This window comes from Anoplopoma fimbria, chromosome 13 (assembly GCF_027596085.1).
Source record: "Anoplopoma fimbria isolate UVic2021 breed Golden Eagle Sablefish chromosome 13, Afim_UVic_2022, whole genome shotgun sequence".
Classification (NCBI taxonomy): domain Eukaryota; kingdom Metazoa; phylum Chordata; class Actinopteri; order Perciformes; family Anoplopomatidae; genus Anoplopoma; species Anoplopoma fimbria.
The window spans coordinates 693465-913437 of record NC_072461.1 but is presented as its reverse complement, the minus strand read 5'-3'; the positions used below and the strand labels follow the sequence as shown (position 1 = coordinate 913437).

The window sequence follows — 219973 nt, the reverse complement described above, 5'->3', positions numbered from 1 at the left end:
GGGAGGTTAAAGATTAAACAGGTCTCTTGAAAATGCAAGATCACAATCAGAAGATCTTACTGCACTATTGCTTTTTTACTGCCGGAGAAAACAAACCCAGAAGCGTTATCTTGTTTAATAGTGTAATAGTGCCTTGCTCTTCTTTGCTCATTACAGCTTTGTTTTTCCTTCAAATCCCTGAGGAAAAACTCTTACTGGCGATTAGAGGATTGACCTAAAAAGTGATGTAATCATGCAGGAAACGGAGGAGACACGCACACCAAACACTGTTGTGTTCGGGGAAGTGATATGATTTGTTTAAGGATAGTAGTGTTTCAGAAACGTCCCCACCCTCTGCGGATAAAGGTTGATTGCAGCTTTTGCCTCAGAGGTGGACGAAAAACAAAACAGGGGAAAAAGTGATATGATTTGTTTAAGGATAGTAGTGTTTCAGAAACGTCCCCACCCTCTGTGGATAAAGGTTGATTGCAGCTTTTGCCTCAGAGGTGGACGAAAAACAAAACAGGAGAAAAAAAAGATTTCTGCACCTCCAGCCAGGCCGGCTCTCCCACTTATCTCCTTTATAGATTGTAGAGCTGGAAAACACTGACTCTGATTCACTTTCTAAATAAAACTAAACTACTTCAAGAATAAAAGAAGAAAACTAATTTCTTTCTTCCCTACTTTTCTTCCACTGTCTTTAGAGTTTTGCCCTCATTTGCCTGCAGGAGGGAGAATGAGGTCATTAGCCAGTGGGAGGGAGGTTTATCAAGACACAACAATTTCTAGCTGGTTCCTTAGTGTCAAAATATCTTCAAGTAGCACATTCATCTCCTGCTGCTGCAGCTTTCTCATTATCTGTTGGGATCTCAACTTCAACCATCCACAACGAAACCTGGGAGGGGAGCTGTGAAGATAAAGCGACTGCGTCAGTGGCATCAAAAGGAAGGATGTGTCTATTTTTTCTTGCACTTTCTTGAGCAGTAAAAGTAACAGCCTCTCATGCAAACACTAACCAAGTTCTGAAGTCAAATTGATGGCAGACAGAGTTTGAATGTCAGTCCAAGGGTCAAGTAGACTTTGGATTCCATGAGGCTCAAAGCTCCGTAAAAGTTAAAAGGGTGATATTTGCTTGTACATTCACACCGGTTCACACAATTCTTCACAGAGCAGATCAAAGACAAGCATTTGCTTAAAAAAAGATATGCTGTTAAGTGAAACGGATTCAAAGATGGCTGAAGAGCTTATATATCTTTACTTTTGCAGTATTTTGAATATTCTCCATGCTCTCTAATTTCAGATTCGTTGCAGAGCAGCCCCACCTCTCCTCTGTGTAGAGCCAGTTATAATTGACACCATCCTCCATGAGGCTGTGACCCCCACAGTGACTCACTTACATAAGCGTCAGAGGCCCCCTCCGGTAGTAAACTGACTTGTTTGACAGCTTATGAGAAGTAAAAATGGAATCAGCACTGCCAAATGTAAAATATATGGTAAATTGTTTATTAACAATGTTACACAATGTTCATCCACAGCAGCAGTGGTTCTGCTGAGAGCACATTTGCTAGGATATTACAGAAAAAAAAAATCAAATATACAAACAGACAACAACTCCATCAAGGACTTAAAAAATTAATTTAGTAAAACATTTATGTATAGGTTCATATATATATAAAAACAGATGTACAGTAAAAATCCCATACAGATTGAAACATCTATATGAAAATGTGAAAAAACAGTGTTTTAGTGCAAAAACATTTTACAATATAAAAATACTGTGTTGTAATCTTTTTCTGAGGAATGGAGGACTTGGGACCTGTGTGAGGTGAACAGGTTAGAGGTGTGTGTCAGCGATGGGGATTCTTCTCAGCTCAACTATTTGGGAGTTGGTTATGCTCCCTCCGTCGTGGCTTCCAGGGATGGACTCGTTATCGCTCACATTAAGGCCGGTCCCTAAAACAGACAGAAAAAGTCACATCGCACTTCAAACAGGTGATTTTTTTCTGTGTAGTTATTTTTCATGAGCAAAAATTGCGGCAGTACATGTTATTGATTATTTGTCACATTTCTCATGTGCTATGTGTCATAGTCTCTGTGTTATCAAACAGCATACTATATGGTATCAGTCATGGTTACTCCACCAAGAAGGTTACAGCATGTTTGCAGTGCTGTTTGTTTGTTTGTTTGAAGGATTTCTTGAGAACTTCCAGAGTTCAATATATTTAGGTGAAAAATTTGGCAACATGCCAAACAAGAAACAAGAGACACGTTTGTTTGAGGATCCAATAACTGTTGAACATATTCACTTTTTTTTGCATGAGCCACAGCACTCAATTTAATGACAATAAGTCCCTGACACAATCACAACATTTTATATTATTAGATAACATACTTAAGACAATTTTGCAGCCTTTGTGTGATTTCTTTCTCAGGTATCTACAGTACTTTTCTCGTCCTTAAAAAATGTATTGATAGTTTGTTCACATGATTAACTTTTTTTGTGTTAACATTTCGATTTGTACGTGCTCTCAGCTTCCTCGTACTTGGTTGAATGCTCACTTACAGAACAAGATGACGTAGGACTCCTATGACATAACCAGAGTGGTCATCCAGACCTATGCTGCTTCGTGCAGTCACAGCTCCTTCTTACACTGAGTGATAAGAAAAAGCTGTCCTTTCACTGTAAAACCAACATGTTAATGATCAGCTCTCAGTCGTACTAAATAGAGTACATGTGCTGAAGTAGAAGTGTGCTGCTGTGTGTGTGTTAATGGTTCACTACCAAATGAAGTGTAAAGACCCTCATTACAGCCCTACTTACTGACCCCTGTCAGATGATTCCCAGTTATATAATTCTGGTTAGAGAATTATCTTTACTGCTGACTGACTGGTTGAGATTAAACCAGGCTATAACCTCAGTGAGGTCAGAGGTCACCAGGGAAAGTGGGACATGGAAGAATGTCCTTGTGACTGGTGGAACAACAAGTTGAAAAATTACATTTTAACTGCAAAATACAGAATATTATATCTCAAAATTATCAGAAGATTGTTTTGAGTTCACATTCTATATTCCATACAGAAGCGATCATATATTTTTTTAAGGCCAGTCCAGAGATCTGCAAGGAGCCATCTGATTTCACTTAATGCAATCTTGCAAACTTGCCTCTTTGCTGCACTGAATAATATTAACAATAACTTCATACTACTGATTTTGCTGACGAGGGGACCAATAAATTCCCCGGCTTGTTTGCTGCAGCCCTGAGGCTATTTAAGGTTGAATACCACACCAGCTTTAGGACGGCGGGGAGAAGTCGGTAGAGGAGCAGATCAGAGACAAATGTCTTGCTGCGACAACTGTCAGTTTACTTGATGGGGAACAACACGCACACACCGACACACTGACACACCCACACCGACACACACACACACACACACACACACACACACACACACACACACACACACACACACACACACACACACACACACACACACACACACACACACACACACACGGACAAACACACACCTCTGGGTCCGATTCAGGCTGTCACCACATTAAAATAAGAGGGTGAGAGGTTAGCTTTTTCACTAAGTGTAACTCTATTCTCTCAGCCTAATCCACATTCATTAACACCCTAAGTCTCTAGAACTCACACCTGCTCGGACCGACTTTAAATTTGGATATCTCCATGGCTACAAGTTCTGTTTTTCTGGGATGCATGCTAGCAGGTATCAAGTGCTGCTGCATAAAGGCCTACGCCGCACGGAGGTATCTGAGCAGACTCTGTGAGGCTCCAGCAAAATAAAGTTTGATGTGGGTTTTGAGATTTACAGCCTGCTGTGTCACTAATAGGTCAAACATCTTTGCAAAGTCAAACCAAACATCAGGACTTTAGCTTTAATGGACCCAAAGCCATCAGAAGCCTGGCATTGCTCAATAATGTTAATGATGAATGATTTATCTTTTCTCGTCATTTTTAAAGTAACTTCTCTTCTCCAGAATCCCAAGAGATTACTCAGACATTGAATATGACCTGACTCAGTACCATTAACTTTATGGACTTTTCAGGTTGTTCTGTCTATAATCACTACATATCTATTATCTCTACGGGAGCGACCGACGTATGGAGGACTCTCTTTTCCATGACGTGAGAGTTAAGCTGACTGGGATATGCCTAAAGCTGAGCTCACAGACTCTTAAATGGGCAGCTGTCCATCATCAGGAGCACTCACTAGATGTGGGGAGTAACAGGGACTGACAATGATATGTAAGACAATAAATAGCATTCAAATACAGGGATGAGCACCACAATTTCCATTATTTGAATGTTATGTTTTTTACAGTGTACAGCTTTTAATCTATCCTGCAAACGCTAGCTACCTAAAACATCAAGTAAAATATGCCTTGTAGCTAAAGTTTGATGTTTTCAAATGATCATACATAGCTTCTTTAATTGTCTTGTGTTGTATTTAATTCAGTTTGGTAAAGCCAGACAACATTCTTGATATTGTCACTTTTTAGATCAGACAATTTCAAGATTTCAGATTCAAGAATTTTTTTTTTATCAAACGATTGCATGCCTCAAATGGTTCACAGTTTCTTCATTTTGCAACGTGAAACTAAAACCGATTTCATGTCAGCAAATTACATATTCACCAGCATCACAGTCAAAAAATATCAAAAAGGTTATACTTTTTAACTGTTAAATGCATTATATTACATAACATGTTGGCAAATAAGTCTCTCACTTTGAGATGCATGGACTATTGTTGGGACAGTGCCAAATAGCTGAATAAATAAGACGTATATTCTAAATTTGAGGCCACAGCAGAGTCTCGAATTACAGTCACGTAAGCGTCACTGCATCACATCTTCTTTGCACTCATTTTAAAGTGGTTATTTTTCAGGTGTGGAGTCTGTCTCATTCTGGTAATGTCTCCCATTAACAGCAGAAGAGTGTCCCAGTGGACTGAGGCTGTTACTGGCTGTTGTCCAGCTGATCCTGAATCTCATTCAGACACTGTGAAGCAATTACTGGGGAGAGGACGGTTTGAGTGTGTCTGTTGGTGATATATATCAGAGAGCAGTTTGGGCCCTCAGCTCATTAAACATTGATGGCAACTGAGGAAGAATAGTTTCCATGGCAGCAGAGAGATTTAGGGTAAGCAGAGGAATGACTAAGTAGGGCTGAATGTATGCACGCTATGGAATAATATAATACCCTGACACACAAAATGGCATTGAACCACCAAAGGCAAAAGTTTCATCATTTCTCTCTGTGTTATTATTCAGTCTAACTTTAATAAACTTATAACATCTCTTTTTGTTTGCCTAAAGCCACATGCCTGATTAAAAAGGTTTTTATTTTGGGAGGATGTTTTGTTTTTACTTTTATGGTATTGTGGATTGTGGTGACCATTTTGCACAGTAAACAGTGCCTTTATTTTTATATTTCATGGACAAGTACTGGACAGAAGTGTTCATAGGATGTTTTTATGCATTTAGTCAGAGTTTAACTAAAGCAACATTGATTGACTCATTACGTAATAAACTCATCTTGGTAAATAGTCTTATATAAAAAAAAAACATAGAGAGAGAAGTTGTTAGGAAAGTGAACAATATGAACTAGGAACCTGTAAACTCTTTAACAATTTTGTGATAGCACTATTGATACCAAAGAGGAAATTCAATATTATATTGAGTGCCTGCCATGTGTTTTAACTGCTGTGTAATCTGCTGGAAAGATCTTTGTTTGTGCTGCTGCCTATCTTGGCCAGTCCCCCAATAAACCAAAGTAGGCAAAACTAATAAATTAAGTAAAACCAATGTGCAATATAAATGAGATACAATATCAGAGTTTGTATGCATCTCAGCGATTTTTAGGACAACTAATAGCTGGATTTCAATTCAAGTGTTGAAAGATGCTGAACAAATAGTTAACAAGAAAGTGAAGTTGAGTTTTGAGGCTGTTTGAGGAAGAATTACGATACTTTTTTGAGCTCATTTGTCAAACATTTGTGTTTTGGGGTCCTCACCAGTTTTTAAGGCAAATATAAGATCGTCAAACTCCTGCGACTCCTCATCTGTGCTGATTAAATTGCTGTTGATGAAGCCTCCCTCGGTGGTGTATGTCCCCATCACAGGACTGGGTTTAAACACACTGCTGGGCTGAATGCCAGGCTGCAGCGATGTTCGTTCCCAGTCTGCTGACACCTGAAACATACAGATACACATAAACATCCGTTATGAGCACATGCACAATGTGCATGTCTTATTGTTATCGAGAGCTTTGCCTTGCGGCTCAGCTCTCTTTTCGTTACAACGGTGCGGTAAAGCGAACGCAATACCGCCCCCGCTGCTCCGATTCTCCGGCCAATCTCACGCTCCATAGTACCCTCACTCGCGAACTGAACTCCTTCACTCCTGTTACTGTTGGCCAAAACTTAATTTACTTTTGATTTTTATGTTTTTATGTTTAATCACATGCTGTGCATTGTTTGACATAATTCATTCTTTTAAACCCTATTTAATAAAACTTGAAAAAACATGATTGTAAAAGAAAAGAAAGTTCCTGACATTTGATTTAAACTTTTTATGAGATGTGATAATTTCCGTTGACAGCAGCAAAGTAATACGAAAGGTAAATCAATTAATTAAATCAATTTATGTAGCGCCTTTCAAAAATAATGTGATTTGCAACCAGGTAATTAAACATTTCATATAGAGTGAATTTAAGTTCTTCATTGCACACAATGCTGTCTTCATGTGTTGTTGACAAAGATAAGTTCAACGCCCCAAAACATTAACTTCACACGAGCGCAGGGCAAAATCAGGTCGACCATTCTCATCATCAATACACACACACATACACACACTTAATTCAGAGAATGGCTGCGTCTGTCAGCCGTGTAATCATGTCTGTGATGAGCTAGGGTCAAGCAGAGTGCATGTTTCCCCAGCACCACGAAGGGTTAAGGCCAACGCACAGGGTCACAGTGGGTTCATGGGGTTAGAGCACGGTCATTGGGTTTAGGGTTTCATACTGAATCAGCCTAATGTGAAGTAAATTATGCTGCCAGCACATTTAGACAGATGAAAGCATTTTATTTAAAGTCCAAACGTAGTGTTTTTTGGGGGGATACAAACTAGCAAAAGTCTGCCTTCACAAAAGATGGAAATGATGAGAAAAAAAAACCGATAGCAGAGAGAAATAAAAAGAGGAAACTGACAATAGGGATTTTTCTCACAATAAAAGAATATCACATTATGTGTTCATTTCTCTCTTTCCCAAAACAACCAGATAATCCATCATATTTTCCACTCTGTTTATTTATTATGAATTGCCTCATCTCCCAGTGAACATGGATTAGTGTGTGTGTTGTACAAGCTTCTGAAACCTGCTGGGCTGTAACCGGTACACAGCGTCCCAGTGTGGTGAATTAAGCGCCACCAGGTACCTCAGATCTGTCTTATCCACTTTAAATGGACGCAGTGAACGGATGACTCAAACCTTTCAATAAGCTATTCAACCCTCGAATCAAATGCTCCTATCCCTGTTCTTATCTCCTTTCAATTTCCTTTCAACCAATCCACTCAACAAATCGTCACTCATCGAACACTCACACTGCGGTCTCTATCTGCGGCCTTATTTTCTCACTGGGCTGCAGCCAAATCTCAGAGAGGCACGAGTGTGCTCTCATGAATAAAACAAGATTACTGGATTCCTATGTGTGAAGAGGGATAGAGACAGAGAGAGCGAAGGAGGAGTTCCCAGGAGTAATGAAGGTAAACCTGCCCCCTTTCTTCTCCTTCTTTCTCTCCCTCTTACCAGCTCAGTCCTTATAGGGTATTCTCCAGGGACAAAGTTGCTTAGGACACAGACTCACTACTAAAGCACTGCACGTATGTTTACAATATTTGTTTTGTGTGTTTGCATGCAATGTGCAGACCTGACAGAAAGATTGCAAGAGGAGTTGATTGCATTATAAAGGTTGACCATTTACACACACATAATGTGAATCAGTCTGAAGCAGACAGGCCAAGCGAGTGACTGAGTGACTGAGTACGAATGTTCTCTGTGGGGTCACGCTCAGCTGATGTGAGAAATGTGTGAAGGAGGACCAGGAATGGGCAAACAGAGCCATGGGAATGAGGGCATGGGAAAAAGAGGGGAGAGAGGAAACCTGACAGGTGTAACACAGTGAGGGAAGGTAAAGACGTATTTTTCCAAAAGAGGACACATATATTTTTTATGACCTGGGCCTAAATTCCATAGTTTTTCTATCATTCCTATTAAATATGATATTTTTAAATCAATAATGCAGCACCATTTCGTCATTGGGACCATAAACATTGAGTGCACAGATGAACATACTCTCAGTTTAGCCAGATTCTCTAAATGGTTGCAGGTTAATTGAAATGATATAGAGGTGAACTCAAAGTGAGTCCACCCAAAACACAAGTTTGATTCCCTCGTTGCATAGAAAAGCAGCATGTGCTCACAACTGGGGTAGGTATGGTAGTTTAAAGTTGAACCAGGAAGTGTATTTTGGAATAGTTGCTGAATACCAGACGATTGTAGTAAAAATGTTTACATAACCAGTGGAAATTATGGGCCAATCAACAAGCAGAAGGGCATAAAAACACAACTTTCCATATCTAGAATAGAGTTAAGAGCGGAAAATTAAGCGTAATGTAATTAAACCAAAACTGCTAAGCATCAGAGTAAGGAACATAGTGTTGAGAAATGCTGTAAATCCATATAATCTAAAGTGTCAAGTGTGTGTTTATCTCTGATGGCCTATTAAGATCTGTGTGTGTGTGTTTATACCTCCTCCATGGCGCTGATGAGATTCTGAGTTGATTTGCTGATGTCGCCCCCACAGTGGTCGGTCCCCCTCCCTGGTAGGTAGAGTCAGGACCGTCATGGCCGCTCATCTCGACTGTGTAACTGGCTTTAGTCGGCCAACACAGCTGGTTGTGCATGACGAAGTACACGGCAAACACATACAAGCCCTGTAGAAAAAAGAGCAAAAGAATCAGCATTAGGAACATTCTCCACGCCTCTGCTCCTCTGTCAGAGCTCCTCAGTATAATATAAGATCAATCTAAAGCCTGTTTCAGACAAGAAATCTGTTACATTGTTGGATTCAATTCCTTGTTAGGACAAAGTCTATGATGCTGGCAGATTTCATGGTTGTTTGTAATCTCAGGGATCCAAGAACTAAATGTTTCAATATGAATGCACATATGTTAATATTTAAAAACCTAAAAATAAAAAGTGTTATGTCAAGTCATACTTCATCAGGATTCAATACTACTAAGCAATCATTACTAGCAGCCTCTCCTCCAGAACGATTAATGGGGAATTTCTCCATCATGGACCATGACATCATTGGCACCCTGGTATGTCTGCTTCCTCCATTTCCCCGTCATTACCGAATACTTTTGGTCAACAGCACTGGGCTGTGAATTACCCTAAAACACCAGAGTGTCAAATACCACAGGGCCCTCCCGTATTTCACAACACCCATCACTGGAGGATGAACGCAGACAGAGATGGAATGAACCAAAGAGCAGGGCACAAGCGTGTGAATGTGTGAGCATACAGGTGCACACAAACACACAACCCAGCATCACATACAGACTTTAAGACATATGAAAATATGGTTGATTTAAAGTGACAGAAATTGGTATTAAGTACATTTCTGGACACCCTGAGAGACACTAAAACCATAACATGGTTTGGAGAGCAATTGACGTCATAGGAGGCATGAGAAACAACGACATAAAACTGCATATTTCCAAAACACATGCACCTGTTTTATGTCTAACAGAGTACAAGAAACAGCCAATTAACAAAAGGACGGTAAACTTTGTAAAGTGACCATGATTATGCATGTAACCGAGGGATATATTGACAAAGAAAAGGGAATACAAACAGGGCTGATGGTTACAATAAACATTACGAGGGAAGACAACAGGAACCGTGACTGGAAACTGTGTGTTTATGGGTGCACTGTAAAACAGGAACATCCATCTTGTAACATGGAAGAAAAGGGCTGGAAATAAATAAAACACAAAGAAACACATCAGAGATCTTTAGCTGTGCATTTGCCAGGTGTTTCTTAAAGAGTCAGTTAACTTTCTGAGTCATAAACTGTCTGTGAGTGTCATAAATCCATAAAAAAGTATATGTGTCCGTTATTAATGTACCTTTGAGGACAAGTGTGAATGAGCTTCAAAATGAGAAATGTATGTCTGTTAAGATATGGGACATTTCAGGGTTAAGAGCTGGGTTTAGTGTTGTGCAGAGTCTGTGTACAAAGTTTAAGAAATAAATGAACCTTCCTTTTGTGATAACATGAAACAGTGAACGAAAGCAGCCAGGTGTGTTTTCATGTACGGGTGTGTATGTTGCAGCGGGTTGGGTGATTAGCAAAGGTCATTAGTAGGCTGTTCAGCCTGAGGAACAGGCTTTACTGCCAAAGGCCTGTTATGTAAGTGTTCTGTGATCACTGGAGAGGCCACCTCTTTAGAGATGGAAAGCATAGAACATAAGGAGAGCAGGAAGGACAGGGAAGGTGGGAAGGTGGGAAGGGGGACATAAATGAGCATAAACATTTGGGGGCAAGAATGAGAATAAAGTTGGATGAAGTGTATATTCATAGCAGGGAAATAGGGAAAGAACACAAAGCGGTAGTTGCCCTTAGAAAAAGTAATTCAAGGGTAATTCAAGGGAAATAAAAACCAAATAAATCCTCTGATCTGACTCATATGAGAGTGATGATTTTGTTTTTTTGGAAACAATGGACCTTCTTCTTGTAAACTGCATAATTGATGCAATATTCCCTGAAGTGTACTCATAGAAGCAACAGGTCTGTTTCCCCTACATCCTAATTCTCTCCAGGCTTCACGTGTTTGGACAAGAATTGGACTGTGTCTTCTTCTCCATAATGACATAAATATCCTGTGTCCTATTTATAGGCGAGTACAAAGGTTGCATGAGTAAGCATGGGTGGAATTGAATCTTAATGGAGCATGGTGCTGCTTCATTGTTGTGGATGTCTTTGTGACTGTGACGACTCATCGAGGTAAGGTTTACCAGACGAGGAGCTGCCACAGGAGGAGATAATGAGGGGTGGCGCTGCGGTGATTCGATTATTGTCATCTAATTCAGCCTGATGTGGCAGAGATGTGGTCCAGAGAAACAGCGTGGCATAATGGAAAACGAGGAATGGAAGGAATAAGTAAACGAAGAAAAAAACCTCTGGTCGATGGTTTGAAAAGTCTAATGATCCTCGTTATCACTAACCGTTTCACAGATCGGTTCAAACGAGAACCCTGCTCCAGACTAAAGGTTGCTTTCTACGAACACAGTGCTCAATAAGCAGAACCTAATCTGTACTCTGCATCACAAACACAGTTGTGCACAGCTGTCTAATCAGCAGCTGTTTAATGGTGTTAAGTAATCAGCTGTTGGGAACTGTGCCACATCAATAACAACAACAAGGTAAACACGGAAAATTCTCCTCATGGAAAATTCACGGCATGAAGGAAACAACAACAGCTGCTCCACTTTACTTTGCAGCAGAGACCAACAGTGTTACGACTTCCGACCACAAGACAAATTGTCTGCCCTCTTGTTGCAACTCTTTCCCCCTTCATAGGTAAATAAATAAAGCTTTATACATAAAATGTGCACACACACACAAATCTAATTGCAACCATGCTTGGTTCATGGAAACAGCATCTCCATCTAGACAGAGTATCTTGGCAAGGCAGAGTTTTGTGAAAACTGGGGCAGACAAGTTTGTTTACTGCTAATCAATGTCCTTGGACACACTTTGGCTTTGGGGCTCTTCACCTGTCTGTTCCACTCTGATGAATCCATCCTTATTCCTATTCCAGACCCAGACCAAATCCCAGAGGCTCCTGTTTTGGACTTAGCTTTGAGGTTGCGATGTAAGAGCTAGGATTGAAAATCAATTGCCATAGTTATTTTTCTAAAGGGCTTTTTCTTTTCTTTTAGTGGACGCTGAGTTTGGAAAGTTTGCTACGAGGGTCAGCTTGTCCCCAGAATTCGTCTTGCATGAAACCAAGTTCAAACTGGGTGTAATAGGAGGAAATCTATTAGGCTGGCATTTAGTCCTTTTTGTTGTATTTCTCCTCTCTCTGTAGAAATGTAGCTGATTGCCATAGAGGCAGCAGGAGGGGACGGGTGTTATATAAGTGGTAACGTGTAAGTGTGCATGCCTGTATGTTATTTGGGTGAAGGCAGACATCCGAGGATTGGACGCAGAATACTGTGAGGCCTCTGAGGCCTAAATCAAAACAAGAACACATTAAAGTCACTACAATGGAAAAGTCGAAAGACAAATAAAGCTTGGGTCTAGAAAAAACAGACATCGATCTGTGTCACAGAGTGTGTCACAGAACTCACAAACTTGGTCAAATAACCGATGACCACTGACTTTAAACAGCACCAGCAGACTATTGGTCAGTGGAAGAAACTGACCACATGATGTCACAGAGTGAGGCCAACTCTATTGAAGCTCATAAACAAGTGTTAAGTGCGACATCGACTGTTGGCATTGACATCACTTCTCTTCATTAGTCACTTTACCATCAGGAGAAGTTTACTTTGGTACAACACTGTTGTCTTTGGCATGTGGATGCCACATATCACCACCGGTTACCACAGACCTGTTATGGCACACTTTACAAGCAGATGGTGTCTTTCAGAGGATGACAGAGGATGACAGAAGATACCACAACATTTACAGACTAGACATGAAAGAAAAGAGCCTATTGTACCAAAGAGAGTGGGGTCGGAAGAGCTTCCTGGATATCTTTGCAAAGAAGACATTTTTTTAAAGATGTAAGACATTTCCACATAACTACATTCCTGTAACGCTGTTAACACTGACACTACATTGGATTTACACCAATGATGGTGGTTTCCTAAAGCTTTAAAACCAGCAATAAACCATCTAATGACACTGTATGACTATAAAAGTGTTCAGATGGTTTGTCAGCTCTTTTAGGCTTTTTTCAGTAAAAAAAAAAATTCTCACTCAACACCAGATCAGCCATGTGCAACACGAATAGTAAAAAAACTAACAATATGTCATACTGATGATTATTGATGACATAAACAAAATGTAACTAATACTTTCGAGATTATAAAGAAAAACTAAAAATAATCCTGATAGTCATTATGATGCACACTGTCATCAAAACAGTGAGTCTTCTATAAATTGTATTTCAGATTGGGCCATGGATAAATCTAGTATTTAATAGAGATTGCTATCAAATGCTGCAACCAGAGGAATAAGCTGAGTTAAACCTATAATTATTGATAATTGTCTGTTATAAAACTGTTTGAAGTTATAGTAGAAAGCAGTATAAAGGTCTGGGAATTTGCATCTGTGAAGAGATATTTGGTGATAGAGTTTTCTTGTGCTTTCTTTATCTTCTCTGATAGACAAAGCACAAAGTTGGAATAAAGACAGGGAGCAGCATATTAAGAGAGACAACAAAAAGATAAAAAGCACAAATGGAAAGTGGAGACAGTGAGAGAAGGCAACGAGAGGCTTCAGAGAGATGTGACACAGTGATAACCCGGCCTCTCTCTCCACTCCTGAGGCTCTTCTCGCTCTGCCTCGGCCAACACATCAAAGTAGGGCTTCAAAGTGGGATGAAGTAGCCTTCATCACTCGCTCTTTAAGTCAACAATCCAAGCGCATGCACGCACACAACCACAAACACACACACACGTACCAGCCTAAATCATCAATACTTTATGTGTGCTATCTTCCAGGAAGCACTCTGATATTACAATCCATGAAATGCAAACAGATGGACAAACTACTACACAGAAGAAAAAACCTATTAATCAAAAATAACACATTCTGATATTATTATTGCGCTGCGGTACACCCTAAAATCCCTGCGTTTTATCCTTGCTCAGTTTGCATTGTTATAAAACAGCAACATTTTCTCAGATGTAATAGGGAGAGTGTCAGGGCTAACCCGCTAAAATTGCTAACTCAAAATCCAACACACTTCAAGCTTGAGGATGCATATCAAAAGATTTCTTTATATTAGTTATATTTCATAACTCAGCACTTAGTACATTAACAGAGATGACAACTTAGATTTATGCTGATGGCAGCGGTGAAATTAATGACAACACTAATGAGAAGGATGGAAATTAACTTTGAATCAGTAAATTCATCTTTTTGGTACACTGAGAGGAAAAGAAAAGCAATACCAGTGGGGTGATACTGCTGTTGACTGAGTGTGCAATAAAATAACTTTATCAATGAACAAATAAATAAGCACAGGTTAGACAGGTAAAAAAGCACGTAAACAAACAAAGATAAACAAGTCAATAAGCTCACCAGCAAGCAGTTAAAGATGACGTATAGGATGAGCATCCACAGGTACCTGTAGCTCATATGGAGTCCTGCCCACAACCAGACCAGGGAGATGAGCAGGAACAGGTAGAGGACCAGCGGCACCTCTGGAGCAAAAGATAACAACATCGAAGGTTAAAAAAAATACATAACTGAATGTAATCCATTTTATACAAGATTTTATCATATTTATAGTACTCTACTCCAATTCCGCTCCAAAGCTAACAATAGAAACAATATTCTCTGTATGATTGTGCACACACACACACACACACACACACACACACACACACACACACACACACACACACACACACACACACACACACACACACACACACACACACACACACACACACACATGCATTTACTATTTTATACATTTTAAAGGTTAAGCTGATATAAATGATTCACACTTCATGTTTGAATCCAGATGTCGATGCATGATCTAGTTTCTGGGTGATATACAGTACAGAGAGATCCTCATTTGTTGCAGTTTTTCCAAAGTGCGGCAGTAAAAAGATAGGATTGGTGTGTTAGAGCCTCAGGAGCTGGTTTAATGAACCACTCCTCACTGCCCCAATTCAGCATTGGTGAATATAGCCTTTTCTCCTCCAGAAGTCTTAATGAGCACACGTAGTCCTAATGTAGAGTCATGTGGACGCTGATTAAAGCCCAAACTAGTGCTTGCTGTACATTGCAGGAGAGCAAAAAACTTATGTATGCCAACAAGCAAGCACTCAGGGTCGCACTCTTTTTACCCACTTCATCTTCTGAGCATTTGCCAATAATGCTGTTTATGATCTAAGAGCCAGACAAATGGCACACATAGCATGTAAAGCCACATTTATATACACTGTATATCTTAAGATAAACATGGACATAGAAATAAGAAAAGAGAAATAGAAATAACTCTCATCAATCCACTAAAATAAAAAGTATGTATATGTGGCTGCTATTCATAGTCTAGAGGTGAAAGAAGTTCTCACGTTAGGAACCACATGGCTGCAGTGTTATTTAGTCAAAGCCACAACAGGCTTCGAAACAAACAGCTGGCAAATTATGTTTTATATTCATTTCAATAATTAGCTATTAAATGTTTAAGAATGACATTAAAATTAATAAAAGTAGCACAATAATATTCTTAATAATAATAGTAATAATAACAATATTGATACCACAAACCTTGTGGCTAGACTGAAAAAGTGACAAAATTTGAATAGGTGATTTTAATTAATCAACCACTATTCTGGAGAAAGCTGTGCTCCTCTCCATATTTTGAGAGTCTGAGTTTGCACTCACTTTAGTAAATACAGCCCTAAACAACTCTCACACACACTTGCCACAAAAGCCTCCAAACAGTTGACCTCATGCAAAAATGCTCACTCTTTCTCATGCATGTTGTTTACAGTGAACACTCACCAATCTGCACACGGCACGCAGAAAAACGCTGAATCACATTTTCTGTATTTGCACTGCGTCAAGTGTTTCTAAGATAAGAGGAGACCAGCGAGAGGTCTTTCTGCACGTGGCTCTAAACTGAGCTCTTCTCTAGCAACTGGTAACCCACTTTCCGTCCGCCCATATAGCGCTGTGAGGCATACAGTACAGTACATCACGCTACACACATAGAGGTGTGTACTGCACCTCAAATTTCATCTATTTAGGTAAGGATAGATACATTTATATTCCGTTTAACCATTGTACTATTCATGATTCATAGTGTGATAGTTCAAGCGAACACCCTCAGTCTCATACTGAGGTGGAGCCTGAACAATGGCCACTTATGTATTCTTGCACCTCCTCTATATCAGGTCATCGTGTACCTCTCAGCTTGAAAAATCATTCCCTCACCTATTATTGGAATGGCTAATTAGAGGACAAACAAAATGATTACTGCCGTTCAGGAAGAGACTGAGTCACTTGTCAAGAGTGCATCATCACAACAGAGAGAGGCCTGGTGAATAATAGAGCTTGTTAATATCCATCTTGTTTCATTCAGGAGAAAATATTAAATAAGAACATGACTACAAATCTAAAAACTGTATCTTTTAAATGAAGGTGGTCCTCATAAAGTGGAGCGTTTTACATACAATTAGAAAAGAAGCTCAACTTGATGAATTAACTATATAGTCTGCTTGTTCAGGTTTTGTGTTAGTCGCTTTACAAATTAGGGGAAGAGATTTGTTTGCCAGATGAATGTTACAGATGTAATCATAGACTGTAAAAGAAGTGGACATGATGTCGTGACCTCACCGCTTGGTTTGTGGTCTATTGCTTGTAACAACGATTTTGTCATCTTGGCTGCTTGTTTTTTGCAACCACAAGTGACTTGATAGGGTGGAGCTAAATACAACCAAACGCTGAGAAAGCCATTTCTAGACAACCAAAATGTTACAAATACCTTTCTTGAAAGGGTTAAATTTCTAAGACGAAAACACGGACAACACACAGACCTGACAAAGCCATGTAAGCTGTCAATCAGAAGGTAGCTACGCACACTCTAAAGAATACTCTGCCTAGTCTATTTTACTCTAAATGGGACCTACATTTACAAATTGTCATCACACATGTTTACAATGTTTACTGAGGTAATACATCAAATCAGAAGTAGGGTCATTTTCTCATAGATGATGGTTGCTGCTTGGGTGTAAAACAATAGTTTTACACAGTCAAAAGAATATTCAAAACACACCCACAGCATAAACACCACACCCAACATGGCTGTAATGTGTGGTGCAAATGAGGGGTTTCCCAAGTAAAAATACTGCTGACCTGGCTCTGATACATAATTAACAGATGGAATTAAGCCTTAAATGGCAGAATATTGGAAGTAATAGGACCAAACTGAAGAGTAAAGAAAGAAGAGGGATTGGAAACAGGGCCAAGGCATCATCTTCAAAATCATCTGTACCACAGACACACATCAATGCTTCAATTCCAAAGGAAAAATGTACCACTTCAAAATTACACTGCTGAACCACTCTGTAGTCTGCTGGTTAGTGTTATGTAGGGCAGACTGTTCAGTTCAGTTCACAAGTAGGATGGAAACACAGAGCACTGGCCCCAACTTTGCTCAAAAAGCCCTCACTGAGGTGCCACTTCCACCACTCAGTCAGCTCCACTGCTCCAAGTTCTGCTCCTCATCTCACTGCAGCTTTCCTTTGGCTGAACTCTCTTGTACTTTCTGGGCCATGTTTTTTTCTCTTCATATTCTTCCTTCTCATTCTTCTCTCTTTCCCCTTGAGATGTATTTCCTGTAAGTCTTTATTCATTCTGCCAATACTCTGGTCTTGGTTTCCGCTGCTTCAGTTTTATTATTTAACACCTAGTCTCTTTGTGATTCACACTCACTCTGTACATTCAGTGTTATTTTGGTATATGTTTGTTCAGAGTTGATTAATCTGCTTCATAAGCTTGTTCATCCTTTTTCTGCCTTTATCTTAGTTTCTTTTTCCTCAGTCTTCTTAAACTTTCTTCTGTTTTCAAGTTGGAGCAACATACACTTTTCTGTGCAAATCACTCTTTCTTCTGTTTTGCACATCTGTCTATCTGCACCCTCCTTGGTTTGAGTTTTCCAACCATGTAAGCACATTTCAGTCTGTGGACAGGGCAGAGCTCCCACAGTAAGAACAGGTTCCCAGAGCCAAATGCTGACTGTCTGCGTGTCTTGATACCACTAAGAAGAAGCAGAAAGAAGCAGAGCAGGCACAGATTTTCTACATACATACAAGTGTATGTGTGCATATACTTTTATGTGTGTGAACATGCATGAATGCATATGTAAGACTTTGCATAAACACATGAGAGAGTCTTATCTCTCTGCAAGGGTGATGCTAAATGATGTGATGGGCATCTTTCTGCCTGGTTGAGCTAAGAAAGTAAAGAGTTTAACCTCCAATAGTGCAATTTCTGCTACAAAACCATTAGTAGAAATGTATCTGGACATTAAAGAGCTACTTTACAGGCCCCAGTTTACATTTGAACTGAGCTGGTTCCTGGTGTGAGAAGACAAACTGAGAGGAGAACTTGGGTTCAACAAAAACAGCCGGGGTAGAAACTTGAGACAGTGCTGACATCACTGTAACAGAGAGGTCAGCAGCTGTAATAACAACAAGCTGTAAGAAGTGTGTGTTGAGCACGCACAAACAACCCACACACAAGAAATATTAAACTAAGTGTGAACATTTAGGCACAGTTAAAGCTGTGTTTTTATGTTGCTTCATTTCGGAGAATATTCTGGTAAGAGTTATGATAATACTAGTACTAAGGTTGGAAAGATATGTATTTTTTGTGTGCTTTCATAATAGGAAAACAAGCAAACAAGGAATTCTAAGTAAATTCAGCAATTTACAAAGGAAAATAAGTCCAACATTGGTGGAAGAAGTGCTCAGATCCTTTACTTAAGTAACGATACAACAAATTAAGAATACTCTTATACAAGTAAAAGCCTTGCTTTCTAAATTTTAATTAAATAAAAGAGGCATTAGCAACAAAATGTCTTTAAAGTATCACACATTTTGCACTAAATATGCAGCATTATATATTACATAATTAGATTATTAATACTGATGCATGAATGTATATACAGCGGTGCATTTTAACTACAGTTTGGTCATGAAAATAGAACAATAATAGTTATTCACTCAACTATGGTCTGTTGAAAATAAAAAGTCTGCTCACTTCTGTATGAAAAGAACATCATGTCTTCCACACACACCTTATGGGTTCAATGAGGACTTTGATAAGGGCTTACTGATGTGGTTTGAATAATACTTTTGTAAGTTCAGATTAGTTTGTTTATGTTCTTTTTTTGCTGGCAAGCCTTACAGTGGGCACAATGGAGTTTCAGACACTGGCACGCTTGCTTGATTTTGTTGAGGTCAGAAGTTCTGTTATATCTTGCCCTGTGAGTTTTTACATCCGGGCTTCTCACAAGAATTCACGCACACACTCACACATACACACAGAGAAGCCCTCAGCTTATCTCATCAGTTGTCAAAATGTTGTTGACATAAATATTCATTGTCCAAATGACATCAGCTATCCCTCAGGTTCTGCCAGAATCTCAGCTGGATGGGAACGTCAAGATGAACCAAACACATCTGAATAACGTTTTTTTTTTGTGATTTGTCTATTATCTGACTACCACACATTGCTGGACTGAAACTGATCCGGGCTGTTGTAACAGTAACTGTGGCTTTTAAACCTGTGGAACCTTTTAAATTGTAGAGAACAGATTTGTTTTATTCTGCTTTGGACTCTATACTGATACAGTATACTGCAAAGAGCACTACGACAACAACAACAAAAGAAAACAGTGTTTAAATGCAGTGCACACTGTTTATGTTGTTGCATGCTCATACACATGTATGTGCATGTTTTTGTTTTGGTGGTACTGTGTCATTGTGCTTGCAGATAAAACTAAAGGTGTGACCTGCCCTGAACCATGCATGGAAGAATGTTGCTGTCCAATATTGCAGCTGTTCCACACAAAATGAACACACATCTTCACACCTCAAGGGTTGTTCTGTCCTCTCTGCTTGTGCCACACACACTCAGGCGGGACTTTAGACTGCTGCTTTGAATAGAATTTGCTGTGCTACCTTTTCTGGCATTAGCTCTCTCGTTCTCTCTCAGTGTAAATGAGGACTTTTAGAAGCTGCCTTGTTTGCTACATTGACTGCTTCCTCTGTGTTTATCACTCAGTACAGTACCATATTCCAAGTCTCCCTATACTTCAGCTCACTCCAAACATATCTTGTCTACTTTTGATCTCTGTTGTCTGCACTGTCCCTCACAGTAAAATGCTCCGGTAATGCAAAAATTCTACAGGCTGACCTTTTGCCTCAGTCTGGGTTGTGGATGAGAAAGTTTGGCTTTCATTAATAATGCATACCTACCTGCAGCTCAGCAAAGCACTGTTTTAGTTTCCCACACTTCTTCAGAGGCCACACACAGTGTTTAGGGCAAACCGCTTGCCAGCCAAAGAACTGGCACTAATTCAGGCTTTGCTTTGTCATTGGAGGGCCTTGACTGAGCAAAACAAGCTAAAGCCTCCTGAATCTCGTCAATGGCCACTGATTAGAGCCATGACACTAAGGCACTAAAGTGGTTTGGTTAAGATCTTCATGTGTGCAAAGTGACCGACTGCACTAAAAATACTACTGATACATACAGACAATATTTCTATGACGGGTATTCTAAAGCTAACAAGAATCTTACATAAAGTACATAAATACATGTCCATTTAAGAGCAATGGCCGAACAAAAGTGCGACTGTCATCATTATTTCATTCAGGGAATCAGGTATTGTTTTGTTCCTGTATCATTAATACCTTGGGTACAAAGACAGCAGACAAAAACAGAGCCTGTAAGGTGAGGAACATAGGGGCTGGAAGTTTTAGCCAAAAATAGGGGTGGATGCAGTCTAGTTCCGGAGGGGATCCTGGCAGCAAGTTACTTGTTTTTGTGGTGCAGATTGAGAGATTGTGTGACTGAACACTTAAGCAATTTTATCTTGAGTTCTTGTGTTTTTATGTCCATAGATATTTTTTAAATCATATCTATTCTTATGCATAACTGGGTTCATTTATCATGTTTGCTAACACACATGCTTTATTCGGTACCTGTGCTGTTGGTTCGTCCTCTGTAAATGTCGTCGTAGGCCTTCCACTGCTGAGTGGCCTGGTAGGCGTGGATGAACACCACCATGACTGCAACCAGACAGATGAGAGGCACCAGCACCGCTGTACACAGAGCTGCATAGATGTTTGGGATGAAGCACCTAGAGAGGCGACGGACAAAAAAATGTTAGTGATTGTATTTTTTTTCCATTGTATGTAGAAATAAGTATAATGTATGTAAAAATTGAAAGAGAAAAAGGGGTGGGGATTAAAGAGGGCATTCAATACAAAAGTAAGCTCTAAAATACAGAAAAATATCACATGTCGACATTGCTCTATATTTACTCAAGTTAAGACTGTGTTTCTTCAAGTTTCACAAACAGGATCTGGCCTCTGATCCGGCCTAAGACTCATAGCATTCTTGCTCAACAGCGGCTTTTGCCTTCAACAGCAAAATACGTATGTTCTAAAATCTTCTGAGCAACCAGGTCACTCTGCAGCTACAGTGGGATAATATCTAAGGCCAAAAACCCTTGCAAGTGTTTTTCTATTTAAAGACTGTAAGAACAGTTAAAAAAACAAACAACACGATACACGTGTCTCCTGCTTAATAAGAGAGAAGATTATGGAGTGGTTATGTGAGTTCATATGCTGATCCTGCCTTACAGAGGCAAGGTTTTTCATTTTTATTTTCTTACATTCAAGTTATCTTTCAATTTCTACAATTTCTCTATTGGTGCGAGCCAGCGTCATTTTTTTCTCAGGAGCCTTTCCCAGCTTCTGTCCAATCAGACATGTTTTTCTTTATTAAAAACACTTAACTGAATATTTTTTCTCTGGGAAAATCAACATCCTCATATAAACTGTTAACTGCCTAACAACTATCAAAAACACTCATGTGACTTTGTCCTTTTCACAAAACAAGCTCAGCCCCTGGTTTGGTGGGAGCGTCAAATACAGATAGGACTTCACGGCAGGCCAGAGTATTCGCAGAAAAATAATTTGAGCTATGCTAGTCATAACATAACATGAGGTATGCCAGATAAAGCATTGCATAACCATGTACCGGCAAGACAGCCAGACTATGAGAATTTAAACACACTGGAATATGGATATTTGTACGGCTGTGGCCTTGTGAGAGGATAAGATTTTACTGTACTGAAAGTCTCACAAGAAAGTGAAATCCCAGGGATTCCCGTAGTGAATGAAGAAAACCTCACTCAAGGGCCCATTTCATTAACTTTATAGTTTTGGAGACAAGAAATAAAGTGAGTAAAGCCTTTTATGGGGCCTTTTGTTGAAATACTGCTGGGATTTTCTTTTCGATACATATAGAAGTGTGGAGTGTAATGGGTCACTTAAGCACAGGGTTTAAGGAACACCTAATATAAAGATAAAAGTATAAATCAAGTGCCATGGAAGCCTTGACTCACATGATATGATCGCAAGACATTTAAGTTGTAAATCTAAATTCCCACAGGTAAGACTATAAAACAGCCTGCATGAAATAGATAGATGTCAGGTTTAAATTTCCACCTGGATAGGAAATTACTTGAGCAACTTTATAACCTGGCCTTAAAGTAGTCAAACTCACCATGAATCAGTCTATCCAGGTAACATTGTTTGTCATGTAAGGCTAAAATAAGAACTAGTAAGATAAAACTGTATATACATTGTTTTGTCAACTCCAAATTCAACTTATGTTTGACGTAAGTGAAATAGGACTACATACTTTAAGTAAGTATCATGAAAATCAATAAATTCAAAGTAGAAGTGTTGCATCAGAATAATAATATGGCTTTGGAATAGATAATCATTATGAAATTATTTTGAATCTGTATCATACAATTACAAACATGTAGGAAGTAAAAAAAAGTACCAATAAATGTATCAAATAATAAATATATGAATATATAACAAATCATTATCTACTTTTTGTTGCTTCAATTATCATTGTATTTTACTCTCATCTCACAGTTAAATAGTGTCCTACTTTTATGTTCTAAATTTCAGTTTGATCCACACTTTTTATTTAAAGACATGTTTGTATCTATTTCAAAGCGGTACAATCGATGTGCCACAGTAAAAGCGAAATGAGGTCCAACCCACACAATGTGAGACCCAGCTCAATAGAAAAAAACCTTGAGGTAGCCTTTGTAAGTCCTAACTATATGGAAGACATGGTTGTAGCACTGCAGTTGTGAAGGGGTGACAACACAGATATAAAATCTTGACAAAAAAAAGGGTTCTGTTGACACAAATACTTACAAATACGATATGTATGGCACAAAAGTGCTTACTGACGCAAAGTCTGAGGTTGACACCTGTTTGTACACAGGCAGGGTGAAACTGAGGCAACTTGAGTTGTGAGAAAACAAGACCTGTTTACACACATGAGGAGAGAGAGGGAGGGAGGGAATTCAAAGGCGGCCTCATTCCCTGTAAGAGGAAGGTACGCTTCCTGGGTAACTGAATACTCCTCTGTATCCTTGAATCTCTCATGTATACACTCACTGTCTCGCACACACCCCCTCTTAGGAACCACACATACAGTACACACTCTGTCCCAAGGATAACAGCCACGCCTAAGACCTCTGGCTAACTTTAGATGTGATTTAAGGGTTCAATCTCCATCAGTATTTGACTTTGCCTGTCACGCACGCTTGATCAAACACATAAGACGGCCCGTAAAGCACATATTCAATGTAAAAAGTTTACTTTGGCAATTACTACACACACGCACGCACGCAGACACACACACACTCTTAATGCACAGACACAGCTGATTAGGAACCATGAGCAGTTGTTTTTTTTTTACAAAGTGACCTCATCTGTTGTGTTCTAGGATTCAGGGTTTCTATACATAGATGGCAACCAGTTATTTTTAGCTTAAGCACACAGACATACAGACACACACACACACACACAAAACCAAACAGTAAAAGGGTTATTTAAGGTTCCTCCCTTCCACCGTTCCACCCTGCAGTTTAAAAGCCTCCACCTCTAAGCTGAAGAATCAAGTTTCTATGTGGGGAGACACATTCATTCATTCATTTGATTGGGCGAGCTACCTCCTCACATGATGTCACTGGCTCAGGTGTTTTCTGTTTGTTCTACTCTAGCCCGAAGTTGAACTTACCTCAGCCTAAAAAAGAAAGTGAAGTCACTGCAACTGACTCAGACCGGTTTATAAAACACACTGATGAGTCCTCTCATGAAAACAGATCACGTCAGCGTTGGGTCAATTCCGACCCCCTTCCAGCAGTTCTAAAGACCATTTGTGGGTTTATTTGTGGTACGCAAGTGTTTTGCAATGTCCACTCACACATCTCCTTGAACCAGCCCGTATACAGTGTGTATAGTCCATCCAAAGCCGCCGAGCAAGACGATGACCAGGACAATGATGACCAGAGCAGGAAGTCCCCAGCCCAACAGGAAGAAGGGCAGGTATCGACGCTCTGTGTGCTCGTCATTCATCACGAGCACTTGCCAGAAGTTCACCGCCTGTGTACAGAGACAGAGAAACATCTAGTGTACAGGACTGTGAACACAAAAGCAGAAACATGCAACAGAAGAAGCACCTTCATGAACTATAATAAAAATAAAAACAAAAACTAAAATTAAAATTAAAATTAAAATTAAAATAAAAATAAAAATAAAAATAAAAATAAAAATAAAAATAAAAATAAAATAAAATAATCAATATTGTTGTGAGGAAAGAAAAAGTGTTTGGAGTTTGGAAGATTTTTTTCTTCTTTCTTTGAGAACATTTTGTCTTCATAGCGAGTGAAACACACATATAACCACACTTGTATCACACCCATAATATCTGTGTTTGCTTTGTTATCTAGCAGGCTTTGATAGTCTCATCCATCTGATACACTGAGCCCCAGCACTGTTACATAAGCAGCTTTTCTGAACACCTGTTGGTTGCAACACAATGTCTTATCCCTTTGTGAAGACCTCGGCTGGCAGTAACATTTTAAATTGCAATTTTAAACTGCTGCACTGGTGAAGAGCAAAGGGCAAAGGTTAAAAACGAAGTAGCTCTCCATTTTCCAGTCTATCTTGTGGGCTTGGGTTACAAATCGAGGACCTTTACTCTATTTAGCCTCATTAAGACCAAACTTTTTACAGCCTATAAGGATTTAACTTAAATTGAAACAGGGAAAAATGTCGGCATTGTCAAGAACGCAATTCCTTCTTTTGTTCAGAGCAATACATATTCATACAACAGCTATAATGAATAACAGCTGATGATGTTTTTGTCCAGCTGTCTGCGAACACTTAAACAGAACATTTGCACAGCGGGCACTGTGATGCAACTAATGAAAAGAGGTTAAGGGACACTGACCTCTCCCTCAGATAACCTCTTTCTCCCCATGACCATAACCATTTTGTATAACCCCTGACACAACAAACATGGCTGCACATACACACAACACAAGCATGAACACACTCACACACAGACACACATGAGCGGCACACAGAACAACACACAAGTTGTATAACAGCTTGACTGCTCTGCACTGAGAGCTGTAGTGTGATGTCAGTCTGATTCAATAACTGCATTTCCTTGGCTGTGAGCAGACTGGAGCCGTTGAGGTTCAGTAATGGATAATGTGTAACTTTCAGCTGAGCTGTTGCCTCTGCAGCGGCTGCATCTTTCACTGACTGTTGATACAGCTGCAAAAGAATAAAGCAATGTGTGGCCAGTCTAAACGACTTTGGATGGATATGAAGCAGATATCAATTTGCTTGCTGACTAGGTGTCATGATGATTGGATCCTTTTATCCAGTGGTAACAAGCCATGCAAATTTGCTTTTGGTTTTAACAGAAATGTGTCTTTTCAAAGACAATGTCCTGGTTAGTCAGAGTAATATACTGATTTAGTAGTGAATAGTTTATACTGGAACTAGTTCCTATGAAAGAAATTCTCTGTGAAAACAGTTGACAGCGTGTTCTGTGGATTTATTAGATTGCATTAGAGACTTTGCATTCGACAAAAGCTTGACAAATACATTTGGATCTATCTGCATTGCTGGATACCCCTGAAGGTAATTGATTATTATGTAATTTTGGGGTTAACTGATCCTTTAAGTCTGATTGAAGCAGTCTGACCACAAGGCTGGTTGACTGACTGGCCAGCCTGATTGCCTTTAGAGGCCACTTATCCATCCATTATCACAATCAAATACATTTGTCTACAACACTTGCAGGTATCGTCTGACTACAAATCAGTTAAAGTGGCACCCTGTCTGGCTAAATAGTACAATAAAACAGGGTAGAAATACGCTTTAGGCCAGCACTAATGCTTTAGCAGGTATTTCCTGGCAGAAGGAGCTGTAAAGTATTGTTATGTAATATCATGCAGATTCACAGAAAGCTGAGGTTGCCTCTGCAGTCGTGAAAAATCTGGTCTGGATAGTGATCCAGTTATCGGCTGTTTTCTGGCATTATGCCAAAGCTTATCCCTCTGACCAACTATTGGGCCTGCACGTCCTCACATACACACACACTGCAGTTATTGATTTGAAGTCTTCTTCATGGTCTGAGATAGGTTGCTGGCATCCATTCATATCAGCTACTTTGCTGAAAGCATCTCCCTCATAGGAGTGAAAGTTGAGCTGTGAGACATCAGTGGGGTCGATACTGATATGTTGGTGAGGACCGAAAGGTTTTAAAGTTACACATCAATCAGAGTGGCAGCAATATTTTCATTGTCAGCTGCTATAGTTGCTGACAATAAAGAAATGGCAAGGGTTGTTTTAGGTAGGGATGGCGAAGAACAAGGGCAATTTAAGAAAAAGATTAGAGAGAGAGTGTTTGAATAAGAAACTGAAGATCCTCAGTGAATTTTTCACTCCTTCTGGGCTGAATCATACTTTATGAATTCTCAGCTAGATCATATCAACTCTACCCCCACACTAACGACTACCATGTGTGTCCAAACCCGTTTTATTTTACGTCAAAACACATTTTGTCTCACTGCCAATTCTTGATATCCAAATTCTAACACTACTTAAGCCACATGAAAGCCTTTGGTCTGAGCCAACATCCCTTAAGATATCTCACAGGTCATCTGGTAAACATTCTGTTGTGAATGAGGGCTAATCTTATAAAAGTCACAAACGATAACGTATTTGCCAGGAGGGATTATATCCACTACATAAACAATGATTATGTTCACTCACAGTACTAACGTCACACGTAAGAGTGGAATGTGAAGAAAGGGGGTTATTTTAATAAAGTCAATGATTTTGTTAGAAAGGGAGTATCAGTTGAGGTAAAGGGTCTGTCCCCGGGGCAGTTCCTCTCTGTAGGGGCGACTGAGGTACTCCGGCCCATGTTCACCACATTCCTGAGCTCTATCAGTAGGTCACAAGTCATCTATAGTCTCTCTGAAGGATTAAAGTTGGCTTAGGAAAGGTTTACACTGGGAGCTGAAAGTCATATCATTTTTTTCAGGGGGATTTGTGTGTGGGATGTTTTTTTTTATTATTGTATAATTATTAATCGATAAAATGCTATTTTGTTGTTTAAGATGTAATGAAATCATCTGTTCACATTCTTTATGTCAGGTAGGCTCTGACTTTATAAATCAAATCTTTATTTCTTCTTTATCTGTGTATGTGAAGATGCAAATTGGGACTTTGCGAGCCAGTTTTTGTTCTCAGCAGTTCTGTCACAAAATAGAGAAAACAGGAATAAAGGGCAGATGGTCATAAAGAAGAGGGTAAGGAGCTGCTGTGAGGTGTTACTAAGTGGTACCAGTCTAGGGCCAAAGATTATCATGCAGAAGTCTGGTACCTCCATCTCACCCTCTAATCAAAACCTGCCTCAGCCCACATTGTGGAAGAATGAAGTTTCACTAGTTATTACGCATTACACATGCTTCACATGAGGACCAAAAGAAAGAGCGGGAACCCTGTTTATGCCAAGTCATGAGGAAAATGAGCAGGAGAATGGAATGAGGTTTGACTTACAGGTGCCCTTCAATAAGAAATACATTTGAAAAAATAGACTGACTTTATTGGCTCTGTTGAGTTACAGCTCAACACTTGGCCCCATTGTCTGGTTGAAGGCCTAGTGAATAGACATCATTTTTGAAGCTTGCCTTACAGACTGGACAGTCACAGTTCTACATGGTAATGAAGCATAGCGAAACAGCCTCCAAACCTCAGCTCTTTATCAAGGTAGAAGAATAGAGAAATACTAAATACATCTGCTTATTAGGAAAATAATCTATGATCTAACTGAATGGCAACAATTACAGCCAAAAAACGACGTATCGTCGGGGTATGTCCACTGTTGGTGGTCATGCCTGTATAGAAATCTCATGTAAGTGATAAAATGTATGTACAAATATGTATATTCAATTCTTGTTAACCTGCTGTTACCTGTATTAGCATCCAGAAGAACTGACTGAGGTGGAAATAGTGAGAGAAGAGCGCCAGAGCAGCACAGCTGTCCTCTGAAAACATCCGGCCACGGAAAGCTGACACCAGGAAACAGATCTGTAGAGAAAGAGAGAAAAAGACAAATTTAGACTCTGCTACTATTGTGTGTAAATGAGCCTATGAACCAGCAAGTTTTCATGGTAATTACTGAATGCACTCTTTGCTCTGTTTAGGGAACACAGTGACATTTTTTATAACTACCTAGAACACTTGCACACACAGGTGCAGTACTCCTTGCGGTGTCAGCAGGTCATACTGCATAGGAGGCAATTTATTGCTTATTTTATTGTCTATAGATTGTTAAAGGAGACAACAGAGCTCAGATAGCCCTCCTCCCAAAGAGAGACATCGTATCCTGCAGACCTGTTACATCACCATGCAGCAAGCTTTGCAGACAGAAGCAAAAATAAAAATATCAACAACATAAACAACACTGATAAATATGTTCCTCTCGTATTATTCCACACACACAACAATTTGTACAAATGTGTGGCTGTGATACTTCTCCAAATAAAGCAATAAAAGGCATTGCAGAATCACTGCAGAAAACAGCACGTGGTCAGTGTGTGTGTGTGTGTGTGTGTTTGTGTGAGAGGGAGAGTGATAGCAGGAGAGGAGGGAGAGGAGTTTTGGAGGAGGGAACGCATCAGGGCCAAAATTCAATTTGTAACATTGAAGGCAGCACAATGTGGAAAACTCATGAGGGCAGCAGAAAATAGTGCTCTGCTGTCCATCAGAGAGCTTCATTAACCTCTGGCACTGAATGTGGTGCCAACACAGCCAGGCGATTGTTACATAACCTGCAGCCTGTCGGCCCGATGCCAATGCCAGAAGAAAAGGTGAGTGGAAGAGAGGAGGAGCTGAGGGATGTGGGGAGAATAATAACCTGGTGTAAAATGTCACTTAGATTATTTCATTACACGCATCAGGCAGTGACATACAGTAGCAGACAGATCTTCAGGTACAAACATTGACTATACTTTGCTGTGAGTCTTGAGCAGCATCTTAAGAGAGTCTTATTACCAACGTACCACATACAGTAATTATCTCTGTTACCTCAACTGTCCTTTGATTTAAGTTAACAAAGCCATGCAAATAGTGAAGATGACCTCTTTATATATCCAAAACAAGCTAATGTATTCTGTTGGCACCGACCTCTGGTCTCTATAGTAACCAGGTAAATAATTGAGCAGTGACATCACCTGTTTTCCAAACAATTTCAATTCAAATCAATTCAGTTCAATATGCTTTATTGGCACGACCGTAATGAGGACAATATTGTCAATGTAGCAAGTAATAATAAGAAAGATAAAAAGAATCATAAAAAGGTGCAAATCATAAAAAACAAGAAATTAGCAGAAAACTATCACCCTTGCACTGTTTGTTTGTTTGTGAGAGGCTGTGGAGGTTTGAAGTTGATGTTTGTTTGTTTTAATGTCACTCATATATACTTAGCTTATATTTGTTTGAATTGTTTTGTGTTGAAGTTTCTCCTGATAAAGAATGATATTAAGTGGCATTCCCTTCGGATGACAGTACGATGGGCCTTTCACACAGAATGCATTTTATGTTGCTCTCACCACTGGGTTCCGGTCCCTTGAATCTTGCATGTTTGAGCATGGTGATAACAACATAGTCACCCCTCAAATGTCTTTTCTCTACAAGCTTTCTCTTGATGTGTATTTCTTCTTTTTCCTCTCTCTTTTTTTCTTACTTTAAGAAAACCCATTGGGAAATCCCTAAATAACCAGTCCTGGATTTTCCAGCTCTTACTAACCCTGTCTGAATCCTCCTGTTGACTAAAGGGAAAAGTCACACCCTGTAAAAAATGTTTTGTAGAGAATCATGAGTCAGTTTCCCATCCATGTTTCACGCCCTGCAGGTTTTCAGTGGGAGGGATAGCAAAGGAAGGAAACTTGTGCCTGACCTGCCTGGAATCGTGCCTGAGTGGAGAAGCTGTTCATGTAGTTTATGGGAACAAAGATTACGCAGCCGGGTTGTGTGTTTTTGGCAGCGAGTTGGCCTCATTTGGCCAAAGACAAGGCATGACACACCATCTATCCTCTCGAAAGCAAAACAATGGGGAAACTACCAAGCGATAAATGCTAAATCAACTGCACGACACTAGGCACATAATCATAAGCAAACATGAAGTACAAGTTGGTTTCACACAAAAGGCTCTAATTTTATTAAATCAAGCCTAGGGCATAGTGAAGTGCAGCATGCACAAAGGGGGTGGCAATGCATTTCTGTGGCTATGTGCAACAAGGACATACATGGAATTGAAGGGGGATACATTATTAGTATGTGTATTAGAGGCTACTTACAATTCCTGCCAATACCTTTGTCTCTGCTCAACCCTTTTTAATGATTATTTGGCTTGATTTAAACTACATTCAGCTGTATTTCCAACACATGCAACAACATTGGAAATACTGAAACACAAGTCTTAACATGGCTTTGAGCAATGAACCCACCCAAATTTGCTGCAGCCTTCCGTGACAAACCCTAATAACAGGGATAACTATTGAACCAGTGAAACTGCTGACCTGTGGTCAAACAATGACATAGCAGGTACAGAGAAATGGCCTTGTATGGAAAGGAGAGCAAAGGGTTGAAAAGAGGGCTTGTGTTCAGTCGTGTGAACGGACTTTCTAACTAGTGGCTGCCACCCAGATGTTGAGCATGTGCATGTTTGTTTGTTTGTGGACTACATGGAGCTGAGATAGCAACTATCTGGCTCGGGTCAAGGATAGAAAACAGGTATGTTGAATCAGTTTGGGTGAGTCAACATGTGAGACGCCAGATTTCATACAAAGTTTCATTTGATTAGAGCTGGTCTTTATCTACCTTCCCATAAGGCCCTGAATTAAGTCACACAGGCAAATACACACCAACTTTTACAGGAACTTGAGCTGACATTTTTATTGCTTTTGTGCCAATTACATACTACTCCATTGTCCCCTCTTACTACAGTCTGGCTAGGTTATCACACTCCCTGTCATGTGGCTTAAATAGTAGGGCAGGGCATGAAACTGTTAACATCACATAGTTATTTAAACTTCTATATGGCTTTTTTGTTCTTTTATGTGAGGGGAGGCTGGTAGATGGACATGGTTATATGTCTATCTACCAGCCACACAAACAGACACTGTGCAGTGTAGGTCCAATGAAACCGAACCATCAAGTTTTCTGGAGACAGAAATGTTTGGCTGCTGTTGCCATTAGCTGGGGCAGTGTAGGAACACTCAAACTGATAGAAACAAGCCTCCCAATACACACAGGAAACTGTACCTCTGCAGCGTATATTATTTGATATGGTGTGTACTGAGGCATCAAAACATTGCCATTTAAATGTTCATGTTAATCTAGCTGTATTTTGCTATGAGTCTTAAAGAACATTTTAATAAATAAGGTGAGTTTTGGGTTAGAAACTCCACGGAGGCGATCAAAGAACCGTCTGACTTTTTCCGCTGCAGTAATGTGAGCATGGGCAGTTGCTTGTGAGGAATCATCTACAATTCCAAATGAGACCCAAGACCAACTATTGCAGGAAGATATCATCCCAAATTTCTGTAATCTGAGCATGGCATAATTTGGAACCTGTCAATTAAACCACACAAGTGAAAACAATTTCTATTCTGAAAAAATTGTGAGATATGGGCTGAAGGATGACGCAAGTAACCTCCCTTCCTCAAGCTAATTATACTAATTATACACAAACAGACTACACATCTAACACTAACCACACACAAATACAGAAAACAGCAATCTATGATTCCAGCCATAAATCTGTGTTAAGGTCAAGCTCTGTAGTTTTTAAAAGGAATCTAAAGTCAGCAGCAAACTATGTTAAAGGGCTGGGATTGATATGTATGTGATATGTATGAGGCCCATTGGATTAGATAAGTAGGTATGGAGGTCACAGTCACACATGTAGTCATTGTTCAGTCCATACCAAAAAAAACAGGTACATGAAAGCACTATAGTAATGATGACCGACCATAGGGAGAGGTTAGTAGGGTGGTGTCTGGTGCAGATGTGGCGCTTATCAGAGCCCTATCTACTGCTCCGTCCTTTGTCCCAAGGCCTCTTACTTTTTTGTGTAAGATACAAAAAGTCGACCGGTCTAGACCCTCAGGCTACAGACTTATTCAAAGCAGAGGCTGGGTGGTGCTGCAGGACTCTAATTACAAGTCAAATACGTGTAGAGCATAATATGTGCATCCTTTTGTGCTCTTGTGTCTGGTAACACAGGAGCCAACAAAGCTGACGCACATAATCATAAATGCAATGAATGAATTACCCCGTTGTAGAAAGATTATATATTAAGTTGCTGTCTGACTTGAATGTGAATTTGTCCATCCAGGAAATTGCCAAAGAGCAAATGAGGCATACACTTAAAATAAAAAGGGATGTAATACTGTAGGAGAAATAAGCCATGATAAAGCCCTCAATAATACATATACAAAAGTAGAAAACAAAGCAGCTGTGTCCTTGTCATCAGGCCCAAGACCTTAAGCCTGAACTATTGGTGCATCTCCTAAGCTAGATATCCAATCACAGAGCTCCCCTTTGTTATGTGGCCCTGGAGCACCCAGAAGAGTAGTAGTAGTCAGCTTGCTGCTGTTGTTTTTGTTCCAGATCTACTGCTGCCTTAGGAATGATCCTACTTATCATTAGACAAGATTAACCCTCACTTTGTTATGATAAGCAGTCCTGCAAGAAACAAAATGTTTGTTGTTTCCTGATCTAAGCTAGCAGTGTTAAATGATAAAGATACTGTCTTGCATGACACCAAAATGGCCCAAAAACCCTGAAACACACAAGTGCCATTTGTAAATAATGAAGTAAAAAAACACCATACAGTAAAAATCTAAATAAAGTTACCCATATGAAATACCCTCACCACTGTTTGATGACTAACCAGGGAGACAGGAGGAATGCTGCAAAAACAAACCGCACACAGGAAACATAATATTTTGGTGCAGCTGCTTTGTGCTGCTGCTGGTGGTTGCAGCTCTCATCCACCCATTGAGTTTTTCTGCTGATCGATGGCCCTGTGTGCTGATGCTAGGGTAGCTAAGTGTATCACTGTGGCTAAAAATAGCATCTGCCTGATGCATTACATCACTGAGGGAATGGGGCCTTAGTTGTCTGTCTGCCAGACTATCCATCTAGACTCGTGTCCAAAACACTTAACCTCCACCTCTCCCATCCTCCAGCCTCCCTTATCCCATCCTTTGCCTATACCCCCAACTTTCCATCCTCTGTTCCACCCTTCATCTCATCTACCCCTCCTCCTCCTCCCTCTCCCTTCGCCTTCACCTCCCCCTTCTCTCTAACAGCTACCGGTCTGATCTAGCTGGTTCCAGCCTCAGCCTGCACTCTGGGTGTTTCCTCTTATGCCTTTGTTCAGAAAGAGATAAAGTAAAAGAAAGGCAGAGAGAGAAATATGATATCATTCAACCCTCACTCCTTTTATCATTTTCTCACGGAAGCATTGTCTTCCCATTACAGTTAGCGACGTCAGTCCTTTTTCATCTCTCCTCTTTCAAAGCTGACCAATTCACACAAATATTTTAACCTTACAGTATCAAAGGCAGCTTAAAATATGTCAAAGTACATATTTATGCATACAGTACAATCATGGCTGCTTTACATTTAATTATGTTACTGGCTGCATTCATTTCAGTGCCATTCAACGTCATTTGTTTTGCCTTACACTATCTAGTACGTGCAAGCATCATCAGTCTCCTCACGTGCCGCAGCCTCTCAGTCGAAGTGTGTGTGTTATTTATGTGCTGAGGCACACGGGACAGCTAGCTGCAAGAAGCAGGTCATATGGGGATGGCTGTTAGGTGGGTTAGTAGGCCAATGTGTGTGTAGAAGGAGGAGAGATAAGTAAGGAGATTTTACATTTGCTAACAAGACATATGAGGGTGTAAAAAAATAAAATTAGAGAAGACAAAAACAGACGACACCAGAATGAGCCGCTGCATCACATGATAATATTTCCATTGGTGTGAAGTGTCCAATGTCACATTTTGAGAGAAAAGCTCCAGTCTTTCAGGGGGCCACTGTTGCTATATTTTCACCATTCTGAGCCTCACTTTTCAATTCACCATACTGTTCTTGCGTGCAAAGAGCAGCTACCTCAAGTATTTGTTTTTTCTAACTGCATGTACGGTTGCTTAAGGTCAGAGTGTAGAAGTAAAGTTCACAGGTGTTTTGGGTTAAACCTCAAGCTGAGGCTAACTTGCTGAGCCAGCTGTTGGCAAATAAACAACCGCTCCCCTTCAGTCTGTTTCACATTCAAACAACCACAACACTGCATCTGCATTAACTTACGTGAGCAGACACTGCCATACAGTTATAATGTCTATGTGCATCTGTGAATCAGGGAGGAACTATATCAAAAGTACCTAATATTCTGGCAATGAAAAGCTTTGAAGGAAAAACTTAATAAATTGAACTACTAAGAGCTAAAAGATTTTGTACATAGTACATAATGTCCTGTACTACATGTATCTCTATTGTATTACATTCAAAAGATGCCCAAAAAAGTGCATATTAATAAACTTTCTTAAACTGTGATTTGTTTCTGTTTTGTTTTCTGAAATAATCTGATGTTTTCTGTGTAGTTTGCAGATTAAATGTAACGGTATTATGGCTCGTCATAATCTGTTCCTATTTAGTGAGAGCACATGAAGGCCCACAAAAAAACTACTCCCATTTAATGGTTTACCGGTCTCATGGTATACCACGGTATTAAATTTGACAGTTATCATACCACGTACATTTGCTTATCTACAGTATTGAAAAAAGCTGACAAACATGAGTGTGAGTGTGTGTGTGTGTGTGTGTGTGTGTGTGTGTGTGTGTGTGTGTGTGTGTGTGTGTGTGTGTGTGTGAGTCAAAGGTACAGACAGCAGCAGTCAAGCTGCGCTGTTGTGCTCTTACAGTATATATTAAGTGTTATTAATCATAGGACATCATTTTAAAAGCTCACAGCTGATGTTTTTTTAATTTAGTAGTTAATTTAACATGCTAGTTCCGCTTTTTTTTGTTGCTGTTTTTCTTGATAAGGTTAATAATTCAGTTTATTATGTTTAATATGTTTTAATTCCCTTAAGGTTAATGGTAACATATAATAATAATATTATGATGTAATGGTATAATGATGTGAAACTGTGATATTTTCTGATACAGTTATCGTACTGTGAAATTCTCATACCGTCACATCCATAACCCCTGGAATAAATGATTACTGTTGCTGCATCTCACCAATGCTCATGCAAACTCGCCCAAACACACAATCTCAGCAGTACCACCAACAGTCAGCTTCATTCCAACAGGCCTCCTCTCTTTTCTCCCATTCGCACTTCAGTCAAAGAGCGTCTGCTGCTGGAAACCTGCAGCTGCTTTCGATCGCAATGGGGCTGCTTTCAAGGAGCCTCTTGAATTTCCTTCCTCAACATCTGGTGTGAACTAGTTTGGAGACCAGACAGAGAACTCTTTGGCCGCGAGGCACGAGACAAGCTACAGCTATAAAAACACTGTAGCCGGCTGCTCAAGGTCAGCTCCCTAAACACACACACTCAATTGGTCTATTTTGCTCTATAGGAAACCCCTGTGTGTGTGGATGTGCTTTAGTGCACACATGTTGCGGGTGTGCACCACCCTACAAATAGACTTCTACGGTTTACTGCAACATCATGAAAACATGTTCAGTTATATTCACAAAAGTGAAATACTTTAAGGGCTATCAAGGCCTTTCAGTGTAAATAAGATGCACAAAACTCCATCTTCATGTGAAATTCAGAGGCACAGGGATTGTGGTCTAAATTATATGTAACATTTCTTTCTAACATATTCATGCTGATATGATTATGACATGTGAGTTACATTACATGTAAAACTTCAGATCTGTGTGTTTTCCCTTTGGTGACCTGTTGCATCACTTCTAGCTCATCAGAATGTCGAATGCAAATCTAATCATATTGATCAAAGAGCCTATAGAAGCTAACACAGACCCACAAAAGCAGCCTCATCCACTGCTGTCCAACAGGCCATTGATCGAGGAGAGGTCCCATCCGTGCAAATTGGCTGATCTACAGCAGCTCTCAGTGTCTGTCAATTGGCAGCTGTAAAGCTAATCAATTTGTAAAGAGTGTGATCAAGTTAAATACTGCACGCTCCATTCTTGCTGTTCCTGGACACAAACCCACTTAACACTGTGCTTTGGTACATCGCTGTGTAATTTAGACTTAATCAGAGCCACAGCTGTACTATCATGCACAGTATAATGTCTCAGATGGCCAAACCAAGACTGAATTAGCACAATGCTTGGAAGACTGTGGCCCAATCCTACAGTTGTAAATTTAGTAAATCAAGATACTTAGAATAATCTGCACTAGAGATCTTATTGACTGTTGGTTAGGGTTCTGTACGATGTGAACAGCTTAAACATCTCTAGAGTTGAACTCGTTCAAAGAATAATATATGGAGGATTTTCCTCAAACAGTTTCTTTCTGGATATCAGCACAGCAATGTCCTTCCTCAAAAAGGACGAGTCATAAAAAGGAGAAGAGCTCAGGGGAATCCTTGATAAGCACTTCATTCACATCTGTTGTTGAACTTGGCTCTGGCTGTGGAGCTACAGGGACCCCTACAGGTCAAAGTAACCAAGAGAGTTGAAGGCTTGGGCTGTTTTTGTGATGCTGTGTATGTGTTGGTGTGTGTGTGTGTGTGTGTGTGTGTGTGTGTGTGTGTGTGTGTGTGTGTGTGTGTGTGTGTGTGTGTGTGTGTTTGTGTGTGTGTTGTGTTTGTGTTTGTGTGTGTGTGTCAGTGTGCATAGGGTGGGGTGGGTTAAATGAGTGGGCATGCATGTGCACATACTGCCATCTTTGTATGCTTATGTATATTTGTGACTTAATTTACGCATATGCATGTGTTTCACAACTATGACATTGTGGAGCTGGCCCTGTTTCTTGACAATGTTGTGAACAATATTTGTGTATGTATGTATGTATGTGTATGTTTGTCTGTGTATGTTTGCCTTGTGTTTAATGTTTTTGTTGCTAACCGGTTTTGTTTGTGAGCTAATGCACTTGCAATCAGCAGCACGCCTGCTATAGTCATCATCTTAAACTCCAATAATCAAATTATCCTCAGGGTAAGAGAGATTCCAGATTCAAACCAGGCTAAAAACAAACTGACACCATAGGCTGATTACAATCTGTTGATAAGCCAACAACAACAGACATTATTATATTTAATTACCATTAGCCATATCCTTCCTCCATTCAACATTTCCTGATTGTTTGAGGAAGTTAGGCGACTTGCATTTTCTATTTCAGGCCATTAAGCTGACATCACAGAGCTTGCTCAATTCCTCTCTCTCTCTCTGTCTCATGGCTTTAAAGGCTTTCATTAGAATCTTCACAAATAATTACTTCATGTCAATATAAATTTTAACTGATCACTATGGGTAGAAAGAGACAATAAGCCATATTATATATAACAACCGGGAAACATCCTGGTCAACCTAACCTAGAAAACTAGTGCAAACATCAAGCTAGAATTGCTACATCACTGACCTCAACAGTTTCAGGGTGAACCATGTTTTCTCTTCGGTAAACCTCCAAGGTTCACTCCACTCTACACTTTTGTAAAAATAGAACAGGATACTGGGGACTTTGACAATTACTGGCTCCCACTTTGTTTATCATTCACTGTGTCAGCAGCGTGTTCGATAAAGTCCTTGGTGACAAACTGTGTCACTCCACTGAATCAGGTGAAAGGTGCCTGCTGCTGCATGGATAGTTTAGAAACTAAAGCACTCAAGCAGACCAAAAAGTACTACTGGTACATTTAAAACATCTGTATGCCAGTGCATTTAGTACACCTTAGTCTTACATTTTTAAGTCTGAGCCTGTCATAATAAGATAAGATGCCAGCAAGTGATAAATGATAAAAGCCCTTGACTTGACACAAGTGATTTTAGGCCAAGAAATCTATCTGCTGATTGTTTTATCTTTATCCACTTTAGCAGGTAATGAATGGGAAGTCAATGTTTTACAGCTCAAGGGAAGTGGTAGGTCATATCTGTTTTTTGATACATATTTTGTTAATTCAAAGATTCTGTAAGTGTACAGTGAGCCTTTGAAACACACATTTCATATTAAAGTAACTTAACTCACACTGCTGCTGAATATCCATGTTAAAGTGAATTTTTGTTTATAGATTTAACACAATGCCTTCTTATACTGTCTCAAGGTGTGTGTTACCGGAATGTCCCATCACTTCAGAAATAACGGCCCTTGGCATCGACAGTTAGTGAAATATGTGCTGTCTCGTGTCTTACAGCTGCCGGACAAGGCAGACTAGAGCTAACTGTAGAGCCCTGATGAAGGGGAATGGCTACTTTGGCCTCCTGTTGCTGTTTACTGTGCTTTTCTAGAGGAAATAGAGGAAAGTTCATGGAAGTGTTTCTAGGGTCACCAGCTGTTAGGACAACACACATGTGGCAAAAAGTGAGAGTGTAACTTCCAGAGTCCAGAAAGAGCAGAGTCTGCTGCAGCTCATTGATAAAGTAATAAATCTAATACCATTAATCCAACTAACATTACAGATATTAGCAAATCAATTGACCCTTCGCTTAGTCCTGCTCCTTGAACGCATGCTGGCCAATCATAGTGTAGCATCGGCCAGCTCCGACCGGGGTTCAACAACTATGAGGGTGTACTCCATAGACTTATGACTTAGACTTATCTTCCTGTCCGTTTCTATCTGAAATTGCTTTTTAATTTCCCCAAAAACAGATTCAGGGAGTGCAGTTAGTGTCATTAACACTGGCTCAATGGTAGCTCCAACAGCTAGATGGAGTAGCATTGGGGACGGGGCTAAGCAAAGGGTCAATTGTCTGAAGGAAATGCATATTAGGAATACTTCAATAACTACACAGCTGAATGGCACTATGTCCTTATCATCAAACAAAATGACTTAAAGACTGAGAGTAACTAGTCTCGTATTATTGGTCAATAGTTTACCAAGAAAACCTGCCCTGGACTGACAAGGATAGACCCATTAGCAGAAGATTGTATGTGCGTTTCAACCTGACGGCAACTTAATCATAAGGACAGGTAAGACTAACGTTTGACCACTGCGGTATATAAATAACGGGGTTATGCAACTCTTGAGTTTACAAAAAAATTCCACAGGGTACTTTAGGGACAAGCAGTCATTCCGTTGCTGATGGTGTTATTATACTTTGAAATAAATGGTCTTGACAGACATCCATATGTTTGGTAAATCTCCTCGAGGAGGCTAAATTGAGTGTCTGTAAGCTGTTTAGGGACCAAAAACATGTGAAACTGTTGTCCTCGGTCAAACTGATGAGTCATGCAGGATGTGCCTAGCAAATTTCACAGACAGAGAGAGGTAGGGAGAGACAGAGTGAGACAGTCCTTTTGAAGCTCGTAATGTCACAGCACCCAGCTAAGCCAAGCAGCAGCCAGAATATTAAAGGCGACAGAGAATAGAAACTGGGACATTACTCATCATTTTATGAAAAATATAGGTTGGGTGAAAGGAAGAGGAAAAGGCCCTAAGCGCAAAAAGACAGATAGAAGTATAAGAGGAAAAAGGAGGCACGAAAGATAATTTGCAAAAGTTAGCCTTTTGTAATGTTTAGCCTGAACTTTCAAAATCAGGCAAGAGAGACAAGGTCACAGTGAACAGTGAGTGTTGCTGCTGACTTAAACACAGACGGGTCAGATAAAGAGGAGAGGGGTCAGGGCAACAACAGGCACAAAGTGTTGGACCAGCCAGTAGGGCGTAATGTGAGTCTCCCAAGAGGCAGTCTTCACCTCTTGACTGTCTATACACACACACACACACACACACACACACACACACACACACACACACACACACACACACACACACACACACACACACACACACACACACACACACACACACACACAAGCCTGCTGATACTTTATACCTTGCCATCACTTTCCTGAAATTAGCTCGGGCTAACAGACAGCAAAGACCTTCGAATTGCATTAAAATCTTATCAAGGACATGCCGTAAACCTTATCTCTCTGTTTATACTTTAGCAACTGCAAGCAAGAATGAAATACATCTCTATCTGAGTAAAATATACTGGAATAATTTATTTTTTCTGAGAGTGGACAGGAGAAGGAATAAACAAATACGATGTTTTCTTCTCATTGTTTCCCTTCTTTTGCTTTTTGATTTAGTTTCCAAACACTTGTGGGAATAAGCATAGAATACGATAAGATATATTCTCTGACGTCAAACAGAGAAGTAAATAGACACACACATGGACGCACAATAAACTCTCTGTTTATTGATATAATGAATCATTGGTCGTGATGGGACCAGATAAACTTCCTTAGGAAAAGCAGTCAATCTCTATTCAGACACCGGATGTGACGGTAGTGGGTGGTGTATAAGGGGGGACAGAAGTTGGTGTTTATACATGTTTGTGTATTTGTGTATTGAGGCGCAGATTTCTGAATGCTGGATCGAGGCCCAGAGCTAACAGGAAATCCTTTATAACTATAGCAAAGGGTAACCTAAACACCTCCTGGATATTGGAATAAAGCAGTGGGAGCACTGGGGTAAACACTTCACTAAGCATGTGGGAATGGCTGTCTGGGATGTGGAGAGCTGTTTTATTAAAATGGTTGAGAAATGAAATAGCGTTTTATTTGCAACCGAGATAGAGATTAGATTTTCCTTTCCTTGGAAACTTTTGTTCAAGTTTAAATAACAACACACACAAGAGGGAGGGACATAACTGCACTATCTTTAAAATAGCAGCAAGCAACTATTTGCTATGTCAATTTCAGAATGTTAAATCCTACTAAAACCGAGTAGGAATTCAGTCTGGAGGGCAGGTAGAGGATTTTAAAAGTGCAACAGTGCGTTCTATGGTTGAAAAAGAGATTTCACTAAAGCTGGTTGATGCTTACAACGGGCAGAAGTCAAGATCAAGTTCTGCATTCTGCGTCAATGTGTTGCCAAATGTTTTCTGTTGTTGTTTTAAAGTAATCCAGACATTCTTCCAATCTCTCTGCGGAGGATTCAACATGCTTGAGTTTATGGTTTGAGAGAGTTATCTGGGATTATGACCTTGTTTGACAACCAGTTGTATAACATATAATTGAGTTCCTTGCTCCTGTGGTTGCACACTGTAGATATCACATCTTTAAGAGAAGCAGGGACACACCATGTTTATCCAGCTTCCATTTGCGCTCTGCCTTCCTTAAATGTCTTTTTAATTTCCTGATTTCTTTATATTTCCATCTGACAGGACTAACAAAATTTAAGATATTTTTACAAGAACCATTAAAGATACTGACAATCTCCTTTGGTACCTTGTGTTCATTGGTACTAAAAAATGGGTCTGAGGCAGTAAAAGCTTGACAGAAACAAGGAAAAGAGAGTGACTTTAAATGGCGGTAGCAAATCAGTGTGGGTTGTTTGGGCCAGGAGAGAGGAATGGAACTTGGAGGAGCACTGCCTGATGATCAGAGAAAGCCATATCAACCAAACTCACATTTTCCACAGAGAGACCACAGGAGAGCACAAGGTCAAGTGTACATCATTTGTAATGGCTGGGATGCTTGAAACATTGGGTAAGATCAAAATAATCTAAAAGTTTGATAAATTAGAGGAAAACGAGGAAGAAGAGGGGCAACGGACCAAGAACAATACTGTAACATACTGTGACTAAAACAAGAACTTATTTTAGGCGGTCTCTAGAACCTAAACACATAAAATGGGCATTAATTCTTTGTAACGGACCTAAGGCTCTCGAAGGTGGGGAAACAGCTAAGTTATACTGGAAAACAACTAAAATCATTTCTGTGTATTACTGTCTCACCCTGTCAATGGTCATGGACCAAATTTGAGAGTAACAATCATACTGATTAATCCAAGACTAATAGTGTTGGTTATGATAAATCCTGGCAGAAATAAATACTTTTTAGGGATCTTTTATTAAGTAAACAGACAAGAGATGCTTCAACTAAAGTGATGGAAGAAGTGTCTGTGATGAGATTGTTTCTGTGTAGACTCTGAGCAATCTTGCATGCTGAGTAATCTTACAGGGAATGAAGGAATTATTGAGTGAACCAAAACCAGCAGCAGTAGAACCCACAATGTCTGGTCTGAAGTACATATCCAAAACACTGGGCAGGGTCTTACTGGGGAAAACGCCAGTAATGGCGAAAAGCAATATAGTTAATACAATTTTAAATCAGTTTTTCTGTTCCTTAACTGTTAAGATACAAACAACTATTTTTAAAATGGGATGATGAAGTGCCCTTGGAGCTAAAACATGAGAAAAGGAGAAAGAGGAGATAGATAACTAAAAAGAGAAATTAATCCATCTGTTGTGTCTTAAAGGTCTCTAATCCATCAAATTTGCAACCTTGCGGTCTCAATTGCCATTGATTATGTTTTAGTAAAATGAATGCGGACTTATTACGGCAGTGATCTGTCCCCTGAAGCCACAGTAAAGCTGCATGAACACTGATTTATGTGTTTACAATGTGGCCGTATTGCATTTAGGGCCACATCTGTAGTCCCTATCAAAAAATCTGATTCTGTGTGTTTTTGCTCTGTTCACAATAAACTTAATTTTCAAAGTTTATTCACCCTGATGACAGCAAGAGTACTGAAAACATTTGGGGAGTAAAGCATGATATATTGGAGAATGGTGCAGAGAGAAGTGTGCATTGGGATTCATTGTTATGGACTCACAATGTTCTAGAAACGTAAGATAAATTGTCACATACTTAGAATGAACATACAATTCTCAGTTTTAATGTATTTGTTCAATGAAGCTCATGTGGATGGAAATAAGGAATAACCCCCCAGAAATTGCGGGTATATCTGCACATATATAGACTGTACTTACATACTAAAAATCCCAAGCACATTAACAAACATACACACATAGAACCAGGTGAGGCTCACTTACAAAGTACATATGCACTGGGTAAATTTCCACTCTACACAGACAATCTTCAGTTGTCTTGCTGAGGGGAGGACAAACTGCTGGTCAGAGCAATAGACTGTCGCTGCACAACCTCTGATATGACAATGACAGCACACACACAGCAGACACACAAAACCCCTACCGTTGACAGTGGGGGAACTCTCCTTTGAGTCGCTGGATGGGAAAAATCATTATTATCTCTCAGTAGGAGTTCTGACGTCTATATCATTGTCAGTCACCCTGTGGGTGTCTTGAATCCAAAACCCGGCCAGTTTGACCCTTTGACACCTTAAACAACCTAATTCTATATGTGAAAGAATGTTGGATCTATCAATCCATCAATGAGTTACAGCAAATTCCCATCCTTTAAATTAAAAATCCAAGCTCACACATCCTCCTCTCTTGCTTGTAATGGCCTTCCTTTCGTTAGTGGATGAACAGCTAAGCGCACTACTATTTTCTTACTAGAAACTATAGAGTTCAAAACGATGGCAGCCAGAATACTTAGACAGTAAGATAATCAAAAACTACATACATTGAACCACACGCCTTCTCCTTCTCTGTGACTTCCACCTGCTCTGAATTCACAGCCTCACACAGAGGGGTGGAATATTACTACTGTTCTTTCTCGCTGACTGTAGCTGTTGCAGAGAGAATAAATCAAACTGGCAGCTTTAATTTTCTCCCCACTGAGGGCAGCGTCAGTGACTAATTACTGCCCAGCGACCACAGATCGAGAGCCCTCTCAGTCAGAGGTGGTTGGAACTGGACCTGACAGTCAAATCAATAGTGAGGCACGAGTAAGGCTGAGACACACAAGTTCAAGGGACATTTCTTTAATAATTATATCAATTCTATTAAAATGCAAGATCTTTAGCCTTCTTAATTCAGAAATATGTCACTAATCACTTTCTAATGTCTACAGTCAACTGTAAATATAAAGCTTGGATGCATCCCAAATTAAAAAAACTAAGTATGCATACGTTCAACTACAACAGAGGACTTCGCTTTAAACTACTAATGACATAAAACTTGAATGACCGTGTAGTGCTGTACAACTGTTATAGACTCAGAGATGTGGTTCCACGTAAATCCTTAAAGATATTTGAATGTAGACCACAATAGGGATTTGGTTCTGTGGTAAGACAGAATGATTGTCCGAGGCAAATACATGCTCATAAGACTCTTATAATACAGGCTTATAACAGCAAACTCTAAATGCATCAGAAACCCGCTCAAAAATGTAAATTGATCTACAGTGATGCTTTCATTAGTTATTTATGTAATATACAGGAACCTGTCAGCAACCCTATCAGGAAGTAAATGTTTCACCACCAACCCACTGTTTCTGAAATATTAATGCACCCTCTCCCTGCAGTTTCTCAAATATAGCTACTTCCTATTAAAACAATGGATGGGGGACAAAATGTTCATTGTGCAAGGGAGGTGATTTGCAGAAGCACAAAACACAACATTGAATCATAAAGACGTCGTAATTCGTCTTCTTGATTTACCTACTTATTTGTTTACCAAAACGAATATGGGATAAACTTTTTTTTCTTCTATTTTACGCAAGCCATCTCAGATCTAGGACGAAGTACATACTTAAGTGAAGACAATGACGTCCATTGGTCTATTTTAATTCAGAACATTCTGCACTGTGAGCCCATCATTATCTCCAAAGTATTCCCAGCAGTAACAGACGACCACTCAGAGCTGCATCTTAATACCAGTTAAGCCCTTAGTTTGGCTGTCTGGAATTCAACCAGGCCTTCATCGGCCTGCCTTGACAAGAAGGCCACAGAAAGGCACCCATTTATTTGATCAACTATATCACAATCTCAGACACGTGCGGATCCAAGGAAGAAGGCCGTAACATGCAGTACAGTACCAACGAGGAAACAGAACAGGACGGAATTTTCCATCCAAAACCCTTTTAGGTTCAGGGGCTCTGCCTGGGCCATAAACAGGTTGAGCCCAAGGTGGTTAGCCCCCAACGACAGTCTGCTTTAGTAGGGGCTCGTGTTTGTCAACCAAAGAGAGGGGGGACCAGTGGAAAATTACCAGTCCCGCACTCGCTCACGCACACACACATGCACACATACACATACATACATGGCCAGGACCAGCTGGAAGATTAACCTGCAGCCACATATCTATCTCGCTCATTGCTTATGTGACAGCTTGCGTTTTTAATGGGCGAGGGTGCGGGGGGCATGGTTGCGTTGTCAGGATGTGCTGGCCCGCAAACTACGCAACCGGTGACATTTGATGGTGTGTGTTGTGTTCACGTCTATGCACATTTCCAGGAAAATACCTGTGACATGTCTAGTGGCTAGCAAAAATGGTTGGCAGCATGCAGTATATATGTGTGTGTGTGTGTGTGTGTGTGTGTGTGTGTGTGTGTGTGTGTGTGTGTGTGTGTGTGTGTGTGTGTGTGTGTGTGTGTGTGTGTGTGTGTGAGTGCACCCAGTAAAGGTTCAAAATATTCTTATATAAAGCAGTACATATTTTTCTTGTTTCTGTCAGCATGAAAGTAAAGGTGTGTGTTGCACTACACACATTACAGCCATGACAATATGTGGAAGCTACTGATCCATATAGCATAGAGAGATGAATGCCTCTATAACAACTTATAAAGGTTCCCTATCCATCTACATTATGTGCCATATAGAGAATCTGCAGATGCCAAAGAGATGAATGCAGATGGTGTGGGAGTATGAAGGTCTCAGCTTTCATTAGCTGTGAATTGTGGGTGTTGTTGCTCATTGTAGCCTTTCTAGTCAAGCACTTCAGTACCACACAAAATCTGAGCAGAACTGTATTACCTGGGTTCCAAGGCAGCTCACCATCATGTGAGTGAGCAGTTTGGCAGCAAACATAGGGAAACGGGAGCATAGCACGTGGGATATGATGGCCAATGCAAAACCTGAGGAGGGAGAAGTGGAAGACATGGAACCAACATTAATGTGAAATTAACAAATGAGTCATGTTAATCAATAATGGCTATTTATAACAATGTGGGAGGAATATGGACAAAATGAATCAGAGACAGAGCTGAAGCGAAAAGGCAAATTGGCAGCACATAGAAAAAACATTGAAAAACAACATGAAAAAAGAAAAGACAGGAGAGGTGTGTTTTGTACCCGAGATGCAGATAAATCCTGAGGCATAGAAGGCGTCGTTGTAGGTTGCAAGAGTAGCAAACTCTGCGTAGGCCATATAGATAGACAAGTGGGAGCAGGCACACTCCACATAGTTCCCACTCTCTTTCACAACCCTGCAGTATTGGCCGTCTGATGACCAGCTAGAGAATAGAGGACAGAATAGAGGGTGCAGGAAAAGGAAGAAATCAAAGACACTTCTGTTACTTACACAGAGTGTGACAAAACACAGGTGAGGAAAATAACAAAGCAAGGCAATGAATGAACCTGAAGTATCATTATGTTTATGAGTGTCCAATATCCTTGTAGTGTTTTCGCTTCCTTGGTTGTTGTCTATGGTAACCTTTACCCTTAAAAGATGTTGTAGGACAAACCAGAACATTATAATCATGTTTGTGCTGGATCAGATTTCACAACTAACAAACAGCAATTGAGTGAGCAGCTTTTGAAAAGCTTTTTGAAATCTCTCACACATTTTTTATTTTGACCTTCCATTCACAGCAAGAACGTCATACTGCAACATTGACCTTTCCCAGTGACTTTGCTTCTCTCTCCATCATTTGCCTCCATATCAGTTCTCTCATCTGTTTTTCTGCAATGCATCGTCCAAGACGCTGTTCTGGCCCAACCAAACCTTCCAATTCATAACTCGTAACGTTATGTTCTTGCCAAGTCTAATGGCACACCCCAGGAATGTCCTCAACAAACCGACTCCTATGTGGGAGGATTTAGCGTGTAGCAGACTGAATGTGCAGATATTAAACACAATGATGTGACTTCCCTCATGGCCACAGATAGGCCTTACTGAGAGGCTGTACTTGGACTTTTGCCCGTCACTTAGCAAACCGGTTTCACTTATCCAATAAGCGTGATGATGACAGAGCGGGGTGAGCAAGGGTTCAGAGCGTAGATGGTTATAAATGTGTTAAAGTGTCAGAGATAGGCTATAAACAACTTAGTTGGGATTTATCAATAATTATTAGCAAAATAATATAAAAGTTTCAGTAGGCATACATTAGAATAAAAATCCTCAGACACTGATATTACAACATAACGGGGTTGTGTCATCAACAATAGAAGCATTCTGAGTGTCAACCTGCTGTTATATAGAGCATTTATCAGAACTGGTGTTTCTGTTGTGGATTACCTTGCAGTGGTCTGGTTCCAGAGAAGGCACAGAGACCGGCCTGGTTTGACTTGCTGACCAGGAGAGTGGATACGATAAACCACCTCATTGCCATCTTCTAGGGGTCGTGACCTTCTGTCCTGGAGGCTGGCTGAGAATACCTTGATATAAACAAAAGAAGAGGGTTCAGCTGTGCAACAAAAAAAATGACGGCTAGTTTATACTGGAGTAATACTGCCACCTGCTGTTTATGATCAAAACACACAATTTGAGGCAGAAATGACGTTGACCTTTTCTTAGTGCTTCCCTACCTTTCCATTGAGAGCAGTGTTTGTATAATTGGTGATGAACCAGTGTTCAGTTCTAAACTCGGTCAGCTGAATTCGGCTGAGGTTGCCACAGACAGCAGTCGAGACTGCTGGCACCGCCAGCAGCGTATCTGGCAGCTGGAAGAAGTCTGCATTACGGCCCCTGAACTTATGTCCATTGATCTGTGTGGGATACCACTGGAAGGCAGAGATGGTCATATACGGACATGTTTCCAGGATGGTTCCCCTTCTGGAGAAATCACACAAAGAAAAGCATTTGTAATACAAAGCATGATAACTATTCATACATTAATTAGAAGGAAACTTGGTGTTTTGATGTAATGTGCATAATATGGTAGTGTTTATCTATAAGGTCAACACAACATTTAACATTTAACATCTTAAAATAGGAATGTCGCCCTTATACTCTCCACTCTTTTTGAACTGGGACACTCACATCTCACACTGACTTTGGGTGAGGAGGGAGAATGCAAACCGCTCTGCCACCTCAGCAAGGTGGCTTAGGCCTCTGGTGTCGCCTCTGCTGGGATTGGCCAAGCTACACAGCAGGTCGTAGGTCAAGTTGCGGCTACTTTCCTGTAAAGGAGCCCTCTCTGCCTCTGCAAGCACCTGGCTCAAAGGAAACAGAGATAAATAGAAAGAGAGATAGATGGAGAGAGACATTTTGTAATATTGTATTGAAAAACTGTTTACTTTGCTCCTGTTTGCAAGATTATGGCTCTGATTATATTTATGAGTGATGCCCACTTGGCGAATTTATCTTTTCCACCCCTCCTGATTCTGTAACTGTCACTTATATTGGTTTCAGCCTTAATGTAATGCAGCTTATATAGTGAATAAATGCCACTTTCCCTACACTGTCTCCTTTCTTAGTCTTACGCTTTCCTTGTACTCTCACGTATCCTCATGTTGTGGAACTCTTTTCTGCTTTCTCTGCTCTTCTTCTCCCACACACGCCTTCATATGAAATTACAGCAGAGTCTCCTCTTGTTTGGGGGCTGAGAAAGCACAATATGAAGACTCTAACATCTAAGCAGCGAAGTAATAACAGCGCTCATATAGAGTGACAACTGAGGCCTTTTCAGATGACAAACTGGTTCTCAGATCTGTCAGAGTGGTGAAGTGGGGGTGATGTCTGTCCTTAAGCGTAGATCTATCTGACACAGACAACTACACTAAAATCATACAGAAGCAAGTGTTTCTATCACTACTTGTTTTGGACAATGACATGATGGAAAATATAACTTTTGCTTTCAGAAGAAAATCATAAGTAATATTACAATTTTTTTTAACTAAAATAAAGCTTTAACAAACACTCCAATATTGACAATAGTTTCTAGTTTCATACCATGATTTTGATAAGTAGATACAACAGTTAAGTTATTACATTGTATCACACTGTTTTATCTGCTGCTCCACCTTCAAAGTGAATGAATGAAATGGCCTGAATATAAGGGTTAGGTAGTAGTTTATAGGAAATGCTTTTGTCTTCAGTCTTACCTTCCCCAGAGCTTCCAGCACGGCGGCCATCTGCTCACGAGATAGAGGTGTAGAGACCTTATTGATCAGTGCTTGCAGCACCTGGTTCAATATAGTTGAGTCGAGAGGCTGATGTAATTGATCCAGTAAGAGCCACACAGCTTGGCTTGCTGCATTTGACACCAGAGTCACATTAGCCACCCCAAACTGAGGGTGCACTCTGGTTCCCCCTGTAGCATTGTAGAGCTCCACCTGGAAGCGCTTCGGTGTGGGTAATATTGAGGCAAGGTCCGGAGTGAGGTAAATGTCCAATGATGTGTTACGCTGGCCCACATCGAAGGTTAGCCTACCCTCCTGTTTTGGGAAATCCATCCCTGCTTTAGCAGGCCAGATTGTAGAGGGGCCCGCTACCTCTTCTCTGCGGAGCTCCTAGAGGAAAAACAGAAATGTTTTGTGTTGGATGGAGTTATGTTAACAACAGACATGATCAACACATATAAGGTACTCTCAAAATGTAAAACAATGAATTGCTTTGGACGATTAAAGGCATAATTCTCATTTGGTAAACAGCTTCCACCTGCAACAGCACATGTAGAAGAGTGAAGTTGACCATGTTGTGAGAGTATCATGTCAACCAAATGGGCTTTTACAACGCATGAAAACCTTTGTCTGACAATATGCTGTGTTTCGGGGAGATAAAAGCAGATGACATGGCCATTTGTCTCAGTGGGGTTTTTGTTGAGTACACTCTCTTACTTTGATCTCCAATATAAAAAAATGTGAGTGCCATTAAATACTTTATTACATTTTCATCATGAACATCAAATAACCATGACCGTACAACTGCTGAAAGGGAAGTTCACAATCAGAAGAAAAAAACAAACTAATAAATGCAATTAGGTGGCCCTCAATTTCAAAAGACTAGTATCAGGATTATAACAGGCAAAGTTGTGACTCTTGGTGTGTCTTTCTATCATTTCAGCATTCTAATTAGAATTCAACTTTGACTTGATTTTACTGAAGAAGTAAAATCAAAGCTCCTCATCATTTGAGGAAAAACAAGTAAGATCCCCAAATTGCTGCTCAGAGCACACAGAGTATGATAGAATCAAATTATCAAGTTTTTCTAACTGGCCTAAATAATGATAATTGTTTTAAAAGTGACAATGTAGATCAGTAAGCCATTAGATTGTTTTCATCATTAGACAGATAAACATCGTTCAGATGTTGCAATGATTGGGGAATTTTTTATTTTATTTCAGCTATTAAATGGTTGGATTCACATTGGCCTTGATTGAAAATGAGACTTGTTTCTACACAGAATGAAACCTCCAAGGCAAAGCTGAATGAACAAAAGGGATTCCAATAAATAAGTCAAATAGCAGTGTTAAACATTAATTCAACCAACTACAAATACTATTTGTAGAGCACATGATTGTGTGTGTATTTTACTCTGCATATGTGTGCCCAATTGTATTATATGAAAGCATGTTTGCCATTTATAATGTATAAAATAAATGCTCTTATGCTTAATTACTACACGTGCTTGTAACTTACCAGTGTACGATATTGTACAGACACGACCGAAGCTGTGTTTGCTCGTCTGTAGATTTGGAGACTCACTCTCATGGTCGTCAGGGTGGCAATGGGAAGTCTGTGACCGACGGCAAAGTACATAATGCCTTGTGGATCGTCGCTCTCGGCCAATGTGACGTTGGCAAAACGGGTTGTCTCATTAATGGTAGCTCCAGCACCCACTTGATAAATCTCTACCAAGAACCACGCCTGCTGCTCTGGTTCCTGCGGCAAAACAGAAGAGTGACTGTTTTATTTTGTGCACCACAGCATTTCTAATGAAAACACTGATCCACATTTGTAATCTATAGACATACGGAAGGATAGAGGATTAAAAATCAGCAAAAAAAGCAGAGGCCTCTGCATCTCGCTCACCTCATCATCCTGGACCTCTACAGTTAGAGCACAGAGTATCTCTCCTCTCCTACACAACGCAGTTCCTGAGGTCTGCAGAAGTTGTCTGGTTAGGTTGACTCCATTGTTGACAAGAGTTAGAGCTGCCTTGCTGAAGGTAACTCTCCAGAAGACCTTCAAATCCTCAAAGGCTCTGAACAGCGGGAGAAAGAGCATAATAACTAACTACAAACCAGAACTCAACTTGTGACCAAAAGGTTGTTTTATTACCTGTTTTCCTGTCTCTGAAGGTAGAGGAGGGCAGTTCTGTTCAACGAGTCCTCATCCAGAACTTGGCCCAACAGGGAATTAACACTAAACCCTACAATGCCGTTATGGAAGTCACTCCCTGATGTGAATAGAGGGAAGGATAAAGAGAACAAAACAGAAAACAGTAAAAAATCTATTTCTCCATAACATCATAATTACATACTGTTATCAACTATTTTGCAATCATAAATGCAGAATAATCAAATGATCTGCCACTGAAGTGAATATGGGAGAAGTGAGGACCAAAATAGCAGCTGAAGACTAATGACGTAATGCAAGAGAAACCGGAGAAGAACATTGAATCACTCATTGAGATAACAAACATGTCTGCGGTTCCATTTGATTAATCTAGAGCTATGAACAGCATAAGATAGCATCCAGAATACAAACCAACAAATAAATATGTTGCATTATTTTTATTTGCTAGAGCACACTGTGAGCAAAACAGCTTTAAATTCTACTTAGTGTTTTATCTTTAATTAACAGCTGGCAAAGATCTTTTAAAAAATATTTTACCAAGGATAGTGATCTTGGCAAAGGCTCCAAAGCCCTGGTATGGACTGTCTATTATCTGTGCTCCTCCCTCTGGATCACTGAGGTAAATGAAGAATACTTCCTGTCCCTCTGGCTCGAGGTCATCCAGGATCAAGAGGATAACCTCTGTCTCATTCTGACCAGCCTGAAGGGACACTATGGTGGACTCCAAGTGAAAGTCCTGTTCCTCCTTGGCAAGGGTCCCAACAGGGTCCAGAGTGAAGGGAAGAGGTGTTGTACTTCCATCTGGATGACAGTGCACAGCAAAACAACTTAAAGTAAAACTGTAAATATCACAGTAAATTACAATATAATATAGTACAATGGAACATTATGTCAGTGCTACAAAACAAACACACACCTCCATATGCTTGAACCCGAACACTCACAGCACCAGCCACACTGTTGGACCTGCGCACCCTCAGAACTACCCTCTGCTCTTGCTGGGTCTCCTCATCCCTGTCTTCAGGTATTTGGACCAGTCCAGGTCCAATACTGAGCACTCCTCCGGTCACATCACTAGCTTGGATGGTGACAGTGGCCACACTGTGCTGAAGGTTGAGGCGAGGAGGAGTATCTGCCCAAGCTAAGTCTGGAGTAAGGACTTGAACATCTGTAAGGTTGACGTGAAAGTTCTCATCAGCCTCTGAAAGGGAGTCGTCAAGTATTGAAAGGCGGAAGGAAGTGTTGGTTTGGAGAGGTGAGTCAAAAAACAAACGGCCATCTGGCACTGCAATAAAGTCCTCTCCTGCTGCTGCGCTGCCTGCTACTGTTGAATAGGAGAGGCGGGTGCTGTTGCTACGAGAACCGTAGAGTCTCTGAACATAAAGTGTGATCGTCTGGATGTCCTCTGCAATGACCAACTGCCGAGAATTGGGGGCAAACTGGTAGATTCCCAATGGCTCCACTTCTGTCACAGTAAATCCTGACCTGTACATGGAGACAGACATCACAGTGAGGCTACATTTGACATAGACAAATATGTGAATTGTATTCATGATTTAAATGGTAACATCAGGAAAATGTCCTCTAAGGTGTTGGAATAATAAGAAAAGGAAATTGAAGGAGCAGTTCATACAAAAAATGAAAGGATATTGAACACAGAAAATCTGTAAAAAAAAAAGAAGTTACATACATAAACACTTTGTTCCTGCTCTGTAACTAATTACTGTAGCATGCAGCAGGTTTTTAAGTTAAAGTGTATTTATTCTATTACAACTTCAGACCACTGTGAAACCATTACCTGAGCTTGACAGTACTAGCTGCAGAGGTGCTGGAGGTAGCAGCAGTGAGGTGTATAGCATAGGAAGCCGCCTCAGATGCATCAGCAACAGCCGTCAGAGATATGGCTTTAGTCTTCTCTCCATGGACCAGGGTCACTGAGCCTGAATATGAAGAAAGTAGCACATTACCAACATTATGAATGCAGGCTGTTGTTAGTCCGTGTTAGTCTCTGATATTAGCCTTAACACCAATTTGCAAGTGTTTAGTGTAGGAAATTTTTTTTATAAACTTTTAGGTTAGTTCTTCCTAACAGTGATGAAAGCTCGGATTGGTTAACTGCCATCCAGCTATAACTAAAGGGTATTCATGATTATTAAAAGGAAAGTCATACATGGCTAACATTCAAATATGTACGAATTATGTATCTAATCATTGAATGTTTGAGATTACTTTACTAATCATCCGAAAGAAATAATGCAAGTGGTTTGAGATAATGTGTGAGTCTACACTGCTATTATTCAGTTTCTCAAAGATCCTTCCCTCTATGGGTGTTTTACCTGAACTTGGGGCGATAGCTCCTACACTGAGGCCTGGCGGAGCTTGTCCTGAAGGATACCCAGCTGTCCACTGCACCCTGACGTCTCCAAACAACCCTCTTCTTGTCACCTTTGCTTCACATGCCCCTGTTTCAATATTTGAAACCTGCAGAGCCAGCGAGGCAAAGCCAACCTGCAAAACATATGTGAGAGAAGACGTTAATTATGCTGTTATCTTCTTGTCTCCTTTACAATTAAAGCTCCAGTTGGTAACTTTGATAAAAATAAACATTTGTCATATTTGTTCACCATATCCTGACAGTAGTACATGAGACAGACAAGTCATTATGGGGTTCTTCTGCTTCCTTTTAGTGCTCCTAATGGCATTTTTGAGATTCCCCGAAGAAGCTTGTGAACTCAGATCAAACCGCCAACCAAGCAGGGCTGATCAAATATGAATCAAGATTCTGTTACCAGATTCCTTTTTTCTTGCATCAATTGTTTTCAGAAACATATTTTAGTGTACTGTTTAGCTGTAAAATGAGAAAGCGACAATAAAAGGAGGCAGAGGAACATGATGCTTTCCACAGATTATCTGTTATATGACATTTTAAATGACATTAAAGTGAGAGGCAAAAGACTCCAGAGTATAATGGTGCAATAGGTCCCAGTCTGTAACAGTCTGGTGGCAGAGAAATACATAAATAACCGAACGTTTATTGATCACTATAGAGATCTCCAGCAGCGATTCAAAAAGATTTTCTCCTCAGATAAATCATATATCGACAAAAAATAAAAATAAAACACAACCACAACTCACCTCTGAGCTGGCAGCTTCTTCCGGCACAATCACTGTAGCAATGCTGGCCTCATGAAGGAGTCGAGGCGGAGAGCCGAGGATAGGACTGACTAGTCGAACATCAGTCAGCTCTGCTGTGAAGCTTTCACCCACTGGCAAAAACACCTACAGAGAGAAAAACAGGAAAACAAGTGTTAAAAATAGTATACACTAAGGTTCTTTAATGAGGTTCGCATTGCTCTGCACAAGCATGCTCATCCTTACCTGACTGCTGATGGGCAAAGTGATAGTACTGAAGGTCTGTCCCTCTATCAAGATCAGCCTTCCTTCAGCTTGTCCTCCCAGTATTTCCTTGATGTCCATCACTTCATCTATCCCTCCACTGATCCTATAGCCCACACTAGTGTTGCCAAACAGCCCAGCAAGCCGTGTCACATTCATAACCAGAGCTCTGGTGACCTGAGACCCTGACCCCATTATCATAATGGACTGTTGGTCAGGGTTCAGGGAAAAGACACCGTGGGGCTCATCGTTAGCACGTACCCTAAGGGTGATAGAAGAAGTTTAATTTTAAGTTATTCAATTTTGGACTTTTTACCTGGAAGTCAATATGACAAACCTGATGCGCGCCCTGATCAGGTTTTGGTTGGCATCCAGAGTGGCACCACCCTCCACAGCCGTGAGCTGGACAGTGTAGAGCTCCTCCAGCTCTGGCACTGTATCAGGCATCAGGCTGAGGACAATTTCTGCATCCCTTTGGCCCTCAAGGATCATCACTGAGCCACCTAAGGCTAGGAAGTCACCTTCTATATCCGAGTCACTCTGTATCTGCCAACGCACCTGTGGTGTGAGAGAAAGTAGGGTTGTGTTAAACTTAAACAGTGGCAACAAAGAATTCATTTTGAGTTAGTTTATGCAGAATGAGTAGGATATGTCTGTCACTAAACACAAATGACGCTCAACGACACCAGATCTTCACGCCCTCTGACTGTGTTTGGGGTTAGGGTGCTCACCAATAGGTGAAAGCAAACCCCACATTCACTCTTGCTTTGGAACGAGCTCTGTCCGCTTGGCTTTTTCAACATGCTATTTCTGTGTTTTTTGAGGCGCTGTGTCTGCCATTTTCGTAGCTTCCACTTGGATGCATGCTCACAATCTGACACCTGGTTGCTACGTTTTTATAAAGGTCTTTGCCCAGAAACCTACCGACCACAGCCAAATAAGAAAATAAATTGCAGAGGGCAGGGACTCTGCTGATACAGACCTCGCCACACGGTTCTCGTGGGTCATTTTTTAGAATAGTCATACTTATTCTGCTCTTACACAACAATACTGGATATGTTGACAAAAAATGAAATGTATATTAATGAAATCTTACCGTGATGTTACCCATGACACCCTCTCTGCGTGTAATATACAGGGAAATGTTGAAAGGGCCCTCTGCTTCTGTGGATTCATTGTAGACACGCTCTCTAAGAGCATCCTCAGTAAACTGGACTATACCATTTGGGTCACCAAACTTCTCTATCTGGGAGACAAAGACATTAGAAGAGAACAGGAGTGAGTAGGGTGCGGAGGCTTACATCCCATTAGATTCCCTGCAGCAATAAATGCCTTGAAAATCAAATTAATCCTTTTTTCAACAATCTTCACTGATTCATGATGGTGAAACCAACCTTAGGGACATTATACAATGAAGTACCTTCAGTGTTATGGAACCAGCCTGAGGGTCAACCTCCAACTCTCCAGAGAGAATGCTGAGCTCTATAACAAACGTCTCTTCCACCTCCACTTCCCCGTGGGGGAGAATCCGCAGCTCTATGGTACGTGTACCTTCATCTCCATCCCTGAAGAAGAAGGACCCGTTCACAGGCTCTCTAATGTCTTTATTCAATGGAGGAAGGACCTCTCTGCTATTAGGGCCAAGAATGATCCAAGCAACCTGTCAAAAGGTAAAACAGTTTGAATTAGTCGATGTCCACATAGAAAAAACTTATGTGAGTTAACTGCAAGCAACAATTGCTGAGAGAACTGAAGTGACTGTTTCTTATACCGTTGCATTGCCCACTAGGCCTCCTGCTCTCTCCAGAACAAGACTCAGTTTGAGAGTGGAGTTAGGATTGACCAGAGTGATGAGGCTCTCGTTCAGGAAACGGACCACCCCACTTGGAGAGTCACTCTTGGCGATGGTTACCCTGGCAACTTGTTGAGAGCCCAGAACTGCTCCCCCTGTAGCTCCAACCAGCAGTACCTCAAATACCTCTGCATATTCACTGGGGGAGACAATTTTAGTGTTAAATTGGAATTCAACAATGTCTTAACTCATTATAGTTTTTGATTTCATGTTTTTAAAGTCTGAACTATTGAATAGTGTCAGCAACTAAATTCCTGATGAATTATCTCCAAAATGTAACTTGTGTATAATATATTAAATTAAGATACATTGATGTAGTGAACACAGAAAATTATAATAATAATAATAATAATGACTTTATTTATATAGCACCTTTAAAAAAACCCTTTATAAAGTACTTTGACAGAAAAAGCAAGGCAATATAAAGAAAGCTCAATAGAGTTAAACCATGATAATCATTACAAAACATGGAACAATAAAACCAATCCAAAAAAAAGCAAACTGAGAAACTAAGAAAAAAAATACAATATATAAATAAATAATAAAGTAGTGAAGCAGTAAAAAGACAACATCACATAAAAGCCAGTGTGTTAAAAATGGGTTACTCTATATAAATGTGCATCCTATATAAATAAAAAACATTTTAGGGATTGAGCTAGACATGTATTTTAGTTGTTTCTTCTCTCACCTGTCAGGGTCATCTATAATAGTTACATTGATGTAGCTGGTATTCTGGCCATGGACAAACTTTGCTGAGCCATTATTCAGGATGTAGTCGAGGTCAGGGGTTGCACTCAGGCCTCTAGAAGTGAACAAAGCTGAGACCAGCCCATATGAGCCCACTCTCCTCACAACCGGGATCAACACAGTGCCCACATCCTCATCAACTGCAAGAAAGAAAGCCAGCAGAAAACAGGGATTTCACATGTGGTGAATCATCTATTAATATCTTCTCTGTATCAGGTGACGTTATAGCAAATTTCGTATGACAGTTCTATTTGCATGTTTGCCTGGCTTGAACATTTCACATTATGTCAGAAGATAGATTACAAATTGCCTTTGTTTTGCCTCTTACCTGTAATGTTGACATAATCCTGCCTGAACTCCAGGATACCCTCAGCATTGTCATTCTTTAATATGACCACAGCAAGAGAAGAGATGTTGCCTATAGCTGGAGGCTGGTCCAGCTGGAGACCCGACACAACAGCACTAACCACCAGAGGGAGACACAGAATGAAGAGTCACTGTCATGAAATGTTTCACAGTAACATCAACACTAAATGAAGGCTTATGCAATGACTATTTTACGAATGCCTTTGACCTGTTGAAGCTATTATAAACATATCAACCAACAAAGCTGCTAATCTGCTCCAATGTATCAAGTTAATTTACCTGACATTGACTAGCTCCACTTCAGTGATGTTGAGGAAGAACATCTCAGTATCCTCTGCAAGGCTGTCATCCTGGATATGCAGTGTGACTTGTTGTGAGGTCTGGCCTGGAGTAAAGAGTAGTCGTCCTGAAGCTGCAGCAAAGTCCACTCCGCTGACTGCTGTGTTGCCTGAGGTCTGATAGGTCACCCACACAGCGCCCAGACTGCCAAAGGAGCGATTAACTGTCACATTCACCTGTGGCAAAAGAGAGAAAATCATTTGGCCTTGGGTTAGGTTTGTATACACAACCTTATTTGTTAATGAGCTTACTCCACCATTAAGCAGATCTATAGATGTATCAGTCTCATGTTTTTGACCTCACCATTCCCTCCTCCTCGGACACCATTATCTGTTGTTGGGTGAAGGAGAACACGCCATAGGGGTTGTCGCTGGCTGCCATAATAATCTTTGCATGCTTTGCTATAGAACTGATTTCCATTCCAGCGGTGGCGGAGGTCAAAGTGAGCTGGTACTCACGACGCTCTTCAGGGAGATCATCATCCAGGGCCTGCCAAAATGATGGATATAACAGTGACATTTTTATGGAAAGCACAACAAAAGTTATTATTTGATACTGCATATGCGTATTCTGCAGTGTATTGATACAGAAAATATCTGGATTTTTCGGTGAAGTCTACAATTTATATTATTCAGTACCTTCAGAATAATGGTGGCAAAAGACTGTCTGTCTTTCATTGTCACGGTGCCAGAGATTGCTTCAAACTCAGAGACCACAGCTGGAGTGATATTCCAGTAGACCTGGACCTCTCCAAACACACCTGGCCCTCGCACAAGGCTGGGAAATACAAACCAATATACAACATGGATTTTCACATTACATTCATGATTAAAAGTCAGTAGAATTTAAAGCACTATATTGTTTGTCTTTCCAGGTTAGTGATACAGTTTGATGTTTTTCTCACCTGACCACTGCACTACCATTGTAATCTCCCTGAGGTTCTCCAATGAGGATGTTCCTGGAGGACTCTTCTATTCCAATAATCCCCAAGGCAGCTTTGTCTGCCCTGATAGTGATGGTGGCCATGCCTAGAGCAGTAGATGAAGACACCATGGTTGGGAAGACAGATGAGGAAGATGTATATGATTATTGCATTAATGTAAGACAACCCTGAAAGACAAAACTGTACATTTCTTCAATCACTTGATGCACTGGCAGTATGAGGGTTTATCATAAATACTGACCATTTAAGGGGTCAATGACAGCTCCACTCTCAGCAGGAAACAGCAGGACATTGAAATGCTCATCTCCTTCTAGTAATGTGTCAGCGAGGGCTCTAATCATAAATGTCTTCATAGATTCCGCCTGGGTGGTATGAAGAGAATAGCAGACTCCATTAAGCAACTTACTAGAAGATGGAGTATTGCCCAATGTTATTATTACAATATGTGGGCTAGTGACTCGACTCCTTTTAAACTGTACCTCAGTGAAGACAAGAGTTCCATTGGAAGGTGAGAGGTCATTTGTAGTCTGGTCTTCCAGCTGCCACCCCAGACTCACTGCCCCTTCGCCTCCCGGACTACGCAGCACTGAAAGTGTCGCCATAGCAGCAGGATCATCCACAAACTCTGGCTCACTGACAGTAACCTAAGAGGGGATTGAGTAAGATAATTATTTCTGAAATTGAAAAAGTACAATGAATATAAATTAATATGTCGATATAGATTAGTTGAGAATCACTGTGTGTGTAAGTACGTAAGTGAGGTAAGTTTGTTTAAGTCCTGGAGGACAAGAAAATCTGTTGACGGAGAAAGTGACCTGAAGTACACAGTAAGTAATTTAAAATCACCTTCATTTCCTGAAATCCAAATCGCCCGAGAGGTGAGTCGTTGGGTGGGATGCTGATCGTAACAGAATTTGCTTCTCCAAGTCGAGCACCACCAATCACACTCAGTAAATTCACTCTGAAGGTCTCCAAAGTCTCCACCCGTTCGTCATCTGAGATGGTGATGGCAATCGTGGCATTACTCTGAAAATCAGTACGTTGAAACAAAAGCTTACAACCTGGAAGCTCTGTATGCAATAACTTGTGGACAGATTCAAATCATGGCTTGATGTGTTATCAAAGGCAGGTTCATTTCAAATTCATTAATTTACCTGCCCATCTTGAAAGGTGATGTTCCCAAAAGACGGGCTGAAATCATTAAGATCAGCAGTGACTGGCTGAGCCTCCCAGTAGAGGACCAGTCTTCCAGTTGTACCAGCGAGTCGCACCACTGAGAGATGGAGGACATTGTCTGGTGGTGGAATCTCATATGCCAGCACACTTCCAGTGATATCCTTGATGAAATATGAAAGAATAATGTTTAATTAAGAATGAATATTATCAGGAATATGTGTCTATAATGCATCAGTTGAGAAGTAGTTTCTGAAGAGGCTCTCTAGGTTTCATAACCGAAGGTTTGCAAGCTGCATCAAAGATGGAAATTCTTATATCATCATTAAGATTGCATCTCTATCATGTTCATGTTCATGTCCAGGTCAAAGTCAAAGAGATGAACCCGTTCTCACCTCAGACACATTGAACTGCAGAATCCCTCGAGGGTCATCGTTCTCCTGGATGGTGACCTCTGCTACTTCCATACCAGGCCTCTTAACACTGGGCTGCCCTGCTCCCATTGAGCCTCTAACTAGCTCCACACTGGTGATATTTACCAGGAAACTCTCTGCCAGCTCTGGAACGTCATCCTTAGAAAACACACATGTACATATACACTGAGTAATGGAAAAAACATACATGCTTTCTCTCCATTGTAGAAATGCATTCAGAATATACAGTAAATGAGCTGGTAAGGCAATATTCATGCTGAATGTGGGCAGCGCCAGGTGGAAGCTTTATCCAAGAAAGTATGTAAAAAGAAAAGACTGAGTCTGAAACAGATTTATATGCAACTAATCTGAGATATAAATTAATAGATTTTTTGCACAATCTCAGCCACAATTTTGTTTTAAAAGGTTCCACACTCATGCCCATTCAGAGTTTATGCAGATAAACTCCTGTTTCTTGCCTTCAGGATGAAACATGCAAACTCTAACCAGACTGCGTCCCAAGAGTAGCCTTTAAATGCCAGGTGTGTGTAGGCTGTTGCACCTGCCATTTAAAGGCTAGTGTTTGAACAGTCACAGGGGTGATTATCCTGAAGGCAAGAAACAGGAGTGGATCTGCATAACCATTGTGAATGGGTGTGAGTGTGGGAGGTGTAAAAATGTGGAAGAAAATCAATTATCCCTTATCTCAGATGGGAGATTGAATGCATTTTAAGTTTGTATGCTGTCAGTCGTATTTTCTTTACTTTCTTTCTTGGTTTTACATGTTTAGTAGACAAATTAACTCTAATGTTGGTAGAAGCAAAACATTAGTCCTATTACTGACATATTCTCATTTACTCTAAATAATAAACTTCTCTATTACTCAGCACTGTCTCCTCACCGGTAGGATTGTTACAGTGACAAGTGCCACTGTAGCGCCATTTATCATGATGATGGTGTTGTCTTTGGAAGTGTAGTCCTGTCCTGCAGTGGCCTGGTTGGATGGGGGCTGGTACAGGGCCGGCCTGGTCTGGTAATGGATTTCCACCTCACCTGAAGAGCCCTGCTCCCTCACTATAGAGAGAGTCACATTGACTGGAACCCCTGTGAGTTGGGAGAAAAAAACAATGTTAAACACTTATTTCTAAGACCTGTCATGAAATGGAAGATGGCAATAGCAACCTAAATCAGTAAAAATCCCATAAAGTTAAGCTGAATAATATTTGAAGGTATAATGGTATGCTACTCCACAACTTGGACTTTCTGACATTTAGGGCTGGCCTCCAACACAAGGATTAAGACAAATCCTAATTGATTTACATGCTTGAAATCACTGCAGATCGCCTTTACAGTAAATCTCAAAGTGTTCTTACTGTAAAGGCTACTTAAGAAACCGCTTGCAAAAGATTGGTATCCAACTAAACTTACAGCAACCATTTTTGAAACAGAGAGAATGCTAAATTTAGAGTATAATCTTTGAATAGCTTATAAATAATTCAAACCTATTACGGTAAATATGTCTCCTCTGCCCTGTGATCCCGTAAAAACACACATTTTACTGACAAATCACCATTTATTTATTAATTTCTTGTGACATAAATTCTACCCTTACTCTGTGGTTCTTGTGTTAGTGTAAACTGGGAGTCCAGATGCCATCCAATCACCCCGTAGGGAGAACCATTTGGTAGGATGGTGAGTAGGGCTACTGCCTGCTGCTTGTCAATGACTGCAGCCTGTCGTAGGTCCTGCAGCCCCACAGTGGTGACATCCACAAGGGTGATGGTGACACTCTCTCTCAGCTCTGGGACACCATCTGCTATCACAGTCAGTGAGATTATGGCCACCGACTGTCCCTCTGAAAATGTTACCTACAGATATGAAAACACATTTTGCCACAGTTTATTTTGTGAAGCATTTCATTTTTAAACATGTTATCAATACATACAGTAATGTCTTAATGATGGCAGGAGGGCAAGGTTTACTCACCACTCCTGAATTGGGGTAAATGTCTGCCAGGCTGCCATTGGCGGCCCAGTGAACTGTCAGTCTGCCAAAAGTCCCTCTTTTCCTCTCTATACTGAGAGACATCTGATTATTTTGCTCCAACTCCTCCACCTCCACAGATAGAGAATTCTGCAGATAGGTAATGACAGTATATTTTCATATTACAATAGCTAGTGGTTATGCTTAAAAAATGCCATATAAATTGCTGTTTTTTTACTTACCTGAGCAAAGCCGATGACTCCATGGGCATCGTCGTTGGTTGGGACAATGACAGTCACCTGACCACCAAATCCAATCTCAGCCCCGCCCTTTGGATTCTTCAGACTGACCTGGAAGTACTCCTGCTGCTCAGGGATGTCATCGTCTATGATGTTCACTGCTATCTCTAGTTCGCTGTCACCTGGTGCAAAGTGCAACTCCCCAAAACTGAAGGTGAGAAATTAAAGAAGACACAACATGCATTTATTTAACTTTCAGGATTTACTTTTTCTGGGCAAAAACTGGCCTGTCTGTGAAACAATTTGGGTACCTGGGTATGAAATCAGACTGATTGGAGACAGAAGTGAATTCATAAACAGTGGAGCTATTCTCTGCAGTAGAAGCCAAGAGGGTCTTGTTGGTGTTGAGGGATGGGACCACAAGAGAGAAGAAGCTAATTGCTGGAGGAGCCCTCAGGATCATGGCGAGCAGGTTGACATCAGATCTCCAGGTATAGAGTGACGAGCCATTTCTTCCAGCTAGTAAGACATAAGCTATGAGGAAGAAAAATATTTAATTAGGTTGTCTGGCCAATTGATAAATGTTCATACACAACTGAATTATAAAAATGTACAAGCTACCTTAATAAACAAACAAAGTTGTTTATGACATTTGTGCTTACTGATGCCAGAAGAAGTGAAGGGATGAATAGAGGTGAGGCCTGGATGAGGAATGGACTGATAAACCTGTGGTGAAGGCTGCCCTGAGCTCCACTGTAATACTGAACAAGATGGAGAAGGACCTGGAGAAAGATAAAGGAATGCACTGAAAAACACATTGATTTATGTTCTTTCATGCTAGAATAGCATGTTTATGTAAAGTAAGGGCTGGTTTGAATGACACACCCAAGATCGACAAATTACAACCTCTAAGTCCCTCTGTGGCTGTGCTCTGCTCCACACTAAGGCCTTTCCCGTAAACCCACAACAGCTCCAAACCAGGAACCACCACTTTTGCAGACTCAGAGAGTTTATGTCTCATCAAAATATACAGAGCGTAGTATAAATACATGATTTGGCCTATATTGCAAATTTTGTCATGAAACAGACAACAGAACAAGGCTGTTTTGTGTGAAACCGTTTCTGTGTGACCTCTAAAGTATCACTGATTTGTTTTTACTATCCTATCCAACATCTAACCACTGCAAAATCCACTAGAAAGTACACTTAGAGTAGAACCACAGAAAATAGTATCTCATTATTGCAAAAACACAACAATCCTCTAAGAATACCGTAGACTAAGTGCTCTTTACTTTTAAAAATGCAATCTCAGCCTCATAGTCTTTTTAAAAACATACAATAACAAACAAACAAACACAACTCATCTACCTAAATTTAGAAATATTGTTTTGAACATCAGTTAACTGATGTTCAAAAATAAACTACCGACAGAAGTTATCCAAATGAGCGAGATAAACATAACAGCATTCATTAATATTATGTGGCTTCAAAGCAAGTCAGGTCACCTTCAATAGCAACCAACAGTAGAGTGTCCTCTGCTCTAGTGTTGATTGTCTCCACGTGAATGGCTCTGCCAGTGAGTAGGAGACGCTGTGGATTCTGAAATCTCCCACTGGTCCATTGAAGCAGGAGGCAGCTGTCAGTTTGTCTGTCTATGCAAACTAACAGGTAGGGAACAGCTGCACGAGTGAATGGAGTTACACTGAGGATGTTCTCTTCGAAGTCAAGAGTCCGGAGGAGGGTGAAGGAGCCTCCCGTCCAAACAAAAATCTGTCGCATGAAACAAACAAAATGACAAAACATTGAGTTCAGTCAGGCTTGATTGACATTTCTCCAATGAGAAGTCTTTCCCTGCTTTTAATGATCTGGACATTACTGAAAACAATTAAAACCTGTCCAAACAGTGGCACACACAGCCTCACCTGGCTTGATGCTATTAGATAATCTCTGCCTTCAATGGAGAAGTGTTTCACATCCAGAGCTTCAACTGGTAAGGTTTGTTCCTAAAAAAAAATCAGATTGCCTCAAACCATTTGAAAATGATACAAGACAACACTACAGTGTTATAGTAACATACAAAAACTTGATGCTAATGTTTAAACATGATTGGGTTTGTACTTACCAATGTGATATTAAGGTCCATATGCAATTTGAAGATGCTGAGGTTGGCAGCAGGGTAAAAAGGAGGACCACTATGTGTAACTCCTATGTAGGAAGAGCCATTCACTGCAAACCCCACACAAAAGCTTGGGTCCTGAATCCTAACAGACTGTGTTGACCAGAAGAGAGAGAGAGAGAGAGAGAGAGAGAGAGAGAGAGAGAGAGAGAGAGAGAGAGAGAGAGAGAGAGAGAGAGAGAGAGATTGTTATGCTCACATAACAATCTGTAATTTGCCAAAAATTTGCTTGGGACTCACTGCTACTCGAGTTCCTATGCTATATGTGGTTACAGTAGGTACATCATTTGCTATTTTTTTGGACAATACTGTTGTTAGCCTACCTCTACCGGCACAAAAACACCCTGCCACCGATAAAGAGTGGCCAAGGTGTGGGAGGATCCAACAATGGGCCGCCTATCCAGCCTCATAGCCAGGAAGGAAGGCCCTTCAGGAAGGGAACACCAAGAAGAGGTGGGGTTGTCCGCAAAGCTCTGGTACACACCCATCACTGGGAGGTGACCCTCTAGAAGAAAAAATAAATTTAAAAAAGTTTCACATTTGCATTGCTAATTATAAGGAAATGGGATATAATGTAAGAATAGAAGAAAGGAGGGGTTATTCATGAGTGTCCAGGAAGTTGGGGTGACTTTAAATTAAAACGTTTATTGGTCTCACCTGAGGCAATAGCTGTATCCGATTGCGTCTCCCATTCCACACTGACAGATGACTCCAGACCATTACTGCGAGACACAGTGAGGAAGACTGCTCTGCCACCTTCTTCGACAACCACTTCTGTGTTAGTTCTGTAAAGAAAACACACATTGAATAAGTCTACACAAACAGTTTTGCATGACGTTTTGCATGTTTTTGTGCGCCCTTTTGTATTTGTACACATTTCAAAGCTACGCATATAAATAGCATTGTATACTGAAAGTGTGATATTTCAAGTTTCAGATTCTTTAGTACATCTGTATTAAGACCTGTTGATAGTAGGTCCAATGCGGAACAAGCCAGACGGAGCTAAGTTCTCCAAGACGGTGATGAGAGCTTTGAATTGGTCACCCATCCGTGCACCTCCTGTTGGGCTGGACAGGGTCACTGTGAAGGTTTCATTCACTTCAGGCTCAGCATCCAGTATGGCCCATATCTCCAGCATCTGAAATACAATAGAATATCCATGTTTTCTCATGTATGTGATTTAACGTTGATAGCCACTAAAAATACTACTTTCCCTCACCTTAAATCTGGCTCCATCCTCTAGCACCACAAACCCTTGTGCTGGCATCAAATCGCCCTCTGCTAGACTGCCGTTGGCATCAGTAATGGTAAACTGAACAGTCACGGTGCCAAACGTGCCTTTTTCAGGGTTCCTAACAACGTACAGCGTTGCCACACTCTCACTCAGCCCCGACACAGATGTGGGCTCCCTCAATAAGAATTGCTCGGTGGTGTTAAATGAAATGACACCATGTCCATCGTCACTGGCCAGGATATTCACAGTGGCTATAAGAAAACAGAAATATGTGGTTTAGGAAGATAATATCATAGGAACTATAACGGGAGATTCTCTTATCTACCATATGACACAGTTTTCCCTTTTCGTAATATGGCCTTTCAGTTTCTTTGACAGATAGGACCCAAAGTCAATTGATAGGTATAGTACACAACCTTGAATCATTGTGTATTATTTATTGTTCCATGGTAAGGAATGCAGTAAAATAGGCAGTATTGCACAAAAAGGTGTATTAATTTAACCTGATGTGATGTAAATAACGAATGTAGTAGAGGCCTCCACTCAGTCTGTTGTTTTCAAATACCAGGCCACCTTGTTGTTTACTATTACCTTCATAGATTATTCATTTTTTACCTATTCTACCAAGAGTCCTCAAACATAAAAACATATTTTTAATATATATATATTCTATTCTGCCCTCATATCTACCTGTGGTATTGGTTCCCAGCTCAAGCCCAGGGGAAGGCTCGGACAGGATGAGCTGGAATCTCTCAGCTCCCTCTGGAATGGCGTCATCGATTATCTGCACTTCTACAAACTTATGCCTTTCGCCATCAACAAAATGGAGCATCTGTGTGGACAGAGTTTATTTTTTAGTTTAAAAACTTCAAGCTGATACTTGTCTGTGAACACTCTGTCATACAGTTCAGTGGAGTGGCCATGTCAGGGGCAGCTGGACTCATGGAGTCCTTTTGGATGAGAAGCTAAATGACTTAGATACTCTGGATATTCATGCTACTACAAGTATCATATGAAGTACTGAGTAAGTATATATGTGTGGGTCTGTGATTTTGTGAGTAATATTTGTATCCTACGTATGGCTGACCGTTTCACTGGTGTTGTAGTCCAGTCCCTGTTGAGCTTCTAGGTTCTGAGCATAGAAGAAGAGAGAGACATTTCCATATGTCCCCTTGTTCCTGTAAGCCACTAGAGTAAACACTCCGATTGTTTCATTCACTTCAAACCTGGAAACCAAAACATATTTGCAAGAGAAAAACAATGAGAGCATGTACAAATCAACATAAGAAATGTGTTATTTGTGGGTGCATTTCTTACATAGTGTTTGTCCATTCAATAACTCCTCTAATTCCATCATTAGCAGCAATGCTAACCTCTGCCACCAAACCCTGGGTGTCTGGGGAAATAACATCATACAATAAGAAAACATATGATGACCATAAAACTGTCAATTGTTTATTATGACTATATTAACCCGTTCAGTTTTAGCGGCAGCTGTGACTTCAGGGCTGTAACTGCAGCACAAGCACCAACAGAAAGATATGCAAGAGGAAACTGTAGAGAATCTAACTTCCGTCATGGCACATTTGAGGGAAGGATTACAGCTAAGAAGCATCTCCTGTAAGTGGCTTGGGAGGCTGAGCAGCCAAGTCTTTTGGGTGGACTGATTTATGACCCCCTGAATAGTCTGCACCCACTCACTCTATGGCCAAGACACCGGGAGGCCAGCTACGGGTTTAGTTTGGCTTTCTCTTTCTTCATCCCGCAGTGCTACTCGGCTCACACCAAATCCCCAGGCTTCCTCAATCATGGAAAGCATCAATCTCCCCATCCAAGCCACATAATGACTGCTGCCAAAAGAGCGGTTGTGTGTTTGCTAAGTGTCTCCACGCAGAAGTAAGATAGTATTCTGGGAACCTGCTACTGTGCCTGTAGTTTTCAGTCTACTCATCACTTTCTAAAGTTACTCATTCATAAATTAAACTGTGGTTTGGGATTAGGCAAAAGCAGTAGCAGTAACTAACAGGCTTTCCATGGTACATTTTAAAAGTCAACTACAATGTTGTAGTCAAATGTACCATACAGGAGTATGGTACATCAAACTACATGACACTTTAAGCTTGAGAGCACATGAATGTATATTTTACCTGGCAATGTGCAATACACAACTTCTACTCATCAAACAGAGAAAATGGTGGGAAATTGTAAAGAAGAAAGAAGAAGATAGATTTCATAAACACAGCATAAAAAAAAGCAAAATAAATAAATAAAGTCATATAAAAAAGAGAAACAATGACAGGAATTAACAAAGGATTTTACATGTTATTTGACACTGTAATAGCACAACTATTTAGAAGCTATTTAGTCACAACAGATAGGCTCTATGCTAATAAATACCTAGTTTGGGAATAGTGGCAAGAGTTGTGATGAGTACTGCTGATGTAATGTTGACCAGGAAGAACTCCTGCAACTCAGGAATGTTGTCCTAAAAAATGAAAAGCTTTTAAATACCAGATTCAAACAAATCCACATCAAGGAAGGAGAATTTGCAGAGAACAAATGACAGAAAGGAAGAAAGTCAAGGTTTACCTCCAGTATGGTGACAGGGATGGCGACAGAAGTCTGTCCATCTTGAAGGATTACAGAACCAGTACCAGAGATGAAGTCTTGACCCGGGTCAGCAAGGGCACCCTCCACCTGGGCCATGTCTTGTAGAGAACCTCTTATAACCTCATAGGTGATATTCAGTGCTCCTGTACACAAACATTGAGCTATGATACCAGTTACAATGTAAATAATGGAATTCATTAATTAAAAGGGAACCCATTCATTTAGTACAAGTTTATGTATTTATACTTGGCCTGCTAACCTGAGGCTCCAAACTCTCTATTGACGTAGATGTTGATAGTTTGGTCCCGTTCCTCTGTGGTCACCCTAAGGGATGACGGCGCGATAGCTAGCAGCCCATATGGCTCATCGCTGGTGTCCACAGTTAGCACCGCCTCACTGCCCTGAACATCCAGGGTAGCATGACCTGTCACCACAACACCTGTGTGGAAGACAGGGGAAAGGTAATCTGTGAAAGAAATCTGACAAGGGTTATTTTGTGGCATTTACGGTTTCATGCACTCGATTATCGACCACAAAGATACTAGGAGCAGATGCATTACCAAACGTTTGTATGTTGGACAAGGAAACTTTGTATTCATCTTTGTCCTCTGGTGTGGCGTCATCGAAAAGCTGCAGGACTATGGTGTCATTTAGTTCTCCCTGTAGGAGAAACACCCCAAATACAGAATTACAGCTGTTCCATTTCAATTTAATCTTTTAGTTGATTAGATTAAGCTCAATGACAATATGCTGATCCCTGCAAAAGTCTGTATCACCATATTGTGCAATAAATAAGTTGATAAGATGTTCAATGATATCCATCTAGTATTTACCTCAGTAAAAAAAAGTGTCCCTGAGGTTTGGGTAAAGGTCCGGTGTACAAGGGGCCCTTGTACATTCCAGTCGACAGTGACATTACCCAGACCTGGAGCTGTTCTCAACACTGTTAATGACAGCCTTTCACCTGTAATATGAAATATACATTCAAATATAGGTTTGTAAAGATAGATACATTTATGGACTTCTGATGTGAACAGCTTTTTTTATACTGTAGATGACAGTAGAGGCAACTCACGGTCCCTTATTGTATGGATTACACTGAGGGAGACTTCAACCATTCATGCATACATAATTCAAGATAATGAAAGACAACCACAGAACCCACCTGTTGCTACATACTACCATTACTATGAGTGCATTCCCTTATGTTTGCATTCATACATAATTAGCAAACATCTCTAGTGACAAGGGCAGTGTAAAGGGTTTGGAATGTAAAGTATGTGTGATAATGTGCTTGAACAACGTAAATAAAACAAAAACGTCAAAGATAGCTACCCACCTTCTCTGGTGATGACAGAACGTGATGCTGGATGAAATCCTACTATCCCAGCCACATTATCGTTAGCCAGTATCACTATGGTTACAGTGTCAGAGCTGGGCAGGATCCGACTTCCTCCCTCCGCATTAACAAGACCAATCATGAGGCTCTCATTGTCCTCTGGCTCAGTATCATCTCTGATTATAATCTCAATTGTTTTCTTAAGATCACCTGAAGGCAGAGATGAAAAAATAAAGACATGTTGTTTAATTGGATGAAAAAATGTTTTTTTTTTTAAATAATTCCTAATAGAGAATTATAAAAAACGAAATAATACTGCTAATCAGTGAGTGACGCACATACCATCAAAAACCAGAATCCCTCCAGTACCAGTGAAGTCAGCATCTGGTGTGCCCTTTCCTCCAACAAACCTCCATTCTACGGTGACAGTGCCCAGATTCCCTCCTCTCCTCTCTATAACCAGGGGCACCACAACCATTGGCTCTTCTCGAACCTCTAGATAGAGCCCCTCATTAGTGGTGTTGGGACTGAGGCTGTATATCAAAAATACACCAAACGCATCTCCATTCATCCCTATAGTGACCACAGCTTTGTCTGGCTGGCCAATCGAGGGCAGGTTCTTCTGTGCCACAGTCCGATTTATCAGCTCTACCTTAAAACAATACAAGGTAAAACATTTTATTTGTTATGCTGTTCAAATAGAATGCATGTAAATACAAATTAAACCATAGATAACACAGGGGTTTTACCTTTAAGATCTGTATGGAGAAGCTCTCATCCATTTCAGGAAATGTATCCGTCAAGATTGGGACTGTGAGGTTGGCGACCCCTGATCCGTCTTCCATGAAGGCCCTTTGAGCTGTGACAGGGGTGTAATCACTTCCTGCCACAGCCTGGGTACTGAACAGGACAGCGGCTGCAGTGATGTTTTTTACATATGTCATAACCTGAGATTTAGGGGTCAGCTGGTCAACCCCTGAAGTCACCCAAGTGCAGGATGGTGAGGACATCCCTGATGACAGAGAGAAGGCCTGGCAGGCACGCTCTCTCAGACAGGCAGCAGCACATGCAGCCAAGGGGTCTCTCTGACCAGTGATGTTTACTGTCCTCAGAGGGGCAGTGGATGGAACTCCTGGTTTTGGGAGGTTATAGTACATCAGCAGATTCTGGCCATCAGCCTGAGCCAAGCCAACAACGTCCATCTCAGAGGTGCTGTACAATATCTCCAAGCGACCAAAGTGACCACCTCTGGAATAAAGGCAATGGGGAGGATAGAGAAAAGACAGCAGACAGGAAGAGGTGAGTACAAAAGAGTACAGAAAAACTTCAAATGAGAGCGTTATTACAGAAGAAAACAATAATTTAAAGTACCTCCTGCGGACACTAATATTGGCTCTGTAAACTCCCTCCAGTGGCTCCTGAAGGCGGTAAACAGTCTGTTCAAAGTACACTGTCCCATATGGATTGTCATTGTCAGGCACTATTATGTTAACAGCTGTATCGGCTCCGAGGCTTCCTCCATTACTGGCTCCAATTAGCTCCACCTTAATTACCTAGAAAAGACAGAAGGGGATAAATTAAAATTGAAACTAAAATAATGTAAAATATTTTTAAAGAATGTATCATGCTACACAATTCCCAGCAGCGTTTTCACTGTCAGCTTCTTACCTCAGTGATTTCAGGTACATCGTCAGCTAAAATCTCCACCCGGAGAGTCTTCATGGTCTCTCCAGGAGCAAATGTAACCTCTCCAGATGTAGGTCGGATGTCCCCCACTGCTAGTTTACCATTAACAGTGGCCTGCCATTGGACTACCACTGTGCCAATCGTACCAGCATTACGGACTATGGGCAATTTGACCTCCATAGAGTTAGACCCTGGTTCCTCTATGGTAACTGGAATGGCTTGGAAGACTACGTAGAAATAACATGAAGAACATTTAGAAATGGACATAAATTAGAAGAAAAGATTGAAACAAGTCCTGGATAATGTCTACTAACCAAAGGCACCAAAAGGGTCATCAGAAGGCAGTATGGTGATGATGGCACGTGTGAGCTCCCCCAGAAGAGCTCCTCCGGTGGTCTGGTTGATCAGCTCGATGAGAAAGGTCTCCTCTAGCTCAGGGACCACGTCATTGATGACATAGACGGGTACAGATTTACTGGACTCCCCCTCTAGGAGGACCACATCAGTGGAGGCTACACTGTAGTCTTCACCTGTAGGATTACACACATGCACATGCATATGGACATGACCTGCCTGCTCACACACAAATCATAGAGAGAAAGATATAAATCCATGCCCAACACTTACTGACTCTGGCGGTCAAAGGCACTGCTCGGAACTTGACAGATACGTCAGCAAAAATCCCCCCAACACGTGTAACATTTATTATGGGCCCAACGTAGTGCTCAGCTACACTGACAGCAGAAGCCGACAGCTGGAGGACTCCAAAAGCATCGTCGCTGGCCTCCACTATCACCTGGGCAACAATGTCAGTCCTGAGGCCCAGAGAAGGAGAATTGGAAACTGAAAGGAACAGTAAAAGGATATTTCATCAGTTTAGTATGGAATTATTGAAGTATCATTATATCTTAAATCAGAGGGGGGGTGGTCAATATCTTACTGAGCCTCTCCTGCTCTCCTTTGATGAGTTGAACACTAATCAACTTCACGAACACCGACTCGTCTCTTTCTGGATCCTCATCATCCAGTACGTGGAGTGTGATGTTTGCTTCACTCTGATTGGCCAAGAACACAACAGAATCCAGGAGGGGAACAAAATCCCGCCTCTCAGTTGCTCGGCCGACCCCAGGGGTTCTGTAAGGTTCCGGATCAGCCTCAGTCAGTGTCCCATACGTTACTCGAACCTAGAGATATTAAAAATGGAAAATGTCATATTATTTGGTACATAAACTACATGTGTGCATCCAACATGCTGGTATTTATTTATCTATCAAAAGTCAATATAACACATCACAATTGGATTTATTTCAGAACTTCCTATTCAGTTTCTAAACCTTCTACAGAAGACACACCTGACCCATCAGGCCCCTCTGTCGCAGGATGGTGAGGGAGACAGTTGAGTCAGCTTCAGAAAGTCGGATGGATCTTGATACATTTGCGAATACAAAAACACCGTAAGGATCGTCGCTGGCGAGTACAGTCAGAGTAGCGGATGTCTGGACACCCAGACGACCATGGGAGACGTTAACCAAGGACACACTGAAACTCTTGTCCAACTCAGAGATCAAGTCCTCGGCCACGTTGATGATGATGTTTTCCGATGTCTGACCTACAGCAAAGGTGATGTTCCCAAACCTACTGAGTAGCTCCCCCTCAGAACTTGGATCAGCTTCCCAGTACACAGTTACATTGGAGAGGTCACCAAAGGTCCGATCCACCTAGGAGAGAACAAAAAGGAAACATAACATGATTATGTCATTCAAATTGTGACTTGTGAATGCAAACATAAGGAAACATGTATCTCGGGGCACCTCCTACTTTTACATTAATATAACACTGACCTGCAGTAACACAGAGCTGCGTCCATCCTCAGGCTCTGTCCCATTAACAGACAGGGATTCAGGACTGAACTGAAACACTCCATGGGCATCATCTGAAGCAGCGATGGTCACTGTGATGCGGGAGGCCGCTCCCAAGCTGGCTACACACAAAATACCAGATATCACCATGTTTTTCTTAACCATGTATTGCTTTTAAGGGATACACTCCTATGGAATGATCCTATGGAAAGGAATGTAAATGTAACAATCATTTAATCAAGCAAGTCTGTGATTTTAATAAAAAAATAACCCAATAATAATGCAACTTCCTTACCATCAAATAAGGGGACAGCAGCCTAAACTTAGTGTAAAACACTGGGGTCTCTGACTTTTATGTCTACCACTTGCCCTGCTGCCCGTGAAAGGCTATTTGTTTTTCCCATATCTCTCCTTAGGTACTTTTCACAGGGTTCACAGTACAATGTAAACACCACACACAACTGAACACATGCATATGCACACACATATACACACACACACACACACACACACACACACACACACACACACACACACACACACACACACACACACACACACACACTTATGCACACACTTATGCGTGTATATGCATTCAAGACTGAGCTTTCAGAGGGGAGTCCTAACAATTCCATCCAACCAGCAAAAATTATAATTCTGAAAGTAGGACAGAGTACTTATAATTTGTGAAGACATAAAATGGTCACATTTAAAACTATCAGGATAGGTATCAGATCAAAACATTGCTTGTCAGCGGCTTTGGGTTATGCAACTTTGGGAGTGAGAAAGGATATGGGTGTGGGGGTGAAGGAATAGAGACAAGAGGCAGTTTGGGGAGAAAAGGAGGGGTGTACTTACCATGGTGGTGATAGGAAGGAAGGAGGAAGTCAGAGTCACTCTCCCCACTACCACTTCCTTCACTACGCAGAAACTGATCCACTGATGGATCACACACGAGGATCAAGCAAGGGTCAAACACATTTAGAATCACACCGGTAGAGTAGAGTAGAGTAGAGTAGATGGAGATCGAAGTCCAATTGGGAAGGAAGGTAGGTAGGTAGTCACGTGGGTAGGTGGGTATAGGGAAGCACACAGGAGCACAGCACACAAAACACACAAAAACAGAAGGAAAGATACAGGGTCGGTTCAGCTCTAATAAAGATAGGTAAAGAATGTAAAAAAACATTTAAAAAACCTTTGGAAATTAGTTCTAAGGCTCAAAATATAGCAAAATGTGACTCAAACTAATGAAAACAGTACCGTCATGATTATGAGCTCAAATTTCTCACCTCCTCCATCAGCATTGTAGAGCTCCACTCTAAAAATCTTGTCCAGCTCAGGGACAGGATTGTCTATGATGGTCACATTGATGAACTTTAACCTCTCCCCTGGAAGAAAGTCGAGCATGCCCTCTGAGTCCTGTCAGTGGAATACAGAGATAGAGGTAACCAGGGAAGCAGGCATAATTTATTCTCTAACCATCTGTTTATTAGTGTATCCATCATCGGCGTCTATGCATCTGTTAGATTAAAGACCTTAGTAGAAACAAACCTCGTAGTCTTCAGGGCTGGATGCTGTGAATGGGGTAGTCCTGTATCCAACCATGACCCTTCCCAAAAGGCCTTGGGCCCTGGCCACCAGTAGACAGACTTGTCCATCTTCCTCGTTAACAACTATGTGGGCAGGTTCTAACGCTAGAGGGATCAATCCCTCTCCTGGAGGGCTGGGCTGAAACTGCAGCAAGCCTAAATTAGGGAGGAGGGGGTGTTTGTGTGTTATAGTTACGAGAAATAGAGGGGACAGAGGAGAGAATATAAGGAGAAGGAGGGAAGAGGTGTGATGGAAGTAGTAGGGCAGAGGGAATGGGGGAGGAATAATGCACATGAGAGGGAGAAAGAGGGAGAGAAAATTGTAAATATATTTAGCTAACCCATTACGCCACTTTGCACTTAAACGTGCAATGTTGAAACAACAACAGTAATGTTTTTTGGGTATGTGAGTGAATACCATAGGGGTGGTCACTAGCCGTGACAGTGACAGTGTTAACAGAGTTATTTGGGTCGATGCTTGCACCACTGGTTGGGGTGGAGCCACGCTTCCCATCACCGGACTCTGCTGACACCAATGTAATCTGAAAGGATTCCGCCAGCTCTGGGAGGTGATCATCCAACACCAACAGGTTCAAAACCTAACAGAGAGATGTGCATACATTAGTTTTATTTTCTAGTCCAGGCTGCATCCTTACAAAAAAAAGTATATATTTCAGAAGCCAACGCAAAAGCATTATCCACTAGCATCTGTTAACTGATTAAATTAACAAACAAACAAACCACTAGGTGGAGCTGGTTGTCTAAAAACAAATCCTGTTGTTAAAGTGGACATGTAGTATTTATTAAGTATGCTGATGTGTAAATACAGTGCACACAAGGTACATCACACTTGTTTTTTACAACTGAGAGTGTCTGCGCTGGGTAAACTCAAAAGCAGTTTTCACATTAACACAGGTCCACCTGTTGAGTCACTCCAGTGGCATTAACAACACACACACACACACACACACACACACACACACACACACACACACACACACACACACACACACACACACACACACACACACACACACACACACACACACACACACACACACACACACACACACAACACACACAAAACACACCTCAGAGCGCTGTCCAGGCATGAAAATCACAGCTCCAGTGGCATTAACAAAATCTTCATTGGCAGGCGTCTCACTGTCCAAGCTATCCAGTTGAGTAACATTGTAGTTGACATAAACGTGGTCCAGAGATCCCTGCATACGCTCAATCACACAAGAGATAGTGGAGCCCTCCTCAGTGGTCTGTAAGGACAAACAATGGAATACAAAAGTTATATATATTCCTTAACCGCTGGCTGAAATGACAAATACTGAATGCATAAATGAGATAGTCTTATCAACTTTGTTAATGACCCAGTCTAATTCCAGAACAGTAATAATTTGATTTAGACGGAAGCACCTGATAGCCCACATGCCCCTACATCTTTTTATCTCCAAAGGATCAAAGATGTAAAGAAGATCCCCTAGTTCTGATGGAATGCCATCCCGGCCATGACACCTGTTGTGCTGATGGCGACGAGGAACTAGATCTCCCATCTCCAGTGCTGGAACTCCTTATGTACTTCTACAGGAATGCCCTGACTGGCAGACCTTCTGCAGCCTAACAGCTGTCGCTCTACCTGAGAGGGGTCAACATGAGAGCCCACGCATCCAATCCAACTTAAAATTGAGAGCATGCTCTCCCTGCAGCCATGCATGAAGACCGATGAAATATGCAGCAGGACAGGGACTGACAAACCAATTGGTTTACATTACACGTGTTTCTATGCATAGACAAAACTGAGCGATGACATTAACACATGCTACTGTAACAGTGGTCACGTAGACTCTAGATTATTCAAAGGATTATTAATGAATTTGATTACCAGTCTAGTTCACATTTACATTACATACAAAATGTCGTAAATGCAGTGTTCATGAGGTGCTTATAGGTGCTCAATACAGCAATAATGGTCCACAAAATGCCAGTGACTAAATATTTGTGCACTTACATCGGGAATGCAGGCACCAGTGAATCCAAAAAGCCCATTGGCATTGTCACTCTTCATGACTCGCAGAGTAGCAGTGGGTCTGGGGAAAGGGAGGCGTGCTCCACCCTGAACTGCTACCAACTGTAGGTAGAAAACCTCCTCTCCTTCCTCCTCATTATCGTCCCTGGCCTCCACCACAAACGACTTCTGCCTCTCATCCTGCCAGTACCGTAGGTAACCTGAGATGTTACGCAGGTCTGTTTTAGCAGGCTGGGTGTGAAGCTCGTGAATGTGGCTGCGGTTCAGCTTTGTTCTGTACAAGCGAACATCCTGAAGAAGGCCTGTGTATCTCTGTTCGCCCTCTGGATCCGACCCTATAAACACTGACGCAGGTCCTGGAGTAAAGAGACACAGAAAAACCAGTACATTACATTTCGTACAGAAAGTATCCAAATATAATTTATGTTTAAGCTGTAAAAATGGTTGGATATACAAGTCATAGAAATCACTATCACTGCCTTATTCAATGTACAGAGTATAATATGACAGACATGTTGCTGAAAGAAGCATTCAATTCAATAGATTAATGCAGGGCTTGGTCACAAGCTGCCATCAAACATTGACACACACACCCATAGATATCATAAGTTCAAATTCCTTAACTGTGGATGCATTCCCTGTTTTCTGTTATCTACATGTCAAACAAGAACATTGTGTGTTGAACAAGTTTCAATCTAGTTTTAGAAGCTTCAAAGCCGCCATACCCATGTCATGGTTTGAAAAATGATTCTTTATTCCTGAAACTCTCACTTTTGTAAAACAACTGTGTTTCTCCGATAGTAATATCTTATATATCTGGTATCCTTTGCAAGCTTTAAAAACCACAGATTGACACATTTGTTTTATAGAATAATCCTTATTTCAATTATTATCAGATTTTTTTTAATTCACACCTGAGATGTCGTAACCTAACATTTTAATTGATTTGAGATCTGGTGAGAGATTATCAACTGACTAATGAGACTTATTTGACCCAGAAGCTGATTTACATTACAGCAACAAGCGTCATACAATCATATTATTGTTAATGGTGGAATAAAATTGGTTGCTATGTTGGAGTGTATTGGGACCACAAACAGAATCTTGCTTAAGGCGACCAAATGCCCAGATCAGGCTCTTTCTCGTTACTTATTTATACTTACACGTCTCGTACCTATCGCTTCCTGTACTTAAATAAACGAAATAGGCCACAGTGAGCAAGTATAAAGCCCTTAAAGAAAACAATTCCTTTGTGGGTTGAGTAACCAGTAGCAGACAATAACGCTTGACATGATTGATGATAATGTATACATCTACTGTGATTGAAGTTAGCCAAATAAGCATCAGAATATTTCCCCTCTGTGAGCTTTGGGTCCAACACAGACTGTGACTATTGTCTCCATTAATTAGAGAGAATAGAAAGAAAAGAAGTTGCCGGCTGATTCCCTTTAGCAGTAACAATATCCAGCAGTGCTGAGGCTAAGTGGTCACTCAAGCATAGCAGAGTTCCAGTAGTTCTGAACAATGAGGAAGTGACTGAGAGGTGTGTGTGTGTGTGTGTGTATGTGTGAATGTGCATTAGTGTGTGTGTGAGAGAGCGTACATGCATTATGCTTGTAAGAAGTTAAGACTTGTTCTCATTCCATATGGGAACATGAGAGTGAAGCTTGAAACCCTCTCCCCAAACAGTCACTCACACACACACACACTCTCTCTCACACACACATACACACACACAAGCAGATTCATACACTCACACATAGACATCATCATTACAGGACAATGAACATGGTATTTGTTCCTCTTTGACACTGGCCATGGTGCTGAGACAGCGGTAAACAAAAACTCTGGGCTAACAGGAAGAGAAAAGAAGCTGGCCACTCATTATTTGGCCTGAATAGGTTTTGGCCTTTGATAATGAGTTTTCAAAGCAGCATGAGACAACTTACATTCTTGAAAATCATGACAACATATGTTAAACACAGACAAACTGTGTGCACTGGAAGAGCTAAAATCACAAGCTGAACACAACAAACAGGGATATGATTGGAACTGTTTGCTCACAACCTGACCCTTGTCACTCTGCTATGTTTGATAAATATCTCATAAATTAGCTCACCATCACTGATGCCCTCTCCTTTGATGCTCTTCAGTCCTCCAGGAATAGGAGTCCCATCCAGGAAGAACTCAATAATCCCATCATGAACAGTAATGATGACATGTAACCAGGAATTATTCTCTAAGAATTTCTCAGCAGTGGCCCGGGCAACCTGGGAATTGTTTGATCCTATCACTGTATAATACAGCATCACCGTGACATGAGACTCATTGGTGTGGACCTTCACTCCATAATTCAGGGTCCCGTTCCTGGTTCCTTTGCAGACTATGAAGCCGTCAGTGTCTGGTCCGGGCACAAGCCAAGCAGAGAAGGTGAAGTTTCCAACAGCAGCAGGCCCATCTTCAGGGGAGATAGTCCCATAAGCTCCTGGAAGCCCGGAGAAAAACCATGTGTCCGTGGCTGAGTGGTGTCGCCTGGCATGAGGCCTGAGCTCAACCTCGTCTGGGAAGGAGGCTAGAAGGAGCAGGTCATCCATCAGAGGAAGGCCCTCTGGGAAGCGCCCAGAAACAATCTCCCAGGCAACACGCACATCACCAAAAGTACCCTGCTGTCGGAGGATGGTGAAGGAAGTGACATCAGCCATATCATCCTCTGAGAGTACATCTTCAGCTATTTCTTGGTCCAAGTTGCTGTCACTGATGGCAAATACACCAAATGGGTCGTCATTGAAAGGGATGAGAACCGAGGCAGTCAGAGAAGTCTCGGCTAGTCGTCCACCCTCCCCTGGATAACCACCTTAAAGAAATTATGGACAAGAGCTTAATGGTTTTCAAGACAACATTATAAATTAAATGAATCCTTCTTTGTCATTTTACAATTATCAGTATCAAGATTTTAAAGCTGATGACTAAAATAAAATTTCATGTCAAGCTCAATTATAGTAATTATTTGTTATAGCAGCTGTCGCTTATTAATAAGTATGTTCTAGTCAGTGTATAAACACATGAAAACAATTGCGTTTTCGCATTTTAGTTCTCATACACGCTTGACACACAGGAGAAGTTTCAGTTGGTTGCAATCTGCAACATTACTGCTAGATGACGCCAAATCCTACACACTGCATCTTTCAATTTTACCTCTCAAATCTGAAAAATATGGCACTTTATCCTGAATTTACCTGAGATATTAACCAGCCTGAGGACGAAGAACTCATTGAATTCAGGAAGCTTATCTGAGATGGCCTCCAGGACAATTGGCTTGGTCTCTTCCCCTGTAGCAAATGTGATGGAGCCTGATGTGTTGGTAAACTCCTGACTTTCCTCCAGAGGAGTCACTGAGTCATTGGCAAACAGCTGCCAGAAGACTGTAACATTACCAAAATGCCCCCTAGCACGCAGGATACTGGGAGAGCGAAAAGAGTAATCATTTCAGAAATAGAATACATGAGAAAACTTTGCATCTTGAAAATGTATAACTTCAGAGCTCTTCAAATTACGTTTATAAGAGCATGAAGCAGGTTTGTTTTGCACGAAAGAAACATGAATTGAAAGCCTGTTTCTTACAAAAGATTATTGATCTTGCCCTCCTCGACAGGTTTCTCTTTTTCTTCCAGAGAGAAAATCCCATTGGCATCATCATTGGCCTCAATCACCACAGTAGCTGTGTTTGCTCCATACACAACGGCATCACCTGTGTACACATTCATATTGTCAGGTTGGATCAAGCGCTACAAGCACATACTTCAACTTTGTGGACTATGAGTCACAGGCATGCAAATCTGCTCCTAATTAAACAGTAAAGTTAACGAGCGTTTAACTCCCAGAATGTGTTGATTGACCTCTAACATGAGGATTAATGACTTTTAACACAATCTCTATAAAAGACCATCCCTGGCTTAAACTAGAGGCTAACCCTTACTCCACTCTACTCCATGTCAATCAATAAACAGAGAGGGGCTAGTGGAGTGGCCGGTCTTTTTGTCTTAGAAAGCCTGGAGTATGGTAATTAAGGTCTTGTTTGGGCCCACAGGTCTTTCATTCCCATCCCTTACACACAATACTGGTATTAGGATAGAGCTTTCAAATAAGAAATGCAAATTACTTTCAGCTGTTTTAATCCTTGGAGGGGATGCAGATTCACTGTTTTCATTATCTCAAGGGACGAACATATATGAAGATTTGACACCCAGTATATTACCTGACAAAGCAGTGATTCACAGAAAATATCCTTATAATACACAGTATAGCCCTGTGCTAACCATTTTTTTAAAAAAAGGAGGCATTACACTCACCAGTAGCATTGTATAGAATAATGTTAAACGCCTCATCAGTCTCAGGTATGTTGTCATCTTCCACAGCAACAGATATGTTCTTCATCCATTCACCCACGTCATACACCAGCAGTGTGTCATTACTCAGCATGGTGAGGTCACCTGGAGATGCCTCTCCGTAATCCACACGATACATCACCGTGGCAACATAATTGGCCTGCCCTGCCCTCAAAACAGTGAAGTTGGCCTGGCCCCCTTCCTGAAGCCGCACAACCAGAGGTTCTGAGGAAAGGGCAACGCGTGGGGGGAGAGACAAGTAGGAGAAGGTGAGTAAATACTGTGGCTTTAATTTATCAATATATTATTCCAATCTTTCAGACGATCCTTCATAAACAGTAATCTGAAAAGTATCCTTACCAGAAAAGTAAATGGGGTCATCATTCTTATTTATCTGTAAATAGGCCTCGACTATTTTTCCCAGTCTGGCGCCACCTGTAGCATTTAACACTGTGATGGTGAAATTCTCCATGTTCTCTGGAACCTTATAAAGAAAATTGATAACATTTGATACAAAAAATGTAACTCAAATTTCAACTACATGGATTTTTGAGTTTACTTTAAAATTTTACCTCATCAGGTATGGAGAAGACAGTGATGTTTTTGAGGTACTCCCCTTCCATGAAGGTGATGTTTCCCTGGAGGGGAGTGACGTCTCCTGACAGGGCTGGCTCCAAGATCCAGGAAACGGACACTTCTCCGAAGTTACCCTTGTTCCTCACTACAGGGAACTCCGCTGAAGGCGAATCAGAAGAGACAAAGATGATGCATTTAGATATGAAACCATCCTTCAATTCATTAACTCTTGCGTTGACTTTTCTTTTGACATTTTGCCTGCGCTCGAGGCTATCATTGTTGTATAAAACACAATAATAATGTATTTTTGGTAATACATTCACTAAAGACTGAGACAAAGCTTTTTGCCTCTCCCTGCTCTCAGGACCAGATTGAATATTGAACTGCATCGTCACTGTGTGGTCCTAAACTTCCTGTTCTACAAGTTGATGTTCTTTAACACATTCCTGTGCATTACACAAACATGGTAAGTTTAAAACACAAACTTTTATCACAGTCCAGCTCATTCCCCATGGAGATAAATATTCTGTGTTCGACTACAATTAGGTCCATTATCAGTGTTAATGAGATACCACTTGACATGGTAAAGTATCACTATTATCTAAAGGACTACTAAGTACCCTGATGCATCTCGTCCCCTTTGCTCTCATTGATGGCCACTGTCAGTCCTGATTGGATGAACTCAATGGCACCAAAGGGGTCGTCGTTCTTCCGCACTGTGATGTTGACCTCCCTGTAGTTGCCTAGGCGACTGGGTGGAGTGCTGTGGCTACTTAGTACCACAGAGAAGGTCTCGTCCAGCTGCATGAGCACACATGTGTACAAAAACACAGAGAGAGAGACACACACACACACACACACACACACACACACACACACACACACACACACACACACACACACACACACACACACACACACACACACACACACACACACACAGTTTTCATGTTGCAAATACAGATATAAAGCAAAGTTCTTTTTTATTTTTTTCTGATAGTTTTAACAACTATCAGAAGGAGAGGATTTCCTTTAGAAGTTATTATATAAAATTGAAAGGTCAGCATGTAATTGACAGTGTTCTTACCTCAGGCACCCCATCAGGCCTTGCAAACAGTGCCACCACCACCTCTTTCTCTCCTGGTTTGAACTCCAGGATGCCAGTGGCGCCAAAGAATTCAGTGTTGCCAACAGGCATGACTTCATATCGCACCAGCTGTTTCAGCAGCTGTCCCTTTGCTCTGACCACATGCAGCTCCACAGCCTCACCCTCCTAGGTAGGTTAAAATTTTATGACGTGACCATATGGGATGTGACCATAACCAGAGAAAACAGACCAAATAACAATATGTGGATTTAATGTAAGTTGTCGGCTCACATTGTTTTTGTTAGCTTTATAGATATTTAGATATTTTAATTACTCAAAGAAATGTAGACAAAATCTTACAGCTCAAAGTTGCAGTTTTAAGACTTACATTGATGACCAATGGACCTCTGGAGAATGAGGAAAACTCAAAGACTCCCCCAGGGTCATCGTTCTCCATGATGACAATCTCTCTGCTGGTGAAGCCAGCTTTCAGGATCTGGTTTTCAACATTACTCCTGGAACACATACACACAAATAAACAGTATTAGACAATAATAGCAAGTGACCAATCAAGTCATTGCACCTACATTATGCAGTAGATGAAAACTTTTTGTTTTGAGCTTCTGAAATATCAAGTGGTATCAAATGAGAAAACAGCTCAACTTTGATCTAAACTTTGTAATGCATTCCTTGTATTGTGTGATGCCTATTCATGACTGACTCCATATGTTGTGGTCCTGCTGTTTAGGCCACTTTTAATAAAAATGTCAATCAAGAGCATGCCTGCATCTTTATTGCTCCAAGAGGGTGGGGTGTATGTGTGTGTATGTTGAGAGAAATAGATGCCAAGTAAGCATCACATAATGAGTAAATTAGAGACAAAGACATGACAGAATGAACAACTTCAAATAAAATGTCACAGCCAAGGCACTGCATGCATACAAACACTGAAATCCTTAAAGTGGTACACAATCAAGCCTGGTTAAATTAGAGCGAACACACATAAAGAAGATTCTCTATTTACCCCCAACAACCACTTTCCTTTGGGTTCCCTTTTTTCACACCATCACTGAATCTACCACCCCACCCCTGTCCCCCCGTCCCCCCGTCCACCAAAGACCCCAGAAATCCTGAAGTAGGCCCTTTCCAGAAAAACAAAGTCTTGATTCACGCCACACAAAAGGCCCAGGTTCATTCCACTCTCCACTTACCCAAAGTACACTATAAAGCGTGCAGTCTCCACCCTACAAGGGAGGAGTGGGAGGGAGAGAAAGCTGCCATTCTCATCAGAACATAGACTAACAGATGAACCAACCCCCAAAACACTACCATAAACACACACCAAAGGAGAAAACCAAACGAGGGATGGGATGAGAAAGCACCCACTCAGCCTTTCCAATTCCACTGGACTCGTTTGTTGTATAAGATGGGTCTAAGACATTACATATGAGCGTCACATTCTAAACACCAAAAGGTTTTTGTATTACCGTTATGTTTATGGGCAGAACAGAGGGATATAATATGCCTCGAAGGTAATAAACAAAAAAATTTTTTTTTATGTTGGTTAACAATATATTTTCCTGGATTCTAATACCCTACCTATCCAGTGTAAGCAGTAAGGTCTCGTTGACTTCTGGGATGTTGTCAGCCATGATGGTAAGGTTGATGGAAGCATCACTCTGCCCGGATAGGAAGACCACAGAGCCACTTAGAGGCTCCAAGTCTTTAACAGTTATAGCATCAATATTGTCTCCAATTGGCTGAAGACTCCAAAACACTTCAGCCTGACCGTCCGTTCCATCACGGCGCAGGGGAAGGCTTACCTGCAGCACCAAACATCAATAGAATCAACCACCTATACATACTGTGTGCACATACAAGAAGATCACTTTCTTAACAAAGATTAGAGTCAGGTTTTGATCCAAGTTGAGATATCTAACAATTTAACTATAGAATGTAAACAGCATAAAGTAAAAATACATTATGGTATATTATAGTTAAATGCTGTTTTGTGATATTGAACTACTGAAAGTAAATACAGACAAGCATCATAGAACTGATACTATTTGCATTTCTAAAGAACAGGGTCATATCTTACTGTGCTGGTGTTGCTGTCCTCTGGTTCATAAACCACCACCGTGGTGTTACTTGTAAAGCCAATTTCCCCGTTAGCAATGTCAGGGGTGACAGTCAAGGTCAGGTTAAGAGGTCCCCCAAACCTTGGGCTGTTTGACTGAATTGGGGGGTTGATATCAACCAGCTCCAGTGTGTTCAACTACGGGAAATAGAAGAAACAGTACAATTAATTGAAGGCTCAAACAGGCAGCATGTTACTATAATAATTAAAGTCATCAAAGACATAGCTCTTTCTTCATCATCCAGTTATTTCTGTTCTGTGGCTTTTAAAGATACATTGAATGAGCTGTCAGTGCTCCATTCACTCCTATATTTAAAGTTTTACTGAGAGTGTGTGACGTGATTATGGTTCTAAAGACTGCGAAGGAGGCCTGTCTTTAACTTTTTTGCTTGCTTTAAGAGCTAGGTGGTGTTGTTAGTTTGGACAGTTGGGCAAATCCCATAGCAACATGCCAGATTTGAGTGCCAGTGTCAAACCGTTCACACATGCAAATGAGGCACTTAAAGTCTGGATGGCACGGATTTGGCCACAAGTGCAAACACAAACAGAAAGAGCACATTTTGAGCGTGCTAGCAAAATGTTGCCTGAATAACAACTTAAAAAACTGTGAGAAAAAAATAAATATATATATATAGACATACATACATAAGTTTCATCCACATGTGTGTCGCTTACTGTATGTGTCACTCTGTACTTTGTTTCCAGCAGTGTTACCTGTATTAAGAAATGAGCTCCATTCTGCAGAAAGGCATCATTCCTGATTGGTAGTATGATGTGGACCATTCGTTCACGGGAAAACACCACCTTAACGGACCTGCTAACATTCAGAACCTGGTCACCGGCCAGTGCTGGGTCTATAGGGCCTGCGGGAATGTAGAGGGCGGTGAGGTCCATAGACACATCACCCAGTGTACCACCTTCTCGCAGGAAATTTAGCGACAGGAAACGACCACTGGGTTGGCTCTGGATGCTCTGCTCTTTTGCTGGGTCAAACCGAAAAAGCCCATAGACATTGTCACTGTCCTGGATGTAGAAGACGATCTGGGGGGCAGACAAGATGAAGAGCAGGAATAAAATCAACAAATCAGCAAAAGGAGGGGAGAAGTAGGCATATTACATTTTGACTGATGGGGGAATGATCAAAAACACATTATCCGTATCTGGTCGAAAACACAAAACTTTGTTGTGGACTGGGAAAGGTATGTTAATTAACTATAATCGTGCTACTTATTGCTTCAAATAGTCCCTCATAGGTTCCTGTTAGTCTGCAAATTGCCTCCCAAAATCACAGTGAAATGAATGCTTGGGTTGAAGCTAATGATTGATTAATATTATAATATGCTCATATTTAAATTTAGTACAATTAGACTTGTATACTTTGCATTAGAAGATAATGGGTTTTCAAAAGTTTGACAGATGAGCCTTAGTTGCACTGCACTGCTTAAGGCCGGGCCATGTGCAGTTAGGAGGAAGGTGATTGATCTTTAGGATGTGAGGGAATAATTGCAATGAAGCCCACATTTACCATCAACTACTTTGGAGAAAGTTGTTGTGCATCCTGTTTTTGTGTTACTAAGACTGTATCTTGGGTCACAAGAAGAAGAAAGGAGAGGTGAGGAACTGAGAGAGGAAAGAAAACAAGTGAGAATGAAAGTAGTATAAAAGAGCCCTGAGCTAACTTTAGAGGCATCCTCTTTAATTAACTCTGCTAAGACTGCTAGAGTAGTTTTTATGAGCATTTCAACTGAGACTCATTCATTCCCCTAAAACCTACACTTGTCTGATGCATTGCCTGGCATGCTCACAATAGCCGATTTACAGCTCAGTGTAATGTCTGTGATATATATCTTAACATTAAAAACAATTAACGCTGATTAACTTGTCCTACTAAATACTATATAACCTCACAACTTAAGGTTGTGTCCTGGTGTGCGTTTGTATGTGACCAAAGCAGAGTTTTTATGCGTCTCATCTCATGCCTTCAATATAAACAAGACTTAGATCTGCCCACTGCTTTCACACATGGCCAAGAGGTTTGGACAAAGATGCTAGTTATAAAAAACCTGTCACCACTTCACCCACGCTTTCTAAAAAAGAACACACAGACACCACACACAGAGTGTGCCCGCTGTTTCCGCTTTGTTTTGATTCAGCCACATTAAGGGAACACCCACAGAGCAAAGTGATACACTATGGGGTCGACTTTTGCAGAATGTGCCAAGTTTGCCACTGTGCCTTACAGTCGGTCACACACAAACACTCTACACATGCATAACACATGCACAACATCTGGAGGACTTTTCTCTCTTTGATAAAAACCCATTAAAGCAACATGTTAAATAATAGTCATTGACCTATCAAAGGTCTCCTCTAAACTGACCTCCATTGGTTCGTCCACCTCTGCATTTCCAGTTAAAGTGTTGTTTAGCAGCTTGAGAACAAAAGCCTCTGCTTCTTCAGGAAGATCGTCTGCCACAATGTTGATGGGAATCACAGCTGTCACCTGACCAGCAGCAAATCTCACCGTCCCCGCTGCAGGACTTAAATCATCCGACACTGGGGAGCGGTCGCTGGAGTTTCTGCTGATGGACCAGTTAGCGGACACGGCACCATAGCTGCCTCCATTTCTTACAATAATGATTCCGTCAAATCTGGGGGAAATGATTAAAGACGGTTAGAGATGCAATAATCTTTGATGTTTTTCTTTTTATTCATTATTTTATTTATTACCCCCATATTGTACCCGTTTAATGGCAGAGAATACATTTGTCATGACACTGAGACACACTCATAAACTTTTTTAAGTTAGCAAACCTCTGTGTCAGGTCTTCATTGACGATGATTGGCTGAATGACTGCGCTGCTGCTGATTGACAGGACACCATTGGGCTTATCATTGGGCTCAATGGTCACTAGCAAAGCATTGGGTGATACTAGCACAGCATCTCCTCTGATAGTCTCCTCCAGCAAGACCAGATGGAATGATTCTGCAATTTCTGGCACAATGTCATCAATGATTTTGAACAACAGGTTGGTCTTGTAGACAAATGGAGGGAATATAACTGTTCTGACTGGCTGTAGGTCGAGGAAATCCACAGCTGGTGTGGCGCTGCCCTGTCCTCCACTGCTCACCACCATGTAATCTACAGAGACCTGAAGACAGTATAGCACAGATGGTTTATATACATCCGTCTTATACTTGTTTTTTCTGCATCAATATACTATATACTAAATATATATATGTTAAGAATAATGTTAAGAATAGTACACAACAACTTTAATTATATACATACAGTATAGTATATACTATATATGTTTGTGTGTGTATCAAAAGCTTAGGTAAATAAATAACTGGATTGAAAGAAAGGAACCTCGGTGTCAACAGAGCCGATGAGTGGACCATCCTCAGTCAACCGACCACGGGTCACATTGAGGGCAATGACTCCAGCGGACTCCTGTACTGCCATGATTGAGTGGTAGAACCGCAGTGGGCTGTCATTACGTCGGATTCTCAGCTGGACACTGCTGGCATTGGGCCTGAGGAGGGCTCCACCTGCCACGGCCGTTAGCCTGACTGAAAACACCTCATCATCCTCTGGGATCTGGTCAGCAAAGAAAAGGAAACAAGTTCACATACGGTTGCAAATTGTATGCAGCTTTTTAAAAAAACAAACAGTTTGCCCCTTTCAAACTTGAAAAGATGATGATTGGACAGATGAGATGAAAGATCGGAACAAGCTTGATATATACCAATAAATGGATCCATAAATATGTAACATGTGGTCCCATATGTGGATCAGCTTTAAATAAGGAGTTTGTTAAATACCTGGTCATCCTTGATGAGGATACTAAAGTGTACTACAGCTTGTCCCACAGGAATGGTGATGTTCCCTCTGTCTGGACTGACGTCATCAATGGCAGGGTTGGGACCGCCGGAGATCTGAACAGGAGAAGTCAGTTATCATTACTCTAATATGCTGCATATTAATAATGGAGTAAAGACTATTTCTTACAATGTAATAAAATGTATTCAAATAATTACAAGTTCCTATTAAGGTCTAAATTCTCGAAACTCTTGGAAACTCACTGGATGTTTGGCCAGTGGGATAAACTAACAAGATCATCTTCAACATGCTAAAACAAGCCAATATGTCAGAAACATATACAAAAAACTGGGTGTCCTTCTTAAATACTATAAAGCACAGTGTCTTAGGGTTGTTCATGTGATGTACAGTTCATTGCCCTCTCACCTCAAAGTTTACGGTCACAGTCCCATATGTTCCCTTTTCTCTAGTTAGGGTGAAAGGCACATAATGGTTCCTTCCTCTTGGTTCATCTACTACAATGTCTTCAGTCTGAGATTGAAAAGGTTGACACAGTGAAACAGACAAAACCCAGTCAGTTCAATTTAATTAATTTCAACACAGTTTTCTTAATCTCAATAAATGAAAATAAACAAAACAGAGCAAAATGTCATATTTGAAAGGCTGCAATAACAAAAAACAATCTTATTCATTTAGGAACTGCTACACAATTTGTATAGATACTGAACATTACATAAAAGGGAATAAATCATTTATAATCTCAATGTGTTTAAATTGATAAATTCATGTTTTTTTAATCTTTTACTGTGTGTACAGCTTTGGCAGCAGTACTTCAAATCAAATGTCATGCTAACAAAGTAGTGAAGTTTAGTTGAAAGAGACAAAGACACAAAGTGATTGTAGCTGTATATGCAGCTATAAAAACTACATTCCATGGCAACATGGAGTAAAGATCGTAATCAATCTCACTGTTTTTGGAAGTCCTTATCGTGGTCTTAAAATTTGGAAGTTAAATCTCCTTTTGTTTCTCTTTTCAATTTGCGATAACCAAAGATATCCAGTAGAATACAAATGGAGAAGATAATAAAGCAAATAAATGCAATGCAGGAATCAATTTAGTACTACATAAACACATCTCCCAAGGCAAGCAGGCCTTTATTGATTCTAAGCAAGCCAAATCATTATCCAGCATCTGAGACCATCTGGGGGTGTTAGGGCAAACAGTTATTCCACAGTAACTATGGAAACGCTATAAACTTCCACTGATAAGTGTGTGTTGTGGTTTTAATTAGCTCTGGGAACCCACAACCACTAGATGGTCACTTCTACTACAATACTAGCATAATTAAACCACTCTCAGCAGTTGTGGGTCCAAATAACTCCACCCCCCGTTCCTTTACTTTCTACTACTACTTACTAACATGGTACATTTTCACAAATGCAAGTGCATGCTTATGGTACAATTGCAGGTTGGTGTGGCAACAGCAAGGTTTCAGAATATTGGTGACCACAGGCATAAATCTGATCAATACATTTATGAAGGATCAATATTAGTTAGAATTTATAAGTGGTGGACTGTAGTTTGTGAGACCAAAGTGAATGAACAAATGGATACAAGATACATGTGTTTGACAGGGGTTTCTTACTGAGTTGAAGCCAACTATTCCAAAGGCATTGTCATTGGACAGGATTGTGATGGTTGCCTTATTTGGTTTTCCCAATGTCACGCCATTAGAGGAGCTCTGGAAAGCAGGGAGAATTGAAAAGATTAGATAAAACCCGGTTATACAGTATGTACCTGAACACATCTTAACCTCCCCCTGACACCCCCCCTGAAAACCAGAACGCCCTACTTATCTATTGTCTCCACTTAATTTCTTTGCTCCCACTGAGAGCCCTGATGAGAAGACACAAAGACAGGAAGTACTGGTCGCAGCCTGGTTGATTTGTCAGGTTAGCTCACAGCAGGACGCCTCCTCAGGACTTGTGCTGTTCTCTGTGATTCGGCACTAAGACCTGACAAACTCACAGTGATCTCACCAGGCTTAAAATCCCACTGCAACTTCACGGAGGCTTATACCGTGAGTTTTTAACTCAACAAAAAGAACCATTACCTACGATCTGTGAATGGAAGGTTTTGCTCTTTCTGAACGCCATTAAAGAGAATGACCACAGCTCTGTTATTTGGTGTAACCTTCCAAGGATACATAGTATATGTTCAGGCATTGTGGATAATGATCAGCTATGAGAGCCTTGACATAGTATGACAAACAGAAATAGAATTTTCTCCCCCAAAACAGTTTCTCAGCTAAACACAATCCAAATGATAGTTTTCAGTAAAATAGCATGCAAACATGTACACGTGTTAATTTGCGAACAGTCAAAGGAGAAAATGAAAACACGGAACTGCTTAGGCCTCTTGCATTCATCACTCTGTTTAAAAAGGGCCTTCTACAGCTGTAACAGAGCTTTCTTTCCGCTACTGAGCTCTTGTAGCGGTCAACTCACAGACACAGAATCCACACGCTTTCACAAAGCCAAGCCACTGGCCGAGCCAGGAAACAGCTTGCACACATACACGCACATTCATCCGTGCCCAACAACAAAATCATGGTTGGTTAAAAGCCGGCTTGGTTATACGTATGCAGCACTACATTAACCCTGCCCCCCCCAAGCCAAGATGCTACGACCCACTGTGTGTTTCTACCTTCTGTTCTTGCACATCACTGGCAGGCTGCACCAGCTCTGGTCCACAACAATTCAACACTGTTTCTATATAACTATATATCTATATAGTCGTTTTGTTCTGTCATACTCACTTTTAACAAAGTTAGTACAATATTTTCTATTGAAACTGATTTAATTGTCAGAGAGATAAATGTACACTTATCAACCCTTTGTTTATAACTTGCGCTTGATCTATGACACCCCTTGCAGTGCACATTCATCCTCCTGACAGTCCTTCAGTAAGCTGATAGGGTAGCATTTGGCCAAAGCTTTGTCCCCCTGTAGTGTAAACAGAAGGGCTAAGTGGGCCTCATCTGGCCTTTCACTCTGGTAGCAGGCTAAATAAGGGCTTTCACTACTGGATTTTAACCTGATGACACAAAAATGCAGCGTCACATTGAAAATGTTGAGAAGAAAGTCACTCTTGCTGACAGCTGTTCAGACTTGTTGCCGTTTTATAAATGTACATAGCTGACAATAAGTGATTCACACTGACCTTTGTCTTAGGTCTTTTAGTAAGGAATAAGACAGCAAGACCAGGCCCCCCTAGCTCATCAATCATCCTTGACAGCTAAAGGCTTCATGAAACCATGGAGATAGTCTCTAAGCGTAAGGCATCCTAGGTTATGATTCCTTTGACAAGGATTTACAATGTATACCCATTCAAAATAATTTTCAAACTTTAAAACATCTTTAGCTGTTTTATAATTGTAAGAGCACAATACAATTCTAAAAAAGAAATAAATCCAAGCCATCCTGCCTTTTTTAAAATCTAATAGTAACTGGACTTGAAGTAGCTACTTGCACATTTTCATGATATGATGTGTTTGGTAGTGCCGGTAAAAAGTCTCAAAATGCTTATAATGTTTGAATGTACTAAGTTGTGAAGCCATTGATTCATTTTAACAGACTGGGCTTTCATCAACAATAGTGTGTCAATTGGAATGGTGAATACACAACATCTACAGAAATGAAATCCTCGGAACGGACATGCCCATCAAAATCAATGGAGATAGTGAATGAGTGAATCACTTTAATCTACTGTGTGGTAGTGCTTTGGCTGTCAAAGTTTGTTTCTTTTCATAAAGGTGTCTTTTAGTGGGGAACCTCAGAGGCACACACAGCATCCGGCCCCACCCAGCCAGTCCTGGAGAAGTCCTATAGAGCACACACATCAAAGACCCTGTAGCTCAGAGCCACCCAGGCTTGCTATGGCTGTCGCCCCCTCTCGCTATTGCTTAGAAGCTAGAAGATAGGGTTAGGGTTTAAGATGGTCAAGGGCAGAATTAGAACAGTGGGACTTTGTGGAAAGAAAGCGTGGAGCTCCAGAGAGAGGAGAGAAGGGAATGTGGGAGGAAGAGGAGAGGGAGTCATCATCAATCCAGAAAGAGACTTCGTAAGCACACACAGACATACAATTGCCAACAAACAATAGGCATGTACCTGTAGTGTCAGGTTGAAGGTAAATGTCTCATCGGCTTCAGGCAAGTCGTCATCTTTCACAGCAATGAAGATGGTCTTATTGGACTCAGTGGACAGCAGGAAGGCTGCAGCATTAATGGATTCAAAGTCCCCTGTGTTGACTCCCTCTAGCTGGGTGAAACAAGCAAACATTCAATTGTATAACTTGCCACTTTAACAAAAGTAAGATTCAGGCTTCTTTGTGTGTTTTCATTTATTATTTTTTCTTTGTTTGAAATACTTTTTGCATTTATTTGAAATTGTGGAATGGAGAGAAACAGGAAAGGCACAAGAGAGATGGAAACAGCAAGGTTCAAAAGATCAAAGAGGATTTTGAACCCAGGATGCTGCAGGTACATCATTTGTGCCTTAGACAACTGAGTGTATGGGATGCCCCGGACTTGATGTTTTTTGCCTGTTTCAGATACTCCCAACAGCTGAGAGATATTATGTCTCTCTCTCTCCTTCCCTTCAACTGGTGCCTTTATCTGCTTGAGTTTGAGTTGTGCTTCTGTCTATGCCTATTAGTTTCCTAGATGAAAGCCTGATATTACACATATCAACACTGATATTCATACGGCTCAGGTATAATAGTTCATGTAAGAAGAAAGATGAAATATCAAGAAGCATAAAAATCCCCTCAACCACACCGCACTGTGCAGCCAGCTCATCTTACCAGACACCAACTGTAAACAGCTGACACTAGCCCTAACGTGGACGTAAAGCAAAAATCCACTCTGTGACTCTACAAAACACAAGTTGGTTTTTTTTGCAGTAACCCTGGGTCTGCTTACTGGTCTCTGTCTGCCATAGATAAAGAGGTCATTGATTATCTTCTTCACTGGACATAAAGGTGACAGTTTAGCAATACAGCAAGATGCTTAGGGCGACTCTGGCTCAATGGTAGAGCAGGGTTGTCCTTCAATCCAAGGATTGGCGGTTCGATCCCTGGCTCCGCTTGTCCATGTCGATGTGTCCTTGGACAAAACACTTCACCCCAAATTGTTCCCGCAGAAAGTGTCAGTGGTGTATAAATGGGTATAAAGGGTTGGATAGTTCTAATGGGCAGATGGCACCTAGCATGGCAGACCCTGCCATCAGTGTATGAATGTGTGTGAAAGGGTGAATAATGACATGTATAGTTAAAGCGCTTTGAGTGGTCGGAAGACTAGAAAAGCTCTGTACAAGTACAGGCCAATTAACATTTACCATTTACTTAGATACAGACTGAATAAGCCGTAAATGAAAAGGTTGTCCCGTGTCCTACCAGAACCAAAGCCGTCACATTGACCGGGTCTCCCACTCTCTCCACAACCAGCCGGATCACAGCTGTGCTGCTCTCGTTGACAACAAAGTCAGTCTGCCCCAGGAACCGCAGTGTGGCTGACTCAGACGTAGTGCCAGGGATGGACAGAGCCAGAATCAACCCAGCTAGCAAGAGGACAGGGAGCATTCCTACAAAAAGGGGGAAGCACATGGAGGAAACATTTTAAAGAAAAAGCAGTAAAGATTGGCATTATGCATATATTGAAATAAAGCAGGGGCAAATACAAGGATATTTACAAATTGGGAAAGTGAGAGAGAGAGACTACAGAGAGTTTATTTTTAATTAATTCAGTGCCTACATGAATACACAGATTTTGTGATCTGTTCTAATACTTTGTACGTATAAGAACGGCTACACACCTACTCATCACCACTAAGATATCTTAAGAAAGTGTTCAGTATAGATAACAAAAATTTTAATGAATATGACCTACAAGCATTATCGAGTGGAAGATGGTCAGATGCCTGTTAAAGCAGTTGTTGATGAGTTTATTCTTATTGACCACATTCATTTAATGTCATGCCAGAATAAATGTGATCTTTCAGGTAGTTTCAGTAGTTCAGGCAGCCTCCCAGTTAATTCTGCTCTGTGATCATCTTTTCTGCTCCTTTGCTCCCTCCAATCATCCTCCCTTCTCCTCTACACCCCTATTCCCTCCACTTTTCCTCTCTTCGTGTCTCCTCTACATTCCCTTAGCTTTCTCACCCAGAATAATCCTAAAGCTGGTTGACGACATGGAGACAGTTGTCATGGTTAACACAACAAAACATCACCGCATGACAAATGGGGCGGAGCCAGCTAAATTGCAGCCACTCTGTCCTGTCTTTCCCATCCCTGCTGCCTCTTACCCATCCCATTCATAATCTGCACCACAGCGCCTTGCCAATAGTAAAAACACGTAAGGTCTTTAAAAAAAAAGCTCTTAATTACAAGGTTGAAAAAAACATCAGCAGCTACGGTGAATGAAGTCATGTTGTTTGGTTCTTTTTTCAAAAGCAAAAATCATTTAGGAAAGTTGGACATTGAAAATATCCCATTTTTCATATGTTCCATTACTGTTATATCAATTTGAGTTATTCTCAGTAGTGGCGGGTGTTTAAATAGCAACCATCCATCAATCAGTTTGTCAGCTGGGATAACAAGACACAGCTTTAAAAGTTGTTGGTTGACTACAGTCGGAATCAATTAATGCAGATGTTATGTGTGTGTGTGTGTGTGTGTGTGTGTGTGTCTTTGTGTGTGCGTGTGTGTGTGTGTGTGTGTGTGTGTGTGTGTGTGTGTGTGTGTGTGTGTGTGTGTGTGTGTGTGTGTGTGTGTGTGTGCGTGCATGTGCATGGCGCCAGCACTGGAGAGATTGCTGGGAAATCCATCAAAAAAGGATTTAGAGCTGGTGGGGCTGGACAGTGGGGAACATAGGGTTAGGCTAAGGGGGGAAGAGGTGAGTGTGTCGCTGGACAAAGAGAATAAATCCTGTTATTCGCCCTGCTCTCTCTCCTGAGGGTTGGGGACTTCCTGTACCACTTACTGAGAGCTTGAGTGAAAAGCTATTAACCCTCTCTCTTGCATCATCTCACTGGAAAGGCCTTACAGTGTAAATCCACACTAGTCAAGGCGTCATGTGTAATGGTGTACCTGAGGGTAGGTGCAATTTCATAGCATCTGGACATCTGCTAGTTACCACTTGCCTGCCTAATTGAGTCATATTGGACAGTTAAGGCACGGAATGTCTGTTTAGGTCATGGCAAAATCTCATTGACCACAGCATATTGTTTTAATCTCAGTCTCTCTATTGCATGTCTGTTTTTTGGTTTGTAGAATAAAAGCTCTGATTTCCCAACACTATTTCCTCAATAAATCTTTGTGCCTCAAAACCTCACCTCACAAACATTGCTTGAACAACAATTTTCTACATGTTTGGTAGCAAGCATTCAACCCTCTACAACAACAACATCCTCCTTACCCCTTATTTCAAAACTGAGGGCTGGTCCCTTTTGCATCCACTGATGCAACACTTCCTTCAAAGGGCCCAATACACAACAGACGCTGTGTGGATGGCACAGGTCTGTTTCATAAGCGACAGGCAGTTTTTATGCTGGCATCATGTGTTGTGCCAACCCTGACCCCGGGGGTTACAGGAGGACCAATAATCTGTCTGCCAAAGCAAAAGGTGGCATGCAGTGCCTGGCACAGATTTCTGACATTGATAAGGCTGGGAGTAAGAGTCCATGTAGTGAGGTCCCCAGTGACACTGCTGCACGCATGTGCACACACTCACACACGTTTGCATACATGGATGCATCCACCAGAGCTGGCACAGTCAGCATATGCAACCAAAATGCAAGATAGACAGCTGGGTGATAGGCCAGGACACTGGAGAGCTCTGAAATGCATGAAATCAAACTGTCCATCACCAATATTGTGGGCCAAACAAACAGAAAATGATGGCTGGGGCCAGGACTCTGTGCTCTAACAAGCCACAGACAATACCACAACTAAAGAGACTTCACATTCTGAACATCCAAAATTGTTTTTATTGACTTATTCTGAGACTCGAACATCGGTCAGCTGACTTTTCTTTTATAACATTACTTAATTTACTGGAACACACACAGCATCAATAAATATGTATAACCCTCTATATAAAGTACTGGCTAAATATGTGATGCACATCATTGTAAGACAAAAACAATGGATTGTCTAATGTACTCTTAAATAAGTAATTAAGCTCCAATGAAAATCAACCTTTGGCCTGGAACAACCTGAATCATTCTTCACAAACAATTTCCTACAAATTTCTAAAATTGTCATTTAAATTGAATTATTATCTTAATAGGCCTATAACCTTGTACCCGCTTTTACCATAACCATTTTTGTCCAGTAAATATAACTTCCAGCTTACTTCTTTCTACTTTTTCAATACGCAGAGTCATTTAGAATTAGGGTCCTCTTGCACAAGCAGGTTTTTTGTTTGCCAGGAAAGTTTTCTTAGCACTGGGCATTGAGCTCCAATAGGACTACCACCAATTCCACTTGTTTCACCGGCTAAGCTCAGTTCTGCAAGAGGGAATAATGCATAGGCAACACAACAATTTTGTGTACAAAATTGCACGTAGACTTCATGTCTATCGATGATCTTAACTCCTTTTCCTGTTTCTCTGTGATGGATAGCTCATGACCAGACAGCTTTCCCAACAGGCTCAAACGTGATAAGCACCAAGACCAGTCAACAGTGATAACATGAGTGGTCAGTGCTGGTCAGCCCTTCTAAGATCAGCCTATCCGTGTAAGGAGCCTGGTTCACAAAAAACACAACTTTGGATAACTTGCAGACACACACACACACACACACACACACACACACACACACACACACACACACACACACACACACACACACACACACACACACACACACACACACACACACACACACGCACACATACTCACTCACTCACTGATCTATTGGATATCCCTGTCAGAGGTGCTGAGGAGGTGTCTGGTTGCAGGGCTGCTCCTGGGGTCAGTGCTCGGCGTTGATGCCTCTAGGGTTTCTCCTGACAGTTGTCTCTGTGTCGCAATCTTTAGCATCAATTATTCACTGCAAGCCTAAGACTTAACAGTCAGAGGATGATATTAAGTGTGACTCTGCAGGATTCACTGTATAGCACGTGCCATGTGTCGTCTGGGGTTAGTCAGGTAACCGGACTGTTGACATAAGTACATAATCATGCGAGCTGTCACAGGCAGTCATGTTTTACAGTGAGGGATTTAAATTTCTCCTTGTTCACTTAAAGCAAATGCCTCCATTTTTATCTCATTAAATACAGAATCTGTCATCCCGTTTACCACTTTGGCTCTCAGGAAGCTTCTTGAGGTAAAGTAACAGCCTCTTCTGTATAATCATAGCCAAGGACTTTGCTTTTATCCTTGTTATTTCACTGAGGAAACTGTATTGGAAGCTTTAAAAGGCAAAAGCAATACTCTTACTTCCTTTTTCGGTAGAGGTTCTGTGGGATAACAGTCTGTAGAGTTTTAATCAAGGGCTTTCCCATGAGGCATCCTGGCCCTGAGGCTTCCCTGCTCCTTGGACGCCCTTGGTGAAGAGCTTGTGGTTATATCTGGCAGTTAGTCACATCCACCCGCATACGCAAACACACACCCACACACACACACACACACACACCACACACACACACACACACACACACACACACACACAAACACACACACACACACACACACACACACACACACACACACACACACACACACACACACACACACACACAGACACACACAGACACACACACAGAAAGTGATCTCCAGTTGTCTGACACTGGGAGGCCTTCAGTGGGATCTCATTCATCAATCTTACGGCTCTGGTCGGTGATCTGGAGTCAGTCTGGCCACAAAAAGAAACTGCTCTGTCATTAACATTAGCTAATATAACAGTGTTCCTGGAACAGTTGTGTGTCTCCTCAGGACAAATTCACACAAAAAACTAACCACGCAAACATACAGTGTGACTGATACTGACTGAGAGAAATAGATGAGTAAACAGCAACACAGAGGGATTGTGTGGAAGGCAGAAAAGCATACAAAAATAAATTATAATAAGCCTTTGTGTATATCAATCTGTCTTTATATACAAATCATGTTGTTACTGCTAAGCCCATTTTTTGGGAATATAAACAGCTGAAAATGGAAGTGCCTTGTGGTCAGATGGCCTAGTTATTATTCAGAAATCAGACTAAATATGAAAAATTCCTCATATGAGCATGCAGGCAGAAGCAGAGTTTGCTCAAAATATCTTTCCAAAGCTGTTGATACCTTAAACACAAAAATGAATTAGAGCAAATCTAATTTACTAAAAACAAATACAAATGCGGTGTGTTATTTAATGCATACAACCAAAACATTGTCTTTTTATATAGAAAGGCTGTTGCATTAGTTCAGTTTGTACTTATAAGTATACGTGTTTTGCCAATAAAACATGGTGCCTCGTCTGCTCTGTTTATTGGATTGTTTTCTGTTTGAGCTCCACTTCACGCTCAGCGATGACACCAGCCCAGTGTGTCTCCGGCCCTACCACAGCAACCACCCACAGTCCGTTCTCAGCCCGGCGTAGCCGCGGCTGCCATACCAGGTCAACTCACAAGCCCATAATTGCACTTCACATGTAGTTTCTCCCTCTAGTATTTTTAGATTAGAATGAATGTTCTCGCCATGCAGAGAAGTTAGGGAGAAGAAATTAAGAAACTTAATAAGCGAGTAGAGCTTAAACATACATCATTAAATCTGACAAAAGCTCTGTGTTACTCACTTGGCTTATTTTGGAGAGCTCTACCCCAAAACAGAATTATATTTATTTTGAGGAGAAAAACAGAAAACCTACCATTAGTCCAACAAGAGGGGGAGAAATATTTAAGGGGAAGTGAGTATGGCAATGTGCTGAAATGCAGCCGAATTATGCCATTTCACATAAGGGAAACTAAAAAACATTTGAAAGAATTCTCTAAAGAACAAAAACGCATGAGGTCAGCCTTCCAGCTATTGTTAGAAGATACTTTTCAACCAGGCATTTCTCCTTCAGGGGCAAGAGGCTGCCAATCAAGTGTGCATTTTACTGTGAAAAAAGAAACAGAGAGAGGGAGAGTTTTCCTGAGGTATTGTCCCCGGGGCCATTGTCAGCTGCTCTTAAGTTGAGCCAATGGCATCTCGCATCCCTAACTAAAAAACAAGACTTTTTTCTTTTCTTAGTAGGAAGTAAAGAATATAGAAAAAGAAAAGTGGTTCCGACTGAATAGGAACCAGTGCATGAGCAATTGAGAGCGTTTTCCAGTTTGAGCATTGGCTGACTGATTAGCCTGTATGACAAACAGTGATGGAGGCAGACAGAGAAGCACTTTCAGGGGATTAAACAAGGTTGTGCTCTCCACAGGCTTGCACACCAAAGGGCCAAATTATAAAGGGTATTATTTCATTTCATGTAGCTAGTTGGGCCTGGATGAAATGCTAATTGCATTTCAAAAGAGTTCCCAAAACAGAGAACGGGGGAGTATTTTCACTGGAGAAGAAGCGGGACTTTACGATTCACTGACCAGCACACAATTTTAAGGAGCAGGCTTTTGTTCACTCGCGCTCCTTTCTGTGTTGTCCGTGCATTTCGAAAATTGCCACAGTTCTCTATTCTTTTGTTTCTCCCACTTTTTGGCATGCTGGCCTCCTCTCCAACAGAATCCAAACCATCCTATTCAGAATCCCTTCTTTTCTCTCCGCTCTACTTTATCACTCCTAAACAAGGACGTACACAGCACACACATGCTTGGTACAGTAGGTGTGGGAGAGCACCTCTTTCAGGCCTTTGCAGCTTTGGAAAACTAAGGGCCAGATGGCAGGATTGAGGAGGAAGCAAATCCCTGAACAAGTGATGTCAACAGAGCCTAATTATCATACAGAAAAATAATAAGAATTGTTGTGCTGCACATTGCTTTCATCTAGCTGGTCATCAAGCTTGTTGTGGGTCCCATAGATTCAGAACCAGTCATTCGCATCAATGTTTGTTATCCAGCTCCGAATGTGAGAGGGTGCACACACAGGTGCTTATACATTGTAAAGAACACAACATGTGTTTGGATCCTATCATGCACTGACATAAACATACCATTCAATTTCGAAGTAATCTTATCTTGCATTGAATGACATTTAAACATGTTTCCTCTGTAGTGCTTCACAGATCACACAATGAAAGACACAACAATGTAGAGTGTGTTTTCTATTCATCATCAATTGATCCTGATCTTGTGAGATGTTTTACTCACGAAGCTATGATCAATAACAAAAGGCAACCAGAGCCAGTCGATGAATACATCTTTTTACAACAAGCTCTCAGCTATGCTCAGATCAACCACCCCCACCTATTGGAGGGATTCCTCTGCCATGACCAACTACAGTACAATGAGGGAAGTGAGAGATAAACAGAGAAAGACAAGAAAAGAAAGAAAGAGGGGCTGGTGTAAGGGACGGGGCAGATGGGGGGTTGGAGATGAGTGTGTGTGTGTGTGTGTGTGTGTGTGTGTGTGTGTGTGTGTGTGTGTGTGTGTGTGTGTGTGTGTGTGTGTGTGTGTGTGTGTGTGTGTGTGGATGAAATAATACAGAATGTGTCAGACACACACATAGGGCTGGTGGATAAAGAAGGTTGAAGGGTAATAGAGAGAACTAAGGATTTCTGAACATTGATCTTAGAGTCAGTGACCTACATCAACAGGTTTATGTTTTAAATACGCACCCGACCCTTCTGTCTCTCTCTCTCTCACACTCACACTCTCACACACACACACACACACACACACACACACACACACACACACACACACACACACACACACACACACACACACACACACACACACACACACACACAAAGACCCACACAAAGACCCTGGTGAAAGGCGGTGGCGGCACTAACAAAGAAGAGAAGGGTATAGGGATGGATAGCCAAGATGTCCTTCCAGTCTAACATGAAGTGTGACCCACTCAACCTCACCAGTCTAAATTAGGACAGGAAGCAGGGGCCATCATGGGATGTGTTCCACGTGGCTCCCCCAAAAACATCTCAGCGAGCCGTCATGGGGATTTATTGCCTTACAGAGGGACCCATGTGGGGGTCTGCGCATTTAAAATATGGGATCAGTGAAGAGCAACCAAACAGCCTGTTCATCTATCAAATAAGGCTGCGGAGCAGGTTTATGGCTTCAGAATAATAAGTCATTCAATGATGAAAAAGATTAAAAGAGTATTCCTGCTTTCAACAGTGCATGAGACTAAATCTAATTTGTACAAACTACAGTCTAGCCAAGCTAATGTGAACCAGAGGAAACAGCCTTCCTAAATGTTCTTTTACTTTTCACTATGTTTTGACATTTGAGAGAGGGATGTTGCTCTGTGTTCTTCCTGCTGATTTCCCATGCAGCTTGCAAGTTGAAATGAAACATAGCTGCTTCAGTTTAATGCAATTACCATAGAATGTGATGAACGTATCGCAAAAAGATTAGATATTCAATTAATGTTATTGATTAATCAAAATGTATTCATATTTGTGTTATTGTTAAACCCAATAGAGAAACTGGTAATGTGATAGCATACTCATCACAGCAGGTACGAGAGGCTGACCTATATGAGGCCACTGGTTTAAAAAAAAAAAAAAAAAAAAAGGTCAGAGTTCAAGTTTAATACTTGAATGGAAATGTTGGGCAGCTGTGGGAGAGAACCTCATCACCCCTACAGAGTGCAAGATATAACAATAAGTGTGTGTGTGTGTGTGTGTGTGTGTGTGTGTGTGTGTGTGTGTGTGTGTGTGTGTGTGTGTGTGTGTGTGTGTGTGTGTGTGTGTGTGTGTGTGTGTGTGTACATGCGTGTTTATGTATAAGAGTACAATTATGAGAGTTGACAGCAAGGTCATGGCAGCGGGTTTGCTGCAGGGACCATACTAGCATCCTCTCAGCGGGAATAATATGCGGTTGGTAAGGGCCACTGAAAAGACCTCAGGATTGTTGGCCATCGCTGAGGGCCCACTACTTTCCTGTCCCTCAGCTCCAAGAACAACAACTACTAAAACATGATAGGGTCTCCTGTGCGTAAGCATGAACTGTCAAATTATTTTTTTAAACAAAGTACTAAAATCCCAAAGAACATTTTAAAAGACTTAGTTACGAGTTGAATTTGTCCACTCACTAAATCTAAAATCAGCTTTATCAGGGTTTTCCAGACATGTAAGAACAAGTTAAAGGACACATACATGAACTAGCATAAATCCTGTCTGTATGTTCATTTGAAATTAGCAAATGCAACATGAGCTTCATCAGGTCTTAGCACTAAAACTAATTATTTTCAATTATATGACAGTGGTAAAGACAACTTACTTCAGATTTTTCGTGGCATTTGCAATTTCTTCTTAGCCCCCTACAGCATACTCTCTTATCCCTGCCTCAATTATACTGTCTGCCCACAGTGGTGACTTTTTTTCCCACATTGGCCAAATATCATATTCTTGAGAAGCAATACAGTGAAATTACATCAAACACTCAATGAGATAACAACTAACTTCTGATTTAGAATTATTTAATCTCAGAAAAAAATCTCTAAAAATCTAATCAGTCAAAATCTACAGCACATTAAAATGTTTAATCTTAAACAGCACCAATAACTCATGACTACGTGTGCAAAGGAAGAATGTTTTGCTTTGTTCCAGTTTGCATCATGGCTGTTTTAAATCTCTATGGGCTCATTTTAATATAGCCTAAATATATCAAAAGGTATGGGCTACCTCTCTTGGTATAAAATAATGTATATACAAGTAACTGTAATGTTTTATTTAATTTGATTTTATTCTATTCCAATTTAAATATTTGTATCATGTAATATGTGTGTGGAGCATGAAGGGGCTACAACATATATTTAATTGTGCAACCCTGTGATGTAAAATGGTAATTCATTAATTTGCAGCCTTGAAACCTTCCACATGCTCTGCATGCACAAACGTAGTGTTTCAAAAATGTTGATCCCTACGGTTCAAATACTCAAATAAGCATTCAGTGAGCCCAGTCAGCTCACAGCACAGTGGAAATGAGGCAGGTTTAAGGGGTACATCTGTTATCCACCAAAGAATTATGAAATGTTTTGCTGCATGGTACTTCTGAGGGAAATGGTAATGTGAGGGAAAAAGTGGGAATGTTGGTGAAACATTTTATCCTCTCAAGGTGTGGAAATGAAAACCAGACCATGACTAATAAGAGGTGAACAGTATGTAGGTCTGCTGGTTTTCTCATTTCACATCATGAAAAATGTTAACGCTGGACACTCAATGAGGCAAATGATATCCTTTTGCAGTGCTGTACTAGTTATAACATGTTCTGGATTGGCCTAAATGAACGTTGTCCTATGCAGGCCTGCATTTCTATGTGATTATTAAAGAGGATATAATAAGCTGCAGAAAACATCTAAGAAAGCCACAAATTACCTTGTGTTTCAATAGTAACAATTTGGGAAGTAATATAGAGTTGCCTTAGATCACAAAGAAGAGCATACTATCTAAACAGAGTAAATATCTATAAAGCCATTTAATGTTATAAATGTCCTTCATTTAACAGACAAAGACATCCTTTACACCTCTTGCCCCCAACAGTGATCCATGGGGCACATATCAGCAGAGGCAGGCACAGCACAGCCTGTTGCAAGGCAGTATTGAGAACTGTGCCATCATCTACTATTCCCCTCTATTCCAACAAACTGGGAGGACGAGCCTTCTCGTCCCCAGCAAACATCAATCTCATCCTGTCTGCAATGTGCAACACTTCAACACCTTTCATCAATGTTCAGGCTCCGTTTATGGCACTGTCCCCTTTTGTACTGCACAGCCATTAGAGGGGAGAGACAGGACTAGAGAGAGGCAGGCAGTAAAACAGTTTCCGCCCAGTGAATCACATTCAGACCCTCACACAGGCGACTGGGGGCTGACCCCTGCCAGGCGATGACATAAACCCTGACAAACAAAGGACCGGAGCATCAAGCAAGTGTGGATCTTGGAGGATCTACATCTACAAAAAAAAAAAAAAAAAAAAACACGGACTGTGGCCAACGGCTTTGGGATGATGGAAATAGAGATTTTAGGTTTAAGAGGATTTTAAATTTTTTTTTTTATTTCATGGCAAGTTTAGCTGCTCCTTTAAAAACAGAGAGGGAAAAACTGCTCAACAGATCCAATAATGTCACCATTTTATACAAAGATACAGTCCAGAAAACAGTGGAGGCTGGCTAAGGAAGAGCAGGTGTAAGTGTTGAATGGATACAGAAGCAGCTCCCTCCCTTCCTCCCCAGTGAGAAAAGGGATTTAACAGGGCTGAGGCACCACAGAGGAGGCAACAAAAGAGATTTGCACAGGACGCACCAAGATGACATCATGTCAAAAACAATTAGAGATAAGGTGGACATATTCAATCATCCAACCCATAGACTGGTGTAATCTATAGAGCCTGCAAAGAAGCAGCACAATGAGGCTACAGTCACCACTCATTGATTTAACAGTAACAGCACATGTGCGCAACTTTAAGTGTGCCAAGATTACTTATGGCCTAAGCCTATAGATTAGTCATCGGGGCCTTTATGAGAGGGTCTCCAGCCCACCATGTGTGGCAGCTCCCCCTGGATTGTTGTTGTATTTCAGTGGGAGAGAACCACACAAAGCCCAGTGATCACACTGGAGATCCTGGATGTAACCATGGGAGCGTTTGTCTCCGTCCTCAATGGGCTGTTTCCATTCATTCACTGATTGCTCTGAATCAATATTTAGGCTTTTCAATTTTATTAGCTCCTCCAAGGGGGATTTTTTTTTTGGCACAATGCAAAAAGAAATTAGCAGTGGCCAAAGCACTTTTAATCGGTTTGTTATAGTGTTATACAATATGTCTGCTGGAGCTGTCTGGCATAATTGATGAGGAGTATCGCTACTCATTTGTTTCTTGTATTATCTGCGCTATCAATATACCACTTTAACCAATCAATGCTGACAGAGAGACACATCTGAGACGTTTGCATTGTCCTACAGAGACGGTGTAACCATGAGATGCATTGCATTACATCAAAGTGTTTCTATGAAATCAGCAGGCAAAGTTTTGCTGGTCGCCACACATCGGTACTATTAGACAAACACAAGCACTTACCTGACAGCTTCCTTGGGTTCTCTGTCCAAGATGAATTACTATAATGTATTGGATGCTGATGATAACATCGGTGGGTCCTCTCACAGGCTTCAGTCTTCCTTAAACTGCTACTGAACTCGGTTTTTTGTTTTTCCCCCCAGATGAAACTACATGGGGTGAAGCGTGTATGTCATCTAAAGACCTGCTCAGGACCTTCTACTCTGTCTGCAGAGAGCTCGTCCTCCTGCAGCCATGTGAGAGCTCCTGTGCACACAATCACTGGTCCTCAGCTTCTCAGGGATTCCAGCTCGTCTCCCGGTCGCTGCCTAATGAGACAAGATGTTTTAATCTCATTTGTCTCCCGTGGGTGCTCAGTGTGGAGGAGGTGCTGGTGGACAGCTCCACCCTGTGACCCGAACAGGCACACACAGCAAAACCAGCAGTGTGAATCCAACTCCCATAGAGTCAAATACAACACTTTCAAAGTGTTTGTATAGGTCCAACCTGTAGGTGTTTGAAAGTGTTAAAGAATTAACACTCTTACAGAGTTCCAGCAACTCTCTCTATAGTTGAAATTTAACACATTACATTACATTACATTACATTACATTACAGTCATTTAGCAGACGCTTTTATCCAAAGCGACTTACAGTCAGTAGTATGTTACATATCATTCACCCATTCACACACTGATGACAGGCTACCATCAAGGTGCCACCATCAGACTCTAACTAACATTCATCATCCAGTCCACACCGATGGCCTTCAGGAGCAACTTGGGGTTAACACAGGACAACACTGGCCAGTGTTAAATTTAAGCAACACTATTGTGCAGTGTCAAAAGTTAACACCACAAGTGTCATTTTTATAACACTAAATAGAGTTAAAGTCATATTATCTGTTAGGGCTGGCGTCCACTTTCTTGTTTTCCCCTCAACATACAACTCTGCAAATGTTTTAAATAGACAGAATTATATAACATAATAATATATGTTTGTTATGCGAAATGCATCTGGTGCATCCTTGCCCAGGTGGCATGTTGTTGTTAGCTGTCACTAATAAATAAGTGTAATGCTAAATATATCCCTAGGTATCACTAAATAAGATAAGATAAGATAAGATAAGATAAGATAAGATAATCCTTTATTAGTCGATAAAGGATTACAGCAGCATAGATAGCAAACAAGGTACATAGTAGAAAAAAAAAAACTAGTATTTTAAATAAGTAAGTAAGAAAAAAAGAAAAAAAATAGGATTTTTACTTTTTACTTACTCTCATTTAGAATAGACATTAATGACATTTACTGCAGCATTTGTTTAAAATGTGTAAAGTAATTTTAGCTAATGCTCACAGTTAATGTCGTTGAGTTGACCTAACATAAACTCATTAAACTTTATTTATGTAGTTGTATAGTATGTGTATTTATTGTCTGTGTAGTTGTATAGTATGTGTATTTATTGTCTGTGTAGTTGTATAGTATGTGTATTTATTGTCTGTGTAGTTGTATAGTATGTGTATTTATTGTCTGTGTAGTTGTATAGTATGTGTATTTATTGTCTGTGTAGTTGTATAGTATGTGTATTTATTGTCTGTGTAGTTGTATAGTATGTGTATTTATTGTCTGTGTAGTTGTATAGTATGTGTATTTATTGTCTGTGTAGTTGTATAGTATGTGTATTTATTGTGTAGTTGTATAGTATGTGTATTTATTGTCTGTGTAGTTGTATAGTATGTGTATTTATTGTCTGTGTAGTTGTATAGTATGTGTATTTATTGTCTGTGTAGTTGTATAGTATGTGTATTTATTGTCTGTGTAGTTGTATAGTATGTGTATTTATTGTCTGTGTAGTTGTATAGTATGTGTATATTGTCTGTGTAGTTGTATAGTATGTGTATTTATTGTCTGTGTAGTTGTATAGTATGTGTATTTATTGTCTGTGTCTGTGTGAGGATCTGGGGATCAATAAAGGAATATAATAATCATTTAATTGGCCTATTTTTTTACTGACTGGATGTGTTCAATTTTAATTAACGTGGCAATTAGGTAATCAATGAATACAAATGTCTGAATATAATAACACTACAGCTTCAGACCCTCCAGCGCCACCTGGCGACTCAAAGGGAGTCAGCACCCCTGTTGGAGGCGTCAGCGGTGACGTCATCACGCAGACGTTGTGTTGACGTGGCGTGAGCGGTAGCGACTCAACGGTAGCTAGCAGGTAAGACAGGTGAGAGCGACGGTAATCTGGTGGAAGTATGGATGTTATCCAGGTCAGCTGATTGATCGGTGTCCTCATCCTCAGGTAAAGGTGACAGTGGAGGACATCCTGCTTACGTGTCAGCCAGAAACTGTGACAACAGATGTACAAACACAGCATCAGGTGGACGCTAGCTAGCTTTAGCATTAGCCTGATGCTAGCCTCTGCAGATGCATATATCAGTCTTATCAGCTCATTTAATGCTTTGCTTTGATGGTTTGTGTTTCTAAAGTTGCCTAGTTATTCCTCTTAAATGGAGATGGACTTTTCTGGAGGTGTAGCACTTAGTTGTGTTGTTTCACAGCCGACTTCATAGCAGATCATTTCCCCCAAGATGGTATTTTAACAGTGATTATTGTGAGATTAGCTTGTCCATCACTCCTGTGTGCCTGATGAAGATGTGTTGGTTGTAGGTGTCTCTAAAGGCAATGTATAGGATTGCCAGCTGCTAACGTGGCTAACATTACCTTATGTTTTAAAGTAGTTCTCCAGGATACAACCTGTTACAGGTGTCACATTTAACAGTAGTGTGGTCAGTGGTCAGTGGAGTGACGTCACCTATCACCTGTCACTCTTATCTACTGTCACTGATTGATTTGAGTCTGTCATTCAGTATGCTGACATGAACCCTCACTGGCACCTTCATTTCAGGTTTTTAGGAAATAAATGCATGGCTGTTGAATGGTGTCATTACATTTATTATATAGTCAAGCTTTTATTCAAGTCTTTTCTTATAGTTTGATTCTATTAGTAGGTTTGTTTGTAACAGTTGGATGAGGTGAGAGTTCCTTTAGCATTTTAAAAACACGTGAAAACAATGAGAACATGGTCACCTGTATGCATAGCCAATGTTTAGATGCTTCATCTGTCAAGTTGTCAGTGGCACATGTGCCATGAATGTATCATTTTTTCCCAAGCATCTTGTATTTTAAGCTATATACCCTGTTAAGTGAGAATTCGATGTGACTTAATGAGGGACTTATTGGTTCAGGCAAGTTTTCCTTTTTTTTTTCAGAATTAATCATACCTTGCTGGTATTTGGTACCCAATCCTGTCTCTGCTCTTCCCAGTACAGTGAAGAAAAAAATGTCCAGTATAAACCAGCACTATGGGTTCCAGTCAGCCACTATGGTGCAGCCTGCCAATGGCGGTCATGCCTATCTGTTTGGAAACAATGGCTCAGAGAATGACTTGTCAGAGGAGGATGGGGAGAGCTATGAGCTGCGGCCACGTGGCAGAGAGAGGCTGCGGAGAAGCACCTCCAGAGAGAGGATGGACGACATTATCTACCTGACCAGAGATATCCAGGAGGGTGACACCCTGAACAGCATTGCCCTGCAGTACCATTGCTCAGTACGTTTTTGCTCAGGCCTCTCTCTCTCTGTGTGTGTGTGTGTGTGTGTGTGTGTGTGTGTGTGTGTGTGTGTGTGTGTGTGTGTGTGTGTGTGTGTCTTTCTTAATCTCCTTGAAAAATACAGACACAAGTTATTGCATACCATCCATATCTCCACTATAATCATAAACACAATATTTAGTACTCTGTGTATTAATTCGGCTAGCTGTACATTTAAGTCTTTTCTTGTATTTAATCATTTAGATTATTTCCTGCATTCTCTGTTTGACTCAGAATCCAAAATATTCAGACCACAGGTAATACAACAAAGTAGTTTTGTAAGCAGTATCAAGTATTCATCTTTCTGCTGTGTCTTTGTTAGGTGGCTGATATAAAGCGTGCCAACAACTTCTTGACAGAGCAGGACTTCTTTGCCCTGCGGTCAGTCAAGATTCCTGTGAGGCGCTTTAGTGTCCTCACTGAGACTCACAGCACTGGACCTCTCAAACCTGCCTCCTCCTCCTCCTCCTCCTCAGGTGCCAGGCACCTCCAACAGATCTCACCTGTTGCTTCCCTTCCCTCTGAGTCCTCCACAGACTCTTCCTGTTCCACCGACAGTGTGGAAGGATTTCTCATGGAGAAGGACAAGGACATTGAGCGGCTGGTGAAATCCACAGGTCCGTCTCGGAACAGTCTGAATGAGGTTGTGTCCTCCTTAACGCAACAGCAGCCGCTGCTAGGAGAAGTGGAGTATAAACCGGTGCAGAGAAAGGACCCTTATTATGGGGCAGACTGGGGCATGAGATGGTGGACGGCTGTGGCCATTATGCTGGTTGTTGGCATTGTCACACCTGTGTTTTATTTGCTGTACTACGAGGTTCTTGTGAAAGCTGACGTCAGCCATCATAGCAATCCTACGCAAGCTCATGGCAATGAACCTCTCCAAGGCAATAATTTAAACCTCCCTGTTGGAGAAGACAAGGCAGGGGCTGGACCTGGACACAAAGATGGTAATGTGGTTAATAGAGATCCACAGGCACATGTGGCCAAAGCAGGAGACGGTAAACACGGAGGGCAAGAGAAAACATAAGGGATTATAACTTTACCTACAAATGTGTTGCTAACTCAGAGACCGAATAAAACTAGGTGGATGTTCCTATTAAGAAGTTTTTTATAAACTTAATACATCAAAGCAATTTGTCTGACAAGGACAGTCACTTTATAGTGGGGGCATTCATTTTTATATGGTTGAGAAACTAGGAATAAGGGTGTGGCCACTGTCATTCCTTGTCTGTCCATTAACAGTAAAACGCTTTACAACAAGGAGTAACAATGGGCAACAATGAAATAAAAACATTAAGCTTTGCTTAACAGTTATCATCAGTGTAGCCAAAAGACTTGAGGTAAGGTTTTGGTTATCATCTATGCTGCTGCATTCTCAGTAAGTTGCACACAAACTATACCCAGGGATTTCAAAAGGAAACTGAGACCAACAGCTAAACTTCAACATGTGTTTTTTCAACAATGTCAGAAAATTAAATCAATTTTTTTGCCATATTGGAAATTGTGTATTTTCCAACGCTATTCCTTTGGAAAGTAGGATTGCTGCCATTGAGTTCAATATATAATTAATTTATTTCAAGACTATAAAGATATTTACACTATCAGTATTGAGAGGTACCAGTTGCATTGCATTTTTTAATTTCCATAAAAGTCTTGGAAAGAACTCTTTTTTTTTTTTTTTTTTCCTCCTTTGTTTCAAAGCATGGGGAGGAAAATGGGAAATGCACATTATTCCCACAAAGACTCACTTTTGTAATTATGGGAGATTTTAGACTTTGTTATATAGCCCTTTTATTTTATCCGTGTTCACTTGATACTTTATGAACAAGCATTACATGTGTTGACAGTATGTGCCTTTCAACCTGTGGAAATGTGCCACAGGCTGTTAAATAAATAAATCTATTTTGAATAAATTATTGCCAGTGTGCGCATAGTTTGGCATTTCTTATTTACACAAGTCTTTAAAGGAAAGCACCTCAAGATCACACAAAACAAAACAACAAAAACTGACACTCTGATAAACACTATTTGCACCGTATCTACAATATTTAACCAATAGAGGCAATCACATACTGATTGTTAACTTCAACAGTAAGTTCGCATGGTCGATACTTTCTCAGTAGGTCGCTTCGCCATCCATATTCTCATCACTTTCCGCAGCAAATTCTTCGCCATTGTCAAAATAGCTGTCAATGTAGTCGTTTTCCTATAGAGAAACAAAAGAAACATGAAGTCAGATATCAACTCTGCTTCTTACATACCAGCCACATTAGATTTGCGATAAATAAGTTTGCCATTAACGATTTCACATTGGGATTTGTAATCTAACCTCTTCAATATCCTCTTCTTCATATTCTTCTTCAATATCTTCCTCCTCATTTCCAGGTTTCTTTTCAGTCTCCTCATCTGATTTTTCAGGGTTTCCGTCATCCTTCTTTGCCAGGTCCTGAAATATTGTCAATGTTAAATTATTTAAATAAAAATGTTGCTAGATTAGAAGGACAGATAGTTCTTGGTAAGTACATATAAACATCATGAGCTCATATATACTGCATCAACTTCACGCCTTCACAAATGAATACTTGATAAATCACATCAAGAGAAAATGAACAGTACATGTAATGCTCAGTAGTTTGAAAAATAACAAACAAGTGAAGAAAAGCTTACGTCTAATTTAGTCAGCATATCTGCTGCGTCTTTAGGTGATATCTTCACAGTTTTCTTCTTTGGGCCTGTTGGATTTAGGCATTTTGTCTTTATTCTTAAAGGTATCAAATTAAATGGCGTTACGTAGATCATGGCTTTAATATACCTGGTTTAGGACGAGTTTTTTTCTTTTGGGGCATCAATTCTTTTGGAAGGAGGTTCCAGTCTAAAATATCAGGAATAGTATTTACATTATTGTCCTTTTTTTTTTCTTAATTTGCTGTTATCAAATGACAGTATATAATGCAAGTACCTGGACTCCAATCCTGATCTTCTATCAGTCTTTGCTTCAGGTATCTCTCAGTGTATCGCTCCACTTCTGTTTCATTTAAACAAGAGAAAGTTTGGCTTAGGTATAATCTCAAACAAATCCCAATTCTCTTCAAACAACACATTCAGCAGTTTATCAGAACCATGAATTGATCAACACAAACCACTGGGTCTTACTCCTGATTCTTTATCACAACCATAAATCATAGTTTGACTATCAAGTCATCAGTTCTTTGCTCCATATGTATACACTTATTAAAGTTAACACGTTATTTTGAAAATAGAAAGCACCTAAACTATTTAGGACAAGACTTATGAAAACTTAATTTACTACTTGTTATGGATATATTTAGCTAATCACTGAACAAGAGAACTTTAAGAGACACTATCAAACCAGATCACAGAAACAATATTAAAGCTGCCAGATGAGGCAGCAGCTGTAACTCAATATTCTGCAATAAACATACCTCTCCCTCCTTTTCCCAGATATGACCCTAATGAAATGTCTCACTTCCTAAGTGCCGCATTATCTTCCCTCACAGCAGCCAATTGTCTGTCTTAGCATTTCTCTCAGATGTCAAGTTTCTTGGGTTCTACTCTCCTCCTCACCTGCTTTATTGGCCAGAGGCTTAATGTTGTGTGGTAGCCGTTGCATTGTTCCCCTCATCTCCTGTTTTAAGGCCAGCATGTAGTCCTCATCCTCGCCAGCTTTCAGCGGCACCGGCTTGAAGTCTATGTTCTGGAGGAGGATGGATAGGGAACAACAATTATTAGTATGACAGTTATGTTACTTTTTCACAGGTAATTTGTTTGCAACATTTTCTCCTACACTACGGAGCCAATGTGAAAAATATGTACATTTATGGATTTACAGGTTGAGTGTCACCATCAATTTTCTTCAACAGAATACATTTAAGTTTGAAATGATATTAGTGCAGTTACAGTAAAACAGTACCAAATTGATCCTTCAATTACAGTGAAAAAGGTTTTTATCAGGACTACCCGAAGCATCCGAAGTACTGAAGTGCTCTGCTTGAAAATCAACAAATTGTGTAACTATATTCTTATTACACTTACAATCCACATTTTATGTTAAGAGAAAAAAACCAAACAATATGACCACTTAACATCCTTTGTGGTCCATCAGCCTAAGCAAGTGGTCACAGGTGTCACATACAAAGTAAAGCTTATTATGCAAAAGGGAAAACTGACCCCCGGTGGTCTCAAAAGCATCAGTTTGTCAGTTGGTTTGTGGTAAATTGTTTGGGAATATATACCTCACAATGTCAGGGTTGGTCTCTGGGCCCATGGGTGGATTATGAGACAATGGGGCCCCCAGGCAAGGACACATAATATTGAAAACTCAGCCCCTTTAAAGCCCCTATAGTTAAACTCAGGGGATAAACGCTAACCTAAAATGTATCATGATGGTTTCTTTCTTATGACAGCTTCAAAGTTAATGTCCAGCCTGTTCCTTCAGTTCAGCGGAAGGACTTTTGGTGCTTTGTTATTGAAATTAATGACTAAGCACTTCGTCTATGTGTCAAGAAATGCAAAATTAATAACAGAGACTTTAGCGAAGGCTCTGCTTTGGGGCCTGAGCCCCTGCACCCCTAGGCCCCCTAGGCCTGGGCCCAGTAGGCCCGTACTTTAATCCACCCTTGCCTGGGCCTGTGTGCAAATACAATCAGGCTGTCATATAAGTAGTGAGCTGGGTGTTATATTGTTGAAGGGCACATACATGCAAATGATACTGGCACAAAGCACAGAATGTATGATGAAGAAATGTAAATTAGTGCACAAAAGTTATTTCTGTTCTATGAACCTATATTTGCTGCATCATGCAGACAAAAACAGAAGCATCTATGAACAACTGTTGGTTTATCTACTGTCACCATGAGAATTACAAATAGTCTTTTTTTTTTTTTACATTCATGCAAAAACAACATCCTTTTTCCATAGCTTGTACTCTTGTTTAAACATTATGGGAAATGGATCGTTTTCTTTGTACAAGTCCACTTTTGAAATGTCATGCACTTCCACCATCCCTTAAATGTTGTGCTATGACCGGCTTTTAGGGCTTGGAGGTGAATTTAATACACTGCAATGTGATATGTAATCCTGGGATCCCTGCATCTGTGTGTGTGTGTGTATGTGTATGTGTATGTGTGTGTGTGTGTGTGTGTGTGTGTGTGTGTGTGTGTGTATGTGTGTGTGTGTGTGTGTGTGTGTCTCTGTGTCTGTGCTCGGCACTTACTGGAAACAGCGGGTTTGGCCCCACCCTGGCTTCTGGCATGCTGCCCCTGCCGATGCCCAGAGCCTCGACGTTGAAGGTAAAGGCGCCTATCCCACGACCCTTGCCGGCCATGGCTGCACGCCTGCTCTGTACCTGCACACAGAGTCCACATGCAGTCAGTCACTGTCACACACGTGTGGACGCAAGTTCATCAAACTACAGCTTCCCCCGCCTGCAGCCTTGACCCAGCCTGCCATGACCACCGCTGACACACCACATGCTCACTCACACTTTGTAATACGTTGTTATACTCACTATGGGACTCTTTTAAATTGCTCCTAACGCGGAGACGTATTTCACTGCTATTTACTGGCATTTAGCCTTTTAGCCTTTACTAAGCCTCCATGGTTTCCGATCTTACTTGTAATAAACATTCAGCTGCTCAGTTTAATCATCCAAACGTGCAGCTGGATGTAAAGAAGCTTTGAGCGGCGTGGAAACCTCCGCACACACGCTGCTCTCTGCACAGAGTAGCCGTGACGTCATCAGGCCCCGCCCCATGCGCGTTTACAGCCAATAGCGTAGCGCGCTTTTTGTTGTCGTCACGCATCGGCTCAACCAATGAGCAGGGCACTCCTGCTAAAAGGGCGTGTCTGCAGCTAGGAGCAGAAACAAACCAACACACACGTCAGCTCCAGCTAGCTACACCTGTCAGCTCCAGCAGCATCGACACCACAGCAGGTTACCTCGACGGGTTCATGACCGGGCATGTCTGCAGCCGACTGGTACGCTCACAAGTCTCTCGGAGGCGGACTCTTCTGGATCCAGGAGCGGTTCTACCAGTCGGAGAACCGGGCCAACATCTGGCTGCTCCGCGGCTCGCACCAGGACGTGGTGGTAGACACGGGTCTGGGTCTGAGGAGCTTACCTGACTACATCGACGGGAACGGGCTGCTCGGCCACGACCAGCAGAGGAAGAACCCGCTGCTGGCCATCGCCACACACGCCCACTTCGACCACTCAGGTGGGCTCCATCAGTTCACACAGGTGGGCGTCCACAGCGCAGAGGTCGATGCCCTGGCCAACGGGGACAACTTCGAGACGGCCACCTGGCTCAGCGACAGAGAGATAGTCGAGGCTCCCAGTCCAGGGTGGAGGGCAAGGAACTACAAAGTCAAGCCTGTGCAGCCCACACACATCCTGCAGGAGGGTAGGTGGGGATGCGATCCAAGGCCAGGTCATGAGGACTAAACGCATCTGCCCCGGGATAAGCATCATGGTCGATACCATTAGACCACATGTAATGGGCCTAGACTCAGTGTGTTGTACATTATGCAGAACACAGGATGCTTTCTCTCCCTGCAGGAGGATTTATCCCACAATGGATTTTGGCAGAAGACCAGAAATGACTTGCTAAATGAATGCAGACACACATTCCTGCACGTTATAAAGGCATCTAACATATATATTACATTACATTACATTACAGTCATTTAGCAGATTACATTACATTACATTACATTACAGTCAAGTGCTTTTATTCAAAACAGGAAGTGTATTCAACATAGGTATTCATAGGTATTCATATATATATATATATATATATATATATTTATATATTTATATAGTGCAGGGGTGCAGTATGAGGCCTAAAGTGGTGCTAACAACATCAACTAATCAGGGTCCAAATGGGATGTGCTCAAAAGCTTATGTTACAAAGGAAGATGTAGTTCAAAATGAGGTCAGGTGTAACACTTATACAAGTGTAAATGTCTTATTACATAGCATTGGTTGGGCTGTGTAAAGAGTGCAGAGGCAGCTCATTTGTCAACTTCTCTTCTAAGCAAACTGTGTTGATCATTTGTAATACATGTTCTTTATTTGTTTTTGCAGAGCAGCTCTATTTTAAGCCAGTGTGCTGATGACACTGTTACTTCCAAGAAAGAGAGGAGAAGAAAATGCAGAGATTGCGCACTTTATTGAAGGCTTCCCATAGAGTATTAATAACCTCACAGCAATGATTAAGCCTTCACCCACACTGCTATTGGCAGATACACACCAAATCAATTCACTAATACATGAAACTCGCATTTTGTCACATTTCTCTGCCATTTTTTCCCTTTAATTTAATCATAATTGTTGCACAAAGTTTATATCACAAAGGTCTGTGCATTTGGGATGAGAAGCTATGTCTTTGTTTGGGTTTGGACCAACACTTTGCCTGTCTTTATTTTTTTTATTATATTTTTATATAATAAATACTGCAGTCAGCAATAGTCAATGCACCGACTTGTTCTGCTGAGTCCGAGCCACTGCTGCAGTGCTGTGGTTCAGTTTCACCCTTCTGTCACAATTCGCAACTCATATCTGGTCTGGACCAAATCAATGATATACTGAATGTATTTGACTCTGCACATCATAATGATATGAGGTGACATGAGAGAAACACAAATATAATCCTTACTCTATTCCAACCTGCCAAAGTATGAGGAACACAATGATTTAGTTTGGATGTAAGCCTGGGCGTGGAATGCATATTGCCAAGTTATATTCTGTGTATATATGTGTGATGATTTTGAAAACATGATACCATCTCTCACTAGGTGACGTCATCAACCTGGGGGACAGACAGCTGACGGTGCTCCACATGCCTGGCCACTCTCGGGGCAGCATCTGCCTCCACGACCGTGACAATAAGTTGCTCTTCAGTGGAGATGTAGTGTATGACGGCGCCATGATTGACTGGCTGCCCTACAGCCGCGTCAGTGACTACATCAGCAGTTGTGAACGCCTGGTGGGGCTAGTGGACAGCGAACAGGTACCACTGAAACACAACAGGGGGTAGCCCAACCATTACAGCTCATAGTACCAATATTTTGGGTTAGATTTATAGAGCTTTGATGCACAAGGTATCCAACCCCATCGCATATAAACTATTAGCTTTATAATGAAAAAATCATAGTCCTTTATGATGTTTTTGACAGAGCTGTCCATTGTGTGTACATTTTTTGTAACTTTTATTCATGACACTCAGTGACGACTGGATTATACTGTTAACCAACAACAGTGTTTTTGTAGTGTTTGTCAATGAATGTTAAGAATATAAAAGATGATGAGTTATATCCATTAAGTCAAATTAGTTTTTTAGTGGTATGTTATGGTCTTCCCTAAATCAGAGCCATGTGCCATGTACCTGTCGAAACATATTGGTACCCCTGCTTGATTGTGCCACAACTGAAGATTTATGATGTTTAAAAAGTTAATACATAAATTCATCAAACAGGTTGACCAAGTCCTCCCAGGACACTACAACACCTTTGGTGCGAAGCGGCTTCACCGGATTGCAACCACATATATCAGCAGAGCTGGAACGTGTCCAGCAAAGTTCTCCACATTTGCCTGGGGAACTCTGGCTGGTGTGGCGCTGCGGGCATTCAACCCACGGTGTGCCTGCTAATGAGAGGGGATCATGGCGCTGAAGGAAGCACAAGTGAACAAAGAAAGATATTTAAACATGGAGGGGAGACGCCCCTTATTTATCTGTAACTTGATGTAACATTGTTCATTTACTTATGTAATCCAACAGACATCATAGAATTGCCAAAATTTCTGTAAAATGCCCCAATTGGGTTACATAAGTCAATAATCAGCATCATATGAAGCATACAATATAAAGTATTTATAGTGTAATTCTGTTCTATACTAATTTATATGTATTTGTTGGGTTGAATATGATTATGTATGATTTTTTATACTTTTAAGCAGTTGTGAAATTATAATAGCACAACAATGGTACAACTCTGCTCTGCAAACAGCAAGTAGAGTCAGTATGGCCATAGTATTTCTCTATGCATTATACAATGCTCAGTGAAGACTCAGTGTCGACTACCTCCCACGTTTGTAACAGTGCTTTGTACTATTGACAAATCTACGGGTTTGGTACTGAAACATTGACAATAAAGCCTCTGTTCTACCTGCTGTCCTTGATGCATCTACAAAACAGACAACTGCACTTCAGTCGTTCACACAAGATCGGTTCTCCTGGGATTTAGTTGCTGGAGGGAGAAAGTGAGGAACAGATTTGGATTTAATATGATCCATCATATGCTCAGAGTGCTGAGCACTTACTGGAAAGTGTATATGGGGAAAGAGGAAGAAAGTTTCCCTCAATTTCTAGTTTACTCTACAGAATTTAAACACTGCATGTTTGACCTGTTAAAACTCCTATATTCTGTGCTACAGTATCAATATAAGTAAGAAATATATTCAATCAACATTTAAGATACAATTAAGATTAATGAAACTTGAAATATTTCCATAGACAGACTTGCATGTAATATTTCTAGTCCAAGTTCAAAGTTTCTTATTTCACGTTGTGAAAGAAAAAGAGTCATTAGTGAAATGATAAAACATTTATTATAATTAATGTTATATTATTTAAACATGACATTTCCACATTCCTCATTTTATGTTCGCCTTCTAGGACGGTGTACATGCAGAACACAAAGCCTGCTAACATGAGAAACTTGCAAGGTTATAACATTCAATGTTATCTTTATGTAACCCTTACAGATCTGCACATCATCTGTTAACATAATAATATTAAGGTATCAATATAGCTGCATTTATAACAAAATCAAAAATGTAACAGAAGAAAAAGAGAGGAGGTTTATTTGTTAAAAATTAACAGTTTTAATCCTTAGTCAAATTGCCCGAGTTCTGAGCCCAAAAGGATACTGTTACCAAAGTAAAATCCACAGTAAACAGTACAGACAGAGTAGAAGAGGTTACTGCACTGACAGAGACACAGACTCACCTATAAGATTTGAATAAGATGATTGGTTTTTTGTGACAAAAAGTAACTGCTGTTAAGAGTTGTCTAAATGGAATTAATTTACATAACTAAATAAATACATGGCAATTTTTAAATACACCATTTTATTCCTGCTCTTACTATCGTGACCTAATAGTTGACGGTGGTTTTCAGGTAAGTACTCATCTTCATAGAAAGTTGCCGAGAGTACAGCCACCATAAAATCTAACAAATGTCTCTGTGTTGCATAATATTTGTTTGGTGGATGATTCACATTTTATTGGAAATTCCAAAATCAGGAACTGTGTAGCAGAATTATAGGAATAGCTTTTCAAAAATACTTAAGCTTTGGTTAATTTCAGCTTATTATAGGGTTTGTCCTGTCTACGTAGGATCTCTTACCTACTTCTGATGAAGTCATGAGTGTGCAGATACATTTGTGAAAGTTAAGACCAGAGGACAGAGTTTTACCCAGAAGAGATCACAGTAATAACCAGTACAGTATGTATGAGCACTTGCATGAAGTTAAGCTTCTGTAAGATTCATTGTTGAAATGATCTCAAGTAGTTCAACATTTTAACGTTCAGTCAAATCATGTGCAAAAACAAATGGTGCATAGTAATTTTACGAGAACCACAAAAATGAATAATTAGATGCAGACACTAAAGTAGATACAGTAGACAGTACAGACAACAGACTCCAACCTTGAACCTCCCCACGTAACAGTTTCTTAAAATTTGAAAACTCTTGACTGATTATACCTTATGTTCATCTTGCCACATGCTCACTGGCTTTCATATCATAACCACTGCAAACCTTTATCCATAAAATACAGACAGGAAACATTCAGTCAAAATACTGCTAGTGCATTAACAGAGATGATTTTGAAACACTGTTTGGGTAGCCAGGATGGCTAAGGTCAAAACAGTCCTTAGCTCTTAACATCGCTTTCTCCCAAGCAGCATGACCATAATAATTTCTCAAAACAAGCAAAGTACCTCCCATTTAGTAGTGGACCATCTTAAAAATGATGGCAACCCAGCAAAGTGCAGTCGCCTGCAGTGACTGTCACCTGTCCTTTGTGTAGAAGACATTCCAGTTTGCCCCAGGAGGGTCTTACATGATCCATCCTCCACCAGGAGGCAGTAGAGGCAGCTGACTGCCTGAGCTTGGTTCACATATATATGTTAAGCCAATTAAACCATAGTTTAATGACCACTGTTGCCTTGAGGCCAGTGTTAAATGTCTGTCAGGCAGGACAAGTTCACACCTGACTTTGGAGCCAGTTGCGAGGATCAAGTCTGGCTTTGAGGTTCCTGAGGCTGCGTCGAGCCGGAGAAGGCCTTGAGAAGGGGGCTCCCTCAGATGACTCTAGGCTGTGGCTGCCCTCACTGTTGCTGGAGCTGTTGCTGGAAGTGGAACTGGAGCATGACAGCGTGGTCTGTGTGCTGCGCTGTGACCGAGGTGAACAGGATGAGATGGGGAACGGGGCGAGCAGCGAGGAGGGAGGTGGCTGGCAGGGGCACTGCAGGGTCCCTCCTCCTCCGTACATCCTCCCTCGAAGGGTGCTGAGCTTAGCATCCAGCGACAGAGTGCGTGGCCTCATGCGAGAGGGGGAAGATGATAAGAGAGGGAAGTTTGAGGAAGGCTCGGGCCAGCCATGGCGATGAGAGCAAGGACTGTTGCTGCAGTGACTGTCGCTGTCTGAGGTCAGGCTTGCATCTGAGGACAGCAGACTCAGCTGTGGGCAGCGGTGAGGACTCACAGGACTCCGGGGCAGTCGATGAGGGGTGCAAGGGCTGTGGCCAGAGAGGCGAGAAGTACAGGGACGGGGGCGACCAGCGCTTTTGGGGTTGTTCTCCTCAAACACAGTCATCCAGGTGGGGGAGGTTCCCAGCTGGCTGCGGAGCTCCAGCTCCTGCATTCTCCGAGCCAGGATGTCTGACACAGTGCTGCTGATGTCATTGGATGACTCAATAACTGCAGGAGAGATGCATCAAAACTCTTCATTATACTGCTGTATACTGGGCTTGAGCCTGGTTTTTCAAACTGGAAGTTTTTACCATTTGGAACATGAACTTGTAACAGCTGTTTCATAATATTATCTTATTTCTTCAGGCAGGGATTAGAAATGGTTTCAATGCAAAAGTAATGAAACATTTTGATCTCCCTGGAAAAATGGATTAAGGGCAGATTCAGAGACATACTTGTAGTTCGTGAAATGTTACTATGTATTCTTGAGTTTGAAAGGAAATACTGTAGTCAAATCAGATTATATGTCTGGTAAGGCATTGCAAAATATTGTGCAGAATAATGAAAAACACAACAAAATAACGAATGAAAATCTTAATTTTGCAAGTCTTAATGTCTATTTAATTATGATGAATGATCATAAAACAAAAATATCCTGTCCTGTAATGTTCTGATCCTGGATTTGCAGTAAATCCCGGACTGCCACATTTACCTCAACATAATTAACATGGAGCCCTACTCTTGTTACTTCACCTGTCGTTGTAATAAGACGAGAGCAGGGCACGAATCTCAGCTGACACGGCATTATCCTGCAGCAGAAGACCCTCAGAGGAGGGTGTGGCAAGAGGAGCTGCCGGAGGGTAGGGGTTAGGAAAACCGAGAGGGAGTTTGGTGAGGGAGAAGGGAGGGAGTGGATGGGAGGTGTGCAACCGGTTGTGATTAGTTTTTATGTTTTATTGTTCATGAGAAATTGATAAAGGTTGACGCATGTGGAAATGAATGTTAAGGCATGATGAGAAAAGAAAAAAAAGATTCATTCAAGGATAATTCCCCCATAAAAAATGAATGGTGGAAGTTGATGAAAAATGTGACATTGATCATGAATAATGTATGACGACACAAGGAAATAATAAAGAAGGACAAAAAGGACAAAGCCAGGGAGTGATGGATTCAGGAGACACAGGGAAAATAGGAAAGCACAAAGACGAACAGAGAAACAGAAGACAGAGAGTGAGTCAGCGTGTCAGAGATAAGTTCCATTCTATTCTACAGTACAGAGGGTGTGAGTTTGAGATATCGGAGAGGAAAATTGAATTATGACAGCATCTCTCATGCACATAGACCCACGGAATTAAAGCTACACACAGTCACATGCAAAGCAAGCACAGTGCTTTCTTTCCCTGCCTTTGCTTTTATTCTTCCAAACCATTTCTTCGGCTTTGAGTGAGCAAACAATGTGGTTTTTTTATGCATATCCGCAGTGATATATTCAGGGAGAACTCTTACCCATTTCGTGATAGAGTGAGCCCTGCTTTGGTGTGACAGGAGCTGGTTTTCTTGGTGATGGCAGTTCAATTTTCATTAAGTCATCACAGCACTGTTTCCATTGGCCTGTACATTGGAAACAAACTGTCACTTTCAACGCACCAGGCAGCAGATCCAGAATATACAACAGTGAATGTCCTTGAACTGGAGTCCTTCAAGTAGTTATTGTAGTATATGTAAGTGACTGTATGTATCACACACTTCCTGTGTTAGAGCTTAGCATGTACTTACTCATGTCGTAGAAATGTTGCCAAAAGGCCTCCATCCACCGGTGTGTGTCCTCGCGGCTGTCTGTTGTCAGGGTGTGTGTGACCTCCTCACCTCCGTACTGGTTACTGATACAGATATTCTGAACTTTACTTTGAGGGTCTTTCTCGGACGCACGTATCCTGGTCTCCTGAATCACGGGAGCGACAAAGAAGAAAATCATCTACCACAAAATGAATGCGATCTGGAATGAATACCAGCACTCCTGAACTAACAAAATGATGTGCCGCAATAAGTGGTCATTACGGCAATTGTAATTGTAAGTCCCCTCTGAAAATAAGCCCTCACTAGTAAAGGCGCTAATTAGTCCTTTTTCCAAGCCATTTCCCTTCAGCAATTAAGCAACAAAGGGTGCAGACTCCCAATTCCCACATCCTCGTTCTACTCCAAGGGTGTCTACATCTGTTTATCACCACTAGATGGCAGCGTTGTTCTATTCATCTATTCCTCACACTGAGCTCACGCCACTTTAGGAAAGACAACTGTATGACAAAGGATCACACAGACTTGATCTGACTGACCTGGCTTTAGGTCAGCTGGAGGATCGGGGTCAGTGGCTAAAAAAAGTCTGAACACGTAACTATGGAAGGAATGAGAATCCCCACGGGCATCAACTCCCAGACACAGGAAATAAGATGATGAAGAACCTGACTGTCTGACTGACTGGAAGAGAGAAATATGATTCCTAGTTGGATGGGGCTGACCGCTTTGTCTTATTGTGTTTGTAAAGACTCAAGAACATTTTGAAATCTTTAAAGTCTTTTATCAGGACATGCCTGCTCTTTACTCCAGAAAGCTGAGCAACAGAGCCACAGTTTTCTATGCTTGGCTTCTGAGCAGCTCTACAGGGGAAACTTACTGCTGAGTGTTTTGCTCAAGGGCACCGTTACTAGTAGATAAGAGAAGAGCTCATTTCTTTTTTACTTTGGCTTAGAGTCAACCAGTTGCCTTGAGATTCAAACTGGCAGCAATTCACAAGCCCAAATCCTTTCCATCTATGCTACCGATGCCTCAGGCGTTACCAAAAACAACACAACTATTTGGGTTGTGTCGGGCTGGATCAACCTCTGGAGTGCTTTACTCCATTCCATATAGTTTCTCCATTTATGTGATTCCTTTGCTGACCTTGTTGATGGCAATGGTGAAGGCTGGCTCAATGTTAGCCTCCACATCTTCTTTCCGGTGGTAGCAGAAAAGGTTTGTTCCTTTTAGAGCGCCGTACACTTTTGTCCAACTCTGAGGGTCACCACCTAACTGCTGCAGGGTAGAGGAAAAGATCAGTGAAGTGCAGAGTAAAAGACAGGGTGAGAAACACAAAGAAAGATGGCAACATAAGAAGAGTAGGAGGAGAAAAGGATAACCAGGGCAAAAAACTGAATCTATTGAAAACCTGAAAGGCATTGTTCACGTCACTGCCTCACACACACACACACCTGCCAACTTACCTTAACTTTCAAACATCCACTCATCATCTGTTGGGTCATACAGTGAGGCTGAGCTGCGAGGCGGCAACACATACTGCCATAGAGCGGCAGCCAATATGAGCACTCTTCTGCAGGGAAATAGAGAGAGAGAGATGGATGGGCAGAAAATAAACACCATGAATAAATCAAAGTATTCCCACATGACATTTAAAATTCACACACAAACATGTATAGTCATGTGCATCCACACACAGACACACACACACACACACACACTTCTTTCTCTCATCAAACTGACCCCCTTAAGAACACAAAACAAGGCACAGGGGTGTAAAAGACTGGCAGCTGCAGGGAGTGTCATGAAGTGTGGCAATGAAACTTTATAGCAGGCTGAAGGGCCAATGGATAAAACACTAGGGGCCTGTCTGTCTGAGGGTCTGGGCCCTTGTTAGCCCACATCATTACAGCTTTACACAGCAGTCACCTCATAGCACAGCCTTTTTTTTTTTTTACTGTGACCTTGAAAATAGCTGTCTATCAGAGAGCATGGGAGGACAGAGAGGAGGGGAAGGAAGGAGGGGGAGAGAATACGCTCAGTTCAGTTGGTTTAAGGAAGATTACTAGAATTCAAGGAAGACAAGTTAGACAGTGATGAGTGAGGGAAGCACAAAAAAACAGACAGATGGCTGAATTTGGCAGAGAAAAGAGAAAGATGGGGAGGAGACAGATTGACGGAGGCTGCCACTCACCGTTGCCTGAGATGGTGAGGTCATGTGTGCGAAAGCTGTCCTGGACGTGTGACAGTGACAGGCTGGTATGAGCTAAGAGGTGGTACTTAGGGCCCCTGTCAACACACAAGAGAGGGGAAAGAAATATATTTTGCATTTGAAAATGCATGTTCATAGTGAAAAATGGTTTCCATAAAGATCTCTCTCCGTTCTCCCTCACATCAACATGTAAACTAGCTTATATTTGAACTTACGGTACAGAAGGAACTGGCAGCAGAAGAGGAGACGCCCCTCCGTTGCTTACGGGACTACATGGCCCAGGCTCCATGGCTGCCCGCAGCTTCTTCCCAGCTGATCGCCCTAGTGACGAGCTCAGTTTACTGGCTAGTTTCCGTGGCGTGCTGCCTGCTGAGTAGTCGTCCTCTGAGCAGCAGCTATACAGCTCAACACGCAGCTCAAAACCTGGGCTGGCTTCATTACTGCGAAAAGGATACACATGATGAACTTGACAATATCATTTCTTTTTGTGAGTATTTCAGTTTATGTGTGAGACGGATGACTTACAATACGATAGTGTTGTCAAAGCAGATATCAGTGAGTGTCCTGTCCACTATCACCATGTCTGTGTCAAAGATCTCTCCTCCCAGCCGCAGCAGGCAGAACACTGCACACCGATGAAGCTCTACAAAGGACGAGGTAGACGGCAGAACAAAAGAGAAACAAAATGTGACATCTTGACATCTTTAAGTCTTTCATTTGCATCACTTGAAAACTCATCTTCAGCTCCAAGATGGAGGAAACTGCTCTAACAATATGTTGAGACCAGAGGCTAGAGAGGGACTATGACCTGAGTAGTTAAAGGTGAAATGAGATCAGCTCATCCACCTGGCTGACAAGTACTTCTACCGCTGTTAGTTTCAGTTCAGCAATCTGTGAACTGGCCAGCTGTGCTAAGAATTCCTATGAAACATGTTTTGTGGTTGAAACTGAAGCACAATGGGGTTTAACGTTGCAGTAGCCAATTAGAGCTACCGCAACTATTTCCTTCAATATAGATTGTTAAGAAATACACATGCATTGTTAAGAAGCTGTGATACCCTTATGGGCATGCATGAATATAGATTATAATTATGGTGAATCCTTGTGCCGACACATTAACATATTAATGATACCAGTGAGAAGTGTATGTAAATAACAGTACTCTGTGCATCATTGTTGTTCTATAAATAGTGAGGCTCCTGATGGTCCTCTATCTTTATTTAATCACTACTGCCAAACAAAAATGTATTTATTTTACCACTTCAAAATTCAAGGTTTCAACTGAAAAGGCGAAAAGAAGTAGTCCGCTCCTATTTATGTGCTTCTTAAGACACGGCATATTGACACTTAATATTCACACTTCACATTCCAAGTATGAGCTCAGGGCTCTGCTTAGTATGTGATTGGACACGTGATCAGGAACATGCTTTACTCCTCCTCACCTCCTGGGCTCAGTTTATGTCTTGGTGTGCTTAATGACCTTGACTAACAGCCTCATTAAGCTTTGTTAAGAGTCTACTACCTGTCCCTTGGGTTAATTTATATGCACAGGCCATACAGATTAATTCCATTCAAGTTGCCTGGGGAAAGAATGAGCTCCGAGACTGTTATAATGACTGCACGGGGGTTAACCCACATTGACTTTATCAAGAGGAGGCGGGATAGCAAATAGTCAATTTAAAGATTACCATTGTTATTTTTCAGTTCACCAATGAATTCTGAACTGCCATAAAAATGTTAAGTAATAGGAAAAAAAAGGGAGCTCCTTAAATGACTTCATTTGACTTGTCGTCACATGCCCTGCTAATAATGACCCAGTTCAGCACCTGTGTGCTGCTGCTTCTGAGAGCCAAGAGGCAAAGCCAGCAGGGCTGAATGGTTGGGTCAGGTTGTGCTGCCAGGAGTTTCTCATGTCTACTAAAAACAGTTCCTGGAAAAATTCTGAGATTTCTGGCAAAGCTGCAACAGATTGTATTAATCATCTTCAGGAACTGTGCTGTGGAGCCTGCGTATAGGAGAGAGTGTATGATGTGCCTGCACAGTTCAATGGGTCAGCAGATTTTTAAAATATGAATCTCATTATGAATCTCACTTCTCAATACGAAGTGATTCACCCTCTAGCCAATGATAAAAGTTTTTTTTTTTTGTTCTTCAGTCATGAGGAATCCCAAACTCACCCTTGTGGTTATACAAAGCTTTTTAACACACATTCAACATATTTAATATTAGCCATTTCATAATGGTATGAAATGGAAATGGTATGTGTGAAGCCACATACCATTTCCCCGCGGAAGCAAATCATTAATAAATCCTTCTGGCATAAATCATTAATACGCCATCAATAAACCTCTTCACACACATACAGAGGTGGCTCCTCACCTCCTTTGTTCTTGAAGTACTCCGTGTCTTTCCACATGAGAGGGATCCGAAGATCTGTAACGGCAACGGACAGGGGATTAGGCCACAAAAATGTTAATCACCCTTACTGTCTAACTGATATGTGTGTCTCTTTACCCATGCTGCTCTCTGTCACTGGCTAAAGTATCCACAGCTAATTACCGTCTGTGTGCGAGTGTGTGTCTCTCCAGCTGGGTACCAGACATTCAGCAAATAAACCATCATACCAAACAACACTCACATCTCATTAATGTTTTATTTTTTTTACCTTCTCATCATGTTCTAAAAACAACCAAAACAAGAACTGGTTGTTTTGCTGCCCCTGCTGTGAATTATCTCCCTGTTGTGCATCTGCAATGCAAACAGAGTAGCTCCATAATTATTCATCTGACTGCCCGCTGTCATACTGAAATTGGGAGCATCTGCCATTCATCCTCTGCCTGACAAGAGGAGCTCTGCATTAAATGCTAACATTAAAGGGATCACAAAGATTCAAGGTCCTCTTATATGTTGCAGGTGCATATCCAAATCTGCAATAAGAAATAAATGAAGTTGCAAATTCCTTGCATAAAATAATCCTACAACACACACATACAGACAAGAGTTTACTTGCCTGAGATGGCCACTTTTCCTTTGCAGGGGAGTCGGTCGTCCATCGGCCCTGCGTCCGACGACCTCCGCGTGACCTTCTGCATGACCTGAGCCTCTTTCATCCTCTGCAGCTCTGACATGTAGGCCAAGATACGTGTGCTGCAGGTCTGCAAGCTCTTCGATGCCTCCAACGCCTGGTCCTTCTGGGAGCAGGCGGCCAGCAGCTTGCAGGCTCCGTCGCGCATACGGATCTCATGGTCAATCTTCTTCTGGATGTCGCTGTCCTGCAAGGACAAGGGATGGTGGAGAAGGGCAAAAAAAGGAAATAAGTCTTAAATGAAGAATAAGGACACATCTGAAAAGAATCCTGTCTTTGGCAAATGTAGGAAGACATTATTAGAGATCAAGGGGTGAAATGAGAATAGGCAAGACTTCTCTAACAGAAAGCAATACAAAGAAGGGGATTTTTTTTGGCAAGAATGGGAGAAAGGAAGAAGACATCAAGAGTGTTAGTCTGCAGTAGATTACAGGCCTCTTGTGGATACATTAGTGAGATGTGTCTCTGAAAGCACTTAGGTGTGCATTCAGTGTGTATGTGTGCGTGTGAGAGAGTGGTGGGATGGACAAAACTGACACACATGGCCTTTCGCCCTCTTTCCAACCCCCTGCTGAGCAGACACATACATGCTGAATCATTCAGTACAAACTATAAAACACACACACACACACACACACACACACACACACACACACACACACACACACACACACACACACACACACACACACACACACACACACACACACACACACACACACACACACACACACACACACACACACACACACACACACACACACACACACAGAATGAGCAAGACATCTCAAGTGAGAGAATAAAGAATGAAGCTGTCAAACACTAAACGTCTGCAGCACTAATGAGAGACCCCAGCCACACAAACGTACACATACACACCTCTAGACATGGTCCCTTTCCTCGAGATGGTTTATCGCAAAAGGAAAAATACAACATTATTAAACTAAACTTGACCTGGCTGATCTGGGGCAAAACATTATGCAGGAGTACACACACCATGACCAGATGCACACATCCTCAAACACATGAAGACATAAAAGGTTCCTCAACTCTTGACTGTCTGGCTCGGCCTCTACTGATGCTGTCCAGAGTTTAAACAAATCTCTAAGCCCCTCTCCACTTTGTCAGCAGCACAAAAACACTGTATGCATGAACTTCAAACAATAGTCAGTAAGGGGAAGAACTAACATATGAGGTGAGAGGGATGAGAGAGCCCAAAGGGATCCAAGAATCAAACAAAGACCAAGCAAAAGCAATGCCGGGTTGACTTTGAGTGTTAGTGCCAGTGCTCTTTCTCAAACTGGAACACCTTTGAATCATTAGCACATCAATTGCTTCAATCCGAGTAAGGTCGTCTTTAAAGAACTGCTTGAAATAAATTAGGAAAATATGATGGTTACTTTCTGTTTATAATGAATTCATGAACAAATGCCGTGCAGCATCTGCCCGACTGCTGGAGTATTCATATGTATTTATGGCAGTAAGTGTGTGTGCTTGTCCTCGTCAGTGATACATTAATAAGCTCCAGTGCTCCCTTTGCCCTTCTTTTCCCACCCTTCTCTCTGCCTGATAAATGAGAACCTTCTCCTCCTCTACTCCAATGTTTCTCATTTATTGTCTCTCTCTGGCCAATTCTTATGAATTTTTTATTCTTTTGATTTCAGCTTTTATACTTTCACTGCTCATTTTCTTCCACCTTCCCTCATACTCTATCCATTCCTCTTCATGGTCCTCAATCCCTATTTCTTCTCTTTAGCGGTCTCTGTGTTAGCACAAGCCCAACACTTTGTTCAACAGAGGAGCAGTGGGAGAGGAATTAATGCAGTTTGAACTCGAAAGTCCACATTTTGAGACAGTGCATTTCAAGATGAGGTTTTGTGTGGTTTCTGATTAACCTTGGAAGTCTTGGAAAAACACATTTGTTTCCTTTGGATATAACCACATTTGCTCTGCATGGCGGTGAAAGCTACACTAAGAGCTGTAAATCACACAGATCCAACTATTCTGTCTCTAAACCAAACCACCAAAACATTGAAAGACTGCAGGTCATAGTCTGGCAGGCATTACAGTATCACTTGCTGCAATAACATGGTATCGCATTAAAAGGGATGAAGGTGATTACTAGCAAATTCCTCCTCAGAAACACTGCCAGAGTGAAGAATTATTAAACAAAATGAGAGCATGAATGAGTGTACTTATACTGATGAAGATAATGATCAGTCTAGAGTAGTGTACAATCTACACTGGCTGTTGAACACAATGTAGCTACACAAATAAGCCTGCCTTTAAATAAACGCATTCACCGACTGTAAAGCAATTACAGAACTCTTGGCTGCCAAAGAAAGGAGACCGAATTACAGCAATGGTATAAAGAAGTAGCACTTAGCTACTGGATGTCTGCGAGGTACAAGCGGAGAATTCAATTTTACAGGTCAAGTGTTTGTTTATGAGAGTTTATTGTTCGATTGAGATGGTTTTCATTCAAGTGTCTCAGAGTTTTGAAGAGATAATAAGCATTTTTAACTGAGGGTAAAGGAGAATGCCCATTCAAGGCTGCATTTATGTTTTACATTTTTTTGCAGTGAATACTTAACTGATACCTTAAGAAAGAGCTACACATGCATATTTTCTAGATCACCAATATTACAATAATGAGCCCAAGGTTTGAAACTTATATACAACAAACATGAAAACTATCCACTGTTTTCACATCTTTAATGCAAAAGCCCTCCTGACAGAAAGGCCGACAAGATTCAGTGCTGAAACATTTATGTTGATAACTCAAATTAGTTGAATGGATGAAAACTTAGATAATCAATTACTAATTGAACCAATTAACCACGTCATCAAGTATATTCATTTGTGCATCTCAAATGTCGAGATCTGCTGCTTGTCCCTCTTTTTATAGCAATGTAAATTGACTTTGGACAAAATGAACAATTTGAATACACAACCTTGTTTTGTCCCAAAAAAAGCATTGTTTTTTTTTTCAATCAGAAAAATGACCTTGTTAGCAATACATTTGAACAAAAAAAAAAAAAAAAGGGGGGGGGGGGGGATAATGTGAACAGAGAAAGGAGAGAAATCCCAGCTCTGGCTGTGTCTAAATGTCCTTGTCAATGGTGGCATCACAAACCATGGTCCATGCACCACTGAGCCGGAGGCTAGCCAGCCAACTTTGAAGGAACACACACACACACACACACACACACACACACACTTATACAATCCACACACAAACACACAAAGAGTAAAGGAGCCGTCACCTCAGTCCAGTTTCATGCAGCGGTTCTTAGAGTGACCTGCTAGGAGGGGTCCTGTATTTATAGCAGCTAAATTAACAGGCTTCTCCTTAAGGGGGATCTCAGAATAGAAGACTAACAGCCTAGATCTACCTCTAATCCAAGCGTCTGGTTGTATGTGGGGCTAACAGGGTAAAACTGACATGAACACTCACAGACAGGGAAGTGAGAGATAAACACACCAAACAATAAGCAGGGAAATAAACACATTTTTCTCTTCATAATCTTTCACAAATGCTCACAGACGCACATAAATACAACCTTGCAAACACACACATGGTCACAGTGATTTCCCCCACACAGTGTCTACAGAGTGGCAGGTGTTAGACCAGTGGGCATTGACAGAGAGGCTGCCTGCCTGTGATCGTGGCAGCGTGGACAGCAGCCAGATAGAGGGTGAAGGAAGGGTGAATGGGCGACAGGGATGCATTGCATGTTGGGTATCAAGCAGCGTCACAGAGGGGAGATGGTGCTGTCAAAGGAAACAAGAAGGGGGGCGAGAGAGAAGAAAAAGGAGATACGGGTTGACAGGGCGAAAGGTCTGGGTGAGTGTAAGAGACAGTTGGGAATAAAAAAGAGACGGGAAGGGGAAGTACAAGTGGAAGAAAATAAAGAGGAAGCGCTGAATGTCAAGAGATGAGCAGGGTATAGTGTTGGGGGATGAGGAGGGAGGGATGGTGAGGAGGTGCTAGACTTACAAGAGAAGACAACAAGGATGGGAAAGACAATTTTGGCAAAGGGGAGGAGGCATCAGGAAACGAAGAGACAGATTTTGCAGCAGAAAGAGAGAAAGTGGGTTCTATATGAGCAAATCAGCTGCTGAGGTAACGAAGCATAAAGCTCTGTAAATGAGCAGACTGCGAAATAAGTGGGAGAGTGTCTTTTTCTGAGAGGGAAAAAAAAAGGACTCGACAGTTACACTAATGGCTAAAGACAGAAAACTTCTTAATTACTTACTGTCAATTAAATTTGAAAGAGAGTTATGACAGAATTTGGATCAACTGAATACTGTTACCTCATACTCAAACTGTTGTTGTTCTAATGAGGTTTTTTAATCTAAATCATAAACATGGTAGAGTTAGTTGGCTGTTTATCACAGGGCTGGTGGATCCCTGTCCCCATGTTGAAGTGTCCTTGAGCAAGACAACAAATGTGTGTGTATCAAAAAATGAATAAAATTGTCAGGAACAATATGAGAAATAGTAAATATTAGTATTTGCTTCAAACGATTTATTTTGAAAGCATCACTGTATGTCACACGCAGTGTTGTGCATGATGCCAGTGTAACCTTTCAGCGGGTAATTTGATGCCTGAGTAGATACCAGATGGTCACTTCCTCCATCACCTCTCTGTCCCTGTCTGACTGTGTGTGTTGATCCCCACTTGTGTGTCTGTGGGTGTGATCTCAGAGACACCAACACACACACACACCTACACAAACACACACATGCTGGTTTGGGGATTTGACGCCGCTGCAGATGGTGTGTAATGGTTTGTTTACGATGTGTTGTTACCCATGAGTAGGCTTTCCTGCTCAGATCACTGACCCTTGACCCACTGACCTCAGGCCCTGAGCAGACCAGGCGGCTGCTGTTACAGCATGGGGTTATAGTCCATGGGGTTAGATTTAAGAATAAGCTAGTATTAAACACGGCAAAAAATAACACAGTTTGCTCTGTACAGTAGAACCATATTAATTCAAACTACTTGAGAATGACATAAGGGAGCAGGAGGAGGAGTTATTACTTAATTGTGATTACATTTAAAAAGCTAATCATTTATATATTTATTTTAGACTGAAAAATAGTAACTTATTTTAGAGCTGAAAATAGTAAGCATATTTTAAACAACATATTTTTTATATTAGCGTAGATGTACGGATGGAAGTGTCGTTATGTGGCTCAATCTGTTAGTTCACTTTGGTCCTGACTGAAATATCTAAACATCTATTGGATGGAATGTGATGACATTTAGAGACATTTATGTTCCACCTTAGAATGAATTGTTTCCATCCAGAGCCTTTGTCATGTAAAGTTTTCAATTCGTCCAACAATTTGGTGTATGTCTGAATACCTGTAAAAGCTAATGACATTAGCCTCAGCTGCTGTAGTGCTAATTAGCAAACGTTTGTATGTTATCATGCTAAACTAAGATGGTAAACATGGTAAACATTACACCTGCTAAACATCAGCATGTTAGCATCGTCATGGTGAGCATTCTGGCCTGCTGGCATTAGCATTTACTACAGAACAGTGAGGCTCACAGAATACAGTCTTAGATTATACCAGTTCAGAGGACAAGATCGAAGTTTACTGTTGCAAGCATGTGCACAGTAACATGTGCACCTCTGAAACATGTTAACATACACAACAGACATCAATGTTGATACCAGTAAAGAAATTGTCTTTCAGCATTTGCATGAAATGTGCATCCTCCAGTTAAAGGCTGACATCTCTAACCACTATAAACCTGTGCCACTGTTTTCTTTTTTTTCTATTTTGAACAGACAACACGCCACAGCTGACCGCTCGTTGGACAGACAGAGTGAAAGAGGTTGATGAAAAAAAGAGAGTAGCAAGACGGTTGAGAACAACAACAGCAGGACTTAAACACTCAGACACAAAGGCAAAGGTCTTGCTCACTCACACTCACACACACACACACACACACACACACACACACACACACACACACACACACACACACACACACACACACACACACACACACACACACACACACACACACACACACACACACACACACCAAGATTTACACAAATGTGCTCTCTTTCTCTATTTCACATACACAAACATCAACCAAGAATTGGAAATTCCTGACCACTCCCATACAGACTTCACTGACCAAACTGCCGGCTTTCAATTAGCCGGCCACAACTATGTGCCTCGCCTTCCTCTCCACCCTCTTCCGCTACTTTCCCTTATGCTCACCCTCTTCCCCTCCCACACCCAGAGCATGGATGCAGTTAAGGATGGAGGGAGCGGTTGAGAGTGCCAGAAAGCGTTAGGGATAAATGAAGAGACGGAAAGAAATCAATGGCTAATTATCTGAGAGAGAGTTAGCGAGTTATAGAAAATTAAAAGTGGAAATGAAGATGTAAGTAGAATGTAAGGGGAGTGGAAAGAATAATGGTATGGATACAATATGGGTGAGTGGAGGAAATGGAGTAATGGGTGAATTGCTCGGATGTTGGGGAGAGGAAGTCACATTGCTAATGTGACCTTCAGTAACACACAACACATGTCACTGTAATATTATGACCACAGACACATAACTAAGCCAACATTACGTGCAATACATTCAAATATGTGTCCAATGATTCACTAACACATCAGGAGAAAACAGACAACAAGACCCACTCAAAAACAATGATCCAATTCACCCAACAATGTCCCTACAGTGTCGCAGACAGCAGCTGGCACTGGGAAGCCCGGGCACAGTAACAGTGACGGGAAATAGTTTGGTACTGGTCAGACAGAGCAGAGGCAGGGGGGGGAGAAACAGTAACTGGGTGGAGTGTTTGCATTCGCCTTTTACGACAGCAAGGTTGGCTACAGAGGAGTCCAAGTCTGTTCAGTGCCAGGTCTCACACACACACACACACACACACACACACACACACACACACACACACACACACACACACACACACACACACACACACACACACACACACACACACACACACACACACACACACACACACACACACACACACACACACACACACACACTGTGCCTTTGTACCCCGGTCAAGGTGCCAACATGCTGATGTCATTATTGAGATGAATGCTGTAGAGATTCAACAGTGGACCAACTCGCCCTCATAGCTGGAACTCTGTGAAATCTCCCCCCTTCAGACAGCTTATGCATTCAATTATTCGCTGACAATCTCGACCGTTTCAGCTCTGCTTGCATGGAAAACTATGTGAGTGCTTGTTCACATGTGCCTGTGTGTGCGAGCGTGTGTCCAAATGACTTTGCAGCCAGCTGTTCTCACACAAAGGCAATGTGTTTCAAATGCAGCTGGGTCCCAGCACACACAGGGCGGTGTCAGAGCAGAAAGTGCTAATGAGAGAAATGATATGCGTTTGTTTGTGTCTTAAATCATGTTTTATGGACATTCAGGAGGCGCTGGAATATGCATTTGCATGCAAACAAATGCATGGCAAGTACGTTAGTGCATATCTGCTCTGTGAGTGCATTTATTCTTTTGGCTACCGTCCCTAAAGAGAGCAACAGAGGAGGGAATTTTAAGCGATAAAACAAATTGTTAAGAGCTACAAGAGAGCAAAGGAAGCTTACAGTCTGCCAAGCAGTGATCACTTCAGCAATTTATAGGCACACTAAAGCGTGATGGCTCTTACACGGCTGTGCACACTCAGCCTAATATACTGGATCTGCATTATCATATAGTAGCAGAGTGGGAGCTGGGAGGAGCTGCGGGAAGGCAAAGAAAACTTCATAATCATTTGACGGTTATGTATAGAGGATAATAACAGGAAGGTGTGTTGGTATACCTATCTACTGTATGACTGTGTGTGGTCTCTCAGCGTATAACTAACAGGCCTGGAGAGTTAAGATTTATGAAACGCTGTGTACAGGTTCCAGAGCAGACTCATAAATAGCTGAGGGCTGGAATAAAATGTATACATTCAACCTGCAGGGTAGTTTATTATGAGTAACAACAGCACAGAAAACACTAATCACAGCAGGACCCCCTGCTGTTCCTCTTCCATCTCACCTCTAAGAGGACCAGGGGGAAAAAACTGTGCTGCATTCAAAATACAGTAATGCTATGTTCAGATATAATAAACTGAATATGTAAACGCTCTCTGACATGTAAAGTTGAATCTAAAAGAAGCACAACAAAACATATTCTTTCCTTCAAGGATCCAAACAGACCAAAAAAAGACTGTCTGTTTGAATTGTGTGATAATAATAATTGTATTCTTCAGCATAGTTTTGTATGTTTCACAGCTTTGCAGTGGAGAAAGCACAAGCCACAGTTTCTACAGTAATGGAGAAACCCTAATGAGACTAATTGGCAGACTGGACCATCTGGGGGCTGCAAGAGGCAATTAATGAATTAGTTAACAAATACACAAAAACACGCACACGCACACGCACACACACACACACACACACACACACACACACACACACACACACACACACACACAGCGGCCAAATTGTAACCTCATCAGTGAACTTTTACTGGCAGTCAGTGTTGTGCACTGCAGGCCTGGAACACAGCCACTGACTATTATACAAGCTGATACTGTATTATTATCTGATTAGCCAGCTTTTCCTCTAAGCAAGAGGCCCATACAGAGAAAGGAGAGGAGGGTTTAGGAGAGGAACGGGTATGAAGCAGGTCCTTCTAAGCCCCTGATCAAAGACCGCTGTGATCTCTCCCAATGAGAGCAATCTGCTAGTGCATCCCTAAGTGTGGAGATAGGGTAAAGGGGATTTAATCACATTAAATTATACACATGAAGCAAAAATGCACTGATGTGACATTGTAATCCACTCTGTTCTGGAATTTTTCACATGTCGTTACAGCCAGTTCTTTCTCTCCCACATGAAACTACTGTTTGAAGAGAGGTGTTAGTCTGTAAACGGAAGTCGGCTGTGTCGCTTATCGCCTACACTGATATGGCTTGAAGGGGCTGGGCGGAGCACATCACTTTCTCTTAATAAAAACAACAACCCTCATTTGACTTCCAAGAAGAGTCATAGTGTGTCATAGTGACTGACAGCTCTCAGCATGACATGCTAGCTCACACCTCGGGTAGACGTGGGGAAGTAGGAAACGGGTATGAAACGACAGGCTTTGGATTCCACCTCCGCCGAGGGTCCAGACTGGCAAGCCCAAAAAGTCTTGTTTGGCTGTGACTGGTCAACGATATCACATGACTGGTTGAGTATTTTGCGTCCAGTTTTCCCGAATATAATATGTGCAAGTGCCTCTATACAGCACATTATTGCTTATGAAAAATGCCAAATTAATGTGGGGCATCCTGTTGGCATTCGCGAAAAAAAAAAAAAGGGAAGAATTCCAATGGACAAAGAAAAAAACAATCAACATGAACCTCTGTAGTACAAACACTGCATTTTGACTCACAGGAGTGGGCGTAGAGCGACAGATAAATGGCAGATGACGAACAGCTTAAAGTGACAAAGGGAGGGTCTAGAGGGCAAGAGGTCACAGTGCCACAGTTCTGGATAGAAAGTAGCCTCCCTGCTGGGTCCTGTACCGTTAAGCTCCTTTTCATCCTCAGTGGGGTGAGGGGTGGCTCGTTATCTCACCACCAAAAGCCCATCCTACTGTAACACTTGCAACAAACTGCAACACATTTGTAAAGCTCTCATTCGTAGACCCAACCCCCTCCCCCCTGCTGATGAACCGTTTCAACAGACTGACACAAAATGCATGTCTCAGTAATCTGAGGCTTTACTCCTTGTCTGAATCAGGATCAGGAAATCAGGGCTAATTAGCTCAGCCGGCCTAACTAGCTTTAAAGCCTGCCAAATTGTCCTCGCTGTTGTCTATTACTTCTGCTCTCTCTGCTATACTACAGACACACATGGAGTGGTGCAAAGCATGTGAGGCTAAGACCATATTAATGCGGATAAATCGGAAAGTGCATTATTCTTCTCAATTGTATCCTTCCATTCACATTTGAAAAGAGCACTTTAAACTGTGTTTCAAAACAATTGTCTTGCAGCTTAGCATGGATTGGCAAAATAGAGCTTTTACTAAATTCTACTAAGTGATTGCCATGTGATAAAACTTGCAGCTGCTAACCATTTGATTTAGTTTTTGCCAGCTGCCATTTAGAGAAGACGAGGAAGATATTTTGTTGTTGTTATTTACATACATTTAAATTTGAATGAAAAACTTTTCTGACTGGCAGCATCGCTAGCAAGGTATCTATACCTTGTAAGTACACAGATGGACCATCATACTAAATATTTATACTGTGTATGTCCACTCCTCTACTTATCTTCTCACCACAATTCAATTATGTTTATTACAACTTAGGCCTTATTTAGGATAAAGCAATCAGACAATGTTGTTTACAGCTTCTATTGTTTCAATCAATACTGGGTTATTGCAAACCATGTAAATGTAGCAATTTTCTCTGCTTGTCTCTCTCTTATATTCGGTGTGCTCGCCCTGAGCCCCATTTCAAGCCAAGAGCTCTGTTGATGCTGCTTTTATCACTCTCCATTATTCATCACCGTTGCCTTATTTAGACTATATGGCCACATGTGTATATATAATCACATGTGCTGCCCCCATGTGATTCCCCTTGGAGGGAAGGTGCGACAGAGAGGCAAAGACAGCAGATACTCCATGGCGGAGCTGTGTGCAATGTATGTGTGTATCTGTTCATGTGTGTCCTTGAATCACTATCGACCAGCGAGAGAACGGTTCATTATAATATTCATGAAGCTGCAGGGACTTCTGAGCTGAGTTAAAGCAAAGCCGGATATCACTGAGCTGACCCTCGGCCCTTAGGACAAAACGACCAAAGAAAAGGTCAGATGAGGCACGTCTGGAAGGTTAGATTGCGTGTGCATGTGAGTGTGGGGGATGCTAGCTTATTTTGAATTTTGTAACGGTTTAAAGATTTCTGAAATTTGAATATTATGCCATTTATCAATAACTGCCATTAATTAAGACCCAAGGAATATTTCTATCACAGGATAATGAAAGTAGTTTTTGTTTCAAGGCTTTGATTAATGACAGTCATATTCATGCAATGAGGAACACATGTAAGGTGAGATCCACTCACAGTCGCTGAATATGTCACTTCTGGCCCTTCACAGCACTTACAGCCTGCTCTGGTTACTAATGGTTCTCATTAACCCTTGGAGTCTCTGTGTGTGTGTGTGTGTGTGTGTGTGTGTGTGTGTGTGTGTGTGTGTGTGTGTGTGTGTGTGTGTGTGTGTGTGTGTGTGTGTGTGTGTATGTGTTGTTCATACGTGTGCGTACAAGCATGTGTGACAGTTCAGTGAGAGACAGTGAGAAAATGAGTTCGTGAAAACTAGGAGGCAAGGGCAAGTGAGATTGAAAAGCGAAAAAGAACATAATTAATTGTGAAAAGTGTGTGTGTGTGTGTGTGTGTGTGTGTGTGTGTGTGTGTGTGTGTGTGTGTGTGTGTGTGTGTGTGTGTGTGTGTGTGTGTGTGTGTGTGTGTGTGTGCATGGTTCTTATCTGCCCTCCAGAACAGATTGGGGAGCCACATTTATTCTAAACACTTATTTACTCCACAGCTTATCTACACTGCACAGACAGACACTAGTTCAACATATGTATTCAACTACAACAGAACACTGTTGGCCAGGACAGCCTCCAAGAAAGTGTGTGTGAGTGTGTGTGTGTGTGTGTGTGTGTGTGTGTGTGTGTGTGTGTGTGTGTGTGTGTGTGTGTGTGTGTGTGTGTGTGTGTGTGTGTGTGTCTGTCTATCTGCTGACATGTAAATGCAACATAAGCAGGCCGACGCGAACAGAGCTGGGTCTCACATGGTCTACATTTCAGAGTGAACCCCATTCGTCTTTTCTGCTTCTGGCTGTGATGTGAGGGAGAGAGTACAAAACATTCCTCCATACAGGCTAGATAAGCTGTCATATAACACACATTTAGGACATTTACAGGGCCAATATTGAAGCATGTTTTAATAAAGGTGAAATTGATCAAATTAGATAAAAATAGCCTTTCATTAAACCTATTGGACATTCAGTTTAGCAGTCTGGCAGCTAGAGTGATGGAAGTTCATCAATAAACCCAGCAGTGTGTAAAAGCTGCAATGAAATGTCATTTTTTTAATATGGTAGTTTATATTAATCACTTAAATGATGTTCATGAGGGCCTGGTTTTGAATGGAAAGAGGTTCACTGTCAATGCAGATTTAGATGCTGTTTCAAATAGATTTTTAACCCAGAATTAAAAACAGAAGGGCAAAAGAATTAATATGATTATTGTCTTTGACAATTCAAATGAAAAACTTGATCAATATGATGATCAGAGCATCTATGGTCACCGCAAAGCTCTCAACATGGCGACGGCTGAGGCTGCGGCTCACAACCATACATCCATTCTCGCAGCAAAAACAACGGCAGCAGTGCTTTCAGAGCTAACATCGTGTACCTAGTGGGGAAACCAAAGGGTCAGCGATACAATTCTGCTACGATGCCTTTGGTGCAGAGCGGCCACCATGAGCTAGCCAGTGGGGCACGCTCACATGCACAAACAGAAGAGCGTCCACCCCGGTTATGTCAACTAAGCAAAGAGAAGTTCAGATATCAACCCAAGGAGAGAGAGTGACATCGTTCTCTGTTCAGGTAGACAATACTCCACTATATCTTTACATAGCTTCTAGTTGCTGGATGCTATATTAATTCTCTGAATATCGTGTAGAGAACCTTTACATAAAAAAAGGCATGCTTTCAAAATATTGGCTATTGACCAAGTTGGCCAAAAAATATCAGAACAGGCCCAAGATGGTCAAGTTTTTCTAGTGTGGAACAAATGACGGAGGTCTGACACTCACTGACTGCTCAGCGTGGTGGTATTTATGGAGGCTCTACTTTAGTCAGTCTATGGAAACATGCACATGCACACACACACACACACACACACACACACACACACACATAGAAACACCGGATAAATAAACCCAAGTAAATGTGTTTCATTGTGAACGACAGCAGATCATTCAGTCAAGCGTTGAATGTGCACCGCACCCTTTCACATTCTCTTGCTAAGCAAATCCATGAGCTATTTCCTGTCATCTGTCACATACATGCTTCACATACAAACCTCACTGTCCGCAACATCTAACCCCAACCCACAATGAAGTATCAATTGAGCATCATTATGTGTGTGCACGGATTGAGTGTGTGTGTGTGTGTGCATTTGTGAATGAGTGCAAAGCCCTGCCTTTGATATTATTATTATCGATTCTGTACGGCCATGCCAGCATGTCATCAGAGGGCCCTGGGAGCAGCATAAAGGGCAGTCTAGATGGATAACCCATTATGTCCGATTTCCACAATTCTAGTAAGTGAGTGTTTGTCTGTGAACAAATTTTGAGGCTTCGCACATATCTCTCCACGCCAGAGCAATTCCGCTAAACAAACATAACCTAATCATGGATTGGCAGTGTGGATGCATTGTAAAATGAAGGGAAACTTTGACAGACACACACACAAAACAGGTAGCAGGTGTTAGACAGCCTGTTAGACAGCCTGTCAAACAGCGCAGTATAAATGACTGACAGCTCAGCATCTGCTTCCTCGGATAGACATGATAGATAGACGTTGACCGGGTCTGATTGTGATCCGCTGCCAGCAGCTCTGCATTAGCTGCTTGTCTGACTATCTGTCTGTGGGACTGAGCGCTCGCCGTCATGACCATCCATCCATTCACAATCTCCCTCTGCATCGTCAGGTCATCACTCCTCCTCTAATTTTCTGTCTGTCTGTGTATCTGCCTGTCCATCACTCATTTCTTCATCCACTGTATCAGCATCGTAAGGCCACACTCTAAATCTGATGCTTCATAAATATACATGTTGTCCCACGTATGATCACACGGATACGTCATCCTGCATCTACCCTTTCTGTCCTCTCTCCCCACTCTCTCTTCTGTCTCTCCCTTTATTTTCTTTCTAGTTTGAGTCATTCATGCCAGGACAAACCCATCGAGACCTCCGCCATTCTGCCTGCAACAACATTGCCGTCTAAAAAGAGAGAAAAAAATAGGACAGAACTTTACTAAAAGAGCTCTGCCATGGCATGTTGGGGCGGATTTTGAGCTGGCTTTGTAAAGTGTTTGCTTGAGTCATGAAGCTGGAAACTGAAAGAAGGAGAGGAGGACCAAAGCTGGCAAGAGACTCTATATGAAAAGTAAGAAACCCCCAGAGGGAGGAAGATTTTGTATGAATAAGTGTGAGTTAAAAGATCTATAATTGGGTGGGCGGTGAGGCAATACTGTGGCAGAGCAAGGTGTAAGTGGCTCATTTTTCATACTAGTCCAAAGACAACTGGCTCAAGGAGACACACACAAACACGAAATAAAATCCAATTACCCCCCTCCTCCTCCAAAGGGGCTTTCATTCCGTACAGTACATAGGCTGAGGGCAGTCCTTCCTATCTCAGTCCCGGTAGCTGCCCCCCAGGAAAAAGCAATGGACAATATCAGCAGAGAAAACAGAATGACCTCTACTGCAGCAAAGAGCAGGGCAGAGAGAGGCAGCAAGAGAAAACACACGTGACTGCAGAGGTGAGTGAAGGCTGGGGAGGAAAGAGAGGGAAGGGAGACAGACGCACACAAGCAGAGGAGACACTTGAGATACCTATCCAGATAGATAGGCAGAGAAGGAGGAGAGAGACAGAAAGCTGTGTGGACAGAGACTTGACTGCAGAAAGCTTCTCTGCAGTAAGTGGTTATTGATTGTTAGACACGGGCCGAAGGACTCCATAGCGGGTGAACTGACACAGGATGCTGACTCCCCCCCCATGTATAATTGCAAAGGCAATGAAAAGCATAAGCAGAAATGCATTTACAAAAAAAAAAAACAAGATCAGTTTAACTGCAGCATGGGATGAATACAGCTAAAGTTGCATAAAGACTGTATATTGAGGATGCCATTTGTCACATTGAGGAGGAGCTCTGGCACATAAGTAACCTTTTCACTACTAATGATCAGAGATGGTTGTGGCTGTAACAGTAGTACGGACACAATTATCACACACACACCAAACGCTTTGAGCTCCTAGACAGAGATACAGACACACACAGAAGGCTGTATTCCAGGAATGGAAAGATCACATCTGTCTGGCTCGTTCGATCTCTGACTGATGTTGATGCTGGTGACCTTTTAAATCCACATGAGACTAAACTCTTTCTCTCTCTCTCACATCAGGAAGCAGCCAGTCATTAAGTGAAGTGAAGGCAATCAACATACAGAGATGCAGCCAGTTGTTTGGTTCACGTATAGAGTTGCAATGGTGATAGAACAGTTGATTATAGGAAATGGTCCATCAGACAAATGTGCTTAAACTAAGAAACCAAACGGACTGCCAGTCACATACACCCAGGACATCTGGCCACTGCTCTTATAAGGGGTTTAGCATGTTGAGGAAAACATTGTTTGGTAGCTGTCCTTTCTTTTCAGCAGTTTTCTGTGGTTCGGTGTACATGGGTTTAAGTGGAAAGCATGGCAAACTGTTTCTTGAAATAGCAATCTGAATGCTAGACAGACGTGCCTCTGCTACTTGGACTGGCATCCTATGAGTAAAACAGCTGTATGTAAAAACCACGGAAAGTTATTATTTTATTGATGTGGGAAATACAAAATAAAGAAATGAAAAGCATAATATTCAACGGCGTTTTGTGCTACAGCTATTTTTGTGCTACAGCTATTTTTGTGCTGCCAATTCAAGGCGCTAAGGAAAGATTTTAGTCAGACGAGAGAGGAAAGTCTGATGACTGGGAGATGTAAGTCATTATTGCAGTAACATAGTTACATTGTTACAACTCAGAGAGGATGGGTGATACTGCTCAGTGCAGTCAGACAACATGGGATTTAGGGTTACTATCCCCCTAATAAAGTAACCTCAAGCAAACCACAAGCATAGCATAGAGTGAGCCAAAGAGAGGGAGTTGTTTAAAGGTGACAAATAAAGGAACAAAATCAATAGCTGCTTTTATTGAATTGGGGTCATTATTGCCACATCGAATGTAATTAATGCAACAATACCTGTCCTCTGATGTAAAAAGGCGTACCTACCAGTCATAGGCATTGACACAATGTACGATATAAAGTAACCAGACTCCCTTAGTATTCTTTCCGTTTAAAACAATCATGATTATTAGCAGAAATCGTTAACTTGTAGAGTATGACGTTAAATATTTCAAAGATCAATACGTACCAGTCTTCAGTTCGGCTTCTATCTTATGCACCAATTAAACAATTAAACTGGTAAATCTATTCCTACAATCTCCCCTGTGGGCAGTAAAGAGCTGTGAACCAATTCTAAAAGAAAGCTTAAATAAGCCATGGACCACATTCATAAAAAAGACGTTATGGTTATATATATTTACAGGTTATATGTTTAGGACCAATCAGGAATGCAGACTTGGTAGATAAACAAGGCAACTTTAAAATGTGGGTGTTTATAATAGTTATGTTGTCTGTCCTTAAAGAGCAAACAGCACATTATTAGTTCAGATCCCATGAGAGGAATCTCTTAGGATCATATGCAGCCTGACTGTCAGCCTAAAGTCCTCAGAATCTTTTCGAAAAAATAAAAACCCAAACAGATCTTACCCTTTGGTTCTTTGAGTTGTTCATCCTGTCATAGAGCAGCACTCTCCCAACTCTCCCACTAGCAGCACCAGGTCCGTCCACCACACACACACACAGTGGAACACCCTAACTCAGATGTTCCTCTGAAGCAGCTCCATTTACTGGCAAAATGGAACAACCGAAAAAATAAAATCCGAAAATAGCTTCCGTCTATTAACCTCCGAAGTTCTTATGGATCCGCAATTTGGGAACGACCGCGGTCATGTGTGCGTCGTCGTCCGAGTCGCTCCAGAGCTCCGGTCCGGATTCACACACACACACACACACACCACACACACACACACACACACCACCACCACCAGCAGCACCAGCACCAGGGAGGATAAAGGCTGACCGACTGATGGACCAACCGAGAGCTGTTTCTGAGGAGGCGTGTGTGTGTGTGTGTGTGTGTGTGTGTGTGTGTGTGTGTGTGTGTGTTCCTAATCTGTGTGTAAGGAGAACGAGCTGTCATCTAGTGTCCAGGGACCTCCAGTGGTCCTTGAGGAGGATCCATGGGCTGATGGCTGCAATGGTATTAATTGTCAACAGTTAATGAGATTGTACTAAAATTACATTTTTGTGTTTACTTTCCCATGGGGTTAAAGGGTCCCTCAAAAAAAAAAAAAAAAAAAAGTCAGCACATGGTCTAAAGCTATTTGGAGGAAACTGAAGGATGCTGGCAGCCCTGAGACTGGCCGTAGTTTGAAGTGGGATGCTTATGATGCTTATGTGTCAATAAAGTACACTGTGTTCGCTCTGTGCCTACACTGCCCACAGTGGGGGGATAAAAACACGGTTTTCTTTTTTTTTTTAAGTTATGACTCAACTTTTTTTCACAAGGCACTAGCCAATACGCCGTTTGCATTTCTGCAACAGTGAAGGCAAAACAACCCACTTTCCCCACACATCCTTGCTTGATTTAAAAAGCAGCTGAATACTGAGTTTATGAAACAAACAAAAAAACATCTCTGCATTTGTCTTGAGGACAGAGTTGTTTTCTCTATTTTTTATTTTGTAATTTTAATAATTCTATGCTACAATTAGATTCACAAGACAGTCACAGCAAAACCTCTCCCTTGATGTCTGCATTGTCAGGTGACCCCATAGAGGAGATGCTGTGCATGTAGATGACTATAAACTCTCTACTGCTACATTTCAAGTCCCTATAGGATTGGCACAGGGATAATGTATGCAATCAGTAAAATATGGCCATCATCATATTTTCATTATTGGAATTCGACAAAAGTCTAATGAAAGAAACATAAATTACAATATCAAAACATCACAGCGTGATCAAACAATATTGGCCATCAACCTACAGTGGGTGCATTTAAATGTAATTCTACTGACATAACAACTCATCATTCAGGGAAAAATAAAAATCTTCATTGTTCTCTCTCTGCCCTCACGCTTTCTGTTCCTGCCTCTGCTTATTGCATGGCCCCAATGTGCGCACTGGGAAGTTGCTGTGCAGCGGAGTGCATCGCCTTGTCGAGCGGTGATGTATGAGAGTGATTTGTGGGCAAGAGGAAACGGAAAACACGGATGAGTCCAGCTAGAACAAAGTGTGTGGCTCCAGGAAATCAGCACTGGACAACTAATCTTTTGAGTGTTACAGATATATTTTGCAAACAGAAGTAAAATGTTGTGAAAATATACCTCTGCAGAAATGAACTGAAAAGCCTCAAACACTTTTATTGTTTTAACATTTTCCTGAATATCCAGCAAAATGGCTGGAACATCCCCAAAAGAAGACAAAAAACACAACACTTGTTTTGTTGTGTGTTGTTTGTGGGTTGAGAAGTGGAATGAGATACAGCGCACAGTCCAGAGATGCAGCAGATGACATGTGGGAGGATCAGGACGGAGGAGGAGAGAGTCAGTCTGTGGGCAGCCTTGGCTAATGGCAACAGAGCAACAACGTCCACCTCAATGGTACAATAATACATCTGTGCATTTGGCTGGCTGAATGCAGCTCCTAACCTCAAGCCTAGGACAACAGAGGAGGACGGGGGGTGCTTTGTCCTGGCATTCACCTCATCAACACCGACAAGAACGTTAACGAAGTATAATTTGCCTTTAACCCACTAATCCATCCATCTCTCTCTCTCTCTGCTGATCTCTCCTTGTGAGCAGACGTGTGCAACAAAAACAAGATGAGCCTTGATAACTCAGGACTTAGAGCTGTAAATATCCTACAGTTAATCAGATTAAGGTTTCATCAGCAAGAAGCCGTGCCAGAGAGCCAGCAGGAGCAGTGCTGTTGGAGACGAATTTACACTCACAGTTCACTGGAGGGTTCGGGAAACAACACCCGTGAGTAACCATACCGATGCCAGCATGTACAGCATACACAGACAAAACAGTGGTGGCTTAAACAATGTTGTCACCTGTTAAATTGGAAAATAATATGGGCCAAACCATGACACATTACATATTCAAGGAATCTGGACATAAGATAAGGAACATTCTTGCTGAATGACTCATGGGGACCAGCTGAATGAATGATTACCATCATTCTCAGTGTTATAACACAGCGTTTCACAGGATGAGAGGACATCCCTCCAGACAGACCAACATACTCAGCCCCCTCCCTCTGAGACTGGAACACTTCCTATTGACTCACTGACAAGGGTGTTTTCCCCAAACAAGTGTTTCCATTCCTTTTTGCTGCTACTGTACATCCCCAAGATCCCTTCCTCCCTCTGCAGAGGCAGAGTCTGTTGTAGCCATGTGTCTAATTATAGCACATGTTCCCAAACCATGTTTAATTTGTTATCTTTTTATAAGCGTAAATAAGAATGGAATCTTAATTCCTATGACAGCCTGAAGGAGCGCCTTTGCAGAAAATAAGCTTAGCTGAATTCAAACATTGAGTTTGTGCAGATTTTAATCTGCTGCCTCTGATCATAGCAGTTGTTAAGGGACAGGCCCGTGTTTCTCTCTTTTTTTGACAGCCCTTTGTTTGAATAAAGGTATTTGGGTAATTTCACATAAACTGACCCAAAGGACAGTTTAGTTAGTATATGGATGAGCTTCAATTGCTGTATTAAATGGTGCCGGTAATAAGAGTGAAAATACAGACATTTTATAGCTCATCTTCCTGTTACCGCCGATTCTTAGACCAATATTTATTTTATGCTGGCTTTATGGTGGGTAGCCAATCAGCCCCCTATTGGCCATAAGAGGGCATGGCAACATCTGGACACAAACAGGATCATTCACTTCACTCTGCTGAACTGTGCCTCAAGTCTGAGAAACTGTGTCCGTATTATTATGTGCTGGTCATGGTTTTATTTTATGCAAGGACCAAGAAGCATTTATAGTGACAAGCTTTCCTCCCAGTGTCTGGCAGCCCGGGAACAGGTCATGGGATGCTGGGAGCAGACTAGAGCCTGACACCAAACAGACTTGACATCAACATCACAGAGTGATTGATTCAAGCTTGTTATAACAAAGGGGATATTTATTCACATGTCATAGCTGTGTAGTTTACACACTAATACAGAGTTTATCTGTAAATCTAAATGACAAAAACTGCATATCTCATTAATATCAACAGTATCAATATCTGCAACATGAGAAACCTAACAAACATCATGGTACACATGTCATCAGTGATGCATAGCTATTGCAACCTATACCTTAGTATTATGTAAGTTAAATAAACAGTGATCCTATTCAGAGTTATATATACTGACCGTCAATCTGGGTGGATTTTACAGTGACAGCTGCGGTTGTTAACTGCGAGGACGAGAGTTGTGTGTGTGTGTGTGTGTGTGTGTGTGTTTCTATGTAGGCCAAATAGTCCCTCAATAAACTTACACATGAAGTTGCATAACGACCAACAGCCAGTGTTTAGTGACATACGGATCAGTGGCACAGTGTTTCAGAGCGGCTCAGTGTGGCGGGGGATGAATAGGCGTCTCAGTGCGGTTAGCGGTTTGTCTCAACCAATCATATCGAGCTATTCCTCTCCCCAGAACCAACTGGGATCCCTGTCCCCTTCCTGAGTCTGTCCAAACAATAAGATGGATTAACCTTTTCATCTCCGAATGAAGACACATACAGACATATGGACACTCTTCAACTCTGACGAAAGCTCTGCAAGCTTTTTCTGAAAATACTTGAAGGGGAAGGAGGATACAGAAGGTAATAGATTAAATAGTGTGTGTGTGTTTCTTATTTGTGTCTTTGTAATGCAAGGAGTAGACATGGCAGGATATGAAAATGTTGTAACACGATTATGCCGTCCAAAATTAAATTCTGCTTAAAACTATAACATGTTGTTAAAAAAAACCCTAATATTTTCCCTTCAATCCCACTTCTTTTTTAGTGAAAAACAAACAAACAAACAATCTTGAATAAGGTAATCATAAATCATAAGGTCATAAGGATAACAAAATGAAAAATGACGATATTCCCATAAATGATACCGATAATAGAAAATTTGGTACCGATCAACTTAATGTGAGTGTTCTATATTGTCCCATCCCCTTGCAAGGAGACAGCAGGAAGTCGAAAAGACTGTGGTACGAACACAACAGCCTGTGTACAATTCTCAAAGGTTATTATGCACACATAATTCCCACACACACACACACACACACACACACACACACACACACACACACACACACACACACACACACACACACACACACACACACACACACACACACACACACACACACACACACACACACACACACACACACACACACACACACACACACACACACACACACACACACACAGAGAGACCTTCCCCTAATGTGACCCTGAAATTTGACCCCAAGTCCCAAAAATGACATCATCCGGCTGGACAGTTTGTTCCACTGATCTCATCACGGTGAGGCACAGATGTTGTTTTTTTTGTGAAAGGGGGAGTTGTTTGGGGGTGGAACAGCTCAGCCATGCCTCTCAACACCTTCGTACCACAACAAGAGGCCCCCTTTTCAGCAACCTTGGCCCTCAGATCTACCTCAGCCTTAAGGCCCATCTCCTGCTGACCCGACTCTAAACCCTGGAATTCCCCCCCGTGAAGGTTTGCCTATGGCATCTAGGTTTTCCTTAGCAGCACAAACATTAAATCTTAAGGCGTCCAACCACAGAAGTCACATAAAACTCAAGTTGTCTCTTGTTGCTGTGATAATTTAGCCTCCTGCGAATGCTGCAAGGCCATCTGCTTTCTCTGTGTCACTTAAGTTGTGTATGACTCAAATTAATAAACATTAAGATAACCAAACAGCTCTTTATGTGAAGTTAATGGGTCTCTTACAGACGCTGCGAAAAAGAGAGATGGAGACGAGAAAATAACATCATTACATCATAAATGCAAGAGAGAAGATATCGTCTCTTGTCCTTGATGGAAGCAGAATGGACTCTCAGATGGTCAGATGGCGGCCCTCCAAATGCTTACATTGAGTTGTCCCATCTGCCAAACACACCCACCACCAGTGACACACTCACATACACACTCATTCACGCACATACATGAGCAGCAACTTAGTGGCCAAGAATCCTGCAGTGTGCAGTGATTCAATCAGACACTTTGGCTTGCTGCTCAAATGCACATCACACACACATGCTGCCCCAAAAGGTACAATCTGTGGAGTGACAAGGATGCTGGTGATGCTAAGGATGCTTTCAACTTCACTGAGGAATGGATTGTTTTAATGGTGGTAATTGCTTGTTTAGGTAACTCTTGCTTCACTCGTCCTCCGCCTCTCTGACTCCCACCGACTCTCTGTTTCAGGCCACTAACCTTGCATGGTAACAGTGTTGGGAGGGATAGAGAGATTAGAAACACACAGAAATAGACTGAATTTATTCACCCATACTGCAAAACTCCCCCACATACTGTACATTAACCTCATCAAAGGCTCAAGTCAATAGTCACTGCATGAACCATAAACTTTCACACAATCATGTACACTGTGCAGAGTTTATCTCACAAGCCGCAAAGCACACAAATAGAACACAAAGATGCGAGCAGAAATTGCATCCATATGGACAAACACAAAAGCAACATCTACAGGCTCAATTAAACACATTACCAAATGCTCTTTTTAAACACAGTGTGTTCTTGCACACATTTTCAAAGACAACCATCTGATTAAACAGCCTGTGCAACCAGCTGCATCGCCAGAACATGTTCAGACGATCTTAATTACATGTTTAACAATGGAATACTGTGTTTTTTAACATTTCCACTTCAAATCAGTGACTTCTGAGCTGTTGACATGAGGAGTCAAACATAGCTTTAAATCCAATCTGTTCTGCTTATTAGAATAATGCCTGCAGTCTCTATTCAAATAGCTTAAGTGACTTAAATTTTCTTTGCAGCTGCAAAATAAAGCCCTTTAACTAAAAAGCCAAAGTGTCTTTGTGCGTGCCCAGGTGAAAGCCGATAGAGTGGAGAAAGAGGATTAAAGAAAGTAGATGCTGAAGGGTGAGATAAAAGAGTGTGGAAATAAAGGCCAAAAGCAGAGATAGAGGCGGCAGAGAGACGAGAGGACAGCAGAGTGAAATCATCAGGGATCCAGGCGGAGATAGTGAGGAAAGGGAAGTGAATGACAAAAAGAAACAAGCTGGGAAGGAGCGGGGAGTCAGGTCGATGTTCCAATAACAGCATATCTGGGTTTGGCTTTGTGTTTGCTCCTTCTCACTCTCCTGGCTCATGCCTGCTGTTTTTTAAAGGAAGCTTGGTTCAGGCGATGGCATCTAACTGGTTCCTGCTCACACAGTGGGCCTATTCAGACCTGTACTGCTCCTCCTAACCGCTGCATGGGCGATGGCTGGGGTGAGGACTGAGGTACAGGGGGGCGTGCAGAGGTGAGGTGGGGAGCCAGATGGTTTGAAGTCAGTAGACTTGAGGCTGGCAGGGGAGAGAGGAAGGCTTGGAAGAGATGGCTTAGAGTTAGGAGCTAGTTTTGTGGTTGGTAGGGAGAGACGGGTGTGTGTGATGTGATACAAAGCCCCCTTTCTCCTCTACCTCGCACACTCTGTGCCTGCATTTGGCATACAGCAGTGGAAGAACTGGAATCCACTGTAGCCATCCGTGATATAGATGCCAAACACACACAACACACACACACACAGCAAACAGACTAAACCCCATGTGCAGAACACTTACATGTGAATAAACCTGGCTATTTCCATTCATTTTGAGGCTGTTGCAATACTGTAGAATTGCTTCTATCTAATTCAAAACCAATGCAAAAAGCCAAATTAAAAGAACTTCCAGTAACAGAGAAATCCAGGGTGATAAACCTAATGTCCCTAATCAAAGCAAAGCACTCGGCTTGATTATGTGGCTTACAGTATTGGCTTATAACTCTTTGCAAATATTTACTCACATAAACTCTCAGAGGCACACAGGCTCAGCGGGTTAGCGGTGTGTGCGATGAAGTAGTGCGTTGTGGAGGAATGTCAGTTAGCTCAGATGTGACTGTGTATCCTGTATCACAGGAGAGCGAGCGCTGTTAGCTTTAGCACACCTTCCACTGAAGCAAGCAGGTCTGGTGTAACTTAGGCTACCTAAACAACCTCACAGCTGAACACACACACACACACACACACACACACACACACACACACACACACACACACACACACACACACACACACACACACACACACACACACACACACACACACACACACACACACACACACACACACACACACACACCTTCATGGAAAGATATATTGCTACTAACTTTAATGCTAAAAGGATGAATTCATCACAAGGAGAGAAAGGGCAATAAAATAAAGATTTTACAGATAAATGACAACTATAAAAGAAGAATGTAACTGAGGACGACAAGAACAGAAAAAATAGGATAAGAACATTGCAAATAAAAAAATGTATGCAACTCCAAGTCTAGGTCCACGTAAGACAGGGGACTGAAACTAAATCTCACATGCACGGTTTTGCAGTCCCAGTATAAATAAGATTAACCTCTGCTCTTTCTAAAAAGATCATCATTCAGGTTGGGATTCATCAGTCTAGCTGAAGTGCACAAGAAGATACTGCTTTACTGTCCCCGAGCAGGCAGGGATTAACTGCTGTCAGTGTGGCCTTTACCCTCCAAGACCTGCTTCATTTAGAAAGCATGAGGTCGGGGTTGAAATATCGGTTACCAGGACTGATACTTAGAAGGGTTTATATACAGAATGGAAATGGCAGAATAGCCATAGTGAATGTTTTCTGACACATGACAACAAATATGTGCAGGGGAACAAACTGAATCAAATAAAAAAAATGATATTTCTGTGCAAGCACAGTTTCAAATAGAAACAGAGACTGTATTGATCTGGGTGGACAGATCAACTTCTGATAAATCCAACCCAATTAAACGGTGACAACAGTGATCTGAGAAGGGAGCCTACATGAATACCAGCCAATGGATGTTTAACGCCTGCCTGTGCTGTCTAGAATCTGCTGAACTATCTGAGGCATGGTCACAGCTAAGTTTAGGGTTTGGGAGCGTGTGAGAGGTCAAACATGAGTCCCAGGGTGAGGCAGCAAGAAAATCCCTTCTGAAACCCCCACGAGAGCTCGTCGTCAACAAGGGTCAGAGCTTCCAGAACATGTTATGGTCAATCTGTCAATTTGCTTAAGGATTTCCATACAACTTGTTGATTAATAGTAAAAACCATAGTTGCAGTATATAAGCCTTATTACAAGCATGATATCCTGTTTGGCTATTTAAGTGTTGCTCTTTAGCAAATCATTTGGGGATTTTCTAACCACAGATGCTTTATAACATGTTATTTAATTTAACCACACTTCCCAGTTGGTGTTTTCCACAGGTTCATCAAGTAGTGAAGGTTCAGTTCTTACAGTTCAAATACCTCAACAAATACAACAACTGTAGCAGAGCCTAAAAAGGGGATCTCTTAAATCTTTTATTAGATAATATATTATTGGTATGATCGGTAGCAGCCAGAGCTGAAGCAGCTTAATGCCCCAGGCTGCACCCCTTCTCAGTTAATCATGGCCACTGTGACCCAGTGAGGTCAACACACACACACAGTCACTCATAGAGAAAGTATTGTACTGTCACAAACAATGACTGACTTACACAATGGGCACAACACAAATCCTGCTTTTATAACTTGCAAAAAAAAATAAAAAATGAACGACCTCAGAAACCCTTTCAACAAATGTCACGATCCATGAATTCAAAGCTGGTCTGCAGGCTAAAATTAGACCAGGGAGAAAGTGTCTATCTACAGCCCCCCGGGCTCTACCCATGTGGAGAACGGGACAGGACGGTGGGGACACAGTCCAAAAATGAGAAGAGGGATGAGAAGCAGGATAGGAGAAGACAAACAGGCCATTAAAAAAGCGTATTTGGGTTTGTAGTGACAGGAAACGTTGCGTCTATCAATGGTAGCCAGTTCAATTACATCATTTTGTTGCTCCCACTGGGAAACAGTAATTACACAAGAACATTTCCTGTTTCCCATTGGCCACCTCTCCTCTTATTTGGGCAAAATTGCTTTTTACACTTTGCATGTGACTAAAGAAGAAGAGCTGCTGCGACTGTCTTACGGAGGAAAACACAACGGAGCCAAGAATGCAGCCATTCCCATGATAAACGGACTTGTTAAAACCTGAAGACCAGAAAAATGTCTTCCTACTGAGCTTGCAAACAACACAATGGCTGCTCTCTTTCCCCTCCTCACACAGCAATTATACAAGACTAAGGAATGCTGGAACCTCGGGACATGCATGATCTTTTCACTTTTATAAATCATTTTCAAAATGACATACGATCGTATCTTCTGAGATGACCAGTGCAGAAAAACAGCAGCAAACAAGGTGTTCTTCTGTATAGTTTGTAAATCTATACTCTGTACTATGTGTGTGCATTGGGTGGGAGTGGCTTTCAGATATATGTTGCCGCAGGGAAAAACAAAAAGGAGGAGAAAAGGGTTTACAGTGTAATAATTGCAAGTCGTGATGATCCAGCAGGACCTTTATGAAAGACCCTGGAGCAAAAAAACATCCATAGCTAGCCGGAATTACAGTTAAACTGTGGGCCGAGAAGCTCAGCTACATACAAAGAATCCCTGTCTCATAAACCCACCCAGGCAGAGGAGACATGGGGGGAGGGAGGGGAAGAGCGAGTGAGCAAACAAGTCCGTGTTTACCAGCAAAAAATACTTATATGAGCTGAACACGAGCACAACTTTCTATCCAACGATCTGAAATGATCAATGGCTATTGCAGAGTAATGCCTATCTGCAGCCGACTCTGATCTCTGAACTCCCTGTGGAGGAGCAGAAGCGACACGTTTTCCCCCATTGGGCTAAATATGGACTCTTCGTCTCGTTGTTATACATTCCTACCCTTGAAATTGCATTTACAGAAATAACACTGAGACAACTAAATGCTTAAGATGTTATCTACATACCAACATAATGCCCCAGATTCAATATTCAGACGAAGTACCACTTTCAAGTCTTAGTCCTTGCTGTAAACAACGGTCTTCATCAAAGGAGGCTCTGTGACAAGAACTGATAACCTGATTAGTTCCCGATCAACTTCTTGGTAAAAAACACCTTGTGACAGCTGCTTTGTGACATTTCAGGCTACAGGTGTTGCATAAGCCTCAGGAAAACACGGCACCACAAGGGTCTCTAAAGTGGAGTTTTAAAGACAAATTCAAGTATTTGGGAACCATAATGTCTCAGAAAGAGAATAGTATTAAGCCTCACACAAGCTGAAGCTGGCATGAGTTTGTGTTGCTCTGTGGCGCTTGGCACAGGTATATAAACAAATAAACACCTTGCACATGAAAACGATGCCAAACCACCAGAAGGTACAACACACCAGTGAGTGATATCACCTCTCATATAGCTCTTGTGTCACACAGCTGAAGGCTTTTTGGAACACTTTTTGGACAAGATTTAATTTGACATATAGTGGAAGAGGGGTGCATGGTGGTGTAGTGGTTAGCACTGTCGCCTCACAGCAATGGGTTCAATTCCCGGGCTGGACAACCTTCTGTGTGGAGTTTGCATGTTCTCCCCGTGTCAGCGTGGGTTCTCTCCGGGTTCTCCGGCTTCCTCCCACAGTCCAAAGACATGCAGCTTAGGTGCACTGAAGACTCTAAACTGCCCGTAGGTGTGAATGTGAGTGTGAATGGTTGTTTGTCTCTATATGTCAGCCCTGTGACAGACTGGAGACCTGTCCAGGGTGAACCCTGCCTTCAACCAATGACAGCTGAGATCGGCTCCAGCACCCCTGCGACCCTTAACTGGATAAGCAGGTTACGGAAAATGGATGGATGGATATAGTGGAAGAGAACCAGTCTGCCTTTTTAACAGCTGCAGCACAGACAGCTCATATCTTTGCAGATTATTGAGCCAGAAAATAGAATTTCCCTTTGAAATTCTTGTAACATTTCCAGTGGCCATGTGTCTCTTCCTTTTTTTAACTCTGTTAAGAATGAAATGGACACATTCATCACACAATACTAACACACACACACACACACACACACACACACACACACACACACACACACACACACACACACAGACTTATGAGGCCCATATGTGCAGCTGTGGACTGTGTGTGAACCCCAGTTGGAAGGGGAGACACAGAGATGGATGGCGTGCAGTGTTTTGTTTTCAGTTTACTGTCAGTGTAAGATTTGCCATCTGTAACGGGGAGACCACACTAGTGTCAGCTCGACTTGTTTGTCTCTTATAGAAAGATCCTTCACCCAACCCCTCTGCAAACGTTACAACACAGCACAGCTGCAAACACAGCGAACACATTGATACACAGGGATTAAAAAAAGGATCTGCTTGTTCTCAATGTGGATAGTCAGTCAATCAAGAAAAATAAAGTTAAACAGTGTGAGACATGACCACACAGCCCACAGCTATGAGACTATGTAAATACTTGTGACAACAGCAAAAATAACAGCATAAAAAACGTAATCAGAAGGTCAGAGACAAGTGATGGTCAACTAGAAATGAAAAGGAACTTTTACCTGTAAACTGAGTGCAATCTGACGGATGTACATCATATTGAGATCCTCTAATATCCACAGTTTTTCCTCCATGTTTGCGAATTTATCAACTGGCATCCTTCCGGCAGATATCCACAAAATCACTGTTTCTCCTTCAAGTTATTGATCAAACTGCTCCTCCGCAGGTAAAGTTCATTCTGACAGAGTCTCCTTCAATAAGTGCGTAAAAAGTTCGGCTCCTCACGCAAAACCAGCCTCCAGCAGAGCAAACAGAGGAGGAGCAGATGACAGCATGGCTGCACTGTAACAACCCTGTCCATTAAAAAAAGAAAAAGAAAAACCCCCAACCCGTTCACTGCGCGTATTCTTCTTCTCTACTTTCCTCTCCAACACCCACAGTCAGGAAAGAATGGAGCCTTTTAAAATGCAGTTCTTCTCTTTGTGTCTCTGCGTCCCGAATGTGAAAGCAGTCTGTCCTCTGTGACAGGACAGACAGACAGACAGGACAGACCTCAGACAGGAGAACCTCTGTGAGACAGGAGAACCTCTCCACAAAAGGGCATCGCCTCGGGAGTGAGCGACACTAGTGCGTCGGTGCTGATGGTAATGAACTTTTTAAAAAAAGAAGAAAGAGAGAGAGAGGAGGGGATTACTGTAGCAGCCCGAACGCCCCTTTTAAACAAATAAACAGCAAATACCACAGCACCACACAAGCATACCATGGGAAGCTTTGTTCTCTTTACTGGCGTGATAATAAATGGAGAAATATAACGTGTCAGCTTCATGTGGAGAGTGAAAGAATCACCCAGAGATGTTATCTAGCAGCAACCTTAGAAAGTGTGATACACTGAGATCATAGGGGAATTACAATTCTTTCATTTTTTTTAACTTTGAGAAAAAGAAGGGATTCGTTTTAAAAACTCGTATTAGTTGTTGCACTTACTGTATTTGTATCAGTTCGCTGCACTTATTGAATTTGTATTTGTTTACTGCACTTATCCTATTCGTAGTAGTTTGTAGCACTTATTATATTCGTATTAGTCTGTTGCAATTATTGTTTTCGTAGTAACTCGCCTCTGCACTATACTTTTGCTCTGGTTTATGCTTTAAGATGCTTGTTTAAGAAAGGAGATGCACTGATGACTTCTGGTGACTAGTAGTTCTCTTGAATACCTATGTTGAATACACTTCCTGTAAGTCGCTTTGGATAAAAGCGTCTGCTACATGACTGTAATGTAATGTAATGTAATGTAAAAAAACAAAACGTGTGCTGCTGTTAACGTGGATACATTGAAAACGCACTTACTTGAGGAATACATTATATACCATGGTTATATATATCTTAGTGGGCCACAGGGTCACAAGCATTTGTCAAAGTCAAATGCATATTTCATAGGGTAGACCCCCAGTGTTACAGATCTTTCAATCTTTTATCGTTTCGCCTTTTAAATATTAATGCAAGTCTCTCCTGGCAATTCTTACCACACCCAACAAAAATATTGGTTCCTAAAAAGACGCGTCAACTTCCCATTCAATGGGATAGTAAGGTGTCACAAAAATACGAGGAAGGTGTTTTTAAAAGTGAGAAATATTCCCCAAACAACAACATTAAAAGTCCTCGAGCACCACTAGTCCCCTTCCCATCACGGCAGCTGTTTGGTGTCCAGACACTTCTGTTCTCAAAACAAGACGATCCAAAAGTTTACTCCATGTGACTTTCAGCCATAAACAGTACTGATGGATCCGCTTCAGGTTTACGGTTGATCTGCCTTTGCTCTTCAGAACATACACGGTTAATTTAGGAGCACCGAGTCTCCAACTGTTCTCTCCGGCGCGTTAATCCTGGACCTCATACAGCTGTTGTGTGATGAGTCTATCCTCCCTCGTGGCGCTTGTGAGACCACGCTGCGCAAACCACGCAGACAACTCAACAGGAACCCGGCATCACAATGCGCACCGCTCCGAGAGGCGCTCTAATTAAAACCCATCCTTCTGATATACGTCAACACCAACGCAGACGAGAGGACCAGGGGAAGGCAGAGCATCACTGCGGGACTTCAAGAGCTCATCATGACGAAGAAGATCACTCTTAATTCATCCGAATGCTTTATTATTAAGAATAAGGATGGTTTTCTTGATACAAGTCCCTTTGGTGTGACCATGGGGCCACCCCTCTCCACACACATGCCCATATGGCACTCCATCCCTGAAGCATGTCCTCCAAACTCTTCTACAAACAGTGAAAACAAAAGGAGCTGTAAAACCCCTTTCACCTCAGAGGTGAGGAGGAGAGGGGTGCCAGTAGGGAGCCCGGTCATTTACCCAAGAAAAGCCTCCACCCTCAAGAGTTTAAATCACGGGGCTAATCTGTGCACCAACACACAGAGGAGAGATTTATTGCTCTCGAGGTGGAAAGAGAAATAGTTGAGGTGGGCGCAAAGAGGAAGGGTTATAGGTGCTCACAAGGCATTCAGGGATTTGTGTGTTGTGTGTGTGTGTGTGTGTGTGTGTGTGTGTGTGTGTGTGTGTGTGTGTGTGTGTGTGTGTGTGTGTGTGTGTATTCAATTCACAATTCACAGTGTGTACACAGTCAATCCCCTCGGAAAGTCGATCTGGCATGCTGCTGAACTAGAAAATATTCACTTAACAAGAACTCAAACGCCTTGAACGCTGTACTGAATTGTGTTTAAACAAGCCTTTAATGAAGTGATACAGTTTTTCTCACAGCTGTTCTCACTTATTCATTGAAATACATGGATGTGTGTTAAAAGAATTAACAAGCTACAGGACAACAACGTTTTATTCCAGTGTCACTTAATCCGTTTAGTCTTTCTTTTGCCTCTCTTTACAGCAGCAGCAGTTCTGTGAAGCAGAGCATGCTGCAGGTAAATCTCCCTGCAGTAAAACACTAAGACTGACACCTTTGACAAAAGCCTAGAGGCTGAACAAAAACAGACAGAAAACAGCTATTATCTCGATGACAGGGCACGCTGGCAGGCAGGCAGGCGACTCGCTCAAACATTGAGCATCGCTGCTTCTTGGCCAGGAGCCACGGAGGACGAGGGAGGCTCAGCTACTCTGGGACAGTTGATCAGCAGGTAGTGCAGAGGCCTAACTGCTTTAGGCCTGACTGGGATTTCTGCGATGTTTAATGGTGATTACCTACTGATGGGATGGTGGATTACCAGCTCGGTCCGACTGTAGCGGGGCCAGATGTGCTAATTGTCTGCCTAGAGGGAGAAGTGAAACCAATATATTACACAATCAGTTAATCCAGCGCTAACTCCGAGGTTTGATCAAAGCAGGGGTGATTAGGTAACACCAACAGGAATCACTTGTTCCATGAACAGATTAGAAAATTTGGATAAAATCCCCTTCTCCCAAACACACACATACAAACACACAGCCGGCACGCACACACACACACACACACACACATACACACATACACACAAACACTTGCATAATATGTTGTGAGAGGGTTGGACAGCTTTCAAGACAATAGCCGGTGCTTTTCTTGTTTCTGAACGGATGTGTGGAGGAATACAGAAAACGTCCTGTCCATAAATTTAATCAGCTGGAGGAAAACACGCTGGAGTCGGAGCTGAGAGTTACTCAGCAAAAAAAAAAAAAAAAAAGATATATTACAGACTAGTGTTATACATGTAGTGTTTGCAGTGGAGGAAAGAAAGGGTATCAATTTTAAGGCTGGGTTATATTTTGATCTTTTCAATCAGGCTGACAGTGCCGATGTTTGGGGAAGAAAGCCTTTAGAGACAAATGGACTCCATACAATATGTGTATTAATGAATGGTGTATTAAAATTACACATTTGTTATTGCAAATGTAAGAAAGTCAAAGGATGATTTTTGTTTGTCACATATTTATAGTGTTGTTCATTATTTTCTATTGGCTGTAATACCTTAATCAGCAGAGTACTAGCCAAGATCAAGGAACGCAGTAGAGCAAATCTGATGGTGCAAGAAAAACAAGCTTTCAGACGATTAAACAGGTTGTAAACAGGCCAACATTTCACCAGATTATCTGAACCAATATATTTAGACTACGGCAAAGGTCAAAGTTGAACCCAGAAGTAGGTCTGTAAACTATGATTGATATTTAGATTGAACTGTTTGGATAATATTCTTACTGTTTGCTTTCAAGTAAGTTTTTCTAACCTGGATTCTTCTGGATCTCTGCAATTCCCTTTTTGATTATTGAATGTCATTGTTAATGATATTATAGGATTAAGGGCAAAAGCTATTAAAAACAGAAACTAGTTGTAATACATCCTAATACACTTTAATATCACCAGACTCATATGCTTCACAATAAAGAGTATGCCCGGTGTTCAGAAGGGAAAAAGAGCCCTGAGGAGATCTATATGATACTCTGCAGAATGTAAAGAGAACAAACACACTGATTGTAATCACACAAATGTCATTTTCATCTTCTTATCAGCACTATCTTACAGCCTCAGATACCAACGCCATCTTTTATCTTTCCAATTATAGAGCATCTGCTGAAGGTTAAAAGCTGACTTTAGTTTAACTCTTATTGTGGCAGCAGAACAGGGCAGGGAAACAGGAGAGGGCCCCAGGCCAGCCGGGCCCCAAACCACAACAAAGAGACATGACTGTCATCTAGACCCAATCTGAAAACTGATCCACGCCCACACCACGACTCCCACTTGCCAAATAAGACATAGACACACAGACACAAGCCTACACTTACATATAAAATACACACCCAGGCATAAACAAACACCCTGTGAACCATGTGTGACACACACACACACACACACACACACACACACACACACACACACACACACACACACACACACACACAGACACACACACACACACACGTGGCAGAAGTGTCCAAAACACAAGACTAATGCAGCTGATAGAGGTTTGTCTGTCTGATTATGGCCTGTCAAGCAAACGTCCTCCCTGCTGTTTCACACAGAGGGCAAAAAATCCAAATAAGAAGTATTGCAGAACTTATTCTCTCTGTGTGTTTGTACACTCTCAGACAGTTGATTGCACAAGGACGGTGAAAGAATAAAAGGCTTTTTTAAACTGATTTATAGTCACACACTGAAAATGGGATCTTCCAAAGTGCCAGGTTACACATTTGTTCCTGTGAGATGTGCATCACAACAGCCTCAACAGATTTAAATATCACAGGGCTTCAGTTACATGGCAGTGTTACGCAGGCACTTGGTCACATCTGTTTGACTTGATGACAGCAAGGTGTGACGAGCTGTGAGACCAGATGCATCGTGGAGAAATCCCCCTGGAGGTCAGTTCTCAGTTATAGAGCATTGAATACCTGTGCTGACAGCTACGCAGTCATAAGTCAGACACAGAGACGGAGTAATGACATTGTAAATCTCATCGACAGTCTACCTTGTTATTAGATGTATCACTTTCAGTCTGTAATGTCTGAGTGATCCAGCTTCTTCTGTAAGATTACATCCAGGGGATGTTATGTGGATGCCATAAAGAACGTTCTACTAGATATCCATCATCAGAATCTGAGTAATACTGCAAATGAAACGTCGGGCATGGACCCACACATCATCCAGATGGTGCTCTTATTCTACAGGAAATTCCATATTGAAGAAAAAGGATGTATGCGTCACAGACGGTGGATTAGCTTAGATAAACTGGGGGGAGAAGCCTTCTTCATCACACACAACAATAACAGAACAGGGACTCCTATTAGCACCTGGTTTGAGGGGCCATCTTATTTCTCTACATAACCCTCTGAAGGAAAAACAGGCTGGAGTACTTATACACAACCAGGCACACACAAACATACCTATAGAGACAGTTGTGCAGCATGTCAGCGGTAAGCAGAGCACTCTGGCTGCTTTCCAGAATCATTGCTGACTTTCAGGAACGCTACCTCAGCCTGTCACAGGAGACTGCAGCATCTCATCGCTCTGAAGAAGCGGGCCGCTCAGTGAAAGAGAAACTCACTCGTTAGGCAATTCATCTCCATTGATTTCTACCCTCAGGGGTGCAGGCTGTGCAATATCAGAGACAGATATGAGTGGATTTAAGAGGATATGTACACGGAGGCCATCCATTGAGTATCTAATCATATGAATGCTTTTCTTAAACAACTATTAATGACTTGAATATGAAGTGAATGTCAAATCTGTAAAGGTAAGGTGATAAAGAAGAGAGAGAGGTGCGTCAGTGGCTCCTGGGCTGCTGCAGGACCTAAAATGGAGCAATAGCTCCCTCTGCAGAGCAGAAACAGCATCACAGCAAGATGTGCCACAATGTGAAACACAATTCAACAGTCCTGGAAGTTTCACAGTGCTTTAAACAAGTTACAATAATAACAGCTATTATTATTATTATTATTATCATCATCATTATTAAACATTAAGTTGAGATGGGAGTCCACATAAATTTGTTGATTAATAATTGTTGAATGACAAGGCTGTGCTCAACCAAATAAATTCTTATCCGGCTAACACTATTTTGTCGACTCAATTCATTGATTTAATCGTTAGATCCATAAAAGTGAGTTTCTCCACAAAGTAGCACATAAAATCACCACTTTAAATCTTTTGTTAACCAGAGATGTGTCATAGGTTTCTTGAAAATAAGTGATTCAGCATGAAAAAAATCCTAAAAACGATTATAGAAATCTTAGAAATATAGAAATCTCTCAAAATGACTGATTAGTGGACTAAGAGTAGGTAGCCCTATGAATAATAGACTGAGAAAGAAGGTAATGTGCTAGTAATTTCTTTCCAAGTCGACCTAGACATGACACAAAAGAGCTCCACAGACATGAGACTGATCAGTAAAGAGAAAGACAGAAATAAAGAGAGATAGAAAACAACTCATTGTTCCATATATAAATAGTCAACCTAAAAAATAAAATAAAACAAAAAAATGTTGCACTTTTATTTGCTGGGACGCCACTTTTGCCAGAACATAATAAATATTTTAGGAGCTCACCCTGAGAGGCTGCTGTTTGTAGTAAAAGTCTGTCTGGGTAAAATTGAAGACAGGAGCCACAAATGTAAACATCTGCAGAAACAGTATAATAATGTAAACATCTGCAGAAACAATATAATAATGTAAACATCTGCAGAAACAGTATAATAATGTAAACATCTGCAGAAACAATATAAGAATGTAAACATCTGCAGAGGAGACGTTAGGGAGAACATATCTCAAACTGACAAGCATAACATCTTTACAGGTTACTGATTTCTGGTCAGAAAGTAGTGAGGCAGAAGAAAGGTCGATATGCGTTTAGTCACTCTGGTCATTGATTTAGTCGAAATTAATTGAGATATTTTACCTCAAATAATTTTGAATGTACCCACAACATGTTTTGAAGTAATGTTTGTGTTGAGGTTTTAAAGTATTATAAAACTGAATTTAAATCTAATAAAAAAGTTTATTGGTGGTACTTTAGTTGTCTTGCTTTCAAGAACAAACGTTTGAGTTTTGTAGGTTAAATTCAATTTAAAAATGACATCACACAAATCATCAGCCACAAACATCCTTTAGTCGGCTGGTTTTCTCATCTGGCTGGATAGTCACAACTTTGGGGAATCCCCTGGGAGAGCTGAATCTGTATTACATTTACACATACAGTACACCCTTAATGCATATTGTACTTGATAACGGTTTTATAATGTGCCCAACAAACTGTATATTTACAGGGCTCGTTAGGTGGTCAACTATCAATTCTTTTTTTTATTAATCAATTAGCCTATTAAATGTCAGAAATAGGTTTTTAGCAAAACATATATACATTTTTAACTGGCCATAGATGTTTTTTAATCAATTGGTTCAGCTGTAATTAGGTTGTATGTCGGTGTGATATATAGAAATTCACCGCTGCAAACACCGCTACTAAGGTGTGTCAAATGTTTTCAACAGTGAAATACCTGTTTCATTTGATTTGCGGATTTCGGAGACTGTTTCCAATTAAACAAAAATATATTTTACAGCTCTAAACTGATGCACCTTATTTAGACACTTATGATTATTGTTATGCTACAATCATATTTTAAAGTGCTGACTGCCAGACCTCTTTTAATGCCGACAAATGGCACTAACTGGCATTCAATATGATCCGCCTACTTTTTGGTAAAATGTTTGTTACTTCAAAATTGAAGTCCTTTTTCACAAAAGTGTATTTTGTCTACCCTGTATATTTCATGGTATGCTCATAGAGGCATCATTCACACCTTCAGTACGGGCCATTAAGCATCCAAATCCACCTGAATACACATCTAGACAAGCTGATATCTTTCTTTTTCTTGAGCTGAGCAATAATGGAAAACTAGCAACAGACACAATAAAAGTAATTGCTGAGACAGCAGGAACAACACAACGATACGACAAGATCTGACACCACACCGTCTGCCACTGGGCCCAGTAAACAAACACATTAAAACACAGGCATGCTGGCAGGGACTAGTACACAATGCAACATGCAGGGAAGGCAGACATGCGTAATAGACCCATCTGCTCTCATAACGTCAAACACCTGCTCGGCATCATTAAAACAAAGAGCAACATCATTGCTGGTTGTACCCCTTTGCCCTTTCCCTCTTTCCTCCGAGATACTGTTTTGAATTTAGACTCAATTCTTTGCTAAATTAATTGGTACAGAGTCTTTTTTTAAACCGTACAAAAGGACAGAACTGCAACACAATAGCCAAATCCATCAACCAAACACACAGTTCAAAGACAGCGTGTAGGTGACTGCTTTAACTCAGATTGCACAAAAGGAAAACATTAGTCCAAATCAGTGTAGGAGCAGGCATACACAGCACAGCTACCCACCACACGCACCTCTTAACATACCTCTGTATCGATTCCTTTCACAGCACATTCCTCTGCATGAAAGAGGGGCCCTGACTCCATCCACTTCACAATAAAGTCAGGTAGTTATGTGATGTATACGAACATGGGATAAAAAGCCTCCTTGTCCAGACCAAAACAGAAAGAACGTCAGAAAATAGGTAGCATAGCAGGCTGACATAGAAATGCTCCATATATTCTTCAGCTTTGATGGCCATGTGGAATTGAATGACTCATCCCTGGAGAAGTTACAGGTTAAACTTAGAGCATAGTGTCATAACGGATTCACAGAGAGTGCAAAGCAACTGTTTTTCACTGTCTATCTGGGTTTGTGTTACTTTATTGGGAAGATGTACCTATATTTTCCGACTGTATCCACCGTCGACCTGTTTTGTTGCATGTCATTTCACAAAACACAGACATATCTTCCTTGTGTGTTACCAGTGTTAGAACCGGGGGTCAAAAGAGGAACAAAACAGCCGTCTATATTTAACAGAAAGATTTACAAAAAAAAATGTAATCTGTTTCACAAGCTCAACTATTGCAACTCTTTCTCAAAGTCTCCAGCATAGCGAGTCTGTCAGCGAATGGCATTTTTCAACATAGAGGCAAAGCCTCTCATGTTTCTGAGCCGTCTGCGATAAGTCAAAGAGGGCTGACAACAAGTGTCCTGGACTGTAAATGAAACCACATACACATCGGAATCCGGGAGTGTGTATGTGGGTGTCTTTTTGTCAATGTTTAACAGAGCAGTACACAGTGGGGTCTTATGTTCACAGGAACAAGATACCTTTGGCATGGGGAAGTCAAGTTCTGTTTAACAGTGTGTAAGGGCCAGGCTCGATAGGTTTAGGTCTCTGGTGGGGTGTGAATCCAAAGACAGCGAAACAGCGAGACAGTGAAAATAGATTGAGAGATAAAGGGACATAAAACAAACAGTAATCTTCTATGGCTGTCTAGAGGTAAAAAGAAAAAGGAGGACTTCCTTTGTTTAATCTGGATCAGGAAAGTGGGTTAGCCCTACAGTATACGGCAATGTTCCAGCTATGTCAGGAGACCAGAGCCTCAAAAAGGTGGTGTGGCCCACATAATATGGCTCTCCTGGGAAAGGGAGGCGTTGACTTTGATAGATTGTGGAGAATAAAACCGGGGAAAGTTTGTTTAAATCAACCATTTTATCTTAAATACGGAAGAAAGAGCACATTGTGTTACTGTATTACATTGTTTACGCAGTGTTTGAGACAGCTTAGTTTACAACATGAGCTGAACCCCAAATCCTTCCATTGTCATATATTCTCCAGAGGTACACAGTAAATATAGTGAGACAAGAACGGACTCGCATGGCAACAGTTCTGGGTTACTACTCTTGATTCAACAGCATTATCCACTTCACCAACCAAGGAGGTAACTGGATGAGACATGTTTGATGATGCATGGAGGAAGTTTCCCATCTGCAGGAGTGGGAATGTATCCAGTGATTTCATCACCTCCATCTATCTCTCCATCTGTCAGTTAACCGTGTGACTGCCAGGGACAGCCTCTCCCCAGGCAGCGCACACTGTTTGAACAAAGCCTGTCTATGTGTGGTAATATGGACCTGGCTCAAGGAGACACTGCTGCTTAGTCACTGTCTGAAGACATGTGTGTGCGTGTCTGTGTGTGTGTGTGTGTGTGTGTGTGTGTGTGTGTGTGTGTGTGTGTGTGTGTGTGTGTGTGTGTGTGTGTGTGTGTGTGTGTGTGTGTGTGTGTGTGTGTGTGTGTGAAACAGACGCTGACGAACCGCAGTTATCATGAATGACTAATAAAGAGTTCAGAACAGTAGTTTTCATTCATAACACAGAACAGGAAAGAGGGTTGTAAATGTGAAGGCATACATGGAGATGCAGACATCCATGTTCTGGATACTGACAGTATGTTATGACTCACTTCCTGTATAAGTGTGGTTGTGTACATAGGGCTGGGAGATATTAAGTAAATCAAATATCATGATATTTATGACCAAATACCTCGACATTGTAGGGTTGACCATTGGTGTTAAACAAATATAATAATCATCATTAATGTGAATACAATGACTATGTGGGTAAGGGAAAATAATAGAACAGCTAAAACAGTCTGGTTAAAATGACTTTACATTACTGTAATGTAGCCTTTAAAGCCAGGAAAAGTCAACACTCATGCCAAATTACGACATCCAGACAATATCTAGGTTCCTATCACAACATTGAAATAATATCAATCTATTGCTCATCCCTATGTGTATATACACGTCCATTATCTTTCTTGGCTCTCTTTATTAACTACTTTTTCAGAGTGAAGTCCTAAGACATAAAATAAAGTGTACTGTATCTGTGGTTTGTTTGGGTGGGGTTCACTTGCAGCATCAGCAAAAGACCCTCAGCTGTTAAACTCGCTCTGACACCAGTTCCAGTTGCGACATAGAGACGCAGGCCACCGACCACAGTCCACACCCAAAACACATTACGCCTAAAAACATGTATGGTCGTCACACAGAGTTAGTCCACTCTTCCTCTGTATCCATTTGCAGCAAGGAGGACCAGGAATAAATCACCGAATGGCATCAGAACACTGGAACAATAAGTAGAAGCTGATAATTAATTAACTATAAAAAGAAGACAGTAAAAACATAAATGCAAAAAAACTATCAACTACTATATGCAATTTAAATCAACATTAACAATTTGACTTTCATGATCCAATTTTGCTACAATCCAAGCATTTAATGGTTTGTCCAGCGTGTCTTGTCAGTGGGACTCAGATTAGATACGGCAGTGAAAGAATGTGTGGTCCTTAAATGGCCAGTGCAGGAGGATGTCCGCTAGCTATGAGACTAATGTTGTGTGTGTGTGTGTGTGTGTTGGTCATATGAAATAGGAAAGAACAGTGACCTTCAGGCATTTTGAGGCCCGACAACAAGTGAACAAACCCACAGTATATGAGGATCGTCAGCTGTTGTTCAGATAGCTCGCGGTGAAAATGAACAAATTGAAGAGCGAAAGAGATTATCACCACCTCACAGCAAGGACATTACGTGAATCACATTTGATGTATGAAATTTCCCTACAAACAATAGAACTATTGTGTTGAATAATACACTAACATAACCTTGCCTAAATGCATAATAAGATAAAGAATGTGTGTATGTGAATTCAATAGTGAAATAAGTAAGAATCTTTTAATAAATACTGTATTTGAACAATAAAGCTTTGTTCTCTCTTTCACTAAACTTATTAGGCAAACAGTTCAGTCATTCCCATGGGAACAATAGCAGGACATTGGCTGAATTTTACTCACAGCTTGAAGAAGCTGAGATTAAACAATTTTTCATTTGTGCTAGCACTAAGAGGCTGAGTGGGAACGGTGCTCCACACTGACGTGTACACAAAGCCTGTGTAATAAAACAAAAGTTAAACATTTGCTAGTTCAAATATCCCTCTGCATACCAAGAAAGCCTCCAAGCAGAAAGCTCCAGTGGCCGCGCTTTGTTTGAGAGGAAGGGTCTTAGAAGGGGTAAACTTTTCCCTGGTATCCCCCCTGCAGTGTTCAAGATGCCCTGAGGCTGCACATTAAGAGTTCATACAGATTTAAGCACTATTGGGCAGTCCCAAACCAATTTGGAAGATTGGGCTACAAATCTCCCATCATAACTCTCTCACAGACCTCTATGTAGGCCAGCCTTGGCAACTTTGACAATGTAGTTGTTCATGAAATCTGGTAGAATGCATCCGCTCTTAAGAACCCCCAGGCCTCTGAGCCCCTTATCCCGCATTTCATGCCCCAGAACAGGGCTTGGTTTTGGGCTCCAGTGCAGCGATGGCTCATTGTTCTGTGAGTACACAGTGATGCCTTAAGAGGGGGTCTCGTGGGAAGTTTTGGCATTCTTTGAAAGTGCCTTTTTTGGTCGGAGGTGCTTCCTCTTGCTGGCAAAAGTGTCGTCCTGGCAACATCTATATGACCTCTCTCCCTTGGTGTATGTGGAGAGGCAAACATATGCTTACATAAACAGGCTTAGTTCATTGCTTTTTTTCCTGCCAGGCCACATTAAACACTAGCAGAAGCCACACTGGGAGGCTGCCTACAGGGCATGATCTTCCTCTGTGAACTATGAACCAGGCAATCATCCAAGCATCTCGAGAAAACATATCAGTTAGACATTATCTCCGACTTGGAAGAAATATTCACAGGATTCTACTGATTAAAGCAAATATATTCCCCCTATCTGAAAGAGGATATGGAGGGGAAATCAAACAGTTACTGCACTCCTGGTGTGACCAGCAGGGTGGGTGAATACATGATGAGCAAGGGAAACACCCATAGTATCCAAAAATGTCACTTAAGCCACAAGTATGTTTAGTTTGGATACTTACTGGTGAGAGTTTGTGGATCTACTGGGTGGAGAAGGGCAAAGCACCAAAACCAACCAAACCACAGCCAAAAGCTTGTAAAGCTTTTACTCAACACAAATGGCAGGCACCCAGACTTTGCCATACACTACTGCAGGCTGGGAGAGAGAGTGTGGGTGGATGGGTGTGTCATCACACACACACATCTAACCACTTCCTGGCCCTGCATACTGTAGCTAGTGGTAGCCACAGTGGTGTGGACAAGTGGGGACCATCCTTGAGTTAAACATAAGTCGGAGGATTGAAATACAGGGCATTCCATTCCCACCTCCATAATAATAACCGCACAAACCCAGGCTCCCACTGCATGCCTGGGTGGCTTCGGCTGAAAGCAGCAGTGCGGACGAGGACTGAGACAGAACAGAGCGCAGGGACACAGTGGTGGCCTTGTGGATCAGAGAGGAGGTATGTACAAAGCAGATGTCTTCTCTGCTCCCACTGAGACCAGCAGGCACAGGATTGTCAAGACGGCTGCGAAATGGATTTCTGGACATATGCTATACGAGCACGTAATCTTTTGCTCGGTTTCTCATTCTCCTTCCACTCTCTGACCATATAGCCCTGTCAGTTTGTGATGTGCACACAGCAGAATGATCCAGCACCGGACCTCAGAGGATGTGGAGTCGGAACACGGCAAGACAGACTGGCAGGACTTTGCTTTATGATGCTGACACACAATCACATACACAAGGAAACAACAACTAGCCAAGGATATCATATGTCTAAGCGTCAAACTGGACGCTTGGCAATATTTTGTAACATTCAAATCTTTCATTTACATAACTGATTGCCTTAATTAGGCACATAGTCCACATAAATCCCCAAAGTCTGGTTCTGCGGTCTCTAGATTAATAATAGCAGCCTTGGCTTTGTTTGCCTTCAGCCTCGTTAACACACACACACACACACACACACACACACACACACACACACACACACACACACACACACACACACACACACACACACACACACACACACACACACACACACACACACACACACACACACACACACACACACACACACACACACACACACACACACACACACACACACAGTGGAGACTGTGAGGGCATTTTATTTTTTTTTTTAGACCATTTTACTCCATTTAAAATATATTATAAGCATCCTTTTAACAACAAACATATTAAATACTAATTACACATAGTTCACTGCTGGGAATATTGTCTAATGCAAGAGTTTAAGTTTGATAACTGGGGCACATAGGGAGAATCCTAAAAAAAAGTCTCTACTGATCACACATTTCCATTGCTCACATACAAATGAGTTTGCAAAACAAAGTTGGCACCACTCACTTTGGGTTCAGTCCAACAAAGGAGACTTTCTCTATCAGTTGTTTGAGCATTTCATTCTCTGATAACATGTTGTTGACCGACAGACATTCCAGACAAACCACCGTCACATACACACATCTACACACAAAAGGCTCAACTGTTGGCACATATGAACGCGCACACAAACAGACGTGATATCCCTTGGCACAGGGAAAATGAGGTGCTTTCACACTGAGGTAGCCTGCTTCATTGAAATGCCACAGAGCAGTTCCACAGCGGCATTGAGAGAGTCCTAACACACACAGCCGGAGGAAAGTCTCTGAAAGAGGATCATTAGCATTGGCAACAAAGGCAAAGACACACATTAATCTTGTATGAGAACCAGCGGAAAGCAGATTACACAGTTAAGGAAGCAATGATTGTTGTTGTGAGAATAAGGGGGGTCTTTACCCTGATAAATAACTAATACAGAGACAATACAGGGGAATGTAATATGGGTTAGAGGTGGAATATGCGTGAAGTTTGTTTCAATGATGAATGTAATAGTTCGCCGTATGCCTGGTCAGGCCCTTTTTAAATCTTTTCCTCCTCCTGTTTCCACTTCTGCTCCCTCCACATCTAAACCTCACCCGACCCCACTGGCCAAATAAATACATAAATAAATATTATATAAGACAACACTGTTTGCTTGCTCTGGGGATAACATCATCTCACGCCATCTGAAAATAAACCCTGCAAAACACATGAGATCATTCACTTCTGCCTGAGATACTGAACAGACTTCGCCACATTAGCACTACTGCACCTCCAGAAGGTGTTATGTATTACTGGCCTTTACGAGCTTGTGTGTCAGATATGAACGGACGCTGCTCTGACACCAGATCAGTAAGTCTGACTGCACATCAATACGTGTGTGCCTGACTCACTGGGTGTTAGTGCTGTTTTTCCTGTGACTTGAATTATAAACAACTGGTACACACACATGGTGAAGAGAAACCCAGAGAGGTAAGGAGAGAGACAGAATCAATACTCTTATTTTTCCATTTGCTGTATTGCACCATTAACATTCCTTAAATATCCCCTTACAATTGAATCCCAAACCTTATTCCATCTCCCTGATACTCTCTTCCACGCACCCACATCCCTCTTCTTTCTGTCTACTATCACCAAAACAATTCTCTGACCTTCCAAAAACTGTATACAAAACGCACACAAACACCCCTAAAACTGGAAATGTGTTTCTGACAGAATAACCAAATACCAGCACTCTCAAGTGAAATCAAAGTAATATGCAAACCGCCACACAGCTCACGGGCAAGTGTGTGTGTGTGTGTGTGTGTGTGTGTGTGTGTGTGTGTGTGTGTGTGTGTGTTTGTTTGTGTGTGAGTGAGGATGAGAATGGAGATAGACAGAAGGACTTTCCATCAAAACAGCATTAATATGGCCCGTGAGTAAAAATAATTTGATGTTAGATTTGAAGTCTGCTTTGCCAACAAACAGTGGCTAATATAAAGCACATGTTGACATGAGTGCTTTGCAAGGAGGAAGAGGAAAACATACATGAAGTGTACCGGTTGGAGTACAGTGATAAACAGCTGAGAGGGATGCAAAGGCTACAGCTCTGACCTAGTTCTCAACTTTGGATGCAGACTTTTTGACTAGTGCCCTTTGGGTGACTGTCCACATGCCGCAGTCCAAAGCTAAGCAGTTAAAAGACACACAGGTGAGCCACTGAGCTTTATAAAAGGGGCTTTTATTTTGCAACATTATTATGTGTGGGAACAGTGTTTCAAGGGGAATATCAAGGGAGTTCACTTGAGAGGAAAATTACAAAATGTAGCTCATAATGCATTTTTTTAAATAAAAATGAGCCAGTATGGAATAACAAATGTCATCCAATAACCACTTGAAGGTACCAGCATCTCAACAGAACTATACAATATTAAACTAGCAGCATTAAAACAATCCCATGGGAGATGGAACATAACAAAAAGCCCATTTAAATTACTCTAAACACACTGCCGAGAGTACAGCAGACTCATTTTTAGCCTCAGAAGGGATATTATTGTTTTTTATTTAGAGAAAAGAAAAATGCAAAGTAGTTTGAAAGTGTTGCAATTAAGAGCTTCAATTTGAGGACGTGGATGCAGCAGCAAAGTTCTCCAGTTTAATTAAAGTAGCAGGCAAAGCAAAGCAAAGCAGTGGACACACTCAGAAGCTTTCAGAACATGACAGATGATATAAATACAAATAAGTTAGTTTGCAGAGGAGAGAGAGAGAGAGAGAGAGAGAGAGAGAGAGAGAGAGAGAGAGAGAGAGAGAGAGAGAGAGAGATCAGTCACAGTGGTGATAGCTGGTCTACCTGTGATGTGTCCAAGAAAACGCTCTTTCTGAACTTCCCTCGTCGTATCTCCATTTCCAGGGCAGAGCCGCGGGCCACGGTTGCTCTTGCTGTTTGATTCCTGCAGAACATGCTCTCTGCTTGGTGCAGACGGGTTTACCAATTTATATGAGCCGAACTTAAAGCGATCACCAGCTGGGAGGAAAAACAAGCACAAGAGTCCAGGCGCACAAAACGTCCCAAATCAAACACTGACTGTCTTCTGATGTAGGAGCCGTGACTGAAGCAAGAGGAAGGAAACATATACATATATACTGATTCAGAGTCCGTCTCCACAGCTGACTTCTCACGGTGACACCCATGCGGTGGAGCTGGAGCCTGTCCGGTATCCGGAGACCCCTACCGGCCAACAACGTTCACCTGGTGGGCCTGTTGATGCAAGACATCCAGCAGAGATAAAGAATGACATGCATATCAATTATTATATACCAACATGTGTAGCCTTAATAGGCCTCTACTCACAGTCAAAGTGTGCATGTCATTGCAGGGTTAGTTACAATGAATTACATTATATAGTTGTATAGTATGTGTATTTATGTGTATTTATTGTCTGTGTAGTTGTATAGTATGTGTATTTATTGTCTGTGTAGTTGTATAGTATGTGTATTTATTGTCTGTGTAGTTGTATAGTATGTGTATTTATTGTCTGTGTAGTTGTATAGTATGTGTATTTATTGTCTGTGTAGTTGTATAGTATGTGTATTTATTGTCTGTGTAGTTGTATAGTATGTGTATTTATTGTCTGTGTGTGTATTTATTGTCTGTGTAGTTGTATAGTATGTGTATTTATTGTCTGTGTAGTTGTATAGTATGTGTATTTATTGTCTGTGTAGTTGTATAGTATGTGTATTTATTGTCTGTGTAGTTGTATAGTATGTGTATTTATTGTCTGTGTAGTTTATAGTATGTGTATTTATTGTCTGTGTAGTTGTATAGTATGTGTATTTATTGTCTGTGTAGTTGTATAGTATGTGTATTTATTGTCTGTGTAGTTGTAGTATGTGTATGTGTATTTATTGTCTGTGTCTGTGTAGTTGAGCTGCTGCAACACTAGTAATTTTCCCCCATGGGGATCAATAAAGGTAATATGTGTATTTATTGTCTGTGTATGTATTATTATTATTAAGCTGCTATATTATTATTATTATTATTATTATTATTATTATTATTATTATTATTATTATTATTATTATTATTATTATGTCCTTGTTTCATTTAGGTTGACCAGGGCCCTGGTATTATGCATGCTGGCTCACTGGATTGCCTTTGACACACTAAATAGATTGGGATCATAATTAACGTAATTAATGACACCTGTGTTAACCCAGCAATGACGGGTCAAAATTGCTGCTGTGAAAAGGGGCTATTATTTAATTCTGCCATATAACTTTAAAAATACACAAAATCCCAAAAGCATTCATCAAAATTACTACCACTTTTTGTATTAATGTATTCTGACTTTTAACTGTAGTTCCATATTATTATTTCAACTTATAAACATTTTGGGCTGTTTTTTAAATGTGTTTTTCCAGTCGTGCACTCAAACGTTTAAAAGTATCAAAATCCCTTTGAATTAAATGTGAGAGCATAACTTTACACTGTAAGACCGTACTTAATTTAAGTTGTATATCCTGCTTCTACTGACAAATTTGTCTGCTATGGTTTAAATGTGCTAAATGTATGCATGAAAGGTACTTTAGAAGTTATTGAAGTGCAAATTATTATTATTTTTTAGAGCTGTACCACTCTATTGAATGAAAAAAAAAAGCTAGATTCCAACTTGTCATGTTTGATACCATTGGAGAGCTTAAGGTCTTCACTTTAATACTTATGGCTGATGTTTGGTTAAGTAATGTGCCTTTGAACCCACCGATGGGTCCAGTAGGATTGATGAGGTTAATAGCATATAGCTTATATAGACTATCACATAAAGAACATGCCATTTAAAATAATTATCTTGACCTGTAAAAAGAACCAGGAACTTTTAATATTTTTCAGGTGATATTTTGTGCTTCTCTTTGGCCTTTGAGAATCCCCATTTCCTTAATAATAATAACGCAGCCTATAAGGGGGGCTGTAAAGTCGGGGGTATGGGCTTTGCTTTCATGGTATAACATTTTATTTATGAGCATCTGTAATGAATGTGAATCATGCTCTGTGGCTACACCAGGACTTTACTGGACCTGCTGTGAGTGGAATTCTGAAAGGTCAGAAGGTCATAAAAGAGAAGTCTCTCTAGGGCAGAGGTGCCATCCACATTGCCGGGAAGTCCCGAGCTTTTGAACCAAGGTGAGAACACAACACAGCTTAGTCAAGTCCCACAAGGAGGCACATTTTCCCAAAATTCGGGACCCTTAGAGTGGTAGAACTGTCTTCCCGTCTCATGGTAGGTGTGTGTGTGTCGGTTCCATCTATAAGTCCCAAGTAAGCAACACACTGTATCAGATCCTCACGCACACCAGCTTTGCACATCTTTAAATACTTAAATGGAAAAGCTCTTTCCTTTCTATTCTTGTCGGTGAGCAGTTTAGTTATATTACAATAACTAACCTCTGAGCAGAAGCCAGCCATTGTTCAACAGAGCTTTATTTATCTATTTTCTGTAAATTCAGATGCTGTGTAACCCCAACCATGACCTCCTGTATCGCCAGAAAATATTCAAATAAAGCGTGTAAATAAAGAGAGGAATCAGAAGCTACACAAAAACCAAGCATCTCTTTAAAAGCCTTTAGTGATGCATGGCTGATATCAATGCATTCAGATACAGTTTAGGTTAGTTTAGTTTTCAGGTTATGTGTAATTGCGAGCCATGTTTCACTCTGAATGTCCTACCATTTACAACACAACTGCTTTAATTCATTTTATTAATTTTTGTCCTGAGTCATAAATAGCCTTGATACGGCAATCTGTTGTCCGTCTGATCATTTTTAAATCTTGTTTGTGTTCTTCCGTACAGAAGAAATCTATAAGTAGAGTTGCATTTCCCATATTTCAACCAATATGGTTCCCTATGCTCACTCCAAAAAAGGTTCTCCTATACACTTACATCCAGTGATTTAGACCAAATTCTTAAGGGCGCTTACATTACAATCTTAAACATATAATGAAGTCTGTAGTTGTGCAATGACTGTTTGGTGCTCAGTCATACGGAAAAAGGCAAAGGGGCTTGTGTAGCCCGTTTCTCTAATCTCCCCCGAAGTCTCTTATTTAAAAGCAGGATGTTTGTTGATGTTGTGAGCGTGAGTAAATAGCTGAAGGCGCTGTAACTCATGCAACAATGTGATCTCGCTTGGATGTCTCTCTGTTTCCTAGGAGGGGCTATGTGAAATGCAGATTATGTTTACACGCCTCATGCCATTCTGGACAGTAGGGGGTAGACAGTCACAGAGGGGAGCAGTGCTTTCCCAAGCTAGGTCTGACCCCCTTTTAACTCCTCGCTAGGCTCCATCGAGCCCTTTGGGCAGCTCAGTTTGCTGCAGAGTCAGGCAAGCATGGGGCTTATGAGCAGGCTTTGCCGTGGCAGATTTTAAATCCATCTGTGGGGAAAAGATAGGTCCGGTTTATCACCCCTCGTTTATAGTGCATATTCTATTTGTAAATCCCTCAAACTACATTTTCTCCTGTTACCGCCCCTCTTTTCTCTCATTTGCCCACACAAATGCACACAAACAGGACAAAACAAAAGTGACTGCTACAGTGAGAATCAAATACAACAGTCAACACTGGCACAGTCACAGTGGGCTATAAAGTGCCGACCACAGTCAGTACACAAACAAAGGGGCCGCTCTTCAGTCAGAGAGAAATGGCTATGGAGCAGCTGGAGGAAGATCACATGATACAAAAAACAGGAGACAATCATGCTGTTACATGATGGTACAACAAAATCCTATTCTGTTTCTGTTTCTCTCTCTGCCTCACACACAGATACAGTGTATCATCAATTGCCCACCAGTTTAGAACCAGAGGAGTGGGTGTTTACAGGCAACAAATCACCAGTATATGAAATGTGGGAAATCTTTTCAGTTTCTATTTCATGGAATGAAAGCGCTACAGGCTCAGCAGAATGATTGTGGCTGATCCCACTGTAATTACATGTGGTTTTCTATATTCTAAATATACACACATACAGTAACTATTACCTTACCTCCTCTACTGTTCTTACATAATTCAACTTAAAACATTCCTGGATCAGTTTTGAGGACTACTCAGGAAATAAATAACGGGTGTGCAGAGCCAAAGTAATCTTGGATCAAACCAAACGTACCATAAAAAAATATATACCACATTGGTGTATCTACTACAATGGTAGTGCAGAAAAACAAGTGCAAGTGTAAAGGATGTTAAGACATAATATAATTTAGTGATCTTAATATTTTAATGACTTTGTTTAAGAATCAATTTTTAATCTGCACAACTGATCCAATGTGTCACACTGTGTGTAGTTGCAACCTTTCCTGCTATCACTCTAAATATACACCCATCTGAAGTGAAGAAAAACATTATGATGGATGCCATCCTCTGTTGGGTGGTGGACAAGGGAACACCTCAGGGAAAAAAACAAATATGAGCTTGAGCGTGCGTATATATATATATATATATATATATATATATATATATATATCTCATATACCGTAATGATTCTCTGAATTAACTGCGCGGAAAGCACCAGAGGGACTGAAGGACTCAAGTCTGGCTTGCGATCAAATTCTTAGCATGCCAACAGACACAAGTGTACAACAGACCCACAATAAGAAGAGAATAATGTTTTCACCGTGGTTCTGTAACGGTTTTAACACCTAACCATTATGTATTAATGCCACATTTTCCTATAACATGAATACATTATACTAGTCTGACTTCTGCTGGACATTACTTGCCATTACAACCACACGTCATTGAGTGTCACATACACATTTGGATAACCACTCCCTCTTTTTCTAATTAGAAAATCAAATGAGAGAAATATATGTATAATGAGTGAAAAAGGCCATAATTACACACATCTGTTGCCCAATATAGTTTCATTTTAGTACAGTGTGTCTATGCTACAGTGCAATAAAAACAAAAAAGCAAGCGAGTTATCAACTGTGCTCTTATAGCCTTTATTTAATCTATTTACAAAGAATACAAAACTCTCCTCCTTGAGCTCCGATGAACGTTCTATTCATAGCGTGTACACTTAGTTTATAACATTTCATTGAAACAAGAAAAACACACATCAGGCATAATAGGGAGGATGACTGCTGCACCTGGTGATGCCCGGAGAAACTGAAACTATGAAATGTTGAGTTGATCATTTCATTTGTGGTGCAGTTTCGTCCAATTGGCAGCTTCTTTGCGTCCTTGTTTTAATCCCTGTAAAAAGAATATGTTAATATAGCGTCCCTTTAATTTAATTATTATTATTTTTTTTAAATCAATGACTCCCACATATTATTCAGCTAGAGGCATTCAATGAAAAGGTTCTTCTAGCCAAGAATAACAACGTAAATTGAGTAACTTTGAGTCCAAATGAGCATACACGCCCACTGCTATTCAGTACATAATGCTAGAAACTGAACCTGAAAGTAGAAGCAGTAAATCCCTTTTATAGCCTATAATAAATCAGTTAGCTTCTGTGCACATACCAAGTAGTATCCCGTGTGATATCCACTCATGTACCAGGAGATGAGCACGCTGCCCAAAGCCTCGTCATCCACCATGTCAGGGCTCATAGGCGGAGGTGGAGGGATCATCTGAGGCAGAGAGAGTGTGATCACAATGCAGATGCTGCAAGCTGACAATATTTGTTGTCTATCAATTACAAGCTAAATTGACAGGTGTTTCTCAATTTACCGGCTGGGTGAGTAAATGTGTGCCTTTGACATCTTGATTGCATACCCAATTCCTAAAATAAAACAGTATCTGCTGCAGCTTTTGCATTTCTAATTAGTGTACAGGAATATATTCCAACTCACTGGTGGACCAAATGGCATCATGGGAGGCCATGGAGGAGGTACAGGCCCGTGACCACCAGATCGTCTGCTTCCTCCCTGGTAGAGGACACAAAAGACAACAAAAAAAAGGAGTTGAAAACAACTCACTGAACTAATTTTGCTTGAACTGGAGGTTAATGGTTTAAACATCCCTCTTCAATAAACACTCCTCGACATAAAATAAGTTCAGTCTGAGGCTCATTCTGTTCGTGTCATCTCACCAACTTCCATATATATCATGTCCAACCTGTAAAAAAGGTTTAAGACAATATATATACTTCTTAAAACATATTTTACTATTTCTCTTTGTATGACTTTATACATAACATCAATACAGAGGCTAGACCTATCAACATAAATGCCAGTTAAATTCATTGCAATCCAATACAATCTCCCAGCTATAAATGCAAACTCTGAAAGGGTTGTTGTTTATATTCAAGTTTACCGTTCACATTGTAAACAGTTTGTTTATATTTCATTTTACTATTCATTTTGCTGCACCAAAGACCCAACATTCGCACGGTATTCATATAGTCTTACACATTTCAATTTTAACATTTTAAACTCAAGAACTATGTATAAAAATAGTCTATTACCAGTTCATTTTTTTTGCTGACTTTTAAGGAATGGAGGGGGGGGGGGGGGTCTTTTTCTTACCTGGCTGAAGGCATGCATGGGAGGTGGACCTGGAGGAAACCCAGGGAAACCAGGAGCCCACATAGGAGGCGGTTCTCTGTGGGCCTTGGACTTCTGAGGTTTACTGTGTGGCTGTTGTTTGTGGTGGTTTGGTGTGGTTGACCTGTCACTTTCCTCTGTTGATGATTCTACCTCCTTTACCTGAATTGCAGAGACATATTACTTTAGCCTTAATTTGTCATTTTCTTTAAAGATCTTGGAGACTGCACGTAGGGACATTTCTGAATAAATACACATTTTTTTCTTCAAGAAGGTACAGGCAGAGACAGAAGAAAATAATATACAATCAATATAAAATGCAAGTGATTTACTAATTAGAACCTAATCCTTGGATTGATTACACTGACATAGCAATTTGTTATGATCATTAAATTCCAGGATTTGGCTAAAAGTATTATAATTGACATTTCTGTCACTTTGCCTCAACTGACCTCATTTGTCAGTAATTATCTACTATTATGTTCAGTCTATAGTGGCCAAGTAAAAACAAACGTGAAAAAAATGACAGCATGTCCAAGGTAACTTGTTTATTACGTACTTTGCGTTTACTCACATGCTGTCAATTTTGTTCTTACTCATTTGTTGTGTGTAAATTTGCAGAGTGAAAGATGTAACCTTGGGTGGACTTTATCAGACAGATGCTGCCTGCCTCCATTGAGTAAAGAAATATATCCATATTTGTGTTGGCTCATTCCAAATGATTTTTTTTGGGGGGGATGAAAAATGACTACCTCTTGTTCACAGTAAATGGCAAAATCTAAAGTTAGTGAGTCTACAATCTACAAATTGAAGATGCAATGTACATAACCATTAACCTGTTAAATAAAGAGGTAATCATGTAAGAATAAATAAAATCTAATAAAATACCCAACATATATTGCATTTCATAAATATAAATAAAATAATGTATTTGCATTGCTTTACCTTGGCATTTGTTTCTTCATCACCCTCAGAGATCTCTGAAAGTAAGTCTTCAAGGTTCTGCTCCTCCTCGTTGCCGTATTCTGTGTAAACAACTGTACAGGTGCCCTTCTTCTCATCTATGAAGGAGATAGTGGCTGCATAGAGCTGGCCATCCTCTGACCAGTACGCACTGCACAAGTCCCCAACCTGCCACTGTGACACAACATAACAAAGTGTAACCATGACCAAAACCGGACAATTTTGGTTGTCTTCCTGTCTGAAGTAAATCAAATCGAGGACAACAAAAAAGAGTTTGCCAAACATGAATTTAGAACAAGTAAATGTGTTGCCTTATGTGTTAAACGTTAAAACGCCTTGAAACTTTCAATAAAATTGCTGAACAATAAGACTTCCTGTTTATTCATCAGTATTCTTAAATTCAAGTTCCGCACCTCTTTGTCTGCTGGTACATTCGTTCTTTTTCTGCTCTGGTTCTTTTTGCTGCTCTTGCGTTTTTTCCCCGGCTGGTTTTTCTTGGAGGTCTCCGGCTCATCTTCACCCTTCAGAGCAGTCTGGCACACAAATCAAGAGCAGAACATGAGTGGAGAAAGCAAACAGAAACTTTTTGCAATGCTGATAAACGGCAAAGCACCCTATTTTACCTTGAATGACGCAACAGCCTTGTCATAAGCCTTTATCAATGCTGTGTCATCCCATATGTCCGAATCGTCACTCTGGAAAAGAGAACAGGTTAATAAGAAAGACACATGTCCTCACATGTCTTCAGCATACCAAGCACAGGATGACATAAGAGATGCAAACGTATTGTTTACTGCTGCTCTTTATTTGACCCATTTATTTACTTTATAATAATACTTTTTTTTGCAGGAGACCTGTCAATTTGATCATTATACAAAAGGGATGCTGCAGTGAGTGCAACACCTGTTAGCAGCTAATGCTAACTGCTGTGATGCCTTTGCAAGACATGGTACACAATGAGGCAACAGACCACAGAGACACGACACACACACTGTGCATTTATGCTTTCATTTTGTTTGTTTTTTCACTCTTGCTTTTTGTCTTTGCTACCCAGCGCTGGTTTGTAGCTTAGCTTCCTAGCTCAACTAACCAACCACACATATATATATATATATATATATATATATATATTATTATACAGAGGTTCTCCTGTGTCGTCACAGTAAGCTCACTAGTGCCTCGTAACTTACATGTCCGGTCCCCCGTGAGAACAACACGTCTTTGCACCCGTTCGCCATGTTTAGATGTGTTTAGATGCTCACTGCTAACTGCTAACTGCTAAACAACCAACTAACGAGCAGCGTGCGTCGCAAACAGTGACGTAGCACAGAGAGGGTGACGTACATATGCTGCGACTTTACCGGTTGGCTTGGCAACCGCGGTGACGCTAGCTAGGTTAGCTTGGTCGCTGAGTCGCTGGAGATGATCGATTCCTCTCTGAGTTCCGTGGTCGTCTCCTCGTCCGGCGATGAGAGTCACCCTCCAGAGAACATCACCGACGGGTGAGTGACGACCTCACGCTGTTTGCTTTGAGATGACGTCATTGTATTCCCGTGGGATCAGCGTGTGTTTGTCGCTTTCACATCCAGGAACAGCGACACGTTTTGGATCTCCACCGGGATGTTTCCTCAGGAGTTCATCATTCGCTTCGCTGAGTCCACGCAGGTGTCTGCAGTGACGGTGGACAGCTACAACGGTATTACAGTACATTATAGTACATTATAGTACATTATAGTACATTACAGTACATTATAGTACATTATTATAGTACATTACAGTACATTACAGTACATTATAGTACATTACATTACAGTACATTACAGTACATTATAGTACATTATATTACAGTACATTATATTACATTATATTACATTATATTACATTACAGTACATTATAGTACATTATATTACATTATAGTACATTATATTACATTACATTACATTATAGTACATTATATTACATTACATTACAGTACATTATATTACATTACATTACATTACATTACATTATATTACATTACATTACATTACATTACATTACATTACATACATTACATTACAGTACATTACATTATTACATTACAGTACATTATAGTACATTACATTACATTACAGTACATTACATTACATTTATTACATTACAGTACATTACAGTACATTACATTACATTACATTACAGTACATTACATTACAGTACATTACATTACATTATTACATTACATTACATTACATTACATTACAGTCATTTAGCAGACGCTTTTATCCAAAGCGACTTACAGGAAGTGTATTCAACATAGGTATTCAAGAGAACTACTAGTCACCAGAAGTCATAAGTGCATCTCCTTTCTTAAACAAGCATCTAAAAGCATAAACCAGAGCAAAAGTACAGAAACAAACTGATATGAATACAATAAGAGAAACAAACTGATATGAATACAATAAGAGAAACAAACTAATATGAATACAATAAGTGAAACAAACTAATACCAATACAATAAGTGAAACAAACTAATATGAATGCAATAAGTGCAACGGAAGGCAATACATAAGTGCTACGTAGGAAGGCTGAAGTACTTCTTGAAGAGGTGAGTTTTCAGTCAGCGCCTAAAGATGGGCAGTGACTCTGCTGTCCTGACGTCAGTGGGGAGTTCATTCCACCACTGAGGGGCCAGGACAGAGAAAAGCTGTGACCGGGTCGATCGGCCGCAGGGACCTCTGAGCGACGGGGCCACCAGTCGCCCCGAGGCAGCAGAGAGGAGTGGTCGGGCGGGGGTGTAGGGCTTGACCATGGCCTGGAGATGGCCGGTATGAGTGATCTGTGGTGGTGTCACACATACTGATCAGTCAAGTATTATTGTCTGTACTTTAAACACAGGTGGAGTATTTTTTTCTCTCTAAATGAACAGGTAAAATATATTCTTACTCATTTTGATGGTATTATCACTATGTAGCTATTTGTCTTATGTGATATATGTGTCAGTGCCCAGGCTAGTAGTCCACAATTTGACATCATTAACAGCTGGATTGTGATTAATACTCCAAAGTAACATAAGATAAGATAAAATAAGATAATCCTTTATTAGTCCCGCAGCTGGGAAATTTACAGGATTTACAGCAGCATAGATATAGTAAAAAAATATATATATATATATATATAAATATAGTATATATAAAAGTTACAACCTAACACATTCTTAAACTATAGGGCATATAGTATGCATGTCTGATCATCTACTGTATCAACTCACAACTTTTACTACTCTGGCAAATGTTTAGTGAGATTACGTCAGGACTAAAGTTATCTGGGACTCTTTTTTATCACTAGTGTTTGTAAACACAAGTTAAGTGCTTATGTTTTATATCATGACCAGTGGAGATTTTTTTTTATGATACTGGCTCTAGATGGAGATGAGATTACCAAAGTAATTACAGTTTATCTTGAGGGGTTTTGAAAGTGTAAAGCAAATTCCATGGCAATCCATCCAACAGTTTTTGACACATTGTATTCAAAACCACAAATGTCAACCTCATGGTGGTGAAGAATCGTATCACCAAAGTGAGGATACATTGTTTGGAAACCATGTCTCTAGAAAATTAAATTGCAATCCATCCAATATTTGTTGAGACATTTTAGTCTCGACTAAAGTGGTGGACCATAGAGAAACGCTAATTTAAAAAATAAATCTGTTCCTAGGCAGTAATGACAAACCACATTTTTTACAGTTTTTTTTTTTTTTATATGCTAAAACCAAGATCATGTGTTTTTCTTTGAAAGAAAAAAATATACATAGTTTGTCAAAACCCTTAAAAGATATCTGGTTGTGTTTTTTCTATTGCAGTCAAGCATTTAAAGCTAGAAAAGAACACCGCACAAAATGTCTCTCAATTTGAGTCTGTTACCGAGCAAGGTAAGAGGATCATCCATCCACAGTATCATTGGTCAGCACATTTGGTTTAATTGCTAAAGAATTTAAATTGGTATTAACAAATGTTAATGTAATGTCTTATAGAATTTGAACATACAGAGGGACATCTTCAGTCAAATACTATTTCGGTAAGTCTAAATGAAAATAATCATTATGTGAAACAATTTCAAGAGCTTACATGTAAAACAACTACTTGTGTTTATTTATTTCTATTTTCAGCTCAATGGAAGCAATGCAACCCACCTTCGTTTTATCATCACTTCAGGATATGATCATTTCGTCTCAGTGCACAGAGTCGGTGTACAAAATTGACACAATTGATTGTTGTGAATTAAATGGTAAATGGTAAATGGACTGTACTTGTATAGCGCTTTTCTAGTCTTCCGACCACTCAAAGCGCTTTTACATTACTAATCATTCACCCATTCACACCCATTCATACACTGATGACAGGAGCTACCATGCAAGGTGCCACCTGACCATCAGGACCCTAACTAACATTCATACACATACATACACCGCAGGAACAGCCTGCGGGAGCAATTTGGGGTTAAGTGTCTTGCCCAAGGACACATCGACATGGACTGCCGGAGCCAGGGATCGAACCACCGATCCTCTGATTGGGGGACGACCCTGCTCTCCACTGAGCCACAGCCGCCCGAATTAAAGCTCTGTATATATATATAAAAATGTGTTTTTATGGCATTATTTGACCAGTGTGAATATGAGTATATCTCATTATTATATGCTGTTTAGATAACACACACACACACACACACACACACACACACACACACACACACACACACACACACACACACACACACACACACACACACACACATCTTGTCCCTCGTGGAAGACAGCTGCCAACAGTAACTTAGAATCTGATAAGCATGGGCCATGAATATTCAATTAATACATGTCTAAACAAAATTAATGTTATCATCTATATCTTATCAGCGAGGTTGAAATGGCAGACAAAGCATGTGGTTGAAAGCTATGGTGAATTTAAAAATTTGCCCTCAAATTCTGAAATTAGCTTGAACCCTTTTTCTGTGTTTGTGCTTATTTAATGATATGGATTTACTCCCAGGGCTTTTTATTGCACATTCAACTGTTCCTAGCTAATTTCACAAGCTGATAGTTGGCAAAGCTTCAGAATAAAAGAGTTGGATTGTGATGAATGGTAGAATTCCTTACAAAGGAAGTTTCTCTCTGTGTGAGAGATAGAGTTAATTAACTAATTTTGAGCAGTTGGGGCTTACATTGGCATCCGGACAGCCCCCCAACCCCCCACCCCCCATGAGCAGTATTTGACATCCCCATAGAAATGGGGATGCAGCTGGGGGGCTGGGCAACCAGATGGTTTCCCAGCCAACCAGCGAGTCTCGAAAGACTGCGGGCCTATTCACACAAAGTACTCCAGCCACCTCCTGTACTTATATCCTCAACAAACACACACACACACAAACACTTGCACACAAACCGACTCCTATCTACTTTTATTGCCATTTCAACTTGTCGGTAGCAAAAGGTTCAGCAGTGTGCGAGGACCCTTTGGGACTCCCTCCCCAATTACTTTGCTGACTGTGGAGGAGCTCTGGGATTTTCTGAGGCTGTTTGCTGTAGCTTGGTCTGCATGCAGGGCTCCAAATAAACCAATAAAATATGAAATACATGCCTGAATAACCAGCCCCCTGATATTGTAGAGCAACTAATTGCTTAGGGGTACATAGCACATTTGAGTATGTGAGTGTGTAATGAGTAATGAGGGCAAGGTAGAAACTGATACATTGTTATTGGCTCATCTATTATTTACTGGTATGGAATATTTATTCTAATGTTAGAGGTGAGGGTCACGCCATCAAATGGAGTGCAAAAATTGTGAATTACATTTGTTTGCCGTGAATATTGAAGCAGGGATGGCTTTTTTGCATGTTGAACAGGTTTTGCAAATGCGCCTCCCCATTACTAATGAATTCAGGCCCTTTTGTGCTTGACTGTCAGCCGATCAGGAGAATCACAGCAGGATATGAGTGCATTATTATCATGTCACTGCAGGGCAGGGCTAAATTATCACCCAGTGTCTTCTGACGGCTGCTTTCCAATCGCACTGAGACATCTGCTGGACCAAAACTCTGTATGTTCAGCTGAGTCCATACAAAGGGATGTGTATCATAACCCTTCCAAAATCCCATTTTTCCTCTGCATTCCATAATTGAAAATAGTTGGTTTTATGAGAAAATATAAAAAAAATTGAAAGCTTGAATTAAATACATGTACAAGTTATAATGTCTCTTATAAGTTATTCTGCTGGTAAAGCACATTAGAATAGCATAAAGCACATGACAACATTGCAGCAAGGATGTATGTTTATTGTAAACAGCCATGTACGTTTCAGTGATTTTTCTTCTGTGGTTACTTTGAGTAAGGAATCCCTTCATCCAGTCAGCTTTGTTGTTTTCTTTCATGTCAAGCCAGTGACTTTGAATTTCTTGTTATCTTTTCTGTGTGGTCCTCCATTCATGTCAGTGAAGGAGCCACGCACAATGACAATGGGCTTTAATTTGATTTCAGTTTTGATTTGGTCCAATCTGCTCAGTAATGACAAGAGATGAGCTGGAAAGAGCTGCTGGATGAGGAAGGAAACACTATAAAGGCCGAAATTTGTTGATTAGGTGGAGTAGGAAAACAATCTTCTCATTATTTATGTACAAGAGGAATGGAGAATGATAATGAGGGATTGACAAAGAGCACAGTTGAAGACAGCTTTGAATATATACCAACAGCATTCATATTTATTTATAAATCCAGCATTTGCTTGTGAAGTTGTCCAATAAAGGAGTAGTTTGACAAACCATTCAACCTTTCAAGTGCATTAAATGTTTTAGCAATCATTATAAGCCAACATAATGCAGATTAATGTGTTTGCTGATGTTTGAACACAGATTGATCGGACCGTTGTCTTTCTCTGGCAAAAAGAGCCTCACTGAACAATACTGTTTCCTGAGATCGATGTCAAATTCGGTTGTTTAGATAAACAGAGTTTCAGAATAAAAGAAAGTAATTTAGCAAAAGTGTAAAAAAGAGCACTGATGCACAAATGACAGACCTTTGCTTGATAAATAAATCAGCCGTGTTTGCACCCTTGCATGTTTGTTGGTACTAATTACAAATTCTATCTCTGTCTGTTTCACTGAGGCTTTTTTTGCCCAAGGATGCACAGTTTGATTTCATAAATGAAATTCCAAGAATGTTTCACCAGTACAATAGCTGCACTATCAGCCGTTCTTTTGCTTCTTGCCTATTTGACGACTTCTCTGTGCCAAGGACTAGAGTAAGGGCTGTAAAACACTTATCAGACTTTTGAGTTTGAGTGCCACCAGTTACAGCGCCTCACCTTATAGCTCCGTTTAGTCTGTCTGCCTCCAAATCTCTCCTGACCTGCTGTGGTAATGTAATGTAATGGTGGATAGCTGAGCAATCTCAAGCAGCCTCATTACAGAGATTGCCACACATTCTTGACCAGTGCAGTGTGTGCATATATTTCTGCTTGATAGTCTATGTGAGCCCCTGAGTATTGAGTGGGTGGAGTAGTTAAACTTTTGCTTCACAAACTACTTTGCCCTTGTGGGAAGTGGAATAGCTCCAAAATAGCAGAGCCAAATGTCCGGGGCTGCTGCTAGGAAGGATTGTTTGTCTCCAAGTGGAACAGTGCCAGCTAACTCTCACAAAGTTAGATGAACAATGTAGGGAGAGAGATAGACATTACAGGGAGATCACCCTTTTTTACTTTGTTTTTCTCTTAAAATATTTGTTTTATTGTATTCTGTCCAGCATCGTTTAATCTCTTTCTCTCTCTAAACCCACACAGAACAGAAAGTGAATCCCAAAATTTGCATTTGCCCTTGGTTTCTGTCAGATATATTCTCTGGTATATTCTGTATTATGTGCATTTCTGTATCAGGAATAAACAGCTACAGGCATAAGGTTTGCTTTAACAAAGTGCTGGTTTCATGCACACTCAGACAATGCAGTAACACCGTCCAACGATTCAAAGTGTTCATAGATGGATTCAATTCAATTTTTTAGTTAGATTACATCTGACCTCGTCAACACAGCAAGCCTAAATTTATAATAACATATTATGTCAATGATATCTCTGTTCAGTGGAGTGATGGTGGAGTGTTAATAGGATCTATCATGGCACCTGAATTGACACATATAATGGCACTGCTTTGCAGAATTAATTTACTGTACCATTGAAATGTTCTCAGTAACAGAAAGTTTGGGTTTGAGTTAATCCAGTGAATTACAAAAACGTACAGATGATATAATAAAATATATCAACTGCAGAATAGTGCATATTGACTTACATTTTCACCATTGAATTGAATTGAATGAAAATGCATTATTTAAAGATGTATTTTGAGGTGCAAAATACTTTTACATTGGTGTGGACATTACACATATTCATATCATACGACCTGTGAATTGTTTTGAAATGGTCTAAAACTGTTTTCCATGCACAAATCCCCTTAGAATGGACCATGTGGGAGCAAGCTGTAACATGGGTGTACAAGGCAGTCTATCATGGTTAAGGACCCCAGACATACAGATGATACATCACTGCCATTTGCCATGCTGCAATGGACAGATGTTAAGCCACTATCATGCTCATCAGCTGTTATCACCAGTAATTAATCATGAAACACTGAGAAACTGAGAAACTAATAATTGGCGTTTAAACTACAAAAGTGTACATGATTTGAACTATAAGTGATACTGTTAGACAACATGGTAAAAAAAAAAGATCTCATTTGAACATTAAATAACTTAGTATTTACTTTTAAACAAGTACTAACAGTGTCATCACAAAAGCTATTATTTTGTTTTTTTGTGACCTGTAAACAAAATACACTAGGTTATCCTATTAAATAACCACTAATTAGCAGTGAATAATCTCCAGCAGTTATAATATCATAAATATCTGTGGTGAAAAAATTGTCAAGTGCCCAGTTCACTTTTTACTGAACGTGTGTGAGTGCTCCCATTAAATCTCTGTTGCAATAACGTCGTCATACGTTTGTAACCCTGAACTGTAGTTTATATCCATGCCGAGCTCTGTCCGGCTTTCCAGTTCAGCAGTCACTTCCTTCAGGATCCTCTCCAGGTCCTGGTTCTTCTTGTGCATCTGCAGGTAGTTGATCTGGAGCTGCTTCTGGTACTTGATGACCCTGTCTTTCTCTTTGTTCCATGTTAGTCTCTCCTGCTCAAAGCTGTGAGCCAGCCTCTCCTGTGTGTCCTTCTCCTCACTGAGCTGCAGCTTCAGTCTCTCCACTTCTCTCTGGAGTGATTCTGTGGCATTGTGTCTGCTGCTCTCATCCCCATGGCCCTGGGCGGGGCTGTCGGAGCCTTGGATTTGTCTTTCCAAGGCCTGGGTCTGGGCCTCAAGTTTCAAATTGTGCTGCAGCCTCCGCTCTTTGGCCATGGTAAGATCCTGTTTCATTCCCTGAATGTCTTCCTCCAGTTTGCCCACTTTCTCTCTCAGCAAATCAGCCTCATTCTTCTTGCGCTGGAGTTCATTTTGGCACACCTTAATTAAAAATGGAAACTTTTCAGACATAGGCAGCAATTAAGCTGACTATTTTGACTGCTGTAAAATAGTCCATTCAAATGAAGTGTAAAATAAGCTCACTTATTCAGACTGTGAATATATAAGTCTGCTAAAACATGGACAATGAAAACAGTCTGAAGGTCACAGTTGAGTGTAGAACTAGCACATAATACCAGGGATCTTTCCTAACTCAGAGCTTTCATCTTATGAGCACTGTGTTTATATTTTATTAACCCAATCTTATTTGAATGTCATGATGGAATGAATGGCCTTTGAATAATGAACAGACTAACCTCAACCTCTATGGTGCGAGAGCGCAGTTGGTTTTCATGGTCTTTATTCTGTCTCTCGAGCATCTCCATCTTTGCTGTGTTTTCTTTCAGTGATGCTCTGAGGCAGACTATGTCGTTTAACTTGTGGTTGACGTCTGCATGGCAATCTCTCAGTTGCTGCTTCAACAATGAGATCTCCCCTGTCTTCTGGCACACCTTCATTAGGACAAAGACAATTATGAAGATGAACCAGGCAGAGTAATAATATGTATGATATACCTCACACTGGCAGTTAATGGAAAAAAACAACCAATACTCTTATACTGTTAAATATGTACAAGGCTTAATATACTGTAATTTTAATTATGGATATTGTGCATTACCCATAATGACACTACTCAGCACAGTAACACTGAGTTGCACAATCTTTGTTCATAAGTGACATTAAGGACAGTAAGTACGAGTCCTTTGTAAATTATAATATGACAATAGAATTCATGGAGAACACTACTTTTACATTTTCACCTCATTTTCCAAATCAAGCTACAGATTTAAATAACTGAAACAATCTGCAGGCTGCTCAACCTGCTGTCAACACAAAATTGACATATCACAATATACATAAATGCATTGTTGGCAAATGTGCTAACAAACACTTTCCTATTTAGATCCAGCAAACTGGTCCGATGAGAGCGGTGCTACTAAACCTAAACGGAAAAGTTGCAGGCAATAAAACCAAAACAATGAGCCGAAAGATTCTAAAAAGCTCCATTGGGTTGAGGAGAACTGCAGAGTTGGTGATAATTCTCTGTAGGTTCATCCCTTCAAGTGGTCTCTTTCATGTTTACACAAAGTCATTTGAACCATTGGTTATATAAAAAATCTATTAAATGGATTTCTGACTCTTTTATTATAGATTTCTTTTTCTTATTACACATAACACATAGTGGTGTATTTTTCATCCAGTGATGGAAGAGCATTATGTTCCCACACCTCCTCAGTAGTCTTCAAGGTTTTACCAGATTTTATTGTATGCTACAAGGTTTCAAACCCAACTGATATCAATCGACTCATGACTCACCTCCCATTGAGTTTCCTCCAGTGTCGGTGCGAGCTGTGTGCTCTCTGTCGCATAAGACCTGAGTCTGAGTTCAATAAGATCCTTCTCTCGGGTTAGCTTTGAGACATCATCCTGAAGCCTCTCCTTCTCCGCCTGTACAAGAGTTCAATTCTCATATTACTCATTAAGGTGTGGAATTTATATTCTTCTGCTAATACTTTTTTTCTTGAAAAGTAAAATACTATATCTTAAAGAGAAAATTCACCATCTTGTATGTGTCAACAATCAGTATTCATGGTAAATGTAGTCGATTGAAGCAATAAATTCCTCACTGCGTGCCATATTGAGTTCGCAGCGTCAAAATCTGTTGTTCTTCGTGCATCCAGTGCCGTCATTTGATGTGAAAGTGACATAGTTGTATATTGTACAAGGAATAATTACAGGCTATTTCAGTGTGGATGTCTTGTCTTCGCCTCTGGGTAGCCAGGGGGCTTGCATGCTCTAGAAAGCGCTCAAAATAAGAACATCCTTGTTCTCTTTGCTGGTGTTGCAAACTAGCTACGTTTCCAAATGCGAAAATGAAATCGCAAAATATGAGTGTGGAGGATGTTATGAAGGAGGAAACATTTTACACTGTTTTGGCTAACTAGGATATTCAGCCGCATTCGTTCAAGCCAAAGTATCCGGCCAAAGAAATGCAGCAGAGAGAGGCCGAGGCTATAGCTGCGGTTGCATTAGCCATGCAAGAGGATATGGCCAGCGGGAACCTTTCGGGCATCAGAAGTTTGGCCTCAATGCATCCAAGCACATGTAAACACGCAGGAGAACTCAGCTTTTTCCATCAACATAGCATGCCATGAGGAATTTATTGCTTCAAATAGCTACACTTGCCATCAAAACTGATTGGACATCCATATAAAACTGTGCCAAATGTTCCCTTAAATTCATTGAAAAGGGGGAAGTCAGTTGTACAAGAAAGAAAAGAGGTGGTGTGCTGACCTGGAGGTGGCTGACCTGCAGCTGGAGTGATTGCTGGGTTTTTGCAGCCATTTGGGACACCTGCCGTAGCTTTGTGGTGCAGCGCTGCTTCAGCCCCTCCATCTCCTCTGCACAGTACCTTTGTCTTTCCTCAAACAGCTGGCACGTGTCTGCCTCCTTGTCTTCAAAACTCCCCTAACGTAAGGTGATGACATCTCAGTAAAAAAAATCACAGTTGTACAGTCTAACTACTGATGAGAGGCACTGCTCTTGATTAATAGCACATGCTGTTTTTTTTAGTAAAGTGACAGCTTGATACCTGTAACTCCTGCAGTTCAGTTTCTCTCTCCAGCAGCCTTTGTTCCAAACGTTCAATCAGTGACTCATCTGTGGTAATGGGGGACCGAATCCCACCTGCAGTTTCAGAGAGAGCGCTTGGCTCATCTGTAGAAAGCGGGGAGCCAGCGTCCCCATTAGCCTTAGATGCCAACCCTTCGCTGTTTAGACAAGCCCTGTAGCTACAGTCAAGGTTAGTGCTATTCCCGTTGACCCATGGAGGGAAATTGGGTTGTACTCCCTTGCTGAGGCTGTTTGCGGGAGCTGAGCTGCCATCACTGTGACTGACAGGGCCCGTGGAAGCACTTAGACTGCCGCTGGTGCTGTGGGTGGGCAGGCTAGACATAGAGTTACGTCCAGAGTCGGAGAGAGTCCCTGAAAGGAAGAAAGAAGGCATTTTATTTTAGTGTAATATGTATTTCAAATTGAATAATCAGATTTAAAGGCAACAGTTTATCAATATGATATGGATAAAGACCTGAGAAGGTGTCTTGCTTGTGTCTGATATCGGGGCTCCTTGCTTTCTCCAGAGGACAAAGGATGTCAAGGCTTTTGTGGCCTGTGTCTGTAGAGGATGTGCTCCTGGGAATCACAGGCTTGAAGGCAGTGGAACGGACCAATGACTTCTCAGCAGAGGTCTAGAAGAGTGAAATGACACATAGTCAGGGGTGCTCTTCCCAATTTTTGATTTTATATTTAGTGGCTTCTCTTAGCTTGTACTGAGAGTACAGAGAGCCAAAGATGACTCACTTTCTGTAACTTTAAAATCATAATGACTTTCACAGAGATAAACATTGTCACATAGTGGAAGTCTGTACGAATGAAAGGGATAGATTTTTTTTTATCAAGTCTTTTCATATTAGAAATAGAACCACTGAAGCGTGAAGGATTGCTTCACTACAAGTTGGCAGTATTTAAAGCCAGGAGTTGCAAGTGAAATTCACGACACTGTCATAAAAGAGAAAACTCATTGCAAAGATGAACTTATGCTCTGCGTGCCCCATCCGTGCTGTCCAAGAACGTCACAAGCAGTACCATACCTCCCCTCCTCTCTGTCCTCCTCTCCTCCCCTCTGCATCCCACATCTCTCCCCCATGTGCTGTCTGAGCGAAGATGAATAGCCCTTCTCTGTGATATTAATAATATGAGCTACTGCTGAAGTGTAAGAGGTAAAGCTTGTGAGCTCAGCATTCCTTCTCACTGACTTCATGACTGGGATGCTTTTCCTCATTTTTTTCTCTCTTTCTATCCCTCAAACTCTCGTTGGCCCTCGATCTCTCTCTCTCTTTTCTCTCTTATTCTCCGCTCTATCTCTTATAAAGCTGCTTCCTATTCCTATCCTTTCTCAGCCTCCTGCCCCTGAGGAATAAAGACCTATTGAAGGAGACTCTATTTGCCTATGTATTCTTGGCACAGAAATGACTTCACTGAGAAGATCAAGGCATTCTTAGGTCATTAATCTGGGAGGGGGTGATTAATAAGATGGGAAGGTTCAACACAGGTTATGAGGAATGGCTCCTACCAATTAAACTACCTGCTGTGCATGTTTTATCCTCAACTTCGCTGTGAGGTTTTCAAAGTCTTTTGCAGTTCTGCGGCTTTACTTCTTAATGGTTGTAAGAATAACCATAGCAACTGTTACAGTCAAGTAAACCACAGCAAATTTAAGTTTGATGAGGCAATGATGAATGGACATAAAATCATCAAGTATTGGTTTTGTACAGTACAAACAAATACAAGGGTGGCTGATAGCCAGGCTAGCTGTTTCTCTCTGTTTCCAATCTTTATGCTAAGCTAAGCTAACCCTCTGCTGGCTCCAGCTGCACATTTACTGTACGAAGGTAAGTTTGACATCAATCTTCTCATCTAACATGTGGCATTAAAGCCAATATAAGCGCTGAACCTTTCATTTAAATTCTAATTTTACCATTTAGGTGAAACATGATAGAGGAGACAAAGGACATTTTGCTTACCCTTTCAGACATGAGCAAAAGTTTGGGTTGCAGTCGTCTATCTGATTCCCCATCTCTGTTCTTTCCACCTGCATGTTCTTCCATGGATGCTTCTCTGTGGTACATTGACCTCTGTTTATGGCTCACCTTGTAGGGAACAGGATAAACATGTTATGCTTTGAAACTGCATTTATGTGCAACATATTTCTTACAAACTAATATCACAGTTTTAATGTCATCTGATGGCACATACTTTGATGTAAAAAAAATCTTCACTTCGACCTGACCGGGAGTGCGACAGGCCTTTGGAGGGCTGAGTGGTGGACGAGGAGCCCTGAGTGAAGCCACACTTCAGTAACTCATCGAGGCTGCAACCTCCACTTTTTCTATGAGGACTTATTCTCTTTTTTAATGTATGTTCAGATGCCTTGCAGTGTTTGCTGCTAAGGCTGTTGCCGTTGACGAGGCTGCTGACACTGCCCATGGTCCTGCAGGCATAGGTGAGGGGAGGGTGGGGCTGAAGTCCAGTAGGTCAAGTTACACAGAAGTGAAAGGAAGAACCAGCTCATGACCCGAGAAAAGAACTGTAAGCGGCTCCCTCTGCAAGGCAAGAAAGGGATAATACACATTAAACACTGTTGATCCTTAAACAGAAGATTTTTTCATGAAAGGACAAAACCACCCCATAGTTTCATCTGATGCTGTTTTAGTGTTGTTAAGTTATTTTGTTTCTTTTTCAGTCCAGGCATGCAGTGTTGAAGCAGGTGTGTTAACATTTGCAAAACAAACACCGTGAAAAAAACCGTCCCTCTTGGCATTCTGCCTGGCTTTGGTGTCTAGATTTATGGCTGGGCCGTTGAATTTGACAAATAACCCTTTGGGTGCCCTTCCTCTAAACAAACTGCCAATTGTGCTACTTAAGGGCTACTCAACACTTGGCCGGTGCTGCTATCTGAATAACACTATATAAACATTTTGTATTTGCTATTTTAGTTAGACACATGTATGACCACATATAAATATGAACTTTTATTAATGTGATTGGCTTGAATAATGAAATAACCATTGGAATAACAACACAGAACACGCAGGATTTATGTTAACATTCTCACTTATAATACAAGGACATTTATCCACAGAGGTACTAGTGATGCTCTCTTTTTGCTGTCCCCACCTCCCTTTTAAAGACAACTAGGCCCCAGATGCTGCTAGTCATGATCTCCAAACCACAGGGGAAAAGTGGTGACTTTGTAGCAAAGGGCTCCACACTGACTGATCAGTACACAGCCCTGCCCTAACCACCTGGTCCTCAGCCTTTAAGCATTTTATAATGGCCACGCCAACAAAGCATGGGACTTATGGCCGGCCGTAAGTCACATATTAGTGTACATTGCATTTGGCTTGAGGCTCATTCATGATCATCGGTTGAACGGTGGTGTTTGTAAGGATACACATAGCTGTCTATGTCATTATCTTGAGGTGTTTGACGGACATGCTTGAAGGGGAAAATGCCAAATGAAGGCACCAGAGCTGATCAAGTCTGACACTTTTCACTGCCCAGAAAACAATGATAAGCGAGCTGAGACATGTACAAAAAAGATGTTTCAACATGATTGGAATAATAGGAGCATCAGAGAAAGACAGCAAGTGAGACAAAGTGGGAAAGGTTTTTACAGCAGAATCAGACAGAGACGTTTAAAGTGAATACAGGAAAGAAAAGATAACCCAAATTGCATGAGTCATGTCAGAATTGCATAGCCAGTTGGAAGTCTTCCAGCACAGCTTTAGTTTTCCTTTTTCTGTTTCATTCGGGATGAAATTTAAAATATTTTCAAAAAAGTAAACAGCCACTGAAAATATTGAGCAAAGGTATAGTTAATGTTAAATTTGTACCTACAAAGCAGTCCCCCCAGTTCCAGTGACGTAAATGTCTCTGACATGACTGTGACTGCCTCTATTCTGCTGTGCCTGGATGTCTGCCGCCAAATCTACACTCCAGTGAAGCCACTATCACTCTCAGATATTAGCATCCACCACTGACATGGGACCGAAGTAATGAAACAATAGATTGTACTTACTGCCAGGTCAATCTATGCATCCATCTCTAGCAAGGCCCCTGCAGAGTCATCTATCCAGTCCTGGAAAAATTGAACAGGCATGCAGACATGTGTGTGTCTGTGCGTGTGTGCCCTTGAATGAACCAGCAGCAAATGCAAACCAAATACTATCACCACATTCAGGAGGGCCTGCTAACTGTTCCGTGGAGGGGGTGGGTCTTTCTAGTTGGCCCGTACCCAGCTTTGCATTATTATAACTGACATGTAAATTCAACTCTGTGTGTGTGTGTGTGGGTGTGTTTTGGGACCTCCTGCTCCCCCCGGGGGAGCCAGTGTACAACATGTGCTCCCATAGAACTGGCGTGTGCCGTTCAAGTGATTAACTCACAGCCTTCACAAAAGATCTTTTACACCCCCCCGTGTACCCCCCTCTTCTCCCCACTATCACCCACAGACACCCTCCGTTTTTGCATCGACTTACTGTGTAATAACCATTCATCCTTGCCCCCTCCCTCCCTCCTTCCATCAGTCCCTCCCTCCATCCATCCGTCCCACTCGGTGCCCTGCACCCACCCTGAACAAACAACACTTCACGTGAAGGAGAAAAAAAGGCGCTTGCCTTCTCTCTTTTCGCTCTTTGTCTGTTGAAGTGTGCCGCTCTTTGTGTGGACTCTTGTGTGCCGGTTGATGTATTCTCCCCAAACAGCCCAGGACCATATTTGAGTGTTAAATAAATGACTAGTCCTCACAATGAGAAGGCCGGAGAGCTTCAGTTTTATAGTGATTTACCACCATCCTTCCTTTAGACTGTTTGTTCAGACATACACGCACAGACTCACACTCTCACACACGCTCACACACCTTTACACATCTACACAAACAACACACACTTTCACACAGTCTCATTGCAGGCGCACAAGTCTCTCTAAGGCAGTAGAGCGTTCATCAACCCACAGAGTACATGACAAACACCTTGTGGATGAAATACAATCACACATCACGACAGGAAAATATACAAGGTACTGTGTTCCAAATGAACAAACAACAACAGAAGAGATATGGCCCCTAAGCTCTGGTGCTGACAAAACAGGTGTAAATCTTAAACCACATTTTAGTCACAAGTAAAGGTATACTTTCTCGTTATGTGGAGAAAACAGACAGCTTTACTACGCATCTACCAATTGAACAGTACTGATTCATTAATGTCACACCAAAATCAATAAAAAAATCAGTTTGTTAGAATAGAACTAATGGAAAGCAGCATGCCCCTATACTGAGGGATCTTTCAACATGTGCAGACAGCATTGCGCCAAAGTTTACATCATATTACATCATACTGTCTGAAAGTTTTTACCATGAAGTGTTTTCACAAAGTCTTTTGACCCATAGTATACAGTATCTCTTTAGATCTACCATAATCTTTTTCAGCAGCACTGCTCACTCATCCTTTCAGCTGACTTCCATTGTTCTTCGATTTGTCCCGTTCAGCCTCACAAGCCTGTTTGTCTGGACAATGATCCTGCCATTTCACTTTTATGTTCCCACTCACTTGCTTAAGAGAATCTGTCAGTTTCACTTCTATTTGATGCAAATATTGACGGAATTTGAAAATATTTTTATTGCTCCATTGTTGCAAATTGTAATGAGCAGTACGAAAGGTCTGACCACGCCGACTTTGAGTGGACAGCGTGATTTAAGACCTTAGGTGAGATGGGATGGGTGGTGTGTGGATGCATGCCTACATTTAATCTTCTATCAGATTGGCTGCATGCTTTTTCTGTGTATGCACAAAAGAGTGTGTGCACTTTTTTGTCGTGTATCTGTGTGTAAGCAGTGGGTGGTGTGTGTGTGTGTATGGGCGGGGGTGTCGTCCTCGCCTTCGAGCCCCAGCTGACCTGCCTGACACAAAGCCCTGTCCCGCGCAGAACCAGCTGACAATACACCCCAGCCCCCCTCCACACACACGCACACACAGTCACACATAAAAACAGACTCCGAGGGCATAGCCAATCCATTTCCACAGCCAGTGGAAGGCAGCAGTGTGCTATTAAGGTCCAGGATTTATACCTGTCTGACAATGACCATGAAACTCTCCTCTGTTCTCACTGTACCTCCACACTGCCACAGTGCCAGATGGCATCTCTTTAATTCTCACTGTCTTTATGGTAATTTCGAACAGATGCACGTGAAATCTATCTAGTTCAGTGTGTCTGTTTTTTTAGGTCAGTCTCAGACAGCTTAGGGTTCTTTGTTCATGTGTGCCGTCTTAAGCGCACAAAGAATTTATTTCATACACAGTGTTTTAACATGTTTCACCCCATTTATTATAAAGTTTTTGGGGGTTTAATTACTGCCATTTTAACATAAGGTTGGAAGACTTGTGAGGAAAGCCTGTCAATGGTCAAAAGTCATCCTGACTTTTAATCCAGAAACACTTTCCATTACGGAACTCAATAGTATTGTTAAGTTTATAGTTAAACCCTACATTCACAGTAAATGCCTATGTCTGTTCAACTCCATGCTAACAGGATTTATGTCAATAATAATAATAAGTTTCAGAACCAAAGTTAACCTTGATGAAACCACCAGGTTTTTTCTTCTCCTGGCTTTCGTGTGCTGCTTCCACAGCCACATGATGTGCCAAATAGTATTCCCCATATTGTGTAAATTGCCCTTTAACATCACCTTCCATTTGACCAAATATGCCTTATTCTATTTTAATTTTAATTTTAAAACAGTTTATCATATTTGCGGGCAGCAAATACCTTTGACTGATAAAACCATCACATCTTGAAGACTTAAAACTAACCTTAGGTAGCTAATCCATCATGGTCATTTTTGTCAAAGTTCGGTTATCATTGTAAGATAATGGAGATGAAAGAACAGTTTGTTTTGCAAAGGCTTCCAGGGTGGTGTGTTCAAGTGTTGGCAGGGATTTCTGTAAATTAAGATTTACGGTAGGAGTTGACTACTGACGCGAAAAACTACCAAATTGACATTTCCCCCGCATCCATTTTGACTCATCAACGTGGGCCAACATAAGCTATTTCAGATCAAATATTTTCCTTGTTCATGCTATAAATTCTGTTAATAACATTCCCCAAAGTGCCAAGAATAACATCAAACCGGCAAGCTAAAATTCGGGATTGCACCTTTAATTTTGGAGAGGACATCAGTCCAAATCAATCCTTATTATGCTGATCGAACCTCTAAATGTACGCTGAACATATTGCTCCTTGTTTGATGTAACACGTTAGATAACTGGAATTGATTTGTGGTTCACACAAAGTAACAGATGATTCACATGAACTGAAGCGGGCATCTCCCATTATCCTAGGTATGACACAGTGGAAATTAAGATCACAAATTAAAGCAAGGGGGAATGATAGTCTGATTGATTGGTTAAATTATAGAAAAGTAATACTCTGTCTTATTTTCTGTCACTCTCTGTGGCCTGTCGAGGCCCCATACACGCACACACACACACACACACACACACACACACACACACACACACACACACACACACACACACACACACACACACACACACACACACACACACACACACACACACACACACACACACACACACACACTTCCCCATCTTGTGTCTTACTCATTGCGACTGAGTTGTGGGAATAAATAATGTGGCATCAAGGAGAACATCAACTTGGAATGAAGTGTTAGGTACAGACAGCCATCCATCTCTCACTGTCACTGCTAACACATCTATCTACTGACCATGTACGCACACACACACATGCACACAGACATACATGCATAATGGCATCCAATAGCAGCTAATTGGGTAATCCCTTTAGAGCATTGTAAAGGAGATTGAGCATGAATAGGGCTTCAATGCTGAAGAGCAGAATAGCAGACACTCATTACCGCCCCAGATGAAGGAGATGGAATACCAGGCACGGAGAAAGAGAGAGAGAGGCTCGAGCAGAAAGAGAAAGACATGGAAAGACTGAATGTGTCTGAGAGGGAGATTTATATTCAGTGGAGCTGACTTTGCATTATACAATGATGACTGTTTTGTATTGTCTGGTAAACAGTCAATGTCTCCTCTGTTCAAAGTTTGAGGGGTTTGGAATCAGAGAAAGGCATGTTCACTTGAATCTCGCAAGTAAAACATTTATTGCTCATTAATTCAATCTTGGTGGCTCCTATTGGCAGCCGCGTGGCCTCATCTTAGACCAGAGACCAGCATTTAAGTGAAGAACACCCTGTGCAAATTAGATTGCATTCAGATACTATTATGTGCATCCAAATGAGACATTAGGTCAACCAAACAATCAACCTCCTTAGGTTTTAATAGATAAGGAGCTTGTGTGCACTGCTCACTGGGTTTGTATGGCTGGCCAACTACTGCTCCTGTAGTACAGGCATTTGCATAACCTTGGCAGTTGGAGTATGGAAGGAAATGTATTTTTAATGGAGTCTAAATGGGAGCCTTTAGTGCTGCGACGAGGATTGGAATTGATGCTCATGAATTTAAGGAGCCCTAAAATTAAATATCAGAAATGTCCTTTTATTAAGCTGCATCCATCCATCCAAGATTGATTATGGCATTACAATATGTCTTTGCACTTTTCTGTAATGCTTCAAACTTATTTAGTGCCCTGGAATGAGTCCAGAAATGGTATTAAAGAGTTGTATGTGTCTTCAGTTAGATACTGCAGTTTGCCGGCCAGCTTCATAGTCATGAAATATTTACATCTAAGGCTTTTATCGCACTCTAAAAACAGCAAGTAAAAATGGACTGAACAAATGGAAGTATTTTTAGACACTTTGAATTATTGCCCATCCATTACCCATGAATATTTACCTTTTCCATTAACCGCCACTTGTTTTGAACAAGCTGTGTCTTTAATGCATGATATAAAAACCTAATGAAACCTGATTGATTGTCATAAAAGCTTTAATTGTTGTGGTGTCAGTTTATCATTTGTACAATAATTGAGCTTTCAGCAAAGAAGGTACACTTGCTGTCAAAAACTTACAATTTGAATAAATGCTTTGTCCTGGTTTTGTAACAATATTACAATTTCAAATCCTAAAATTGGGCTCCAGAAGAAAAATTGGAGATAAAAGTTTTTGACTTAGTAGCACAAGAGAAGTTTCACATTAGCTCACCTAACCTCTGCATTTCTCACAGTCACATTTAGTCACCGCACCATTTCTTAAACGTCTGTCTTATATATTTGTGTTTGATACGGTATCAGAGTGGAATGACATGCATAGGTAGGTGGAAAAGAATGAGGCCTTTCCTGGCAATGGGGCACATTGACCCTGCAAGCTGAAGGCTCAGTGATAAGGTTGTCATTCTGGTGCATAACCATCCTCCTAATCTGCTGTGGCCGTGTGTGTGTGTGTGTGTGTGTGTGTGTGTGTGTGTGTGTGTGTGTGTGTGTGTGTGTGTGTGTGTGTGGCTGGTGTAATGTGGGAGTAAGAGAAGACATAATGAGCTCACTTTCAGGGGTCTATAATAACGTGAACACAGCTGGAAATATGTGCTGCCTGCGATATTTGTGCTCAGATCCAAAATAAAAGCCCCCTCACCTTGAAATGCTAAATTAATCATTGTAGGGAAACTCGGCATGCTTCTTTCAACAGTTTGACGTGTCATAACTCACAAAAGTCACGTCTGCTACTCACCTGCTGTGCACAGTTGCTCAGCTGATTCACATACTATCAGAATATATTTCTCTTTGAAGTAAGTTTTTATGAATCATGTCTGAAAAGTTGAAAACTCTGCAACATCATCCTGAGCTGAGATTCACAAAGATGTTGGGATGCTGCACTTCTCAGAGTTTTCACTCACGGAAGGATGCTGCATTTGGGTATCTGGGACAGTTATTTTAAGAAGCGTCTACTTTAGCAGGTCATGACAGCCTCAATGGTTTGTCACACTCTAGAGATATGAAACTGAGCTTCATTAATTCCCACGATATGATTGTAAATGTAAAAGATATAAAAATGACCTGTGGAGTCAAGATATTTACATCAGCAAAGGGAATTCTGTAAGGAAAACAAATAGCTCAGCTTTTCTCTGCTGTGACAATACAAGAGACCTGTATTTGCTTCTTTCATCTTCCACCCTCTCCTTGTGATTCTGTCTCTCCCCTGTGTTTTTCTCTGTACAATAAGTTACAGTGTTGAGCAAAGCTGAACATGCCTGAGCAGGTCCCCTATACTTACCCATCCACCTTGTCACCAACACAATGTTCAGTTTATAATGCTCCCCACAGGTCTCAACACATGCATTACTGTACGCAGGTGTGACCCTTATAAAACAGGGAGATAGTGCAAAGGGTAAATTATTCCCCACACATACCTCTTCCTTGTGTTGCTATTAATTATAATGCAAAATCATAAGAATATTTAAGAGCTTTTGGGTCACTTACTTTAGAGAATCATAGGGCGGGGCATATTGACACACTTAATTTATGCTTAAAACACTTATAACAATCGTCTCTTTGTCTGATGCCATTTATTTTCCCAAATTGCTGTGTACAGTGCAACATTTAAATAAAGCCCCATGCTGCACCCTATTATTTCACCAAGTCAAAAACAATGGTGTGTCCAGTAATGTCTGTGTTGAAAGTAAAGAACATGATTAGCAGTTTTCTACAATGAAACAAAGAAACTGTTGAAAGCAGAGCTGGCATGTCCTCAAACACAGAAATGTTGTTTTATTTGCATATTAAAAGGAGCAAAAGACTTGGGACTGCCTCCATGCTGAGAAACTTTGTTTCAGTCAGAACGTTGAACTAAGTAAACAACTGACATTACTCAATGTTGTTCTGAAATGAACCACGTCTACATTTAGGTTCTCACTTAAAACAAACACATATAAAACACTCTATTTAACATCAAGACAAATCACACACACTCAAATCTGTGGGATCTGTTAGTGACACCCAAGCTCACTTCTGTTTAAAGTTGCAAAGCTGTGAGCTCTGAGTAAATCTGCACCATCAATCCCCTGTCACATTACATCAAACAGCCACAACCTTCCCTCAAGTCCAGCTGAAGGTGACCTACCTCCATTATAGTCGGCCTGCCCCCACAGTCACTGCTTCTCCTGTTCTGTTTCCCAAAGCTGTGTGGATCACAGTGGACAAACCACTGGATACTAGTTATCCCTGCTGGTGTGGAGAGAAGGACATGTCTGCTTTTGTTGCTGATCTCTTTAGGTCGCCCTCTCACCCCTCATCGACACCAGGTGTCGTGCAATCAGTCCGTCCCATCTCCCATACTCTGAACACAGTCACATTCCTCCATAAACAAGCTCTTTCACTCTCTCCCCTCCCTCTCTTTACAGTGTAGCCTTGTTGCCTCCCTCCTGAACTCCCTCCCACTCTCGCCTTCACTCTGAACATCCAACACTGCCTCCCTCGCTCCCTCCCTCCTTCCCCCCCTTCCCGCCGCTGCTTCCTCGTCCACCTCTTACATACATGTTTCTTTAGTTGTGCACTATTTCTTGAGTATTTTTACCACTCCATCCCTCTCTACCTGTTCCATCTTACTTTTCACCTTGCTTCTCTCTCTCTCTTTTTCTATTTTCCTGGCATCATGCCCAGCAGCTCTGCTATTCATTTTAAGTCCCTTCAATGCCTCTGCATGCCTACATACAGCACATCATCCCTGCCCACACTTCTAAGCCACACACAATATCTGTAAGCGTTCTGAATATCTGTATGTTTGAGTGTGTGCAGCTTCAAAGGTTCCCTTTATCGTGTGTCCAGTTGTTGTTGACTATATTCATGTGAACCAGTGCAGTCTTGATGTGTGCATGTGTGTGCACCTGCAAGAAAGCCAGTAAGTGGCTGCTGGGCTGATGAGTCATCCACGCTGTTACCCACCATGCTCTGCTGCTGAAGATTTAACCTGCTTCACTGCTCTAGCTGACTCCATTGGCCCTCACACACACAGGAAGCCAGGGGCAGATCTGTTGCGTTTTGGTTTATTTATGTAACGGATGAGTTGAATAAATGATCAGGATGGCAGTGTGCAGGTTACAACCCCGCAGTGCGGTCTTTGCAGTATATCCATTTGACATGCAAGTACATCCTCTGTTTTGTCTTTCTGTGTCCATCATGTCCCTGTGCGCCTGTCTCGTTTGTTCGTATTATCTTCCTCTTTCTTTCCTCTTTTACAGTCTATACTCCTTTCTCCTCTTAATCTTTTGCCCCAAAACTCTCTGCTGCATCACAAATAGAAGTATCAAAACGTCCAGTCTATCTCACAGTTAATATGATAAAAATTAAGTTTGAAGTTACTTTGCTGGCCGTGAACAAAATGTACAATATTCCTCTTTGCTGTCTGGGCATGTTTGGTGGAGATATAATGACTGTTTCAGATTTCCTTCAGAGTTCCTGGAGTGCCAATTTCTCTTTAAATGATATTCCCCCTTTAGTACTTAGCGGCCAGGAACACAGTCAGAGACGTTGCCTTGACACTCAGTGGGTGCCAGAAATATGTATATCTGTGTGTGATTTGAGCGTTTGATACAAGCCTGTAATCTTGGTTTTGACCAAGGTGTATTTGAATGATCTCATTTCAATACCAGACTCTATCATTTTCCCCCTTTTTGTATACCGCCCATTGCTATGGCTGAGGACATCCAGGTTATTCATGTGTCATTATCACACACACTGTCATGTTGTTGTGACAGAGTAGACCAGTTAGTGTGTCATTGTCTGCTCAGCCTTCGAAGGCCCTAAAATTGAATAGTATCCTGTTTGCCCTCACAAAGCATCTGCCTGTGTGTGTGTGCATGAGTGAATGGGCGGGACTGTGCATTTGGGATTGTGTGTGTGCACAAATAATTTCAGGGTTATCTCATAAGCATGTGGCATTTGAAAGAGTCTGCTTTTCTATCTCAGTGTAAAAGTATCAATGATGGTGTGCAGGGTTGTTAAAAAATAGTTATTGAGCATTCATGTGCTGCAGGACCCTGTGTGTGTACATGTAGTCCATGTGTGTGTATGTGTGGCGGAGGTTCTTTTTTATTTATACTCACTGTCATATAAATCTTATAGCAGGTCTCTAAAGATTGCATTACAGGAAAACAATTAAGAGATGTTTGTGTTTTCTGCCAAAGTGAATGAACCAGCGTGATTACTCATGTGAGTTTTGGGTTTTCTGTACTTGAAGGAGCAGCTCAGGCTGTCAGACTGGAAATGGGCTGCAGCAATTTATTGGATTTTACGTCAAATTTGCTCTTCCAGAACGTGCCTCCTTTTATTGGCCTGGCCCCATCTCCCTGCTTATCTCCACTCATCCCCACAGACACACCCCCACAGAAATAAAAACATGGAGGAAGATCAATACCTAGTTAAATATAAAGGACGAGCATAATGTTGTTGACCCAGCTGGCCCAAGAAGCTGACCCTAGTCAATGTCTGGAGGCCAGATGCTGGACACTGCTGAGTTGTGTGTATACCCCTCCCACACATACACAAAACACACACACACACATACTACATGCACTCATTTATGTAACATCTATAGACACATAAAAGCATTCTCACGTATTTACAATGAACTTTTAATACACATAGGACACATGGTCACATATGCATTTAGACCCTCAGGATTATGGTGAACTAGAAAGCCACACACACACACACACACACACACACACACACACACACACACACACACACACACACACACACACACACACACACACACACACACACTGCCGATCTCAAAATCCAATTTCTTTTGTAAGCCTGCTCTATGTTTGAACATATGCCTTTTTTGGCAGACTGGTGGATGTAGGCAGCTGAATGTGAATCCAATATGAATCCATATTGCACTGGAGATTATGTAAATAGACACAGTCAAGACACAATAGTATGATTGAGCAAACATGCACGGTAGCTGTATGTCATTTTAAAATTATAAGCAGCTATGATGTTAAAACATTGGTCTTGCTTTTATCCATAACGTCTGACAAAGGCTCTTTTCGACTTCAAATTAAAGTTGTTTTCCCAATAATCTTTAGTAAATCAGTTTGAGCTTTTACATCTTGTACCAAACGAGTTTAAAAAAAGTGTAAAACATGTCTACTGTTACAAAATGGCACAATCACTGGCACTAAAGCAAAGCTGTTATTAAAGTGGTTTTGCATGCTAACACACAGAATAAGCACCGATTATAAAATATTAATTAACAAAATTATTTCAGAATCGACTAATAACATTTTAGATTTGAACCATTCATCTTCACTTTACAACTTTAACACAACTATTATCTCTGAAGAATCATTTTTATTGGGAAGTATTTTCAAGAGAGATTTAACTACCATTTCCCAAAATATTATCCAAGTCCTTTGTGGGAGAACTACATAACAATAATCAGCGGTAATAAATGAAAGCCAAACCTCTTCACCACAAGAAAACTGCTACCCTTTTGGGTCATAAACAGGTAGCAGTGACATTGACGCTCCAGTTTAATTACCATGAACTACTCCCCAGTGCTCTTTCTATCTCTCTAATAGCATTTCCACTGCTGTCTGAAATGGTTTGTGGGTAATACACTGGGCCCTCCATCATTTAAACTGTCTATTTGGGGAACATTCACCCACCCAGAGCTTGAATCACTCAGGCCCTCTGAAAAAATTAAGTATGCATTTGTCTGATGTAGGTGCTGCTGCACTAACAAGCTGAATGGCCTTCCGTAATCCTCAGGCCTTGGTCTTTTTCGTTCTTTCTTAAGTGCTTCTGTTTCTTTTTTTTCATCTCCTGCCAAGGCTGACAGCCCCACGGTGTATCAGCATGTTCACCTGGGGCCGAGCAGGAGGGCAGACAGAGATAATAGTGACAGAAGTTGAAGTCAGACACAGATAAATTATGTCATCTTGGAAAAGAGAGAAAAGTCTAGAGAAAAATGGACATGAAATGTAAGAAGGGAAGAAGAGGAGAATTTGAGTGAGAAAAGGAGGTAAAGAGGCAGACGCGAGGTCTGAGTGCACAGAAGTAGGGCTCGAGCTAAAGCTTTATTGATTCTGTTGGGTTTGTCGGCCACCGCCTCAGAGGACACAGTTGGCCTATGATGTATGGCTGCTTCATCCTCTCCTGCTCCATCGAGGGACACAAGTCAGGGAGTCAGGCACTACAGGGAACTCGTATTACGCTGCTGGTTCAGCGGGGGCAAGACATCCCTCCGAGCTCCGTACATCACAACTCCACTGAGAGCTGGTGCGAACCACAGAGAGTAAAAGAGACATTCACCGGCTTTTTGACCTGCAAGAACATGGCTTCTCGCTGAACTTGATAAATCTCAAGCGCGCACTGCCAGACAACAGACAACATAAACTTGTCATCAATAAATAAAATCCTTGCACAGATTTGTATTTTCCCCTGGCATAAATACGTACAACTTGTCCCGCTTGCTGCAAGAGATTAAGTGAGGGTATGCAGACACACGTACACACGCAGAGATGCTCACACTTCAAAGCGGTGATGGCTGTCTCTCTGTGCAAGGCAATTTGCTCTCCCCAAGATCTCTCTCACCGGCAGCATATAAATAAGCCTGGCACCAAGCGGTCAGAGCCCACAGTAACAGCCTGTCAGGTTAGATGAGGACAATGAAGTTGTCTGTCTGTCCCACACACCTGATGAGTGGCACAAGTTGAGAGACTAGTATGCCTTACACACCCAGATGCTGGTGTTGTAACTAAGACACACACACATACAGGGGTTATTAGTATTGATTTAATGTACCTTGCTCAACTCCGCTAAGCCACGGTTTGATGAGGCTTTAATTCATCAACATACTCTCCTGGTTGAAGGCGCTCGGCATATAGCCAGGGCAAGCATCGTCTTCACAGACGAAGAAGGATTAACTGACTTCAGATAAAAGCATAGGGTCAAACACGTACAGATCTGCTCATCAATATCCATCTTGACCCCCTTGGAAATGTGTTGAAGTGGGATGTTAATGGTAGGACAAGGACGCCTCTAGCACTTACTGAATCCCTGTTTGAAGCCGACAGACGCTGTTTCACCTTTATTCTCCCTTTCAGTCTAGATTGCACATAATCCTATTAAGTTTCAGGGTTAATAGAAGAACTGTTGCTGATGATTTAAGTTTTTGATGTAGGGGCAAAAAGAGGCGCAGGGTGACTGTGCCCATATGTAGTACAGATGGATCACTGCCAAAGTCACCCTGATCCAGCCATTTTGCCCCCCCAGGTGTTACGTGCATACTAAAAATTTCACAAATTAAGTCATCCATCTCTCCCCGTGGTTAACATTTCACAGGCTAACAACAGTTAACTGCTTTCAGAAGTCTTAAGCATCTGCTAATAGGGATTATATGGAGTGTAACTAAGCTATAAATTGTCACAAGGTGCACAGTCAGGCAGCGTGAACAGAATAGCAGAATACACTAAACACCTCCTCCCTCACAGAACACAGTCAGGTTATGTTAGCTCCAGGTGCATTGGTTTTTGAAGTTTCTTCTAAAGATAAATGTAGTCATATGTGTAAATAGTGATAATGGCTGAGCTATAGTTGACCTTAGGGCCTTATGCCAGCTTTAACAAGTGTTTCAATTGAATCATGGAAATAGTGGTCTGTAAGCCAGTAGTTATTACTTCACCAAGAGGCCATTGCTGGTGAAAAATGGCATCCACTATCATATAATTAAGCCTCTGTGAACACTACAGCGCTAGACAAATGTGTTAATACTCGCTACATTAATTAAAACTGAGGCCCTGCTGCACTAATGCACTTATAAAATTCCTCCTGTAGACATAATACCAGCTTGTGATTTCACTTTGTTCATACTGTTATTTTATCCATCTTTTATTCTGTGCCTCAAACTGCTCATGATCTGGTGCCTTAAAATAACCCCATTTCACATAACCCATTTTCCTCAGCCATTTTGTCAGTCCTGATCTTTCCTGATCACTTAATCCTTTTTAGTATGGTTAAAGTAACTAAGGTGTGTTGACAGTATGAGGCTGAACCGCACAAATCAGCTTCTTAGTGTATGAAAGAAAAGAAAAATGTGGAGCCATTGCAAATATTTATTGGTACTGCTGCTGAATGCAGAGGTTTTTATCTGCTTCACAAGGGGGCACTGTTGCCATTCACTTCATAAAACATTGTCTCACACATTACTTTTCATTTTTTACTCTTCCTTCTAGATGATATCATACATGAAATTAAATTATGTTATTCCTTATAAGCAGGAGGGGAGTATTAACAACAGCCACTGTCTTTTCTATCCTTGTTTAAAATTAGCTGAGTGCTGATACAGGGGGCAGTCTCTCCATTGTGCTTGCAGCACACTGGGTCCCTTTTAATTTCCTAGCTCAGTGGTGAGGCAGTCATTATCTGAGGATGGGCATCTACAATAGATAATTATCCTGGGAAAAGGATTTCAAACTGTGGAGAAAATACTGCTTTCAGCAAGGGGGCCTGAATACACAAAAACCCTGGCTAGCATTTAGTCACTGCCATTACGTCTTTCTATCTGCTTTTTCTCCAGACGCCCAGTTGTGATTTGGACCAACCCCCGACAAAACAATTTTAAAATCATTTCCCTTTTCCTTTTTTTTTCATATAATTCTGTATTTATTGCTGTTTTAAATCTAATTTCCAAATGAGCTTGCTGGCTGGAGAGACCAGGATAATAAAGTGTGTAATTTGAGTGGACCACTAGGCAGAACAGGAGAGTGGACACAAACACAAATAAGTGCACACCAGTGAACACAGGTGCAAACACGTGAACACACAGAAATGCACACGAGAATACGCTGACAGAGTTGAGGCTGTGCGGGAGTGTAACATGTTTCACTCACTATTGAGTTGAGTCAATCATTTATTTATTTTGTTTTAAAGGCAGCTTCTTTGGGGCTGGGTGGGTTGCTTTAAATTGTCTCTGTGAGAAGGCATAGTTAAGTCCAACATCAAACACGCTCTGAGAGAGTCCATTTATCAACACAGAGACTCTCACTTTCATGCACTGACTTATAATTTCGATGAATAGGTTGGCTACTCGACCCTGATAAGAATCCCCTCCTACTGTCAATCATTTTATCGAAAAGTGGAAGATAAATTACTCGACATAATGTCATGTCAGTGTTATCTCTGCCTCTTACATGCCTATTAATACTTCAGTCAATTCCTTTGTGTTTGAGGGGACTCCATTTTAATGGTTAAAACTAAGGCTGGCTGTCAGAAGTTTAAACCCAGCAGTGCTGAGAGAAGTTCAGTTCCCTCATACGCCCTATGAACCTAAAAAGTAAAATGTACTATCTTATTCCACTCTGGACTACATATCTGGTTGGAGAGATCCTGCAGAGATTGAATTGATGCTCAGCTGTTCTGTGCGGTAAACTCAAATACATTCAATCATATCAAACCAAAAGAACATTATTAATGTCTTGGAGAAGCTTCACACATATACACACAGACGTAGACTCACTGCACACTGTTCCCTGTTGCAGTGATGATTGACCCTAGCAGGCAAGTGAGGAAGAAGCCAGATCTTGAAAAATGCATTACATCCTAATAGGGTTATCATCTATAAGTAGATAAAAGTTAAATAAAACAACAGGAATTCTCTCTGGATTGGGAATAAGCGGATGACAACACTGTGCTGTGATTTGTTTCTGGTGTACTGGTTTAGCTCAATATAATTGGCCCCACGGTCTGCAGAACACAGGTGATATACAGATAAGTGGGTCTGCATGAGGCCTGGTTCAAGCTAATGCTCAGCTACTAACGTCAGCAGCTGGTCTCCTTTTTGTTTCAACTCATTAGACCTGAGTGCTGCGGGGAGGACGGAGCTGAGAGCCGTATAGAGCTGCAACTCTTAGAACAACCTTGCAAGTAGAGATCTATAATATCTCAAATATAAAAAAAAACAGTTAAACTTAATAGTGGACTTCAGCTTTACTCACTTGTTATTGTTGCATGCTGATGTTGATGCTTGGAAAGTGAAAAATGAGGAGAGACAGTGAGTGAGAATAAATATCATAATGAATTTAAGTCTCTGTCACGCTAAACCTGTCACTGTCACTTGAATACCATAGTTTGGGGTGTTGGGATTTTTTCCTCACCTCCTCACAGTTTAAATCCCTTTCCCAAAGGCGCATCATTATTCCCGTATCAGTGGATTGAGTGTCCCAAGTGGCAGGAGATTAAAAGAAAAGATACCCACAAAAAAGACAATTCTAGCCCAAAGTTTTGCATTCTGATTATGCATCATATAGTTTGTATCATAACATTTAGTCTTATTTTTTGTCCTGAAAATACCAAAGCTATAGACTACCTTCGCTGTGCTTTGACTAATATATTCAATGTATCCACACTTCTAAGGGCTATTTAATCACATAAATGAATCACTTAGATCAGAAGGCCATCAAGACTTATGAAAGGTTTTGAATGCCACGGCCTTGGATGATGTGATCTGCAGTGTATTGGCTTTGAAAATGCTTGGATCTTAAACAGTAGCCTTAATGTTACTGTCTGTCCCCAAAAATCTTGATTTAAAATCAGAGCAAAACAGAAGCACAACAGCACTCCTGTTGACAGGAAGCATTTGGAGGAACCATTTCCACAAGAACAAATCATCAGCTTTGTGTTTCTCCATTACTGTCTTATTGCTTTCCCCCATTAGATGTAAGCATCAACAAGCAGCCATCTTCTCTTTCAGCGTACTTGACCTCCTCAATTAATCACCCCTCCTCCCTACTTTTTCCATTAAATGTTTACCGTCTTCCACTCTGTCCAGCCCTACTCGCACTATCATTTCTTTCCATCTCACGAAGTCTCCAGTGATATCTTCGTAAAAGATGGAGCAGTCATCATGTCGGTAATTGAGAGCCAGCATTCATTTATGATAAAGGCATGTAGATTTCTTGGAGATATACCACATTGATCCTCCTCATAATGGATGAGTTGTGCTGTTTTAACGCAACGTCAATATTTTTGGGGAATGCGCTTAGTCGCTTTCTTGCGTGGAGTTAGATTAGAAGATTGATATCTGTTCTTTAATCATAAGGCTTCAGCCAACAGCCGGATAGATTTAGCTCACGGACTGGAAACGGGGAAACATCTTCCCTGGCTTTGTCCGATGGTTACATAATCCGTCTACAGGCTCTTCTGAAGCACAATAATTAACATATTATATATAGATTGTTTAATCAATACAAAAAGCGAACTATAAAAATTCTAAATTTCCATTTTATGGTGGGCTGTTTCTCAGTTGGGAGCAGTTACATCCTTGGTGGGTGGATTATGTTTCCTACGGAGAGAGTCAGGCTGCCTCTTCCTGTTTCCAATCTTTGTGCTAAAAATCTTTGTTATGAAACTCATTAATTAGGCACTGTTAATGTTAAATAGTTAAACATTTGGGGACTTACGCTTATTCCCTTTCTAGCGGAAAATTAGATCAGAAGGTTAACACCACTTAATACCATATTTTACCATTAGATATGAAGCCCTCCAAAGGTAACAAAATATGCCAGCTGCTGCTCCCAGCTGAGAAATAATCCAGCACATAAACCCTTCATATAGGGGTTTTTAAATATATATGTATATATTGTTATGGATTAAACAAACTATCTGAGTGAGTCTTAGAGGTGCTGCAGACAGATTTATCCAGTTTTCCCTGGACACAGCCATGACTAGCTGTTTCCCTGTTTTCAGCCTTTGTGCTTAGATAAACTAACTGGCTGCTGGCCCCAGCCACATATTTACCGTGGAGACATGAAAGCAGTATTGATATTCTCATCTAACTCTCGGCGAGAACGTGGATGAGCGCACATCCAAAAATGGCGAGCGATTTCAACTATTTTCAAAGGGTGCCCAGTTAATATTCTATAAGACATTTCTTTCAGTTTTCAGTTGAATATATAAAGATTTATAGAAGACAGCGTTTTTTTTTTCTATCCGTCCCTCTTTACAGAATGCAGCATTTTCCTGAAAAAGGAGATATTATTACTAGCTATTAATCACAAGTTATTATTTAGCTCTATCTACAGATATTTGTCAGTTGTAAGTACATTAATTGCAGCACTTGGTAGCCTTTATGTCTGTGCTGTATCAGTATTCACCAAGACGCTGAGAAAGAGAGCAAAAATAAAATCTTACGGTTGGTGATTTCTCACTTGTTTGCGTGTTTTTTTCCTTTTGGTCTCTGCTCCCCTCTACGTTTCTCTCTTTTGCTCCCTTTATTCAATACTCCACACACACATCCATACTTTGTATATAGGCCTTCCCCTTCTCATCACTATCTGTAAGACATCACCCCCTCACCACTTTCATTTTTCCTCCATTTTCTCAACTCTCTCGTTATTTCTCACTGTCTACATCTCATCCTCCACCTTTCCCCCCTTTTCCCCCCCTGCATTCCCCTCCTCATTTTCTCAGTTTTTTTTCTTGCTCTCTCTATTTCAGCTCTGCCTGATGTGTGGTTGTAAGAGGAGGTGTTTTGACCTGACATTGAGTTTGTTCAGCACGTCAGTCCACAGCTGCTGGAGGCCCTGTGGGCTCCTCTGGGGTCGAGGGTTTGTTGGTTGTGGAGTGCAGTTCTCCAGCCAATACCCTCGTTCAGAATACAAACCTGGAGCTCACCTCTGAATAAGGGGGAGACAGGAATCAGGGTGAGAGGGGGTTCAACACCCCCTCTCACCCATTCATCCCTCCCACCTTCAGGTGCTCTCTGCCTCTCATCCCCTCTCCTCCTTCTCTGTTCCCCTCTCTCTCTATGCCTCAATGCATTCATGAAGTACACAGACTCAGGGTAGTACAACGGCCCTGGGCAAAGACCTAAAAATACTGGTTTCAACACATCCTAACGTGAGACTACACACCCACGCACACACACCCATACATGTGTTTTCGATATCACTGATATTCCCAGAGCTGCTCTGTGCTATTGCACAGTGCTAGACTGTGCTCAGATTTTCTCTCCACTAAATATATCTCTGTCCACACTTTCACTGTAGTCTTTGATATGAACTTAACTATGTCGTGTTCTTTGCTGGACTACAAATCATCAAGGTGTTTAACTGTCAACATCTTTCTCCTTCTTCCCACTGTAGCTTATAAATTGGTGACTGCAACAGAGAATTCTGATCTCTTGAAGAATGCTAAGTTATGACCAGATCACTCTGTTCTTCCTCTTGCTCTACTTCACACTCTTTATTTTTCTGTTTAGTAGTTTAGTTGTCAAATTAGCAGGTCAATATTTCATTTATAAAGAACTTGATTGAATTGTGTATGTATGAAATATCCCAATAACAAATGAAATAACAGCAATCTTCAAATTATGAGACTGGATTAATTAATTAATACCGATATTTATAACAATGAAAGAGACTGACTGCACTCAATTATTTGTTATTAATCCATGCAACAAGCTTACACTAAACCCCTTTTTCCTTGAGTTAATTAATACATTGTGAAACAATGCATCCCCATTTGGAGCTCCTATATCATTGGCTGCTGATACTGACAAATGTAACATTCATTACGATAAAGCACATTTATCAATACTGTTTGATACGTTGACATGTAATCATAATGAGTGATCCCAATGATGGCCACTTCCAACAAATAAACAACAAGTCCAGACCAAAACGTTTCCCCCGTGCTTTTGGTTTTGCAGCACACTTAATATTTATAACTAATTAATATAATTTGAAGTTATAATATGAAGGTTAACACCAGAGCATAAATAAGGCCACCACCACAGTTGCGGCAGATTTGCTGGAGCAGCAAAATACTCTGTTTTACGGTAATTGATGAAGCACAGCGTCCAGTATTTCACATGCAGAGTAATTTTCTAATTGGTCGAGGGGTAGCAAGTTGTTGTGCAGCCCTGCAGCACTCTCAGTGACGGGAAACACTTTCTGATCAGAGAGAAAGAAAAAAGGAGCAAAGAAATGTAATGAAATGTGAATCTCCTTAAGATATGCAGCATGAACTGAGTGTCTGAATTTTCAATGAAAATGTTTAGTTTTTCTTACACTGCACACTGCTGGACTCGCCTTTGTTTACGCCTTATAATAGTGGTGTTTCAATGAGCTTGGCCTTCAAAATCCTTCCCCAGTGATTGGGTCTCATACAGCACTCCTGCTGGAGTATGTACTGCTCATGTTAATATGATTACAAGTCACTCGCGTCAGGTTATATGAAGTGTGTGCATGCCCACAAAGAGAATGCAATCCTATATTGGTCCCTTCAACACAGAGGTATGGATTGGATATATTTGCATAATGGATTTTCACATTTCACAGTATATGAATGTAGTCTGATGGTTCAGATGGTTGAAGTTGTTTGATTTGGTGAAGAATATGTCGCAATGCTATATGGTGGAAAATGTTGGCACAAGATAAATGTCTATCCCCAAAAGGGTGTAGACAGTGTAATGAGTAGAGTTTCAAAGGGGTTGCTGTCTAACAATTCCTTCCTCCCACCACCTCATTTATACTGAAATCATGTTATCAGAATTCTGAAATGGTTGATTGTAAAAAGCCAAGTGAAACTCACAAAAATGGTTGGTGTATATCTGGTGTTTTGATTCATTCGCAGAAGGTGCCTTGTTGGGTCATCTGCTCTAAATTCAACTATTCCAAAGTGAGAAAAACCAAGACAAATTTTTTTGAGGGCTCCTGTAATCCAAAAATCCACCCATACCATTTTAAATCACCACAGGCAGCAGGAATAATGAATCTTTCGCTGTGTGCACGTCATAAACATGTAAACTCGCCGGGCAGGGAGGTGCAAGAGTAATGAGAGGCAGTCCAAACAGTCTGTCATCATCTATGCCTTTAGAGTGGGTCCTTTACTCGGGCCGCTGCAAAGTATATTGGTAGCATTATAGCATAGCGGTCCTCAATTTATCAATAAAAGAACCAATGTGTCACTCTGGCAAACACACAGCCGGCATTTGCATTCAAGATAACGAGACCTGTCATGTGAATTTTATACTCTGTCTCCTCGCTCTGTTTGTGCTGTCCCTCTTTCTTGCTCTCTTGCCTTTCGTTTTTCCTCCCTTTGGAAATTCGGCTGAAAGCTTCTCCCATGACCACGACTGCTCTTCATGTACCACTGTAATACTTAGAATCCAATCTAGTATGTTATTGATAAATAATTCATAAAATTGCTTTGCATTATGCCATATCTTTTATTTTATTCTGTTCAATTATATTGTATTCTGCTTTATTTCTTCATTTCCTCACATACAACCACTTGCAGAGCTCTTCCAACCATCGAACTATTGTTGCTCGCCACCTGCAACCTCTGTTGATACCGACACTGGTTCGAGTTTTCAGCCATATCTTTCATTTTCTGGGAGCCTGTGTCCAGTATGTTTGCCTTCTGCCATCTCTTTTTGCAAGAATAATACAAAAGATGCAAACCAATTGTAACTCCTGATTCAATTGACAACATTCTTCTGAGAATAAAGAAAACAGTATTAAAATACTGTAAAAATGTAGTGTTGGACCAATCCAGAGGAGCTTAACAATAGCTACTACAGCGGTGAGCAGCAACATAATCCCTATGGCAGGACTCCATGCAGAGCTGTGTGTGTACATATACAGTATGTGCCCTCCACAGGATGGCTGAGGCTGTGCAATAAAAGCCAGACTACAGCTGTGAGTGAGGCAGAGATCCCATCGCCAAATCCAATAAGAAGAGTAGAATTTCATTACAGATGTTCAGCCTGGATATGACGGCTCCATCAATAACTATCCCACATGTGAGAGGCAGAGGGCTGAGCATGACACAGTCAAAGTCGCACAGCCATGGCAGAATCCATATCGGATTGTTTCACAGCTCCACTAGCTTGAGTCTTCTTCTCCCTCCATCTCTGCATTCTCTCAGATGTCTCTTTGTTCTTGCTGAGGCCTCTCTTTCATTCTCTCTCGGTCCCC

At 41.1% G+C, this 219973-nt stretch overlaps 8 protein-coding genes across 14 annotated transcripts; 3 read left to right on the top strand and 5 right to left on the bottom strand.

Annotated features, from left to right (window-relative positions):
* Positions 1-1615: 1615 nt before the first annotated feature.
* adgrv1 (adhesion G protein-coupled receptor V1) lies at positions 1616-95479 on the bottom strand. Its single transcript, XM_054610816.1, is given in 95 exon segments — positions 1616-1932; positions 6019-6196; positions 8814-8866; positions 8869-8998; positions 14389-14510; positions 21033-21190; positions 24355-24533; positions 28431-28547; positions 46362-46462; positions 46680-46840; positions 47845-47984; positions 48135-48381; positions 48589-48761; positions 49653-50060; positions 51189-51431; positions 51582-51753; positions 51831-51948; positions 52386-52642; positions 52761-53333; positions 53647-53788; positions 54185-54356; positions 54984-55127; positions 55227-55506; positions 55582-55802; positions 56341-56490; positions 56665-56904; positions 57016-57235; positions 57785-57983; positions 58172-58305; positions 58489-58724; positions 58852-59037; positions 59187-59325; positions 59453-59576; positions 59733-59853; positions 59971-60135; positions 60338-60517; positions 60646-60828; positions 61060-61236; positions 61979-62181; positions 62690-62945; positions 63064-63210; positions 63303-63507; positions 63611-63833; positions 63962-64081; positions 64805-65069; positions 65222-65302; positions 65422-65568; positions 65799-65980; positions 66133-66260; positions 66438-66613; positions 66695-66960; positions 67400-67541; positions 67797-67935; positions 68027-68105; positions 69107-69194; positions 69299-69462; positions 69579-69758; positions 69880-69979; positions 70153-70283; positions 70659-70868; positions 71001-71310; positions 71408-71906; positions 72030-72211; positions 72327-72571; positions 72659-72874; positions 72972-73187; positions 73285-73528; positions 73697-74062; positions 74186-74321; positions 75058-75142; positions 75493-75613; positions 75755-75948; positions 76211-76391; positions 76884-77063; positions 77813-78186; positions 79950-80684; positions 81067-81290; positions 81452-81578; positions 82180-82440; positions 82576-82699; positions 82788-82951; positions 83412-83592; positions 83879-84064; positions 84267-84393; positions 85478-85701; positions 85977-86153; positions 86730-87056; positions 88396-88666; positions 88830-89167; positions 89386-89616; positions 89841-89954; positions 90265-90369; positions 91485-91580; positions 94009-94158; positions 95294-95479. Coding segments are annotated over 95 exon segments (18591 nt in total). The 3' UTR covers positions 1616-1813.
* Positions 95480-109203: 13724 nt separating this feature from the next.
* lysmd3 (LysM, putative peptidoglycan-binding, domain containing 3) lies at positions 109204-112800 on the top strand. 5 transcript variants are annotated; one of them, XM_054610624.1, is made up of 3 exons: positions 109204-109269; positions 110379-110661; positions 111024-112799. In XM_054610624.1, exons 2-3 carry the CDS (start codon positions 110395-110397, stop codon positions 111729-111731), a joined length of 975 nt encoding a protein of 324 aa, XP_054466599.1. In that variant the 5' UTR covers positions 109204-109269; positions 110379-110394; the 3' UTR covers positions 111732-112799. The 5 variants fall into 5 exon arrangements, with proteins under 5 accessions (XP_054466599.1, XP_054466601.1, XP_054466598.1 ...); XM_054610626.1 differs by having other exon boundaries at positions 109241-109353; positions 110384-110661; positions 111024-112800; XM_054610623.1 differs by having other exon boundaries at positions 109241-109353.
* Positions 112801-112820: 20 nt separating this feature from the next.
* polr3g (polymerase (RNA) III (DNA directed) polypeptide G) lies at positions 112821-116458 on the bottom strand. 2 transcript variants are annotated; one of them, XM_054610629.1, is made up of 8 exons: positions 116232-116458; positions 115938-116069; positions 114290-114419; positions 113664-113729; positions 113517-113576; positions 113372-113436; positions 113034-113150; positions 112821-112910 (listed from the first exon to the last, which is right to left on the bottom strand). In XM_054610629.1, exons 2-8 carry the CDS (start codon positions 116046-116048, stop codon positions 112821-112823), a joined length of 639 nt encoding a protein of 212 aa, XP_054466604.1. In that variant the 5' UTR covers positions 116049-116069; positions 116232-116458. The 2 variants fall into 2 exon arrangements, with proteins under 2 accessions (XP_054466604.1, XP_054466605.1); XM_054610630.1 differs by having other exon boundaries at positions 116338-116458.
* Positions 116459-116643: 185 nt separating this feature from the next.
* mblac2 (metallo-beta-lactamase domain containing 2) lies at positions 116644-119876 on the top strand. Its single transcript, XM_054611443.1, has 3 exons — positions 116644-117126; positions 118520-118734; positions 119200-119876. The coding sequence occupies exons 1-3, from the start codon at positions 116685-116687 to the stop codon at positions 119371-119373; spliced, it is 831 nt and encodes a 276-aa protein (XP_054467418.1). The 5' UTR covers positions 116644-116684; the 3' UTR covers positions 119374-119876.
* Positions 119877-120372: 496 nt separating this feature from the next.
* On the bottom strand, positions 120373-175393 carry rtkna (rhotekin a). 2 transcript variants are annotated; one of them, XM_054610828.1, is made up of 11 exons: positions 175198-175393; positions 129495-129756; positions 128864-128917; positions 127010-127127; positions 126700-126924; positions 126467-126561; positions 125739-125845; positions 125419-125550; positions 124258-124423; positions 123988-124092; positions 120373-122709 (listed from the first exon to the last, which is right to left on the bottom strand). In XM_054610828.1, exons 1-11 carry the CDS (start codon positions 175306-175308, stop codon positions 121994-121996), a joined length of 2091 nt encoding a protein of 696 aa, XP_054466803.1. In that variant the 5' UTR covers positions 175309-175393; the 3' UTR covers positions 120373-121993. The 2 variants fall into 2 exon arrangements, with proteins under 2 accessions (XP_054466803.1, XP_054466804.1); XM_054610829.1 differs by lacking the exon at positions 175198-175393 and adding an exon at positions 158280-158329.
* Positions 175394-180314: 4921 nt separating this feature from the next.
* Positions 180315-184171, bottom strand: smn1 (survival of motor neuron 1, telomeric). The gene is made up of 8 exons (XM_054610868.1): positions 184040-184171; positions 183473-183544; positions 183263-183382; positions 182832-183023; positions 181869-182048; positions 181194-181268; positions 180864-180971; positions 180315-180591 (listed from the first exon to the last, which is right to left on the bottom strand). The coding sequence occupies exons 1-8, from the start codon at positions 184085-184087 to the stop codon at positions 180535-180537; spliced, it is 852 nt and encodes a 283-aa protein (XP_054466843.1). The 5' UTR covers positions 184088-184171; the 3' UTR covers positions 180315-180534.
* A 95-nt stretch (positions 184172-184266) lies between these two features.
* Positions 184267-187424, top strand: hspb11 (heat shock protein, alpha-crystallin-related, b11). The gene is made up of 5 exons (XM_054610869.1): positions 184267-184351; positions 184439-184545; positions 186689-186757; positions 186860-186903; positions 186995-187424. Exons 1-5 carry the CDS (start codon positions 184272-184274, stop codon positions 187085-187087), a joined length of 393 nt encoding a protein of 130 aa, XP_054466844.1. The 5' UTR covers positions 184267-184271; the 3' UTR covers positions 187088-187424.
* Positions 187425-191831: 4407 nt separating this feature from the next.
* lzts1 (leucine zipper, putative tumor suppressor 1) lies at positions 191832-197477 on the bottom strand. The gene is made up of 8 exons (XM_054611676.1): positions 197247-197477; positions 197015-197140; positions 195520-195679; positions 195025-195416; positions 194727-194900; positions 193749-193880; positions 192689-192883; positions 191832-192374 (listed from the first exon to the last, which is right to left on the bottom strand). Exons 1-8 carry the CDS (start codon positions 197475-197477, stop codon positions 191832-191834), a joined length of 1953 nt encoding a protein of 650 aa, XP_054467651.1.
* Positions 197478-219973: the final 22496 nt, after the last annotated feature.

Coding starts and splice junctions, on each gene's coding strand:
- lzts1 (XM_054611676.1), bottom strand. CDS start 197,477: ATGGGCAGTGTCAGCAGCCTCGTCAACGGCAACAGCCTTAGCAGCAAA. Junction 195,417..195,519: donor CAAGCAAGACACCTTCTCAG/GTCTTTATCCAT, acceptor TCTTCCTTTCAG/GGACTCTCTCCGACTCTGGA. Junction 193,881..194,726: donor TGCAGGTCAGCCACCTCCAG/GTCAGCACACCA, acceptor ACTCTTGTACAG/GCGGAGAAGGAGAGGCTTCA.
- rtkna (XM_054610828.1), bottom strand. CDS start 175,308: ATGTTCTGCAGGAATCAAACAGCAAGAGCAACCGTGGCCCGCGGCTCT. Junction 128,918..129,494: donor AGGAAAAGTGGCCATCTCAG/GCAAGTAAACTC, acceptor TTGCCGTTACAG/ATCTTCGGATCCCTCTCATG. Junction 127,128..128,863: donor GTACTTCAAGAACAAAGGAG/GTGAGGAGCCAC, acceptor CGTCCTTTGTAG/AGCTTCATCGGTGTGCAGTG.
- hspb11 (XM_054610869.1), top strand. CDS start 184,272: ATGATCGATTCCTCTCTGAGTTCCGTGGTCGTCTCCTCGTCCGGCGAT. Junction 184,352..184,438: donor CCAGAGAACATCACCGACGG/GTGAGTGACGAC, acceptor TTTCACATCCAG/GAACAGCGACACGTTTTGGA. Junction 186,758..186,859: donor TGAGTCTGTTACCGAGCAAG/GTAAGAGGATCA, acceptor AATGTCTTATAG/AATTTGAACATACAGAGGGA.
- polr3g (XM_054610629.1), bottom strand. CDS start 116,048: ATGGCCGGCAAGGGTCGTGGGATAGGCGCCTTTACCTTCAACGTCGAG. Junction 114,420..115,937: donor GGCCAAACCCGCTGTTTCCA/GTAAGTGCCGAG, acceptor ATCCTCCTCCAG/AACATAGACTTCAAGCCGGT. Junction 112,911..113,033: donor AAGAAGAGGATATTGAAGAG/GTTAGATTACAA, acceptor GTTTCTCTATAG/GAAAACGACTACATTGACAG.
- lysmd3 (XM_054610626.1), top strand. CDS start 110,395: ATGTCCAGTATAAACCAGCACTATGGGTTCCAGTCAGCCACTATGGTG. Junction 110,662..111,023: donor CCCTGCAGTACCATTGCTCA/GTACGTTTTTGC, acceptor TGTCTTTGTTAG/GTGGCTGATATAAAGCGTGC.
- smn1 (XM_054610868.1), bottom strand. CDS start 184,087: ATGGCGAACGGGTGCAAAGACGTGTTGTTCTCACGGGGGACCGGACAT. Junction 183,545..184,039: donor TCTCACGGGGGACCGGACAT/GTAAGTTACGAG, acceptor TCTCTTTTCCAG/AGTGACGATTCGGACATATG. Junction 183,383..183,472: donor AGGCTGTTGCGTCATTCAAG/GTAAAATAGGGT, acceptor TTTGTGTGCCAG/ACTGCTCTGAAGGGTGAAGA.
- mblac2 (XM_054611443.1), top strand. CDS start 116,685: ATGTCTGCAGCCGACTGGTACGCTCACAAGTCTCTCGGAGGCGGACTC. Junction 117,127..118,519: donor CACACACATCCTGCAGGAGG/GTAGGTGGGGAT, acceptor ATCTCTCACTAG/GTGACGTCATCAACCTGGGG. Junction 118,735..119,199: donor GGCTAGTGGACAGCGAACAG/GTACCACTGAAA, acceptor TTCATCAAACAG/GTTGACCAAGTCCTCCCAGG.